Source organism: Lathamus discolor, chromosome W (genome assembly GCF_037157495.1).
Source record: "Lathamus discolor isolate bLatDis1 chromosome W, bLatDis1.hap1, whole genome shotgun sequence".
Taxonomy (NCBI): Eukaryota; Metazoa; Chordata; class Aves; order Psittaciformes; family Psittacidae; genus Lathamus; species Lathamus discolor.
Window position 1 is genome coordinate 33,965,928 of NC_088908.1, and position 288,358 is coordinate 34,254,285.

The window sequence follows — 288,358 nt, forward strand, 5'->3', positions numbered from 1 at the left end:
TTTAGATTGGATATAAGGAGTAAGTTTTTTACTGTAAGGGTGGTGAGGCACTGGAATGGGTTGGCCAAGGAAGTTGTGAATGCTTCATCCCTGGCGGTGTTAAAGGTGGGGTTGTACAGAGCCTTGGGTGGCATGGTTTAGTGCGAGGTGTCCCTGCCCATGGCAGGGGGGTTACAACTTGATGATCTTAAGGTCCTTTCCAAAACGTAACTATTCTATGATTCTGTGTACCCAAGAGTCCGGTCACTGAGGAACACCAGATCAACCAAGAAGTAGATAATGCTGCTAAGATTGAATTGGCTTCTATGGACTTAGATTGGTAACATAAGGGTGAATTATTTTTGGCCTGGTGGGCCCATGACACTTCAGGCCATCAGAGCAGAGATGCAACATGGGCTCGTGATCAAGGGGTGGACTTAACAATGGACACTATTGCCCAGGTTATTCATTAGTGTGAAACATGTGCTGCAATTAAACAAGCCAAACGGTTAAAGCCTCTTTGGGGGACAATGGCTCAAGTACAAATATGGGGAGGCCTGGCAGATTGATTATATCACACTTCCACCGATCCCCCAAGGCAAGCGCCATGTGCTTACCATGGTGGAAGCAACCACCAAATGGCTAGAAACATACTTTGTGCCCTATGCCATTGTCTGGAACACTGTTCTGGGTCTTGATAAACAAGTATTGTGTCAACATGGCACCCCTGAGAGAATTGAATCAGGCTATGGGAGTCATGCTTTCTAAAACTCCAAATTGAGTCTTAGAGAGTTTCTCCAACCGACTTTTATGGTAACACTAGTGCTGAGTTAGCAGTTGGTATGTCCTTGCTTCTGGTCTGTTCCAGTCTTGCTTCACATTGGGTGCCACTCCGCTGTCTTGAAGGCTGACATCCTTAATCTTATTTACTGTCTCCGTAGTTGTTGTATATTCTTAAAGGCCTTTCAGGACATATTATAAAAAATAGCAAAATTAGTCTTTCAAAAAAGCACTCAAAAATTCCCCCATTCTCAACCATCATCTTTTCTCTACTAAGAACATATAAACCTCTCCATCGTACCATTTGACTTGCTTGTCTCAGATTCTACAGTATCAGAAGAAAGGTGCTGCTTAGCAGGCTTGAATGTAATATGCATACCACAGACGCTTTAGTCTATACTGTTGCACATTGTTCCTTAGTGGTTGTACACAGCTGGAAAAGAAAATGTAACTGTAGACTATCACATGCAAATAAGAAAACTGGTGATGACTACAATTCTCTGCATGTGTCATAAAGATCAGCAATACAGCTTGGGTAATCTCTATTTTTATCTCTAGAATAAAGCAGCAGAACTTTGTACTTGATCATGTTACATATTGCTGAGAGGTCCTGAAAAATTACTATGTCCAGAAGACCTCTACACATTCTATACAAGAATAGCATAGGTCAGAACTGTAAACAACAACTATCTTTCCAAAATGTTTCTTCATGTGGAGGTGGAATACCCTATAGAATCACAGAAAACATACACTAACCTGTATATTCCACTTCTATATCTGCCAAGGCCCATACAGTATTTTCATGTGTGACTTCTCCAATATCAAGCATCCCAACAGTGTCATATACATGCTTTGTCTTCCTGATTAGTTCTTCTGATCTTGTTCTAATTTGCTCTGATAACAGGTCCCATCTCAAAAGGTTTTGGCCTGATGCTTTGTATGAACAAAGCTTCCCAGGGAAGTGGTGGAATCACCATGCCTGGAAGTGTTCAAAAAAAGTGTAGATGAGGCCCTTAGTGACATGATTTAGTGGTGGACTTGGTATTCCTGGGGTAACAGTTGGACTTGATGATCTTGGTTGGTCTTTTGCAACCTAGTTGATTCTATGAAGAGGCCTTGAACTGACTAGCAATTTCTGTTCCTAATGTCATTTTCAACACAAGGAGTGGCCCAATGGACCTGAAAGAATAAAAATGACTTTTGCATAGAAAGATTCTAGTTAAAGAGGTAGTTTATAGTTTGCATTAACAAAAAAAAAAAAAAAGGCAGGCAACAGACCTTGAATAATTACAGAGTATTTTTATACACAAAACCAAAGTCCTTTTTAGAGCCATAGCTTGTCCATCAGGATCATACACAGCTGTTGCCCTTATCAATTAAGTATCATTTTAAACAAATCAGAGGTCAGTCTTCTGCCTTTCCTATCTAGGGTATGACCAAGTGCCATCTAATACATTTGCGTACAGCGATAAAACCTTTGGTATTGAGAAAAACAGACAGATTAAGCTACCATTCATTCTAAGAAAACCAAAACTACTGTTACTGAAATGCTAGAGAAAAATCGTAGAATCATTGAATGGTTTGGGTTGGAAGGGGGAAGATCATCTAGTTCCAATAACCCTGCCATGGGAAGGGATACCTTTCACTAGGCCAGGTTGCTCAAAGCCCTGTCCAACCTAGCCTTGAACACTGCCAGGGATGGAGCAGCCACAGATTCTCTGGGAAACCTGTGCCAGTGCTTCACCACCCTCACAGGGAAGAATTTTTTCCTAATATCTAATCTCAGTCTACCCTCTTTCAATTTAAAGCCATTCCTCCTTGTCCTGTCATTACATATCCTTGTAAAAAGTCCCTTTCCAGGTTTCTTGTAGGCCCCTTTAGGTACTGGAAGACTCTTAGAAGGTCTTCCCTGAGCCTTCTCTTCTCCAGGCTGAACAACCTCAACTCTCTCAGCCTGTCTCCATAGCAGAGGCGCTCCAGCCCTCTGATCATCTTCATGGACTCCTTCGGTCTCGCTCAAGCAGGTCCACATCCCTTTTGTGTTGGGGGCCACAGAAATGAATGCACTGCTCCAGGGGAGGTCCCACAAGAGCAGAGTAGAGGGGAAGACAGTATTTGCATTTTCTAAATAAGGAATATAACCCACATAGTGGTTTGAAGACCAAGAAATGCAAAGATGCTCGCACACACCCACCCACCCCTACCCCCCAAAACCAGTCATTTGGTCATGTTCATTATAACAAATAATCTTATATTTATGCAGGATGTCTGCCACATAATCAGCCATGGGAGGAAAACTTCTAGTTACTACTCACTCATTTGTAAATGTACTCCTTTCATTACTGTAGATTTTATATAGATGGTTTCACTCTATTGCCAGAAGAGGTACAAAAGTTGGCAAAAATGTTCGTCCTATTAATCCTTATTATATAAATCAACTATATTTCAGGTTTAGCTAGCAAAAAAATTTACATATGTAACTGATACTGGTTGCACTGTGCAACCAATGGATAAATTTTCATCTTTTTGACAATATTTTTTTAAAAATAGAAACATATTGGGATTGATTTTGCCAAGTTAAGAAGATCTTGGATTCAGAAATCACAGAATCACAGAACTGTTAGGGTTGGAAGGGACCTTTGGAGATCATCTAGTCCAACCTGCCTGACAAGGCAGGGCCACATAGAGCAGATTATACAGGAACACATCCAGATGGGTTTTGAATGTCTCCAGAGAGGGAGACTCCACAACCCCTCTGGGCAGCCTGTTCCAGTGCTCTGCCACCCTCAACGTAAAGAAGCTCTTTCTCATGTTGAGGTGAAACTTCTTGTGTTTTAGCTTATGGCCATTGCTCCTCATCCTGTCGCTGGGCACCACTGAAAAGAGTATGGCACCATCCTCTTGGCCCTCACCTTTGAGATATTTATATGCATTAATGAAATCCCTTCTTGGTCTTCTCTTCTCTAGATTAAATAGGCCCAGCTCCCGCAATTTCTCCTCATAAGAAGAAATTCCAGACCCCTAATCCTCTTTGTGGCCCTCCACTGGACTCTTCAGTAGCTTGTCTTTCTTGTACTGAGGAGCCCAAAACTACCCTCAGGTCCTTCTTAGCAGAAATGTTCTCTACTAGGTCGGCCCCCAGCCTTTACTGGTACTTCAGGTTCTTCTTCCCCTGGTGCAGTACCCTACACTTGCTCGTGTTGAACCTCATTAGATTTCTCTCTGCCCAATTCTCCAGCCTGTCCAGGTCCTGCTGAATGGCAGCACAGTCTTCAGGTGTGTCAGCCACTCCCCCCAGCTTCGTATCATTAGCAAACTTACTGAGGGTACACTCTAGCCCTTCATCCAGGTCATTGATAAACAAGTTGAATAAGACCAGACCCAGTATTGATCCCTGGGGAACACCACTGACTACAGGCCTCTAATTGGATTCTACTCCACTGATCACAACCCTCTGAGCTCTGCCATTCAGCCAGTTTTTGATCCACCTCACTGTCCATTCACCTAACCCACATTTCCTAAGCTTACCTACAAGGATGTTACGGGAGACAGTGTCAAAAGCCTTGCTGAAGTCAAGGTAGATAACATCCACTGCTCTCCCCTCATCAACCCATCCTGCCATGTCATCATAGAAAGCTATTAGATTGGTTAAGCATGATTTACCCTTGGTGAATCCATGCTGACTACTTCTGATGACCTTCTTCTCTTCCATATGCATGGTGATGACCTCCAGAATGACCTGTTCCATCACCTTTCCAGGGATGGAGGTGAGTATAACTGGCTGGTAGTTTCCTGGGTCCTCCTTCTTGCCCTTCTTGAAGATGGGAGTAACACTGTCCTTCCTCCAGTCATTGAGCATCTCACCTGTTCTCCATGATTTTTCAAAGATGATGAAGAGAGGCAGAGCAACAACATCTGCCAGCTCCCTCAGCACCCATGGGTGCATCCCATCAGGGCCCATGGATTTAAGGGTGTTAAGTCAGTCTAGCCTACCCCTAACCCAACCCTCTATGACCAGGGGGAAGTAAATTGTCCTTTCTCCAGTCTTCTCTTACCTCCAAGGCCTGGGGCTCCTGAGGGCCATCCTCAGCAGTAAAGACTGGGGCAACAAAGGCATTCAGTAACTCTGCCTTCTTTGTGTCTTCTGTTACCAGGACACCCATCTGATTTATCAGCAGCTCCACATTTTCCCTTATCTTCCTTTTGCCATTGATATACTTATAGAAGCCCTTCTTGTTGTCCTTGATGTCCTTTGCCAGGCTCAACTCCAAGTGGGCTTTGGACTTCCTTGCCTCATCCCTGCATGCCCTGACAATGTTCCTGTAGTCGTCCCACTCAGCCTGTCCCTTTTTCCATCCCATAAATTTCTTTCTTGCATTTGAGATTTACTAGGAGCTCCCTACTCATCCATGCAGGTCTCCTGCCCCCTTTGCATGATTTCTTCATCATTGGGGATACAATGGTCTTGAGCTTGGAGGAAGTGGTGATTAAATATTGACCAGCTCTCTTGGACTCCCTTCTTTTCTAGAGCCCTATCCCATGGGATTTCTCTAAGTAGGTTTTTGAAGAGGTCGAAGTTAGCACTCTGGAAGTTTAGGGTTCTAATCCTGCTTACTGTTTTGCTTCCCACACACAAGATCCTGAGTTCCACCATCTCATGATCACTACATCCAAGACTGCCCCCAACTTTTATGTTTTCAACTAGTCCCTCCTGGTTTTTTGGTACAACGTCCAACAACACACCTTTCCTTGTTGGCTCTTCCACTACTTGCATCAAAAAATTATCTTCAGTGAACTGCAGGAACTTCCTGGACTGTGCGTGCTGGGTCATGTTACCCTCTAACAAATATCTGTGTGGTTGAAGTCCCCCACAAGAATCAGGGCCTGTGACCGCAAGGCTATTTCCAGCTGCCCATAGAAGGCCTCATCAACTTCCTCCTCCTGATGAGGTGGACTATAGTAAAAACCTACAACAGTGTCCCCTATATTAATTCTCACCCCTAGACTCTCAACTCGTTCATCTGCTCATGGGTAGAGCTTGATACATTCAAATTGCTCTCTCACATAAAGAGCAACTCTACCACCTTGCCTCTCTGATCCGTCCTTTCTAAAAAGTACATAGCTGTCCATGGCAACATGCCAGTCATGTGATCTATCCCACCAAGTCCCAGTAACTGCAATCAGATCATGGCCCTGTGACTGCACATAGACTTACAGTTTTTCTTGTTCACTCCCCATGTTGTGTGCACTTGTATACAGGCACTTCAGAGAGGTAATTTTGCAACCAGGTTCCCTAGAAAGGGTGTAAGAGTCACCATTACCATAAACACCCTCGATGTGGTTAGCCCTTTGATCCTCATCTTGAGAAGCAGTCAAGGAATATCTGCCACTGCACTGCTTGGTATGACCTACTCCTCAGGAGGAACTAATGGCATAAGCATTGCTATGCTGGAGCACATCCCCCGAGTCCTTTAGATGAAAGACCTTCTCACCAAAGCAGTCAGCATGCTGCCAAAGATTCTCTTACCTTTTTTCACAGGTGGATCATAGAATTATAGAATGGTAAGGGTTGGAAATGACCTTAAGATCATCCAGTTCCAACCTCCCTGCCATGGGCAGGGACACCTCACACTAGACCATTTTGCCCAAGGCTCTGTCCAACCTGGCCTTGAACATTACCAGGGATGGAGCATTCATTGCTTCTTTGCACAATCTGTTCCAGTGCCTCACCACCCTTACAGTAAAGAACTTATTCCTTATATCCAAACTTCCTCTGTTTTAGTTTGAACCTGTTACCCCTTGTCCTGTCGCTACAGTTCCTAATGAAGAGTCCCTCTGCAGCATCCTTATAGGCCCCCTTCAGATACTAGAAGGCTGCTATGAGGTCTCCACGCAGCCTTCTCTTCTCCAGGCTGAACAGCCCCAACTTTCTCAGCCTGTCTTCATACAGGAGGTGTTCCAGCCCCCTGATCCTCCTCGTGGCCCTCCTCTGGACTTGTTCCAACAGTTCCATGTCCCTTTTATGTTGAGGACACCAGAATTGCACACAGAACTCCAAGGGAGGTCTCACAAGAGCAGAGTAGAGGGGCAGGATCACCTCCTTTGACCTGCTGGTCATGCTAATTTTGATGCAGCCCAGGATACAGTTGGTTTTCTGGGCTGCAAGTGCACACTGCCAGTTCATTTTAAGTTTCTCGTCGAACAACACCCCCATGTTCTTCTCCGCAGGGCTGCTCTGAATCTCTTCTCTTCCCAACCTGTAGCTGTGACTGGGATGGCCCTGACTCAGGTGTAGGACCTTGCACTTGGCATTGTTGAAATTCATGAGGTCGTCTTTGGCTCACCTCTCAAATGTATCGAGGTCCCTCTGGATGGCATCTCTTCCTCCAGCGTATCAACTGAACCACATAGTTTGATGTCATCAGCAAACTTGATGAGGGTGCACTCAATCCCACTGTCCATGTTGCTGACAAAGATGTTGAATAAGATCAGTCCCAACACTGACCCCTGAGGGACACCACTCGTTATCCATCTTCATTTGGACATTTTGCCTTTGACCACAACTCTTTGTGTGCAGCCATCCAGCCAGTTTTTTATCCACCAGGTGGTCCATCTGTCAAATCCATGTCTCTCCAGTTTAGAGAAAAGGATGTCCTGCAGGACAGTGTCAAATGCTTTGCACAAGTCCAGGTAGACGATGTCAACTGCTTTGCCCCTATCCATCAGTTCTGTAGCCCTATCATAGAAGGCCACCAAATTGGTCAGGCATGATTTACCCTTAGTGAAGCCCTGCTGGTTGTCACCAACCACCTCGTTTTTCATGTGCATTATCATTGTTTCCTGGAGAATCTGCTCCATGATCCTGGCAGGCACCAAGGTGAGACTGACTGATCTGTAGTTTCCCGGGTCATACATTTTCCCCTTCTTGAAAATAAGGGTTATATTTCCCTTTTTCCAGTCATCAGGAACTTCACCTGACTGCTGTGATTTTTCAGATATGATGGACAGTGGCTTAGCAACTTCATCTCCCAGCTCCTTCAGGACCCATGAATGGATTTCATCAGGTTCCATGGACTTGTGCACATTCAGGTTCCTAAGATGATCTTGAACCTGATCCTCTCCTACAGTGGGCCTAAGGTCTTCATTCTCACACTTCCTGCATCTGCCTTCCAAGACTTGAGCAGCATGGTCAGCGCACTTGCCAGTGAAGACTGAAGCAAAGAAGTCATTGAGAACTTTTGAGAGGGATCCCATCCCTCCTTAACAGTCTATAGTCATCAAAGCACAACCCATTGACATAAAAACCAAAACCTCAACGGCATGAGCCACGAAGCCAGACATTTATTTGCATTATGCATCTGCTTCTGGATGTCCCCATTTCAGTAACTCTTAGGATAGATGACAAGTTGACTTGGGCAGAGGCTTCAACCCTCCCACCCCAACAAACCAACACTCAACTTGGTTGTATGTAGCAGAATGATATAGACTGAAGCAGGATTAGTAGAAACCCAATGTCCTGGTTTTGGCTGGTATAGAGTTAATTTTCTTCCTAATAGCTGGTACAGTGCTGTGTTTTAGCTTTAGTCTGAGAATAATTCTGATAACACACCAATATTTTAGTTGTTGTACAGTAGCACTTACCCTGATCAAGGACTTTTCATTCTCTCATGAGGGATAGCCAAAGGGATATTCCACAGCATGTTATGCTCAGTATAGAAAATGGAGGGAGCTACTGGGAAGGGATCTATCGCTGCTCGGGGACTGGCTGAGCATCAGTCAGTGAATTGTGAGTAATTGCATTGTGTATCGCTTGTGTTTATTGTTTGGAGCTTTTTTTCCCCTTTCCCCTTTTGGTTTAATGTTATCTTCCCTTGTTATTTCCCTTGTCATTATTATTAGTAGTAGTATTTTATTGTACTTTAGTTATTAAACTGTTCTTATCTCAACACACGGATTTTAGATTCTTTTGGTTTGCTGAGGAATTTGCTGGATTGTCACATCCAGAAGGTAGTGGTCAATGGTTCAATGTCTGAATGGACACCACTGACAAGTGGCATCCCTCAGGGGTCCATACTGGGACCAGTACTGTTTAATATCTTCATCAGTGACATAGACAGTGGGATTGAGTGTGCTGTCAGCAAATATGCAGATGACACCAAGCTGAATGGTGCAGTTGACATGCCCAAGGGACATGAAGCTATCCAGAGGGACTTGGACAGGCTCAAGAGGTAGGCTTATGTGAACCTCATGAGGTTCAAAGGGGTCAAGTGAAGGGTTCTGCACCTGGGTCCAGGCAACCCCTGGTATCAATACAGGCTGGGAGATGAAGGGATGGAGAGTACCCCAGAGGGGAAGGACTTGGGGGTACTGCTGGATGAAAGATTGGATATGAGCCGGCAATGTGAACTTGTGGCCCAGAAGACTAACCATATCTTGGGCTGCATCCAAAGGAGTGTGGCCAGCAGGTCAAGGGAGGTCATTCTGCCCATCTACTCTGCTCTAGTGAGACCCCACCTGGAGTAATGCAGCCAGCTCAGGAGTCCTCAGTACAGGAAGATTATAGACCTGTTGCAGAGGGTCCAGAGAAGAGTCACAGAAATGATCAGAGGGATGGAGCACCTCTCCTATGAGGGAAGTCTGAGAGACTTATGATTGTTCAGCCTGGAGAAGAGAAGGGAGACCTTACTGTGGCCTTTCAGTTCTTAAAAGGGGCCTGTAAGAAAGATGGGGAGAGATGTTTAGCAGGGCCTGTTGCAATAGGATGAGGGGTGATGTTTTTAAACTAAAAGTGGGGAGGTTCAGGCTGGACATGAGGAAGAAATTTTTTACGAGAGTGGTAAATGTTTCTCAGAGAGGTGGTAGATGCAACACCCCTGGAGACATTCAAGGCTAGGCTGTATGTGGTTCTGGGCAACTTGATCTAGAGAAGATGTCTTTGATCATTGCAGAGGGGTTGGACTAGATGGCCTTTGAATGTCCCTTCCAACCCAAAGTATTCTATACTTCTAAGATTCTATAATTCTATGATCCCACAACAAGCTCTAATAGGAAAATCCAGTCATCCAGGAATCTTGGAAGTTATTAAGAACTTGCCAGAAGGCAAAGATTTCAAAATGTCACCAGAGGAGGAGGTAAAACATGCTGAGGAAGCCCCACTATAAAATAAATTACCAGAAAGTGAAAAGCAATGTGCCTTGTTTACTGATGGGTTCTGCTGTATTGTAGAAAAACATCGGTGATGGAAGGTGGCTGTGTGGAGTCACATACGACAAGTTGCAGAAAGTGCTGATGGATATGGTGAGTGGAGTCAGTTTGCCGAGGTGAAAGCCATCTACCTGCATTGGATATTGCTGAATGAGAAACACAGCCAGTACTTTATTTCCATACTGACTCACGGATGGTGGCAAATGCCCTGTAGGGGTGCTTGCAGCAATGGAAGCAGAGCAACTGGCAATGCAGAGGTAATCCCATCTGGGCTGCTGCACTGTAGCAGGATATCGCTGCCTGGGTGCAGAACATGGTGGTGAAGGCACACCATATAGATGCACATGTACTCGAGTGTTGGGCCACTGAGGAACACCAGAACAACCAACAGGTGGATCAAGCTGCTAAGACTGAAGTGGCTCAGATGGACTGAGACTGGCAACATAAGGGTGAATTGTTTTTGGTCCGGTCGGCCCATGACACCTCAGGCCATCAAGGAAGAGATGCAACATATAGATGGCCTCGTGATGGAGTCATTGATATAACCAGAGAAACTGTGGCTAAGTGTCCTGGGTTTACCAGGAGCTGTTTTGCTCCTTCTTAGTAACTGGTGCAAGCTCTGTGTTTTGATTTCCAGCCTGGGCAGAGAGCTGATAACACCGATTGTTTTTAATTGTTGTTAAGTAATGTTTATTCTGGCCAAGGACTTTGTGAGTCTCATGCTCTGCTGGGGACGAGGGGAGGCCGGGAGGAAGCAGAGACAGGACACCTGACCCAAACTAGCCAAAGAGGTATTCCATACCACAGCACGTCAAGCCCAGGGAGGTAACTGGGAGTTACCCAGAAGGGCACAATCTCTCTTCGGGGGGGTCAAACTCGTTTGGCAGTGGTATCGTATTCTCTTGTTATTTTCTCTTATCAATATTATCATTGGTGGTAGCAGTAGTGATTTGTGTTATACCTTAGTTACTGGGCTGTTCTTATCTCAACCCGTGGGAGTTACATTTTCTCGATTCTCCTCCCCATCCCTGCGGGATCGGGGAGGGTCGGGGGGGGGGGGGGGGTGAGTAGACGAGCTGTGTGGATTGGTTTAAACCACGACACTAAGGATATTCACAAATGTGAAACATGAGCTGCATCTAATCTCACACAGTAGTTAAAGCCTCTCTGGTATGGAGGACGAAGGCTGAAGTACAAATATAAGGAGGCCTGGTAAATTGACTGTATGAAACTCCCACAAAATTGCCTGTCTGCCTGCCCACCGTCCCTTCCTTCCTTCCTTCCTTCCTTCCTTCCTTCCTTCCATCCCTCCTTCCTTCCATCCAGAACTGCAAGTGATCCTGTTCCGGCTTGTGGATAATTGAAGGAGAAGAATTGCTGATAGTGCACCTGGGTCTTTAGTAAGCCAGGGAGTGTTTGGGTGCAAGGTTGGGCTGAGAAGCAGCCTGGGGACTGATTGTTTATAGAATGGAATTTATAGTGACTGAAAACAGTCACTGGGAATGATGTAATTGCTGTTTGGCTTCATGGATCAGACCTGTATCTGTATGCTATATATTACCATGCTTGAGTGAATAAAGTAGAACTAGTTGTGAAAGTAGTGTGTGTGTGTGTGTTTAGCCTCCTTCTTTACAGGCACTGCAAGTAGTGCTCTCTGTGTGTGGTAACTAAACTGCTCAACATTGCGGTGTCCATGCGATCCGACAGGGAATTTCTGGTACCAACATTCGCCTGTTAAAGGTCAGTAAAACCTGTTGAACGGGGAATTACGGGATTGTGTTAGAAAAATAGGGCAAGTAGAATCAGCTGAACAGAAATCATATTTGAAAGTTTTACAACAAATTTTAAAATCTTCTGGATATCGTTTGTCTGAGAAGCAGGTAATGAACCTTTTGTTATGAGTGAAAACAAATTGCAACTGGTTTCCAGGAACAGGGTCATTTCATAATCGGATATGGGAGAAAGTGGGAGAATATTTGCAGACTCAGAATCGCTTTGGTATGGAGGTTCCTGTTGATTTAATCGTGACATGGTGTTTTGTCTATTCTGTGTTATCTAATTTACAACCTGCTGATGATATAATTCAGAAACATGATAAAAAACTGATCAAAATACTGACAATTTGAAAGAGCAAGGACAGAACAAGGCAAATATCTTTTCTGAGAAGCCTGATGATCCTTTTGATCCTGGCTCCATAGATTCAGAAAAGAAGCAAAATTTTTACCCACCTTTGACACCATTAAAGGCATTCACATCGAACTTATCACACCTCCTTCAACTGATCTCAATAAAGAACCAATTGACTGGCCGTTAGCTAACCAGAAGGCTACTAAAGCATTTATACAAAAAATGCATGGGGAAAGTGATAGAGGATGGTGATTTTACTGGAGACATGGCTTTTGCTTCTCCTGTATGTTATAGAACAGATGGGCAGGGACAACAACAACCAGTACATGAAAATATTCTGTATGCAGTATTTAAGGAATTGAAAAACTCAGTGATGGAAAATGGAATTCAAAGTCTTTATACATTAGGTCTGCTAGAAATAAGGGCTAGCTTAGGATCTGTGGTACCATGGTATTGGAACACTTTAATGCGAATGATTTTGACACCTGCTCAGTGCTCAGTGTGAAGATTGGAATAGAATAACTTATTGTCTTTACAGGTATTAGATAATGTTCAAAGAGGAATACCAATAGATGCTGACATGTTAACAGGCTCTGGGCAATGGTTGCACCCTCATAATAAAATTAATTTAAACCCCTTGGTATTCCAGCAGGCCGCCCGTATGGCTGTACAAGCCTGGAGGTGAGTACCTTAATTAGGAAAGAAAATTACATCTTTTGCAACTGTTCGCCAAGGGTCCCAGGAACCCTATGTGTCTTTTATAGACTGATTAAACAATGCTATACAAAGGCAGATTGATAATCCTGAGGCTGCTCATGCACTTTTATTTAAGCTTGCATATGAAAATGCAAGTGGAGTTTGCAAAGCTGCTTTAGCCCCAGTCAGGGAAAAATTTGCAGACATTGATAAGTTTATTAAAACATGTCAGGATATCAGTATGGAGACTCATAAGGCTTCTGTATTGGCTGCTGCATTATCAAAATTTAATATGAGTCATCAAAAATGTTTTAACTGTGGACAGGAAGGACATATTAGTAAAATCATAGAATCATAGAATAGTTAGGGTTGGAAAGGACCATAAGATCATCAAGTTCCAACCCCCCTGCCATGGGAAGTGACATTTCACACTAAACCATGTTACCCAAGGCTCTGTCCAACCCAGCCTTGAACACCACTAGGGATGGAACATTCACAACTTCCTTGGGTAACCCATTCCAGTGCCTCACCACCCTAATGTGTCCCAAAAAGAAACAAAAACAGAAAGAAAAAACGCCATCTCAACTCTGTCCCAGATGCAAGAAAGGATATCACTGGAACAATCAATGTAAATCTAAATTTGATGAGGATGGAAATCCTTTGTCAGGAAACTCCAAGCCGGGCATGGCGAAACCCGGTGCTCCTCAAAACAACAGGGTTTTTGCAGCAAACGCTCCATCTCTGACCTTGCAGCTGCCACAACAGGCAGAGCCGGGTTGGATTTGGCAACAAGCACTGATATTGATTTTTATTGCTCCACTGTTAAAACTATAGCTACCACTGTTTGGGGACCTTTACCAAATGGATTTATGGGTCTTTTGTTAGGATGCTCAAGTACAACTCTCCAAGGAGTAAAAGTTCATCCAGGAGTAATAGATTTGGATTATACAGAAGAAATAAAAATTTTAGCATCTGCCTTAAACAGCAGCTGTAAAATTCCGAAAGGTCAAAAATTAGCACAACTTGTTTTGATTCCATACTGGGTGCCAAAAGTAGAAATTAACACAAGGAATACCTCTGGATTTGGAAGCTCTGGGAAAGCTGAAGTTTATTGGACCCAGGACATTACTCAGAAACAACCTTTATTGAATTTGCAAATAGAGAATAGAGTCATTAGTGGATTAATAGACACTGGGGCAGATGTTTTGATTATTTCACAGTCTCAGTGGCTGACTGACTGTCCCTTTGAAAAGGCTTTAGCAACAGTAGCTGGAATGGGAGGTATACAGTCTCCTTTTAAAAGTAGTCGTGTCCTCAAAGCTATTGCACTGGATGGTGCTGTAGTTGGTTTTCAACCATATATACTGCCAGTTTCTATGAATCTGTGGGAGTGAGATTTGCAAACACAATGGAATTTGTTACTTACCACAGATGGGGCAAATTTATCCTAACAGTCAATGAACTGAAGCCCCTACTCAAACTTTCATGGTTAACAGAAAAGACAGTTTGGGTTGATCAGTGGCCTTTAAAAGGAAAAATTGGAGCAAGCACATTTGTTGGTTGAAGAGCAACTGAAGGCAGGACATATTGTTCCATCTACTAGCCCCTGGAACACACCCATTTTTGTAATCCCAAAGAAATCAGGGAAATGGCGACTTTTGCAATTAATAATGTAATGCAACCCATGGGGGCTTTACAACCAGGTTTGCCTAATCCTACTATGATTCCAGCTGACTGGTTTCTTTGCATTATTGAAGGATTGTTTTTTTTTTTTACAGTTCCTTTGCATCCTGCAGATTGTGATCATTTTGCTTTTTCTGTGCCTTCAGTCAACTGTGCTGCTCTTATACAAAGATATCAATGGACTGTTTTGCCACAAGAAATGATAAACAGTCCAACAATCTGTCAGCTAGCAGTTTCCACAGCTATACCGCCAACTAGGAGCGCATTTCCTGAACTGATAATTTATCATTACATGGATGATATTTTGATCTGTGCAGAAATGGAACAATATTTAGAAACTACTGTTAATCATTTAACAGAAAATTTATGTTGTTTTGGACTACAAATTGCCCAGGAAAAAATACAAAGAATGCCACCCTGGAAATGTTTGAGGTGGGTGCTAACTGAAAGAACAGTAAAGCCTCAGAAGCTAAAATTGGCAAACAAAATCACAAATTTGAATGCTTTACAGAAGCTCTTAGGTTCTATTATTGGGTGCGTCCTATGTTGGGTATTACTAGTGCCGACTTTGAACCACTCTTTGATTTATTACAAGGGGACTCAGACTTGAATTCTCCTTGTCACCCTACTCCTTAAACTATTGATGCTTTGAATATAGTGACTCAAAAAACTGAGATGCTACAGGCAGATAGAGTGCATTTATACTTGCCAATTTCTCTGCTTGTTTTTAATATGCAACGAAGGCCATTAGGTGTTATATGTCAAATTAACTCTGTTTACTTCTTGGAATGTTTTTTTTACCACATACCCAAAGAAAGACTGTGACAGAACTGTTAGATATGATTGTTGACTTAAACACCAAAGGCCGTACGTGGGTTCAACATTTAATAGGCAACGACCCTGAAGAATTGTATTTACCATTATCTGCAATGGACTTTCAGTTCATTTTGCTCAGTCTGTTTCTTTCCAAATAGTGTTAACAGACTTTACAGGAAAATTCCTTCCTTCCTTCCTTTCTTCCTTCCTTCCTTCCCCTTCCTTCCTTCCTTCCTTCCCCTTCCTTCCTGCCTGCCTGCCTTCCTTCCTTCCTTCTCCTTCCTTCCTTCCTTCCCCTTCCTTCCTTCCTTCCCTCCCCTTCCTTCCGTCCGTCCGTCCGTCCATCATGGTTTAAGTCCAGTCCGTAACTCAGAACCACGTAGTCTCTCACTCACTCCCGCACCTTCATCATCCCCCCCCCCCCAGAGGTATGGGGAGGAGAATCGAAATAATGTAACTCCCATGGGTTGAGATAAGAACAGTCCAGTAACTAAGGTATAATACAAAACCACTACTGTTACCACCAATAATAATAATGATAAGGGAAATAACAAGGGAAGAAAATACAACTGCTCACCACCCGCCAACTGATACCCAGCCCAACCAGAGCAGAGATATAGCCCTTCCGGGTGACTGCCCCCAGTTTATATAGTGGGCATGGCGTGCTGTGGTATGGAATACTTCTTTGGCTAGTTTGTGTCAGGTGTCTTGTCTCTGCTTCCTCCTGGCTTCCCCTCCTCCCTGGCAGAGCATGACACTCAGAAAGTCTTTGGTGAGTGTAAACATTACTTAGCAACAGCTAAAATCATAGGTGTTATCAGTGTTCTTCCCAGGCTGAAAGTCAAATACTCAGCACTGCGACAGCTATTAAGAAGGAGAAAAATGACTGCTACTGCTGAACCCAGGACAGTTATCATAGAGGTGCTACCACTGTCACTGGTTGGCTTAGCCTTGGCAAACAGTGGGGCTGTCTTGGATATGGCTCGCATTGGTTCTATCAGATATAGGGGAAGCTTCTAGCAGCTTCTCAAAAAGCCACCCATGTAGCCCTCCTGCTGCCGAAACCTTGCCATGCAAACCCAATACATTCTCTCTTTTGGGACTTTATAATTCAGAGATTGTATATAACTTGCATCCTCCTAATATATAAAGAAGTGGATATAGTATATAATATATAAATATGCATATAATTACATATACATATATAGGCAGTTGTGATGGAGTCTTCATAAACATTGTGGTCCAGTCATCGCTTCCTTGAGAATCTTAAGTACAGCAAAGGTATCCTTATTCTCTTTACCTCACTTGGAGTACTGTGTGCAGTTCTGGGGTCCTCAACATGAAAAGGACATAGAAATGGTGTAACAAGTCCAGAGGAGGGCCACGAGGATGATCAGGGGACGGGAGCACCTCCCATATGAAGACAGGCTGAGAAAGTTGGGGTTGTTCAGCCTGGAGAAGAGAAGGCTGCGTGGAGACCTCATAGCAGCCTTCCAGTACCTGAAGGGGGCCTATAGGGATGCTGGGGAGGGACTCTTCATCAGGGACTGTAGTGACAGGACAAGGAGTAACGGGTTAAAACTTAAACAGGGGAAATTTATATTGGATATAAGGAAGAAATTCTTTACTGTTAGGGTGGTGAGGCACTGGAATCGGTTGCCCAAGAAAGTTGTGGATGCTCCATCCCTGGCGGTGTTCAAGGCCGGGTTGGACCGAGCCTTGGGTGGCATGGTTTAGTGGGAGATGTCCATGCCCATGGCAGGGGGGTTGGAACTAGCTAGATTTAGTACTCGCCAACAAGGAGGGTTTGGTCGAAGTGGTGATGGTCAATGGCAGCCTTGGCTGCAGTGACCATGAGATGGTGGAGTTTAGGATCCTGTGTGGGAGGAATAGAATACCTAGCAAAGCCACAGTTCTGGATTTCCAAAGGGCCAACTTTGGCCTCTTCAGTCAACTGCTAAGGGAAGTCTCATGGGAAAGTGTACTAGGCAGTAAAGGGGCTCAAGATAGTTGGTTAGCATTCAAGGACCGCTTCTTCCAAGCTCAGGATCGGAGCGTCCCAATGAGTAGGAAATCAAGTAAGGGATCTAGGAGACCGGCGTGGTTAAACAAGGAGCTGCTGGGCAAACTCAAGTGGAAAAGGAGAATCTATGGATTATGTAAGGAGGGGCTGGCCGCTTGGGAGGAATATAGGACAGTTGTTAGAGGATGTAGGGAAGCAATTAGGACAGCTAAGGCCTCCTTGGAACTCAATCTTGCTAGTCGGGTTAAAGACAATAGAAAGGGCTTCTTCAAATACATAGCAAATAAAACTAAAACAAGAGGCAATATAGGCCCACTGCTGAACGAAGTGGGTACCCTGGAGACAGAGGATATAAAGAAGGCAGAGGTGCTGAATGCCTTCTTTGCCTCTGTCTTTACTCCTGCAGACTCTCCCCGAGGGCCCCGGATTTCTATAGCCCCAGAAGGAGTCAGGACAAAGGAGGAGTTTGCTTTGGTAGATGAGGATTGGGTTAGGGATCAGCTATGCAATCTGGACATCTGTAAATCGATGGGTCTGGATGGAATGCACCCACGGGTGCTGAGGGAGCTGGCGGAGATCATTGCTAGGCCACTTTCCATCATCTTTGGTAAGTCATGGGAAACGGGCAAGGTGCCTGAAGATTGGCGGATGGCAAAGGTCACACCAATCTATAAGAAGGGCAAGAAGGAGGACCCGGGTAATTATAGACCGGTCAGCCTTACCTTCATCCCTGGAAAGGTGATGGAACAACTTATTCTTCACTCCATCACTAGGCATATCAAGGATGAGGGGGTCATTAAGAACAGCCAACATGGTTTTATGAGGGGGAAGTCATGTATGACCAACCTTATAGCCTTCTATGAGGAAGTGACTAGGTGGAGGGATGATGGTAGAGCGGTAGATGTAGTTTTTCTTGATTTCAGTAAGGCATTTGATACTGTCTCCCACAGCATCCTCATAGATAAGCTAAAGAAGTGTGGGCTTGACATCAAGTAGTGAGGTGGATCAAGAACTGGTTGAAAGGAAGAAGGCAGAGAGTTGTGGTCAATGGCGCAGAATCTAGCTGGAGATCTGTGACTAGTGGAGTTCCTCAGGGGTCGGTGCTGGGACCAGTGCTGTTTAATATTTTCATCAATGACCTGGATGAGGGAACTGAGTGCACCATCAGCAAGTTTGCTGATGACACAAAACTGGGAGGAGTGGCTGACACACCAGAAGGCTGTGCTGCCATTCAGCGAGACCTGGACAGGCTGGAGAGTTGGGCAGGGAGAAACTTGATGAAATTTAACAAGGGCAAGTGTAGAGTCTTGCATCTGGGGAAGAACAACCCCATGTACCAGTACAGGTTGGGGGTTGACCTGCTGGAAAGTAGTGAAGGGGAAAGGGACCTGGGGGTCCTGGTGGATAGGAGGATGACCATGAGCCAGCAATGTGCTCTTGCGGCCAAGAAGGCAAATGGCATCTTAGGGTGCATTAGAAAGGGAGTGGTTAGTAGGTCAAGAGAGGTTCTCCTCCCCCTCTACTCAGCCTTGGTGAGGCCGCATCTGGAATATTGCGTCCAGTTCTGGGCCCCTCTGTTCAAGAAGGACAGGGAATTGCTTGAAGGAGTCCAGCGCAGAGCCACAAAGATGATTAAGGGAGTGGAACATCTCCCTTATGAGGGGAGGCTGAGGGAGCTGGGTCTCTTTAGCTTGGAGAAGAGGAGACTGAGGGGTGACCTCATCAGTGTTTACAAATATGTAAAGGGTAGGTGTCAGGATGATGGAGCTAGGCTTTTTTCAGTGATATCCAGTGATAGGACAAGGGGCAATGGGTGTAAACTGGAGCATAGGAAGTTCCACGTTAACATCAGGAAGAACTTCTTTACTGTAAGAGTGACAGAGCACTGGAACAGGTTGCCCAGGGGGGTTGTGGAGTCTCCTACACTGAAGATGTTCAAGGCCCGCCTGGACAAGTTCCTGTGTGATGTACTGTAGGTTACCCTGCTCTTGTGGGGGGGTTGGACTAGATGATCTTTTGAGGTCCCTTCCAACCCTTGGGATTCTGTGATTCTGTGATCTTAAGGTCCTTACCAACCCTAACTATTCTATGATTCTATGATTCTACTTAAGTCACAGAAGAAGGGATACACTAATAAGAATTTTAAATATTTTCTTATGAGTACTTGTGCTATTTTTCCTCATTTCAGTTGTTCTATTTGCTATTTGAATTATAAAGGTCTATCTACACTGTGTTGAAATAATGCCCTATTCAATAACAGATGCTAGTCTTCAGTGATCGCATTGGTTTTGAATTTTTCTCCTAAACTTTAATGATTTAAAGTTGAAAGTGGAAGACAAATTCCTTAATTTGGAAAATACAAAAATAATTATGTTTAAAGCACTTGTGAAATTTATCATTGCCTAGTTTTTGGAAAGCACTCTGATCATTAACAACAAACTATGTTTTACTAATTCATTAATTAAACTGTTGCAGCAGGGAGGAATCAAGACATGACCATTGTGATCGATAAGCATGATTAGTTTATTGGGCTTCTACCTCCGGTCAATATAGCAAAAGTAATACATGAATATGCAAATACTAGGCGCTGGATTGGTTCTGGCACAAATAAGGCATTGTGTAAGCTCATTATTTTTACAGTTAAACTGTGTTTTTATATCCTCTATTTTATGTGCTTATCTTTTTTATTAGTTAGTGTCCTTGTCTGTAATTGGCCAGAACATGGCACTTCCCTCCAGATGTCCCTCAGTTCCTCATTATCTGGCGCCAGTAAGTCTGCACCATTCTCTAAACAGATGTTCTATTTCAGCTCGTTGATGGGAACGTGACCTTTCTCTGTTAGCCACGTCTCCACAATTCCCCCTTTTTCTTTATGAAGGAATAAGGACTGAGTCAGGAGTCGTAAACAAGCAGAACAACATTGCAAGGCACAACAAAGCAACAAGCCCCCTATAATTATGAGTTGTATGATGCAAAGCTTTGATTTCTTTGATAGCAGCTTGTAAAGCAAACGAATATGCAGCTCTATGAAGCGAACCTCGATTTTCAAGTAACTCGAGTAATTCAAAATCTGTACTTCTAAAATCAGATAAATATTTCTGAAGCGCTACAAGCGGGTCACTTCTGTGACAAAATCTATTCCGACAAGCTACACAGGCCTTTTGTTTTAGCCAACTCTGGCAAAGATACCTTATAGAGTGACAACCACCACAATAGAACTCTACTGTAGGGTCACACTGATGACAAAAACTACAGGGTTGTCGAAGCACTTTTTGTATCTCTAACTTCGGTTGTACCACTATATGTTTGTGGCCATGGACCAGATCTAGGAGGGCAATCGTGCTCAATGAAAGCTCTGTGTTGATCAAGGAGTTAAGTTCTTCTATTAGTGGCTGTAGCGCTTGGCGCAGGCGATGCTCCTCCCAGGCCTACGAGTCAGGGTTCATACACTAGCTCGGAGACGCCGTCACTGGAGCTTCTGCAGCAGCCAGTCTTAGCCACTTGGATGGTATCCACAAGGGTCCTGCGGGAGCAGAAACACAGGTGTAACCACGGCCCAGATATATTACTTCTGCCAGTCCCTGCCACAAACCTGTGTTAGGATCTCGATAATACGCCTTAAAAGAAGGCTTTATCTTTTGTGCTTCTGTTTGTACAAAGTGCTTAACAACCGCTGGAGTTTGTTCATCACCAAAGATACATAGATAATTTAACGTATACAATATTAAGGAAATCCGCTCTTGAACATCTATTATGTCTGAATGTTTCTTTTAATGGCCAAGCAGATGGCCACTTACTTAGAGAAACTATGGTAATATCGGCACCAGAGTCAAGTAATGCAGTCAAAGTTATGGAGTGATTTCCCCAAGTTAATATTGCTGTAATCTCTGGGCGGGTTGCCATTGATAGAGAAAATAGGGCGAGTCCTCTGGTAGATCCAAAACCACCGGTGCCACGAACGGTTTGATGTGCTCCTGATATTACTGCGAAATGAGCACAAGTTGTGCTATGCGTGTGCCTTTTGGTATATGCAGAGGAGGATAGTCAGTCTTTGCCATAATCTTAATTTCACCCATATAATCAGCATCAATGACACCTGGAACAATGAATAGTCCTTTTAAAGCGGATGATGATCTCCCCAGTAACAAGGCTCCTATAGGCTTATTATTTAAAGTCAAGGGACCATATATTCCAGTAGAGAGCAACGACACGGTCTTATCATATAAGGTAGTGTCTACTGTGGTTGCCAAGTCCATTCCAAGGCTGCCAGCGGTGGCTGGTTGCAAGGCAATGGAGTTTGACTTGCCACGTACACACGTTGAGGCGCGGGGGCTGTAGGACCCGTGCTTGGGATCATAGCATGATGGGTCTTGGCGCTCCGCTGCCTGTTTCCCGACTGGTTCTGTTTACGTCGACAGGTAGCAGCACAATGGTTATCCATTTGACAATTAGGGCACCAAACCGAGTGGTGGCAATCTTTTCTCATGTGCCCATTTTGACCACATCTAAAACATCGAGGACCCTTGACCATACCGGTGGCTTGCAGAGGTGCCAAGGCTGCTAATACTTGCGACTGACTTTTTTTCTTTTTTTTTTTTTAATTGCCTCTCCCACTGCTTTTACCACCTCAACCAATATTGCCTGATGCCCCATAGGTACCCATGTCATACATTCTAACATCTCTTCTACAGTGGCATTTGCAGGTAGCTGGACAAGTATCTGCCTTACAGCATCATTACAGTTCTGTATTGCACACTGACGCAGTAAAATACCATGCATGTATTCTGGAGTACCTGACTTCCTTATAGCATCAGCTACCCTATCCACAAAGGTACTGAAGGGCTCGTCCTTTTTCTGTGTCACTTTCATGTAGGCAGGAGCTGCACTAGTATCTTTAATCTGTGATAGAGCTCGTAAGGCTAGTCTCATAGATTCTTTTAACAATTCTGGACCTAGCTGGACTTGAGCCTCCTTAGTGGAGAACTGCCCAATTCCCATCAGGTGTTGTAATTGCACCCCAATCAGAGGATCTGCCTGGCCCCGTTGAACTGCAACTGCCTCTTGACAGGCTTCCTACCAATACATGTTCCATAGCAACAACTACGAAGGGGTGAGGATTAATTTCACAATACTTTTAATATCCTCGATTAACAGCAAATCTGTTCCCCAAATATATGACAGCATCTGTCTAGTGGGCTCAGACTGAATGCCTGTAGAAGAAACAGTTCGCCTTAACTGAGATAGCAATTTCCGATGTAATGGAGACATTTCAGCATTTACTGCCTGACCTTGAGGGTTAAACTGGTACTTAACAGGAAAGGTGAGAATCTTTTCCTGCAATGCCTGCGAACAATCAAAATCACTGTTTGGCAGAGCCTCTCTCTGAATAGATTTCCAATCTATCACCTGGATTCCCATTTGTCTACCTGTGTTCTGCAACTTTACCCTTTCCTTACAACGACCTTCTTGTGACTTTACCCTTTCCTTACAATGACCTTCTTGCTCCCCTTTTTTCTTTACATGATCTTTACGGTCTTTATCAGTTGAACAAGACGGCTGTGAAGCTAAAAATACTCCACTATTCTGATAGTGAGCAGCTTCCTCCTCCAGGGTCTCCTCCTCTGATGGAGTTAACCCCTCTTCCGAGGATTCTGCCGGGGGTGCGGATGGGTCTATCTTTATATCAAGGTTGACTGTAGATGTTACGGGTGGATCAGAAACGTAATCCTTGCCAACCTGATAGTGAGTCAGACCGGCTGGAGGAGCTGGAGAAGAAAGGGCTAAAAGTTTCTCCTGAGCTGCAGCCCCCACTTTCTGCTCAGCTGCATACTTATGTAAGCAATGAATAACTGTCCTCCAGTCTTTAGCATATTTTTTTGCTTGCTTGTTATCATCAGTCATCTTATTCCAAAGCTCGTCCCCAAACTTCCTCCATTCGGGTAGATGAAATACATCGTTAGGATCTCGGAAACAACTTACCTCTCTCGCGTATTCTAACAGAGCCTTTAATCCCTTAGTTAAGTCCAGTTCCTTACCCACTCCCCGCTTCTCTAAGAAGCACTTAAATAAATCATATGCTGCCTCTCTATCCATTACAATTCAACACATAAGGTGTTGGCACCAGTGCAGCTCACCAGGAGGCAGATGAAATATGGGCGGTGAGACAAGGAGAATCTTGCTCAGGCTCTCGGAACCGACGCTGCAGGCAGCAAAGCGTTCTTAGCCTTCCGAAGGCTGCTTTCTTCGGAGCTTTCCCAATCCCTGCTGTCGTCCCAGCCTTTAAAGGTACCTGGGTCCCTGTTCCAATCGGTCCCTGTTCCCCTCCTATTCCAGCTGTCTTGTTCGCTCAGTCAAGCAACAGAAAGAGGGTCCCTGTTCGGGCGCCAATTTTTTGCAGCAGGGAGGAATCAAGACATGACCATTGTGATCGATAAGCATGATTAGTTTATTGGGCTTCTACCTCCGGTCAATATAGCAAAAGTAATACATGAATATGCAAATACTAGGTGTTTGATTGGTTCTGGCATAAGTAAGGCATTGCGTAAGCTCATTATTTTTGCGGATAAACTGTGCTTTTATATCCTCTATTTTATGTGCTTATCTTGTTTATTAGTTAGTGTCCTTGTCTGTAACTGGCCAGAACATGGCGCTTCCCTCCAGATGTCCCTCAGTTCCTCATTATCTGGCGCCAGTAAGTCTGCACCATTCTCTAAACAGATGTTCTATTTCAGCTCGTTGATGGGAACGTGACCTTTCTCTGTTAGCCATGTCTCCACATTAAACATCAATAACCGGGAGAGAAATAAGTGTTTTAATTTTGAAATAACATGAAGGTGGGTTATTTTTAATAATACAAGGTGTTTTTTTCTTTTGAATACCCTCTCTAAGCAAAATAAAGTTTTATATAAGATCAGATTTGTCCATTTTCTTGGAGTTGGGTTGTATAATAACAGAGTAACTATAACACCAAAACCCCTTGATCAGACTTTCATCTACTCTGTCTCTTCATGAGGTGTTTAGAAAAACACCTTCTCTGATGGAGTTGTGCTGAATATATTTATACTCTAGTGTCATTACCAGGATTAGCATTTGCCAGTTCATAACTCCTCATAATAGGGCAAGTTAGCCCACATAACACAGAACCACAGGATAGTTGAGTTTGGAAGGGACCTCCAGAGGTCATCTGGTTCAACCCCCTGCAAAACCACCTAGACCTGTTTGCCCAGGACTATGTCTAGATGACTTTCTAATATCTCTGAAGGAGGAGGACTCCACAACCTCCCTGGGCAACTTATTCCAGTGCTCAGTCACCTTCACAGTGAAAAAGTGTTTCATGTGTTTCAGTTTGTACCTGTCATGGTACAACCCAGGACAGCATCCATTGCCTCTTGTCCTGTCACTGGGCACCGCTGAAAAGAGCCTGGCTCTGTCTTCTTTGCACCTTTCCATCAGATATTTGCACACATTGATGAGCTATCTCCCCCACTCCCCTGAGCCTTCTCTTCTTTAGGCTAAACAGTCCCAACTCTCTCAGCCTTTCCTCATAGGAGAGGTGCTCCAGTCCCAATACAAAACATAGCACTTCCCCTTGTTGAACTGCATTAAGTTCCTATCAGACCATTTCTTCAGCCTGTAGAGGTTATTTATAACCTAATCCTCTTGACCTTTGTTAGCCAAAATACCTGAGCAAATCAATCTGCATGCTTAAATTTCTTGTAGCACCCAGGAATGTGGCATGTACTTCAAAACAAAACAAAACAAAACAAAAGAGGTCAGGGAGGATAATTGCTTTGGTTTTTAAGGTAACACAGAGGAGGAAAATAGAAATAAGATGACAGAATTTAACAATAAGCTAACAAGTGGTAAACACTACAACCAAAATATAAAAAGCCATTTTGCTTATGTAGGTGCACACTTGTTTTTTCAACTCTAAGTGGTTTGTTCATTCTCATCCATGGCATCTACAGCATCCTAACCTGCCTTTGACCTTCACGGGCCTGTCTTTGACCTGAATGAGGCAACATCTGGCTGGCGACCAGTCACCAGCAGTATTCCTCAGAGCTCAATTCTAGAGCCAGTTATGTTCCATATATTTATCAATGATCTGGAGGCAGAAGTTGAATGCACCATTAGCAAGTTTGCTGATATTACAGCTAAGGCCTCCTTGGAACTCAATCTTGCTAGTCGGGTTAAAGACAATAGAAAGGGCTTCTTCAAATACATAGCAAATAAAACTAAAACAAGAGGCAATATAGGCCCACTGCTGAACGAAGTGGGTACCCTGGAGACAGAGGATATAAAGAAGGCAGAGGTGCTGAATGCCTTCTTTGCCTCTGTCTTTACTCCTGCAGACTCTCCCCGAGGGCCCCGGATTTCTATAGCCCCAGAAGGAGTCAGGACAAAGGAGGAGTTTGCTTTGGTAGATGAGGATTGGGTTAGGGATCAGCTATGCAAACTGGACATCTGTAAATCGATGGGTCCGGATGGAATGCACCCACGGGTGCTGAGGGAGCTGGCGGAGGTCATTGCTAGGCCACTTTCCATCATCTTTGGTAAGTCGTGGGAAATGGGCGAGGTGCCTGAGGATTGGCGGATGGCAAAGGTCACACCAATCTATAAGAAGGGCAAGAAGGAGGACCCGGGTAATTATAGACCGGTCAGCCTTACCTCCATCCCTGGAAAGATGATGGAACAACTTATTCTTCACTCCATCACTAGGCATATCAAGGATGAGGGGGTCATTAAGAACAGCCAACATGGTTTTATGAGGGGGAAGTCATGTATGACCAACCTTATAGCCTTCTATGAGGAAGTGACTAGGTGGAGGGATGATGGTAGAGCGGTAGATGTGGTTTTTCTTGATTTCAGTAAGGCATTTGATACTGTCTCCCACAGCATCCTCATAGATAAGCTAAGGAAGTGTGGGCTTGATGATCAAGTAGTGAGGTGGATCGAGAACTGGTTGAAAGGAAGAAGGCAGAGAGTTGTGGTCAATGGCGCAGAATCTAGCTGGAGGTCTGTGACTAGTGGAGTTCCTCAGGGGTCGGTGCTGGGACCGGTGCTGTTTAATATTTTCATCAATGACCTGGATGAGGGAACTGAGTGCACCCTCAGCAAGTTTGCTGATGACACAAAACTGGGAGGAGTGGCTGACACACCAGAGGACTGTGCTGCCATTCAGCGAGACCTGGACAGGCTGGAGAGTTGGGCGGGGAGAAACTTGATGAAATTTAACAAGGGCAAGTGTAGAGTCTTGCATCTGGGGAAGAACAACCCCATGTACCAGTACAGGTTGGGGGTTGACCTGCTGGAAAGTAGTGAAGGGGAAAGGGACCTGGGGGTCCTGGTGGATAGGAGGATGACCATGAGCCAGCAATGTGCTCTTGTGGCCAAGAAGGCAAATGGCATCTTAGGGTGCATTAGAAAGGGAGTGGTTAGTAGGTCAAGAGAGGTTCTCCTCCCCCTCTACTCAGCCTTGGTGAGGCCGCATCTGGAATATTGCGTCCAGTTCTGGGCCCCTCTATTCAAGAAGGACAGGGAATTGCTTGAAGGAGTCCAGCGCAGAGCCACAAAGATGATTAAGGGAGTGGAACATCTCCCTTATGAGGAGAGGCTGAGGGAGCTGGGTCTCTTTAGCTTGGAGAAGAGGAGACTGAGGGGTGACCTCATCAATGTTTACAAATATGTGAAGGGTAGGTGTCAGGATGATGGAGCTAGGCTTTTTTCAGTGATATCCAGTGATAGGACAAGGGGCAATGGGTGTAAACTGGAACATAGGAAGTTCCACGTTAACATCAGGAAGAACTTCTTTACTGTAAGAGTGACAGAGCACTGGAACAGGTTGCCCAGGGGGGTTGTGGAGTCTCCTACACTGGAGATATTCAAGGCCCGCCTGGACAAGTTCCTGTGTGATGTACTGTAGGTTACCCTGCTCTTGCAGGGGGGTTGGACTAGATGATCTTTTTAGGTCCCTTCCAACCCTTGGGATTCTGTGGATTCTGTGGACTCTCTCAAGGTACAAGACGCCTTGCAGAGTCTAGATAGATTGAAGAATTAGGCAATGATAAATGGGGCGAAATTTAACAAGACCAAATGCCAGATTATGCACACAGGATGGAGTAACACTGGGCGCAAGTATAAACTGGGAGAGGTGTGAATGGAGAGTAGCCTTGCTGAAAGCAATCTGGAGGTGCTGGTTGACAGTAGGCTCAATATGAGTCAGCAGTGTGCCCTTGAAAGGGCTAAGAGGGTAAAATGCATACTGGAGTGCATCAAACGCAGCATAAATCTAAATTGGAGAGACATCAATTTGATGGATGGACCACTTGGTGGATAAAGAACTGGATGGCTGGCCGCACACAGAGAGTTGCAGTCAATGGCTCAATGTGCACCTGGAGGCGGGTAGCAAGTGATGTTCTTCAGGGGTCAGTGCTGGGACCGATCCTGTTCAATATCTTTGTCAGCAACATGGACATTGGGATTGAGTGCACCCTCAGGAAGCTTGCTGATGACACTAAGTTATGTGGTTCGGCTGACACGCTGGAGGGAAGGGATGCCATCCAGAGGAACCTTGACATGCTTGTGAGGTGGGCCAATGCCAACCTCATGAAATTCAACCAAGCCAAGTGCAAGGTCCTACCCCTGGGTCGGAGCAATCCCAGGCACAGATACAGGTTGGGTGAAGAGATTTAGAGCAGCCCTGAGGAGAAGGACTTGGGGGTGTTGGTTGATAAGAAACTTAACATGAGACAGCAGTGTGCACTCGCACCCCAGAAAGCGAACTGTATCCTGGGCTGCATCAAATGAAGCGTGACCAGCAGGTCAAAGGACATGATCCTTCCCCTCTGCTCTTGTGAGACCTCACTTGGAGTACTGTGTTGTCCTGGGTTCAGCTATAGCATTCATTTTTCTCCTTCTTAGTATCTGGTGCAGTGCTGTGGTTTTGACTTGCAGCCTGGGAAAAACGCTGAAAACACCAATGTTTTTAGTTGTTGCTAAGTAACATTTACTCCAATCAAACACTTTCTTGGTCTCATGCTTTGCCAGGGAGGAGGTGAAGCCAGGAGGAAGCAGAGACAGGACACCTGACCCAAACTAGCCAAAGAGGTATTCCATACCACAGCACATCATGCCCAGTATAGAAACTGGGGGGAGTTACCCGGAAGGCTCAGATGGCTGCTCAGGTTGGGCTGGGTATCGGTCGGTAGGTGGTGAGCAATTATATTTTCTTCCCTTGTTATTCCCCTTATCATTATTATTATTGTTGGTAACAGCTGTAGGTTTGTATTGTACCTTAGTTACCAGACTTTTCTTATCTCAACCCATGGGTGTTGGGACTGTAGTGATAGGACAAGGAGTAACGAGTTAAAACTTAAACAGGGGAAATTTATATTGGATATAAGGAAGAAATTCTTTACTGTTAGGGTGGTGAGGCACTGGAATGGGTTGCCCAAGGAAGTTGTGGATGCTCCAGCCCTGGCAGTGTTCAAGGCCGGGTTGGACAGAGCCTTGGGGGGCATGGTTTAGTGTGAGGTGTCCCTGCCTATGGCAGGGGTGTTGGACCTAGATGATCTCAAGGTCCCTTCCAACCCTAACTATTCTATGATTCTATGATTCTATCTTAAGGTCCTTTCCAAACGTAACAATTCTTCTCCCCATCCCTCCAGGAGCTGCGGGTTGAGGGGAAGAAGGGGGGACTGAGTGAGCAGCTGCATGGTTCTGAGTTACCGGCTGTTCTTAAACCACGACGTGTATAGTTCTGGTGTCCTCAACGTAAAAAGACATGGAGCTGTGGGAGCAAGTCCAGAGGAGGGCCACGAGGATGATAAGGGGACAGGAGCACCTCCTATATGAAGACAGGCTGAGAAAATTGGGGGTGTTCAACCTGGAGAAGAGAAGGCTGCGTGGAGACCTCATAGCAGCCTTCCAGTATCTGAAGGGGGCCTACAAGGATGCTGGAGAGGGACTCTTCATTAGGAACTGTAGTGATAAGACAAGGGGCAAGAGGTTAAAACTAAAACAGGGGAAGTTTAGATTGGATATAAGGAATAAGTTCTTTACTGTGAGGGTGGAACAGGTTGCCCAAGGAAGTGGCAAATGCTCCATCCCTGTCGTCATTAAAGGCCAGTCTGGACAGAGCCTTGGGTGACATGGTCTAGGGTGGGGGGTCCCTGCCCATGGCAGGGAGGTGGAACTAGATGATCTTAAGGTCCTTTCCAACCCTAACTATTCTATGATTCTATGATTCTATGCCTGTTTTGCACATGGCTAATAGCTGAGTAACCTCTCTGTCCTTATCTCAATCCACAAGCCTTCTATTATATTTTCTCTCCCCTGTCCAGCTGACGAGGGGAGTGATAGAATGGTTTTGGTGGGAACCTGAAATCCAGCCAGAGTCAAGCCAACACAGGGACCTGTTTAAGGGGATCTGTTTAAGATGGGTTACATTGGTCCAGTGCATATGTTTCCATTACTTCCTTGATACAAGAATTTGCCGACATATGCATCAGCTGATCTGATTGTTACTTTTCTTCTTTTTTTTCTTTTTTTTTTTTTTAATTTGTTTGTTCTGGTAAGATTGTCACTTTTCAGCAGAAGCATGACCTGAACCACATTTCATGGTTTAACCCAAGCTGTCAACTACAGTACCACAAAGCAGCTTGCTTACTCCCCCCAATCCCCCAATGGGATGGAAAGGTGTCCTGGGTTCAGCAGTAGCAGTTATTTTTCTCCTTCCAAGTAGCTAGTGCAGTGCTGTGTTTTGATTTTTTGGCCTGGGAACAGTATTGATAAGGCTGATGTTTTCAGTTGCCGCTCAAATGTTTGGTCTGGCCAAGGACTCTCTGAGCCTCATGCTCTGCCAGGGAGGAGGGAAAGCTGGGAGGAAGCAGAGACAGGACACCTGACTTAAGTAGCCAAAGAGGTATTCCATACCACAGCACGTCATGCCCTGGATGTAATGGGGAGTTACCCGGAAGGGCTGGGGTCTGCAAGGTTGGACGAGGTATTGGTCGGTGCTTGGATGGCGGGAGGGGGGCGAGTTACTGGTCGGCTGGTGTTGAGGTGTTGTATTCTTTCCTCTCGTTATTTCCTTTATCATTATTATCAATGGTGGCAGCAGTAGTGATTTGTGTTATACCTTAGTTACTGAACTGTTCTTATCTCAACCCGTGGGAGTTGCATTCTTTTTGATTCTCCTCTCCGTCCCTCCGGGAGTAGAGGGAGGGAAAGAAGGGGGGGGGGAGGGGACAAACTGTGTGGATTGGTTTAAACCACAACAGTTCTTTTTGGCGCCCAACGTGGGGCATGAAGTGTTGAGATAACGACAGAGATGATCGGATTAATAGTTGTCACAATGCTGATTTATTGGCTCTCAAAGTTGTTCCTCTTGAACTCATAGTTTCAGAATGCTGTACATTACTTAGAGCTGGTATTTGCTGTGATAATGTTTATAAGATGGGGGGCTTGGGCTAAGGTTCTTGTTTCACTGTACTTTATGGCAAAGACTTGTAATACGGGTGGGCTCCGGCAGCAGGGAGAGATGGATGTGGCCGTGGACTTGTACCTGGACGTCCCGCTGCTCTTCACCGTCCTGGCCCTTGTCCTCGCCTCCGTCTTCATGAGGCTGCGGGGAGCCTAGGGGGAGCAGCCCTGGGATATGCCGGTGGCCGAAGCGGCCTGGGAGAGCAGCCCCGGGGACCAGGCAGCAGTGGGAGTGGGGCCGGAGGCCGGGAGGAAGGCGGCTGCTGAGCAGCGGGAGGAGGCGGCAGAGGAGCCGAGCCCCGCGGCCGAGCTCAGCCCCACGGCAGCCGAGAGTGTCCCCCGGAAGCCGCCCGCCGAGCCCCAGGAGGATGCAGGAGTCCACGCAGCATTTCCCAGCAAGGCAGAGGGGGAAGATCTGCACTCAGGAAAAGAGAAGCTGGTGGTGGGAGAGCCAACAAGCACATCAGCTACACCAGCCCCAGGGACAAGTACAGCAGCATCATTTGAGAGTTCTGAAGGTTTTGAATGGCCTTTGGGTACCCTTGGGACCTGCCTGCTGATTGTGATGGGGATCAGCATGTTGGCACACACAGAGAGTGTGTTCTACCCACCATCATTTTGTTTGATCTCAGAAGTTAATCAGAGTCAGGTTTGCTTCTTGTCTGGGGTTAGACGACAATATGGGAGGACCAAGAGATCTTCCCCAAGGCTGGACAGTCATGAGTGGAAGGGTGTGTGGGACAGTATGAGTGAGTATCTGGTCCACTGGGCCCCTCCAGTGCTTTGGAAGCGTCGGAGATGGAAGGCAGCTGTATGGAGTCCCCAGCAACCAGCTGCAGAAACTGATGAAGGGAACAGTGAATTATTTTGAGCCTGGTGGGCCCATGACACTTCAGGCCATCAGGGCAGAGATGCAACATAGAGATGGACTCATGATTGAGGGGTGGACTTAACAATGGACACTATTGCCCAGGTTATTCACGAGTGTGAACACTGTACACAGCCTCTCCTGCTCTGAGAGACTGTTACAAGAGATGGAGCCAGACATCATGGACCAGATGGACTCAGCAGCTTTACAGGGACTGGTCCATGCACTAAGAGTGCACTGAGATAAGAGTGATGGTATATTGAAAATGTGGGATCTGAGCATGACGTGAAAGGTACGGAATAAGGGGTGGATACTGTCCTGGGTTCAGCAGTAGCAGTTTTCTCCTTCTTAGTAGCTCCCCGCAGCCTCATGAAGACGGAGGCGAGGACAAGGGCCAGGATGGTGAAGAGCAGCTGGACGGCCAGGTACAAGTCCACGGCCACGTCCATCCTGCCCTGCTGCCAGAGCCCGCCCGTATTACAAGTCATTGCCATAAAATACAGTGAAACAAGCCCCACACTTGATAAACACTAACACAGCAAATACCAGCTCTAAGTAATGTACAGTATTCTAAAACCGTGAGATCAAGGGAAACAAATTTGAGGGCCAATAAATCAACATTGTGATGAGTGACTATTAATCTGGTCAGATCTGTCATTATCTCAACCCTTCGTGCCCCACGTTGGGCGCCAAAAAGAACTGTTGTGGTTTAAACCCTGCCACACAGCTCGTTCACTCACTCCCCCATACATGAGACACCTTCAAGCATGCATGTGACTATTTACAGACCTTCTTCTCAGCAAGCCTTGCATTTTCCCAGCCGCCACGTAGTCTGTTTTGTTCTTGTTAACATAAAACAGACTCCCTCTTGACCTTCGGAGTCTTGGCCCTAAACCAGACATGTTTTACCTACAATTCCCCTTTTTTCTGTTTGAGCAAACGAAACTGACTGTGTTAGGCACTCATCCGTCCTTTGTAGCATAGATTGAATACAGGAACAAAAACAGGGAAGACACAATAAAATCAATAAAAATACAACAACGATGATTAATCCAGATTTCAATAAGGATATCATCCATTCAGTAAGACCTAATGATCAAAGCCATCTTTCAAAACCCCAATCTTGTTCAACCCATAATTTATCTGTAAGCTGTCGTAGGGTATCTATTTGTGAGTAAATGGATTTTGAATGATCAGAAAAATTCATACAACACATTCCTTCAAATTCTGCACAGCCATGACCTTGGGCTGACCACATCCAAAACATCGAGGACCCTTGACCATACCGGTGGCTTGCAAAGGTGCCAAGGCTGCTAATACTTGCGAATGACTTTTTTGAATTGCCTCTCCCACTGCTTTTACTGCCTCAACCAAAATTGCCTGATGCCCCATAGGTACCTGTGCCATTCATTCTAACATCTCTTCTACAGTAGCATTTGCAGGTAACTGAACAAGTATCTGCCTTACAGCATCATTATAGTTCTGTATTGTACACTGACGCAGTAAAATACCATGCATGTATTCTGGAGTACCTGACTTCCTTATAGCATCAGCTACCCTATTCACAAAGGTACTGAAGGGCTCGTCCTTTTTCTGTATCACTTTCATGTAGGCAGGAGCTGCACTAGTATCTTTAATCTGTGATAGAGCTCGTAAGGCTAGTCTCATAGATTCTTTTAACAATTCTGGACCTAGCTGGACTTGAGCCTCCTTAGTGGAGAACTGCCCAATTCCCATCAGGTGTTGTAATTGCACCCCAATCAGGGGATCTCCCTGGCCTCGCTGAACTGCAACTGCCTCTTGACAGGCTTCCTGCCAATACATGTTCCATAACAACAACTGCAAAGGGGTGAGGACTAATTTCACAATACCTTTAATATCCTCAATTAACAGCAAATCTGTTCCCCAAATACATGACAACATTTGCCTAGTGGGTTCAGACTGAATGCCTGTAGAAGAAACAGTTTGCCTTAACTGAGATAGCAATTTCCAATTTAATGGAGACATTTCAGCATTTACTGCCTGACCTTGAGCGTTAATCTGATACTAACAGGAAAGGCGAGAATCTTTTCCTGCAACGCCTGCAAACAATCAAAATCATTGTTTGACAGAGCCTCTCTCTGAATAGATTTCCAATCTATCACCTGGATTTGCATTTGTCTCCCTGTGCTCTGCAACTTTACCTTTTTTTTTTTTTTTTTTTTTTTCAAGAAGTTGTTCACTCTGCTTTGCATGGCTACAAACAGCAGCCTGCTCGGCAGCAGCTACAGCTGCCTGCCTGCTTCAGCAGCAGCCATAAATACCTGTCAGCAACCACACTTTTGCATTAACCCTTTCTTGCCCGAAATGTTAAACCACTACCTGTTAAAAACTTTTACATGAACATGATAACAAAGAAAATACATAGAACATCATCTGCTCTCATCACACACACACACATACGTATGCATATGGGATTCCACAAGCACATTTCACACAACTACAATATTTGAAACACAAAATCCAGACAATCATTACTTGCACTATAAAGTCCCACGTACAGAACGTGGCATAAGGACTCTGTGAAGACTATCAGGAAACCAGCTCCAACAAGCATCATCGTAGTGTGAGGTGGCAGGCCCAGCCCTAGCGAGCGTCCCCGCAGAGGCTCCGCCTCCCTCACATCGCATGAGGTTTGGGCTTTTATACTGATCAAAATGCACACTCATTCTGACACAGGTGGCCAGCCTATGTCAGAAGAAGTGGCCAGCAATATCTATAAAGGTTTCCAAGCGTCAATAGAAACATAGATATATTTGCCAACTTCTAGTACATGAGTATCACAGAGAGACTGTATCAAATGAGTTGTATATGGGACCCCAAGTCCACGGTCCGCCACAGTCCGCCACAGTCCTCCCAATACCCCTGATAAGGGCATACAATATGGCTACGTGACTGGTGCCAAAGGCAGGGGTTTGGGTTTTTCAGTCACGGGCTGCTGTATGGGACACCTGGTTTGCTGGTGACAGGCGGGATACACCAGTCCCAGAGAAGAAAAAGGGTTTTGGGGCAGGAGTTAGCAGGGCTTATTGACAGGGCTTTAAACTAGTTATGAAGGGGGGAGGGGATTTAACAGGGCCTGTTGGGGACAAGCCCAAGAGGAACATGCTAGGGATTGAAGGATGGCGGGCTAAGGAGGACTATCAATCTCTTGTTTCACTTGTGGGAAAGGATAGCTTTTTAGACCCTGTCCCGCAGGGGAAAAAGGGTACTAGGACTGGCTCCCTGAAATGCCTGTACACCAATGCACGCAGCATGGGGAATAAACAGGAGGAGTTAGAAGTCTGTGTGCGGGCTAAAGGTTATGATCTAGTGGCGATTACAGAGACATGGTGGGACAGTTCACATGACTGGAATGTGGTCATGGATGGCTATGTCCTTTTTAGGAAAGATAGGTCAGCAAAGCGAGGTGGTGGAGTGGCTCTTTACGTGAGAGAGCAACTAGAATGTATTGAGTTCTGTCCGGGGTCGGATGAGGAGCAAGTGGAATGTCTGTGGGTACGAATCAAGGGGCTGACTGGCACGGGTGATACAGTTGTGGGGGTCTATTACAGACCTCCTGATCAGGACGTAGGAGTTGATGAGGCTTTCTACAGGCAACTGGAAGTAGCCTCGCGACTACATGCCTTAGTCGTCGTGGGGGACTTTAATTACCCCGATATTTGCTGGAAGACTCACACAGCCAGTCATTCACAGTCTAGGAGGTTCCTCGAGTGCATTGATGATAATTTCTTAATGCAAATGGTGGACGTACCAACTAGGGGAGCAGCGCTGCTAGATTTAGTACTCGCCAACAAGGAGGGTTTGGTCGAAGTGGTGACGGTCAATGGCAGCCTTGGCTGCAGTGACCATGAGATGGTGGAGTTTAGGATCCTGTGTGGGAGGAATAGAATACCTAGCAAAGCCACAGTTCTGGATTTCCGAAGGGCCAACTTTGGCCTCTTCAGTCAACTGCTAAGGGAAGTCTCATGGGAAAGTGTACTAGGCGGTAAAGGGGCTCAAGATAGTTGGTTAGCATTCAAGGACCGCTTCTTCCAAGCTCAGGATCGGAGCGTCCCAATGAGTAGGAAGTCAAGTAAGGGATCTAGGAGACCGGCGTGGTTAAACAAGGAGCTGCTGGGCAAACTCAAGTGGAAAAGGAGAATCTATGGATTATGGAAGGAGGGGCTGGCCGCTTGGGAGGAATATAGGACAGTTGTTAGAGGATGTAGGGAGGCAATTAGGACAGCTAAGGCCTCCTTGGAACTCAATCTTGCTAGTCGGGTTAAAGACAATAGAAAGGGCTTCTTCAAATACATAGCAAATAAAACTAACACAAGAGGCAATATAGGCCCACTGCTGAACGAAGTGGGTACCCTGGAGACAGAGGATATAAAGAAGGCAGAGGTGCTGAATGCCTTCTTTGCCTCTGTCTTTACTCCTGCAGACTCTCCCCGAGGGCCCCGGATTTCTATAGCCCCAGAAGGAGTCAGGACAAAGGAGGAGTTTGCTTTGGTAGATGAGGATTGGGTTAGGGATCAGCTATGCAATCTGGACATCTGTAAATCGATGGGTCTGGATGGAATGCACCCACGGGTGCTGAGGGAGCTGGCGGAGGTCATTGCTAGGCCACTTTCCATCATCTTTGGTAAGTCGTGGGAAACGGGCGAGGTGCCTGAGGATTGGCGGATGGCAAAGGTCACACCAATCTATAAGAAGGGCAAGAAGGAGGACCCGGGTAATTATAGACCGGTCAGCCTTACCTCCATCCCTGGAAAGGTGATGGAACAACTTATTCTTGACTCCATCACTAGGCATATCAAGGATGAGGGGGTCATTAAGAACAGCCAACATGGTTTTATGAGGGGGAAGTCATGTATGACCAACCTTATAGCCTTCTATGAGGAAGTGACTAGGTGGAGGGATGATGGTAGAGCGGTAGATGTAGTTTTTCTTGATTTCAGTAAGGCATTTGATACTGTCTCCCACAGCATCCTCATAGATAAGCTAAGTAAGTGTGGGCTTGACGATCAAGTAGTGAGGTGGATCGAGAACTGGTTGAAAGGAAGAAGGCAGAGAGTTGTGGTCAATGGCGCAGAATCTAGCTGGAGGTCTGTGACTAGTGGAGTTCCTCAGGGGTCGGTGCTGGGACCGGTGCTGTTTAATATTTTCATCAATGACCTGGATGAGGGAACTGAGTGCACCCTCAGCAAGTTTGCTGATGACACAAAACTGGGAGGAGTGGCTGACACACCAGAGGACTGTGCTGCCATTCAGCGAGACCTGGACAGGCTGGAGAGTTGGGCGGGGAGAAACTTGATGAAATTTAACAAGGGCAAGTGTAGAGTCTTGCATCTGGGGAAGAACAACCCCATGTACCAGTACAGGTTGGGGGTTGACCTGCTGGAAAGTAGTGAACGAGAAAGGGACCTGGGGGTCCTGGTGGATAGGAGGATGACCATGAGCCAGCAATGTGCTCTTGTGGCCAAGAAGGCAAATGGCATCTTAGGGTGCATTAGAAAGGGAGTGGTTAGTAGGTCAAGAGAGGTTCTCCTCCCCCTCTACTCAGCCTTGGTGAGGCCGCATCTGGAATATTGTGTCCAGTTCTGGGCCCCTCAATTCAAGAAGGACAGGGAATTGCTTGAAGGAGTCCAGCGCAGAGCCACAAAGATGATTAAGGGAGTGGAACATCTCCCTTATGAGGAGAGGCTGAGGGAGCTGGGTCTCTTTAGCTTGGAGAAGAGGAGACTGAGGGGTGACCTCATCAATGTTTACAAATATGTAAAGGGTAGGTCTCAGGATGATGGAGCTAGGCTTTTTTCAGTGATATCCAGTGATAGGACAAGGGGCAATGGGTCTAAACTGGAGCATAGGAAGTTCCACGTTAACATCAGGAAGAACTTCTTTACTGTAAGAGTGACAGAGCACTGGAACAGGTTGCCCAGGGGGGTTGTGGAGTCTCCTACACTGGAGATATTCAAGGCCCGCCTGGACAAGTTCCTGTGTGATGTACTGTAGGTTACCCTGCTCTTGCAGGGGGGTTGGACTAGATGATCTTTTTAGGTCCCTTCCAACCCTTGGGATTCTGTGATTCTGTGATTCTGTGATTCCCACCGCGGGTCTTGATCCAGCACATACATCACAGGGAAAGCACACAATACATCTGCATCCCCCACCCATCTCGCTTCTCCCTTTACAGCTGTCCATTTATCATGAGGATCTGGGGGATATAAATTAGGCTTCTTTTCCGGCTCCATGTCAAAAGGATCATCCAGGTCAGCATCAGAATTAACAGGCGTCAGAACTTCAGAAGCAGCAACAGCAGCCTGATGAGCACGCACAGGCTCTTTCTTGGGGTCAATAGGGTCCGGGTCAAAAAAACTGTCTTCATCTCTGTCCTCAGTCTTTGCAGACGCGGCGGCAACTGGCAGAGGCTCAGGGGTTGCCAGGGGTGGGGGGGACGGGAGACTGGGTTCCATGATCTCACTTTTTGACTTTGACATCTCTAAAATAGTTCTCCAAATGACCAACAAATGTTTCACAGTGTCACTGCCCTCCGTGGCTGCGTTCTTCGGAGCTTTCCTGATCCCTGCTGTCTTCCCAGCCTTTTGTTTTAACAGGGTATTATATATAGATTGCCAAGGCTTACCATATTTCTTTGCAACTTTATCATCATTAATCTTTCTATCCCACAAAATATCCCCAAATATTCACCATTCCGTTAAAGTATGTACAGAATGAGGATTAATAAAACAACCCAATGACTTAGCATAATTTAGTAAACTAAATAATTCCTTCTTATAATCTAAATCCGCCCCTTTAACTTTCTAAAAGTCTTCAAACAGTTTATATGCCGCTTGCCTTTCCATACCGTATCGTCAGCGCTTTTGCAGGGTTTTTCTCCCAGGAAATAGGGAAGACAGGGAGAGAAGGAAGGATGGAAGACAGAGAGGAAGGTAAGGAAATAAGGAAGACAGGGAGAGAAGGAAGTAAGACAGGGAGACAGGGAGAGAAGAAAGGAAGGAAGAGAGGGAGAGAAGGAAGGAAGGAAGGAGGACAGGGAGGGAAGGAAGTAAGACAGGGAGACAGGGAGAGAAGAAAGGAAGGAAGAGAGGGAGAGAAGGAAGGAAGGAAGGAGGACAGGGAGGGAAGGAAGGAAGACAGAGAGGGAAGGAAGGAAATAAGGAAGACAAGGAGAGAAGGAAGTAAGACAGGGAGACAGGGAAGGAAAGAAATAAGGAAGACAGGGAGACAAGGAAGGAAGACAGGGGGAGAAGGAAGGAAGACAGGGAGAGAAGGAAGGAAGGAAGACAGGGAGGGAAAGAAGGAAGGAAGACAGGGAGGGAAAGAAGGAAAGAAGACAGGGAAGGAAGTCAGGGAGAGAAGGAAGGAAGGAAGACAGGGAGGGAAGGAAGGAAAGAAGAAAGACAGGGAAAGAAGGAAGAAATAAGGAAGACAGGGGAGAAGGAAGGAAGACAGGGAGAGAAGGAATGAGGGAAGACAGGGAGAGAAGGAAAGAATACAGGGAGAGAAGGAATGAGGGAAGACAGGGAGAGAAGGAAGGAATACAGGAAGAGAAGGAAGGAAGACAGCGAGAGAAGGAAAGAAGACAGGGATGGAAGGAAGGAATTATGGAAGGAACAAAGGAAGACAAGGTGAGAAGGCAGGAAGACAGGGAGGGAAGGAAGGAAGGAAGCAAGAAAGGCAGGGAAAGAAGGAAGAAAGGAAGACGGGGAGAGACAGAAGGAAGGAAGACGGGGAGAAGGAAGGAAGGAAGACTGGGGGAGAAGTAAGGAAGGAAAACTGGGGGAGAAGGAAGGAAGGAAGATTGGGGGAGAAGGAAGAATGGAAGACCGGGAGGGTAAGAAGGAAGGAAAACAGAGAGGGAAGGAAGGAATGAAGGAAGACATGCCCAGAAGTAAGGAAGACAGGGAGGTAAAGAAGGAAATAAGGAAGACAGGGAGAGAAGGAAGGAGGGAAGATAGGGAGGGAAGGAAGGAATGAAGGAAGACAGGCACAGGAGTAAGGAAATAAGGAAGACAGGGAGAGAAGGAAGGAAGGAAGGAAGACAGGGAAGGAAGGAAGGAAGACAGGGAGAGAAGGAATGAAGGAAGGAAGACAGGGAGGGAAAGAAGGAATTAAAACAGAGAGGGAAGGAAGGAAAGAAGGAAGACAGGGAGACAAGGAAGGAGGGAAGACAGGGAGAGAAGGAAAGAAGACAGGGAGAGAAGGAAGAAAGACGGAGAGAAGGAAGGTCGGAAGACAGGGAGGGAAGGAAGGAAATAAGGAAGACAGGGAGGGAAGTATGGAAGTATGACAGGGAGAGAAGGAAGGATGGAAGACAGGGAGGGAAGGAAGGAAATAAGGAAGACAGGGAGAGAAGGGAGGAAGAAAAACAGGGAGAGAAGCAAAGAAGAAAGGGAGAGAAGGAAGGAAGAAAGACAGGGAGGGAAGGAAGGAAGGAAGACAGTCAGAGAAGTAAGGATTGAAGACCTGGAGGAAAAGAAAGAAGGAACACAGAAAGGGAAGGAAGCAAGGAAGAAAGACAGGCACAGAAGTTAGAAAATAAGGAAGACAGGGAGAGAAGGGAGAAGGAATATAGGGAAAGAAGGAAGGAAGGAGGACAGGGAGAGAAGGTAGGAGGGAAGAAAGACAGGGAGGGACGAAGGAAGGAAGGAAGACATGCAGGGAATGAAAACAGGGAGAGAAGGAAGGAAGGAAGGTAGACAGGGACAGAAGGAAGGAAGGAAGAAAGGGAGGGAGGGAAGGAAGGAAGACATGCAGGGAAGGAGTACAGGGAGAGAAGGAAGGAAGGAAGGTAGACAGGGAGAGAAGGAAGGAAGACAGGGAGGGAAGGAGAAACGGAAAACGAGAGAAATAAGGAAGACAGGGATGTAAGGAAGAAAATAAGGAAGACAGGGAGAGAAGAAAGGAGGTAAGACATGCAGGGAAGGAAGGAGGGAAGACCGGGAGAGAAGGAAGGACGTTAAGAACACAGGAAGGGAAGGAAGGAAGACAGGAAGGGAAGGAAGGAAGAAAGACAGGGATGTAAGGAAGGAAGGAAGACAGGGAGAGAGGGAAGGAGGTAAGACAGGGAGAGAAAGAAAGAAGACAGGGAGAGAAGGAAGGAAGACAGGGAGAGAAGGAAGGAAGACAGGGAAGGAAGGAAGTAATTAAGGAAGGAAGGAAGACAGGGAGAGAAGGAAGGAAGGAATACATGGAGAGAAGGAAGGAAGGAAGGAAGACAGGGAGGGAAGGAATGAAGACAGGGAGAGAAGGAAAGAAGACAGGGAGAGAAGGAAGGAAGAGGGGGATGGAAGGAAGACAGGGAAGGGGGGAGGAATTAAGGAAGGAAGGAAGGAAGACAGGGAGAGAAGGAAGGAAGGAGGACAGGGAGGGAAGGAAGGAAGACAGGGAGAGAAGGAATGAAGACAGGGAGAGAAGGAATGAAGACAGGGAGAGAAGGAAAGAAGACAGGGAGAGAAGGAAGGAAGAGGGGGATGGAAGGAAGACAGGGAAGGTGGGGAGGAATTAAGGAAGGAAGGAAGGAAGACAGGGAGAGAAAGAAGGAAGAAAGGGAGGGAAGGAAGGAAGACAGGCAGGGAAGGAAGGAAGGAAGACAGGAAGAGAAGGAAGGAAGATAGGGCGAGAAGTAAGGATGGAAGACAGGGAGGTAAGGAAAGATGGAAGACAGGGAGAGAAGGAATGAAGGAAAACATGGAGGAAAAGTAGGAAGCAACACAGAGAGGGAAGGAAGGAATGAAGGAAGACAGGCACATAAGTAAGGAAATAAGGAAGACAGGGAGAGAAGAAAGGAAGGAAGACAGGGAGAGAAGGAAGGAAGGAAGATAGGGAAAGAAGGAAGGAAGGAATAAAGGGAGAGAAGGAAGGAGGGGAGACAGGGAGGGAAGGAAAGAAGACAGGGAGAGAAGGAAGGAAGAAAGACAGGGAAGGAAGGAAGGAATTAAGGAAAAAAGGAAGGAAGACAGGGCAGGAAGGAAGGCAGGGAGGGAAGGAAGGAAGAAAGACAGGCAGGGAAGTAAGACAGGGAGAGAAGGAACAAAGGAATACAGGGAGAGAAGGAAGGAAGGAAGACAGGGAGGGAAAGAAGGAAGGAAAACAGAGAGGGAAGGAAGGAATGAAGGAAGACAGGCACAGAAGTAAGGAAATAAGGAAGACAGGGAGAGAAGGAAGGAAGGAAGGAAGACAGGGAAGGAATGAAGGAAGACAGGGAAGGAAGGAAGGAAGGAAGACAGGGAGAGAAGGAAGTATGGAAGACCGGGAGGGAAAGAAGGAAGGAACACAGAGAGGGAAGGAAGGAATGAAGGATGACAGGCACAGAAGTAAGGAAATAAGAAAGACAGGGAGAGAAGGAAGGAAGGAAGACAGGGAGAGAAGGAATGTAGGAAGACTGGGAGGGAAAGAAAGAATTAAAACAGAGAGGGAAGGAAGGAAAGAAGGAAGACAGGGAGAGAAGGAAGGAAGGAAAATAGGGAGAGGAGGAATGAGGAAAGACAGGGAGAGAAGGAAAGAAGACAATGAGATAAGGCAGGAAGACAGGCACAGAAGTAAGGAAATAAGGAAGACAGGGAGAGAAGGAAGGAAGGAAGACAGGGAGAGAAGGAAGTATGGAAGACCTGGAGGGAAAGAAGGAAGGAACACAGAGAGGGAAGGAAGGAATGAAGGATGACAGGCACAGAAGTAAGGAAATAAGAAAGACAGGGGAGAAGGAATGAAGGAAGACAGGGAGAGAAGGAATGTAGGAAGGAAGACAGGGAGGGAAAGAAGGAATTAAAACAGAGAGGGAAGGAAGGAAAGAAGGAAGACAGGGAGAGAAGGAAGGAAGAATGACTTGGAAGGAGGGAAGGAAGACAGGGAGAGAAGAAAGGATGGAAGACAGGGAGGGAAGGAAGGAAATAAGGAAGACAGGTAGACAAGGAAGGAGGGAAGACAGGGAGAGAAGGAAAGAAGACAGGGAGAGAAGGACAGAATACAGGGAAGGAAGGAAGGAAGTAACTAAGGAAGGCAGTAAGAAGGACAGGGAGAGAAGGAAGGAAGGAAGACAGGGAGGGAAGGAAATAAGGAAGACAAGGAGAGAAGGAAGGATGTAAGACCGGGAGGGAAGGAAGGACATAAGGAAGACAGGGAGAGAAGGAAGGAAGGAAAACATGGAGGGAGATAAGGAAGGAATGAAAACATGGAGGGAAAGATGGAAGGAACGCAGAGAGGGAAGTATGGAAATAATGAAGACAGGGAGAGAAATAAGGAAGGAAAATCGGGAGAGAAGGAAGGAAGGAAGACAGGGAGAGAAGGAAGGAAGACAGGGATGGAAGGAAGTAAGGAAGACAGGGAAGGAAGGAAGGAATTAAGGAAGGAAGGAAGGAAGGAAGACAGGGAGAGAAGGTAGGAAGACACGGAGTGAAGGAAGGAAAGAAGTAAGAGAGGCAGGGAAGAAAGGAAGGAGGACAGGGAGAGAAGGAAGGGTGGAAGACAGGGAGAGAAGGAATGATGGAAGGAAGACAGGGAGGGAAGGAAGGAAGGAAGGAAGACAGGGATGGAAAGAAGGAAGGAAGACTGGGAGGGAAAGAAGGAAGGAAGACAGAGAGGGAAGGAAGGAAAGGAGAAATACACGGAGAGAAGGAAGGAAATAAGTAAGACAGGTGAGAAGGAAGGAAGAAAGGGAGAGAAGGAAGTAAGACAGGGAGAGAAGGCATGAAGGAAGGACGACGGATGGAAAGAAGAAAGGAAGTCAGGGATGGAAAGAAGGAAGGAAGACAGGGAGGGAAAGAATTAAGGAAGACAGAGAGGGAAGGAAGGAAAGAAGAAATACAAGGAGAGAAGGAAGGAAATAAGGAAGACAGGTGAGAAGGAAGGAAGATAAGGAGAGAAGGAAGGAAGGAATATAGGGAGGGAAAGAAGGAAGGAAGACAGGGAAGGAAGACAGGGAGTGAAGGAAGGAAGAATGACTTGGAAGGAAGGAAGGAAGACAGGGAGAGAAGAAAGGATGGAAGACAGGGAGGGAAGGAAGAAGGGCAAAGAGGGAGAGAAGGAAGGAAGACAGGGAGAGAAGGAAGGAAGACAGGGATGGAAGGAAGGAAGGATGACAGGGAAGGAAGTAAGGAAGCATGGAAGGAAGGAAGGAAGTTAGAAAGAAAGGAAGGAAGGAAGAAAGGAAGACAGGCAGGGAAGGAAGGAAGGAAGACAGGGAGAGAAGGAAGGAAGACATTGAGAGAAGGAAGGATGTAAGACTGGGAGGGAAGGAAGGACATAAGGAAGACAGGGAGAGAAGGAAGGAAGGAAAACATGGAGGGAGAGAAGGATGGAAAGAAAACATGGAGGGTAAGACGGAAGGATGTGGTAGTTAGGGTTCGGCGGTCGGGAGATGTTGTGTTGTACAGAAAGATAAGAAGATAAGGCCCCTCTGCCTAGAGGCAATAACATTTGGTTTGTGATGTAAGTAGACGGAAGTGACATTGTAAACTTAGGGTATATAATGCTCTGTCACCTATCAATAAACGCCATTTGCCGTCCACCACATTGGTGTCTGTGAGCAGATGGACCGAGCGGCCTGGGGTTGGTCGCCGTGCCGTTCCTGAGATAGGTCGCTACGCCACCCAAAGGCAACAAGTGGTGCTGAAACCCGGGAAGCGGGGCTTCGGGAATCGCCTGGACGGGTGAAAGGCGGCCGGAGCGGCTGGACCAGCCCGGCGAGGAGAAGGGAGCTCCCAGGACCCGCAAGGAGGATGGAAGCCCTTGTGAAGGTTGCATTGTTATAAAAATTCGCCACAGGCATGAATTTGTCAGATTAATTTTATTTACAATTGATTAGTATTGAGAGGCAATAAGCAAGCAGCGCTGGGTGCGCCGGGGAGTCTCCGCTCCACCAACGACGCACGAATCTTCTCAAAAATTCTGTCCTTTTATATTCTTTTGTATCCGGTATACGTGTCCTTTCACATCCGGTATATATGTCCTTTTCATGATATGGTCTGAGTCTGCACCAGTCTGTTGCTAGGGGGTCTTGATCTGCCTCCTTGAAGATTGCTGAATCGAAGGTCTCGAGTCTTCCTGTTCTGTGACCTTTACACAGTAAGTGCTAAGCTTGCACAAGCCTTGCTTACGTTACTGGATATCTGCGATTAGCATAAGGCTTAGTTTCAGCATATCTATATGTCCTTGTTTGGACATAACGTGCTTGTGGTTACAATCTTGCGTAAGCATGTATTAGTTGGTTAGTTTAAAGTTTATCTCTGTTAATATAGTTTAATGCAAAAATTAATTCAATAGTTTTCTAAGTTACTGACACGAATCACACCCATATCCCTCACAATTCCCCCATTTGTCTTTTTGCGACTTATTGATTCGTGTTTTGTTTTCTAATTTGATAACTGCTTTTTGGGCTGCAGACAAAACTGGTATTGTCTTTAATTGTTTTTAATACCATTAAGGAATGAGTTTTCCTGTCATATGCAGTCTCTGGGTCTAATGGTACAGCTGTGAATTGCATATTTTTACAATTGTATTTATTAATTTGGTAAAGCATGGAATTATTCAGGGGATTACCAATAAGCCTCCAAATATTCCTAATATTACTATACCTATTTCTGTAATCCAATCTCCATTGAAAAATTGTCCCCAAGATCCTAATCCTCCAAAAGTGACTCCATTCCAGGTTTGCACTGGAACATGGGCTACCTTCTTCATTTCTCTTATTAGTTCGCTTATAGCTTTACCTTCATCTTCTATTTCTAAACAACAGTTACTAAGATTAAATTTTCCACAGACTCCTCCTTCTTGAGCTAATAGATAATCAAGAGCTAAACGATTTTGATATATAGCGGTCCTCATTTTAGTATTCTGTTTTGCAATTAATCCTAATGCGTCTCCTGTTTTGTTTACTACTATTTCTACTACAGCTTGTAATCTTATAATCCTATTCAACATATATATAGGAGTCCTGTATCCCCAGGACCCATCTTCGGCCCAAGTTGCTGGGTCATAATAAGAGATTATTCGTTCGGGTGGCCATTCATTATCTTTCCAGTTACCAATTTGTAGCTCTCTTTTATATCGCTTTTTTCTTAATTCATCAGTTTCTGTATATAACTGGACCCCTAAGCGTTCTCCTCGGCTTATAGGTAATAAAAAGAAACTAGGTCTGATCGTTCCTAATATACATGATCCTGTCCAATTTTGGGGTAAAAATGCAAAGGCTATTTTACCACAGATCCAATAGTGTCCATCTGGAGTGGGCCAACCATTTGGCATGTTAGTTCCATTAGTCCAGTTTTTGAATTGGTTATTTATTTCTATAGGATTTCCCCATCTTTCCCAGTCTTTCTTCGTTCTGTTCCATATATAACCTCCTTCACAAAGTAAATTCCCTACTGGTTTTCCACCATTTTCTAAAATTTGCCAGCAACTTTTTCCGATTATACTCGTTTGCAAGATCCATTGTTGTTTCCTTTTGTTCCTTTTTTGATTTTTCCAAATTGCAGGATCACTTATATTACTTTCCATTGCCTCCCAGGGCCATCTGTCTCCCTGGTTAGTTCCTCCACAAACATAGCAGTTAGTTACGTTTAGTGCTTTAGCTATATTTTCAGCAAGATTCACAAAAAGATTTTTAGTAACTGTGGGAATTTCATATTGGACTCCAGTTTCCATCTCATGATAAAATGAACTGAATAATAAGTGATGTTGTATTGACTCCTTAATACTTTCTTTGATTTCAATTTGAATTACAGCTCCTGGATCGGTGCCTGAAGCCCATATTTTAATTCCAAACTCTTTAACCTTTTCACTTTTCCATTTTCCAATATTTAAAGTTAAATTGAGTAGAGCACAATCATGTGGTCCACATTTCGGTTTTGCAGGAACATTTTTAATGGTAGCTTCTAATTTAGGACAGTGACTTTCATAACCCCAATTTGCTGTGGACCAACATACACAGTCCCATCCATATCCGCAGTAAGTACTACAAGATGGATTACCATTTCCATTTTGCATACAAATGTACTTTTCTAGTCCTCCATAATATCTTCTCCACCCCACGTCTCCACATCCCACATATCCAGGCCCTATATCTGTGGTTACTGAGGGGGAATCTATTGCTTCACAGACATCAAAAATTGCAGATACTGAGGAGTTAAGATTAGAGACTCTATTACTAGTACCAAGAGGTTTGGCTAAATTAGGTCTCCATTTTACAGCAGCCCCACCTGTCTTCAACTCCACCCAATATAGATAAGGGAGCTCCTTTGGTTCATAACACACAATTTGGCCAGTTTTCTCTTTACACAGCTCATATTTAGTTTGATTATATATACAACTACCTACTTTCGTTCCTTTGCATTCATAAACAGTGTGATATACCAATGTTTTTGAAGTTATCCTCCCTCTTCTAGTTGTGGTTATACATTCATTACAGTTGTTGTGAATATTTTCAAGAGCCGAGGCATTTTCCCGTATGGTTCCAATCAGAACCAACACCAAAAGAGGTCCGGTCAGGCTCATAATGCTCAGCGGTCACAGCCCCAGGGGTTGCAGCCCTTGGCAGACTTTTTTTCAGCTGCAGCACCGATTCCCTCTGGGCTTGCCCTCTCTGGTAACTTAAAGGTATATTCCCCATCAGCTATAGCAACAATAGTATTTGACCCACAATATTTGTTCCAGGGAGACGGTAATTTCACACCGAATGCAAAGGAACTTCTACTGATCTTTCGAATATTATTCATGGTTTTCCCTCAAATAATGATATATTTCAAACTGCTGTAACACTTGGCTCTTAAATAATTTTAACTATATCTGCATGTCTCTCTTCAAATTTGCAGGAGTCAATATGAATTCCCTCAGTTACTTGTTTAAGTCCTTTTGAGGGTCAGCTTGATGTCTCCGGGTTCAGTCACAGCTTTCCATTCTTTTACGGGTCCTTTTACTCGTGACGCGTGTGTCCACCCTTTTTCAGCGGTTCTTATCGCTGTTTCTGTAGTAAAAAGAACAAGAAATGGTCCTTCCCAACGAGGGGATAAACTCTCTTCTTTCCAGCTTTTTATTAACACCCTGTCCCCGGGTTGAATGTTATGTATGGAAAATTCCAAGGGGGTGCTTTGTGCTAGCATTCCCTTGGCCCTGAGTTCTTGTATGTTCTTATTCAGAGCAGTAATATAATGTTGGATACTAGCATCTTCTATCTTGGGGTGCCCTATAAGTAGTCCCTGGGTATAGGGCATCCCATATAACATCTCAAAAGGTGAAATCCCAGTAATCAAATTTGGCATGGTCCTAATATTTAACAGGGCCATAGGAAGACATTTGATCCATGACATCTTAGTTTCAATCATTAATTTTGATAGCTGATGTTTCAGAGTTTGATTCATCCTTTCTACTCTCCCAGAACTCTGGGGATGCCATGGGGTGTGATAATCCTGTTGGATTCCCAAAGCCGTTATAATACTTTTAAGAATTTTAGAAGTAAAATGTGATCCTTGATCCGAATCTATTACCTCGATCATACCATATCTTGGAATGATATTTTCGAGTAATTGTTTCGCTACTACTTGAGCCATAGCTCAAGTAGTATGGCTTCGACCCAATGTGTTAAGTGATCTATTATTACGTCCTGTTTTTGGTAACTCGGTAAAGTCGACCTGTATCCTTTCAAAGGGTCGATGGGCCAAAGGTCTTCCTTCCTTTGGAGCCTGTCTCATTTGGTTTTTATTAACTTTCTGACAAGTTAAGCAACCCTGAGTTTCTTGCTTAGCTATTTCAAAAATCCCCATACACCCGTAGAACTTTAAAAATTGATCAGTGAGTGCTCTCGTTCCCCAATGTGTCTGCTGATGTAGTCTGTGTAATATTCTTCTGGCATATCCCTTAGGTAACATCTCTCTCCCATCAGGTAATATCCATTTATTATTTTCTAATTTTGCTCCTAGTCTTTCATATTCTTTTATCTCACTTTGAGAATATGCCTTTGGTTCATTTATCTGTTTTTCCTCCTCCTTTACATTTTCAGTAGTCGTCAAAATCAATAGAGCTGCTCGTTTTGCTTCTTCATCCGCTAAATTATTCCCTCTGGTCCTGAATTGTAATCCCTTTTGATGCCCCCTAACGTGAGTTATAGCTATCGCTTCAGGTCCTCTTATAGCCTGTAATATTTGTTTTATTAATCCTTCATGTATTAACCCTTTTCCCTGAGTATTTATCAACCCTCTCTCTTCCCATATTTTTCCAAAGGTGTGTACTATTCCAAAAGCATACTTTGAGTCTGTAAATATGGTTCCCTTCTTATTTCGTAATCTTATTAATGCTCTTAACAAGGCATATAGTTCACATGCTTGTGCTGACCAACTTGCACTCAATGGACCGGACTCTATTATTTCCCACGTTTTTCCATCCACAATTGCATAGACCGATTTTCTTTTCCCATTGACCACCTGTGAGGATCCATCCACAAACAATTTTTCTCCTTCCTGTAATTCTTCCTCCTCTAGGTTGGGTCTGATTTTTGCTTGTAACTCGACCATATCTATACACTTATGATAGAGTACCAAAGCTTCTTCCCATTCCCCAAATAAGAATTGTGCAGGATTTTGAGCTGTTGTGGTTCTTAGTTCTAGTTCAGGGGAAGAAAGCAAAATAGCTTCATATTTCAGTAGTCTATTATCCGTTAACCACTTACCCGCTTTTTGTTGAAGGATTCCTCGGATGTCATGGGGGGTATAGACAATTAAGGATCCTCCAAAGGTCACTTTTCTAGCTTCTTCAACTAGTAAAGCTACTGCTGCTACTGCCTGTATGCAGGTAGGCCCGCTCCTGCTTACAGGGTCTAGCAATTTTGTAAAATATCCTACAGGCTTTTTGCTCCCTGCCCAATCCTGGGTTAGTACTCCATATGCAGCATGAGTACTTGTGATCACAAACAATTGAAATGGTTTATTTAATTCTGGGAGAGTTAACACAGGAGCTTTCATTAAAGTATCCTTTAAGTGTTGAAATTTTTCCTCATCTTGTGGGGACCATTTCACTACATCTAGTGTGAGTTTTTCATATAAGAATTTTACTTTCTCACTATATTCTTCTATTCATTGTCTGCAATAACCTAATAATCCTAACACTTGTCGAATTTCCCTTTTTGTTCTTGGAGCAGGCAGGGCTATAATTCCTGCTACCTGATCTGGGTCTAGCTTCTTTTTCCCTTTACTAATCCAGTGTCCTAAATACTTTACTTCAGGTTCTGTGAATTGCAACTTCGATTTTGAAACTTTTAATCCTTTTTCTCCTAGAAAATTCAATAGTCCTATTGTGTTTTCTCGGACCTCTTCCTCTAGTTTCCCAGCTATCAGTAAATCGTCTACATATTGTAAGAGTTTTACATTTCCCTCAGGTTTGAAGGACATTAATAAATTCTCTAGAGCTTGACCAAATAAATTTGGCGACTCAGTGAAGCCCTGAGGTAATACTGTCCATCTTAATTGTTGCTTTCTACCTGTTTCTGGGTCTTCCCACTCAAAGGCAAAAAAAATCTCTACTTTCTTCAGCTAAAGGGCAGGCCCAGAAAGCGTCTTTTAAATCGATTACACTATACCAAGTATGTTCTGGTGATACTTGATTTAATAAAGTATATGGGTTTGCTACTACAGGGAACCAGGTGACTGTTCTCTGATTTACTGCCCTTAAATCTTGAACTAACCTATAACTCCCATCTGGTTTTCTTACCGGGAGGATTGGAGTATTATGTGGTGACATACAAGGTTCTAAAGTCCCCTTTTGTATCAGGTTTTCAATTATTGGCTTCAAACCTTTTCTTCCTTCCAAGGAAATTGGGTATTGTCTGACCCTAATAGGTTCTCTTGGATTTGTTATCTTTACTTCTAATGGTTCAATATTTAATTTTCCTACTTCCCCTTTATTATGCCAGACTTTCAAATTTATGCGCTCCTCATCTTTTTCTGTTAATTGATATAAGTTTATCATTATTGCTCCCTCTTCCACCTCCAGATTTATTCCTAATTTTATGATTAAATCTCGGCCTAATAGGTTATATTCTGCTTCTTCTACTATCAGAAAATCACCTAAACAAATTTTCCTTTCAGATTCGATTTCTACATTCTTAATAATGGGCACCCTAAAAGGTTCTCCTTTTGCTCCCACTACTAGAGTGGATTATTTGCTTACTTGGCATCCCATAGGGACACACCGGACTGTAGATCTCTCGGCTCCGGTATCAACTAAAGACGTTATTTCTTCTCCCTGGGGACCTATCTTTAAATTTATCAAGGGCTTGGATGATGTTCTTGTCCCCAGAACGTATAGCCCCTGACACCCCTATTCTTCCTCTTTGAACATTTTCTCATCTCGCATCCGCTTCTTACAATTCTTCTTAAGATGTCCTTTCTTACCACAATAATAACATTCTGGGATTTCCCCAGAAACAGTCTTAATTTTTTCCCTTCATTCTGTCTGCTTTCTTTCTTGATACCCAAATCCTGAAGCCTTGGATACTGGTTTAGACTGTTCTCGTTTTTGAGTTTCTCGTATTGCTGCTACAAATATTTTTGCCTTCGCTTTCTGTTTTTCTTCATCCCTGCGTACATAAATTTTCTGAGCCTCCCTTAACAATTCCTGGAGCCCACGATCTTGCCAATCATCTAGTTTTTCTAACTTCCTCCTAATGTCTCCCCAAGATCGTGCCACAAATTGGGTTTTTAACAGGGCTTCCCCTACTGGGGAAGCTGGATCTACACCAGAATACATTTGTAATGTTTTTCTTAACCTTTCTAACCAGTCTGTAGGGGACTCACCTTTCTCCTGATGCCCACTAAAGGCTTTATTAATATTTTGTCCCCTCGGGACCACATCCTTAATTCCTTGTATAATCATTCCTCTTAAATCCATCATATTCTGTCCGTCATGGCCATTCTGATTATTCCAATTAGGATTTTGACTCGGCCACTTCTGTTCTCTGAGAGGACCTTGCTGATGTTGTCTCTCCCAATTTTGCATTCCAGCTTGTCTGATCATAGATCTCTCCTCTGCAGTAAATAGTATTCCCAGTATTGACTGCATTTCTTCCCAGGTATAAGTATTGGGACCTAGGAATGGGTCTAGTCGTTCAGAAACCCCTAAAGGGTCATCTAACAATCTGCCCATTTCCTTTTTAAAAGATCTTACATCATTCGTGTTTAAAGGCACCGCCACAAATCCAATTCCTCCTACTCTTCCTCCCATCGGAACCTCTCGGAGGGGTGCCAACATTACTGCTTCTTCTACTCTCTCTGATTTTTCATTTTTCTTTGTTCTTACTTTGCTCCTAGTATGAGCAGAAGGAGGGGAGGATGGGGGAGCCGACGGGACAGAGTCAGGAGAACTTGGAGGATTAATACTCCTTCGTTAACCTTCCGTGTTTTGTCCCTGATAAGGGGGTGGTAAGTTGTCTAACGGCTCCCAAGATGGTTTGTTTAGTTTGTCCTCTTTTACTTTTCTTTCTTTTAGGGGAAATAACGAGACCGTTACAGACGATCCCTTCCATAAGGCTGCATACTCACTCTCTTCCTGACTAAAAGGTTCTTTCCCATTTACATATAGATTTAAAGCCTGACATATCCAGTCATCAAAAGACCCGAATATTGGCTAATACAAATGGTTGGGTCGGATTTCCTCTTTTGTCCATACTTCCATGCAGTTGTGGATCACTTTTTCCTTACTTTTTCCTTCCTGGGACGGCCAAGAGCCCCAGTATTTAAGCATTAACCCCAAGGGACTATCTGGGGGCATATCTGGCAATTCGCTCCCTGTCTTATTCATGGGACCTCTCCGTGGGCCCCGTTCTGGGTAGAGTTACGACTCTTACTCTGACCCATTTCCCGCCGGGTGTATCTCCTTTCAATCAACCGCTACCACATCTTCACTATCGCTTCCCTCCTTCAACTGCTAAGTCCCTCGCGGGAGATTGGAAACGCGCTTAAAAGGAAAAGAGGAAGACAGGCAGAGAAGGAAGGAAGAATGACTTGGAAGGAGGGAAGGAAGACAGGGAGAGAAGAAAGGATGGAAGACAGGGAGGGAAGGAAGGAAATAAGGAAGACAGGTAGACAAGGAAGGAGGGAAGACAGAGAGAGAAGGAAAGAAGACAGGGAGAGAAGGAAGGAATACAGGGAAGGAAGGAAGGAATTAAGGAAGGCAGGAAGGAAGACAGGGAGAGAAAGAAGGAAGGAAGACAGGGAGGGAAGTAAGGAAATAAGGAAGACAGGGAGGGAAGTAAGGAAGGATGACAGGGACAGAAGGAAGGATGGAAGACACGGAGGGAAGGAAGGAAATAAGGAAGACAGAGAGAGAAGGGAGGAAGAAATAAAGGGATAGAAGGAAGGAAGACGGGGAGTGAAGGAAGGAAGAAAGACAGGGAGCGAAGGAAGTAAGGAAGACAGGCAAAGAAGTAAGGATTGAAGACCGGGAGGGAAAGAAGGAAGGAACACAGAGAGGGAAGGAAGGAATGAAGGAAGTCAGATACAGAAGTTAGGAAATAAGGAAGACAGGCAGAGAAGGAAGGAGGGAAGACAGGGAGAGAAGGAAAGAAGACAGAGAGAGAAGCAAGGAAGACAGGGAGAAAAGGAAAGAAGACAGGGATGGAAGGAAGGAAGACAGTCAGGGAAGGAAGCAAGGAAGACAGGGACAGAAGGAATTAAGGAATACAGGGATGTAAGGAAGGAAATAAGGAAGACAGGGAGAGAAGGATGGTGGTAAGACAGGGAGAGAAGAAAGAAGACAGGGAGAGAAGGAAGGAACATAGGGAGAGAAGGAAGGGAGGGAGGGAAGGAAGGAAGACAGGCAGGGAAGGAAGGAGGGAAGACAGGGAGGGAAGGAAGGACAGAAGAAAGACAGGGAGGGAGGGAAGGAAGGAAGGAAGAAAGGAAGGGAAGGAAGGAAGAAAGACAGGGAGGGAAGGAAGGACATAAGGAAGACAGGGAGAGAAGGAAGGAAGGAAAACATGGAGGGAGAGAAGGATGGAAAGAAAACATGGAGGGAAAGACGGAAGGATGTGGTAGTTAGGGTTCAGCGGTCAGAAGATGTCGCGTTGTACGGAAAGATAAGAAAATAAGGCCCCTCTGCCTAGAAGCAATAACATTTGGTTTGTGATGTAAGTAGACGGAAGTGACGTTGTAAACTTAGGGTATATAATGCTCTGTCACCTATCAATAAACGCCATTTGCCGTCCACCACATTGGTGTCTGTGAGCAGATGGACCGAGCGGCCTGGGGTTGGTCGCCGTGCCGTTCCTGAGATAGGTCGCTACGCCACCCAAAGGCAACAAGTGGTGCTGAAACCCGGGAAGGGGGGCTTCGGGAATCGCCTGGACGGGTGAAAGGCGGCCGGAGCGGCTGGACCAGCCCGGCGAGGAGAAGGGAGCTCCCAGGACCCGCAAGGAGGATGGAAGCCCTTGTGAAGGTTGCATTGTTATAAAAATTCGCCACAGGCATGAATTTGTCAGATTAATTTTATTTACAATTGATTAGTATTGAGAAGCAATAAGCAAGCAGCGCTGGGTGCGCCGGGGAGTCTCCGCTCCACCAACGACGCACGAATCTTCTCAAAAATTCTGTCCTTTTATATTCTTTTGTATCCGGTATAGGTGTCCTTTCACATCCGGTATATATGTCCTTTTCATGATATGGTCTGAGTCTGCACCAGTCTGTTGCTAGGGGGTCTTGATCTGCCTCCTTGAAGATTGCTGAATCGAAGGTCTCGAGTCTTCCTGTTCTGTGACCTTTACACAGTAAGTGCTAAGCTTGCACAAGCCTTGCTTACGTTACCGGATATCTGCGGTTAGCATAAGGCTTAGTTTCAGCATATCTATATGTCCTTGTTTGGACATAACGTGCTTGTGGTTACAATCTTGCGTAAGCATGTATTAGTTGGTTAGTTTAAAGTTTATCTCTGTTAATATAGTTTAATGCAAAAATTAATTCAATAGTTTTCTAAGTTACTGACACGAATCACACCCATATCCCTCACAGTATCACAGTCACATAGTCAGTGGGGTATTGATTGCAAACCTAAAGATTTTTCTCTCGCAGTTGCGAGGCTTTTGCAAACTGGGGTTATTGCCCAGCCGGTTGTTATAAATTAAGACCACAACGGATCATAATCCAATTAAAATTTTATTAATTATAGAAAGTAGAATATGAGCAAAGACAGCGCTGGAAGACAGGGGAGTCTGAGCTCCGCCAACTGCCGTACTGAGCAGTTCAAATAGCCCCCTTTTATACATCTTTACTTCCGTGTTCATGACGTAGTGGAGGTACTCTGCGCATGCTTCAGCTGTTGTTAGGGGGTCGTTTTCTGCCTCCTGATGGTCGTTGAGGCCGAAGTAAGAAGTCTTCCTCTTTTGTCCCATTGTTGACCCCTCTACTCCTATGTCCTTATATGGAGTTGTTCGTCTTATCTCTGCCAGTTCCTGGAACATCTTGCAGTTATCTTATGTTTGCATAAGCAGTCTCTGGTTTAGTTGGTGTAAGCGATTGTGGTTATCTTATCTTGTGTATGCTGTGTCTGGTGGCTGTTTGCCTAACCTTTACATTGGGCTTAACATAAATCTTAATAAACAATACCCTAGACTATAGTTTCTCACAATCCCCCCTTTTTCTTTTATCCTATTATTGTTTATTAGACGCTGCTTTCATTCTCGGTACTGCAAGCAAACCTTTTTCCACAATCCCAACATTTACCATAACACAAGGTAATACCTCACAATTACAATAGGCATAACTTTCACGTGGCATAACGCATTCACAATAATCTTCATTCTCATTAATAGATACACTCTTATATTTTGCCCCAGATCTCGTAGTTAAAATAAGCAGTTTAGCTATGTCAAACCGTTCTCTAATAAAGTGTAAAATATAGCGTTATATACAAGGCCCAAATATAAGTCCCAAAATTAACATAATAAACGGTCCTGCTAAAGCAGACAACAAAGTGGTTAGCCAAGGTGAAATATTAAACCAGTTTTCATACCATGACCTGCCCGCCTCACGATCTTTCTTACGTTGATTTAACCTTTTCCGGAGTTCTACATAAAGGTTGTACAGGGAATTCAGGTTGTCCCACCCCAGTGAAAGTGGTTATCACTTTGGATGTTTCCCAGGATACTAATTCCCACTTTAATGGTTCATGCGGGTTTCCATTTGCTTGGGTTATTATCAATAACAAAACTAACGGTATACCAGGAAAAAGGGTGTCTGTCAATTTTGCCAATTTAAGTATATTTTTACCAGTCCTGGGGAAGTTCGGCCATTGCTGTTTTTGCATCCCATTGTTCTGGTTCTTTTCTCCACAGTTTATTCCTCCTCTGCCTCGCCCGTCGACTCGGTTGCTTCAAGCCACGGGGTGTACCATCTTCTCGGCAGCAAGGGAATTCTTCAGGAGAACAGCTGTTTCGGGCTTTCTGCCTGTTTACATAGGCTTCCCACTTTGCAGCCTTAACTAATGGGGCAAAGCAAGATACAGTTAGTACTTCCCTTCTACACTTTATAATCAAAATTTCGGCTATAAAGGGGACTGGTTCATTGGAGTGGTAACAATAATATTGAGGGTTTATTCCTTTGGCAAAAATCTCCCACCACTCATGGGATTCCCAAATAATTTCTTGTTTTAGACTCTAATTGTTTTAATTTCCACTCAGTGAGAGTTCTTTGGATTTTCCAACACTGTGTGCAAACTCCTATTGGAGGGCATCCACATTCACAGTGTGTCCACCATTTATCCTGACATACCTTACACCTAAAACAAGCAAATGGATAACAATTGCAATTCAAATTATTACACCTAATTCGTATATCTAGAGTACATACATTATTTACATCAGCATATCTTCTATATTCACTATTGTGTGGTTGCATAAGTTTAGCAATTTCCTTCAACACACTTTGTACGCTTCCATATATAATAGAAAAGAGGAGAAATAATTATAGCAAATATAAACAGCAATACACACTTTATACCAAAAGATAACGCGGCAAAATAATTAAATAAAGTCTCTATCATTACGTTATCTTTTCAGGGCTATCTTGGTGTCCCCTGGAGTACTGATTACTTTCCAGTGGGGTCTCGTCACTGGGCCTTTAATGCGACTGGCTCCAATATTTTCTGGCCGTTAAACAAATAATGTTCCAAATATTTCACTTTTTCCTCCACAAATTGTAACTTTTCTTGTGATACCCGTAGGCCCTTTTGTGCAAGAAAGTTTAGAAATCGAATGCTTTCTTTTCTTACATCCTCCTTATTATTCCCTGCTATGAGCAGATCATCTACATACTGTAACAGCACGTTCCCCGTTTGTACCTGGTATTCTTTTAAGAGCTCTTCCAGGTATGTTTGTAGCCCATATCCCTGGGAATACCTGATCCAGTATATCTTCAATCTGACTTCTCCCTCGACATGATTAGTGATCAAAATTAAGCTTTTAACATCTCTATATACTGTTGGTCCTTTACTTTTAAAGTGATCTCGCCTCCTTTGAAAGTAATGGTTGCTCCCAAGTGTTCTAACAAATCTCTCCCCAAAAGAGCTTTTGCAGAGTTAGGCATATACAAAAACTTATGGATGCCCCATTGTTTTCCCAATTGATATTTTAGTAGTTTACAAAAATAAGCCTTTTCACCTTGGCCAGTCGCCCCTTTTATCATCATATAATCGTCCCCAAAGGCATTAAAGCTTTGTTTAAAACTGAATACGTTGCACCCCTATCAACTAAAAATTCCATTTCCCCTTTTTTGTCCCCTAGCTCCATTATAACCAGTGGATCTGCTAGGGAAGATTCCCCTGGTCCCCATCAGCCTAGTTCCAATTCAGTCACCCGAGCCACCCCATGGCACTCCCACCAGGGCAGTCTCACTCCCAGCGTCCAAACTCCTCATAGCACTCACACCGATCCGGTTCCACAGAAGAGGAGGTCACTCCCCCACTTCTGTCCGACATTCGTCCTCCACCAGTTTCAAAGCAACCAGCGCAGCCGTGGCTGTAGCACGACCCAGCTTTTTCTTTTCTACCTATTTCCAATTCCTATACACTCTCCATGCTTCCTCCTTCACTCCCATCCACATTTATTCATCAACCGTTCAATCCCGTCTGTCAACATGTCTGTCTGCCTGCCCCAGCACCCATCCCATGCTCAAACACAGGAACTGCGGGAGCTTCCCTCCTTTCCCCTTTGGTTTTCCCTTTTTTATTTATTTATTTATTATTTTTTTCACAGGTGCTCTCCCTGCTCTGCAGGGGTTACAGATGCCTGCCTCTGCAACAGCACTTCTGGTTTAACCCCTTCTTAACCCTGAATGTGAATGTGCTGCTTGTTGCCAGTGACAGCAATTTCCTCCTCCTTATCAATACCTGATAGGACAGAGGCAGAGGGTGCTCCTCTCGGAGGTACCTGTGATATATAATTTTCTTGATGACTGTCCCAATATCACAGGCTGAACAACATCTCTCCAGCTTAGCTTTCTGTTTTTCCCTGTCCTTTTCCAAAACCAAAATTAGGGATCTGTCAGAGTTATATTAATTTCACATTCTGTCTGCCACTCCAGGTGCTTTCTTAAAGTGAAACATATCTGCATACATTACTTCATTGCATTTTCTTGGCCACCTCAAAACCAACATAAATTGTAAAGAATGCATTAGAATTCAGAGTTCCATTTTTAGGCCATTTTTCCTGATTTTCCATAGTTTATAAAGGCCACCATTGGTTACAATATTTTACCAATGTTTTCTTGTTTACCGAGCCCCCAGAAGAACCTCCCAGTTCTTTCCAATGTGCCAAAATGTAACCCAATGGGCTTTTCTTCAGAATTCCCTTGTTTTGACCGGCTCCCATTTCAAACAATCTCTTACAAATCTCTATAGCTTCTCTTTCCCAGTGCTCTGCAAATGCACTTAAAATATGAAAGCACCTACACACAAGTTTTATGATATTCTCAGGGGATTCAGTAAGATAGTATCTCTGGGTTCTGCAGATCAACTCCCCTGTCATTAGAACATAGTTTCAGTTCCAGCAAAATTTACACTGCCCTAGTATCCACAACAGGTTCCACTGTTCAAAACTTATTATGCACTCATATGTCAGGTTACGAAGGTTTTCCTTTTTGCTTTGTAACCACATCTTCTCAAATTTTCTTTGATACCTTTTATAAACCCTTTCTCAGTTTTCCATTCTAACTTCCCGGAAGTCCGCCAGGATTTTGTGGCTTTTCTCCACAAAGTAATCTTTTATTTCTGGTCACCGATTAGATAATTATAATTTTCTACCTGGCAGTGTTTTGTAAGACACCCCGAGCAGTATCTGCCCCACCAGTGTCCTGAGTGGCAATATCCACGTGAAATGCCACCTGTCACATACAGTTACACTCCTACAAGGCACATACTCTCACAGGGCATATAGGAAATTCCCTTGCCCTTGTATTTCGTAAAGTTATCCACTGCGGGAGGGGTAGCCGGACCTTCCCCCGCTTTCTAAGCTGCTTGATGGTTATACACAGACAAGACACAGGACAGAAAAACATAAACGCTTCGTCCGTCTCCGGCCGCTCCCCTCGCGGAGACACGGAACCGCGGATTAGGACTCCACACTCGCTTCGTAGCTACGCTACGTCTCAGTCACACAGAAACACATGGGATCCCACACACTCACGCTATGGTTCCGCTTACCCTTCTCCTGCTTCCTACACGGTCATTAGCAGGTCCGCCCTGGCTCCCAAAACTTGGGATGCAGCGAAAACCCGGGCTCGCCCGATCCGCCTCCAGGATCGCTTGCGGCCGCGCTATCGGTCGACGAGCCCCCAGCTTGCAAGCCCTACCTGCCAAGGGGAACTCCGCTGTGCGCCAGACGTCTCTGCACGACTTACCAGCAGCCCCGGCCACGCGTACGCCCTACAGGCCCCCCAAAGTACCTAAATTCCAAGCATACCGCCTCTCCGCAGCAGGTCGCGGATGAGAAGCGGAGCTCCTCCAGGCAAGTGGCCTGGGGGGCTTAGGATATTCGCTCCTCACCCGATCCTGCAGCCGAACAGAGGCCTCCTGGCTGGCTCGCCAAATTGATACGCGGATTGACTCCACAACTCGTTAAAGTTGTAAAGTAGGTATGCTTTATTCAGCGCTGAGGTGCATGGGGATCGTTCCTCCAAAGTATGCACACCCAGGGTCGTTTTTCCTTTACATTTATTCCCTTACGCCTATACATATTTAGTATCTGTCCCCGCTTCGTATTATACCTTCTTTTTCTTTTGTTTAGTTTTTATCTCATTCAGCGGGTAAAGTCTAGCTCCCGGTCTTTTTAGCCACACTTCCGCATATTGACTCTCCTCAGGGTTAAGGGGTTTTTTATTATTAACCCAGAGGTTTAATTGCTGTCTTACCCAATCTTCTTCTGACCCATAGACTGGCCAAAAAACATTTTTAAAAATCTTCTTCCCTCCCCATATCTTAGTACAATATTCTATCTTTTTTTTTTTTTTTGCTTATCTTTCCCTAGGGTTCCAGGGAAATATCTCCAATTGTCTAAGATATATGCCAGAGGGGTATTCTTAGGTACAATGAGTACCCTTCCCATGGGAGTCGAAGGCTTGCTGCCCTTCGCCCCCATCTTCTGGAATATCTTCGAACACGCACTCACTCGCTCCCCCTTGTTCCTGGCCCAGTCCCTCGCGGGATATGGGAAATGCAGTACTTAAGGGTCCACACTCGCTTGGTTCAGTATATCGAACCTCTCATTCGTTATATTCCAGGAAACCCAATCCTGCCCGAACGGAAAAACCCGCGAACAACTCTGCCGTGAACAATTTCACTCTGCAGATCTGCCGTGAACAATTTCACTCTGCAGATCTGCTGTGAACAATTTCACTCTGCAGATCTGCCGTGAACAATCTCACTCTGCAGACCTCCGCCGTGAACTATTTCGCTCTGCGGAAAATTTCGCAATATACTTACACGTCCTGCGTCTTCGTCCGGACTCCCGTGCACAGAATTTTTATGGGATTTTACCGGTTCCTTCTTTGCTCATATTCTAGAATTCAGGTTCGTCGGTAAGGATGAGGTAAGCTGTTGGTCGCGGGGCTGCGAAATGTCACGGGGCGCCTCCCCGGAGGACCAAAGCCCACCGTTCCTTATCCGAGTCACGGCACCAGAAATTGTTATAAATTGAGACCACAACGGATCATAATCCAATTAAAATTTTATTAATTATAGCAAGTAGAATATGAGCAAAGACAGCGCTGGACGACAGGGGAGTCTGCGCTCCGCCAACTGCCGTACTGAGCAGTTCAAATAGCCCCCTTTTATACATCTTTACTTCCGTGTTCATGACGTAGTGGAGGTACTCTGCGCATGCTTCAGCTGTTGTTAGGGGGTCGTTTTCTGCCTCCTGATGGTCGTTGAGGCCGAAGTAAGAAGTCTTCCTCTTTTGTCCCATTGTTGACCCCTCTACTCCTATGTCCTTATATGGAGTTTTTCGTCTTATCTCTGCCAGTTCCTGGAACATCTTGCAGTTATCTTATGTTTGCATAAGCAGTCTCTGGTTTAGTTGGTGTAAGCGATTGTGATTATCTTATCTTGTGTATGCTGTGTCTGGTGGCTGTTTGCCTAACCTTTACATTGGGCTTAACATAAATCTTAATAAACAATACCCTAGACTATAGTTTCTCACATGGTGGATATTCTCCACCCCAAAGTGTGGGATAAATGCACTAAAGCTTTAGCCGAAGAAACGATGTCTTCGGGTTGTGGGAAAAATGTTATGTCATGGGGGAAAGTCGTACAGGCTCTGAAAAAGGCTATACAAGAGCAGGAGACCTGGAAGGCGGCAGAGAACTGTTTGTTGGCCACCTCGAAATTGGGAGTCGGGGCGGCCACGCAGACTTTGCACCCCCCAGACGGTGCTGATTGTATTGAGCCCAAATATCAGCAAGAGGGCGATCTGTCCCTTCGATCGGATCCCGATATGGGTCCGATACGCTAACGGAGGGACAGAAAGGAGATAAATCTTTTTGGGGCGGGCTGGCCGAGGAGGCCAGGAGCGCCGCGGAGAAAGCGGAGTCTGGGGCCGTCTGGGCTAGACCGCCGCCATATGCGCCCCAAGATGGTGCCGAGCAGAAAGGCGGAGGGGGGGGCGAAGATGCCCGTGGCGGGAATAATGAGGAAGCGCTACTATTACCATGCGCATGCAAATGAAAAGGGGAGGAGAATGGGAAGAAGAGAACTGGTGGGGGCATCCGGAAAAAGGAGAGTGTGAGTTAAGGGCAGAAAGCCAATTGGAGAGGCCACCTGAAGCAATGTCCCTGCAGAGCAAACACCCCGCCGAGTAGAGGGCGGGGCGAACCAAGGGGGAGGGAACGGCCCGCCAGCAAGGAAAGCAGGCGGGGCCGGAGCCCGACAAAAAAACCGGAAGTAAGCAGTCAGTCGAGCTCTGACTCTGAATCAGACACCAGCCGGGAGGAGTGGTTCACAACCGATTCAAGCTTAAAGGTGGAGGAAACGAAGATGGACAAAGGGGGGGAAATTCCCCTCACGGACTGGAGGAAAATAAAGATTGCTTGCGCCGACTGGACCCCATCAGCCAAATTAGCGTTCCCGGTTCGGGTGACAGACAGGGGACAGAGGGTCCACTCGCCAATAAACCCTAAGGATATACAAGCGATTGTTAAGGCAATCGCGGATAAAGGACTTAATTCTGCTATGGTCTCCTCCCTCATAGATGGTGTTTTGGGGGGAGATGATATGCGCCCGTTCTATATAAAACAAACTTGTCAAATGATTTTTGACAGGGCAGGGATGATTGTTTTTAAACAAGAATGGGAATATAATTGTATAGGGCAATTAGCTCAAGTAACCGGGGTGGAACATCCACTACATGGCTCTAGCTTGCAGCGATTAATGGGTACAGATCCAGCAATGATTACCCCTCAGGCGCAGGCCCTGGGCCTGCGGCCTTATGAAGTAATGACAACTACCCGTGCAGCCAGAGAAGCTATTCATGAAGCTTCTAGAGTCATCGTCAAGCCATTGCCATGGTCTACAATAAAACAAAATGAAAGTGAGAGTTTTGCACAATTTGTAGATCGCCTCCAGGCAGCGGTCGACTCTTCGTCCCTGCTGTGGAAGCAAAAGGCGCAGTCGTTGCAGAATGTTTACGTCAGCAATGTAATTTGACAACCAAAGAAATTTTACGATCATTGCCAGTGGGGTCAAGTATTGCGGATATGATTAAGCATGTCGCAAAAGAAGAGCAACTTGCCCCGATTCAGGTGGCTGTCAGCACTGCGATAGCTAACGTGACGATATGTTTTAAGTGTGGCCAGGTGGGCCACATTGCATCGAATTGTCCTCAGTCGGAAAAGTCACTAATAATGCCTCTCCCGCGTTGGAACCAACCCAGAAGACTGTGTTGGACCTGCGGGAAAAAAGGGCATTTTGCTAAGGAATGTAGATCTAAAATTCAGGGAAACGGGGGGGGGGGGGGGGGGGGAGAGGACACCTGGGCCGCACACAGTCCTCTCCCATTTGGGACATGAGGCGGCCCAATTATGCCAACCCCAGACAGGGCGAGGTACTCTCGAACCCACTACCCCCTCGAGAAGCGACCAGCTTTTTGGTCCAACCGACGATTCAGTCAAATCTGTCTCCATCTCAGGGTCAGCAAGGACCAACCCCTGGGGGTGGGACCCCAGGGTGGCCCTGGCCGTGAATTGTGATAACCCACCAGTGGTGTGGGGGATTTGTTCCCTCCATAATGACTTACATTGGACACCATTAGTGTCCCCTTTTTGATCGATACTGGAGCAGATGTTACTGTTATCCCTGAGACGAATTGGCCCCTGTGTTGGAAATTGAAAGATGCCCCTATGGTGGGTGGAGTGGGGGGATTATCTCGAGCTCGGAAGAGCGTCCAACTGATAGCAATTACTCTTCATACTGAAAAAGGACCGGAGAAAACAATTACCCTTTTTCCATATGTTATGTCAGGAGTCCCACCCCTGTTGGGGAGGGACGTTTTAGCCCTGTTAAAAGCTAAGGTGACAAATTTATAGTGAGGGCTACTGCTACACACCCGTTTCCACCAATTAAATTGTCATGGAAATCATCTGATCCAGTGTGGGTTGAGCTGTGGCCCCTATCTAAGCCTCGAATGGATGCTCTTCTTGAGCTAGTTGACCGTGAATTACAACAAGGTCATATAGAACCTTCCACCAGCCCATGGAACACTCCGGTTTTTGTTATACCCAAGAGAAATGGTAAAGGATTTTGACTTCTCCATGATTTGCGTGAAGTAAATAAGAGAATTGAGCCAATGGGTCCTGTTCAGACGTTGTTGCCTATGAATTCTATGATACCAGAAGGACAACCTTGTGCTGTCCTTGATACTAAGGATTGTTTTTTTTCGATACCTCTGCATGAGGAAGACAAGGATCGGTTTGCTTTTTCTGTTGTATTTCCAAACAGCCAGCGTCCTAATTTACGTTTTCAATGGAAAGTGTTGCCTCAAGGAATGATCAACTCGCCCACTATTTGCCAGATTACAGTGGATTGGGCGTTGACACCAGTTCGGCGTAGTGACCCGACCGCGACCATCATTCAATATATGGACGATATCCTGATTGCTGCACCATCAGGAAATCAGGTGGACCAGTTGGTATCAATGGTCTCAGAGACTTTGAAAACAAACGGGTTTGAAATTGCGAGTGCAAAAATTAAAAGAGGACCATGTGTGAGTTTTTTGGGAGTGGGGATTACAAGTTCTTACATAAACCCTCCCCTAGTAAAAATTCATCGGCATATCAAGACGCTCCATGATGTACAACAGTTAGTAGGGTCCTTGCAATGGCTCCGTAATATTGTTTTTGTCCCTCCTGAAACCATGGCCCCTTTGCATGATCTTCTAAAAGGGAAGAATCCATGGGAACCAAAAATGTTAACGCCGGAAGCAATGAACTCTCTTGATTTTATCGAGCAGCAGATATCGTCAAGTACGCTTGCTAGATGGAATCCGGACATACCACTTGATTTGCATGTACATTTTATGGAAGGAGGGGGAGTAGGAGCATTAGCCCAGGGTCCCCCTGAAAAGGCTTATCCAATACAATGGATAGTCCTGGGAAAACCATCTCATGCATTTTCTCCAGGAATTGAATGCCTTGGTAATTTAATCATGAAACGCAGGAAACTCGCCCTAAGATATTTGGGCATTGAACCTGCCAGGATATTTCTACCCTTCCGCAAACAGCTTCCAATGCAATCAGTGGCGATGTCAGAGTATTTGGCCATAGCCCTTTTCGGATTTGGTGGAGAAGTCCGGTATGCTACGAAGCCTCCCTGGACTCAAATGTTGGCACTTGTCGATATTGACCTCCCATGGAAGGTCATGGATCGACCTCAACAGGGACCAACAGTTTTTACAGATGCATCTTCGGTGACTTCAACCGCAGCGGCAGTATGGCAATCGGAAGGAGAATGGCACTGCATTAAAACAACTGACCATACGCTTTCAGTACAACAGCTGGAAGCGATGGCAGTGGTACTGGCGTGTGGACTGTTCCCAATGGAACATCTCTAACATAGTGACCGATTCGATGTTTGTGGCCAAGCTGTGTGTCAACATCTACAGTAGCTTTGATGCTAGAAGAAGCACTATTTTCCCGAAAGGGTACTATATCGGTCATTCATGTTAACAGTCATGATTCAATCAAAGGTTTCTTCCAAGTTGGCAATGACAAAGCAGATGCCGCCGCAAAAGGACTGTGGACGCTGAGAGATGCCCGTCAGCTACATGAGTCTCTTCACATTGGAGTCAAAGCGCTAGCAAAAAAATGTGGGATTTCGGTCACTGACGCGAAGCATGTAGTTGCCACGTGTCCCCACTGTCAGAAAACACCGTTGTGGTCCAGTGGAGTCAACCCCAGAGGTCTTAAGGCCTCTGAGGTGTGGCAGACGGATTTTACGCTTTGTCAGCTGTTGAAACCTCGAGTGTGGTTGGCGGTGACTGTAGATACATATAGTGGAGTGATTATGGCTACGTAACATCTCAGAATCGATTCTAAAGCGACTATTCAACATTGGCTGACAGCTATGGCGTGGCTCGGCATCCCTAATCAGATTAAAACAGATAACGGTCCGAATTTTGTTTCTAAATCAGTACAGGCATTTGCTTCTAAATGGAGTATTACTCTAATACATGGGATTCCGTATAATAGTACAGGGCAAGCCATAGTTGAACGAGCAAATCAAACCTTGAAATCTAAGTTAGAGGTGTTGGCAAAGGCAGAAGGTTTTGTCAACACCATTCCCTCGGGAGACCAAGCACGCTTGCTAGTGACTGCCCTGTTAGCATTAAATCAATTCCCCAGGGGAGATGAGGTAAATAGTCCCTCCCAAAAACATTGGGCCACTCGAGTACTAGATGAGGGCCCGTTAGTTATAATTAGAAATGAGTTGGGAGAATGGGAGCAAGGATGGAGGCTAGTCCTCACAGGGCGAGGGTATACTGCAGTTAAAAAGGATGGTAGAGTTAAGTGGTGTCCGCTTAAGTCCATTAAACCAGACCTTCAAAATAAAACTAACGAAAACTGTGAGTTTTTATCTGCAGGATCTCATCATTGGCCGCTCCCGTAACCCGTATTCTTCTTTGGCAAGAAAGAATGACAGCTCGACAGAATCCAGAGAAGGGCAATGTGCCAGGATACGGGATGATTTGGGGACTTCTTGGTTGAAACGACTTCAAGGTTCTGGACGGAAAATAAGTATGAACGAGGTTGCCTTGGGACAGGGAAGGAAGTTGCACCCTTTCTGGTGTATCCTGATTATTTTGTTTTTGGTGCCATCACGAACAGGGGGTGAAATAAGTCATCAGGCTCACCAGCCATTTAAATGGACATTATATCAAGGAGAGAGTGTTAAGGTTGTACAAATTATCATAACTCCAGGAGCTCCCAGTTTTACAGCTACTCTGTGCCAGCTAGCACCTATAGAGCCATGTTTAGACTTAATAGGCTACTATATGTGCCCTGCTTCCAACCCTGGAAAAGGGTATTGCAATCATCCAAATCACTATTATTGTGCTTATTGGGGTTGTGAAACAATTGCCTCCTCATGGTCTCCTTTGATGAAAGATAAGTTCTTAAAAACGAGTTGGGGACCTGATGGATGTAAGTTGCCTAAACATGATTCTCTTGGAGGCATCCTGAATAGTAATTGTCGGCATATAAGACTTGACATTTTGCAGCCTGAGGATCCAGGATGGTCAATAGGTAGAGTTTGGGGCCTTAGGTATTGGGAACCAGGATCAGATAGAGGTGGTTTATTTCTTAATAAAAAGGAAATGGTTCCAAATGATCTGTTACCAGTAGGCCCCAACCTAGTATTGACTGATGATTTAGTCGAAGAGATATCGGATGATGTAATAATATTTTCTGAAATGACTGATACTAAAAATATCCCTACCCCCACTCAAAACGAATATCTAGGGGGTAATTCCCTTTGGAAATTTATGCAAGCCAGTTACCTGGTATTGAATAGAACTAATCCAAATCTTACTGAACATTGCTGGTTGTGTTATAGAATAAGACCGCCTTTTTATGAGGCTGTAGGAGTCATTAAAAAACCTAGACTCTCAAATGCCACTAATCCAGCACAGTGTACATGGGGTTTAGAAAAACAAGGAATTACATTAACTCAAGTGACAGGAAGAGGTATGTGTGTAGGGAAAGTTCCTGAACACAAAAGACGTTTGTGTATCAATAAGGAAAACAGACCATTGCCATCTAAAAGACAAGCAAGATGGTTATTACCGGCTAGTGATACCAAGTGGGTTTGTTCCACCATAGGAGTTACACCTTGTTTGTCATTGAAACTTTTTAATGAATCTTCAGATTATTGTATACAAGTGGCAATAGTTCCTAGAATTTTCTATCATTCTGAAGAGTTTGTTTACCACTCACAGATTACTTCAGAACATTATTTATCCAAACGAGAACCTTTTACAGCACTAACAGTAGCTACACTAATAATCTTGGGAGGTGTGGGAGTAGGTACAGGAGTAACCTCGTTAGTGCAACAGAGTAAAGAATTTAAAGCACTAAGGACGGCTGTAGATGAGGATCTGGTAAGAATCGAGCAATCAATAACTGCTTTAGAAAAATCCGTCAGATCACTGTCTGAAGTAGTGCTGCAAAATCGGAGAGGATTAGATCTAATGTATTTACAGCAAGGAGGGGTGTGTGTAGCGCTTAGAGAGGAATGCTGCGTATATGCAGATCACACTGGAGTTGTCAGAGATACTATGACTAAACTTAGAGAAGGTCTAGAAAAAAGAAAAAGGGATGGAGAAGCACAACAAGGGTGGTATGAAACATGGTTTAATCATTCACCATGGTTGAACACCCTGATATTTACCCTGGTGGGGCCTATTGTAATGATCGTGATGGCACAGATTTTTGGACCCTGTGTCCTGAACAAGCTTATGTCGTTTGTCAAGAGCCGGCTAGAACGAGTCGACATTATGTTGTTAGAACACCGACAACTGCTTTAACAATGTTCTTATTTGAAGTCTTTTTTTGCCATCTTCAGTAATACCTCACTGATCCTAGTTACCCTCAGGGCACTTTTTGCTCTACGTGCCTTATGTTTTATATTTAAGTTTGTCTGTGATACATACTTCAAGATAAGTAGATAATGATATACCTCCTCTAGAACTTCTAGATTTTAGTTAATTTTATTGTCATTATGAGATTATGGTGCATGTTTTTATATTTTTATATTTTGGCTTATTTAGTTGAGCATAGGGAGGGGGGAAATGTGGTAGTTACGGTTCGGCGGTCGGAAGATGTCGCGTTGTACGGAAAGATAAGAAGATAAGGCCCCTCTCCCTAGAGGCAATAACATTTGGTTTGTGATGTAAGTAGACGGAAGTGACGTTGTAAACTTAGGGTATATAATGCTGTGTCACCTATCAATAAATGCCATTTGCCGTCCACCACATTGGTGTCTGTGAGCAGATGGACCGAGCGGCCTGGGGTTGGTCGCCGTGCCGTTCCTGAGATAGGTCACTACGCCACCCAAAGGCAACAGAAGGAACACAGAGAGGGAAGTATGGAAATAAGGAAGACAGGAAGAGAAGTAAGGAAATAAGGAAGAAAGGGAGAGAAGGAAAGAAGGAAGATAGGGAGAGAAGGAAGGAAGACAGGGAGAGAAGAAAGGAAGACAGGGATGGAAGGAAGTAAGGAAGACAGGGAAGGAAGGAAGGAATTAAGGAAGGAAGGAAGGAAGACAGGGAGAGAAGAAAGGAAGACATGGATGGAAGGAAGGAAAGAAGTAAGAGAGGCAGGGAAGAAAGGAAGGAGGACAGGGAGAGAAGGAAGGATGGAAGACAGGGAGAGAAGGAAGGAAGGAAGACAGGGAGGGAAGGAAGGAAAAAAGACAGGGAGGGAAGGAAGGAAATAAGGAAGCCCGGGGGGGGAAGGAAAGAAGGAAGGCAGGGAAAGAAGGAAGGAAGGAAGGAAGGAAGACAGGGAGAGAAGGAAGGAAGAAAAGAAGACAGGGAGAGAAGGAATGAAAGAAGAACGACAGGGAGAGAAGGAAGGAAGACAGGGAGAGAAGGAAGGAAGGAAGACAGGGCGAGAAAAAAGGAAGGAAGGAAGCCTGGGAGAGAAGCAAGGAAGGAAAACAGGGAGGGAAAGAAGGAAGGAAGACAGAGAGGGAAGGAAGGAAAGAAGGAAGACAGGGAGAGAAGTAAGGAAAGAAGGATGACAGAGAGAGTAGGAAGGAAAGAAGACAGGGAGAGAAGGAAGGAAGGAAGACAGGAAGGGAAGGAAGGAAGGAAGACAGAGAAGGAAGGAAGACAGAGAAGGAAGGAAGGAAGGAAGGAAGGAAGGAAGGAAGGAAGGAAGGAAGGAGAGAAGGAAGGAAGGAAGGAAGACATGGAGAGAAGGAAGGAATTGTGACAGTTCGGGAAGGTAGGAAAGAAGGAAGACAGGGTGGGAAGGAAGGAAAGAAGTGAGGGAGAGAAAAAAGGAAGGAAGACAGGCAGGGAAGGAAGGAAAGAAGGAAGACAGGAAAGCATGAAAGGAAGTCAGGAAGAGAAGGAAGGAAGGAAGACAGGGAGGGACAGAAGGAAGGAGGACATGGAAGGAAGAAAGAAAAGAAGGAACACAGTGAGAGAAAGAAGGAAATCACGGAGAGAAGGAAGGAAGGAAAACAGGGAGGGAGGGAAGGAAGACAGGGAGGGGAAGAAGAAAGGAAGAGAGGAAAGGAAGGAAGGAAGAAAGGAAGTGAATGAAGAAATGAAGACAGGGAGGGAGGGAAGGAAGACAGGGAGGGGAAGAAGAAAGGAAGACAGGGAAGGAAGGAAGACAGGGAGGGAAGGAAGGAAAGAAGGAAGGAAAACAGGTAGGAAAAGAAGGAAAAGAGGGAGACAAGGAAGGAAGACAGGGAGGGAGAGAGGGAGGGAAGGAAGGAAGGATGGAAGGAAGGAAGGAAGAAAGATGGAAAGGAAGGAAGGAAGGGAAAAAGGAAGACAGGGAGAAAAGGAAGGAAAGAATCCAGGGAGGGAAAGAACGAAGGAAGACAGGGAGGGAGGGAGGGAGAGAAGGAAGGAATTAATACAGGGAGAAAAGGAAGGAAGGAAGACAGGAAGGGAAAGAACGAAGGGAGACAGGGAAGGAGGGAGGGAGGGAGGCAGGGAGGGAAGGAAGAAAGGAAGGCAGGAAGGAAGGAAGAAAAGAAGGAAAGAATTAAGACAGGGATAGAAGGAAGGAAGGAAGACAGAGAGGGAGGGAAGGAAGGCAGGCAGGCAGTAAGGAAGGAAGGAAGGAGGTCAGGGAGAGAAGGAAGGAAGGAAGGAAGGAAGGAAGGAAGGAAGGAAGGAAGGAAGGAAGGAAGGAAGGAAGGAAAGAAGGAAGGAAGGAAGGAAGGAAGGAAGGAAGGAAGGAAGGAAGGAAGGAAGGAAGGAAGGAAGGAAGGAAGACAGGGAGGGAAAGAAAGAAGGGAGACAGGGAGGGAGACAGGGAGGGAGGGAGGATGGACGTTAGGAAGGAAGGAGGGAAGGAAGGATGGCAGGGAGTGATGGAATCTAGGAAGACAGGGAGAGAAGGAAGCAAGGAAGACAGGGAGGTAAGGAAGGAAAGAAGACAGAGAGAAGGAAGGAAGGAAGACAGGGAGAGAAGGAATGAAGGAAAACAGAGAAGGAAGGAAGGAGAGAAGGAATGAAGGAAGACAGAGAGGGAAGGAAGGAAGGAAGGAAGACTGGGAAGGAAGGAAGGAAGACAGGGAGAGAAGGAATGAAGGAAAACAGAGAAGGAAGGAAGGAGAGAAGGAATGAAGGAAGACAGAGAGGGAAGGAAGGAAGGAAGGAAGACTGGGAAGGAAGGAAGGAAGACTGGGAGGGAAGGAAGAAAGGAAGGCAGGGAGGGAAGGAATTAGAGAAGAGAGGGAGGGAGGGAGGGATGGAAGGAAGGAAAGAAGGAAGGAAGGAAGGAAGACAGGGAGAGAAGGAAGGAAGACAGGGAGAGAAGGAAGGAAATAAGGAAGACAGGGAGGGAAGGAACGGAGGAAGACAGGGAGAGAAGGAAGGAAGGAAGACAGGGAGTGAGGGAGGGGAGGAAGTCAGGGAGAGAAGGAAGGAATGAAGGCAGGGAGGGAAGGAAGGAAAGAAGTAAAACAGGGAGGGAATGAAGGAAGCAAGACAGGGAGAGAAGGAAGGAAGGAAGACAGGGAGGGAAGGAAGGAAAGAAGGAAGACAGTGAGAGAAGGAAGGAGGGAAGATAGGGAGGGAAGGAAGGAATACAGGGAAGGAAGGACGGAAGACAGGGAGGGAAAGAAGGAATGACGGAAGACAGTGAGAGAAGGAAGGAAGGAAGATAGGGAGTGAAGGAAGGAAAGAAGGAAGACAGGGAAGGAAGGAAGACTGGGAGAGAAGGAAGGAAGGAAGACGCACAGAGAAGGAAGGATGGAAGACAGGGACAGAAAGAAGGAAGGAAGACAGGGAAGGAAGGAAGGAAGGAAGGAAGGAAGGAAGACTGGGAGAGAAGGAAGGAAGGAAAACTGGGAGGGAAGGAAGGAAGGAATAAAGGGAGGGAAGGAAGGAAGGGAGTGAAGGAAGGAAGACGGGGAGGGAAGGAATGGAGGAAGACAGGGAGAGAAGGCAGGAAGACTCTGGAAAGGATGGTCATCGCTGTGAGCAGCGGCAAGAGGCCTTGAAAGAGGCCTTGTGTTGGAGCTCAGTTTTTTCCACTCCGACAGGGCCTCGTGATGGTCTGAGTTGAAAAACCCAAGTTCTATCTGGAAAGGCACCGTCAGCGTTTTTATTTCTATAATAGGTTTAGTTGTTGCTGATATGTAGCCTTGAGCACGCTTAGCAAGTGGAGGAGTTAGTCTTATTGTTAGGAAACAGGATGTGCAGCTGTAGAGCTAGGGTGTTTATGGAAGTTGTGGTTGGCAAGCAAGATATGCTGGGAAAACTATATGGTAAACGTTGAACTGTTAAATGCTGACCAGCAAAATCATTATCAGTAAACTGGTGATGAAAACCTTTGGATACTAACCAATGAAATTGCTGTAACTAAATGACATAATGCAAGCTTGAAGAATTCTAACAGTATATATAACCCGGTGTATATATATATAACCCAGTATATATAACTCCCAGGTCAACAGAAGAAAGGGAGAGAAGGAAGGAAGGAAGGAAGACAGGGAGAGAAGGAAGGAGGGAAGAAAGAGAGGGAAGGAAGAAAGGATGACAGGGAGAGAAGGAAGGAAGATAGGGAGAGAAGGAAGCAAGATAGGGAGAGAAGGAAGGAAGGAAGACAGGGAGAGAAGGAAGGAAGGAAGCAAGAGAGAGAGGGAAGGAAGGAAACAAGCAAAACAGGGAAGGAAGGAAGGAAGACAGGGAGAGAAGAAAGGAAGACAGGGAAGGAAGGAAGGAAGGAAGACAGGGAGAGAAGGAAGGAAGACAGGAAAGAAGGAAGACGGAGAGAAGGAAGGAAGACAGGGAGAGAAGGAAGGAAGAGAGGGAGGGAAGGAAGGACAGAAAACAGGAAGGGAAGGAAAGAGGGAAGGGAGGGAGGGAATGAAGGAAGGAAGACAGGGAGGGAAGGAAGACAGGGATAGAAGGAAGGAAGGAAGACAGGGTGTCCTGGGTTCAACAGTAGCAGTAATTTTTCTCCTTCTTGTGCAGTGCTATGTTTTCATTTTTTTGGCCTGGGAACAGTGCTGATAACGCCGATGTTTTTAGTTGCTGCTCAAATGTTTGGTTTGGCCAAGGACTTTCTGAGCCTCATGCTGTGCTAGGGAGGAGGGAAAGCTGGGAGGAAGCAGAGACAGGACACCTGACCCAAACTGACCAAAGAGGTATTCCATACCACAGCACGTCATGACCAGGATGTAATGGGGAGTGACACGGAAGGGCTGGGGGGGGACTGCAGGGTTGGACGAGGGATCGGTCGGTACTCGGCCGGTGGGGAGTTGGGCGAGTTAACTGTTGGCTGGTGCTGAGGTGTTGTATTCTCTTCCCTTGTTATTTCCTTTAGCATTATTATTATTGGTGGTCGCAGTAGTGATTTGTGTTATACCTTAGTTACTAAACTGCTCTTATCACAACCTGTGAGAGTTGCATTCTTTTCGATTCTCCTCTCCATCCCTCCAGGAGCAGGGGGAGGGCGAGAAGTTGGGGGAGTAAGTGAATGAGGTTTGTGGTTGGGTTTGAACGACGACACAGGAGGAGAAGGAAGGAAGGGAGAGAAGGAGGTAAGGAAGGAACAGATGGAGGGACGGAAGGAATAGATGGAGGGAAGGAAGTAAGACAGGGAGGGAAGGAAGGAGGGAAGGCAGGGAGGGAGAGAGGGATTGAGGGAGGAAGGGAAGGAAGGAATGAAGGAAAGAAGAATGACAGGGAGGGAAGGAAGGAAGGCAGGGAGAGAGGAAGGAAGAAAGGGAGGAAGGAAGGAAGGAAGAAAGGAAGGAAGGAAGGAAGGAAGACAGGGAGATGAGGAAGGAAGACAGGGAGAGAAGGAAGGAAGTATGACAGGGAGGGAAATAAGGAAGACAGGGAGGGAAGGAAGGAAGACAGGGAAGGAAGGAAAGAAGGAAGACAGGCAGGGAAGGAAGGATGTAAGACAGTTAGGGAAGGAAGGAAAGAAGGAAGACAGGGCGGGAAGGAAGGAATGAAGTGAGGGAGAGAAAAAAGGAAGGAAGACATGCAGTGAAGGAAGGAAAGAAGGAAGACAGGGAAGTAAGGAAGGAAGTCAGGGAGAGAAGGAAGGAAGGAAAACAGGAAGGGAGGGAAGGAAGACAGGGAGTGAATGAAGAAAGGAAGACAGGGAGGGAATGAAGAAAGGTGGGGAGAGAAGGAATGAAGTAAGACAGAGAAGGAAGGAAGGACGGACGTAAGGAAGGAAGAAGGGAAGGAAGGAAGAGAGGGAGAGAAAGAAGGAAGACAGGGAGAGAAGAAAGCAAGGAAGACAGGGAGAGAAGGAATGAAGGTAGACAGAGAAGGACAGAAGGAAGGAAGGAAGGGAGAGTAGGAAGGAAGGGAGACAGGGAGTGAAGGACGGAAGGAAGGACGGACGTTAGGAAGGAAGAAGGAAAGGAAGGAAGAGAGGGAGAGAAGGAAGGAAGAGAGGGAGAGAAGGAAGGAAGAGAAGGAGAGAAGAAAGGAAGGAAGGCAGGGAGAGAAGGAATGAAGGAAGACGGAAGGAAGAAAGGATGGAGAGTAGGAAGGAAGGAAGGAAGGAGAGAAGGAAGAAAGGAAGGAAGGAGAGAAGGAAAGAAGGATGGAAGGAAGGAAGGAAGGAAGGAAGACAGGGAGAAAAGGAAGGAAGACAGGGAGAGAAGGAAGGAAGCAAGACAGTTCAGGAAGGAAGGAAAGAAGGAAGACAGGGTGGGAAGGAAGGAATGAAGTGATGGAGAGAAAAAAGGAAGGAAGACAGGCAGGGAAGGAAGGAAAGAAGGAAGACAGGGAAGCATGGAAGGAAGACAGTTAGGAAAGGAACGAAGGATGACAGGGAGGGACAGAAGGAAGGAGGACAAGGAAGGAAGAAAAAAAAGAAGGAACACAGTGAGAGAAGGAAGTAAGTCACGGAGAGAAGGAAGGAAGGAAAACAGGGAGGGAGAGAAGGAAGACGGAGGGAAGGAAGGAAGGTTGGAAAGAAGGAAGGAAGGAAGACAGGGAGATGAGGAAGGAAGACAGGGAGAGAAGGAAGGAAGGAAGACAGGGAAGGAAGGAATGAAGACAGGGAGGGAAGGAAAGAAGGAAGAAAGGAAGGCAGAGAGAGAAGGAATTAGGTAAGACAGGGAGGGAAGGAAGGAAGGAAGGATAGAAGGAAGGAAGGAAGGAAGGGGATAAGGAAGGAAGACAGGGAGGGAAGTAAGGAAGACAGAGTAGGAAAGAAGGAAGGAAGATAGGTAGGGAAGGAAGAAAGGAAGGCAGGGAGGGAAGGAATTAGGGAAGCCAAGGAGGGAGGGATGGAGGGAGGGAGGGAGGGAGGGAAGGAAGGAAGGAGGGAAGGAAGGAAGGAAGGACGGAAGGAAAGAAGGAAGGAAGGAGGGAAGGAAGGAAGGAAGGACAGAAGGAAAGAAGGAAGGAAGGAGGGAAGGAAGGATGGAAGGATGGAAGGAAGGAAGGAAGGAAGGACAGAAGGAAAGAAGGAAGGAAGGAGGGAAGGAAGGATGGAAGGATGGAAGGAAGGAAGGAAGGAGGGAAGGAGGGAAGGAAGGAAGGAGGGAAGGAAGGAAGGAAGACAGGGAGGGAAGGAAGGAAGGAAGACAGGCAGGGAAGAAAAAAAGGAAGACAGGGAGGGAAGGAAGAAAGGAAGACAGGGATGGAAGGAATTAGGGAAGACAGGGAAGACAGGGAGGGAGGGAGGGATGGAGGGAAGGAAGGAAGTCAGGTAGGGAAGGAACGAAGGAAGTCAGGGAGCAAAGGAAGGAGGGAGCGAAGGAAGGTAGGAAGGAATCAAGGAAGGAAGGAAGGAGGGAATCAAGGAAGGAAGACGGGGAGAGAAGCAAGGAAGGAAGACAGAGAAGGAAGGAAGGATGTATGGAAGGAAGGAGGAAAGGAATGAAGACAGGGAGGGAAGGAAGGAAGAGAGGGAGAGAAGGTGTGGAGAAGTGGCTAACAGAGAAAGGTCATGTTCCCATCAACGAGCTGAAATAGAACATTTGTTTAGAGAATGGTGCAGACTTACTAGCACCAGATAATGAGGAACTGAAGGACACCGGCAAACAGCAACATGCTATGACCAATCACAGCCAAGGAAACTAAGCGATAAGTGCATGAGAAAGAGGATGGTGGGGGGCTGCACGGTGTAGCTGCAAAAGTGTAGAGCTTACGCAATGCCTTTTGTGCCAGAACCAATCAAGTGCCTAGTATTTGCATATTCACTGTTATATTAACCGAAGGCAGAAGCCCAATAAACGAATCGTGCTTATTGATCACAATGGTCGTGTTGATTCCTCCCTGCTGCAACAAATTGGTGCCCGAACTAGGGACCCTCTTGCTGTTGCTTGACTGAGCGAAGAAGACAGCTGGAATAGGAGGGGAGCGGACAGATTGGAACAGGAACCCAGGTACCTTTAAAGGCTGGGAAGACAGCAGGGATCGGGAAAGCACCGAAGAATGCAGCCTTTGGAAGGCGAAGAACGCTTCGCTGCTGGCAGCGTCGGTTCCGAAAGCCTGAGCAAGATTTTACTTGGCTCGCCGCCCGTATTTCGTCTGCCTCCTGGTGAGCTGCACTGGCGCCAACGTCTTATGAGTTGAGAAAAAGTTGAGTAATAACTGAGTAATAATGGATAGAGAGGCAGCATATGATTTATTTAAGTGCTTCTTAGAGAAGCAGCAAGTGAACTTCTTTACTGTAAGAGTGACAGAGCACTGGAACAGGCTGCCCAGGGGGGTTGTGGAGTCTCCTACACTGGAGATATTCAAGGCCCGCCTGGACAAGTTCCTGTGTGATGTACTGTAGGTTACCCTGCTCTTGCAGGGGGGTTGAACTAGATGATCTTTTTAGGTCCCTTCCAACCCTTGGGATTCTGTGATTCTGTGATTCTGTAATTGGACTTAACGAAGGGATTAAAGGCTCTGTTAGAATACACGAGAGAGTTAGGTTGTTTCCGAGATCCTAACGATGTATTTGATCCACCCGAATGGAGGAAGTTTGGGGATGAGCTTTGGAATAGAGTGATTGATGATAACAAGCAAGCGAAAAAAAAAAAAAGTGCTAAAGACTGGAGGACAGTTATTAATTGCCTACATAAGTATGCAGTACTTCAACTCTTCCGACATATCCTCTCTGCGAGAGGGATAGCGTATGATGAAGCTATGCTAAAAAGATTGTTGCTCTGGATTAAGGAGAAGGACTTAATCCAGGGGGTTGGAGAAGCCTTTGAGCTTGGGACTTGGGAAAAAATCGCTAAGGAAGAAGTCTCTGTTTTACGGATGTTTTCAGTCCTTAAGGTGAGGGGAGCAACCTTTAAAGAGACAGACTTAAATTTAATGTTGAAATGGTCGAAGACGCATTATCCAGAGACTGATGAGCCTACCGTATCTGAGGTCTCTTTGTGGAATGGTGCACGAGTTAAGTTGTGGGACGCAGCCACAAAAAGCAGTGACACTGTGAAATATTTGTTAGTCATTTGGAGAACTATTTAAGAGACGTTAAAGTCAAAAAGTGAGATCGTGGAACCCAGTGTCTCCCCCACCCCTGGCCACCCCTGAGCCTCTGCCAGTTGCTGCGTTGTCTGCAAAGACTGAGGACAGAGGTGAAGACAGTCTTTTTGACCCAGGCCCTATTGACCCCAAGAAGGAGCCTGTGCGTGCTCATCAGGCTGCTGTTGCTGCTCCTGAGGTTCTGACGCCTGTTAATTCTGATGCTGAGCTGGATGGGCCTTTTGACATGGAGCCGGAAAAGAAGCCTGATTTATATCCCCCAGATCCTCATGATAGATGGGCAGCTGCAAAGGGAGAAGCGAGATGGGTGGGGGATGCAGATATATTGTGTGCTTTCCCTGTGATGTATGTGCTGGATCAAGACCCGTGGTGGGAAGGTTTCTCGCATGCCCTTATCAGGGGTATCGGGCGGACTGTGGCGGACCGTGGACTTGGGGTCCCATATACAACTCATTTGATACAGTCTCTCTGTGATACTCATGTACTAGAAGTTGGCAAAAATGTCTATGATTCTATTGACACTTGGAAACCTTTATAGATATTGCTGGCCACTTCTTCTGACATAGGCTGGCCACCTGTGTCAGAATGAGTGTGCATTTTGGTCAGTATAAAAGCCCAAGCCTCATGCAATATGGGGGAGGCAGAGCCTCTGCGGGGATGCTCGCTAGGGCTGAGCCTGCCACCTCACACTGCGATGATGCTTGTTGGAGCTGGTTTCCTGATAGTCTTCACAGAGTCCTTGTGCCATGTTCTGTACGTGGGACTGTGTAGTGGGAGTAATGATTGTCTGAATTTTCTGTTTCAAATATTGTAATTGTGTGGAGTGTGCTTGTGGGATCCCATACGTATGCGTGTGTGATGAGGGCAGATGGTGTTCTATGTATTTTTTTTTGTTATTGTGTTCATGTAAAAGTTTTTAACAGGTAGTGGTTTAACATTTCGGGCAAGAAAGGGTTAATGCAAAAGTGTGGTTGCTGACAGGTATTTATGGTTGCTGCTGAAGCAGGCAGGCAGCTGTAGCTGCTGCCAAGCAGGCTGCTGTTTGTAGCTGTGCAAAGCAGAGTGAACAACTTTAGAAAAAAGGTAAAGTTGCAGAGCACAGGTAGACAAATGCGAATCCAGGTGATAGATTGGAAATCTATTCAGAGAGAGGCTCTGTCAAACAATGATTTTGATTGTTTGCAGGCCTTGCAGGAAAAGATTCTCGCCTTTCCTGTTAAGTACCAGATTAACGCTCAAGGTCAGGCAGTAAATGCTGAAATGTCTCCCTTAAATTGGAAACTGCTATCTCAGTTAAGGCAAACTGTTATTTCTACAGGCATTCAGTTTGAACCCACTAGGCAAATGTTGTCATATATTTGGGGAACAGATTTGCTGTTATATTAAAAGTATTGTGAAATTAGTCCTCACCCCTTCGCAGTTGTTGTTATGGAACATGTATTGGCAGAAAACCTGTCAAGAGGCGGTTGCAGTTTAGCCAGGCCAGGGAGATCCCCTGATTGGGGTGCAATTACAACACCTGATGGGAATTGGGCAGTTCTCCACTAAGGAGGCTCAAGTCCAGCTAGGTCCAGAATTGTTAAAAGAATCTATGAGACTAGCCTTGCGAGCTCTATCACAGATTAAAGATACTACTGCTGCTCCTGCCTACATGAAAGTGATACAGAAAAAGGACGAGCCCTTCAGTACCTTTGTGGATAGGGTAGCTGATGCTATAAGGAAGTCAGGTACTCCAGAATACATGCATGGTATTTTACTGTGTCAGTGTGCAATACAGAACTGTAATGATGCTGTAAGGCAGATACTTGTTCAGTTACCTGCAAATGCCACTGTAGAAGAGATGTTAGAACGAACGGCACGGGTACCTATGGGGCATCAGACAATGTTGATTGAGGTGGTAAAAGCAGTGGGAGAGGCAATTCAAAAAAGTCATTCGCAAGTATTAGCGGCCTTGGCACCTTTGCAAGCCACCGGTATGGTCAAGGGTCCTCGATGTTTTAGATGCGGTAAAAATAGGCACATGAGAAAAGATTGCCACCACTCGGTTTGGTGCCCTAATTGTCAAATGGATAACCATTGTGCTGCTACCTGTCAACACAAAGAGAACCGGTCGGGAAACAGGCAGCGGAGCGCCAAGACCCGTCGCGGGATGATCCCAAGCATGGGTACTACAGCCCCCGCACCTCAACGTGTGCACGCAGCAAATCAAACTCCATCGCCCTGCAACCAGCCACCACCGGCAGCCTTGGAATGGACTTGGCAACCGCAGCAGATACTACCTTATATGATAAGACCGTGTCATTGCTCTCTACCGGAATGTATGGTCCTCTGACTTTAAATAATAAGCCTATAGGAGCCATGTTACTGGGGAGATCATCATCTGCGTTGAAAGGACTATTCATTGTTCCAGGTGTCATCGATGCTGACTATATGGGTGAAATTAAGATTATGGCAAAGACTGACTATCCTCCTCTGCATATACCAAAAGGCACACGCATAGCACAACTTGTGCCCATTTCACAGTTAATATCAGGAGCACATCAAAACGTTCGTGGCACCGGTGGTTTTGGATCTACCGGAGGACTCGCCCTATTTTCTTTATCAATGGCAACCCGCCCAGAGATTACAGCAATATTAACTTGGGGAAATCACTCCATAACTCTGACTGCATTGCTTGACTCTGGTGCCAATATTACCATAGTTTCTCTGAGTAAGTGGCCATCTGCTTGGCCGTTAAAAGAAACATTCAGACATAATAGATGTTCAAGAGCGGATTTCCTTAACATTGTATACCTTAAATTATCTTTGAATCTTTGGTGATGAACAAACTCCAGCGGTTGTTAAGCACTTTGTACAAACAGAAGCGCAAAAGATAAAGCCTTCTTTTAAGGCGTACTATCGAGATCCTAATACAGGTTTGTGGCAGGGACAGGCAGAAGTAGTATATCTGGGCCGTGGTTACACCTGTGTTTCTGCTCCCACAGGACCCTTGTGGGTACCATCCAAGTGACTAAGACCGGCTGTTGCAGAAGCTCCAGTGACGGCGTCTCCGAGCTAGTGTATGGACCCTGACTCGCAGGCCCGGGAGGAGCGTTGCTTGCGCCGAGCGCTACAGCCACTAATAGAAGAACTTAACTCAATCAACACAGAGCTTTCGTTGAGCACGGTCGCCCTCCTAGATCCGATCCATGGCCACAGGCATATAGCGGTACAACTGAGATTGGTGATACAACAAGTGCTTCGATAACTCTGTAGTTTTTGTCATCAGTGTGACCCTACAGTAGAATTGTATTGTGGTGGTTGTCAGTCTATAAGATATCTTCACCAGAGTTGGCTGAAACAAAGACTTTTTGTATAGTCTATCAAAATAACTTTTATGTAACCCACTTATAGCACTTCGGAAATATTTAGCTGATTTTAGAAGTACAGATTTTGAATTACTCGAGTTATTTGAAAATCGAGGTTCGCTTCATAGAGCTGCATATACGTTTGCTTTACAAGCTGCTTCTCTGTTATAGGTCTCATAATTATAGGGGGTTTGTTGCTTTGTTGTGCTTTGCAATGTTGTTCTGCTTGTTTACAGTGACTCCTGACTCAGTCCTTATTCTTTCATAAAGAAAAAGGGGGAATTGTGGAGAAGTGGCTAACAGAGAAAGGTCACGTTCCCATCAACGAGCTGAAATAGAACATTTGTTTAGAGAATGGCGCAGACTTACTAGCACCAGATAATGAGGAACTGAGGGACATCTGGAGGGAAGCGCCATGCTCTGGCCAATTACAGACAAGGACACTAACTAATAAGCAAGATAAGCACATAAAAATAGAGAATATAAGAGTACACAGTTTAACTGTAAAAATAATGAGCTTACACAATGCCTTATTTGTGCCAGAACCAATCAAGTGCCTAGTATTTGCATATTCACTGTTATATTAACCGAAGGTAGAAGCCCAATAAACGAATCGCGCTTATTGATCACAATGGTCGTGTTGATTCCTCCCTGCTGCAACAGTTAGGTTTGATGGCTTTGTAACAGTAGCAATGGAAAATTAATGAGGTGCATGATACATAGAAAAAAAAGTAGAGTGCAGCTAGAGAACATACTGAGAATTCTCACACAAGATAAATTGTTATAGTTGACATAGTTTTAAGAAAAACAGTCTAGAAGAACAGGACACAGGGATAAGGAGTATCTGGGAATGGCAGGTGTCCAGGATGGGCTACAGTTAAACTAACTGATAAGTAGGAGGATAGGAGTCTCTGGTACTAATGAACCAATTAAACTGGTATGAGCATCTACTGCGCATGCTTCAAAGGCTGCCAGAACTGATGAAGATTGTTGGAAGAAGGAAATGACCCTCAGAGACCACCACCACAGTTCTGTACGCCTGTGGGGAACTTTCTGGAAAATTATGTAATCAATATGTAGCCTCATGAATATGTATGTATGCCCAGTGACTATAAAAGGATGGCTTGTGTGGCAACTGGGGAGACACATCTTAGGAGGAGCTATCCCCCGTGTCTCCCGGTGCCGCAATAAAGAATACCTGCTTGTCAGCTTGAAAATTTTGTTGGCGAGTTTGTTCCTGGAGTTTTCTCTGAATCAATTTGGCGACCACAAAGGGCCCCTCTCTGCTTGGCTGCAGGACAGGGCTCCCAAGGACCCTCGGGAATTTTTCCCGGAGGGACCCCTCGACTCATTCAGATCACTACGGGAGCAGACAAGGACCATCTTCATAAAAGGTATTCTTTTCTTTTATATAGTCTGTAAGGTGCAGGGGGCATCTCAGTTTTGTAAATTGGTTTGGTAAGCGTATGCAAGGTTTGGAAGCCTTCCATAAATCGAGATAGGAAATCTCGTAGGTAAAGGCGTACACCCAGCTGCTAGTGTCCATTTGGTATACACTCACAAGAAACAGGGGAGCATCTTGTGGTTTGGGTCCTACAAGATGCAGGGGGTGTCTTGTAGAAAAGGTTTTGGGTCCAGTGTGCTATCAACAGCCCATAAGGGATTTGATTCGTGAAGCTGTCCGCATGGATCCCTGAATAGGTTAGTCGAATCACCCTCTGATACAGTGGGCTGCCAGTATGGTTCCCACAGTGGGATGCAGACAGGTTGGTTGGACATAAGAGTCTCGTCCTTCTTGGGACACTGACAGGCTGGTCAAATATAAAGAGTTCAAGGAAACCCTCTATTAATGTTACAGTATGGTCTGAGCCATAGGGGTTAGGAAGTATTGCTTTTGATTCTACTGGTATTCATCTTATTTTGTGACTTGTTACAGTAAAGATTTTGGTCTTGTGATTTGGTATTGGTGACAGGATGTTATAACTGTGTTATTAGCTGTTGTTTGTTTGATTGAATTTTAGTCTCTGTCTCAAGTGTTGCAACTGTGTGGAGTGTGTCCGTGGGATCCCGTGTGTGTGTGTGTGAATATGAGATTGAAAATGGAAAATCAGCAGAGTGAAGAGATCTTGAAAAAGAGTCCTTTAGGGTGCATTTTGGCACACTGGAGGGTCTCCTGGGGGCTCGGTAAATAAGAAAACATTGGTAAAATATTGTAACCGATGGTGGCCTTTGTATATTTTGGAAGATCAGGAAAAATGGCCTAAAAATGGAACTCTGAACTATAATACATTGTTACAATTAATGTTGCTTTGAGGTGGCAAGGAAAATGGGATGAAGTAATGTATGCAGATATGTTTTTCACTTTAAGAAACCACGTGGAGTGATAGACTGAATGCAAAATTAATATAGCTCTGCCAGATCCCTTAATTTTGGCTTTGGAAAAGGACAGGGAAAAACTGAAAGTTAAGATGGAGAGATGTTGTTCAGCCTGTGATACTGGGGAAAGATGTTTAAAGTTAAAAAACAGTAATCAGGAAGATAGGAAGGAAAATTATGTATCACAGGTACCTCCGAGAGGAGCACCCTCTGCACCTGTCCTATCAGATATTGATAAGGAGGAAGAGATTGCTGTCACTGGCAAAAAGCAGCAGATTCCCATTCAGAGTTAAGAAAGGGTTAAACCAGAAGTGCTGTTGCAGAGGCAGGCATCTGTAACCCCTGCAGAGCAGGGTGAGCAACTGTGAGGAAAGAAAAAGGGAAAACCAAGGGGGAAAGGAGGGGAGCTCGAGCAGCTCCTGTGTTAGAGCATGGGAGGAGGGATGTCGGGCAGAGGTGGGGGATTGGGCGCTTCTGTGAAAGCAGATAGGTGTGCATGCTATGGGGAGTTTGGACGTTGGAAGTGAGACTGCCCGGGGGGGGGGGGGGGGGGGGGGCAGTGCCATGGGGTGGCTCCGGTGACTGAATTGGAACTAGACCGACAGGGACGTGGGGAATCTACCCTACCAGATCCACTGGTTAAATTAAAACTAGGGACTAGAGGAAATAAAGTGGAATTTTAGTGGATGCAGGAGTAACTTATTTGGTGTTAAATCAGAGAGAAAAGAGTTGGCTACAGATGTGGGAGCTACTGGCCACCAAGAAAAAGAGGGAAATAAAAAAAAAAGAAAGAAGAGAGGCATTCTTTCTGAAACCTTTAAAGTACAAATTGGGAAAAAAAATAGCAATGCATAAATTTTTATGCATGCCAAATTCTCTAAAATCTTTATTAGGGCGAGAAGCAACACTTAAAGAAGGCAAAATGGAATTTAGAGTTAAAAATAATCAATTAATTGCAGTTTTGAGTTTATCTTTAATTCAGCAGAAAAGCAAACAGGAGGACCTCCCTGAAATAGAAGAAAACCTTAATCAGGTATATCTGGGAGCATGGGCATCTGAAGTTCCAGGTAAGGCGAAAAATGCTTTGCCTCTTAAAGTGGAAATGAAAAAGGGGGGGGCTTGCTCAATTAGAATAAAACAATATCCCTTAAAATTAGAAGATCAAAGGGAATCAAAAATCATTGATAAATTTTAAAATATAGATTATTAATTGAATGTGAATTGGAATATAACACTCCTATCTGGACAGTAAAGAAATATGATGGGAAAAGTCGCAGACTGGTTCAAGATCTCAGGGCAATCAACAAAATTGCAGAGGATATTCATCCAGTAGTAGCTAATTCATATTACTTATTGACTAAATTGAATAATAATCAGAAATGGTTTGCCATCCTGGATTTAAAGGATGCTTCCTTTTGCTTACCATTGGCCAAAGAAAGCCAAAGTTATTTGCTTTTGAATGGGAAAATCCTGACACAGGAAGAGAAACTCAGTTAACTTGGACAGTATTACCTAAACGGTTTAAAAACAGTCCAGCAATTTTTGAAATCAGCTAGCATGGGAAATAGAAACATGGAAGCCACCTACTCAGATGGGGACTCTGTTACAATATGTGGATGACCTATTAATTGCTACAGAAACAAAGGAAGAATGTATCCAGTGGACGGTGGAATTATTAAATTTTCTGGGACTGAATGGTTATCGGTTATCCAAACAAAAGGCCCAACTAATCCAAACCTGAGTTTCCTACCTAGGATACGAAATAGCAGGAGGACAGACAGAACTTGGAGCTGCTAGAAAAGAAGCCATTTGTCAGACTCCATGACCGCTGACCATCAAGGAGCTCCGGACATTCCTGGGAATGACCAGATGGGTGCAGACTTTGGATCCATGATTATGGTGTTCTGGTAAGACCACTATATGAACTGTTGAAAGGAAACCCTCCCTCTTTAAAATGGACTGATACAGCAGAGGGGGCTTTTAAAAATTTAAAAACAGAGCTAATGAGAGCTGCAGCTCTGTGACTTCCGGATGTGACTAAATCCTTTAGGCTATATTCCTATGAAGAACAGAGAATAGCTTTGGGGGTCCTTGCTCAAAAACCAGGACCCTGCAGAAGGGCAGTGGTGTATTTTTCAAAACAGATGGATGAAGCGAGCAAAGGATGGCCCAGATGCCTAAGGGCTGTGGTGGCTGTTGTCATGAATATTGAAGATGCTCGCAAATTCACCTTGGGACAAAAGATTACTGTGCTAGTGTCCCATGTGGTATTAGCAGTCCTGGAACAGAAAGGAGCCCACTGATTATCTCCTTCACGTTTTTTAATATACCAGGCCACCCTTGTGGAATAGGATGATATAGAAATTGTGGTCACTAATGTTGTGAATCCAGCATCCTTTTTGAAGGAATAACTGACAGAACTACTAACACACAACTGCTTGGCCACCATAAAGACTGTGTATTCGAGCCAACCAGACTTGAAAGAAAAACCTCTGGAAGATGCTGATTCTTGGTTTACTGATGGCAGTAGCTTCATGAAAAATGGTGCACGAAAGGCAGGATATGCCATCACCACCACTTCACAGGTAATGGAAGGTAAACCTTAACCCTAGAACACCTCTGCCCAGAAGGCAGAAATAATACCATTAATGAGAGCCCTGGAATTGGCTAAAGATAAAAGGATAAATATTTGGACTGATTCTAAATACGCATTTGATGTGGTACATGCACATGGTGCTATCTGGAAAGAACAAGGACTTTTGAACACACAAGGGAAACAGATAAAACATGCTACAGAAATTCTACAATAACTGGAAGCTGTTCAGCTACCTGAAGAAGTAGCTATTATGTACTGTAGAGAGCATCAGCAAGGTGACTCTGATCAGGAAATTGGAAATAATTTGGCTGATTTTGAAGCCAAACGAGCAGCTGAACAATCTAAAATTTTGTCCTTAGCCACGGCTGCGGTGGTTGCTTTGAAATTGGTGGAGGAGGAACGTCGGGCAGAAGTGGGGGAGTGGGCTCCTCTTCTGTGGAACCAGATCGGTGTGAGTCCTATGAGGAGTTTGGACGCTGGAAGTGAGACTGCCCTGGTGGGGGGAGTACCATGGGGTGGCTCTGGTGACTGAGTTGGAACTAGACTGATGGGGACCAGGGGAATCTTCCTTAGCAGATCCACTGGTTATAAGGGAGCTAGGGGACAAAAGAAAAAAAAAGGAAGTGGAATTTTTGGTTGATATGGGTGCAATGTATTCAGTTTTAAACAAAGCTTTAATGCCTTTGGGGATGATTATATTATGGTAAAAGGGGCGACTGGCCAAGGTGAAAAGGCTTATTTTTGCAAACTATTAAAATATCAATTGGGAAAACAGTGGGGCATCCATAAGTTTTTGTATATGCCTAACTCCCCAAAAGCTCTTTTGGGGAGAGATTTGGTAGCTCCCAAGTGTTCTAACATTACTTTCAAAGGAGGCGAGATCACTTTAAAAGTAAACGACCAACAGTATATAGAGATGTTAAAGCTTAGTTTTGATCACTAATCATGTCGAGGGAGAAGTCAGATTGAAGTTATACTGGATCAGGTATTCACAGGGGTATGGGCTACAAACATACCTGGAAGGGCCAAAAATGCACCCTTCTATACAGATAAGCTCAAGGAGGGAAAACAGCCAGTCAGGATTAAACAATACCCGTGTAAAGGGAAGACAGGGAAGGAATTTTTCCAAATGACTGAAAATTTCCTACAGCTAGGACTGCTAAAAGAGTGCCAATCTGATTTTAACACCCCTATTTTACCTGTTCGTAAACCTGATGGGAGAAGCAGAGGTCTGGTTCTACTGATAAGCAACTATTGACAAGGAAAAGCCATCCCCTGAGTCTATTGATAAGCGGGAGAAGCAGATGGTTTATGGCTGGGATACCGACCAAACCCTAAGGCTACACGTGAAGATTAAAAGGTGAAAAGTTTAAGAAGAGGAAGACTCATTTACTTCATCTTGAAGACCCCTGCCCACAGGAGGAAGACTCATTTACTTCATCTTGAGACCCTTGCCCATGACCAGAGGGGGGCACTGCGTCCTAGCTGTAGGAAATTTTCAGTCATTTGGAAAAATTCCTTCCCTATCTTCCCTTTTCAAAGCAACCACCGCAGCCGTGGCTATAGCACGACCCAGCTTTTTCTTTTCTATCTGTTCCCGATTCCTGTACACTCTCCATGCTTCCTCCTTCACTCCCATCCTCATTTATTCAACAACCCCTCAGTGCCGTCTGTGAACATGTCTGTTCCCACTTGTTTGCCTGCCCTAGCACCCATCTCATGCTCAAACACAGGAACCGCGGGAACTCCCCTCCTTTCCCCCTCGGTTTTCCACCTTTTTTTCACAGGTGCTCACCCTGCTCTGCAGGGGTTACAGATGCCTGCCTCTGCAACAGCACTTCTGGTTTAACCCTTTCTTAACTCTGAATGTGAATCTGCTGCTTGTTGCCAGTGACAGCAATTCCCTCCTCCTTATCAATATCTGATAGGACAGAGGCAGAGGGTGCTCCTCTCAGAGGTACCTGTGATATATAATTTTCCTGATTGCTATCCCAATATCACAGGCTGAACAACATCTCTCCAGCTTAGCTTTCTCTTTTTCCCTGTCCTTTTCCAAAACCAAAATTAGGGATCTGGCAGAGCTATATTAATTTCACATTCAGCCTGTCACTCCGGGTGGTTTCTTAAAGTGAAAAACATATCTGCATGCATTACTTTATCCCATTTTCCTGGCCACCTCAAAAACAACATTAATTGTAAAAATGTATTATAATTCAGAGTTCTAGTTTTAGGCCATTTCTCCTGATCTTCCAAAGTATATAAAGGCCACCATTGGTTACAATATTTTATCAATGTTTTCTTGTTTACCGAGCCCCCAGAAGAACCTCCCAGTTCTTTCCAGTGTGCCAAAATGTAACCCAATGGGCTTTTATTCAGAATTCCCTTGTTTTGACCGGCTCCTATCTCAAACAATCTCTTACAAATCTCTATAGCTTCTCTTTCCCAGTGCTCTGCAAATGCACTTTAAAAAAAAATGAGAGCACCCACACACAAGTTTTATGATATTCTCAGGGGATTCAGTAAAATAATATTTCTGGGTTCTGCAGATCAATTCCCCTGTCGTTAGATCATCGTTTCCATTCCAGCAAAATTTACACTGCCCTAGTATCCATGGCAGGTTCCACTGTTCAAAAGTTATTATGCACTCATATGTGAGGTTACAAAGATTTTCCTAATATCCCCTGTGGATTGTCCCAAAAAGAGAGACACTAATTGTTGTATTCCCATTTGACTTTCTCCTTTGTAACCATATCTCCTTAAATTTTCTTTGATACCTTTTACAAACCCTTCCTCAGTTTTCCTTTCTAACTTCCCGGAAGTCCTCCGGGATTTTGTGGCTTTTCCCCACAAAGTAATATTTTTATTTGTGGTCCCAGAGAATAACCGACTGGGTAACTATAATTTCCCACTCTCCAGTGTTTTGTAAGACTCCCCGAGCAGTATCTGCCTCACCGGTACCCTGAGCGACTATAAAAGTGGGATCTACACCAAAAGCATTGCCACAATATGTGCCACCCGTCACATACAGTTACACTCCCACAAGGCACACAGCCACAATATCCACATGAAATGCCACCCGTCACACACAGTTACACTCCTACAAGGCACATAGGGAATTCCCTCGCCCTTGTATTTCGTAAAGCTATCCACTGTGGGAGGGGTAGCCAGACCTTCCCCCACTTTCTAAGCTGCTTAATGATTATACACAGACAAGACACAAGACAGAAAAACATAAACGGTTCATCCGTCTCCGGCCGCTCACCTCGCGGAGACACGGAACCACGGATTAGGACTCCACACTCGCTTTGTAGCTATACAACGTCTCAGTCACACAGAAACACAAACACACATGGGATCCCACACGCTCACACTATGGTTCCGCTTACCCTTCTCCTGCTTCTTACGGTAGCAGGTCTGTCCTGGTTCCCAGAATTTGAGATGCAGCGGAGACCTGGTGGGTTTGCCTACCCTTCACCTGCTTCCCTTAGCAGGTCCGTCCTGGCTCCCAAAACTTGGGATGCAGCGAAAACCCGGACTCGCCCGATCTGCCTTCAGGATCGCTCGATGAGTCCCCCTGCTTGCAAGCCCTACCTGCCAAGCGGAACTTCGTTGTGCGCCAGACGTCTCTGCGCGCCTTACCAGCAGCCAAGGGCCACGCGTACGCCTTACAGGCCCCCTAAAGTACCTCAGTTCCAAGCATACCGTTTCTCCACAGCCAGCACATGTTCTGGTCTGTCCCCGCAGTGAGCGGACGAGTAAGTGGAGCTCCTCCAGGCAAGCGGCCTGAGGCGCCTAGAATGTCTGGCCCTCAGCCGATCCTGCAGCCGAACAGAGGTCTCCTGCCTGGATCACCAAATTGATACGCGGATTGACTCCACAACTCGTTAAAGTTGTAAAGTAGGCATGCTTTTTATTCAGCGCTGAGGTGCATGGGGATAGTTCCTCCAAAGTATGCACACCCAGGGTCGTTTTTCCCTCTACATTTATTCTCTTAAGGTATGCATATGCATTAGATTACTCGATACGCCTATATGTATTTAGTATCTATCCCTGCTTCGTATTATAATGAGCTAGAATGTCCTTTGCGCCTGCGCAGTGACCCCTCTGGCCATGGGCAGGGGGCTCAAGATGAAGTAAATGAGTCTTCCTTCTGTGGGCAGGGGTCTTCAAGATGAAGTAAATGAGCCTTCCTCTTCTTAAACTTTTCACCTTTTAGTCTTCACGCCTGGCCTTAGGGTTTGGTCAGTGTCTCAACCATAAACCATCTGCTTCTCCCCCTTATCAGTAGAATCAGGTGTCTGCTTTTCCTTATCAATAGAACCAGGTGTCTGCTTTTCCTTATCAATAGAACCAGTAGTTAGTGCCTTTGTTCTGCTTAGTAGGCATGATAGTTATTTACAACAGACAATATTTTGTTTAAGCAAGCGAATTTCTCTAACCCCCTGGTACATTGGTCAACCCTCCGTATCATTAGAATTAGTTCTAAGAATTCATTATCATAAGTCTCATCCTTTTGGCGCTTGCTGGTCGTAGGCAGGGGTCTTCAAAATGAAGTAAGCAGTCTTCCTCACGATGTGCTTTTCACCTTTGGCACAGTTGGATGCCCCACTAATCACAAAACTAGCTGAAACCAGCCATATCTATATCTTTCTGATAGCTGACAAAGCTTTAGAACAGTGTGACCTTCGTACAAAATTTATTGCAAGCAACACAGGATGGGCAGACAAGGAGTATCCGAAGCCAGCCGATGCTCGGGAGGCACTGTCTCCAAACTGATAAATAGAAGGACGGAGAGAAATAATTCACTCGTGTTAGTAAGGTCACTAAATTCTGTTATCTCACCATAGACTTACAACACAAACATTGTTCTCTATTTTAGACATAAGTTAGACTAAAAGTATTTTAACCCTATGTTTTCCAAGCACTTCCTTTCCTTATATCAATTGTAATAGTGAAATTAAGATGCTATGAAATTAAGGCTCTGACTGCACCACCCAGTTCTTAGAAGGTAGACGCAGGGACTGTGAGAATGAAGACCTTGGGCCCACTGAAGGAGAGGATCTGGTTCGAGACCATCTTAAAAATCTGAACGCGCACAAGTCCATGGGACCTGATGGAATCCATCCGCGGGTCCTGAAGGAGCTGGCAAATGAAGTTGCTAAGCCACTGGCCATCGTATTTGAAAAATCATGGCAGTCAGGTGAAGTTCCCGACGACTGGAAAAAGGGAAATATAGCCCCCATTTTCAAGAAGGGGAAAATGGAAGACCCGGGGAATTACAGACCAGTCAGTCTCGCCTCTGTGCATGGTAAAATCTTGGAGCACATTCTCCTGGAAGGCATGCTAAGGCACATGAAAAACAACGAGGTGCTTGGTGACACCCAGCATGGCTTCAATAAGGGGAAATCCTGCCTGACCAATTTGGTGGCCTTCTATGATGGGGCTACAGAACTGATGGACAAGGCTAAAGCAGTTGATGTCATCGACCTGGACTTGTGCAAAGCGTTTGACACTGTCCCACACAACATCCTTCTCTCTAAATTGGAGAGATATCAATTTGATGGATGGACCACTTGGTGGATAAAGAACTGGCTGGATGGCCGCACACAAAGAGTTGTGGTCAATGGCTCGATGTCAGGCTGGAGACCGGTAACGAGTGGTGTCCCTCAGGGATCGGTGTTGGGACCGGTCTTGTTTAACATCTTCATCGCTGACATGAACAGTGGGATTGAGTGTGCCCTCAGCAAGTTTGCCGATGACACCAAGCTGTGTGGTCCGGTTGATATGCTGGAGGGAAGGGATGCCATCCAGAGGGACCTTGACACGCTTGTGGGGTGGGATGATGCCAACCTTATGAAGTTCAACCATGACAAGTGCAAGGTCCTACACCTGGGTCGGAGCAATCCCAGGCACAGCTACAGACTGGGCAAAGAAGAGATTCAGAGCGGCCCTGCAGAGAAGAACTTGGGGGTGCTGGTCGATGAGAAAATGAACATGAGCCAGCAGTGTGGGCTCGCAGCCCAGAAAGCCAACCGTATCATGGGCTGCATCAAAAGGAGCGTGACCAGCAGGTCGAAAGAGGTGATCCTGCCCCTCTACTCTGCTCTTGTGAGACCTCACCTGGAGTATTGTGTGCAGTTCTGGGGTCCTCAACATAAAAAGGACATGGAACTGCTGGAACAAGTCCAGAGGAGGGCCACGAGGATGACAGGTTATCAGTTCTTGAAAAGTAGACAGGTTAAAGTGTTTCCTTAAAGCAGAAGCATTCTGATGTGAAAGGAATGTGAAGCAGCTGCAGAAGTAAACTGCACAGTGTTAACAGTCAAGGAGTTTGCTGTGTCATTACCCATTATTTTTTCTTCTTTCTCTGCCACCCTGATGCTACTTGGGTGATGGCTGATAAAGCTTGTGGTTGCACTACCCCTCTGGCTTTTTCAGTTATCAGTTCAGTGCTGTGTTTTCAACCTTAGTCTGGTAACAGTGCTGATAACACAGGTTTTTAGTTCTTGCTAAGTAATGTTTACTCTGATCAAGGACTTTCTCAGTCTCATGCTCTAGCAGGGAGGAGGGTGTGAGTGACTGATCTGAAACCAGACTCCACTGTCCATTGTCTCAAAGATTGGTCTGAGAAGCTGAGATGGAAATCCACTTATCTTTTGTCTCAGAGATGGGTGGGGGGAGTTAAGACTCCAATATCCATTGCCTGGGAGAAGGGTGTGAGGAGCTGAACTGAGACTCCACCATCCATTCCCTGAGGGATGAGCGAGATAGAGCTAAGACTCTTCCATCCATTACCTTGAGGACTGGTGTGAGGTATTATCCCAAGAATTGCTGCAGACAAAAAGTAGTGTCTTAGCTGTGTCAAAGACCTGGCTGTCAAATAGCAGTGTATTTGCTGTGTCAAAGAGCTGGCTGCAAGACCAGGGAAACTGGTCCACCTGGAATGTGTAATACATGACATGAAAAGTAGAGGTACTCCCCCCAACTCTTTACAAAAGGTTTACCAAGAGACACATCACCAAGAGGCACATCGTCAGGGAGCCATTGCCATGAGGATGACTCCAGAAGGGAAGCTCCGTGAGGATACTCTCTGCCGATGACTACTAAGGACGCTGAGGGACACCCTCCACGAGACATTGCCATGAGGGCAACTCCACGAGACAGACTCCACGGGGTACCTTCAAGGGGACTCCAGAAGGATGCCTCCACAAGGACACCCACCTCTGACAGATTCCTGGGGGACACTGCTCTGATACTGGCTACAAACCCTGAAGGACTCCCACCACTACCAACAACGACAACGGATCCCCTGGATGGTGGTGACTATCTCACTCTCTCTCTGCACCCTGAATCCTTGCTTCATTTTCTGCCTTTTTTCCAATCTGTCTTATCACTATACCCTTTATTACAATAATTTCCCTTTTTTATAAAAACTGTATTTTGTAATTTGTAATAAACTAACTGTCCGATTACAGCACTTGACCTCGTTTGTGTCTTAATTTCACTCTTGGGATCACAAACTGAAGCAGGGTGCTGCACTGGGGTTTTCTCCAATCAGACCCTGACAGAGGGGAAGCCGGGAGGAATCAGAGACAGGACACCAGACTCAAACAAGCCAAAGGGGTATTCCATACCACATCATGCCCAGTATATAAACTGGTGGGAGTTACCCAGAAGGCCCAGATCGCTGCTCACGTCGGGCTGGGTATAGGTTGGCGGGTGGTGAGCAATTGTATTCTCTCCCCTTGTCATTTCCCTTATCATTATCATTATTATTATTATTAGTGGTGATAGTAGTAGCTTTCTATTGTACCTTAGTTACTGGACTGTTCTTATCTCAACCCGTGGGAGTTATATTCTGTCAATTCTCCTCCCCATCCCTCCAGAAGCTGGGGGAGGAAGAAGGGGGGGAGTGAGTGAGAAGCTGTGTGGTTCTGATACTGGCTGGGCTTAAACCACGACACTAATGTACAATCTACAATAACAGATTGATTTACAGAACAGAACTTCATAACTCACAAAGAATTATAAAGCAAGTATGTTTATTGCGGCGCCATGTGCGAGGGGGATCGCTCCACCTAACTTGCACACTGAGAGCTCAACAAGCTAGATATTTATTACACACAAAAATACATATTCATCAGATTTCACAAGTATAGGAGGAGATTATTACAATTAGTTCCAAGAATTCATTAATACCATTCCCCTCCCTTCTACGCCTGCGCACTGCCATCTGGTGGTCTCAGGCCGGGGTCTTCTGGATGAAGTAAGAGGTCTTCCTCGCTATGCACTTTTCACGCTTGGCACAGTTTCCCCAGCAGGCAACTGCAAGTCTTATAGAGACTAGTTGAAACAGGTTCTTGTCAGACATTCATCTTCTTGAGGGAAAAGGGTCCCTGATTTCAAACAATGTGTTTTGGTTACTTATTCTATTCTGAGTTATAGTTTAACCACAAGACTAGCAAGAACAAGAACATAGCTGTTCCCTATACTAAGACAATCAAGACATAGTTTCAAAAAACTCCTCTTTTCTTAGTCTGCTACTATTCCTCACATCAAACCCATCTGGGCTGCTGCACTGTGGCAAGATATCGCTCCCCAGGTGCAGAACCTGGTGGTGAAGGTATGCCATGTAGATGCATATGTAACCAAGAGTCGGGCCACTGAGGAACACCAGAAAAACAACAGGTGGATCAAGCTGCTAAGATTGAAGTGGCTCAGATGAACTTAGCTTGGCAACATAAGGGTGAATTATTTCTTGCCTGGTAGGCCCATGACACCTCAGGCCATCAAGGCAGAGCTGCAACATATAGATGGGCCCGTGACCAAGGGGTGGACTTAACAATGGACACTATTGCCCAGGTTATTCATGAGTGTGAAACATGTGCTGCAATTAAACAAGCCAAACAGTTAAAGCCTCTTTGGTATGGAGGACGAAGGCTGAAGTATAAATATGGGGAGGCCTGGCAGACTGATTCCGTCGCACTCCCACCAACACACCAAGGCAAGCGCCATGTGCTTACTATGGTGGAAGCAACCACCGGATGGCTGGAAACATAAGCTGTGCCTCACAGCACTGCCCGGAACTCTATCCTGGGCCTTGAGAAACAATTATAGTGGCAACACAACATCCCAGAGAGAATTGATTCAGACAATGGGACTCATTTCCAGAACAATCGTACAGACACTTGGGCCAAAAAGCATGGCATTGAGTGGGTATATCACACCCCCTACCATGCACCAGCGTCTGTGAAAATAGAACTGTACAATGGGCTGTTAAAAACTACACTGAGAGCAATGGCTGGTGGGACTTTCAAACATTGGGATACACATTTACCAAAAGCCACCTGGTTGGTCAACCTGAGGGGATCTGCCAACAGGGTTGGCCCAGCCCAATCAGAACTTTTACATACTGTAGAGGGGGATAAGGTTCCTGTGGTGCATGCAAAGAACCTCATGCATATGTATAACTTTAGAGAATAAATGTAGAGGGAAACGATGGTAAGGTGCGCATGCCTTTGGAGGAGCTATCCCCCATGTGCCTCAGCATACCTACTTTACAACTTTAATGAGTTGTATCAATTTGGTGAGCCAGCCAGGAGACCTCTGTTCAGCTGCAGGATTGGCTGAGGGGCGGACATACTAGGAGCCCCAGGCCGCTTGCCTGGAGGAGCTCTGCTTCTTGTCCGCTCACTGCGGGAACAGACAACAACCTGTGCCGGCTGTGGATAAAGGGTATGCTTGGAATTTAGGTTTGTAATTTAAGGGGCCTATAAGTTGTACGCTTGGCCTGGAGCTGCTGATGAGGCGTGCAGAGACGTCTGGCACACAGCGTAGTTCCCCTTGGCAGGTAGAGCTTGCAAGCAGGTTGGAGACTCGTCGACCGATAGAGCGGCTACTAGTGATCCTGAAGGTGGATCGGGTGAGTCCAGGTTTTCGATGCATCCCAGGTTTTGGGAGCCAGGATGGACCTGCTACTGACTGCGTTGGAAGCAGGAGAAAGGTAAGCAGAACCACCATGTGAGTGTGTCTGTGGGGTCCCATGTGCAAGTGTTTTGTGTGAATGAGACGTGGCATAGCTACGAAGCGAGTGTGGAGTCCTGATCCACGGTTCAGTGTTCTCCGTGAGGAGAGTGGCCGGAGACGGACGAAGTGTATTTGTTTTATCAAAGGAGCATAGCATCGGATGCCTTTGATGCAAGCCATGCTATCTTGACTGCTAAACAGACTCGAGGAATTCTTTGTTTTGTGTGCGGCTGCATTACCACAATCAGTCCTTGGCACAACTCCTGGATATTGTGGCAGTGCAAGATTTGTAAAAGTGAGACTGCCCTGGGGGGGGAGTGCCATGGAGTGGCTCCAGTGACTGAACTGGAACTAAACTGACAGGGACTAGAGGAATCTTCCCTAGCAGACCCGCTGGTTATAATGAAGATAGGGGAAACAGGAGAAGAAGTGGAATTTTTAGTTGATACAGGTGCGACATATTCAGTGTTGAATGAAGCCCTATTACCTGTAGGAGATGATTACATTATGGTAAAAAGGGCAACTGGCCAAAGTGAGAAAGCATACTTTTATAAACCATTAAAATATCAATTGAGAAAACAATGGAGCATTCGGAATATTTGTATATGCCTAACTCCCCAAAAGCTCTTTTGGGGAGAGATTTGTTAGAACACTTGGGAGCGACCATTACTTTCAAAGGAGGCGAGATCACTTTAAAAGTAAACGACCAACAGTATATAAAGATATTAAGCTTAGTTTTGGTTACTAACCACATCGAGGAAGAAGTCAGGGAAGATATACCAGATCAGGTATTCCCAGGGGTATGGGCTACAAACATACCTGGAAGGGCCAAAAATGCACCCCCAATACAGATTAAGCTCAAGGAGGGAAAACAGCCAGTCAGGATTAAACAATACCCCCTGAAGAAGGAAGATAGGGAAGGAATTTGCCCAATAATTGAAAATTTCCTACAATTAGGACTGTTAAAGGAGTGCCAGTCTGATTTTATCACCCCTATTTTACCTGTTCATAAACCTGACGGGTCATACCAAGTGGCACAGGACTTAAGAGCTGTTAACAAAGTAACTGAGGACCTTTACCCGGTGGTAGCAAATCCTTATTAACATGCTTGAAACTGGAGTTAACTTGGTTTACTATTTTAGATCTGAAAGATGTCTTCTTTTGCCTCCCTCTCCATGAAGCCAGCCAGAAAATCTTTGCATTTGAATGGGAAAGCCCTAAGAGTGGGCACAAAACCTAGCTCATGTGGACGGTGCTGCCTCAGGGATTTAAGAACAGTCCCACCCTGTTTGGAGAACAACTTTCAAAAAACTTAGAGTCCTGGGAAGCCCCACCAGAGGAAGGGAAGTTATTGCAATACGTAGATGACATCTTAATAGCCACCCAGACAGAAGAGGCCTGTGTGGCCTCGACGAGACCTCCAGTGGACAAAGGAGACCACACGGGCCTTCGACCAGCTGAAGAATGCTCTCATGTCAGCTCAGCTCTAGGACTTCCAAATGTGAGTAAACCATTCTTTCTATTCTCCCATGAGAAACAGGGGATTGCCTTGGGAATACTGGCACAGAACTTGGGTCCATACCAATGAGCAGTTGCTTACCTATTCAAGCAGTTAGATGCAGTGGCCAAAGAGTGGCCCGGATGCCTTAGAGCCATCGCAGCAGTCGTGCTGAATATCCAAGAAGCACGCAAATTTACCTTGGGCCAGAAAATGACAGTGCTAGTGTCTCATACAGTGTCTACAGTGCTAGAAGTGAAAGGCGGACACCAGCTTTCCCCTCAGAGGTTCCTGAAATATCAAGCCATCATGGTGGAACAAGATGATATAGATATAATGGTAACTAACATTATCAACCCAGCCTCTTTCCTCAATGAGAATAAAGGAGAACCTATACACCACGATTGCCTGGAAACCATTGAGGCCACATACTCCATTCCTTAGAAATAGCAAAAGGAAAGAATATAAACATCTATACAGACTCAAGATATGCATTTGGGGTTGTGCATGCACATGGAGACATTTGGAAAGAAAGAACTATTGAACTTGCAAGGGAAAAACATCAAACATGCACAAGAAATAGTGCAACTGTTGGAAGCGGTCCAACTGCCTGAGAAGGTAGCAATTATACACATCAAGGCACACCAGAAGGTGAGCTCAGAATTGGAGGAGGGAAATGAACTGGTGGATAGAGAGGCAAAAGAAATGGCAAAAAATGAGGTAATAGCTGAAGGGGCCTTAATTCTTGATGGGAAAATTTCCCTGGAAGGTAAGCCAAATTATAATAAAGAAGATCAGAAATTAATTATAGACCAAGATGGAACCTTCAATGAGGAAGGGTGGGCTAACATGGCACAAGGGAAAATAATTCTCCCCTCCTCTTTGTTATGGTCCCTAGTAAGGAGTGAACATCAAAAAAGGCACTGAGTGGTGGATGCCTTACACAAATATTTAATAAGCAAAATTATGGCTAGAAACTTGCATGCTACTATCCAGCAAGTAACTCAGCAATGCGATCTCTGCCTCCAAACGAATTCCAAAAAAACAACCCGAGGCCAAAGATAGGCCAAATTGGGAGGGGTAATGGGCCAGAACAACAGTGGCAGATTGACTTTACAAAATGTCCAAGAAAAGGGGGGGATAGATATTTGTTGGTATTAACGGATACCTTTTCAGGTTGACCAGAAGCCTTTCCAACTAGAACTGTAAAAGCTCAAGAAGAAACACAATCGATGCTAAGGACATATGCCTCGATACAGAACAAGGCATCTGTCATTTTGAAGTCCATCCAGACAATATTCAAAAAACTGTACTCGTATGTATTGGTCAGGGCTGTATTTGCTTCAGAACTGCTTGTGTTTCTGTGAAGATAGATGATAATGATGAAATTATAACTGTTGGAAATTATTCCAACCTTTGCATTTGTAACTTATCAAAATTATCAGGTATAACTTTACATACTTAGCACCAGTTGTATCCCATCAACTAATAGAATCCAATTATACAATATACCATGAATTGTCACCCACACCCATAGGAATGAATCTTACCCTAGTAAGACATTTAATAATACACCCTGATCTAATTAACATTCTAAAAGAAGTACAGGAAAATGAAAAAAAAAAAAACTTTAATTACCATTCATCACAATATGAAAGAAATAAATAGGGTCTTACAAAGAGTAAGACAAGATACAAGTCATCACTGGTGGGATGTACTTCTTGGGTGGTCACCCACTGCGACTGACGTTCTAAATACATTACTTCACGCTATCATTGTTCTTTTAATATTAGTTGGTATAAGTTTTATATTCTCTATTGCGCTATTCGTTTGGAATTGGAGAATGTTGCAACGAGTAGCAGCTCTAACTTCTTTGTCAAAGGCACATGATAAAACACTAAGAAATACCTTTCATAGGAGCTCGCTAAGAAAAGAATGTATGTATTAGTAAAAGAATTTACTAACTTTATAGAAAAGGGGGGACTGATGCAGAGGGTTAACCGATGTACAGGGAGCTTAGGGTTAAACCACTTGCTTAACAATGTTACTGCTCATTCATGCTTATCATACTCATCGTGTGTGCTAAAACAAGATATAAGGACATGGCTATTGTTAAGAGATAAGGACTGTAACTTGGTTCCTGTCCTTTGGACATCCAGACCGGACTCTGCGGTTTGGACAATGACCAAGCCTCCAGGGAGCATGCATAACGACTAGGGGTGAAAAGTTCAGGCTCAAGGAAGACTCGTTTACTTCATCTTGAGACCCTCGCCCATGACCACCAGGAGGCACAAAGGACCTTTTAGCTTATTATAATACAAAGCAAGGATAGGACATGAATATGTATAAGTGTGTTGTGCAACCTCATGCATATGTATAACTTTAGAGAATAAATGTAGAGGGGATGCTAAGATGCCTTTGCAGGAGCTATCCCCCATGCGCTTCAGCGCTGAATAAAGCATACCTACTTTACAACTTTAACGAGTTGTGGAGCCTATCCGTGTATCAGTATTGTCACAATTTTGGCAATATTCGGAACTGCCGCGGTTAGGGGTGCAGTATTGGCATTTAACTGCCAATAATTTACTGTAAAATGTCACTGTCTGGTTGGTTTATTTACTGGTCAGACTGGTGAATTATAAGGCGAGTCCTTTTAATGATGCCTCTCTCCCCCAGCTCTGTTACCACCTTGTCACCCCCTGTAAGTGCTGCTGCAGGCAACAGGTGTTGCCAATCATTGGCGACATCAGATGGAGGTAAGGGTATGGATGTTTCTAGCAGACTCAACCTCATTGTGCCTGATCCTTTTTCATGTCCTGGAAAACTCCACATAGTTCCACCTGGGAGCTTCCATGTTCATCCACACAATATGTCAAATCCTAGAAGGTTAACTGTGGCATATCACAACACGGACTCAAGTGACAAGCATGCCATGTTCAATCTCATTGGCCCTGTAAAAATCCCCAGGTAAATAGTCCAATCACAATACTGATCAGGTGTTGTTCACATGCCAGTTTCACTTTCTTGGTTCAGATCTTCTTATGACCCCCACATCCTCTTGCCTCCAACTGAGATCCTTTGTTACAACAACATCCTGGCTTATCCCCCCAAGGCTTGCTTGTTTCCCTTTCCTGTCTTTCAACATTCCAAATTATTACCCCAAGGCTTGTTCAGTATCATAGAATCATAGAATCATAGAATCATAGAATAGTTAGGGTTGGAAAGGACCTCAAGATCATCTAGTTCCAACTCCCCTGCCATAGGCTCCTGATATTAACTGTGAAATGGGCACAAGTTGTGCTATGCGTGTGCCTTTTGCTATATGCAGAGGAGGATAGTCAGTCTTTGCCATAATCTTAATTTCACCCATATAGTCAGCATCGATGACACCTGGAACAATGAATAGTCCTTTCAACGCAGATGATGATCTCCCCAGTAACAAGGCTCCTAAAGGCTTATTATTTAAAGTCAAAGGACCATATATTCCAGTAGAGAGTAACGACACGGTCTTATCCTATAAGGCAATGTCTACTGTGGTTGGCAAGTCCATTCCGAGTCTGCCGGTGGCGGCTGGCTGCAGGGCAATGGAGTTTGACTTGCTGCGTACACATGTTGAGGCGCGGGGGCTGTAGGACCCGTACTTGGGATCATCGCGCGACGGGTCTTGGCGCTCCGCTGCCTGTTTCCCGACTGGTTCTCTTTGTGTCGACAGGTAGCAGCACAATGGTTGTCCATTTGACAATTAGGGCACCAAACCGAGTGGTGGCAATCCTTTCTCATGTGCCCATTTTGACCACATCTAAAACATCGAGGACCCTTGACCATACTGGTGGCTTGCAAAGTTGCTAAGGCTGCTAATACTTGTGACTGACTTTTTTTTTTTTTCTTTTTTTTTTTTGTTTTTTTAATTGCCTCTCCCACTGCTTTTACTGCCTCAACCAACATTGCCTGATGCCCCATAGGTACCCATGTCATACATTCTAACATCTCTTCTACAGTGGCATTCGCAGGTAACTGGACAAGTATCTGCCTTACAGCATCATTACAGTTCTGTATTGCACACTGACGCAGTAAAATACCATGCATGTATTCTGGAGTACTTGACTTCCTTATAGCATCAGCTACCCTATCCACAAAGGTACTGAAGGGCTCATCCTTTTTCTGTGTCACTTTCATGTAGGCAGGAGCTGCACTAGTATCTTTAATCTGTGATAGAGCTCGTAAGGCTAGTCTCATAGATTCCTTTAACAATTCTAGACCTAACTGGACTTGAGCCTCCTTAGTGGAGAACTGTCCAGTTCCCATTAGGTGTTGTAATTGCACCCCAATCAGAGGATCTCCCTGGCCCCGTTGAACTGTAACCGCCTCTTGACAGGCTTTCTGCTAATACATGTTCCATAGCAACAACTACGAAGGGGGGAGGATTAATTTCACAATACTTTTAATATCCTCGATTAACAGCAAATCTGTTCCCCAAATATATGACATTTGCCTAGTGGGTTCAGACTGAATGCCTGTAGAACAAACAGTTTGCCTTAACTGAGATAACAATTTCCAATTTAATGGAGACATTTCAGCATTTACTGCCTGACCTTGAGGGTTGAACTGGTACTTAACAGGAAAGGCGAGAATCTTTTCCTGCAATGCCTGCGAACAATCAAAATCTTTGTTTGACAGAGCCTCTCTCTGAATAGATTTCCAATCTATCACCTGGATTCGCATTTGTCTACCTATGTTCTTCAACTTTACCCTTTCCTTACAATGACCTTCTTGCAATTTAACCCTTTCCTTACAGCGACCTTCTTGCTCCCCTTTTTTCTTTACATGATCTTTACGGTCTTTATCAGTCGAACAAGACAGCTGTGCAGCTAAAAATACTCCACTATTCTGATAGTGAGCAGCTTCCTCCTCCAGGGTCTCCTCCTCCGATGGAGTTAACCCCTCTTCCGAGGATTCTGCCGGGGGTGCGGATGGGTCTATCTTTATATCAAGGTTGACTGTCGATGTTACGGGCGGATCAGAAACATAATCCTTGCCAACCTGATAGTGAGTCAGACCGGCTGGAGGAGCTGGAGGAGAAACGGCTAAAAGTTCCTCCTGAGCTGCAGCCCCCACTTTCCGCTCAGCTGCATACTTATGTATGCAATTAATAACTGTCCTCCAGTCTTTAGCACATTTTTTTGCTTGCTTGTTATCATCAATCACTTTATTCCAAAGCTCATCCCCAAACTTCCTCCATTCGGGTAGATGAAATACATCGTGAGGATCTCAGAAACAACCTAACTCTCTCGCGTATTCTAACAGAGCCTTTAATCCCTTAGTTAAGTCCAGTTCCTTACCCACTCCCCGCTTCTATAAGAAGCATTTAAATAAATCATATGCTGCCTCTCTATTCATTACAATTCAACACATAAGGCATTGGCACCAGTGCAGCTCACCAGGAGGCAGATGAAAAATGGGTGGCGAGACAAGGAGAATCTTGCTCAGGCTCTCGGAACTGACGCTGCCGGCAGCAAAGCGTTCTTAGCCTTCCGAAGGCTGCTTTCTTCGGAGCTTTCCCAATCTCTGCTGTCGTCCCAGCCTTTAAAGGTACTTGGGTCCCTGTTCCAATCGGTCCCTGTTCCCCTCCTATTCCAGCTGTCTTCTTCGCTTAGTCAAGCAAAAGCAAGAGGGTCCCTGTTCGGGCACCAATTTGTTGCAGCAGGGAGGAATCATGACATGACCATTGTGATCCATAAGCGAGATTCGTTTATTGGGCTTCTACCTCCAGTTAATATAGCAACAATAATACATGAATATGCAAATACTAGGCACTTGATTGGCTCTGGCATAAGTAAGGCATTGCGTAAGCTCATTATTTTTGCGGTTAAACTGTGTACTTTTATATCCCCTATTTTTATGTGCTTATCTTGTTTATTAGTTAGTGTCCTTGTCTGTAATTGGTCAGAGCATGGCGCTTCCCTCCAGATGTCCCTCAGTTCCTCATTATCTGGTGCTAGTAAGTCTGCACCATTCTCTAAACAAATGTTCTATTTCAGCTCGTTGATGGGAACGTGACCTTTCTTTGTTAGCCATGTCTCCACACTGTTCTTCTATACTGTTTTTCTTAAAACTGTGTCAACTATAACAATTTATCTTGTACAAGAATGCTCAGTGTGTTCTCTAGCTGCATTCTATTTTTTTTCTATGTATCATGCACTTTAGTAATTTTCCATTGCTACTGTTACAAAGCCATCAAACGTAACATTACTCAAAACTGATTCTAAACGTTTATATATTCCATTTTGTGTCCCCCTTGTCTCACTACCTACCTATAGAATCCCTTTCTGTTATCCTTCGCATCCCTTGCCAAGTCTAATTCTAACTGGGCCTTATCTTTCCTAACCTGGTACCTAGCTTCCTGGACAACATCCCTGTATTCTTCCCAGGCCGCCTGTCCTTGCTTCCACCTTTTATAATTTTCTTTTTTCCCCTCTAAGTTTTCTCAGCATCTCCTTATCCAGCCATGGAGGTCTCCTGGCCCTCTTGCTGCACTTCCTTCTAGTTGGGATGCAACACTCCTGAGTTTGTAGCAGGTGATCCTTGAATATCAACCAACAGTCTTGGGCACCCCTGCCCTCCAGGGCTATATCCCATGGAACCTTACTAAGCAGGTTCCTGAAGAGTCCAAAGTCTGCTCTCTTGAAGTCCAGGGCAGTGAGCTTGCTGTATGCTCTTCTCACTGTCCTGAAGATCTTGAACTTGACGATCTCATGATCGCTACAACCACGTAGCTTGCCCAAGTATGGGCAAGACCTTAAGGTCCTTTCCAACTCTAATTATTCTATGATTCTATGATGATGTTGCACTCTGTGTATATTTCCACCACATGGGTTATGTACATGTGAATTCTTCTGGATCCATGGGTAAATTTTCAACATCCAACTTACTATAAATCATCTCTAGAATTGTTGATTCCCTTAGGGACTGGGGTCCTTTCTCTATCATGGTCCTCTTGGCTGAGTGACACATATCATCCTTGGAAGGAAACCTTTCTGTCACAGCTGCGAAGAGCGGCTTCCAGAGGCTGAGAACTCTTTTCTCTTTTGCGATTGCTGTGTCAGTTCCCCCTTCCCTAGCAAGTGTTCCCAGCTGCTTGGCTTCTCGACCTTCTAGTTCATGACTGTCAGCCCCACTGTTCCAGCATCGAAGCATACAGGTGATGAGTGCTCATTTTTAAGACGGCTGAAATCTTTTCGCATATTCCGCAGTTCAGTCAAGGATACAGGGATCAAGAAGTTACCTCTTCCTCTGATTCTTGTACTAATTCCTCTCTTTCAGATATCACTCCCTCTAGTTCATGCATTGGGTCTTCATCTTCCTTCACTACACAAGTTGCTTTTCTCACTTTTTGTTTGGTTTTCCTCTTGCTTGAAGGGCAACTGATAGTGACACAGATTAGTCCTTTGTTTCAGCTGCAGTGCCTGCAACTGGGGTTGGAGTGGCTGCAGTGTCTGTTGTTGGAGTTGGGGTAGCTGCTGTGCTTCTTGCTTGGGATGGAGCAGCCACACTGACTGTTGCTTTGCCATCAGATCCAGACATCTTTTTCCTGCTCCTTACAGATCAGGACTCTGTAGGTATAGGCCAAGCCCCAGTAAGTTGCCATGATTTGTCCCTCTCGTACTGCCAGGATGACAGCACACCTCGTTTAAGTGTTCTCCTAATTTTTCCAGATTTTGCACTTGTTCAGGAGTTAAGTTCCAAAGCACTGGAGGGCCCCACTGGCCTAGGTATTTGCCCATAGTATCACACACACCCTGCCACTCACAACTGTCCAGCCTTGAGTAAGATCTCTTGGTGGTATTCTCAGTTAGTTGTGGAACCTTGGAGAAGACCCGAGCCTGCTTAGCTTCCAAGATCAGATGAGATCAAGTGTTCTCAAGGTGGTATGGCCATGAGTGAAGCACATGCAGTATATGCAGCAACATGTAGATTCCCAGCAAAAGAAGCAGGCAGGTTTCAAAGGCATTTAAATTCTCTGTAAATAGCCTGGTGGGGGAGCAGAGGGTATGACTGGATGTCTTCTTCATAGGTTGATTCTCAGGGGGGCCAGAGGGGAGATGCATAATTGTAAAAAATTCCCATTACTTTGGGAATCATGTATGGAGGTGATGGCCACGCTGAGAAAGCATACTAGATCAGTTTCATGTCAATAACTCTATTGCATTAGAAGTCATTACCATAAAGTACAATGAAACGAGAACCTTAGCCCAGGATCCAAAGCCAATAAACACTAAAACAGCAAATACTGGTTGCAAGTAAGGTGTGACACAATGAAACTCTGAGACCAAGCGCAACAACTCCAAGAGCAAATAAATCAATGTGATAGGGAAGAGAATCAAAAGAATGTAAAACATGAAGACTGAGATAAGAACAGTTTAATAAAGTAAAATGTAGTGATAATAGAAAGAATATCAACAATAATAATGATAATAATAGGAAACATAAAAAGAAAAAAAAGAAAGTTCAGAAAATCTAAGTGATGCACAAAGCAATTTCTCACCACCCACTGACCAACACCCAGCCAAACCCAAGCAGCCATCTGGCCCTTCCAGGTGACTCCCCCCAGTTTATATACTGGGCATGAAGTGCTGTGGTATGTAATACCCTTTTGGCTACTTTGGGTCAGGTGTCCTGTCTCTGCTCCCTCCTGGCTTCTTGTGCCCCTCCTCACTGGCAGAGCATGAGACTGAAAAGTCCTTGATCAGTGTAAGCATTACTTAGCAACAACTAAAACATTGGTGTGTTATCAGCATTGTTCTCAGACTAAAACCCAAACACAGCACTGTACCAGCTACTAGGAAGAAAAATAATTGTTACAGCTGAAACCAGGACAGCTATACACAAAAAAAGATGGTGAAAACATTAAAAGGAAGAGTTAATTTATCTTGGGTATTGTGCTGGGTTTAGCTGGGTTCTTAGCTGCTGGCTTTGGTTAAATCAGGACAGTTATTCATAACTCATTGGAAGTGCATAAGCTGATGGCATTATGGAAAAAAAGTCATCTTAGGAGGATGTGGCAGATGTAAAAAAATGTATTACTTAGAACAGACAAAGCATTATACAAAAACTTGAAAAGCAAAACCTTTTAGCATCCAGTATTTATTCATTTAAAGTTCTGATTACAAAATATTAGCAAGAATTAATCATAAAACAAGTATTCTCTCTAACAAGGATGAGTCTGCTTGCTAAAGAAACTGAAAGAACATCTATCCTTAGCATTTTTAGTTTTTAACACCTGTTTGAGTCAATCTATATTCTAAATAGAAAAAAAAAATGCTTCTGGAACTAAGTAGAAACTAAGCAGACAGTCCTAGACAAAAAGTACGAGAGTGCATGGTTATGTAAGTACACATCACTGCCATTGCCAAAAGGCTTTGCTCAGACACATCTTCCCCTCCTGCTCTCATTTAAGTTTAATTCAGAGCTTAAAGGGGAAAACATGACTGCCTTTACAAGTGATACCACTTAACTTCATCAACATACTGGAGAGAACTATAAATTATTCATATACATGTCAATATATACAAAACTCATCCTCTCTGCTTGCTTAACAGATGCAATACATTGCAACAGAGACAATACATTGCAACAGAGACTAGGAAAAAATGTCACTTTCCAAACAGCTGGTGAATCAAGGAGCATAGTTTCCCAACAGCTTTTAATATGTTAGAAAATTATCAAAAATAGTACCCACAGTAGACATCTATAAAAAAAAGTTTCTGTGCATTCCAGTGATTACACAAGTATTAAGATGTCGGTGACTCCTAATTTTTTTAGGACAATGATGCTGCTTTACCACTCACTCAGTGCTGCATTAATTCTAAACCTCTTTATACCAGAGACTTTGAGCTGGTACTATTATTTAACTTTTAGCTGCCACATAAAAGAACAATATATATAAATAGTTATGTTAATACTAAGAGCTCTTTAAAAAACAAACAAAAAAAAAAACAACCAACCAACCAACCAAAAAACCCAAACTTCAATGAAAAACTTTCAAGCAGCATAACATGGAAAAAATACACAATGATTTGTCACAAGGAGAAAGTTGGAGAAGGAACAATTTTACAACACTGCTCTTATGATATGATGTGTTCCAAAACTTAAGTTTCCTCAACTAACCCTACTCAACACACTTTTTTTTTGTTTTCCAAGAAATCACAAGGAGACTAGCCAGTCCCTCCCAACCCACTACATCTGTTCATAAATTTTGAAGTGATACCTTCAACTGCCTTTTTTTTTTCTTTCTGCAAATATTTCTCCACCATAAATATCGGCAAGAATACATATCTCAGCTTTCTGAAATATTTATCATTTCATTCCCTAAACTGAAAATATTAGGCAAATAAAAGTACAATGCCACATCACAAGCAAGGCAGACTGCTGACCTCCACTTTCTGTTTTGCTCATAACATGCCTCTGGGCTGAGCCGGTGAAGCAGAACAAAAAAGGGCAGCGCAGAGGCGCCACAGCAGCTGTAAAGGAACAAACTGCTAAATCTATCCACAGCCATACAGCACGGTTACTTAGCACACCACACCTAACCTGCAATCACTGCCACCTGAAGGGCAAAGACCTCAAACATCTTCATCCCTCGGCCCTAAGGAGCAGTGAAGGTACCCACCAGCCCCATGCAGATAGCAGACCCGTTACTTATGGAGGGTGGGGGGGTGGGATGGCCTGTCTCACTCTCATTTCTCACTCAGCACCTTCTACCCTTTCCTGCAGTCGCCACCGCCACCACTTTTTGTTAAGAGAAAGGTTTGCCGCTCACCCTCCAAGTCCTGCTGGCTTGAGGTAGGGAAAGTGACAGTACTTCTCTCACACTAGAAAGCAAACAGGGCCAGAGAAAAGCTTCATCTTACTAAAGAAAGAGTCAGATAAAACCACCACCACCACTACCCTCGCCCAGTGGCAGAGAGGTAGAAAGAATGGAGTTCCCTACCTCATCAGGTTACAAAGGTGAAACACAACGCTAACGCTACAGCAACAACGAAACCAAAATGGCAGCTATCCCCTGACAAAAGGAGGATAGCAGCTGCAACACATTACGTCTCCGGGAACCAACTGTGGCTAGGCTTACAGCTATGCAAAAGACTACAACTCCCTGCAGGCTCCGCGCGGCCCGGCTAATGGAGATGGGAGGGAAGGTGAAGGGCGGAGCTGATAAATAGTGACACAAAGGACTTGCTTCACATAAGATAGTGGTGGTCGTGTAGTGTGCATCAAGTAGATATGTATTTGTTTTTCCTGTTCTCGCTACTATAGCCTTGTGGCTCTTGTTAAGGGTAGGGATTGTGGAGCTACAGTGAGGAGGGAGCTTTAGCTTGTTTGCTTCGGCGCCAGCTGGTCTCTGGCAAGGGCGCGCGGGTGCTCCTCAGATCCTTCTGCTCCTTCAAGTAGCAGCACCAGGAGGAGGCGGTTGCTGCTGGGGGGTGAGGTTGTTTGGCTCTTTCCTATTCGGCTATGTCAGACAATCAGAGTTGTTATTCCTCTAGCTCCGAAGAGGACCCCGAGACCGAGCTTGGACTGCCTGTTGAGCTCTGTGGGGTGCTTAGCAAGGTAAGCTGCCTGTCCTTCTCTCTGTGACTTGTACCTGGTGGTCTCTCGCTTCTCTTTTCCATATTACGTTCTCTTTCCCCTGCAGTTGGCTGGGGGGTTGTCAACCCCGTTTGCTTGTCTCCTTACCGCACTGCTTCGGGCGACCAGGCTCTGAGGGGCCTGGTGGGGATGTGAGAGACGCCGGCATGGCTGAGGCAGTCGTCCCCTGATGGCGAGGAATCTGCTCTGGCGTCTGGCGCGAACCGCCCGCACCCCCTCCCTTAGCCGGGGGGCACTAGCACGTTCTCGATGGGCAGGGGGCTCGCGTGTTTACTCCTACATTTGTGCAGCGCGACCCCGCCCACCCCTGAGAAGTGGTGTGAGGAAGTACTTTCTCGGGAAAGAAGAGCCGCGGGTGCGACTTCAGCCCTGGCTGAGGGAGGTGTTGGCGCCCGGCCTTGGGAGTCCCTGCCGCCCCCTCCGTACCGACCTCGCTGTTTTTCTGACATGAGCCTCTACAGAGCGAAGCCCGCGAGGGGGGGCCGGGTGTGAGTGGAGAGAGCGTCTACCCCTCTCAGGCTCCTGGCCGAAGCTGGTGGAGGGCCCGCGTGAGGGTTGGGCCCGCGGCATCCCGATTCCTTGTTTGGGAGCTCCTGAAGATAGACGCAGCCCGTGGTCATTTCACAGGAGCAGGCCCCAGCACAAGAGCGACATAACTTGTAGTCCAAGTATCAAAACGGGGCAATAAAATGCTCCTGCAGCAAGAGATATGGGAGGTGGGGAGGAGTGAGAGGAAGCTTATTTTTCCCCTTTTAAAAATACTTTTTTCTTCTTTTATTATTGAAAATGACTTGCAAGTATGTGTTGGATGGTAGTGGGAAACTTTAAGAGTGCTTCAAACTTGAATATTGAATTGTTAAGTTTGGAAGCAGATTTTTTTTATAGGAAGTGCTTTCAAAATAATGTCGAAATAACCTTAGAATTAAGCACTGTGTTGTGAATTTCTTTCCTTTCTTACACAATAAGGTCAGGCACAAGGCAGTGTAGAAGGCACAGGTCATGTAATACTGAGATCCATTAACAGCCCTGGATGCTGAGAAAACAGCTGTAATGGTGCTAGCACTCTGCATTTTGCGATGGTCTCTGCAAACTTTCCAGTCATGAAAATGTTGGGTTTTTTTTGTTTGTTTGTTTTTTTTTTTTTTTTTTTTTAATGAATCGATGACTTGTTCCTAGGAGATATCCCTTTCATTCCATGTGTGGCTATGGAGTGCCTAGAAAAATCTGAATAACAAAAAGATGATTGTATGTCTGCTGATTAGCAAGTATCATCTATAGAAAATATTAGATTGATAAAGAATTGATTGCTCTAGGCACTGTAGTAGTTACATACTGTACTGGTGGGATAATGGCATATTTTTATTTATATGAAGAGAGCTAGATACTTCAGTAAAATCATTTTTGTAGAAATTAACTTCTTATATCAAGTTAATTTCATGTTTTGCTTAAGCTTAGCTTTTGGTCTAACTCCAGATTTTAAATCAAATAAATAAACTCACCTTAGTGATTAATAATTCCCTATTTACACCACACACCCCTACCCCCATTTGTCATCAGTATGCTTATTACCTTTATTTTAAGTGGTCTTGGCAATGCAGTTGCAGTTAAGGTGTCTGTTATTTTATTGTTCATTTAAAACAACTGTTTTTTTTTTTGTACCTCCAGGAGTTCGTAAACTGACTTAAGAGCTCTGGACAGAAGAGGGATTAAAGTTCTGAGTTGGGAAGAACTTTCATAGGAGTTAGTGTGGGTGTTTGTGTATGGGTTTTTTTGGTGCTTAAAGCCTGAGAAACGTAAGCCAAACTATTTTTATTGTTGCTTTTCTATTAGCTGATCTTTGAATTTTTTATTTTACCTTTTTTACAGTGGACCAACTACATTCATGGGTGGCAGGATCGTTGGGTAGTTCTGAAAAGCAGCACACTTAGTTATTACAAGTCTGAAGATGAAACGGAGTATGGCTGCAGAGGCTCTATCTGTCTGAGCAAGGCTGTGATCACGGTAAAGAGCTATATCAGTGTTATCTTTGCATGTTTTGGAGTGTTACATATTTGTAGGCTAATGTCTGGTGAAAGCAAATATGGGTATGGCAAATTCTGTCAGGTTGCTTAATATTAAGTTAATGATCTTAGTGCAACACTGTGGAGCAGGGCAAGGAGTTAAGAAAAGCTGTTCTCATTTGAGACTGCAGTAAGCAGCTTTTCATGTCTGTTATCTTAGAGGTTTCTGTGGGTGGGGATATAGTTTGCTTTTGGAGGAGGCAGAGTTTTCCCAGGAAGGCAGCATTCATCACAGTCCTTAAACTTCCTGCTAGGAAGAGGGTAGTTATTTCTTTGTACCTTCTGTTACAAAAATTTCATCTTAGCCATGATCTGATTCAATTATTTTATTACAATTGATTAATACTGAGAGGCAATAAGCAAGCAGCGCTGGGTGCGCCGGGGAGTCTCCGCTCCACCAGAGACGCATACCGGGGTCTTTGGTGTCTAGTCTCTTATACTTCTTGGTCCGAGGTCTCAGCCAATCCCTTCTTCTGTAGCTGGATGCGTATGTGGCCCCTTTCCATTATTCTTTTCTTGTTGCTGGGGTCTTTCTCAGGTGAAGACATTGCTGAACTTCTTGGACATACATTAAGAGGGAGATGTCTTTCACATGCAATTAACCACCATCTTAGTCCCATAAATTCCATTCCTTATCTGGTTACTTATCCTGTAACAGGATGTATCTATCTCTTAGTTAAGTAACCCCCTTAAAGCATTCAAGCAGTTAATCAAAGCACTCTTTAAACAACAAAGAGGTTCCAAGCAGTTAAACAAAGCACCCTTAGAAAAACTAAGCGGTTGAGTAAGAGGGATTATTCCTTGGTTTCTTCTTCTCTTTCATCATTGTATTGACAGGAACATTTATCATAGTCATTCCTATACATCACACACGCAAGTTACAATGGTCACAAGGGGTTCCGATTCCACATAAAGTGCAATGGTGGCAAGAACTCCTAAGTTGCTGACATGAATCATTTCTGTATGCCTCACATAATGGATACCGGAGAAGCATCATTTGCTTTTTTCTCCTGGTGACTCAGTTTTCTGTCTTAATACCCACCAAGGTGACAACATGTATGCTTACATTTCCAGTATCTCCTGTCCTGGAGGCATTAAACCTGAGTTATGGATTTTAATAAAGTTTCCATGCCATTTCATGTCTTTGATGAAAGTTTAGCTGGTATTTCCAGTGCACATTTGTTATGTTTAAGTTTTGCTATTGCAAAGTATTTTTTTTTTCTCATTGTGAAGTTAGGAATAGCAGGTCAGAGGTGTGTTTGCATGTAGACCAATATAGCATGACTTCATATTACATATTAATTCCACATTGTTAAGAGGAAAATAACTGGATAAAATATTCATTAACAAATTGCATAGTATAAGACTATAGGATAGTTAATTGCCCACAGAAAATTACTAAATTTATTTTTATATGATCACTCCTTCATCTGAATGTCTCTACTGGCTGTGCATATTTACCAGGCTCATTCATGAGAACTGTGGGTTTCAAGTTTAAAAGTAACACATACAATATATGCTTGTTCTTTTGCTATGTGACTCCATTTTGCCCAAGAGTTCTGGCCATTTTCAACTTGTTTTCTAATCTTGTGTCTTTAGCAAACTTTGCGAACTCATACAGTTATATCCATATAGCAACACCTATGATTTGCGAAAGCCAATACATTTATGTGTTTATCACAATTCCCCCCTCTTTCTTTTTCTTTATTTATTTGGCTTGAGACATAATTTCCATTTCTGGCTTTTCTCATTTGTTAATTTTTTTTCAAAGATTAGTTTTGCCTCCTCAAAGGGATCATCACGAGACCGAATTTTTAACATTCTAATTTTTGATTCTGTTCCCTCAGGAGTAATTATTTCAAATCGTAATTGCTCTATGGTCTTGCGGACCATTCTACTCATCAGGGTAACGACACAAGGTACAACGAATAAAACAATTATTAACAAAGCAAAACCCAGCGGGATTCCTCTTAACCCTCCAAAGTTCCACCAGTTATCGTTCCACCATTTTTCCATATCCAAGTTAAACCCTTTCCAGGTTTTAACAGAACCATATACAACCTTTTTCATTTCAGCTTTTCCTTTGTCATCTATCTGTAAACAACAGTTGGATAGATTGAATTTCCCACACACACCCCCTTCCTGGGCTAAAAGGTAATCCAGGGCTAAGCGATTTTGATATACCGCTGTATGAATTTTGCTATTCTGTTTGGCTAATATGGTTAATGCATCACCAATTTTGTTAGTCACAATTTCCAGGACTGCTTGCAACTTAATTATGCGATTTAACATATATATAGGTGTCTGGTATCCCCAGGATCCATCCTCGGCCCAGGAGGCAGGATCGTAACATGCAATAATTCGCTCCAGGGGCCACTGATCATCTTTCAAGTTTCCAGTGTGTAGGTCCCTTTTTACCCGGGATATTTCAGATACATCAGAATAGACTGGCACCCCTAATCGTTCCCCCCTATGTATTGGTAATAAAAGGAAACTTGACCGGATGGTTCCCAAAACACATGTTCAGGTTCAATTCCTGGGTAATTCAGAGTATGCATATTTACCACAGATCCAATATAGTCCTTCTGGAGCTTCCCACTTATCCCCAGGATTCTTACTTAAAATCCAGTTTTTCCCTCCATCTGAGAAAATGAACATGGGCCGGCAGTGTGTGCTCGCAGCCCAGAAAGCCAACCGTATCCTGGGCTGCATCAAAAGGAGCGTGACCAGCAGGTCGAAGGAGGTGATCCTGCCCCTCTACTCTGCTCTTGTGAGACCTCACCTGGAGTATTGTGTGCAGTTCTGGGGTCCTCAACATAAAAAGGACATGGAACTGCTGGAACAAGTCCAGAGGCGGGCCACGAGGATGATCGGGGACTGGAGCACCTCCCGTATGAAGATAGGCTGAGGAAGTTGGGTCTGTTCAGCCTGGAGAAGAGAAGGCTGCGTGGAGACCTCATAGCAGCCTTCCAGTACCTGAAGGGGGCCTATAGGGATGCTGTGGGGCGGGTCCCTTCGTCAGGGACTGTAGTGACAGGACAAGGGGTAATGGGTTAAAACTTAAACAGGGGAAGTTTAGATTGGATATAAGGAGGAAGTTCTTTCCTGTTAGGGTGGTGAGGCACTGGAATCGGTTGCCCAGGGGGGTTGTGAGTGCTTCATCCCTGGCAGTGTTCAAGGCCAGGTTGGATGAAGCCTTGTGTGGGATGGTTTAGTGTGAGGTGTCCCTGGCTATGGCAGGGGGGTTGGAACGTGATGATCTTAAGGTCCTTTCCATCCCTAACTATTCTATGAATATATGAAGGATGGCCCCAAGTTGTCCATTTTCTTACTGTTTCATTCCAAATTCTACTGTTTTCACAAGTTAAATCCCCCACTGGCTTTTTCCTTTGTCTCCCAGGGGGCTTTTGCCAACAGTTTTGGCCAATGATACTTGTCTGTAGTGCCCATTGTTTCTCTCTCTGGACTTTGCTTGAGTTCCATATTTTGTCAGTAATATTAATTTCCTTCGACCTCCAAGGCCATTGTTCCCCTATATTGGTACCTCCTCAAGCATAACAATTACTTATATTGAGTACTTTTGCTATGTTTTCTGCCAAGTTCACAAACAAATTTCTGGCAATTGTGGGAATTCCATATTTGGCCCCAGTTTCCATTTCATGATAGAAAGAATGGAACAGTAGTTCCTCCTCTTTGTCTGAGTGTACAACTTCTTGCGTCTTAATATAGATTAGAGTTCCTGGGTCTGACCCAGTGCTGTCAATCTGCAGGCCGAAAGTGTGTTCGGCCATTTTCCAATCCTCATTCCAGGTTCTGGGTTTATTTATGATTAAGTTCAGTGGGTTACACTGGTTTCTCCTGCACTCGTTTGGGGCTGTCAGCCTCTCTAGCTTAACTACCCAATGTCCTTGCTCCTGTAGTCTCTGGGTATACTTTCTTGTGGTATAATCTGTAGACCATATAACACAGGTCCAAGAAGTACAATGATTCCTGTTCCTTGTACAATAAGAACTTGCCATTTTAGATTTGTATCTCCAAGAGGAGCACATATATTTTTAGTCACGGGAGTAGGTTCGCACCCATTCCATACTTCCACATCCCCTTGCCCACTTGCCACTGTCTATTGCTTCACAAGCGTCAAAGGTTATGCTTGCTGGGCTATTTATATTGGTAATTTCAGTTTACCCTACTACTATTCCACCTTTCCCCAGGGACCGCACTTCCAACCACCATTCCTTTACTTTCGCTTTAGGATCATAGCATATTATCTTGCCTTTAACATTACATCCAGCGTACTCTGTATTGTTATGGGTACACATCTCGAGTGGGGTTCCACTGCATCGATAATGGATGTGATAGATTAAAGTTTGCGTGGTCAAATGCCCGAATTGGTCTTTATACATTCTGTGCAATCGGAGGAGGCTCGTACTCATGATGGGGAAAAGAGCCATAAGATGATCAGAGGTCCAGTATGACATATACCTACACTCCTCCGGCCTGTGGGGTTGCTGCCCACAGCCAAGGTATGTTTATGCTTCTCGGTGGCAGGCATAGAGGCCAACCTGGGCTTGTCCTCGGCCATCTTATTTTCTTCTATTCAATTTTCATGCAGACTTTATTCGCAGACCCTTATAGTGGATTCCCACTTATCTTCAGTTACCTCTCACTCCGATGGTGCCAGTAACTCCCAGCCACAGAGTAGAGTAAGAGCATCAGCGTCCCGTATTGGCTGTCTATATTCAATCCAGGGTGAATTTTTACGACACGACATACAATGCAGGTGTCTATTATGGGAGCTGCAATATCACTGCTGTTTACAAGTCTTACACTGACAGAACACCCAACTAGTGTGTCATGTATTGGGGTGTCTTAGACATGAGATATATATATATATATACCTTGGTGAAGGCTCTCGTTCCTCTATTACAGGATCACAAACCAGAGCCAGTTCCCCATGTCTATCTGAATAATATAATCCAGATCCCCCAAAGTGGGGAGTATTACTTCCCCAGGAAGAGAACCAGAGTTTACTCAAAGTATCCCACAAGGGAATTTGAAACCAGTCATATAAGCTCACCCTTAACCTTTTGTCTCCCTGTATTTGTGAGTTATTACCTATATATTACTACACAGTCCTCTTCCTGAGAGTCAGTTTGGTGTCACGTAGCGTAGATATTACAGTCCACTCCATAGGTTCTTCCACAGGTCCTTTAATCCTGCTGGCATGGGTCCATCCTCTTTCTCTGGTCTGGACCGCAGCTTCCATTGTCAGCAATACCTGAAAGGGACCTTCCTATTGTGGAGTTCAAGATTGCTCTCTCCAGGTCTTAATCAATACCCACTCCCTGGGATTAATGTTATGAATTTTAAAGTCTAAAGGCATCGTCTGGGGAATCTATCATTTTGATCTTAAATGTTCCATAGTCTGAACTATTGTGGTGATATATCTTCTGATACTTGCCTCTCCTCCTTCTTAAGTAGTGGTCTCCTTTTGGGTTGTCATAAAAGGTAATCCAAACATCATTTCATAAGGAGATATCCCTAAATCCGATCTGGGTTGTGTTCGAACTTGTAACAATGCTAAAGGCAAGCACATTACCCAGGACATTTGGGTCTCAATCATTTGTTTAGTTAATATTTGTTTCAAGGTTTGATTAATTTTTTCCACTCCTCCTGAGCTTTGAGGATGACATGGGGTGTGCAATTCCCGTTTTATCCCCAAGGCTTGGGTTATTTGTACAATTTTTGATGTAAAATGTGTTCCCGTATCTGAGTCAATTCTGCTAATCATCCCATATCGAGGGATAATTAGTTCCAGAAGAGTTTTTGATACTGTATTTGCTGTAGCCCTGACAGCTGGAACTGCTTCCACCCAATGAGTTAAGTGATCTACTATTACTAATAGGGACTTCCACCTCTGCACAGGAGGGAGTTCAGTGAAATCTATTTGGATGGTTTGAAAGGGCTGCATCACTAATTCACGTCCCCCGGAGGTAGTTTTTCTTATAACCTTTTTATTCACTCTTTGGCAAGTCATGCATTTATCAGTTGTTTCGCTAACCCAAAAATTCCAGTACATCCATACTCCCTTAAAAAGTGGTTGCACAGGGTCTGTGTGCCCCAGTGAGTCTTTTGGTGTATGTTTTCTAATATCTGTCTGGTCAGTGGTTTATTAAGAAGTTGCCTCCCATCAGGGAGTTTCCATTTCCCATGTCGATCTTTTTTCCTCGTATTTTACTCAACTCTCTCTCTCTCTTCCAACTCACTGAATTTTGGAATCTTCAATTCCTCTTCCTCAGGTAACAGAACCAATGTGACTCTCTCAATTCTTTTTTCAGCTGCATCTCTAGCTTCTTGGTCTGCTAGATTATTTCCCCTTATTTCAGGTGTCATTCCTCTCTGATGTCCCCTAACATGCACTACAGCTATTTCTTCAGGTAATTTTAATGCTTCCAAGACTTCCAGGATAAGCCCTCCATGAATCACCCCCTTCCTTTTTGAACTTAAAAGTCCCCATTCTTCCCAAATTTTCCCAAAAGTGTGCACTACACCAAATGCATATTTTGAGTTATTATAAATAGTTCCCTTCCTATGTGCTAGGTATTCTGAGGCTTTTTTTAGAGCATATAGCTCACATGTTTGAGCAGACCAATTTGAGGGTAGTTTCCCTTTTTCAATGGCTTGCATCTTTTCTCATTAAGTAGCGCATACCCTGACATCCTTTTTCTCTGTAGACATCTAGAAGATCCATCCACATATATTCTTTCACCTTCCGGGAGGGCCTGTTCCATTAAATACTCCTGAATCTTGGTCTGGTATTGTATAACTTCTAAACAGTTGTGGGTTAAACCTTCTTTTTGCTCCCCATATAAGAAATGAGCAGGGTTTAGGCTTTTGTCCACCATTAATGTTAAATCATCGTTATTAATTAATATCACTTCATACAAATAAAAGGGTTTGTCCAGTGAGGGATCAGCAAGCCCTCAGTCCTGTCTGTCATCATCTGTTCCCACTTGTCCGCCTGCCCCAGCACTCATCCCACACTCAAACACAGGAGCTGCGCAATCTCCCCTCCTTTCCCCCTTGGTTCCCCCCCCCTTTTTTCTCACAGTTGCTCACCCTGCTCTGCAGGGGCTACAGATGACTGCCTCTGCAACAGCACTTCTGGTTTAACCCTTTCTTAACTCTGAATGTGGATCTGCTGCTTGTTGCCAGTGACAGCAATCTCTTCCTCCTTATCAATATCAGATAGGATAGAGGCAGAGTGTGCTCCTCTCGGAGGTACCTGTGATACATAATTTTCCAACCTATCTTCCTGATTACTCTGGGTTTCGGGTTTTTTTGTTTGTTTGGTTTTTTGGTTTAGTTTTTTTTTTGTTCTTTTATAACTTTAAACATCTTTCCCCAGTATCACAGGCTAAACATCTCTCCAGCTTAGCTTTCTGTTTTTCCCTGTCCTTTTCCAAAGTCAAAATTAAGGGATCTGGCTGAGCTGTATTTATTTCGTATTCCGTCTGTCACACCAGGTGGCTTCTTAAAGTGAAAAACATATCTGCATACATCACTTCATCCCATTTTCCTTGTCGCTTTAAGAACAACATCAATTGTAGCAATGTGTTATAGTTCAAAAGTTCCGTTGAAGGGCCACTTTTACCCATCTTCCAATTTATATAAAGGCCACCATCGATTACAATATTTGATCAGGATTTTCTTATTCACTCTTCCTCCTGGTGGCACCCCTATATCATTCCAGTGAGCTAAAATGCAACCTAACAGGCTCTTTCTGAGAATTCCCCCACTCTGTTGTCCTTCCAGACATAAAAAAGTTGATTTTTAGATAAGAGGGCTTCTTTGCAATGGATTAAACCAAGCTAACTTTAAAGTTTGCATAGCATGTTAGCAAGCTGATATTAATTTCTGCTTAGTGTGCTTCTGCTTTCATGGGTGCATTGGGCTTCTAATGCAGCCAAGGTTTGAAAAACCTTAGGTAATTTTTTTTTTTAATGAGAAAAAGCAATATTCATTGCATTTTGAAAAGCAAATATCCTAATATAAGATCTGAAGTAAAAAAACTTGGGTAGCAGCAAAAGATGTAAAAACACTTAACAGGCTTTCATATTTTTAAGCCTATTTTCTTGATAAGATTTTTCTGTACATGTAAATGACATTATGAGAGAGTTTTTTAATCTAGTAATAAACAAATTTTAGAATGATTAGATATCCCATGTTTTGTGACCTAAAAGGATCAATCACCATTTTGGTTGACATGAAGTGGTCTCGCTTATTTGTTTGCAATAATGCTTTCATGGAATCAACTAGGTTGGAAAAGAACTCCAAGATCATAAAGTCCAACCTTTACCCCAGGACTGTCAAGTCCACCACTAAACCATGTCACCAAATGCCTCATCTACACAGTCTTTAAGTGCTTTCAGGGATGGTGATTCCACCACTGCCTTGGGCATCCTGTTTCAATGCCTGATTACCATTTCAGTGAGGAAATCTTTCCTAATATCCAGTCTAAACCTACCCGGCACAGCTTCAGGCCATTACTCCATATCCTGTTACTCTACCTGGGAAAAGACATCAGCCACTTCCTTGCTTCATCCTCCTTTCAGGTAGTTGTAGTGATATGCGGATAGACTCCACAACTCGTTAAAGTTGTAAAGTAGGTATGCTTTATTCAGCACTGAGGCACATGGGGAATAGCTCCTCCAAAGGCATAGAATCATAGAATAGTTAGGGTTGGAAAGGACCTCAAGATCATCTAGTTCCAACCCCCCTGCCATAGCCAGGGACACCTCACACTAAACCATCCCACACAAGGCTTCATCCAACCTGGCCTTGAACACTGCCAGGGATGGAGCACTCACAGCGCCCCTGGGCAACCGATTCTAGTGCCTCACCACCCTAACAGGAAAGAATTTCCTCCTTATATCCAATCTAAACTTCCCCTGTTTAAGTTTTAACCCGTTACCCCTTGTCCTGTCACCACAGTCCCTGACGAAGAGATCCTCCCCAGCATCCCTATAGGCCCCCTTCAGGTACTGGAAGGCTGCTATGAGGTCTCCGCACAGCCTTCTCTTCTCCAGGCTGAACAGCCCCAACTTCCTCAACCTATCTTCATATGGGAGGTGCTCCAGTCCCCTGATCATCCTCATGGCCCTCCTCTGGATACCATACCTTCCAGTTGGTGACCGTCAGCCCAGTTGTCCCAGCATTGTAGCATGCAGCTGATGTGCTCCTCTGGAAGATGACTGAAATATTTTTGTATATTCTGCAGCTCAGTTGAGGTCAGGATAACTTAATCATAAGTTACCTCTTCTTCCTGCGATTCCTGTACTAATTCCTCTCGTTCAGATGTCACTGAGTCTTTGTCTTCCTTTTACTGCATGAGTTGCCCTTCATTGCTGTCATGGGCTCAGCTGTAAGAGTTATTTTTCTCCTTTTTAGTAGCTGGTGCAGTGCTGTGTTTTCGACTTTAGTCTGAGAATTTCAGCCCAGGGTTATCAAGTTCCACAATCCCATCACCCTATGCCTGTAAAACAGTTTTTAAAATGCCATCTCTAAGGATGTGTTTTACAGCAGGAGTAACAAATTGCAGTATTTTCACCTCAAAACCACTCCGTGCTTAACTTTTTTATTTGGTTTTGTGTGTGTGGTTTTGATTTTTTTTTTGTTGGTTTTTTTTCCTCACTAAACTGCAGATAAGTATCCTGTTTTTGAAACTTAATTTTGTTGTCTGAATGCTACCTCTGTATAAAAATTAATGCAAAATACCAGGGTATAAATGGACTAATATTTGAGTTGAGACTAACGGTTTTCAGAGAGGACCATTATCAAAACACAGCACTTAAAATTTAAAGGCATTTACTGCTTATTGTAAGGATTGTGAAAAGATGAAAATTCCCAATTATGTAAAATATTTATATAACCAATTGTCCTGGTTTTGGCTGGGATAGAGTTAATTTTCTTCATAACAGCTGGTGCAGTGCTGTGTTTTGGCTTTTGTCTGAGAGCACCGATGATAAAACACCGATGTTTTAGTTGTTGCTAAATAGTGCTTACCCTGATCAATGACTTTTCAGTCTCATCCTCTGCAGTGAGGAGAGGCACGGGAAGTAGGGAGGAGGGAGCAGACACAGGGCACCTGACCCCTACTCCACTGCAGTCTTCCCACAGGCTCACAGCCTGCCTCAGGCATTCACCTTCTCTGGTGTGGTGTCCTCTATGGGCCTCAGGTGGGTATCTGATCCACTGTGGACCTCCGTGGGATGCAGGGGGACAGCCTGCCTCACTATGGTCTTCACCATGAATTGCAGGGGAATCTCTGCTCTGGTGCCTGAAGCACCTTCTTTCCCTCCTTCACTGACTTTGTTGTCTGAAGAGTTTTTCTCTTACATATTCTCACTCCTCTCTGGCTGCTGCTGTTCTTGCATAATAGCTTTTCCCTCTTAAATATGTTATCACAGAGGTGCTACCACTTTCACCAATTTGCTCAGCCTTGGCCAGCAGTGGGTCTGTCTTGGAGCTGTCTGGCATTGATTCTGTCAGACATGGGGGAAGCTTCTAGCAGCTTCCCACAGAAGCTACCCCTGTAGCTTGCCTGCTGCCAAAGCCTTCCCATGCAAACTCAATACAAGTTCTATTAGAGGAAATAAAACAGGTAGTACATAATATTTACTTTCATTGTAAAATGACTCTTTTATGAATATAGTTCTCTTATGAGGTCTTATGGCTGTGATAATTCAGCCCACAGAAAAGTAAATCAGGTGTTCTAGTAGGATGAATGTGAAAATTAGCATTAGAAGTTTCATGGAATATGGCTGAAATATGACTGGAACTTAAAAACTCAAGAATATAGTGAAATATCAAGAATTATTCAGCAGCTGAACAGGTTTGCACATTTAGCTGTGGGCAAAGTCAATGTGCAGCCATACTAAATTTTTCTTACTCTTTTGTTAAAAGAATGACTTTTTGCCATAACAGAAAAACCTTAATGAAAACTGGTATATCAAAGCTTTAGGGATACATAGAATCATAGAATAGTTAGTGTTGGAAAGAACCTTAAGGTCATCTACTTCCAACCCCCCTGCCATGGGCAGGGACACCTCACACTAAACCATGTCATCCAAGGCTCTGTCCAACCTGGCGTTGAACACTGCCGGGGATTGAGCATTCACAACATTCTTGGGCAACCCATTCCAGTGCCTCACCACCCTTATAGTAAAGAATTTCTTCCTTCTATCCAATCTAAACTTCCCCTGTTTAAGTTTTAACCCATTACCCCTTGTCCTGTCACTGCAGTCCTTAATGAATAGTCCCTCCCTAGCATCCTTATATAGTCCCCCTTCAGATACTAGAAGGCTGCTATGAGGTCTCCACACAGTTTTGTACTGCTTAATTGGGCAAGGATGTTTGTATTCACTCAGTCTGTATATGTTATTATAGTGTATAACAATGGTGTACTGTAAGCTGCAGTTATCCTTATAGCAGTATATAGTATTGTTTTGTTAATAACCGTGAACCAGTGGAAATCAACATTGATAGCAATAACCTAGATTTCTCTTTCCTGCTTTGAAATTTTATTTTTAAAAATGTATATATTGCTAGCTGTGTCCACTATTTGTTTTGCTAAAGGAAATGTCATACTTTAGAATTATGAAAGCTTGGTCAGTGCTTGTGTGGAACTTTTTTGTGACAATTTTGTTTCATAAGAATGTGCTAAACAGTCATTTCTGTTTCAGAAGACTGGTACTTTTCATTATAGAATACTTAGGGTTGGAAAAGACCTTAAGATCATCTACTTCCAGCCCCCCTGCCATGGGCAGGGACACCTCACGCTAGACCATGTCACCCAAGGCTCTGTCCAACCTGGCCTTGAACACTGCCAGGGATGGAGCATTCACAACTTCCCTGGGCAACTCATTCCAGTGCCTCACCACCCTCACAGTAAAGAACTTCCTCCTTATATCCAATCTAAACTTCAACTGTTTAAGTTTTAACCCATTACCCCTTGTTCCTATCACTACAGTCCCTAATGAATAGTCTGCCCCCAGCATCCCTATAGTCCCCCTTTAGATATTGGAAGGCTGCTATGAAGTCTCCACGCAGCCTTCTCTTCTCCAGGCTGAACAGCTCCTACTTCCTCAGCCCATCTTCATACGGGAGGTGCTCCAGTCCCCTGATCACCCTCGTGGCCCTCCTCTGGACTTATTCAAATAGTTCCATGTCCTTTTTATGTTGAGGACACCAGACCTGTACACAGTATTCCAAGTGAGGTCTCATGAGACCAGAGTAGAGGGGCAGGATCACCTCCTTTGACCTGCCTGTCATGCTCCTTTTGATGCAGCCCAGGATACAGTTGGCTTTCTGAGCTGCGAGCACACACTGCTGGCTCATGTTAACTTTCTCATCAACCTACACCCCCAAGTCCTTTTCTGCAGGTCTGCTCTGAATCTCTTCTCTGCCCAACCTGTAGCTCTGCCCAACATGGCTTGATTGAACTTCATGATGTTGTAATTGGCCCACTTCACAAGCATGTCAAGGTCCCTCTGGATGGCATTCCTTCCCTCCAGTGTAGAAATTGTATGTTCATTTTTTGACAGCTACATTAATTGGAGTTTAGAATCTGGGAAGAATTCAAGGCTGTATCAATCAGGTTTTCTAGTTATAGTATTTTAGAGTGTAAGATGTTATTGATCATGTTTATAATTTTAGGTTTTTTTACCCTCTCTTCATTCACAGCCCCATGACTTTGACGAATGCAGATTTGATATTAGTGTAAATGATAGTATTTGGTATCTCCGAGCTCAAGACCCAGACCACAGACAGCAGTGGGTCTATGCAATAGAACAACACAAGGTATGTGTGTTTTGGTGTTTTGGTTTGGTTTGGTTTTTTTTCCTGATTTCCTCTCTCACTCCCTCATTAGATCTGGTGGTGCTTGTAGAGTGTTGTAAGCTTCACTATTGTCCTGGGTTTACCAGTAGCTGTTTTGCTCCTTCTTAGTAACTGGTGCAAGCTCTGTGTTTTGACTTCCAGCCTGGGCAGACAGCTGATAACACCGATTGTTTTTAATTGTTGCTAAGTAATGTTTATTCTGGCCAAGGACTTTGTGAGTCTCATGCTCTGCTGGGGATGAGGGGAGGCCGGGAGGAAGCAGAGACAGGACACCTGACCCAAAGTAGCCAAAGAGGTATTCCATACCACAGCACGTTATGCCCAGGGAGGTAACTGGGAGTTACCCGGAAGGGTACAGTCTCTCTTCGGGGGGGTCGAACTCATTCGGCGGTGGTATTGTATTCTCTTGTTATTTTCTCCTATCAATATTATCATTGGTGGTAGCAGTAGTGATTTGTGTTATACCTTAGTTACTGGGCTGTTCTTATCTCAACCCCTGGGAGTTACATTCTCTTGATTCTCCTCCCCATCCCAGCTTTTGTGGTTGGGTTTAAACCACCACAGTTCTTTTTTGGTGCCCAACCTGGGGCACAAAGGGTTGAGATAACGACAATGCCCCAGGGAGATTTAATGATCCCTTTGATCAGAACTGAACTGTTGCTGTGATAAGGATTAGCCTGGGGGCTGTGGAAGTAAGTGCACCATGCTCAGGGTAGTCCAGGCCGGCATGCTCAGCCATGGGGCTGCCCGAAGGGTTTGCGAACAAGGTTTTCAAAAAAGGAACTGTTGTGGTTTGAACCCAACCACAAAAGCTCGTTCACTCACACCCCCACACCCCCCCGACCCTCCCTGTTCCCAGAGGAGCACTTGAACACTGCCAGGGATGGAGCACTCACAACCACCCTGGGCAACCGATTCCAGTGCCTCACCACCCTAACAGGAAAGAATTTCCTCCTTATATCCAATCTAGACTTCCCCTCTTTGAGTTTAAACCCATTACCCCTTGTTCCTATCACTACAGTCCCTAATGAATAGTCCGCCCCCAGCATCCCTATAGTCCCCCTTTAGATATTGGAAGGCTGCTATGAGGTCTCCATGCAGCCTTCTCTTCTCCAGGCTGAACAGCCCCAACTTCCTCAACCTATCTTCATACGGAGGTGCTCCAGTCCCCTGATCATCCTCGTGGCCCTCCTCTGGACTTGTTCCAGCAGTTCCATGTCCTTTTTATGTTGAGGACACCAGAACTGCACACAATACTCCAGGGGAGGTCTCACAAGAGCAGAGTAGAGGGGCAGGATCACCTCTTTCGACCTGCTGGTCACACTCCTTTTGATGCAGCCCAGGATACGGTTGGCTTTCTGGGCTGCGAGCGCACACTGCTGGCCCATGTTCATTTTCTCATCGACCAGTACCCCCAAGTCCTTCTCCTCAGGGCAGATCATCTCTCAATTGTTTGAAATCCTGGGACAGTTTTTCCACAGGTGAAATCATGGAAGGGGTGAGATTGTTTTCGAACTCTCGGAGCTGATGAGTCACTTCATCAACTGTTGGTGGTGCTATGTCATGCCAGGTCATTAATGCCAGTGGGTGGGCATATGATGATGGTGCACTCAGTGTAAGTTTCCACCACATGGGTCTTGAACATTTGACTTCATCTGCATCTACGAATGCATTGATGGCATCCAGCCTACGATAGGTCCTCTCCAGAATGGCTGATTCCCTGAGGGACTTGATCTTTTCTCTACTGTGGTCCAGTTGGTTGAACATCTCATGACATCATCCTTGTATGGAAACCTTTCTTTCACAGCTCCCAATAGGCGCCTCCAAAGGCTGAGGGACCATTTCTCCTTTGCAATCGCTTTGTCAATTCCTCCTTCCCTAGCAAGTGATACCAGCTGCTTGGCTTCCCTACCTTCTAGTTTCTGACCTTTGTTCCATTGTCCCAGAATCAGAGAAACCAGGTGATGATATTCTCCTCTGGAAGATAGGTAAAATCTTTTTGCATATTTCATAGCTTGGTCAAGGTCCGACTTCAACAACTCACTTCTTCTTCTTCCTCTTCCTATGATTCACGTAATAATAACTCTTGTTGTCTCCTGTAGTAAGTACGTTGGTTCTTCATCTTTCTTCACTGTACGCATTGCACTTTGTACCTCTTGTTTGCTTTTCCCCTTGGTTACAGGGGCAACCGATACTGGCATGAATTGGTCCTTTGGTTTAGCTGCAGTGTCTATCACTATGGTTGGAGTTGTTGCAGTACAGAGTCATAGAATAAGAATAGTTAGGGTTGGAAAGGATCTTAAGATCATCTAGTTCCAACCCCCCTGCCATGGGCAGGGACACCTCACATTAAACCATGTCACCAAAGGCTTTGTCCAACCTGCCGTTGAACACTGCCAGGGATGGAGCATTCATAACTTCTTAGGGCAACCCATTCCAGTGCCTCACCATCCTTCCAATCTAAACTTCCCCTCTTTGAGTTTTAACCCATTACCCCTTGTTCCTATCACTACAGTCCCTAATGAATAGTCCGCCCCCAGCATCCCTATAGTCCCCCTTTAGATATTGGAAGGCTGCTATGAGGTCTCCATGCAGCCTTCTCTTTTACAGGTTGAACAGCCCCAACTTTCTCAGCCTATCTTCACATGGGAGGTGCTCCAGCCCCCTGATCATCCTCCTGGCCCTCCTCTGGACTTGATCCAACAGTTCCATGTCCTTTTTATGTTGAGGACACCAGACCTGTACACAGTACTCCAAGTGAGGTCTCGATGAGAAAATGAACATGAGCTGGCAGTGTGCACTCACAGCCCAGAAAGCCAACCGTATCCTGGGCTGCATCAAAAGGAGCATGACCAGCAGGTCAAAAGACGTGATCCTGCCCCTCTACTCTGCTCTTGTGAGACCTCACCTCACCATTCTGTGATGCCTTTTTGTTGTGGTTTAAACAAAAGTAATCCATAAATCACACAGTCACTCTCTCACTCCCCCCCTTCTTGCCCTTGCCCTACGCCCAGAGAGACAGAGAGGAGAATCGAAAAGAATGTAAATCCCATGGGTTGAGATAAGAACAGTTTAGTAACCAAGGTATAACACAAATCACTACTGCTACCACCAATATAATAATAATGATAAAGGAAATAACAAGAGGGAAGAATACAACACCTCAACACCAGCCGACCAATAACTCTCCCCACTCCCCCCAGCTGAGCACCGACCGATACCTAGTCCAGCCATGCAGTCCCCAGCCCTTCCTGGTAACTCTCCGTTACATCCTGGGCATGACATGCTGTGGTATGGAATACCTCTTTGGCTAGCTTGAGTTCAGGTGTCCTGTCTCTGCTTCCTCCCAGCTTTCCCTCCTCCCTGGCAGAGCATAAGGCTCAGAAAGTCCTTGGCCAGACCAAACATTTGAGCAGCAACTGAAAACATCAGCCTTATCAACACTGTTCCCAAGCCAAAAAATCATAACACAGCACTGCACTAGCTTCTAAGAAGGAGAAAAATAACTGCTACTGCTGAATCCAGGACACTATTATATTGTAGAATTTTAGAATCGTAGAATCATAGAATCGTTAGGGTTGGGAAGGACCTCAAGATCATCTAGTTCCAACCCCCCTGCCATGGGCAGGGACACCTCACACTAAACCATCCCACACAAGGCTTCATCCAACCTGGCCTTGAACACTGCCAGAGAAGAAGCACTCACAACCTCCCTGGGCAACCCATTCCAGTGCCTCACCACCCTAACAGGAAAGAATTTCCTCCTTATATCCAATCTAAACTTCCCCTGTTTAAGTTTTAACCCGTTACCCCTTGTCCTGTCACTACAGTCCCTGACGAAGAGACCCTCCCCAGCATCCCTATAGGCCCCCTTCGGATACTGGAAGGCTGCTATTAGGTCCCCACGCAGCCTTCTCTTCTCCAGGCTGAACAGCCCAAACTTCCTCAGCCCGTCTTTGTACGGGAGGTGCTCCAGTCCCCTGATCATCCTCGTGGCCCTCCTCTGGACTTGTTCCAGCAGTTCCATGTCCTTTTTATGTTGAGGACCCCAGAACTGCACACAATACTCCAGGTGAGGTCTCACAAGAGCAGAGTAGAGGGGCAGGATCATCTCTTTCGACCTGCTGGTCACGCTCCTTTTGATGCAGCCCAGGATACGGTTGGCTTTCTGGGCTGCGAGCACACACTGCTGGCTCATGTTCATTTTCTCATCGACCAGCACCCCCAAGTCCTTCTATGCAGAGCTGCTCTGAATCTCTTCTTTGCCCAATCTGTAGCTTTGCCTGGGATTGCTCTGACCCAGGTGTAGGACCTTGCACTTGTCGTGGTTGAACTTCATAATGTTGGCATCAGCCCACCTTACAAGCCTGTCAAGGTCCCTCTGGATGGCATCCCTTCCCTCCAGCATATCAACCGGACCACACAGCTTGGTGTCATCGGCAAACTTGCTGAGGGCACACTCAATCCCACTGTCCATGTCAGCGACGAAGATGTTGAACAAGATCAGTCCCAACACAGATCCCTGAGGGACACCACTCATTACCGGTCTCCAGCCAGACATCGAGCCATTGACCACAACTCTTTGTGTGTGGCCATCCAGCCAGTTCTTTATCCACCGAGTGGTCCATCCATCAAATTGTTACCTCTCAAACTCAGAGAGAAGGATGTCGTGTGGGACAGTGTCAAATGCTTTGCACAAGTCCAGGTCGATGACATCAACTGCTTTAGCCTTGTCCATCAATTCTGTAGCCCCATCATAGAAGGCCACCAAATTGGTCAGGCAGGATTTCCCCTTATTGAAGCCATGCTGGGTGTCACCAAGCACCTCATTGTTTTTCATGTGCCTTGGCATGTTGTCCAGGAGAATGTGCTCCAAGATTTTACCAGGCACAGAGGTGAGACTGACTGGTCTGTAATTCCCCGGGTCTTCCATTTTCCCCTTCTTGAAAATGGGGGTTATATTTCCCTTTTTCCAGTCGTCGGGAACTTCACCTGACTTCCATGATTTTTCACATATGTTGGCCAAAATCATATCATATGCATATCATACCCCTGTAGACATGCACACATCTCTAATTCCTCTTTTTTATACCATGTACTATGGGCATTTGTATAGAGACTTCTTAGCCCAGCTCTATGTGAATCCAGCTTATTGGCTGAAATGGCTGAAATGTCTCTATATCTCTCCAAGCATTTATCATAGGTGCTGGCTGGGACAAGGGAGGCACAAAATCACAAAATGGAATATATAAACCTTTAGAATTAGTTTTAAGCAATGTTAAATTTGATGGCTTTGTAATAGTAGCAATGGAAAATTACTGAGGTGCATGATACATAGGGAAAACAATAGAGTGCAGCTAGAGAACATACTGAGAGTTCTTGTACAAGACAAATCGTTATAGTTGACATAGTTTTAAGAAAAACAGTCTAGAAGAACAGGACACAGGGATAAGGAGTATCTGGGAACGGCAGGTGTCCAGGATGGGCTACAGTTAAACCAACTGGTTTGTAGGAGGACAGGAGGATTATTATGTCTCTGGTGCTAACCAACCAGTTTAGCTGGTATGAGCATCTATTCTGCATGCTTCAATGGCTGCCAGAAGTGATGAAGATTCTTGGAAGAAGTAAACGACCCTCAGAGACCACCACCACAATTTTTTATGCTTGCGGGGAACTTTCTGGAAAATTATGTAATCCCCATGTAGCCTCATGAATATGTATGTATGCCCAGTGGCTATATAAGAATGGCTTGTGTAGCAACAGGGGAGACACGCGTTAAGAGGAGCTATCCCCCGTGTTTCCCGGTGCTGCAATAAAGAATATTTTCTTGTCAGCTTGAAAACTTTGTTGGCAAGTTTGCTCCTGGAGTTTTCTCTGAATCATGGGAAGTGACTGGGTTTGTTGGTATGGAATCAGCATTGTGATGACTGTTATTCCGAAACAGTGAATGCTCATCACAAATACACTCTGGTCAGATCTGTCATTATCTGAACCCGTCAGGCTTCACATTCGGCACCACAAAGAACTGTTGTGGTTTAAGCCCAGCTGGTAACTCAGAACCACACAGCTGCTCGCTCACCCCCCCCCCTTCTTCCTCTCCCTGCTCCTGGAGGGATGGGGAGGAGAATCAAAAGAATGTAACTCCCAGAGGTTGAGATAAAAACAGTCCAGTAACTAAAGTATAATATAAAACCACTACTGCTACCATGAATAATAATTATGATAAAGGAAATAACAAGGGGAGAGCATGCAATTGCTTACCACCTGCCAACCAATACCTGGCCTGGCCCAAGCAGGGATCTGAGCCCGTGTGCTGTGGTATGGAATACCTCTTTGGCTTCTTTGGGTTAGGTGTCTTGTCTGCTTCCTCCTGGCTTCCCCTTTTCCCTGGCAGTTCTTGTTCTGTCTCTTCCTCCTGTTCTTGTGCTGGCCCTGTGTAGGAATCGCCGGGAGACGAGCTCATCAGATGATGATCAACAAGTCTCGTTTATTGCTAAGCAGATGGATACTTATAAACATGCAAGCAAGGTATATAGTTTGGTTACAGAGAGATCATTGGCTTACAGCTTTTACATGTTACAAGATCATTGGTTTGTAGCTTCTACATTTTTGCAGCTACACCGTGCACCCCCCCACCATCCTCCTTCTCATGCACTTATCACTTAGTGGCCTTGGCTGTGATTGGTCATAGTATGTTGCTGTTTGCCGGTGTCCTTCATTTCCTCATTATCTGGTGTGAGAGGTTTGCACCATGTTCTACACAGATGTCTTGTTTCAGCTCGTTGATGGGAACGTGACCTTTTGACCTTTTTCGACAAGCCAATCCTCCACAGCCCTGCTTTGTCTTCCTTCAGTAAACTAGCTGACATTCCTGTCCATTTCTTCTTGCGTGTAGGGTTGACTCTTACTGGTACAGGTTGGTTCTTTGGTTTAGCCCCACTGCTTGTTGCTGGAGTTGGAGTAGCTGCAGTGGCTGTTGTTTTGCCATCAGATGTCGAGACCTTCTTTTCCTTTTGAGGGTAGTGAATATGTTGAGCAGGGCTCTGTAAGCATGGGTGAGGCCCCAGCATTTTGAAGTGATTTGTTCCTCTCTGGTATTGTCAGGATGACAGCATACCTTTTCTAAATATTTCACGATTTTTCTCTCAATTTTCCACTTGTTCAGTGGTGAAGTTCCAAAGTACTGGAGGGGCTCACTGGCCTAGATACTTGCCTGTACTATCCCACACACCCTGCCACTCATAACTATCCCTCCTTAGGGAAGATCTCTTGTTGTTATTTTAAATAGTTGCTTAACTTTAAACAAGACCTGAACGATATTCAACAAAATGATGGTTCCTAGCAATAGGGCTATGGTGGATCACAGGGATATTAAAATTTTCAAAATTTTCAAATGCTATTATAAACAGCCTGAAGAAGATATGGGAGGAAGCTGTGGGAGGCTCCACCATAGGTTGGCCCTCCAAGGAGAAAATGCAAAAGGTATAATTATTAATAGTTCACATTACGTGCCTCTCAAAGGAAGGCAGTGCTGAGTATACATGCCAGTTCCACAATCAGTGACCCTGTGATATCATAAGCCAGTGTTACAAAGTACAAGAGAGTGATAATCTAACCCTAGGCCCCATGGATGATAAACATCACCTCAGAGCACACATGCTGCAAGTAAGGTGTGACATAATATAACCTTGAGAAAAAGCACAACTCTGAAAGCAAGTAAGTCAAGATTGTAACTAGTGGCTATGAAACCAATACATCGAATGCTTATAACAGTTGTTTTGACATGCCCTTGTCACATATGCTGTCGTGGTTTAAGCCCAGCTGGTAACTCAGAACCATGCAGTTGCTTGCTCACTCCCTCCCTTCTTCCCCCCCCCCCCCCCCCGGAGGGATGGGGAGGAAAATCGAAAGAATGTAAATCCCACGGGCTGAGATAAGAACAGCACAATAGCTAAGGTATAATACAAACCTACTACTGCTATCACCAATAATAATGATAAGGGAAACAACAAGGGGAGAAAATATAAAACTAAAAAGGGGAAAATGAAAACAGCAATAAACACAAGTGATGCCCCATGCAATTGCTCACCTCCCACCGACCGATACCCAGCCCGACCTGAGCAGCAATCTGGGCCTTCTGAGTAACACCCCCCAGTTTACATACTGGGTATGATGTGCTGTGGGATGGAATACCCCTTTAGCTAGTTTGGGTCAGGTGTCCTGTCTCTGCTTCCTTCCGGCTTCCTGTGCTCCTCCTCCCTGGCAGAGCATGAGACACTGAAAAGTCCTTGATCAGGGTGTCGTGGTTTAAACCCAGCCGCGCACCTTGTTCTCTCACTCCCACCCCTTCTTTCCCTCACTCTACTCCCGGAGGGACGGAGAGGAGAATCGAAAAGAATGCAACTCCCACTGGTTGAGATAATAACAGTTTAGTAACTAAGGTATAACACAAATCACTACTGCTACCACCAATATTAATAATAATAACAATAAAGGAAATAACAAGAGGAAAGAATGCACCTCAACACCAGCTGACCGATAACTTGCCCCACTCCCCCCAGCCGAGCACCGATTGATGCCTTCTCCAATCCTGCAGTGCCCTAGCCCTTCTGGGTAACTCCCCGTTACATCCTGGGCATAACGTGCTGTGGTATGGAATACCTCTTTGGCTAGCTTGGGTCAGGTGTCCTGACTCTGCTTCCTTCCAGCTTTCCCTCCTCCCTGGCAGAGCATGAGGCTCAGAAAGTCCTTGGGCAGACTAAAACATTCGTGTTATCAGCTCTGTTCCCAGGTCAAAAGTCAAAACACAGTGCTGCACCAGCAACTAAGAAGGAGAAAAATGACTGTTACAGCTGAACCCAGGGCACAGAGTCAGTGCTACTGTGCTACAACTGAACCATCCGTGTGTTATCAGCATTATTCTCAGACCAAAGCCAAAACACAGCACTGTGCCAGCTGCTAGGAAGAACATTAACTCTGTCCCAGTAGAAACCAGGGGAGACACACATAGTTCTGTTTTGCAAAGCAACTATTATTCTGTGGCATCATTTTCTGCTTTTTTTTTGTTGATCTGGATGTCTCTCACTTCAGTCTTGCTAGAGTTACTTGTCTGTGATGTCATAATGGATGGTTTCATAGAGGTGTTAGAGGGGCTATTAGTGTTATCTTGATAGTCTGGTGGTATGCTTTATCTTTTAGGGTGGTGAATGTCCTTGCAGTGAGCTGGGGTGCTTTAGTCATGCTTGCTTAACTGTTACTGTACAGTATGCAATGTAAACTATATATTCTTAGAAAGTTGATTTCATACTATAAAGACTAATTCGTACAATAGTTAGGGAATGTGATTTTCTAGTACCATCTTATGTTCTCTTTCAGGGTTTTTCTTCTCCTTTGCCATGCATGGGCTATTTTATTTTAATCTTTGAGGAAAAACTTTTCTTACAGTTCCTCAGTATCCTCATTTCACTTGTTAAGCATAATATTCTTAGATCTTTTTCATGCTATTTTAATCAAGAGATTTTTTTTCCAATTTTTTTCAATATTTAATTAGTTACTATTATTGTCTTCTTCCTCTTGGTTTCAGTATTTCACCTTGTTTTATTCATAGTAACTTTACAGAAGCTACATCAACATCTTGAATTTACAGACACAGTCTGAGTTGTTAAGCCCCTGCTGCTTCCTGACAAACAAATTAAGGGCTAGTTTTAGAGATGATGTTAAACTTGCTTTCATGATTTCTTTTATTAAGAAATTCAGAACTCTAGTTTTGTGTGTGGTTTGGTTTTTAGAATGGATCTGGCAATGAATCAGAGTCAAGTTTACGACGCCATGGCTCCATGGTGTCTCTTGTTTCTGGAGCAAGTGGATACTCTGCAACGTCCACCTCTTCATTCAAGGTTAGTGACTAACATTTTCTTAGTATTGGTGTGTAAATAACACACACAAGTGGAAAGTAAATAAGCTATGTGAAGACTTATTCACACAATTGTAGGAAAAAAACACCCACCATATGTTTGGTTTATTATAAGTGTTAGTAATTAGCATGTGATGATGAACAGATCGTACAGGAAGCTTTTTCATGCCTCTGTGCAGTTGTCCATGTTAAACTATGGTGTCATTTTCAAGTGCAAGAAAATCAAACCTGTAGGAGGATATATTAACTTTTCCTAGCATACTTTTGAGACTATCAGGGCTTCTAAATGAAAGGAAATGCTGATTCTGTGACTTTATTGATTGACAAATGATGTCTTTCCTTGTTTCATGTGTATGAATATTTAACATTTGAATTTGGGTGGGCTGTACTTTTAGAAGAGCAGAAGAAGAGCAGCACAAGAAAGGGGGGAGTAAAGATTAGAACAAAGATCTTAAAATAGAACTGACTTTTCAGGCAAATACGCGTAAACCTGGTAGCATGCAAGATCATGTTTTTAATAAGCTTATATTGAATGTTCTAAATTAGCAGATGCAGTCAAGAGGAAAAATTGAGATCAGTGGTCAGTGGTTAAAATGAGTAAGAAACACTTATACAATTTCATATTTTCTGTCATTAACAGTATTTTATATCTGTTGATATGTGAAATGTCCTTAGTGTACTTGAAGTTTTTCTTCATAACTGCAGAATTTTATTTTATTTTTTGCATTGAATTACTGCTGAGTATGTAGAAGCATTTGAGCCTTTTTTCTCTTGCATTTTCAGAAGGGCCATAGCTTACGTGAGAAGCTTGCAGAAATGGAAACCTTTAGGGACATCTTGTGTAGACAAGTTGATACTTTACAGAAATACTTTGATACCTGTGCAGATGCAGTTTCCAAAGATGAACTCCAGAGGGATAAAGGTAAAACTGTAATTAAAAACTCTTATCTCTATAGAATTTAACTTTTACACAATTGTAGGCTTAAATTATAAGTTTAAACTAACAGTAGTGTGTGTGGCTTTAAACTAACATAGTAAAATATAGCAAACTGTTCTAAGTTGCTAACACCTAGAGAGAAAGGAATGTTCAGCTGATGGGGGAAGGAACATCACGGGACTTATAACAACTAAGGAGACAGCAAATAAGACCAAGGATGCTAGCCTTCAAGGTAACAGAGACTGGAGGAGAACAAAAACAAGGACATACCAATTGCTAACTCAGCACTAGGACCTTGTGAGTGTGCACAAGCACTGAGGTCATTCAGTAAACACAGTGAGGAAGACTACTGGTGACCACCAGGGACCCTCACTCAGCAAGAAAACGCATGTGTAATTAAAATGCAAATATTCTGCTGGCAAGTACTGGGTGCGCTCACCTTTGTGAAACGATTCACGTGTGTGCCCAGCGCTGCAATAAAGAATGCTGCTTTCTAAAACTTCACATTGAGTCTTAGAGAGTTTCTCCGACTGACTTTTGTGGTAACACAATAGTTACTATAGCATTTGATACCATATAAATAAAATATATATCTTAAATATACTCTGTAGTAATGGGATTAATCATAGATATTTCTGCATCAACAGTGTTAACTATTTTCACGTCAGAAGTTGGATTCCCATAAAAATCTGCTTAACTTAAATATAAACCTGTAGCTGTCAACTGTATAAAAGTAATATTGTTTTAAGCATTTGATGTTATAGAACAATAATTGTTTACCCCATAAAATGAATTCAAGTTAGTTTAACGGTGTATCTCTTACCTTTATTTAGAAAAACAATAGGATATTAGTTTTGATAGGAAAAATATGTTATTTAAAAAAGGCAAAGGTTCTGCCATAATGAATGCTCCTGAGATGTATTGGCTGCAGCTAGAGTACTGAATATGCATGTAATGTCCTAGTAGACTCAGGTATGGATGTCTACATATCTCTGAATTGTTCTTCTCAGAGCACAGCTTGTTGTATTCAGGCACTCTCTTGAGGTATTTATATTCATCCTCGCATTTGTTCTGGCAGCCTGAAACTTTTGATAGTGAGAAAACAGTAGATAAGTACTATTCCACTTTCAAAACTTTCTAGTGTAAACCAGTAGATAATTGCTCAGTTGTGGCTCCCTGCTTATCCGGTTTTAACACCAAAATAATGTTCTTCTTACGATCAAGTGCTAAATTTTGATACTGAGCAAATGTTAATCTCCTGATGGTTTCTGACAGTAATGTCGATAGTGGTTTCAGGTTAAAAAAAAAGGGTTGTGGTGGTGGTGTCATGACTTGTTATATGAAGATGATTTTCATAGAATAGTTAGGGTTGGAAAGGATCTTAAGATCATCTAGTTCCAACCCCCCTGCCATGGGCAGGGACACCTCACCCTAGACCATGCTCTTAATTCTTTCTTGCACAGTAAAGAATTGGGAAAGCTTTCTCACTTCCATAACGCACTCTCTTTCATATTTAGTGGTAGAAGATGATGAAGATGATTTCCCTACAATGCAATCCGATGTGGACTTTTTACATAATAGTAATAGCAGTAAGGAAAAATGTAAGTATGTCACCTTTTTCACTGAAAATTCATATGAATCTTATGATAAGCTTGATACAAGATGGGTATTTATGCTCTTTTCTAAGCAGAAAATGACAAGAATAGTTATTTGAATGTATGTGACAGGAAGTTCTTATTTGTGTTAAGATAATCATGAAAAGCAGCTAAGGAATGATAATCTGAGTTATTCTTAATTCAGACATATTAATGAAAGCCTCTCAAACTGTAATTTCCTGTTCTGTGTCCAAAGCTATTTCCACTACAAAATTCTGTTGAAACGGCTGCATCATTTGGATATTGGGAACTGAGATTCATAACAAGCAATTGTAGTTTTTCTTGCAAGTGTTATCTGCTTTAGCAGCATGGCAGAGCACAATGCTTTTTCAGTTAGGTGTGCCCTATTATGTTTTCTTTAAATTCTATGGCTATGTAATAGTTAAGTCAACATTGTATGACTCATCATAATTTTAGTTCTTTTTTTAACTATTTTCCAATGTTATGATGAACAGAATTCTGATTTTTATTCTTATCTTAAATGGTATGGTTATAGTCATTGTACTCACTGCATCCATGCAATAAATGTGAAGGACTCGCACAAGTCTTGCTGTTTTAGAAATCTGATACTTCTGGCCTGTATACGCATTTAAAAGTCTCTTTGCATTCTTCTTATACTTTTTCTTGCTTCCCAACTGAAATAATTTCAGTATTTACATTCTCTAGTTGTTGATAATTCATTATTTGTTAGACTTTGGTTTACAAAATTTTGAAGCCAAACAGTTTCAAATCTGATGGAATATCCAAAAGAAGTACTGTTCAAAATATTTTTTTTTCAAGAACCTGGAAAATATATTGGCACAATAATCCTTTTCTGTCTTCTGTTTCCTTTTTAACTGCCTCTAGTTCCCTGTGTGTTGCATGTTTCCTTGTTGTATTTAAATGCTCTTTTTAGATTATTGCTAGAACTGTTATGATGTAAGGAAATGGAAGGAGTTATTGAATGATTCATGTTTGGGTTTAGTGTTTCCACATGTGATACCCAAAGGAATTAATGGCATAGACTTTAAAGGAGAAGCTATAACTTTCAAGGCAACTACTGCTGGAATCCTTGCTACACTCTCTCATTGTGTTGAACTCATGGTAAAACGTGAAGAAAGCTGGCAAAAAAGACTAGATAAGGTAAGATAACTTTCCTTCTGTTGAAAAAATTGTTTCTTTAGCTTGAAATGGAAATTTCAAATTAGCTGGTTTTAACTTTTTATTCCAGTGTTTATTAATTGTAGGTGCTTTCATTATTTATTACTCCGATTAAAATGTTAAAACCTCATCCTGGCTGTTGGTGATACAGTAACATTATTTATCGTATTCTTTTTTTCCCAGCCCTTGTTCGTATAGTATTCCTATATTTTTTTTTATATCTATAAAGAACCCAATAGTATTCTACAGTAATAAGTTTATTGCTTGCCTTCCTCTAAAAGTCCTAATTATCCATGCTTGCAAAATGTTTGTTGAATGTTGAAATGTTTTAATTGTGATAAGAGATGGTGACAGTACTGAGGACAACAACCAGTTCTAACTTTAAAAGTCTACGATACAATTATTTCACTCACCTTTAGGATATTGAAGAGATTCCTTTAAGTCATGTTTTATACCAATTGGTTACTTTTTTAGGGGTGTGTGTGGTATATCTGTTATTCTTATAGCAGTGATAGTTCATGGTAAGCCTATTCAACCACTATAGCAACTCAAAAGCAGCAGTGTCTTCTCTCTTCAGATGAGATGTGCTAGAAGAATGGATAGGGTAGGGTGTACTTCAGGCTTTGACTTCTAGAATCCTGCCATCACTGGCTGGTGTCCTTTACAGTCCTTTAGCCACTGTTGCCTCATTTTTAATTTAGCATGTTTCCATATGGTTCATATTACACTTCAAGTCTTACTCCATATGTGTTAGTGGTACACAATTCAAAGAATGAAGTAACTCAGACAAAATACATCCACATTTAAATCCTTGCCCGTCTCCTAGCTCTTATTTGTCTGTATGTCAAAGGCCTGATTCTATCTAATTGTATTGTGACTTCTGTCGACACAATTTATTATTGCTTCATCTAGGTACTTGGAGGAATTATATAGCAGACCTGAGACTTGAAACTTGTTCATGAGATCACAGGGTAATTCAGGTTGGAAGAGACCTCAAGAGGTCTCTAGTCCAACCTCCTGCTTAAAGGAAGTACAGTTTGAGATCAGACTGAATTGCTCAGGGCTTTATCAAGTCTTATTTCAAGTCTCCAAAGCTGGAGACTGCACAGCCTTTCTGGGCAGCCTGTTCTGCTCAACTGTTGTTATAGTGAAAAAGTTTTTCATTATATTCAGTTTGAGTAGCTTTTATTCTAGTATCTGCCTATTGTTTTTCATCTTCCTAGTAGAGACTGCTGTGAAGAGCCTGGCTCAGTTTCTTGATGACCTCCTTGGAGGTATTGGAAGGCTACTGTTAAGTCCCCAAAAAAAGCCTTCTCTTCTTCAGGCTGAGTAAACACAGTTCACTCTTGCTGAGCAGACTTTGCTTAGAACATGGATTAAGTGAATTTCTTCTTGTCAGTACATTAGTATACACTATTACAGAATAATATGTTAATATAGAATTTGAATTAGTTTAGTTGTCATGTTTTTCTCCTTCTGTAGACTAACTTTAAAGCACTTGTTTTTTGCTGCAAGCTATTAACAAATTCAAACCTAAATTTCACTTTGAGTCTCATGTGACTGATATCTCATACAGCAACATACCACCTCATACAGCATGAGTAAATACATTTTAAAGGGGGTCACAAGCTTATTTGGACTTGGTTTCCCAGAAATTAAAATAGCATCATCTTCTAAACACTTGGAGATTTTAAGTTTCTCTGCTTTGTTAGACCTGCAACTTTGTCACACTTGTTAGTGAAATTTTCTGGGGTTTACAGCATACTCATGGTGAAGTACTGTCATTCTAATATAAAATAACCTTTTTATTTGGATTCCTCTAATTGCTGTCCTTTTAGAATAGGAGATTTTAATTAGAATCATAGAATCATAGAATAGTTAGGGTTGGAAAGGACCTCCAGATCATCTAGTTCCAACCCCCCTGCCATAGGCAGGGACACCTCACACTAAACCATCCCACCCAAGGCTTCATCCAACCTGGCCTTGAACACTGCCAGGGATGGAGCACTCACAACCCCCCTGGGCAACCGATTCCAGTGTCTCACCACCCTAACAGGAAAGAACTTCCTCCTTATATCCAATCTAAACTTCCCCTGTTTAAGTTTTAACCCGAACTAAATAATATAGAATTGTGGTGGGTTAGCCTTAGCTAACAGCCAAATGCCCACCCAGCTGCTTACTTACCACCCCATCCAGCAGGACTGGGGGGGTGGGGGGAATAGGATGAGAAAGACAGGGAAATTGCTTACCACTTCTTGTCATGGCAGAACTTGGGCAAAATCAATTTGTTGCTTATTAAAATTGGTACAGTTAGTGGGAAACAGAAAGACAAACACTAAAGCAGCTTGCTTTCCCCATTTTTTTCCCCAGTCTCAACTTCACATTTTCACTACAGGCCCCTCTACCCCCAGCTTGCTAGCTCCAAGCAGTGCAGAGTGGGAGAGGTGGGGAATGGGGGATTCGAGATCAGTCCAAAACACTTAGTCTCTGCCATTCCTTCCTCCTTACACTTTTCCCCTGCTCCAGTGCAGGTCCTTTCCAGGGCTGTAGTCCTCCGGGGAAAAATCTGCTCCAGTGGGGGTCCTCCCTGGAACATGGTTCCTTCAGAAAATGTCCCCCTGCTCTAGCGTGGGGTCCTCCATGGGCTACAGTGTGGATATTTTATCTGCTCTGAAATAACTCCTCCTCCTCAACAGAGTACTGTTGTAATCCAGCTTGCTCTCCTTCCCTCTCCAGCTTCCTCACTCCACTAGCTTCAGAACCAAGTTTTACTTGACAGCAAAACACAAATGTGATTAGCGAGAGTCCTGCTACTTCACAAAACTATACAACCTCCATCTTGTAGAGGGACAGTTTAACCTAAAGATGCGATGAGATTTATGTCTGCTGAACTTGAAGCAAATATACTTCAAAATTATAGCTGTCCTCCAATATTTCTAATATTAAAAAGCTCAAGTTTCATTAGAACTGGTTGAATCTGGAGCTGACTACAATTTGAGTACGTCATGGAGTGAGTATCTTTCTCTAGAAACCCTGTTTTTTAAATACATGAAAGGTTTTTAAGTTACATTCTGAAGGTTGGAAACTTTATTTTTAAACTTTTGAAAACAAGAAATCATTATTAAAACATCTTTTAATTTTGAAGATGACTGCTAAAATAGTGCACTTAATGATTATAATTTTAGAATTCTATATTTAGTTTTGTCTGTTGCCAAAAGATTCAGATGGCCAGAATAAAATTAATACAAAAGCATGTAATGTTATTTAAAGCTAAATGTAGTTGCAGCTTTGCTTTTGAACTTTTCTTCTTAGCTGTTAAGATCTTGAGCTTGACTTTTTATTTTTCCAGTGCAGTATATTTTTCAGTATAAGCCTCTTCAATGTATTCTTAAAATAGACTTTTTAAAAGAAAATGGATAAACAGGGAAAGGATTTAATCTTTAGTATTTGGTTCATTTTTTTTATTTTCAACATAATCCTTATGATGATGCTTTTCTTGTTGTCTTGACTGCAGCAACATTTTTCTGTTCTTGTTTCCTTTTGTCTTAATAATTGGTATTAATGTGCAAAATTATTTTCTGAATGTTAAATTTTACTTTAAGATTAACATGTTTGGGTAGTTTATTTTGTTCACCTTTCACAATTGTAACTTAAATGTCTCATTAAATTTTACGGTTTTAATACACCAGTAATTTTTCTGCTGTGCAATCAATTTCCCAATTTCTGCCTTACTTAATGTTGTTGCCATCCTTGGTTCAGCAGTAGCAGTCATTTTTCTCCTTCTTAGTATCTGGTGCAGTGCTGTGGTTTTGACTTTCAGCCTGGGAACAGTGCTGATAACACCGATGATTTTAGTTGTGGCTAAGAAATGTTTACTCTGACCAAGGACTTTCTGAGTTTTATGCTCTGCCAGGGAGGAGGGGAAGCCGGGAGGAAGCAGAGACAGGACAACTGACACAAACTAGCCAAAGAGGTATTCCATACCACAGCATGTCATGCCCAGTATATAAACTGGGGGCAGTTACCCGGAAGGGCTAGATCACTGCTTGGGTTGGGCTGGGTATCGGTTGGCAGGTGGTTAGCAATTGTATTCTCTTCCCTTGTTATTTCCCTTATCTTTATTATTACTGGTGGTAGCAATAGTGGTTTGTGTTATACCTTAGTTATTGGACTGTTCTTATCTCAACCCATGGGAGTTACATTCTTTCAGTTCTCCTCCCCATCCCTCCGGGAGTGGGGGAAGAAGGGGGGGAGTGTGCGGCTGAGTGGTTCTGGGTTGCCGGCTGGGTTTAAACCACGACAGTCACCAAGAGAAGCTTACAGATATAGAGAATTGTCTCTTGACACATACGAATTATCACTAATTTGCAGATTGAAGTACAGAAAGTGTGGGGATCAGGGGGCTGTTGTTTTAGAGGCTTTTTTGGTTTTCATTCCAAGTGTTCTGGTAGAACTTCTATGCTCTCTCTCAATGACTTACACTCAAGTCATGCTTTATGCATCTTAAGGACTCTCCAGTTACTTTCAAAATAGGTAAACTTGCAAAATTTCACAAAACAGTTATTACCTATTGTCAACTGTGTGTGGTAGTTCCAAGAAGGGAAAAACCTACATTCACATATAAAGGTAATACTGTCTTCATCTAAGTGCTGCTCTTCTCATAAGAATTTTCCTGTGGAAAACTTACTAATTTATTTTGCATCAAAGCTTTTGCTTTATTTTTCAAATTTTTCTTTAGGAACAGGAAAGAATGTGTTCCAATGTGAACATTACCACCAAATTCTCATTTGATAAACTCAGCATTTAAGTGTTGATAAAGGTTTTCCACTGAATCATTAAAGTTCAAATTGGGTTGCTGAATAATTATACTCTTATCTGCAAGAAGTAGTGTGTGGTGTCTGATGTACTAGAGATAAATTCTGCAAGAATTTCAGAAATATTAATAGCTTTTTCTCTGGGAATATCTGTCAGTATATAGAATTTGCAGAGGAAATACTAGGTTTAATCTGATTCCAGTATTACTACTTCTTTATTCAAAATATACAATAATATAGATAACATTAGTGTCTGTAGTACACTCACACACCTATTATGGGAGAACGATAATTTGTTAGTCTCTGCATGGAGTTCACAAAATGATTTGCATGGATCCTATGCCACTTAATTATAGATAAAAGCTTCTTACATGCTGTGATTCACTAGTATCTCACCCCATTCAACATGTTAGCTTTCTACCAGTCTTACTTTTCACCCTTTGTTATCACTGCCGAAGCATCTATGTTAAGAAGTTTATATAAACTGACAGATACCAAGTCTGATCCTCAACAAACCATGCTTAATCTAGATACCGAATTTTGCTTGCTGATCTAGTATCTTCCACATGACTTAAAGAAGGTATTCTCAAGGTAGCTAGCTCCCCAAGCTTTGTATTATATATACATGTATATGGGCATATATAATGCATACATTCAAATAAAAAAATTGGCAGCTTTTCAATTGTTACTTGGGGAAAAAAACCTGACAAAACTATACTGGTCATTCCATTTATTTGCATGATGACTATTATTGGCCAATTCATTCTTGCTGTATCAAATGATCATTTAATTTTACAGGAGATAGAGAGAAGGAGAAGAATTGAAGAATCATACAAAAATGCTGTGACGGAACTGAAGAAAAAGTCCCACTTTGGAGGGCCAGACTATGAGGTACAAAATTTGCTTTTCAAGTTTTAAAAAATACTAAGGCCTTTGAATATTAGTTTGTTTCTTAAAGTAGCAGGACACTGATACATCCCAAGCATACCAGTCAGATGGCAGCACCTAGAATGAATGCTTGGAGCAATGCAGAGCTACTCCAGCTGCTTCAGCCAATGAGTCGGCTTTATTTGGAGCTCGGCTCAGCTGCTCTACACAAATGCATGTAGTATGGGGAATAAACAAGAAGAATTGGAGATGTGTACATGACTACAGGGATATGACATTGTTGGAATCCAAGAAACATGGTTGGATAGCTCCTACGACTAGAATGTTGGAATGGAAGGTTATAGGCTCTTTAGGAAAGACAGGCGAGGCAGACGGGGAGGGGGTGTAGCTATTTATGTCAATGATAGGCTGGAGAGTACAGAAATCTGCCTGGGAATGGGTGATGAGCCAACAGAGAGCTTGCAGGTCAGGATTAAAGGGAGAATAGTGACAAGGGTCCTTGCTGTGGAGGTCTGCTACAGGCCATGTCGTAGTTTAAGCCCAGATGGTAACTCAGAACCACTCAGCTGCTCTCTCACTCCCCCTCCTACTTCCCTCCCCCAACTCCTGGAGGGATGGGGAGGAAAATGGAACAGTCCAGTAACTAAGGTATAATACAAAACCACTACTGCTACCACCAATAATAATAATGATAAAGGAAATAACAAGGGGAGAGAATTTAAAACTAAAAGAGTAAGAGGAAAACAGTAAACACAAGTGATGCCCAATACAGTTGCTTACCACCCACCGACCGATACCCAGACTGACCCAAGCAGCAATCTGAGCCTTCCGGGTAACACCCCCCAGTTTATATACTGGGCATGGCATGCTGTGGGATGGAATACCCCTTTGGCTACTTTGGCTCAGTTGTCCTGTCTCTGCTTCCTCCTGGCTTCCCATGCCTCTCCTCACTGGCAGAGCACGAGACTGAAAAAGTCCTTGATTGGGGTAAACAATTTTTAGGAACGACTAAAACACTGGTGTGTTATCAGCACTGTTCTCGGTCTAAAGTCAAAAACGTGGCACTGCACCAGCTACTAGGAAGGAGAAAAATAACTGTTAAACCCGAACTCAGGACAAGCCACCAGATCAGGAGCACTGCATATATAAACTCCTTTATAGGCAGATAGGAGCAACCTCACACTCGCAAGCCCTTGTCCTCATGGAGGACTTGAACCACACTGATATTTGTTGGAGAAATGGTATGGCCCAGCACAAGCAGTTCAGGAGGTACCTCGCTTGTGTGGATGACAGCTTCCTCATACAAGTGGTAGAAGAGCTGAGAAGTGGTGCCATTCTTGACCTTGTGCTCACCAGCAGGGAGGGGCTGGTTGGGAATGTGATCATAGAATCATAGAATAGTTAGGGTTGGAAAGGACCTTAAGATCATCATGTTCCAACCCCCCTGCCATGGGCAGGGACAACTCCCACTAAATCATGTCACCCAAGGCTCTGTCCAACCTGGCGTTGAACACTGCCAGGGATGGAGCATTCACAGCTTCCCTGGGAAACCCATTCCAGTGCATCACCACCCTAACAGTAAAGAATTACTTCCTTATATGCAATCTAAACTCCCCCTGCTTAAGTTTTAACCCATTACCCCTTGTTCCTATCACTACAGTCCCTAAAGAAGAGTCCCTCCCCAGCATCCCTATAGCCCCCTGGAATGCTGCTATGAGGTCTCCAGGCAGCCTTCTCTTCTCCAGGCTGAACAGCCCCAACTTTCTCAGCCTATCTATCTTCATATGGGAAGTGCTCCCATCCCCTGATCATCCTCGTGGCCCTCCTCTGGACTTGTTCCAACAGTTCCATGTCCTTTTTATGTTGAGGACACCAAAACTGTCCACGGTACTCCAAGTGAGGTCTCATGAGAGTAGAGTAGAGGGGCAGGATCACCTCCTTCGACCTGCTAGTGATGCTCCAAGGCTGCAGCGATCATGAGATGGTGGAGTTTGAGATTCTCAGGACAGTGAGAAGGGCACACAGCAAGCTCACTGCCCTGGCCTTCAAGAGAGCAGACTTTGGCCTGTTCGGGAACCTGCTCAGTAAGGTCCCATGTTATAAAGCCCTGGAGGGCAGGGAGCCCAAAAAAGGTGGCTGATATTCAAGGATCACCTGTTCCAAGCTCAGGACCGATGTGTCCTGACTAGAAGGAAATGGGGCAAGAAAGCCAGGAGGCCTCCATGGATGGACAAGGAACTGCTGAGCAAACTCAGAGGGTGAAAAAAGAAGCTTATACATAGGGGAAGGAAGAACAGGCAGCCTGGGAGGAATACAGGGGTGTTGTTTGGGAAGCTAGGGATCAGGTCAGGAAAGCTAAGGCCCAGTTAGAATTGAGTCTGGCCAGTGATAGAATCATAGAATCATTGAATAGTTCAGGCTGGAAAAGGCATTAAGATCATCTAGTTCCAACCCCCCCTGCCATGGTCAGGAACACGCCACACTAAACCATGTCGCCCAAGGATCTGTCCAACCCAGCCTTGAAAACTGCCAGGGATGCAGCATTCACAACTTCCTTGTGCAACCTATTCCAGTGCCTCAACCACCCTCACAATAAAGAACTTCTTCATTATATCTAACCTAGACTTCCCCTGTTCAAGTTTGAAGGCATTACCCCTTGTCCTACCACTATGGTCCCTGAAGAAGGCAGGGTGAGAAAGCTGGGGCTGTTCAGCCTTGGAGAAGAGAAGGCTGCGTGGAAACCTCATAGCACCCTTCCAGTATCTGAAGGGGCGTACAAGGATGCTGGGGAGGAACTCTGCATCAGGGACTGTAGTGACAGGACAAGGGGGAATGGGTTTAAACTTAATAAGGGGAGATTCAGATTAGATATAAGGAAAAAGTTCTTTACTGTGAGCTTGTTGAGGCACTTGCACAGCTGTGGATGCCTCATGTGGTATGAGGCACTGGAATGGGTTGCCCAAGGAAGTTGTGAATGCTCCACCCCTGGTGGTGTCCAAGGCCAGGTTGGACAGCACCTTGGGTGACATGGTTTAGTGTGAGGTGTCCCTGCCCATGGCAGGGGGGTTGGAACTGGATGATCTTAAAGTCCTTTCCAACCCTAACATTTCTATGATTCTCTGATTGATTGGACAGGGTGTGTTTGTGGGTAAATCAGTTTCTGTGCAACGTTCATGCTGCTTTTTATACCTTGAAAACTGAAACTGCATGAAGAATCAGAATCCTTACTTTTTTTGAGAATAGAAGTTTGTCTTCACCTCAGGTTACCTTATTCTGCTTTGGTCTAAAATATTTTGCTTACAGATGTTTCTGCTGAATTTTTATTATTATTTTAGTATTTTTAAAGAAAAGATAGAAAGTTGAACTTTTTCTACCTGGTTATGAAATCAGCTGCTTCTCCCAGATATCCTTGTTGTAAAGTAGGTTTTTGAAATTTGCTAGACCAGTTTGGTTTACAATAAAGCAATAAGCCTAGTTTTCTTTAATTGCCGTTTTACTTAGTGGACACAAGTTTTTAATAGTTGACTCAAGTCTACATGCTGTTTGTTGTTAAACAGTTCTTTCCAAGAAGTTTTGTCTTGAAAGGAAGACTTGGACGACTCAATATGAGTTAACAGCAAGCTTCGTTTATTGGGCTTCTACCTTCGGTTAATATAACAGTGAATATGCAAATACTAGGCACTTGATTGGTTCTGGCACAAATAAGGCATTGTGTAAGCTCTATATTTTTGCAGCTACATCGTGCACCCCCCCACCATCCTCCTTCTCATGCACTTATCGCTTAGTGTCCTTGGCTGTGATTGGTCATAGTATGCTGCTGTTTGCCGGTGTCCTTCAGTTCCTCATTATCTGGTGTGAGAAGTCTGCACCATGTTCTACACAGATGTCTTGTTTCAGCTCGTTGATGGGAATGTGACCTTTTGACCTTTTTCGACAAGCCAATCCTCCACAATTCCCCCTTTTTCTTTATAAAGGAATAAGGGCTGAGTCAGGAGTCATTGTAAACAAGCAGAACAACATTGCAAAGCATAACAAAGTAACAAACCCCCTATAATTATGAGAATCTATAACGGCGAAGCAGCTTGTAAAGCAAACGTATATGCAGCTCTATGAAGTGAACATCGATTTTCAAATAACTCGAGTAATTCAAAATCTGTACTTCTAAAATCAGCTAAATATTTCTGAAGCGCTATAAGCGGGTTACATAAAAGATAATTTGACAGACTATACAAAAAGTCTTTGTTTCAGCTAACTCTGGCGAAGATGCCTTATAGACTGACAACCACCACAATATAATTCTACTGTAGGGTCACACTGATGACAAAAACTACAGAGTTATCGAAGCACTTGTTGTATCACCAATCTCAGTTGTACCACTATATGCCTGTGGCCATGGACCGGATCTAGGAGGGCGACCGTGCTCAACGAAAGCTCTGTGTTGATTAAGGATTTAAGTTCTTCTATTAGTGGCTGTAGCGCTCGGCGCAAGCAACGCTCCTCCCGGGCCTGCGAGTCAGGGTCCATACACTAGCTCGGGGACGCCGTCACTGGAGCTTCTGCAACAGCCGGTCTTAGTCACTTGGATGGTATCCACAAGGGTCCTGCGGGAGCAGAAACACAGGCGTAACCACGGCCCAGATATATTACTTCTGCCAGTCCCTGCCACAAATCTGTATTAGGATCTCGATAGTACGCCTTAAAAGAAGGCTTTATCTTCTGTGCTTGTGTTTGTACAAAGTGCTTAATAACCGCTGGAGTTTGTTCATCACCAAAGATGCATAAATAATTTAACGTAATTTCACCCATATAATCAGCATTGATGACACCTGGAACAATGAATAGGCCTTTCAACGCAGATGATGATCTCCCCAGTAGCAAGGCTAGTCTCATACATTCTTTTAACAATTCTGGTCCTAGCTGGACTTGAGCCTCCTTAGTGGAGAACTGTCCAGTTCCCATCAGGTGTTGTAATTGCACCCCAATCAGGGGGTCTCCCTGGCCTCGCTGAACTGCAACCACCTCTTGACAGGTTTTCTGCCAATACACGTTCCATAACAACAACTGCGAAGGGGTGAGGATTAATTTCACAATACTTTTAATATAACAGCAAATCTGTTCCCCAAATATATGACAACATCTGCCTAGTGGGTTCAAACTGAATGCCTGTAGAAATAACAGTTTGCCTTAACTGAGATAGCAATTTCAATTTAAGGGATACATTTCAGCATTTACTGCCTGACCTTGAGCGTTAATCTGGTACTTAACAGGAAAGGTGAGAATCTTTTCCTGCAAGGCCTGCAAACAATCAAAATCATTGTTTGACAGAGCCTCTCTCTGAATAGATTTCCAATCTATCACCTGGATTCGCATTTGTCTACCTGTGCTCTGCAACTTTACCTTTTTTTCTTCTCTCCCCCCCCCCCTCTTTTTTTTTTTTTTTTTCTTTTCCAAAAGTTGTTCACTCTGCTTTGTACGGCTACAAACAGCAGCCTGCTCGGCAGCAGCTACAGCTGCCTGCCTCCTTCAGCAGCAGCCATAAATACCTGTCAGCAACCACACATTTGCATTAACCCTTTCTTGCCTGAAATGTTAAACCACTACCTGTTAAAAACTTTTACATGAACACAATAACAAAAAAAATACATAGAACACCATCTGCTCTCATCACACACACACACATACGTATGCATATGGGATCCCACAAGCACATTTCACACAACTACAATATTTGAAACACAAAATCCAGACAATCATTACTCGCACTACACAGTCCCACGTACAGAACGTGGCATAAGGACTCTGTGAAGACTATCAGGAAACCAGCTCCAACAAGCATCATCGCAGTGTGAGGTGGCAGGCTCAGCCCTAGCGAGCATCCCCGCAGAGGCTCTGCCTCCCTCACATCGCATGAGGCTTGGGCTTTTATACTGACCAAAATGCACACTCATTCTGACACAGGTGGCCAGCCTATGTCAGAAGAAGTGGCCAGCAATATCTATAAAGGTTTCCAAGCATCAATAGAATCGTAGACATATTTGCTAACTTCTAGTACATGAGTATCACAGACAGACTGTATCAAATGAGTTGTATATGGGACCCCAAGTCCACGGTCCGCCACAGTCCTCCCGATACCCCTGATAAGGGCATACGAAAGACCTTCCCAACGTGGGCCTTGATCCAGCACATATATCACAGGGAAAGCACACAATACATCTGCATCCCCCACCCATCTCGCTTCTCCCTTTACAGCTGTCCATTTATCATGAGGATCTGGGGGATATAAATTAGGCTTCTTTTCCGGCTCCATGTCAAAAGGATCATCCAGGTCAGCATCAGAATTAACAGGCGTCAGAACTTCAGGAGCAGCAACAGCAGCCTGATGAGCACGCACAGGCTCTTTCTTGGGGTCAATAGGGTCTGGGTCAAAAAGACTGTCTTCATCTCTGTCCTCAGTCTTTGCAGACGCGGCGGCAACTGGCAGAGGCTCAGGGGTGGCCAGAGGTGGGGGGAAGTAATGTGGGGGGCTACTTCTGTCATCACGCGGGTCCCCCTCGCATTCTGTCGTCCGTTTCCCTGTAGTCTTCGGCAAGCGGCAGGGCAGTGCGCAGCAGATTGGCATTGAGGACACCAGACTGCTACGGCGGGGCAGTTTCGCCGGAGGTGGCCCTGCTGGCCGCATCGGAAACAGCGGACTCTCAGTTTTTTGCTGGTACTGGTTGGCTGGGCGAGCGGAGAGGAGCGAGGGCTGCGAACACTTGGTTTCGGGATGTTTCTGCTTGTGCTTTTGATCCCTCTCCTAATTCTTTGATGGTATTCACTAACATAGCCTGATTACCGGTAGGGACTTGCATGGCACATTCTAATAACTCCTCAACACTCCAGTTCCCTGGCAGTGTCACTATAAGATTTCGAACAACGCTGTTTCCGTTTTGCAAGACACACTGCTTTAAGGTAGCTCCCTGCATATATTCCAGCACCCCAGCTGATTTTATGGCTGCGGCTACTCTGTCTACAAAGGAACCTAGTGACTCATCCCAGCCCTGCCTCAGGGACATATAGGAGGGCAATCCACCAGGGGCCTTAATTCGATCTATGGCGTGCCGGGCCGTGGCCATTGTCTCCCTGATTTTATCAGGCCCTAAGAGGGCCTGCGCCTCTGTACGTAGAAAAGGACCCAACCCCATCAGCTCGGGGATAGTCAGCCCGTATAAAGGATTCCCGGGGTGGTGTTGTTCGGCCACTGATTCTTGGCAAAATGCTTGCCAGTATGCGTTAAATAACAACTGCTGATGTGGGGTTAATATGAGGCGGGTGAGACTCTTGACATCATTGGGAGTAACAGCCCCCCCCCCCCCCCCCCCCCCAGATATAATCCAACATTTGTTTAGCAGGCTCCCCCTGAATACCACATTCGCTCACTGTCGCTCGCAGCTGCGACAGCAATTTCCAATCTAACGGTGTGATACTAGCTGTAAGACCACCCTGAGGCCCCTGCTGACAGGTCACCGGGAATGCCTGTAACATATCAGCGGCAGCCTCGAGATCCCCCTCCTGGGCAGCCTGTGCGGCTATCTTTTTCCATATACGTTCACGATCAATACCCATGCCCTTGTTGCCAATTTGCAGGTTTCCCTCCTCCACCAGCTTACTCACGTCCCCAGATTCTGCGTCCCCGGGGGGCAGCTTTTCAGCCGGACCCGGGGAAGCAAGGACCGAGGAGGAGGGAGAGCCGGTGGGTGGTTTCTCACCCGGTCCCGGGGAAGTAAGGACCAAGGAGGAGGGAGAGCCGGTGGGTGGTATATAAACCGTATTGGTGAGGGGCGGCAAGGGCCACGGGTCTCCCGCCCCCCCCACCCCCGAGGTGTTAGAGGAGACCGCGCCGAGCCGCTCAGTGACGGCTTTCGCCGCCTTCTGCTCGGCACGGTGCTGATCTAACGCGTTAGCAACTACCCGCCAGGTTTTTCCCAAATGCTTTGCCGTTTTAGCACCGTCAAGGGTGGCTGCCCACAGCTTATCTCCTAGTTTCTGCAACTCGTCACGATCAAAGATCGTATTCGGGTCGAGGAAACAACCTTTCGCTACTCCATAAGCTATCACTCCTGCTAATTCCTTCTTTAACTCCTTCTCCTTAATACCACGCTTTTCTAAAAAGCAATTTAATAAATTCAGGGCAGCGTGTCTCTCCATACCCCCTTTTAAGGTACTCGCGCTTTGTTGCCCTACGAGGCTTCGGCTGCTCCTCCTCCTTGGTGCAACGCTGCCGATGCAGCCACTGCAAGTCCGGCGGCGCCCAGATCCCATCTATATGGTCGTCCTTTCGCACGATGCGCCGCTTTGACCCTCCGGGGCAAGATTGGAGCCAAGTGCCACTTTTCACGGCCGTGGTGTCGGTACCCTCCGCTCCGTGTTCGAATCACGTCGGGGTCACCATTTGTCATGAAAGGAAGACTTGGACCACTCAATATGAGTTAACAGCAAGCTTCGTTTATTAGGCTTCTACCTTCGGTTAATATAACAGTGAATATGCAAATACTAGGCACTTGATTGGTTCTGGCACAAATAAGGCATTGTGTAAGCTCTATATTTTTGCAGCTACACCGTGCACCCCCCCACCATCCTCCTTCTCATGCACTTATCACTTAGTGTCCTTGGCTGTGATTGGTCATAGTATGTTGCTGTTTGCCGGTGTCCTTCAGTTCCTCATTATCTGGTGTGAGAAATCTGCACCATGTTCTACACAGATGTCTTGTTTCAGCTCGTTGATGGGAATGTGACCTTTTGACCTTTTTCGACAAGCCAATCCTCCACAAAGTTTCAATAGTGATCCCCAGGATTTTGTCTTGTGCTGTTGTGCTTTTAGCACACATCTGGACAGTGGGACTGAGTGCGCCCTCAGCAAGTTTGCCAATGACACTAAGCTGTGTGGTTCGGTTGATATGCTGGAGGGAAGGGATGCCATCCAGAGGGACCTTGACACACTTGTGAGGTGGGCAGATACCAACCTCATGAAGTTAAACCAAGCCAAGCACAAGGTCCTGCACCTGGGCTGGGGCAATCCCAGGCACAGCTATAGCTTGGGTGGAGAAGACATTCAGAGCAGCCCTGCAGAGAAGGACTTGGTGGTGTTAGTCAATGAGAAACTGAACATGAGCCAGCAGTGTGCACTCGTGGCCCTGAAAGCCAACCATATCCTGGGCTGCATCAAAACGAGCGTGACTAGCAGGTCAAAGGAGGTAATCCTGCCCGTCTGCTCTTGTGAAACCTCACTTGGTGTATTGTGTACAGTTCTGGTGTCCTGTCGCGGTTTAAACCTATCCACACAGCTCTTCCACTCACACACCCCCCCCCCCCCCCGACTGTCCCTGCTCCCGGAGGGATGGGGAGGAGAATCGAGAAAATAGAACAGCAGTAACTAAGGTATAACACAAAATCACTACTGCTACCACCAATGATAATATTGATAAGAGAAAATAAACAAGAGAATACGATACCACCGCCGAACGAGTTTCGACCCCCCCCTGAAGAGAGAGAGTGTCCTTCCGGGTAACTCCCAGTTTACCTCCCTGGGCATGGACGTGCTGTGGTATGGAATACCTCTTTGGCTAGTTTGGGTCAGGTGTCCTATTTCTCCTTCCTCCCAGCCTCTCCTCATCCCCAGCAGAGCATGAGACTCACAAAGTCCTTGGCCAGAATAAACATTACTTAACAGCAATTAGAAAACAATCATTGTTATCAGCTGCCTGCCCAGGCTGGAAGTCAAAACCACAGAGTTTTGCTCCAGCTACTAAGAAGGAGCAAAACGGCTCCTGGTAAACCCAGGACAGTATCCACCCCTTAATCCATACCATTCACATCATGCTCAGATCCCACATTTTCAATATACCCATCTCTCTTACATATATATATATATATATGTATATATATCCACACACATACACACAGACAAAGAAAATCACTTCTTAGTGCATGTAACCAATCCCTATAATGCTGTGGAGTCTATTCGGTCCATGATGTCAGGTTCTATCCCTTGTGACAGTCTTTCAGGACAGGAAAGGCTGTGTGCAGTGTTGGATTGTTGCCTGCTGATGCTGATTATTACTTCACTGCAGAGCCTTGTCTGTTTCTATCAGAATTCATTCTCTGTTGGTATGACGGTTGGAGGGAAGTCAGGGCCAGTCGCTGGTGACCCTGAAAACATCTAGTTGATGGGCTATAAAAGTATTACACAGCAGGCAACAGAATACAATAAGTTCATTGATGTTTTCCCCTAAAATCAAATCCCCTTGAGGTATACATCGGACTTCCCCATCTTCCCGCATTACCCACCAAGTATATCTGGGTCCCTGAGCAAAATCAATCCCACCGAGTGGGTTTGCCTTTACCTGAAGCAGGAATAACCCAGACTGTCTTCCCCAGCAAATTCTTCATGTGCACCACAGGAACTTTGTCCCCCTCTACAATATGTAAAAGTTCTGACTGGGCTGGGCCAGCTCTGTTGGCCGATATTCTAGTGTTAACCAACCAAGTGCCCTTTGCTAAGTGTGTATCCCAATGCTTGAAAGTTCCCCCACCCATTTGCCTCTCCAGTGTGGTTTTTAACATCCCATTATACCATTTGATTTTCCCAGAGGCTGGTGCATTGGGATGGGATGTGATATACCCACTCAATGCCATGCTCTTTTGGCCCAAGTGTCTATAAGGTTATTCCGGAAATGAGTCCCATTGTCTGACTCAATTCTCTCTGGGGTTCCGCGTTGCCACAAGATTTATTTCTCAAGGCCCAGGATAGTGTTCCAGGCAGTGGTGTGGGGCACGGCGTATGTTTCAAGCGATCCGGTTGTTTGCTTCCACCATAGTAAGCCCCATGGCGGCTTGCCTTGGCGGGTTGGTGGGAGTGTGATATAGTCAATCTGCCAGGCCTCCCCATATTTGTGCTTCAGCCATTGTCCTCCATACCAAAGAGGCTTTAACCGTTTGGCTTGTTTAATTGCAGTACATGTTTCACACTCATGAATAACCTGGGCAATAGTGTCCATTGTTAAGTCCACCCCTCGGTCACGGGCCCATCTATATGTTGCATCTCTGCCCTGATGGCCTGAAGTGTCATGGGCCCACCTGGCCAAAAGTAATTCACCTTTATGTTGCCAATCTAAGTCCATCTGAGCCACTTCAATCTTAGCAGCTTTATCCACTTGTTGGTTGTTCTGGTGTTCCTCAGTGGCCCAACTCTTGGGTACATGTGCATCTACATGGCGTACCTTCACCAGCAGGTTCTGCACCCGGGCAGCGATATCTTGCCACAGTGCAGCAGCCGAGATGGGTTTACCTCTGCGTTGCCAGTTGCTGCAACCACCCCCACAGGGCATTTGCCACCATCCATGAGTCAGCGTAGAGATAAAGTACTGGCCACTTTTCTCGTTCAGCAATGTCCAGGGCCAGCTGGATGGCTTTCACCTGGGTAAACTGACTCGATTCACCCTCTCCTTCAGCAGTTTCTGCAACTTGTCGCTGAGGACTCCATACGGCTGCCTTCCATCTCCGATGCTTTCCCACAATATGGCAGGACCCATCAGTAAACAAGGCATACTGTTTCTCACTTTCTGACAGTTTGTTATATGGTGGAGCCTCTTCACCACGCATCACCTCCTCCTCTGGTGACATTCTGAAATCTTTGCCCTCTGGCCAGTCCATGATGACTTCTACAATGCCTGGACAACTGGGATTTCCTATTCGAGCTCATTGTGTAATTAGTGCAGCCCATTCACTCCACGTATCATCAGTTGCATGATGTGTAGAGGAGACCCTGCCTTTGAACATCCAGCCCAGTACAGGCAACCGGGGTGCCAGGAGCAGCTGTGCTTCAGTGCCAATCACTTCTAAAGCAGCTCGAATCACTTCATAGGCTGCCAGTATCTCTTTCTCAGTTGGGGTATAGCTGGCCTCAGATCCATTGTACCCCCGACTGCAAAAGCCGAGGTGTCGACCTGGAGTCTCCCCTGGAGCTTTCTGCCAGAGGCTCCAGGTAGGACCATTTTCCCCAGGTGCGGTGTACAGTACATTTTTAACATCTGGCCCCGTCCAGACTGGTCCAAGGGCTACTGCATGAACTATCTCGCGTTTAATTTGCTCAAAGGCTTGTTGTTGCTCAGGACCCCATTTAAAATCATTCTTCTTCCGGGTCACATGATAGAGAGGGCTTACAATCGAACTGTAATTTGGGATGTGCATTCTCCAGAACCCCACAGCACCCAAGAAAGCTTGTGTTTCTTTCTTATTAGTTGGTGGAGACATTGCTGTTATCTTGTTGATCACATCTGTGGGGATCTGTCTACATCCGTCTTGCCACTTTATTCCCAAAAATTGAATCTCTTGTGCAGGTCCCTTGACCTTACTCCGTTTTATGGCAAAAACCGGCTTTCAGCAGGATTTGGATTATTTTCCTCCCTTTCTCAAAGACTTCTTCCGCTGTATCGCCCCACACGATAATGTCATCAATGTATTGCAGGTGTTCTGGAGCTTGGCCCTGTTCCAGTGCAGTCTGGATCAATCCGTGGCAAATGGTAGGGCTGTTTTTCCACCCCTGGGGCAGTCAGTTCCAAGTGACCTGGACACCCCTCCAAGTAAAAGCAGACTGTGGCCTGCACTCTGCTGCCAAAGGAATTGAGAAAAATGCATTGGCAATATCAATTGTGGCATACCACTCAGCTGCCTTTGACTCTTAATTCATACTGAAGTTTTAGCATGTCCGGTACGGCAGCACTCAATGGCGGTGTGACTTCATTCAGGCCACAATAGTGTACTGTTAGTCTGCACTCCCTGTTAGACTTTCGCACTGGCCATATGGGGCTATTAAAGGCTGAGCGGGTCCTGCTGATCACTCCCTGACTCTCCAGTCTACGAATCAGCTGATGGATAGGAATCAGGGAGTCTCGGTTGGTGCGATATTGCCACCGGTGCGCTGTTGTGGTCACGATTGGCACTTGTTCTTCGACTTTCAGCAACCCCACAACAGAAGGATCCTCTGAGAGACAAGGCAAGGTGGACAGCTGCTCAATTTCCTCAGTCTCCAAAGCAGCAATACCAAAAGCCCATCGGTACCCTTTTGGGTCTTTGAGGTACCCTCTCCTGAGTTAGTCTATGCCGAGGATGCATGGAGCCTCTGGACCAGTCACAATGGGGTGTTTTTGCCATTTCCTCCCAGTTAGGCTGATTTCAGCCTCCAGTACAGTCAACTCTTGGGATCCTCCTGTCACTCCAGAAATATAGATGGGTTCCACCCCTTGACAGCTTGATGGCATCAGGGTACACTGTGCACCAGTATCTACTAAAGCCTTATACTTCTGTGGGACTGATGTGCCAGGCCATTTGACCCACACAGTCCAGTAAATCCAATTATCCCCTACCTCCACCTGGCTGGAGGCAGGGCCCCTCTAATAGTTATCACAACTTTGAACACTTAAGTCATATTGAAAGGGATTATTCTTCGTTATCACAGAAGCTGGAGTAAAGTCAGCTCTTCCATTCCATCTGGGGGCCTGCTCACCAGAGACTGAAGCCACAGCTCTCATGGGATGATGAGTCTTGGGCCTTGCTCCCCTCTTCAATTCTCCCACCCGTTCCTCCATAGCTGAAGTAGGTTTTCCATCCCACTTCCTCATGTCTTCTCCATGATCCCGCAGTTAAAACCATAGGGTGGCCTGTGGCGTATACCTCCTGTATCTTCTCTCTCGAAGAATAGGACGCCTTTTGTTAATAGCTGAGATGTGTGTTGGTATACGTGAGGAGCTGGATAAATCAGATAGATCGTCCCTCAATTGTTGAGATCCTGGGACAGTTTTTCCACAGCTGAGATGATGGAAGGGGTGAGGTTGTCTTCGAACTCTCGGAGTTTATGAATCATTTCATCCACTGTTAGTGGTACTATATCATTCCAGGTTGCTGTTGCCAAACTTAAACAGGGGAAGTTTAGATTGGATATAAGGAGGAAATTCTTTCCTGTTAGGGTGGTGAGGCACTGGAATCAGTTGCCCAGGGGGGTTGTGAGTGCTCTATCCCTGGCAGTGTTCAAGGCCAGGTTGGATGAAGCCTTGGGATGGTTTAGTGTGAGGTGTCCCTGCCTGTGGCAGGGGGGTTGGAACTAGATGATCTTGAGGTCCTTTCCAACCCTAACTATTCTATGATTCTATATGATGACGGTGCATTCCGTGTTAGTTTTCGCCACATGGGTTGTGTACATTTGACTTCATCTGGGTCTATGGGTACATCCCCATTATTTGGCTTGATGTGATAGATCATCTCTACGATGGCTGATTCTCTCAGAGACTGAATGCCTTTGTCTAAAGTAGTCCACTTGGCCGAACGACTCATAACATCATCCTTGTATGGAAACCTTTCTTTCACAGCTGCCAAGAGCCGCCTCCAAAGACTGAGGGACTTTTTCTCTCTTGCAAATGCTTTGTGAATTCCCCCTTCTCTAGCAAGTGATCCCAGCTGCTTGGCTTCACTACCTTCTAGTTTGTGACCATCGGCCCCATTGTCCCAGCATCGGAGCAACCAGGTGATGATGTGCTCCCCTGGTTGACGGGTAAAATCTTTTCGCGTATTCCGTAGCTCAGTTGAGGTCCGAGGTCGAGAAGTCATCTCTTCTTCTTCTTCGTCATGTGATGATGACTCCTCCTCAGATACTGGACTAGGTGGTGAATACATTGTTTCTTCATCTTGATTCACCCTTCTTGCCTCCTTTTTGCTTTTTCTCTTGCGTACAGGGGCAACCGATATTGGTACAAATTGGTCCTCTGGTTTAGCTGCAGTGATTATCACTGTGGTTTGAGTACCAATTGTACTTGTCGCTGGGGGTGGTGTAGCTGCTGTGCTTTGAGCTGGAGTAGCTGCGCTGACCTTTGCTTTGCCCTCAGATGCAGGGGCATTTTTTTCCTTTTGAAGGTGCTGGATAGTGTTGAACAAGGCCCTGTAAGAATAGGCCAAGCCCCAGCACATTGCCATGATTTGTCCGTCTCTGGTATGGCCAGACTGACCACACACCTCATTTAAGTTTTTTACTAATTCTTCTGGATTTTGCACTTGTTCGGTGGTGAAATTCCAAAGTACTGGAGGAGCCCACTGACCTAGATACTTACCCATACTATCCCACACACCCTGCCACTCATGGCTGTCCAGCCTCGGGGAAAATCTCTTGGTCCTCCTATATCGTCGTTTAACCCCAGACAAGACCCAGACCTGACTCTGCTTAACTCTTGAAATCAGACGAAATGGTTGTGGGCAAAACACACTCTGTATGTGTGCCCACATGGTAATCACAATCAGCAAACAGGTCTCAACAATATTAAAAGGCTATTCAAGAATTTCAAAACTCTCAAATGATGCTGTAAATGGTCTGAGAGGGGGGCTAGGAGGGTAAAAGAATGTCTCCTTCACAGGTTGACCACCCGAGAAGGAAAAAAAAGATGTGAAATTGCTAAGCACCTTTATTATATACCTCCCAAAGTATAAAGGTGGTGACCACACTGGGAACATAAGACCGATCAGTTTCATGATCAATGATTCTATTGTATTACAAGTCATTATAATAAAGTACAATGAGACAAAAACCTTAGCCCAAGCCCCACACTTCAAAAACACCAACACAGCAAATACCGGCTGTATGTAATGTACAGAGTTCTGAACCTGTGAGATCAAGATGAACAGCTTTGAGAGCCAGTAAATCAGCATTGTGACGAGTGACTATTAATCCAGTCAGATTTGTTATCTCAACCCTTCATGCCCCCTGTTTGGCGCCAGAAAGAATTGTCGTGGTTTAAATCGATCCACACAGCCCATCCACTCACACCCCCCCCGACCCTCCCCACTCCCGGAGGGATGGAGAGGAGAATCAAGAGAATGTAACTCCCACGGGCTGAGATAAGAACAGGCCAGTAACTAAGGTATAACACAAATCACTACTGCTACCACCAATGATAATATTGATAAGAGAAAATAACAAGAGAATACGATACCACCGCCGAATGAGTTCGACCCCCCCCTGAAGAGAGAGTGTGCCCTTCCGGGTAACTCCCAGTTACCTCCCTGGGCATGACGTGCTGTGGTATGGAATACCTCTTTGGCTAGTTTGAGTCAGGTGTCCTATTTCTCCTTCCTCCCGGCCTCCCCTCATCCCCAGCAGAGCATGAGACTCACAAAGTCCTTGGCCAGAATAAACATTACTTAACAGCAATTAGAAACAATCAGTGTTATCGGCTGTCTGCCCAGGCTGGAAGTCAAAACACAGAGCTTGCACCAGTTACTAAGAAGGAGCAAAACAGCTCCTGGTAAACCCAGGACATGTCCTCAACACAAAAAGGATATGGAGCTGTTTGAATAAGTCTAAAGGAGGGCCACGAGGATGATAAGGGGGCCGGAGAACCTCCTGTATGAGGACGTGCTGAGAAAGTTGGGGCTGTTCAGCTTGGAAAAGAGAAGACTGCGTGGAGACCTCATCACAGACTTCTAGTATCTGAAGGGGGCTTATAGGGATGCTGGGGAGGGACTCTTCATCAGTGACTGTAGTGATAGGACAACGGGTAATGGGTTAAAACTTAAATAGGAGAAGTTCAGGTTATATATAAGGAAGCAGTTCTTTACTCTGAGGGTGGTGAGGCACTGGAATGGGTTGTCCAAGGAAGTTGTGAATGCTCCATCCCTGGCGGTGTTCAGGGCCGGGTTGGACAGAGACTTCGGTGCGATGGTTTAGTGTGAGGTGTCCCTGCCCATGGCAGGGGGGTTGGAACTAGATGATCTTAAGGTCCTTTCCAACCCTAACTCTTCTATGATTCTATCTAAAATGTACCTTAAAGCCCTGGAGTACTTGGAAGGCATGTAACTACACAATTGTGTTAATATGTTTACTTCACTGACATTTTTAAGAGAAGATATATTTTAATTAAAACCTAAATCTGGTTTCAAAGCATACTGACACTGTTGCTCAGTCTTCAGTTTCCTGGTTTTTTATTTGCTTTGAAGAACTATGCCTAAATTGTAATTAAAGTAAATAACTTCCTTCAACAAGTAGGGTTTTCAGATGAATTGTAAGCATATTGTTGAAAATAATTGAGGTCTTTGGAAGAAATTTCCTTCTGCCTGTTTTATTCATGATGTGTAAATATATGTTTTTAATATTAAGCTTAAGTGTGGCATTCGTGTATCCAAAATTTTGAAGTAGTTTTGCTTCTTATGTTCTAGGAGGGTCCTAATAGTCTGATTAATGAAGAAGAATTCTTTGATGCTGTTGAAGCTGCTCTCGATAGACAGGATCAAATGGAAGAACAGGTATTGATACTTGAGAAATGTGTTAATGATGAGCACTTCATGGAAAACTTCTGTGACTTACTCAGTCCTGGGGTGCATCTTTTGAAACTAGATATTTTATACTAAAACAAGTGGAATTCTCTAATATTTATACAGTTAAATATCATTGTGAAAATGACTTCACAACTTGCATAGAAAAGGATATTGTAAGTGTTAAGCTAATTGAACGTCTCTGGTTTCTAATTCCTAAATAAGTGTATTAGTACAGTTTAAAACTTATCATTATATGTAATTCATGCCCTGTGCAAATAAGAATATCAAATACTGCAGCTATTTTTTTAAACCTAGTTGTTGCTCTGAAATTTGTTTTGACTGTACCAGTATGTGAAATAGGAAAGACATAGTTCTGTTGGTGTTTGTTTTTATTAAAAAATTGTGTAGGCTCTGGCTATGTCTCTAACTCATTTCTTGAATATAATTCAGTGACAAGGATCAAAAAGGGATAAAATGTGTGTGATGAAATGTACAGAATATGAGAAAATATAAGTAGTGTATAAAATGAGAGGGAATACAAAGTAGTGCCTTCTATGTCTTAAAAGGTTTTAGGCTTATGAATATAGTGAATACAGTGACTTGATTAAGAATTATAAGACATATAAGTGTCTTATATAAGACTTATAAGTGTCTTATATGAGACATATAAGTGTCTTATGTTCATATAAGTGGACGTATAGCACCCAACAGAGTTTATCTGTGTTGGGGTCTCTTAGTGGAAAGTAAAAGTTTTGAGCGACTGTTGTACTACTACGTGGATGCAACATCCTTAATATTGCCAATCTATTTTGCTTAACCTGGAAATATACCTTGAAGTATAGACAAATGGGTAATTCAGTCTCCAGGCCCATTCACTTCCTGAGAACTCCAGCAGGATGACAACTTCATGTCTGTCATGGACAGCATTAGTTGTTGTAGCCATTATATAGATTGAAGATGCCTCACTTGGTTTCATAGTCCACCCAGTAGCAGCTGACTAACAATAATTAAACCTATTTTATTGCAGTCCCAAAGTGAAAAGGTCAGATTATACTGGCCAGCATCCTTACCTTCTGGAGATGCATATTCTGCTGCGGGGGCTCATCGATTTGTCCAAAAGGTAAGATATTTCTCATTATCTGCTCTGAATACTAGGCTGTATTCTATTTCTACATAATATTTTATATGGATAGGTAAGATTGTTTTTTTTTTAATTAATTTCTTTATGTGTTTCTAGTATAACTGTCAGTGGTTTACTTATTTTCAATTGAAGTAGCTGGAATGGACTCTTTTCTGTCTTGGCTAAAAAAAAATACTGATTTCAGTATCTATTTAGAATATGCTACACTTGTATCAAGCTAGTCAGTTAAGGAATATATTAAAGGAGGAAAAAAACCCTAACAAACTGAATTTGCTAACCTCAGTGTTTTTAAGATACTGTCATGGATTAAACCCAGCCAGTAACCAAGTACTATGCAACCACTTGCTCACACCCCCCTTATCCCCCTCCTGGATGGGATGGGGAGGAGAATCGAAAGAAGGTAAAACCCACAGGTTGAGATAAGAACAGTTTAATAACTAAAATAAAGTACAATATAATAATAATGATAAGGGAAATAACAAGGAGAGAGATGTAAAACTGAAAGAGGAAAGGAAAAAAACCACAATAAACCCAAGTGATGCCCAATACAATTGCTCACCACCTGCCATCCAGTACCCAGCCCAACCCAGCAGCAATTGGTCCCTTCTGGGTAACTCCCCCCATTTTCTATACTGGGCATGACATGCTGTGGTACGGAATACCCCTTTGGTTAGTTTGGATCAGGTGTCCTGTCTCTGCTTCCTCCCAGCTTCCCGTGCCTCTCCTCCCTGGCAGAGCATGAGAGACTGAAAAGTCATTGATCAGGGTAAGCACTACTAAGCAACAGCTAAAACATCGGTGTGTTGTCAGCATTATTTTCAGACTAAGCCAAAACACAGCACTGCACCAGCTACTAGGAAGAAAATTTACTCTATCCCAGCCAAAACCAGGACAGACACCCTCACCCAAATTCATTTAATTGATTAAAAAACAAAACAAACAAAAACAGTTAAGGATCAGTTGACTTTGTTTAGTTTTTTTAGTGAAAACACTCTATGCTCTTCTTAGGGCTACACTGGACACATTGCATAATAGGTGCATGAAATCAGCATTCACTGCTGTGCTTGCTGCTTATGTTGCTTTTGTTTTCCTTCATTATCTCGTACTTGCAAGTTGGTACTGAATGTTCTGTTGTGCCTTTGTTTTGATTACTTGGTTTTTTCTTTGTCTGTCTCTGGTAGCCCTATAGTCGCTCTTCCTCCATGTCTTCCATTAATCTAGTCAGTGCCTCGGATGTTCACAGATTCAGCACCCAGGTACTGTATTACTGTGTAGAGTGGGGGTTGCATATCTTTGCTGTGTTTCATCCTCTTCTCTAGAACCTGGATTTTTTGTTTCATTACTGCTAGCATTAAACTAGTATGTTAAAACAAAAAATAAGTTATCTATTCCTATACTAAGTAGTTTTCTTTGAGCATTTCTGTTTGATTCAATTACTTTTTTTCTTCCTGGTCTGAAGTGTATTGCCCAAAGGGTACATTGTACAAGCAAAATTACTTAAATTAATTAAAAGTAAATAACATCGTTCAATTCTATATCATATCAGAAAAATTTCATTAAGTATTCTTTAATTTTGCTTTATACTTGTACTACTTCCTAAGTTATGTTTTATAGGTTATGTTCCTTCATATAGGAAGTTATAAAACATAACTTCCTAGTTATGTTTTATAAGCCTAGTGTGTATAGAAAATACTTTTGTAAGTTGTGCAAAAAGCACTTATAGGTTCAGGCTATTAATCTTGTGATTGTACACCTCAGACTAATCTGTATGTTGGTCAATTGGCTAACATTTGCTTGTAGTGCTTTTCCTTTTTAAAAAAGGTATTTCTAGTAATTCAGGAAAATTGTGTCAATTGCATGGACTTATTTTCTGTGATGAGTTCTAGTAGTTGCTGACCTTTTAGGTTGAAAAGCTATTAAATTGTTTCCATCACTTGTAACCTTTACACAACAATGGATACTTTATATTTTTGTCTCTTTTTTTTTTTTTTGTGGGGGAGTGGGATTTGGAAATTGGGGGGACAGACAGAAAAGAAACAGAATAGAATAAAACTGTAGATTTAAAATAAAAATCCATTTCCTGTCCCACCACCTATTTTTATGCATGCTATTTGGAAAAAAAAAAAAGGTGTTCACATAGCTTGATAAAAATGTATCAAATATTTGGCCTTTAAGAAAAACACGCAACTGTCTAGCTAAGTAAGTTTTAAATGAGCATTTTATAGTAGTGGAGCCTCTGCATCATTGTAATTTTTTGGAATGTAAGCACTTCTGTTCATTTTTTCTAATAGGCAACTGTGCAAAGATGCTAATGAAACAGAATAGGCATGCTTTGCTTATGCCCATTTCCTTCACTGCTGTTTCAATATGACTTTTGATATGCATTCACTTTTTTAGAGCTTGTCTGTCCCCCTTCTTTGTTCAGCTTTTTAAATGCCCTTCAGTGAATATTGGCTTTCAAGTTTTCCAATACATTGTAATTCTATTTGGAGATATCTGAAGTAATTTCCTATATACTGAAATAAAACTGTCTTAGGTTGAAATAGTGAGTTTTGACAGTTTAGAGGTGCAAAGGAAGGATAGGCAAGTACCCATAAAGAATGAAGTTGGAAGTTGAGTCTAGATTTTGGCTTTTGCTTCCAAAGGCCAGAAGTATCTGTTTGTTCTTGATCTGTGTTGAAGTTCAGCTCCTGCACAGGATTTGAATTATTGACTTGTGGCTTCCAATACTGTACCAGTCCCCTGTCCAAGAAGATGGAAGGAATTATTTAAAAATGTATATTTTTTTCCTTTAAAGGTGGAAGAGATGGTACAAAACCATATGACATACTCCTTGCAAGATGTAGGAGGAGATGCAAATTGGCAGGTAGTGGTAGAAGAAGGAGAAATGAAGGTAAACATTTGGGGTTTTCCTTAATTGATAAGAGATGATATGCTGTAAAGACAGATATTTGTATTCTCTTTGAATACTGTCACACAGCAAGTTATGCTGTTAAAATGTCTCTCTGAGAATAGAGGACTAGAGTCCACAAGAGCTGCAGCTTCTAATATATTTTTTTCATGCAAAATCTCATGCAAATCTTGCAATAGCTTTGTCTATTCAGATTCCTTTCTCATTTTCTCCTACTTAAAACTTGGTATCAAAATGGTGTGTAAATTCAATGTATGAAAATGTTATATGGCAGTAAGTTATTGTTGGCTATTCCACTGTGCTTGTATGCATTCTCGTGCATAGTGATAAATAAGGTAGCTTAATTTTTTGAGTAGAGACTCATAATACTGGTATTTTAATGTGAAGTGCCATGCAAGAACATCTGCATTCGTAGTTACCAGAGAACGCTGACATGACAAATTATTAATGTGTTAGTATTCTAGGTAAGTTTTTATGAAAGCTGAAGAAACTTTAAACAGTTAAAACACGCATCAGTAAAGAGGATCAGTACTAGTGCCTCCAGGAAAAAGCGGCGAGTCATAGTAGTAGGTGACTCTACTTTCAAGGTCACAGTTTCGAGAGAGGTGTGTTGCCTACCAGGGGCTCAGATCAAGAATGTTGCTGAGAGGCTGCCTGGTCTAGTAAGTCCCGCTGACTATTAACCACTTTTTGTGGGTGCTTAGTGATAAATACAGCAGTAGCCTGGAGAACATCAAGAAAGACTACAGAGCCCTGGGAGAGGTGGTTAGGGGCTCTGGAGATCAGATGATAGTTTTTTCAATACTCCAGGTCAGAGGGGAGGATATTGAAAAGACCAGGAGGATTTGGCAGGTTAATAAATGGTTAGAACGGTGGTGCCATGGTCAGGGGTTTGGTTATTTAGAACATGGGACTCAATTTGGGAGGCCAGGTCTACTGGAGGCTGGTGAGCTGTTCTGACAAAGAAGGGGAAGAGCTGCTTTGGTAGGAGACTTGCCAGGCTGGTCAAGGCAGCTTTAAACTAGATGTAAGGATATAAGGAGGAAGTTCTTTACTGTAAGGGTGGTGAGGCACTGGAATGGGTTGCCCAAGGAAGTTGTGAATGCTCCATCCCTGTCAGTGTTCAAGGCCAGGTTGGACAGAGCCTTGGTTTAGTGTGAGGTGTCCCTGCCCATGGCAGGGAGGCTGGAACTAGATGATCTTAAGGTCCTTTCCAACCCTAACTATTCTATGATTCTATATGTTGGGGGAAGGGGGCATTAATCCATCCCAAGAATCCCAGTCAGTTGCCAGTACCTGTAATAAATGCTTGGAGCAATTCAGAGATATTTCAGCTGCTCCAGCCAATGAGGCTTCATTTGGAGCTCAGCTCAGATGCCTCTATAAAAATGCCCATAGTGTGGAGAATAAACAAGAGGAATTAGAGATGTGTGCATGGCTATGGGGATATGACATCACAGCCATCACAGAAACATGGTGGGATGACTCCTATGACTAGTGTTTTATGTCAGTGATAGGCTGGAGAGTACGGAACTCTATCTGGGGACAGCGGATCAGTTAAGAGAGAGTATGTGGGTCACGGTCAAAGTGATAACAGCTACGGGGGACATAAATGTGGGGACATGTTACAGACAACCTGATCAAGAAGATTCTGTGGATGAAGAGCTCTATAGACAGAAAGGAACAGCCTCATGCTCTCAGGCCCTTGTCCTCATGGGGGACTTCAATGACCTTGATATATGTTGGAAGGATGGTATGGCCCAGCCTAACCATCCCAGAAGGTTCCTCAATTCTGTGGAAGACAACTTCCTCTTTCAAGTAACAGAGGAGCTGACAAGGAGAGGTGCCATGCTTGACCTCGTGCTCACCAACAGGGAGGGGCTGGTTGGGAATGTGGTGCTCCAAGGCAACCTTGGCTGTAGCGATCATGAGTATCCTGGGCTGCATCAAAAGGAGCGTGACCAGCAGGTTCGAAGAAGGGAATCCTGCCCCTCTACTCTGCTCTCATGAGACCTCACTTGGAGTACCGTGCACAGTTCTGGTGTCCTCAACATAAAAAGGACATGGAGCTGTTGGAGCGAGTCCAGAGGAGGCCACAAGTGTGATAAGGGGCCTGAAGCACCTCCTATGTGAAGGCAGGCTGAGAAAGCTGGTGCTGTTCAGCCTGGAGAAGAGAAGGCTGCATGGACACCTCATAGCAGCCTTCCAGTATCTGAATGGGGCCTACAAGGATGCTAGGGAGGGACTCTTCATTAGGGACTGTAGGAATAGGACAAGGGGTGGTAGGTTCAAGCTTAAACAGGGGAAGTTTAGTTTAGATATAAGGAAGAAGTTCTTTACTGTGAGGGTGGTGAGGCACTGGAATAGGTTGCCCAAGGAAGTTGTGAATGCTCCATCCCTGGCGGTGTTCAAGGCCAAGTTGGATGGAGTCTTGGGTGAAATCGTTTAGTGTGAGGTGTCCCTCACCATGGCAGTGGGGTTGATCTTAAACTTCTTTCCAACCCTGTTCTATGATTCTATGATTCTATTCTAACTGTTTTGTCAGGTATTGTTCTGCATTTCTTTCTTTGTATTTGGCCATAGGTGTACCGAAGAGAGGTGGAAGAACATGGAATAGTTTTAGATCCTTTGAAAGCAACACATGCTGTTAAAGGGGTAACAGGGCATGAAGTTTGCCACTATTTCTGGAATGTTGATGTTCGTAACGACTGGGAAAGTAAGGAATCTGTTCTTAAGCTTTTATTTTTATCAGCAGGCATATTGTTTATAACAGTGACCTGATGTCTGTGCTTGTTTACTGATGGATTTCCCCCCCTCTTTTAGCAACAATTGAAAATTTCCATGTTGTGGAAAATTTAGCTGATGATGCAATCATCATTTACCAGATGCATAAGGTAATAACACTTCTCCTGTATACACACCTTAGTTAGACAGCCTGGGTCATATGCATTCTAATCTATTCTGAAATACTTTAACATCTTAACAAGTTAAAATACTTTTCAAAACAGCAGTTCAGAACAGGTTCTCTGTTAAACTGCAACTTTTTCAATTTTTAAAACTTGGCTTGATAGCATAATTGGATGTGTATGTGTCTGATAGGGCTTGTAATAACAAATGAGCTATTTTTTTTCATCTATCACTGCCAGCAAGCAAGGGTCATCTAAAGCAAACTAAAGCAATAAATTGACACTGACTACAAGGACAAAACCAATACCACTGTGTTTTGTTACAGTAATGCAGGCTATTGTTGAGCACGATTAGTTGACATATGCATTTGCATTATAATGTGGTATAATTGCTGGTACAACATTTGTTCTTTAAACTTCATTATGGTTTTTCACCCCAACCAGTTCTGATGTAGCTTTACTAAAATATTCCTATCAACCCAATAACTGTAACCTAACAGGTTAAAAAAAACCCTGGGAATGGAGTGAACAAATTCACCCTTAATCTTGCATGATTCCAAGTGTTAGTATACTCAAATACTCAAATGTTAAAACAAATATTTTGGGTTTCTTATGATTTTCCTAATGATGTAGTTAACTTAAAGCTGCCTTAACAGAAGATTCCAATTTTTAAATAAGGCATTTGTATGAACTGTATAGTGTTGTGGTAAAAGTTAGACTTTTTCCCCTATTGAGTGTCAGGAAAATGGCTTCTGTGTAGTTTTGCTTTATTTTATCAGACACTTTGCTTCTGAAACTTTCTCTTAAATAATACCAGTTTACCATATCTGTTTCACTAAACTAGAAGTTTCTTGAAATAATATTTGTTATAAATATGTCTTTCTTTCTTTTTCTGTCTCTCTCCATATTTATGGAGACATAAATAAGTGTAGATGCATCTATTTATACTTAACCAGTAGTTCAGTTTGTAACTTACAAGTACTAACTGAAATATAAACCTGAGGTTGAGAGAACAGGAGGGGAAATGCCTCTTCCTGGGTGTCTACTAAAAAAGTAGCAGCTTGGCTCCCTGCCTTTCAAAGGTCTTAAAATTTTGCTTTATTTTTTTTTTTAATTAAGCATAGACATATAACCTGATAAACATCTGTACAACACCTATGTTCTGTTTTAATTTTGGAAATTGCATGAAATTGCTAACTCAAAGAAACTTCTTTACTTAAATGACATGACTGACCTGTTTTGCCTTGTTTGTTTGTTTCCTTTATCTAAGGACAGTAAGTACTTAATTTGCAAAACTGGAAAAGCTTATATTCAGGTATTTCTCTGCAGAGGGTGTGGCCAGCTACTCAAAGGGATGTGCTGTATTTGTCTGCCATCAGAAGGATACCAGCATTCAATGAAAATGATCCTGAAACGTGGATTGTGTGCAATTTCTCTGTGGAACATGACAGTGCTCCTGTAAGTGTTATTTTCATTCTGTCAAGTTCTGCTTTTAAGATACCAATTTTCTATTATGTGGTGATGGTCTATCAGTACTGGGGGGGGGAGGGGGGGGGGAAGTATGCAAAAATACAGTTTGTTTAAACCAGGTAATACAGTGACCTGATGAAGCCATTTTGAGCCAAAAGCTTTCTTACCTTATCTCAGCAGCTGGCAGATTGAAGGTGTTGCAGAAAAATAGAAGCAAAATTTATGGAGATATGAAAAATAATTAAAGAATTGAGGCTACTTGGTATGGAATCAAATCAATAAGTCTTCAGTACTGTCAGATAGGTGTCCTCAACATAAGAGGGACATGGAGCTGCTGGAGCAAGTCCAGAGGAGGGCCACGAGGATGATCAGGGGACTGGAGCACCTCCCGTATGAAGACAGGCTGAGAAAGTTGGGGCTGTTCAGCCTGGAAAAGAGAAGGCTGTGTGGAGACCTCATAGCAGCCTTCCAGTATCTGAAGGGGGCCTATAGGATTGGTGGGGAGGGTCTCTTTGTTAGGGACTGTAGTGACAGGACAAGGGGTAACGGGTTAAAACTTAAACGGGGGAAGTTTAGATTGGATATAAGGAGGAAATTCTTTCCTCTTAGGGTGGTGAAACACTGGAATCGGTTGCCCAGGGAGGTTGTGAGTGCTCCATCCCTGGCAGTGTTCAAGGCCAGGTTGGATGAAGCCTTGTGTGGGATGGTTTAGTGTGTGGTGTCCCTGCCCATGGCAGGGGGGTTGGAACTAGATGATCTTGAGGTCCTTTCCAACCCTAACTATTCTATGATTCTATGATGACTGTAGTGACAGGACAAGGGGTAACGGGTTAAAACTTAAACAGGGGAAGTTTAGGTTGGATATAAGGAAGAAATTCTTTCCTGTTAGGGTGGTGAGGCACTGCAATAGGTTGCCCAGGGAAGTTGTGAATGCTCCATCCCTGGCGGTGTTCAAGGCCAGGTTAGATGGAGTCTTGGGTGGCATGGTCTAATGTGAGGTGTCCCTGCCCATGGCAGGGGGTTTGGAACTAGATGATCTTAAGGTCCTTTCCAGCCCTAACCATTCTATGATTATATGATTTTATAGAGGAATAGGCTTGTATAATTATAGGTATGGAATCTGTTAAAATTTCAGCTTACACAGTTCTGCCTTGTTTCTGTCATAGTAGCAATGATTGTTTTTTCTTTGGAGTGTTTCTGTGCTGATTGATATGCCATTGCTTGCTTACAAGGAAAAACTTACCAACTGATATTTGTAAATGCTAATGCCTTATTCTTTTGATTTTTCCTTACTTGTCACAATATTTGAAATAATTCACTGTATTTAGCAAGCAGAAACCTGAGATTCGGGAAGTTCAGTAAGCCTTTCCCTATTCACCATGTGCCCTTCATTTCATTCGCATTCATATTACATCCATGTAATGCTGGAAAGCAAGATCTGCGAAACACAACTTTTGGAGTATCTTAGACTTTGTGCTAAATTAAAATGTTAGTAGTCAACTATATTGAAATAAACTGAGTTTGAAGTTTACAAATGTTTCCTTTTTTTTTTTTTTTTGGCAGCTGAACAGTCGCTGTGTCCGTGCCAAAATAAATATTGCTATGATTTGTCAGACCTTAGTAAGCCCACCAGAGGGGAAAAAGGAAATAAGCAGGGACAATATCCTATGCAAGATTACATATGTAGCTAATGGTAAGTCTAAAATTTTCAGTATGACATTCATTATATATGCTAATTCTGAGGAGTTGAATACTGGCAAAAAATACAAATACTACTATATGATGTTAAACTGTGGGGTAAGCTGCTTTGTTTCCTGTTTAGATGTTTACCAATTATTTAAAAAAAAATTTTTCATTGACAGATTCTGAACTGTGATTATATGGGAAGTGGCAGGTTTTCAGCAAAGTACTTGGCCTCTGAATTTAAGTATGCTTTAGAATCAGTTAAAATTTTGTTTGAAGTGCTTTAGAAATAATTTGTAACAAAGACATTGCTATGTAGCAATTCCACAGGCAAATGAAGCAGTTATTGAAAAGTTAAGACTGACTTCTATTTTCTTTGAAATAAGAAATAACTTGAGTCTCTTTTTCCATTGTTTTGTGGAATTATTTGAAAAGTATCATCTTTCTTTTGGTCATTCCCCAAACACAATGCATCATGTTTAATGTTACCTAAATAGTGACATCATAAAACTGGACTGAATTCGAATATGAGTGTAAAGCCCTGAAAGGAAGAGGGGCCCAGGAAAGCTGCTTAATATTCAAGGATCTTCTCCTCCAAGCTCAGGAGAGATGCATCCTGACAAGAAAGAAGTCAGGCAAGAATGCATTGTTCAACGTGGATGAAGAAGGAGCTCCTGGACAAACTCCAGCACAAAAAGGAAACCTACAGAGGGCAGAAACAATGACAGGTAGCCTGGGAAGAATACAGAGAAACTATCTGAACAGCCAGGTATCAGGTTAGGAAAGCTAAAGCCCTGAAAGAAATAAGTATGGCCAGGGAAGTTAAGGGCAACAAGAAAAGCTTCTATAGATCCTTTGCGGATAATTGCAAGTAAAAGAGGAGCTGACAAGGAGAGGTGCCATGCTTGACCTCTTGCTCACCAACAGGGAGGGGCTGGTTGGGAATGTGGTGCTCCAAGGCAACCTTGGCTGTAGCAATCATGAGATGGTCGAGTTTGAGATCCTTAGGACAGTGAGAAGGGCACGCGGCAAGCTCACTGCCCTCGTCTTCAAGAGAGCAGACTTTGGCCTCTTCAGGAACCTGCTCATTAAGGTTCCATGGGATAAAGCTCTAGAAGGCTGAGGGGCCCAGGGCTGTTGGTTGATATTCAAGGATCACCTGTTCTAAGATCAGGAGTGTAGTGTCCAAGCTAGAAGGAAGTGTGGCAGGAGGGCCAGGAGACCTCCATGGCTGAATAAGGAGTTGCTGAGGAAACTAAGAGGGGAAAAAAGAAAATTATAAAAGGTGGAAGCGAAGACAGGCAGCCTGGGAAGAATACAGGGACATTGACCAGGAAGCTAGGGACCAGGTCAGGAAAGTTAAGGCCCAGTTAGGATTAAATCTGGCAAGGGATGTGAAAGATAACAGGAAGGGCTTCTATAGGTATGCACCCTGGATTTGGAGACGGCTGTGTTTCTTAATGACTTCTTTGCCTCAGTCTTCACTGGCAAATGCTCTGGCCACACCACCCAAAACATGGAAAGCAAATGCAGGGACTGAGAGAACGAAGACTTTAGGCCACTGTAGGAGAGGATCTGGTTCGAGACCATCTTAACAAACTGAATGTGCACAAGTCCATGGGACCTGATGAAATCCATCCGTGGGTCCTGAAGGAATGGGCGAAAGAAGTTGCTAAGCCGCTGTCCATCATATTTGAAAAATCATGGCAGTCAGGTGAAGTTCCCAATGACTGAAAAAAGGGAAATATAACCCCCATTTTCAAGAACGGGAAAATGGAAGACCCAGGGAACTAGAGACCAGTCATTCTCACCTCTCCCAGAGGTGAGACTCTTCGCAAAATCTTGGAAGAGATTTTCCTGGAAGGCATGCTAAGGCACATGAAAAACAATGAGATGATTGGTGACAGCCAGCATGGCTTCACTAAGGGGAAATCCTGCCTGACCAATTTGGTGGCCTTCTATGATGGAGTTACAGAACTGAAACAAGGGGGACAGAAAATCACAAAATGGAATATGTAAACCTTTAGAATTAGTTTTAAGTAATGTTAAGTGTGATGGCTTTGTAACAGTAGCAATGGAAAATTACTAAAGTGCATGATACATAGAAAAAAAAATAGAGTGCAGCTAGAGAACACCCTGAGCATTCTTGTACAAGATAAATTGTTATAGTTGACAGAGTTTTAAGAAAAACAGGCTAGAAGAACAGGACACAGGGATAAGGAGTATCTGGGAATGGCAGGTGTCCAGGATGGGCTACAGTTAAACTAACTGATAAGTAGGAGGATAGGAGGATTATGTCTCCGGTGCTAACGAACCAATTAAACTGGTATGAGCATCTACTGCGCGTGCTCCAAAAGCTGCCAGAAGTGATGAAGATTGTTGGAAGAAGTAAATGACCCTCAGAGACCACCACCACAATTCTGTACGCATGCGGGGAACTTTCTGGAGAATGACGTAATGTATGTATGCCCAGGGACTATATAAGGACAGCTTGTGGAGCAACAGGGAGACACATGTTAGGAGGAGCTATCCCCCGTGTCTCCCGGCGCCGCAATAAAGAATACCTGCTTGTCAGCTTGAAAACTTTGTTGGCAAGTTTGTTCCTGGGGTTTTCTCTGAATCAATCTGGCGACCCAGGTGGGACCCTCTCTGCTCAGCTGCAGGACCCGCTGAGGACAGGGCTCCCTAGGGCCCTCGGGAATTTTTCCCGGAGGGACCCCTTGACTCATTCGGATCACTGCAGGAGCAGACAAGGACCATCTTCATAAAAGGTATTCTTTTCTTTTCTATGGTCTGTAAGGCGCAGGGGGCATCTTGCATAAAGACTGCATTGGTAATTGGGTTGGTTTGGTAAGTGTACGCAAGGTTTGGAAGCCTTCCGTAAATCGAGATAGGAAATCTTGTAGGTAAAGGCGTATACCCGGCTGCTAGCGTCCATTTGGTATACACCCACAAGAAGCAGGGGGCATCTTGTGGTTTGGGTCCTACAAGACGCAAGGGGGTGTCTTGTGGAAATGGTTTTGGATCTGGTTGGTATTTGATTTATTTTGTGGCTTGTTACATTAAGGATTTTGGTCGTGTGATTTGGTATTGGTGACAGGATGCTATAACTGTGTTATTAACTGTTGTCTGATAGAATTTTAGTCTCTGTCTCAAGTGTTGTAACTGTGTGGAGTGTGTCTGTGGGATCCCATGTGTATGTGTGAATGTGATATTGATAATGGAAGATCAGCAGAGTGAAGAAATCTTGAAAAAGAGTCTTTTAAGGGTGCATTTTGGCACACTGGAAGTAACTTGGAGAGTCTCCTGGGGGCTCGGTAAATAAGAAAACATTGGTAAAATATTGTAACCGATGGTGGCCTTTGTATATTTTGGAAGATCAGGAAAAATGGCCTAAAAATGGAACTCTGAACTATAATACATTGTTACAATTAATGTTGTTTTGAGGTGGCAAGGAAAATGGGATGAAGTAATGTATGCAGATATGTTTTTCACTTTAAGAAACCACGTGGAGTGAGAGACTGAATGCAGAATTAATATAGCTCTGCCAGATCCCTTAATTTTCGCTTTGGAAAAGGACAGGGAAAAACTGAAAGTTAAGATGGAGAGGTGCTGTTCAGCCTGTGATATTGGGGAAAGATGTTTAAAGTTAAAAAACAGTAATCAGGAAGATAGGTTAGAAAATTATGTGTCACAGGTACCTCTGAGAGGAGCACCCTCTGCACCTGTCCTATCTGATATTGATAAGGAGGAAGAGATTGCTGTCACTGGCAAAAAGCGGCAGATTCCCATTCAGAGTTAAGAAAGGGTTAAACCAGAAGTGCTGTTGCAGAGGCAGGCATCTGCAGCCCCTGCAGAGCAGGGTGAGCAACTGTGAGATAAAAAAAAAAGGGAAAACCAAGGGGGAAAGGAGGGGAGCTCGAGCAGCTCCTGTGTTTGAGCCTGGGAGGAGGAATGTTGGGCAGAGGTGGGGGAGTGGGCTCTTCTTCTGTGGAAGCGGATCGGTGTGCGTGCTATGGGGAGTTTGGACGTTGGAAGTGAGACTGCCCTGGGGGGAGGGGCAGTGTCATGGGGTGGCTCCGGTGACTGAATTGCAACTAGGCTGACGGGGACCTGGGGAATCTACCCTACCAGATCCACTGGTTAAATTAAAACTAGGGACTAGAGGAAATAAAGTGGAATTTTAGTGATTACAGGAGCAAGTTATTTGGTATTAAATCAGAGAGAAAAGAATTCGTTACAGATGTGGGAGCTACTGGCCACCAAGAAGAAAAAAAAAGAAGAGAGGCATTCTTTCTGAAACCTTTAAAATACAAATTGGGAAAACAAATAGGAATGCATAAATTTTTATGCATGCCAAATTCTCTAAAATGTTTATTAGGGCAAGAAGCAACATTTAAAGAAGGCAAAATGGAATTTAGATTTAAAAATAATCAATTAATTGCAGTTTTGAGTTTATCTGTAATTCAGCAGAAAAGCAAACAGGAGGACCTCCCTGAAATAGAAGAAAACCTCAATCAGGTATATCTAGGAGTATGGGCATCTGAAGTTCCAGGTAAGGCGAAAAATGCTTTGCCTCTAAAAGTGTAAATAAAAAAGGGGGGGGGGGCTTGCTCAACTAGAATAAAACAATATCCCTTAAAATTAGAAGATCAAAGGGAATCAATAATCACTGATAAATTTTAAAATATAGATTATTAATTGAATGTGAATTGGAATATAACACTCCTATCTGGACAGTAAAGGAATATGATGGGAAAAGTTGCAGATTGGTTCAAGATCTCAGGGCAATCAACAAAACAGCAGAGGATATTCGTCCAGTAGTAGCTAATTTGTAGGACTTATTGACTAAATAGAAGAATAATCAAAAATGGTTTGCCGTCCTGGATTTAAAGGATGCTTTCTTTTGCTTACCATTGGCCAAAGAAAGCCAAAGTTATTTGCTTTTGAATGGGAAAATCCTGACATAGGAAGGGAAACTCAATTAACTTGGACAGTATTACCTAAAGAGTTTAAAACAGTCCAGCAATTTTTGGAAATCGGCTAGCATGAGAACTAGAATCATGGAAGCCACCTACTCCGATGGGACTCTGTTACAATATGTGGATGACCTATTAATTGCTACAGAAACAAAGGCAGAATGTATCCAGTGGACAGAATCCCAAGGGTTGGAAGGGACCTCAAAAGATCATCTGGTCCAACCCCCCCGCAAGAGCAGGGTAACCTACAGTACATCACACAGGAACTTGTCCAGGCGGGCCTTGAATATCTCCAGTGTAGGAGACTCCACAACCCCCCTGGGCAACCTGTTCCAGTGCTCTGTCACTCTTACAGTAAAGAAGTTCTTCCTGATGTTAACGTGGAACTTCCTATGCTCCAGTTTACACCCATTGCCCCTTGTCCTATCACTGGATATCACTGAAAAAAGCCTAGCTCCATCATCCTGACACCTACCCTTTACATATTTGTAAACATTGATGAGGTCACCCCTCAGTCTCCTCTTCTCCAAGCTAAAGAGACCCAGCTCCCTCAGCCTCTCCTCATAAGGGAGATGTTCCACTCCCTTAATCATCTTTGTGGCTCTGCGCTGGACTCCTTCAAGCAATTCCCTGTCCTTCTTGAATTGAGGGGCCCAGAACTGGACGCAATATTCCAGATGCGGCCTCACCAAGGCTGAGTAGAGGGGGAGGAGAACCTCTCTTGACCTACTAACCACTCCCTTTCTAATGCACCCTAAGATGCCATTTGCCTTCTTGGCCACAAGAGCACATTGCTGGCTCATGGTCATCCTCCTATCCACCAGGACCCCCAGGTCCCTTTCCCGTTCACTACTTTCCAGCAGGTCAACCCCCAACCTGTACTGGTACATGGGGTTGTTCTTCCCCAGATGCAAGACTCTACACTTGCCCTTGTTAAATTTCATCAAGTTTCTCCCCGCCCAACTCTCCAGCCTGTCCAGGTCTCGCTGAATGGCAGCACAGTCCTCTGGTGTGTCAGCCACTCCTCCCAGTTTTGTGTCATCAGCAAACTTGCTGAGGGTGCACTCAGTTCCCTCATCCAGGTCATTGATGAAAATATTAAACAGCACCGGTCCCAGCACCGACCCCTGAGGAACTCCACTAGTCACAGACCTCCAGCTAGATTCTGCGCCATTGACCACAACTCTCTGCCTTCTTCCTTTCAACCAGTTCTCGATCCACCTCACTACTTGATCGTCAAGCCCACACTTCCTTAGCTTATCTATGAGGATGCTGTGGGAGACAGTATCAAATGCCTTACTGAAATCAAGAAAAACTACATCTACCGCTCTACCATCATCCCTCCACCTAGTCACTTCCTCATAGAAGGCTATAAGGTTGGTCATACATGACTTCCCCCTCATAAAACCATGTTGGCTGTTCTTAATGACCCCCTCATCCTTGATATGCCTAGTGATGGAGTCAAGAATAAGTTGTTCCATCACCTTTCCAGGGATGGAGGTAAGGCTGACCGGTCTATAATTACCCGGGTCCTCCTTCTTGCCCTTCTTATAGATTGGTGTGACCTTTGCCATCCGCCAATCCTCAGGCACCTCGCCCGTTTCCCACGACTTTCCAAAGATGATGGAAAGTGGCCTAGCAATGACCTCCGCCAGCTCCCTCAGCACCCGTGGGTGCATTCCATCCGGACCCATCGATTTACAGATGTCCAGATTGCATAGCTGATCCCTAACCCAATCCTCATCTACCAAAGCAAACTCCTCCTTTGTCCTGACTCCTTCTGGGGCTATAGAAATCCGGGGCCCTCGGGGAGATTCTGCAGGAGTAAAGACAGAGGCAAAGAAGGCATTCAGCACCTCTGCCTTCTTTATATCCTCTGTCTCCAGGGTACCCACTTCGTTCAGCAGTGGGCCTATATTGCCTCTTGTGTTAGTTTTATTTGCTATGTATTTGAAGAAGCCCTTTCTATTGTCTTTAACCCGACTAGCAAGATTGAGTTCCAAGGAGGCCTTAGCTGTCCTAATTGCCTCCCTACATCCTCTAACAACTGTCCTATATTCCTCCCAAGCGGCCAGCCCCTCCTTCCATAATCCATAGATTCTCCTTTTCCACTTGAGTTTGCCCAGCAGCTCCTTGTTTAACCACGCCGGTCTCCTAGATCCCTTACTTGACTTCCTACTTATTGGGACGCTCCGATCCTGAGCTTGGAAGAAGCGGTCCTTGAATGCTAACCAACTATCTTGAGCCCCTTTACCGCCTAGTACACTTTCCCATGAGACTTCCCTTAGCAGTTGACTGAAGAGGCCAAAGTTGGCCCTTCGGAAATCCAGAACTGTGGCTTTGCTAGGTATTCTATTCCTCCCACACAGGATCCTAAACTCCACCATCTCATGGTCACTGCAGCCAAGGCTGCCATTGACCGTCACCACTTCGACCAAACCCTCCTTGTTGGCGAGTACTAAATCTAGCAGCGCTGCTCCCCTAGTTGGTACGTCCACCATTTGCATTAAGAAATTATCATCAATGCACTCGAGGAACCTCCTAGACTGTGAATGACTGGCTGTGTGAGTCTTCCAGCAAATATCGGGGTAATTAAAGTCCCCCACGACGACTAAGGCATGTAGTCGCAAGGCTACTTCCAGTTGCCTGTAGAAAGCCTCATCAACTCCTTCGTCCTGATCAGGAGGTCTGTAATAGACCCCCACAACTGTATCACCCGTGCCAGTCAGCCCCTTGATTCGTACCCACAGACATTCCACTTGCTCCTCATCCGACCCCGGACAGAACTCAATACATTCTAGTTGCTCTCTCACGTAAAGAGCCACTCCACCACCTCGCTTCGCTGACCTATCTTTCCTAAAAAGGACATAGCCATCCATGACCACATTCCAGTCATGTGAACTGTCCCACCATGTCTCTGTAATCGCCACTAGATCATAACCTTTAGCCCGCACACAGACTTCTAACTCCTCCTGTTTATTCCCCATGCTGCGTGCATTGGTGTACAGGCATTTCAGGGAGCCAGTCCTAGTACCCTTTTTCCCCTGCGGGACAGGGTCTAAAAAGCTATCCTTTCCCACAAGTGAAACAAGAGATTGATAGTCCTCCTTAGCCCGCCATCCTTCAATCCCTAGCATGTTCCTCTTGGGCTCGTCCCCAACAGGCCCAGTTAAATCCCCTCCCCCCTTCATAACTAGTTTAAAGCCCTGTCAATAAGCCCTGCTAACTCCTGCCCCAAAACCCTTTTTCTTCTCTGGGACTGGTGTATCCCGCCTGTCACCAGCAAACCAGGTGTCCCATACAGCAGCCCGTGACTGAAAAACCCAAACCCCTGCCTTTGGCACCAGTCACGTAGCCATACATTAACCTGCAGAGTCTTCTTATATATCCCTTCACCCTCGCTTGCAACAGGTACGGAGGCAAACACCACTTGCGCTCCAGACCCTTTAACCAGCCGTCCCAGGGCCCTGTAGTCTGTCTTCATCGCCCTTACGTTCCTCGTAATAATTTCGTCACTGCCAACCTGAAAAACCAGCAGTGGGTAGTAGTCAGACGGCTGCACCAGTTCAGAGAGCTTCTTTTTAACATCTCTAATCCGAGCCCCAGGCAGGCAGCAGACCTCCCTGTGGGGTGGATCCGGTCGACAAATGGGCCCTTCTGTTCCCCTCAGAAGGGAGTCACCCACCACAATTACTCTTCTTTTCTTCTTGGTTGGGGAAGTTCTGAGGTATGTGGGTGAGTGACTAGCCCTGGGTGACTCACTAGATAGATTTGCCTCACCATCTCCATTCACCTGGCCCTGAATTTCCAAGACCTCGTACCTGTTATTCAAGGGCAACTGGGAGGGAGGAAGGGATTGTGAGGGTTTTCGCTTACCTCTCCGAGGAGGAACCTCCCTCCATCCATCCTTGTCCATTAAGCTCTCTCCTTCTGTCTGATGGTAGGAGGGAAGGGGATCCATATCTTGTTGAACCACTTCCCTCTGCCCTTGCCTTAGGGTGTGGTTCCACCAATCTATTTCACTTTCACACTCTCTAATGGCTCTCAACCTTTCTACCTCCTCCCTCAGTTCAGCCACCTGCCTGAGCAGGTCATTTATTTGCTCACAGCGAACACAAGCAGTGTCACTGGCTCCCTCCAATACAAGTGCCAGGCTCAGGCATTCGCTGCAGCCAGAGACCTGCACAGCTGCATGTCTGCAGGAAGGCTCAGTCTGGATACCCACATTAGTACTCACTACAGCTTTCGATCGTGTTGTAACCATGATCTATCTGGTCAATCAATCCGTCTACGTCCCTCAGCACTCCTTCCCCCTCCTGTACTCCAGGCGAGTCCTCTCGATGAGGCGGATGGAACGCTTCCCTGCCCGCTCCCCTGCCCGCTCGCCTGCCCGCGCGAACTGCCGCGCAAACTGCCTCGACCCTCTGCCTCGACGCTCTCTGTTTGCCGGCTCTGTTCGCCGCGCTCCTGGTCGCCGCGCTCCCTGGGAAGGTTTTTTAGCCACTCCCAGCTGGTGCCACTCCTCCTGGCTCCGCCCCCTGTGAGTCAGCCCCTCGCGGGAGCTGAGCTTCCGAGTCCTGGGCAAGTCCTGTTGTGGACTTGAGGCTCCCTCCTCAGTGGCTCTTGTCGCTCTGAGGTGAGGCTCCTGGACGCTGATCTCTCCCCTCTCCGCTCCGGTGTTGCAGGCGTCCTCTCTCAAGCTACTCACCTCAGCAACTCAGGTTGGACAGTGGAATTATTAAATTTTCTGGGACTGAATGGTTATTGGGTATCCAAATGAAAGGTCCAACTAATCCAAACCTGAGTTTCCTACCTAGGATATGAAATAGCAGGAGGACAGACAGAACTTGGAGCTGCTAGAAAAGAAGCCATTTGTCAGACTCCATGAACGTTGACCGCCAAGGAGCTCCGGGCATTCCTGGGAATGACCAGATGTGTGCAGACTTTGGATCCATGATTATGGTGTTCTGGTAAGACCACTATATGAACTGTTGAAAGGAAACCCTCCCTCTTTAAAACGGACTGATACAGCAGAGGGGCTTTTAAAAATTTAAAAACAGAGCTAATGAGAGCTGCAGCTCTGTGACTTCCGGATGTGACTAAATCCTTTAGGCTATATTCCCATGAAGAACAGAGAATAGCTTTGGGGGTCCTTGCTCAGAAACTAGGACCATACAGAAAGGCAGTGGCATATTTTTCAAAAAGCTGGCTGAAGCGAGCAAAGGATGGCCTGGATGCCTAAGGGCTGTGGCGGCGGTTGTCATGAATATTGAAGATGCTCGCAAATTCACCTTGGGACAGAAGATTACTGTGCTAGTGTCCCATGTGGTATCAGCAGTCCTGGAACAGAAAGGAGCCCACTGGTTATCTCCTTCACGGTTTTTAAAATACCAGGCCACCCTTGTGGAACGGGATGATATAGAAATTGTGGTCACTAATGTTGTGAATCCAGCATCCTTTTTGCAGGAACAACTGACAGAACTACTAACACACAACTGCTTGGCCACCATAGAGACTGTGTATTAGAGCCGACCAGACTTGAAAGAAAAATCTCTGGAAGGCGCTGATTCTTGGTTTACTGAGGTAGTAGCTTCATGAACGAAAGCAGGTGAATGAAAGGCAGGATATGCCGTTACCACCACTTCACAGGTAATAGAAGCTAAACCTTTACCCTCAAACACCTCTGCCCAGAAGGCAGAAATAATAACATTAACAAGATCCCTGGAATTGGCTGAAGATAAAAGGTCTAAATACACATTTGATGTGGTCCATGCACATGGTGCTATCTGGAAAGAGCAAGGACTTTTGAACACGCAAGGGAAACAGATAAAACATGCTACAGAAATTCTACAATTACTAGAAGCTGTTCAGCTACCTGACGTAGTAGCTATTATGTACTGTAAAGGACATCAAGGTGACTGTGATCAGGAAATTGGAAATAATTTGGCCGATTTTGAAGCCAAACGAGCAGCTGAACAATCTAAAATCATGTCCTTAATCCCTGATGGCAAACTAACAATTGAGAAATCTAAACCTAGGTATTCAAAAGAGGATAGAAAATTGATTCAAGATCTAAAAGGACAGGAAAATAAAGAAGGTGGGGTTCAGATACCTGATGGGAGAATTGTAACCCCCTATAACCAACTCTGGAAGTTAGTTCAGGAGGAACATAATAAAACTCATTGTGATAGTAACTCTTTGTATAAATACTTAAACAAATTGTAGGAAGAAATCTATATACTATAGTTCAATTAGTGACAAAACAATGTCAGCTATGTCTTAAGAATAATCCTAAAACTGAAAATAGAAATGAAATTGGGACAATTGTGAGAGGAAGTTATCTGGGACAGCAGTGGCAAACAGATTTTTCTGAATTATCAAGAAAAGGAGGTTATCGATATTTGTTGGTGTTAAAGGATACTTTTTCAGGCTGGCCAGAAGCATTCCCTTGTAGGATAAATAATGCAAGGCAAGTGATTAAAATATTATTTAACAAGATCATACCTCATTTTGGAGTACCAGAGGCAATTTCTTCAGACCGAGGTTAACACTTTAGTGCAAAATTGTCACAAGAAATTAGGAAAAAATTTGAAATTGATTGTCAACTACGTGTTCCATACAGGCCTCAGGCCAGTGGGCAAGTAGAAAAGATGAACCATCTGATTAAACAGATTAGTAAAATATGTCAGGAAACAAATTTATATTGGTACCAAGCCTTACCACTGGCTCTATTAAGAATTCGAACTAAACCTTGGTCAAAAGAAGAGGTTAGCCCATTTGAGATTTTGTATGGAAGACCATATCAGTCCCAGTTTAAAGGAGAAAGTCTTCAGGAAGTGGGGGAAGGCTATCTCCGACAGTTTCTGATCCATCTGGGAAAACAGTTGGAGGAGATAAATAAGAGAACAGTAGGGACAAGAGCAAGAGGTCTGGATTATCCGATTCACCCTTTCAGATCTGGAGACTGGGTTTATGTTAAGAATTTTTATGGAGATCCTCTACAGGAGAAGTGGAGCGGACCGTACCAGAGATTACTGGCCACCTTTACAGCAGTGAAGATAAAGGAACAACCTGCTTGGATACATTACTCAAGAATAAAGAAAGCACCAGAGCCAGAGAAGACATGGCAGGTCAAACCTTCAGGACCCTTGCGTATGAAATCTCATAATTTGGACTCTCATGATAACTGGAGCACAAGCTTGGGACCAGAACTTATACCTGAAATTAGTGCAGAATGTCACTAAGGTTTTCAATCGTAGTGACTGTTGGGTGTGTGCACAGTTGCCTAAATCAGGAGAAAGCCTGGATCTCCCATTAATTGGAGTTCCAATTCCTAACACTGTCTCATGGACAAATTTGTGGGTGAACACTAGCAATCTGTATTGGAAGGAAAGGTTAAAATTTGGAATAGTTAATCTTAATGCAGGTAATAAATATTACACCTGTGCACAAAGATGTATTACACTGGGAACCAGGGTAGGAGATCATGCTTGTTTATATGCCACAGATGTAGGTCACCATTCAAATTGCAATCACACTATTAACATAGATGGTATCGTAGTTCAGTGGTGGCCCATTCCTAAAGGGAAAGGATGGTATTGGTTATGTGGAGAAAATGCTTATAAGACTCTAGCCCCCAACTAGAAGGGGGCATGCACCTTAGGTGCTGTAATACCCAATTTTGCTAAACAGATTAAGCAAGGGTTTAACCCTATTACTGAACAGCACACTGCATTTCATAGTTTTGTAAGAGGGCTAATTCCATCTTTGGGAATAAGTAAATTATAATTTATAAATATCTCAGGAACCATAGAGGAAATGGAAAATAAAAACATTGATATAATCCAGGCAGAACGAGAGATAACAAGCCTATCTAAGGTGGTATTACAAAACCGAATGGCACTAGACATGTTATTGGCATCACAAGGAGGGGTTTGTTCCATAATCAGTGAAAGCTGTTGCTCCTATATAGACCAAAGTGGCAGAATTGAAACAGATCTGGAGGAAATTTGGAAACAAACTAAGATATTTCATGAAATGGCCATGGATGACATCTCCTGGGGTTTTGAAAAAAAAAAATATGGAAAAGGTTAACTTCATGGTTACCTGATCTCTCCTGGTTGAGGCAACTGGTTGCAGGTATATTGGTGTTAATTATTTTAATATTGATTACTTGTGGTATGATACAATGTTCTCTCTGGTGTTGTAAATGCTATGATAAATTATGAAGACTGGAAAAGGAGTGAAATTAAGCGCCAAGTAGAAACGGGAAATTATTTCAAAAGACTTTTGATGGTAATGGTAATATATAAAATGTTGCAAAAGAATTTGCAAAAGGACAGAAAAAGGGGGGATTTGAAACAAGGGGGACAGAAAATCACAAAATGGAATATGTAAACCTTTAGAATCAGTTTTAAGTAATGTTAAGTTTGATGGCTTTGTAACAGTAGCAATGGAAAATTACTAAAGTGCATGATACATAGAAAAAAAAATAGAGTGCAGCTAGAGAACACCCTGAGCATTCTTGTACAAGATAAATTGTTATAGTTGACAGAGTTTTAAGAAAAACAGGCTAGAAGAACAGGACACAGGGATAAGGAGTATCTGGGAATGGCAGGTGTCCAGGATGGGCTACAGTTAAACTAACTGATAAGTAGGAGGATAGGAGGATTATTATGTCTCTGGTGCTAACGAACCAATTAAACTGGTATGAGCATCTACTGCGCGTGCTCCAAAGGCTGCCAGAAGTGATGAAGATTGTTGGAAGAAGTAAATGACCCTCAGAGACCACCACCACAATTCTGTACGCATGCGGGGAACTTTCTGGAGAATGACGTAATGTATGTATGCCCAGGGACTATATAAGGACAGCTTGTGGAGCAACAGAGAGACACACGTTAGGAGGAGCTATCCCCCGTGTCTCCCGGCGCCGCAATAAAGAATACCTGCTTGTCAGCTTGAAAACTTTGTTGGCAAGTTTGTTCCTGGAGTTTTCTCCGAATCAGAACTGACAGACAGGGGTAGAGCAGTTGACGTCTTCTACCTGGACTTCTGAAAAGTGTTTGACATTGTCCCACATCTTCCTTGTCTCTGAATTGGAGAGACATCAATTTGATAGATGGACCACTCTGTGGACAAAGAACTGTTTGGATGGCTGCACGCAAAGAGTTGTGGTCAATGGCTCACTGTCCAGCTGGAGACCAGTAACAAGTGGTGTCCCTCAGGGATCTGTGTTGGGACCGGTCTTGTTCAACATCTTTGTCGGTGACATGGACAGTGGGATTGAATGCATCCTCAGCAAGTTTGCTGACGACACTAAGTTACATGGTTTGGTTGACACGCTGGAGGGAAGGAATGCCATCCAGAGGGACCTTGACACGCTTGTGAGGTGGGCCAGTGCCAACCTCATGAAGTTCAACCAAGCCAAGTGCAAGGTCCTACACCTGGGTCGGAGCAATCCCAGGCACAGCTACAGGTTGGGCAGAGAAGAGATTCAGAGCGGCCCTGCAGAGAAGGACTTGGGGGTGCTGGTCGATGAGAAAATGAACATGAGCCAGCAGTGTGCGCTCGCATCCCAGAAAGCCAACCGTATCCTGGGCTGCATCAAAAGGAGTGTGACCAGCAGGTCGAAGGAGGTGATCCTGCCCCTCTACGCTGCTCTCATGAGACCTCACTTGGAGTACCGTGCACAGTTCTGGTGTCCTCAACATAAAAAGAACATGGAGCTGTTGGAGCAGGTCTAGAGGAGGGCCACGAGGGCGATAAGGGGCCTGAAGCACCTCCTGTGTGAAGACCGGCTGAGAAAGTTGGTGCTGTTCAGCCTGGAGAAGAGAAGGCTGTGTGGAGACCTCATAGCAGCCTTCCAGTATCTGAATGGGGCCTACAAGGATGCTGGGGAGGGCCTCTTCATTAGGGACTGTAGGAATAGGACAAGGGGTGGTAGGTTCAAGCTTAAACAGTTGAAGTTTAGTTTAGATATAAGGAAGAAGTTCTTTACTGTGAGGGTGGTGAGGCACTGGAATAGGTTGCCCAAGGAAGTTGTGAATGCTCCATCCCTGGCGGTGTTCAAGGCCGAGTTGGATGGAGTCCTTGGGTGAAATGGTTTAGTGTGAGGTGTCCCTTGACACAGCAGGGGGGTTGGAACTAGATGATCTTAGGGTCCTTTCCAACCCTAACTGTTCTATGATTCTATTAAAGGAAGACAAGGGAAAATGTGGGAACTCTCTGGAAGGAAACTGGAGAACTGGTCACCTGGACATGGAGAAAGCCAAGGTACTCAATGGGTTTTTTGCTTCGGTCTTCAGCAGCAAGAGCTCCAGCCACTTTGTCCAAGTCGAAGAAGGCAAAGTCAGGGATTGGGAGGATGAAGAACTGCCTGTTGTAGGAGAACATAAATTTTGAGATCATCTTAGGAACCTGAACGTGCACAAATCCATGGGACCTGATGAGATGCATCTACGGGTCTTGAGGTAACTGGTGGATATTGTTGCTAAGCTATTATCTATCATATTTGAGAAGTTGTTTCAGTCAGGTGAAGTTCCTGCTGACTGGAAAAGGGAAATATAACCCCCATTTTTTAAAATAGAAAAAGGAAAATGCAGGGAGCTACAGGCCAGGCAGTTTCACCTCAGTGCCCTGGCAAGATCTTGGAGCAGATCCTCCTGGAAACTATGCTAAAGCACATGGAAAATAAGCAGGTGATGGGTGACAGCCATCATGGCTTCACTAAGGGCAAATCCTGTCTGACAAATTTGGTGGCCTTCTATGATGGGACTATGGAGTTGGTGGATAATGGAAGAGGGACTGACATCTACCTGGACTTGTGCAAGGCATTTGACAGTGTCCAGCACAACATCCTTTTCTCTAAACTGGAGAGAAATGGGTTTGATGGACAGACCACTCGATGGATAAGGAATTGGCTGGATGATCACACACAAAGACTTGTGGTCAACAGCTCGATGTCCAAGTGGAGATCAGTGACAACTGGTGTTCCTCCGGGGTCAGTATTGAGACTGGTGCCGTTCAACAGATCAGCAACATGGACTTGAATGCACCCTCAGCAGGTTTGCTGATGACACCAGGCTGTGTGGTGATGTCGACATTCTGGAGGGAAGGGATGGGATCCAGATGGACCTTGACAGGCTTGAGAGGTGGGCCAGTGCAAACCTCATAAAGTTCAACAAGGCCAAGTGCAAGGTCCTGCACCTGGGTCAAGGCAATCCCAAGCACAGCTACAGGCTGGTCAGAGACTGGATTGATAGCAGTCCTGTAGAGAAAGGCTTGGGGGTGTTGGTTGACGACAAGCTCACCATGAGTCTGTAGTGTGCGCTCGCAGCCCAGAAAGCCAGCCATATGCTAGGCTGTATCAGAAGGATGGTGATACTCCCCCTCTACTCAGCTGTTATGAGACCCCCCTCCAGAGTACTGCATTCAGCTCTGGGGCCCCCAACATAAGAAGGAGGCTCCCAGCATAAGGCCTGTTAGAGCAAGTCCAGAGGAGGGACATGAAGATGATCAGGGTGCTGGAGCCCCTCTCCTATGAAGAAAGGCTGGGAGAGTTGGACTTGTTCAGCCTGGAGGAAAGAATTCTTCAGGGAGACCTTAGAGCAGCTTTCCAATACCTAAAAGAGGGGCCTACAGGAATGTTGGAGAAGGACTTTTTACAAGGGCATGTAGTGACAGGACAAGGGGCAATGGCTTTAAACTGAAAGAGGGTAGATTTAGATTAGATGTTAGGAAGAAATTCTTTACTGTGAGAGAGGTGAGGTGCTGGCACAGGTTGCCCAGAGGTGTGGCTGCCCCATCCCTGGAAGTGTTCAAGACCAGGTTGGATGGGTCTTGGAGCAACCTGGTCTAGTGGAAGGTGTCCCTGCCTGTGGCAGGGGGGTTGGAACTAGGTGATCCTTAAGATCACTTCCAACCCAAACCATTATATGGTTCTATTAAGAGGTGAAAGTGCTGCAATGAATGATGTAAGGACATAAATTCTGATAATTATCCTTTCCTGTTACTTGAGAATAAGTTGCAGGAATACAGCATTATATTTTATTTTCTAGTTTTTAGCAGATTTGTTGTATTTCAATGTCTGGCTTCCTGTCTACTTCTAGTGAACCCAGGAGGATGGGCACCAGCATCGGTGTTACGGACAGTGGCAAAACGAGAATATCCAAAGTTCTTAAAGCGTTTTACATCATATGTGCATGAGAAAACGGCAGGAAAGCCTATTTTATTCTAGTATTAGCAGGTATACTTTTTTTTAATTTTTCATTCACTGTAAATATTTAAGGCCAATCAGAACTATGCGATCTAAAACTGTCTTATGCTTGGCTTGAATTCAGTGCTTAGTTTTAATCTGTATATGCAGTTTACTCTTTAAAACATTCATGTCGTCATGCTTTAACCTGAGCCAGCAACTAAGTACCATGCAGCCATTCGCTCACTCCCTCTTCTCCCTGCTGGGTGGAATGGGGAGGAGAATTGGAAAAAGATAAAACCCATGAGGTAAGATAAGAAGAGTTTAAAGATTGAAATAAAAATAAATATAATAATATTAATAATAATAGAAATAACAACAATAAAAATTATAATAGTAGGGAACAACAAAAAAAGGAGAAATAAAAATTCAGAAAGCACAAGTGACACTGTCCTGGGTTCAGCAGTAGCAGTCATTTTTCTCCTTCTTAGTAGCTGGTGCAGTGCTGTGTTTTTGACTTTCAGCCTGGGAATAACACTGATAACAATGATGTTTTTAGTTGTTGCTAAGTAATGTTTACTCTGACCAAGGACTTTGTCCTGGGTTCAGCAGTAGTAGTCATTTTTCTCCTTCTTAGTAGCTGGTGCAGTGCTGTGTTTTGACTTTTGGCCTGAGAACAGAGTTGATAACACAAATGTTTGGTCTGACCAGGGACTTTTTGAGCCTCATGCTCTGCCAGGGAGGAGGGGAGGCCGGGAGGAAGCAGAGACAGGACACCTGACCCAAACTAGCCAAAGAGGTATTCCATACCACAGCACGTCATGCCCAGGATGTAACGGAGAGTTACCTAGAAGGGCTAGTTCACTGCAGGGTTGGACGAGGTATCAGTCGGTGCTTGGTTGGGTGGGGTGGGGCGAGTTATCGGTTGGCTGGTGGTGAGGTGTTGTATTCTCTTCCCTTGTTATTTCCCTTATCATTGTTATTATTGGTGGTAGCAGTAGTGATTTGTGTTATACCTTAGTTACTAAACTGTTCTTATCTCAACCCATGGGAGTTGCATTCTTTTCAATTCTCCTCCCCATCCGTCCAGGAGTAGAGGGAGGGAAAAAAGGGGGGGAGTGAGTGAACAAGCTGTGTGACTTTGTTTAAACCATGACAGACTTTCTGCGTCTCATGCTCTGCCAGGGAGGAGGGGAAGCTGGGAGGAAGCAGAGACAGGACACCTGACCCAAGCTAGCCAAAGGGGTATTCCATACCACAGCACATCATGCCCAGTATATAAACTGGGGGCAGTTACCCAGAAGGGCTAGATCACTGCTTGGGTCGGGCTGTGTATCGGTTGGCGGTGGTAAGCGTTTGTATTCTCTTCATTTGTTATTTTCCTTTTCATTATTATTATTGTTGGTAGCAGTAGTAGTTTTGTGTTATACCTTATTTAGTGGACTGTTCTTATCTCAACGCATGGGAGTTACATTCTTTTCATTCTCCTCCCCATCCCTCCTGGAGTAGGGGGAGGAAGGGCGTGAGTGAGCGAGCGGCTGCGTGGGTCTGGGTTATCAGCTGAGCACACACTACAGCAGACACACAGTACAATTGCTCACCACCTGCTGACTGATGCCCAGCCTGTCCCCAAGCATCAGTCAGTGCCTCCCGGCCAATTCACAGAATCACAGAATCCCAAGGGTTGGAAGGGACCTCAAAAGATCATCTAGTCCAACCCCCCCACAAGAGCAGGGTAACCTACAGTACATCACACAGGAACTTGTCCAGGCGGGCCTTGAATATCTCCAGTGTAGGAGACTCCACAACCCCCCTGGGCAACCTGTTCCAGTGCTCTGTCACTCTTACAGTAAAGAAGTTCTTCCTGATGTTAACGTGGAACTTCTTATGCTCCAGTTTACACCCATTGCCCCTTGTCCTATCACTGGATATCACTGAAAAAAGCCTAGCTCCATCATCCTGACACCTACCCTTTACATATTTGTAAACATTGATGAGGTCACCTCTCAGTCTCCTCTTCTCCAAGCTAAAGAGACCCAGCTCCCTCAGCCTCTCCTCATAAGGGAGATGTTCCACTCCCCTAATCATCTTTGTGGCTCTGCGCTGGACTCCTTCAAGCAATTCCCTGTCCTTCTTGAACAGAGGGGCCCAGAACTGGACGCAAAATTCCAGATGCGGCCTCACCAAGGCTGAGTAGAGGGGGAGGAGAACCTCTCTTGACCTACTAACCACTCCCTTTCTAATGCACCCCAAGATGCCATTTGCCTTCTTGGCCGCAAGAGCACATTGCTGGCTCATGGTCATCCTCCTATCCACCAGGACCCCCAGGTCCCTTTCCTCTTCGCTACTTTCCAGCAGGTCAACCCCCAACCTGTACTGGTACATGGAGTTGTTCTTCCCCAGATGCAAGACTCTACACTTGCCCTTGTTAAATTTCATCAAGTTTCTCCCTGCCCAACTCTCCAGCCTGTCCAGGTTTCACTGAATTGCAGCACAGCCTTCTGGTGTGTCAGCCACTCCTCCCAGTTTTGTGTCATCAGCAAACTTGCTGATGGTGCACTCAGTTCCCTCATCCAGGTCATTGATGAAAATATTAAACAGCACCGGTCCCAGCACCGACCCCTGAGGAACTCCACTAGTCACAGACCTCCAGCTAGATTCTGCGCCATTGACCACAACTCTCTGCCTTCTTCCTTTCAAACAGTTCTCGATCCACCTCACTACTTGATCATCAAGCCCACACTTCCTTTGCTTATCTATGAGGATGCTGTGGGAGACAGTATCAAATGCCTTACTGAAATCAAGAAAAACTACATCTACCGCTCTACCATCATCCCTCCACCTAGTCACTTCCTCATAGAAGGCTATAAGGTTGGTCATACATGACTTCCCCCTCATAAAACCATGTTGGCTGTTCTTAATGACCCCCTCATCCTTGATATGCCTAGTGATGGAGTCAAGAATAAGTTGTTCCATCACCTTTCCAGGGATGGAGGTAAGGCTGACCGGTCTATAATTACCCGGGTCCTCCTTCTTGCCCTTCTTATAGATTGGTGTGACCTTTGCCATCCGCCAATCCTCAGGCAGCTCTCCCGTTTCCCACGACTTACCAAAGATGATGGAGAGTGGCCTAGCAATGACCTCCGCCAGCTCCCTCAGCACCCGTGGGTGCATTCCATCCAGACCCATCGATTTACAGATGTCCAGATTGCATAGCTGATCCCTAACCCAATCCTCATCTACCAAAGCAAACTCCTCCTTTGTCCTGACTCCTTCTGGGGCTATAGAAATCCGGGGCCCTCGGGGAGATTCTGCAGGAGTAAAGACAGAGGCAAAGAAGGCATTCAGCACCTCTGCCTTCTTTATATCCTCTGTCTCCAGGGTACCCACTTCGTTCAGCAGTGGGCCTATATTGCCTCTTGTGTTAGTTTTATTTGCTATGTATTTGAAGAAGCCCTTTCTATTGTCTTTAACCCGACTAGCAAGATTGAGTTCCAAGGAGGCCTTAGCTGTCCTAATTGCCTCCCTACATCCTCTAACAACTGTCCTATATTCCTCCCAAGCGGCCAGCCCCTCCTTACATAATCCATAGATTCTCCTTTTCCACTTGAGTTTGCCCAGCAGCTCCTTGTTTAACCACGCCGGTCTCCTAGATCCCTTACTTGATTTCCTACTCATTGGGACGCTCCGATCCTGAGCTTGGAAGAAGCGGTCCTTGAATGCTAACCAACTATCTTGAGCCCCTTTACCGCCTAGTACACTTTCCCATGAGACTTCCCTTAGCAGTTGACTGAAGAGGCCAAAGTTGGCCCTTTGGAAATCCAGAACTGTGGCTTTGCTAGGTATTCTATTCCTCCCACACAGGATCCTAAACTCCACCATCTCATGGTCACTGCAGCCAAGGCTGCCACTGACCGTCACCACTTCAACCAAACCCTCCTTTTTGGCAAGTACTAAATCTATCAGCGCTGCTCTCCTAGTTGGTACATCCACCATTTGCATTAAGAAATTATCATCAATGCACTCGAGGAACCTCCTAGACTGTGAATGACTGGCTGTGTGAGTCTTCCAGCAAATATCGGGGTAGTTAAAGTCCCCCACGACGACTAAGGCATGTAGTCGCGAGGCTACTTCCAGTTGCCTGTAGAAAGCCTCATCAACTCCTTCGTCCTGATCAGGAGGTCTGTAATAGACCCCCACAACTGTATCACCCGTGCCAGTCTGCCCCTTAATTCGTACCCACAGACATTCCACTTGCTCCTCATCCGACCCCGGACAGAACTCAATACATTCTAGTTGCTCTCTCACGTAAAGAGCAACTCCACCACCTCGCTTCGCTGACCTATCTTTCCTAAAAAGGACATAGCCATCCATGACCACATTCCAGTCATGTGAACTGTCCCACCATGTCTCTGTAATTGCCACTAGATCATAACCTTTAGCCTGCACACAGACTTCTAACTCCTCTTGTTTATTCCCCATGCTGCGTGCATTGGTGTACAGGCATTTCAGGGAGCCAGTCCTAGTACCCTTTTTCCCCTGCGGGACAGGGTCTAAAAAGCTATCCTTTCCCACAAGTGAAACAAGAGATTGATAGTCCTCCTTAGCCCGCCATCCTTCAATCCCTAGCATGTTCCTCTTGGGCTTGTCCCCAACAGGCCCAGTTAAATCCCCTCCCCCCTTCATAACTAGTTTAAAGCCCTGTCAATAAGCCCTGCTAACTCCTGCCCCAAAACCCTTTTTCTTCTCTGGGACTGGTGTATCCCGCCTGTCACCAGCAAACCAGGTGTCCCATACAGCAGCCCGTGACTGAAAAACCCAAACCCCTGCCTTTGGCACCAGTCACGTAGCCATACATTAACCTGCAGAGTCTTCTTATATATCCCTTCACCCTCGCTTGCAACAGGTATGGAGGCAAACACCACTTGCGCTCCAGACCCTTTAACCAGCCGTCCCAGGGCCCTGTAGTCTGTCTTCATCGCCCTTACGTTCCTCGTAATAATTTCGTCACTGCCAACCTGAAAAACCAGCAGTGGGTAGTAGTCAGACGGCTGCACCAGTTCAGAGAGCTTCTTTTTAACATCTCTAATCTGAGCCCCAGGCAGGCAGCAGACCTCCCTGTGGGGTGGATCCGGTCGACAAATGGGCCCTTCTGTTCCCCTCAGAAGGGAGTCACCCACCACAATTACTCTTCTTTTCTTCTTGGTTGGGGAAGTTCTGAGGCATGTGGGTGAGTGACTAGCCCTGGGTGACTCACTAGATAGATTTGCCTCACCATCTCCATTCACCTGGCCCTGAATTTCCAAGACCTCGTACCTGTTATTCAAGGGCAATTGGGAGGGAGGAAGGGATTGTGAGGCTTTTCGCTTACCTCTCCGAGGAGGAACCTCCCTCCATCCATCCTTGTCCATTAAGCTCTCTCCTTCTGTCTGATGGTAGGAGGGAAGGGGATCCATATCTTGTTGAACCACTTCCCTCTGCCCTTGCCTTAGGGTGTGGTTCCACCAATCTATTTCACTTTCACACTCTCTAATGGCTCTCAACTTTTCTACCTCCTCCCTCAGTTCAGCCACCTGCCTGAGCAGGTCATTTATTTGCTCACAGCGAACACAAGCAGTATCACTGGCTCCCTCCAATACAAGTGCCAGGCTCAGGCATTCGCTGCAGCCAGAGACCTGCACAGCTGCATGTCTGCAGGAAGGCTCAGTCTGGATACCCACATTAGTACTCACTGTAGCTTTCGATCGTGTTGTAACCATGATCTATCTGGTCAATCAATCCGTCTACATCTCTCAGCACTCCTTCCCCCTCCTGTACTCCAGGCGAGTCCTCTCGATGAGGCGGTTGGAACGCTTCCCTGCCCGCTCACCTGCCCGCTCGCCTGCCCGCGCGAACTGCCACGCAAACTGCCTCGACCCTCTGCCTCGACGCTCTCTGTTTGCCGGCAAACTGCCTCGACCCTCTGCCTCGACGCTCTCTGTTTGCCGCGCAAACTGCCTCGACCCTCTGCCTCGACGCTCTCTGTTTGCCGGCAAACTGCCTCGACCCTCTGCCTCGACGCTCTCTGCCGCGCAAACTGCCTCGACCCTCTGCCTCGACGCTCTCTGTTTGCCGGCAAACTGCCTCGACCCTCTGCCTCGACGCTCTCTGTTTGCCGGCAAACTGCCTCGACCCTCTGCCTCGACGCTCTGTGTTTGCCGTCTCTGGTCGCCGCGCTCCCTGGGAAGGTTTTTTAGCCACTCCCAGCTGGTGCCACTCCTCCTGGCTCCGCCCCCTGTGAGTCAGCCCCTCGCGGGAGCTGAGCTTCCAAGTCCTGGGCAAGTCCTGTTGAGGACTTGAGGCTCCCTCCTCAGTGGCTCTTGTCGCTCTGAGTTGAGGCTCCTGGACGCTGATCTCTCCCCTCTCCGCTCCGGTGTTGCAGGCGTCCTCTCTCAAGCTACTCACCTCAGCAACTGATCGAGAGTGGCCGTTGATGGCCGGTTTGAATCTGACACCGAGCCTCCTGGCTCCGCCCCCTGTGAGTCAGCCCCTCTCGGGAGCTGAGCTTCCGAGTCCTGGGCAAGTCCTGTTGAGGACTTGAGGCTCCCTCCTCAGTGGCTCTTGTCGCTCTGAGTTGAGGCTCCTGGACGCTGATCTCTCCCCTCTCCGCTCCGGTGTTGCAGGCGTCCTCTCTCAAGCTACTCACCTCAGCAACCCCCAGTTTATATACTGAGCATGATGTTCTATGGTATGGAATATCCCTTTGGCTAGTTCAGGTCAGCTGTCCTGTCTGTGCTCCCTCCCAGCTTCTTGTGCACCTGGTCACTGTCAGGGATTGTTACCTGGTTCTGATTCCATCACCGCTGCACTCATCCAGTTTCATCAAAGTTCATTCTTCATTAATGTGATGATCTAAAGAGAGTTGGGTTCAGGCCCCCAAGTCTAGAGCAGTGGACATGGATGCCACAAGATGCCCAGTGTGGAAATGGGCATGTAGCTGCCATAAAAGTGTTCTATAGACGTCAATAGCATACAATTTAATTTACTGGCTATTCTCACCCAAAATCATATCCCATTGAGGAACACGCCATACTTCCCCATCCTCTTGCATTACCCACCAAGGGCACCCAGGTCCTTGAGCAAAAGCAGTCCCACAACTGAGTTTACCTTTCCCTGAGGCAGGAATAACCCAGACTGTTTTCCCCAGCAGATTCTTTATGTGCACTACAGCAACTTTATCCCCTTCTACAGGATGAGTGTTTTCATTGGGCCAGGACGGAACAATTAAAAGATCATCTAGTGTTGACTAACCACATTGCTTATGCTAAATGTGTATCCCAATGTTTGAAAGTCCCACTACCCATTGCTCTCAGTGTAGTTTTTAACAGCAAATTGTACCATTCGATTTTCCCAGAGACTATTGCATGACAGGACATTTGATACACAACAACTCAATGCCATGCTCTTTGGCCCAAACGTCTATGAGGTTATTCTGGAAATGTGTCCCATTCTTTGACTCACTTCTCTCTGGGGTGCCGTGTTGCCACAAGGTTTGTTTCTCAAGGCCCAGGATAGTGTTCCAGGCAGTGGCATGGGGCATAGCATATTTTTCCAGCCATCTGGTGGTTGCTTCCACCATGGTAAGCACATGGCACTTGCCTTGGCGGGTCGGTGGGAGTGTGATGTAGTCAATCTGCCAGGCCTCCCCATATTTGTACTTCAGCCATTGTCCTCCATACCAGAGAGGCTTTAACTTCTTGGCTTGCTTAATTGAAGCACGTTTCACATTCGTGAATAACCTGGGCAATAGTGTCCATTGTTAAATCCACCCCTCAGTCATGAGCCCATCTATATGTTGCATCTCTGCCTTGGTGCCTTGAGGTGTCATGGGCCCACCGGATCAAAAATAATTCACCCTTATGTTGCCAACCTAAGTCCATCTGAGCCACATCAATCTTAGCAGCTTTATCCACTTGTTGGTTGTTCTGGTGTTCCTCAGTGGCCCAACTCTTGGGTACATGAGCATCTACATGGGGTGCCTTCACCACCGTGTTCTGCACCCAGCAGCGATATCCTGCCACAGTGCAGCAGCCCAGATGGGCTTACCTCTGCACTGCCAGTTGCTCTGCTTCCATTGCTGCAACCACCCTCACAGGGCATTTGCCACCATCCATGAGTCAGTATTGAGACTTTTCTCATTCAGCAATGTCCAAGGCCAGCTGGATGGCTTTCACCTGTGCAAACTGAGTCAATTCGCCCTCTCCTTCAGCAGTTTCCGCAACTTGTCACATGGGACTCCATACAGCTGCCTTCCATCTCTAATGCTTTCCCACAATATGGCAGGATCCATCAGTAAACAAGGCATATTGCTTCTCACTTTCTGGTCGTTTATTATACATTGGGGCCTCTTCTGCATGCATCACCTCCTCCTCTGGTGACATTCCGAAATCCTTGTCTTCTGACCATTCCATGGTGAATTACAAGATTCCTGGCCAAGTGGGATTTCCTCTTCGAGCTTGTTGTATGATCAGTGAGACCCACTTACTCCATGTAGCATCAGCTACATGATGTTTAGAGATCTCTTTGAACATCCAGCCCAGCATAGGCAACCGGGGTGCCAGGAGGAGCTGTGCTTCAGTGCCAGTCACTTCTGAAGCAGCTCGAACCCCTTCATAGGCTGCCAGTATCTCTTTTTCAGTGGGAGTGTAGCTGGCCTCGGATCCTCTGTATCCCTGACTCCAAAAGCCGAGGGGTCAACCTTGAGTCTCCCCTGGAGCTCCCTGCCAGAGGGAGCTCCAGGCTCCAGGTAGGACCACTCTCCTCGGCTGTCGTGTAGAGCACATTTTTCACATCTGGCCTGGTCCGGACTGGTCCAAGGGCTACTGCATGAACTATCTCTCATTTAATTTGCTCAAAGGCTTGTTGTTTCTCAGGGCCCCATTTAAAATCATTCGTCTTCCGGGTCACATGGTAGAGAGGCCTTACAATCAAACTGTGATTTGGTATGTGCATTCTCCAGGACTCCACAACACCCAAGAAAGCTCGTGTTTCTTTCTTAATAGTTGGTGAAGACATTGCTTTTATCTTTTTGATCACATCTGTGGGGATCTGGTGATGTCCGTCTTCCCATTTTATTCCCAAAACTTGAATCTCCTGTGCAGGTCCCTTGACCTTACTCTGTTTTATGGCAAAACTGGCCTTCAGACAGATTTGGATTATTTTCCTCCCTTTCTCTTAAACTTCTGCTGTATCGCCCCACATGATGATGTCATCAATGTATTGCAGGTGTCAGAATACCAGGTTGGGAGGGACCTCAAAGATCATCTGGTCCAACCTTTCTAGGCAAAGCATGACCTAGATTAGTTGACCCAGCACTCTTTCCAGACATGTCTTAAAAGCATCCCATGTTGGGGAGTCTACCCCTTTCCTGGGGAGATTATTCCAATGGCTGATTGTTCTCATTGTGAAAAATTTTCCTCTTGTGTCTAGTTGGAATCTCCCCAGGAGGAACTTGTGCCCATTACTCTCATCTTTTTCATGTGACTCCTTGTAAATAGGGAATCTCCATCTTCTTTGTAGCCACCCTTTAAATACTGGAACATGGTGATAAGGTCTCCCCTGACTCTTCTTTTCTCTAGGCTGAACAAACCCCGTTCTCTCAGCCTTTCCTCATGTGGCAGGCTCCCTGGTCCTTTGTTATTGTGCCCCTTCTCTGGACCTCTCCAGCCTGTCCACATCCTTTTTTATATAGCAGGGACCAAAAGTGAACACGGTATTCCAGTTGTGGCCTGACAAGCACTAAGCAGAGAGAGATAATGACATCTTTATCTCTGCTGGTGATGCCCTTCTTGATGTAACCCAGAATCCTGTTGGCTTTCTTTGCCGCAGCAGCACACTCTTCACCCCTATTGAGCTTGTTGTCCATCAGGACCTCAGGTCTCTTTCCACAGAGCTTCTTCCCAGCCAGGTAGATCCCAGCCTGTGCTATACTCTTGGATTGTGTTTACTCAGGTGCAAGACCTTACACTTGTCCTTATTGAACTTCACAAGGTTCTTGTTAGCCCACTCTTACTATCCAAGTCTTCCTGCAGGTTGGCTCTCCCATTCAATGTGTCCACTTCCCCCCTCAGTTTGGTATCATTGGCAAACTTCATCAAGGGACGTTTGATCCCATCATCCAGATCACTTATGAAGACATCGAGCAGTGTTGGGCCCAATACCGATTCCTGGTGCACCCTGCTAGTGACAGGTCTCCAGATGGAAAAGGACCTATTTACCACCATGCTCTGAGTGCGGCCTGTCAGCCAGTTCCCAACCCACTGCACAGACCAATTGTCAAGACCATAACACATCAGTTTCTCTAGGAGGAATGTGTGGGAAACTGTATCGAAAGCCTTGGAGAAATCCAGATAGATGATGTCCACTGCTTGCCCCGCATCAAATGAGCAGGTTTCTTTGTCGTAGGAGATCAGGTTTATCAAGCACAATTTGCCCCTGGTAAATCCATGCTGGCTTTTCTCAAGCATATTAGTAAGGTTCCATGGGATATAGCCCTGCAGGGCAGGGGGGCCCAAGACTCTTGGTTGATATTCAAGGATCACCTGCTACAAGCTCAGGAGTGCTGCATCCCAACTAGAAGGAAGTGCAGCAGGAGGGCCAGGAGACCTCCTTGGATGGATAAGGAGCTGCTGAGGAAAATTCAAAGGAAAAAAGAGGCTTATAAAAAATAGAAGCAAGGAGAGGCCACCTGGGTAGAGTACAGGGATGTTGTCTGGGAAGCTAAGGACCAGGTTAGGAAGGCTAAGGCCCAGTTAGAATTAAACTTTGCCAGGGATGTTAAGGATAACAGGAAGGGATTCTACAGGTACGTAGCAAACAAAAAACAGACTAGGGACAACATAGGCCCCCTGAGGAAGCTTTCGGGAGAACTGGCTACACAGGATTTGGAGAAGGCTGAGGTTCTGAATGACTTCTTTGCCTTGGTCTTCACTGGCAAAGGCTCTGACTGCACCACCCAGGTCTTAGAAGGTAGACACAGGGACTGTGAGAATGAAGACCTTGGGCCCACTGTAGGAGAGGATCTGGTTCAAGACCATGTTAAAAATCTGGATGTGCACATGTCCCTGGGACCTGATGAAATCCATCCTAAAGGAGCTGGCAAATGAAGTTGCTAAGCCACTGGCCATCATATTTGAAAAATCATGGCAGTCAGGTGAAGTTCCCGACGACTGGAAAAAGGGAAATATAACCCCCATTTTCAAGAAGGGGAAAATGGAAGACCCGGGGAATTACAGACCAGTCAGTCTCACCTCTGTGCATGGTAATATCTTGGAGTACATTCCCCTGGACAGCATGCCAAGGCACATGAAAAACAACGAGGTGCTTGGTCACAGCCAACATGGCTTCAATAAGGGGAAATCCTGCCTGACCAATTTGGTGGCCTTCTATGATGGGGCTATAGAACTGATGGACAAGGGTAAAGCAGTTGATGTCATCTACCTGGACATATGCAAAGCGTTCAACACTGTCCCACACAACATCCTTCTCTCTAAATTGGAGAGATGGACCACTCGGTAGATAAAGAACTGGCTGGATGGCCGCACACAAAGAGTTGTGATCAGTGGCTCAGTGTCTGGCTGGAGACCGATAATGAGTGGTGTCCCTCAGGGATCGGTGTTGGGACCTGTCTTGTTTAACATCTTCATCGCTGACATGGACAGTGGGATTGAGTGTGCCCTCAACAAGTTTGCCGATGACACCAAGCTGTGTGGTCCGGTTGATATGCTGGAGGGAAGGGATGCCATCCAGAGGGACCTTGACACGCTTGTGAGGTGGGCTGATGCCAACCTTATGAAGTTCAACCACGACAAGTGCAAGGTTCTACACCTGGGTCGGAGCAATCCCAGGCACGGCTACAGACTGGGCAAAGAAGAGATTCAGAGCGGCCCTGCAGAGAAGGACTTGGGGGTGCTGGTCGATGAGAAAATGAACATGAGCCGGCAGTGTGCGCTCGCAGCCCAGAAAGCCAACCGTATCCTGGGCTGCATCAAAAGGAGTGTGACCAGCCGGTCGAAGGAGGTGATCCTGCCCCTCTACTCTGTTCTTGTGAGACCTCACCTGGAGTATTGTGTGCAGTTCTGGTGTCCTCAACATAAAAAGGACATGGAACTGCTGGAACAAGTCCAGAGGAGGGCCACGAGGATGATCAGGGGACTGGAGCACCTCCCGTATGAAGATAGGTTGAGGAAGTTGGGACTGTTCAGCCTGGAGAAGAGAAGGCTGCATGGAGACCTCATATCAGCCTTCCAGTACCTGAAGGGGGCCTATAGGGATGCTGGGGAGGGACTCTTCATCAGGGACTGTAGTGACAGGACAAGGGGTAACGGGTTCAAACTTAAACAGGGGAAGTTTAGATTGGATATAAGGAGGAAATTCTTTCCTGTTAGGGTGGTGAGACACTGGAATCGGTTGCCCAGGGAGGTTGTGAGTGCTCCATCCCTGGCAGTGTTCAAGGCCAGGTTGGATATAGCCTTGTGTGGGATGGTTTAGTGGGAGGTGTCCCTGCCTATGGTAGGTGGGTTGGAACTAGATGATCTTGAGGTCCTTTCCAACCCTAACTATTCTACGGTTCTATGATTCTATATGCTTGATTTGACTTGTGATAGCCCCCAGGAGCATTCTCTCCATAGTCTTCCCAGGGACTGATGTAAGACTGATGGGCCTATAATTTTGTGGATTCTCCTTTGAGCTGTTCTTGTATATGGGGGTGACATTAGCCTTCTTCCAGTCTTCTGGGACGTCCTCCAGTCTCCATGATTTCTCAAAGATTATGGAGAGCAGCCTCACAATGATGTCATCCAGCTTTCTTAACACCCTTCAGTGGATATTATCAGGGCCCATTGATTTGTAGGGTCGAGCTCCTGTAATAGTCACATACCAACTCTTCCTTTACTGACAGTGGACCTGTGTCTGCATCAACCTGAATTTTGTATCCCAAGTCCTGGGGCCCAACATTCCTAGTAAAGACAGAGGTGAAGAGAGTGTTGAAAACCTCTCCCTCTTCAGTGTTGTTGGTAACTAATTCCCCTCTCTTACTTAACATCAGGCCAGTATTTTCCTTTTGTTTCTGTTTACTCTTAATGCACCTGAAGAACCCTTGTAGTTCTTGACATCTCTGGCCAGTTTCAGTTCATGCTGGGCTTTTCTTTTCTAACTGCATCTCTGCACACCCTGACAATGCCCTTACAGTTCTCAACAGTTATTTGTCCGCTTTCCCATGTCTGATATGCTTCTCTTGGTTTTGAGCAGACTCAGAAGCTCACAGTTAAGCCAACGGGGTCTCTTGCTCTGCCTACTTCCCTTACTTTTAAAGGGGATTAACTGCTTTTGTGCTTCCAGGAGAGTGTTCTTGAAAAACTCCCAGCACTCATTAGCTTCTTTGTCCTCCCACTAGCTTCCCACAGAATCCCTCCCAGCTGAGCTCTGAGCAAGCTGGTTTGCTCTTCTGATATCTAAACCCTTTGTCTTAGTACTAACTTTCAGCACGATCAGCAGGATCCCAAACTCCACAATATTATGATCACTGCAGCCAAGGCTGTCAACTGAGATATTACAAAACAGGTTTTCTGGGTTTGTGAGTAGCAAGTCCAGCAGTGCCTCTTTCCTGGTTAGCACATCTAACATTTTGTCCCGGGTTCAGCAGTAGCAGTTATTTTTCTCCTTCTTAGTAGCTGGTGCAGTGCTGTGTTTTTGATTTTTGGCCTGGGAACAGTGCTGATAACGCTGATGTTTTTAGTTGCTGCTCAAATGTTTGGTCTGACCAAGGACTTTCTGAGCCTCATGCTCTGCCAGGGAGGAGGGAAAGCCGGAGGAAGCGGAGACAGGACACCTGATCCAAACTGACCAAAGAGGTATTCCATACCACAGCACATCATGCCCAGGATGTAATGGAGAGTTACCAGGAAGGGCTAGGGACTGCAGTGTTGGACGAGGTATTGGTCAGTGCTCGGCTGGGGGGAGTGGGGCGAGTTAGTGGTCAGCTGGTGTTGAGGTGTTGTATACTTTCCCCTTGTTATTTCCTGTATCATTATTATTATTGGTGGTAGCAGTAGTGATTTGTGTTATGCCTTAGTTACTGAACTGTTCTTATCTCAACCCCTGGGAGTTGCATTCTTTTCTATTCTCCTCTCCGTCCCTCCAGGAGTAGGGTGAGGGCAAGAAGGGGGGGGAGTGAGTGAACGAGCTTTGTGGTTGGGTTTAAACCACGACACATTTGTATGAGGAAGCAGTCCTCCACTCATTCCAGGAACTTGATGGATGACATATGGGCTGCTGTGTTGTTCTTCCAACAAATGTCTGGGTAGTTGAAGTCACCCATAAAAACTAGGTTCTGCTGAGCTGAGGCTTCCTTAAGTGACCTAAATATTGCTTCGTTGGCCTTCTCGTCTTGGTTTGGAGGTCAATAGCAGATGCCTATTGTAAGATCCTCCTTGGAGATGACCCCTCTGATCTTGACCCAGAGGCATTCAGTAGGGCTTCTACAATTGCCATAGTTGACTTCTGTACATTCAAGGTTCTCCTTAACATAGAGCATGACTCCTCCTCCCTTTCTTCCCTGCCTGTCTTTATGAAACAGCCATCCATCATGATCCTTCAGTCATGTGAGTTATCCCACCTTGATGTTCTCAAAGGTCTTTTCCAACCTGGTTGATTCTATGATTGTATGATTCTTTGTTTCAGTTATTCCTATGATATCATAGCTTTCTGACTGGGCGCTGAGCTCCAGATCCTCCTGTTTATTTCCCAGGCTTTGTGTATTAATATACATACACTTGAGGTGATTTGCCTTCTGGCTCTCATCTTAGGAGGCAGTTAAGGAGCATTTATCTGGCTTCGCCCTTTCTTCTAATGGTAAAATAGAGGAAAAAATAACTTGGGCACCAATATTTTTCACATGCACCTCCAGGGCTTTATAGTATTCCTTGATTTTGCTCAGGTTCCAGCATGTGATGTCATTTGTGCCCACATGAAAGTGTAGCAGCAGATAGTAGTCTGTGTTCTTGACAAGTTGTGGCACCCTCTTTGCAACATCTCAGACCATAACTCCTGGGAGGCAGCATACCTCTCGTGACTCCCTGTCAGGCCAACAGATGGGTGCCTCAGTGCCCCTTAGCAGTGAGTCACCCACTGCAAGCACTTGTTTCTTTTTGCAGTATGTACTGTGTACTGCTCGGGGAGTTTCTCCCTGCAGACTTTGCTTGTGGGTGTCTACAGATGTTACAGTTTCATATCTATTTTTGGTTGTAATACTGGAGGGTGTGGACTGAAACAGAGTCCTGCTTTTGTGGGTCACCAGGGTTCAAGGTGCCACATTCTTAGTGGTGTTTGCTACAGGAGCGTGGATGTGAAACCATCTATCTCCATCTCATCTGCTCTAATACTGCACAGCCTTGCAACTCGGCCACCTAATGCAACAGGTCCTCAACCTGTGCACAACTTGTACAGGTACTTGCCTTGTCTCCAGGAGAAGGGTCCATACACTTGTTGCAACTTACTACCAATTTGGTGGCCTTCTATGATGGGGCTACAGAATTGATGGATAAGGGTAAAGCAGTTGACGTCATCTACCTGGACTTGTGCAAAGTGTTTGACACTGTCCCACGCGACATCCTTCTCTCTAAGTTGGAGAGATATCAATTTGATGGATGGACCACTCGGTGGATAAAGAACTGGCTGGATGGCCGCACACAAAGAGTTGTGGTCAATGGCTCGATGTCTGGCTGGAGACCGGTAATGAGTGGTGTCCCTCAGAGATCGGTGTTGGGACTGGTCTTGTTTAACATCTTCATCGCTGACATGGACAGTGGGATTGAGTGCGCCCTCAGCAAGTTTGCCGATGACACCAAGCTGTGTGGTCTGGTTGATATGCTGGAGGGAAGGGATGCCATCCAGAGGGACCTTGACACGCTTGTGAGGTGGGCTGATGGCAACCTTATGAAGTTCAACCACGACAAGTGCAAGGTCCTACCCCTGGGTCGGAGCAATCCCAGGCACGGCTACAGACTGGGCAAAGAAGAGATTCAGAGCGGCCCTGCAGAGAAGGACTTGGGGGTGCTGGTCGATGAGAAAATGAACATGAGCCGGCAGTGTGTGCTCGCATCCCAGAAAGCCAACCGTATCCTGGGCTGCATCAAAAGGAGTGTGACCAGCAGGTCAAAGGAGGTGATCCTGCCCCTCTACTCTGCTCTTGTGAGACCTCACCTGGAGTGTTGTGTGCAGTTCTGGTGTCCTCAACATAAGAAGGACATGGAACTGCTGGAACAAGTCCAGAGGAGGGCCACGAGGATGATCAGGGGACTGGAGCACCTCCTGTATGAAGACAGGCTGAGGAAGTTGGGGCTGTTCAGCCTGGAGAAGAGAAGGCTGCGTGGGGACCTCATAGCAGCCTTCCAGTACCTGAAGGGGGCCTATAGGGATGCTGGGGAGGGACTCTTCGTCAGGGACTGTAGTGACAGGACAAGGGGTAACGGGTTAAAACTTAAACAGGGGAAGTTTAAATTGGATATAAGGAGGAAATTCTTTCCTGTTAGGGTGGTGAGACACTGGAATCGGTTGCCCAGTGTGGTTGTGAGTGCTCCATCCCTGGCGGTGTTCAAGGCCAGGTTGTGACAGAGACCAGCTCATTAGGACGCCTGAAGGAACAGACGGACTACAGCTCTGGTGGCATGTAGCGAAGTTTATTACACAAGTTTCTCAATTTATAATCAAGCTAGATCCTGGTTACCTATGGCAAGATCCTGTTCTTAACATTGATTACATCTCTTTGGCTACTTTACAGCTACGTGTGACAATTATTACCTGATCTTGTATTATGTTCTTAATTATGTTAATTATTTTGTCCTCTTGTCTTGCCAGATGCATTGAACCATTCGTTCTTACTTTGTTGCTATGTTCTGTTTGTTTTCACTCCAAGGGAGGTTCAGGAATAGGTCGAAACGTTCCCTTTCAGGAGCGTATTCGCCTTCATCTCACTAACCCTTTCAGGCCAGCTCGACTCCCTTCAAGGTTGGATGAAGCCTTGTGTGGGATGGTTTAGTGTGAGGTGTCCCTGCCCATGGCAGGGGGGTTGGAACTAGATGATCTTGAGGTCCTTTCCAACCCTAACTATTCTATGATTCTATGATTCTACCTGTACAGAAGTCTCCTTCCTTACCAGTTCTGTCTGGGTGGAAGTGTCAGACATCCCAGGGACTTTCTCTGTAGAAACATAGGATTTAACTCAGGGCGAGTGCTCACCATCCTGACAGAGATCTAGAGCACTTTTCTGGGGTCTACAAGCAGGGTGCATGGCCCTCCCTGCACACGCTCCTGGGCAAACTCCCATGCAAACTGATTTGTCATGCCCTCCCTGGCTGATGCACCACACCCTGTTTGCCAGTCATGGTCAGTCATGCTCCCCAGGGACATTTCAGTCTCCCTAGCTGCCCCTAGCAATGCCCAAGCTGTGCTAGACTTCCTAGCAAGAGCTTGTCTTTCCCTGGCTCCAGGAACCCTCATGTCAACCCCAATCTAGTGCTCAGCTGCAGAGATTACCGTTGCTGCCACTGTGTGTCTTGCCAACTGAGGTGTTCTGGAGCTTGCCCCTATTCCAGTGCAGTCTGGATCAGTCCATGGCAGATGGTAGGGCTGTGTTTCCACCCCTGGGTCAGTCAGTACCAAGTGTACTGGATGCCCCTCCAAGTGAAAGCGAACTGTGGCCTGCGCTCTGCTGCCAAAGGGATTGAGCAAAATACATTGGCAGTATCAGTTGTGGCATCCCACTTGGCTGCCTTTTACTCCAGTTCATATTGAAGTTCTAACATGTCTGGTAAGGCAGCACTCAGTGGCAGTGTGACTTCACACTGCAGGTTGGGGGTTGACCTGCTGGAAAGTAGCGAAGGGGAAAGGGACCTGGGGGTCCTGGTGGATAGGAGGATGACCATGAGCCAGCAATGTGCTCTTGTGGCCAAGAAGGCAAATGGCATCTTAGGGTGCATTAGAAAGGGAGTGGTTAGTAGGTCAAGAGAGGTTCTCCTCCCCCTCTACTCAGCCTTGGTGAAGCCGCATCTGGAATATTGTGTCCAGTTCTGGGCCCCTCTGTTCAAGAAGGACAGGGAATTGCTTGAAGGAGTCCAGCGCAGAGCCACAAAGATGATTAAGGGAGTGGAACATCTCCCTTATGAGGAGAGGCTGAGGGAGCTGGGTCTCTTTAGCTTGGAGAAGAGGAGACTGAGGGGTGACCTCATCAATGTTTACAAATATGTGAAGGGTAGGTGTCAGGATGATGGAGCTAGGCTTTTTTCAGTGATATCCAGTGATAGGACAAGGGGCAATGGGTGTAAACTGGAGCATAGGAAGTTCCACGTTAACATCAGGAAGAACTTCTTTACTGTAAGAGTGACAGAGCACTGGAACAGGTTGCCCAGGGGGGTTGTGGAGTCTCCTACACTGGAGATATTCAAGGCCCGCCTGGACAAGTTCCTGTGTGATGTACTGTAGGTTACCCTGCTCTTGCAGGGGGGTTGGACTAGATGATCTTTTGAGGTCCCTTCCAACCCTTGGGATTCTGTGATTCTGTGATTCATTCAGGTCACAATAGTCTATTTTTAGTCTTCCAGCACAGCTGTTGGGATCCCCCTGTCACTCCAGAAATATAAATGGGTTCTGCCCCTTGATAGCTTGATGCCATTAGGGTACACTGTGCACTGGTGTCTACTAGAGCCTCATACTCTTGTGGGTGTGATGAGCCAGGCCATCTGATCCACACAGTCCAGTAAACCTGGTTGACCCTGTCCTCCACCTGGCTGGAGGCAGGGTCCTTCCAATACTGGTCATAGTATTCTTCACTTAATTCTTGTAAAAGGGGATTAGAATTCTTGTCCATAGGGTTTGGAGTAAAATCAGCTCTTCCACTCTGCCTGGGAAAATGCCTGTCAGAGATTGGAGCAGCAACTTTCCTTGAAGGATCCCTATTTATGGTTGTTTTTCCTTGCAATTCATGTACCCATACCTTGAACATTGAGGTAAGTTTTCCATTCCACTTCCTCATGTCTTCTCCATGGTCCTGCAGGCAAAACCACAGGGTATCCCTGGTATGTACCTTCTATATCTTCCCTCTTGAGTAGAAGGACACTTACTTTTAATAACTGAGAAATGGGTCCATACAAGTGGGAAGCAGGACTTCTCCTCCTTGAACTGCTGGAACTCCCCAGTAAAATTTTCCACAGCTGAAATGATGGAGGGGGAGAGATTGTCTTGATGTGGAGGAGAATCAGAAGTATGTAAAACCTGCGGGTTGAGATAAGAACAGTTTAATAACTAAAATAAAATATAATAATAGACATAATAACTACAAAATAATCATGATAAGAATAATAGAGAACAACAAAAAAAAAGGAGAAATAAAAATTCAGAAAACACAAGTGATGCAGAATACAATTGCTCACCACCTGTCAACTGATAGCAGTGATCTGGGCCTTCTGGGTAACTCCCCCCAGTTGATATACTAGGCATGACATGCTGTGGTATGGAATACCCTTTTGGCTAGTTTGGGTCAGGTGTTCTGTCTTTGCTCCCTCCCAGCTTCTTGTGCCCCTCGTCATTGGCCGAGCATAAGAGACTAATAAGTCCTTTACTTATGGTAAGCACTACTTAGCAACTGCTAAAACGTCAGTGTGCTATCAATCAGCATTATTCTCACATTAAATCCAAAACACAGCACTCTTACCAGCTACTAGGAAGAAAATTAACTCTATCCCAGCTGAAACCAGGACACATGTAATTTGTTTATTAGTAGCATGAAAAATAAGTGCTGAACAAGTTGTCAAGCATTAGTTTTTGTAGACTTTTACTGGTTTGTTTTGCAAGGTTTTGCATGCATGCTTAATTTATGTAGAAGTATAAAAAGATGAAGTATTTTTTTCTCAGCTATTATAGGCATTTTATGCTTTTTCTGAAAAGAAAGTATACTGAAATTTCTCTGGAGACTCATGAGATACTGATATCTTAAATTCTACTTATAATTGCATATCTGATTGATAGACTATTATGAAGGTCAAAGTATTCTTTTATATTGACACAATAGTTTAAATACAGGATTTTTATTAATGGAACTTTTCTGACAAACCAGTGTCAAGTATTAGAGTATTTAAAAGACTGAGACTTAATATTTTAGTCTTTCTGATGAGCTTAAGAAAAGGGATTTACAGATTCTGAATTTAATGGATATATATATTAATAGTATAGTTTATTGAGCTAATATAAAATTATTCTAATGTTTAAATGATGATGTGACATTATAAAATAATTTCTCAATCAATTTTGGAGATGTCTGAATCTGTCAGATGTAAGCCTTTTTGCTAAGTAAGGCTTTGCTTAAATGTTGTTAGTATAGACTTGCCATGTACTTCATTATGTATAACTGTAGTGTCAAACCACTTAATTCCAGCTACAAGGTAGCATTTGGTAGCTTGATTATGAGAGCATGATCTGAAAATGAGTTTTTATAACTTTTCTATGCATGGACATAGGCTACCTCTGTTTTTAGGTTCTATTTATTATGTCCAAAAGTCTTAATAATTTGATCTTTCTGTAACAGTTAGCATTTTTAATTCTGTATTGTTAGAGAACTAGTGTAGGTGAACCATTTAAAACATGGCTGTCATGAGCCAACAGTAAAGATGTGTTAATAGCAGTGCTGATGCTATTTAAGGGTTTAACAAGTTCTTGTTTTCCTATTAGTGTTCAAAGTTTTCAGTACTGTATTTTGTCTTTCCTTACCTGCAGTGATCAGAACAAGACTGAGTGAGCATTCCATGTTGAAATGACCATGAATAGAGCACTCCATGCTGGAATGAAGGATCTACAGTCTTTATGGCTGATGTTCTAGGCTTTGTATACTGAAGTAGTTTCAAAACCACGAGGCTGAATATTTAACACCAGCTCTCTCCTGAATTTTCTTGCAAAATCAGTGTGTAATTATAAATAGATGTATTGATAACATGTACATGGCTATTTTATTTGCTTGCTATAGAAGAGGAAGAATGTGTACAACTTTGAATCACCAACGTTGGTTACTGCTTTAATTTTAAACAACTTGCACAAAAGACAAATGCACATATAGCATACTGTATGTGCTTCATATGCAGAAAAATCTGTGTGGGATTCTGGTGGGGAGGGAGTTTAGTAAAGCCTAGGTGACTTACTAGGCTGCATCAAGAGTGACCAGCAGGTCAAAGGAGGTGTTCCTGCCCCTCTACTCTGCTCTCATGAGACCTCACTTGGAGTATTGTGTACAGTTCTGGTGTCTTCAACATAAGAAGGATATGGAGCTGTTGGAGCAAGTCCAGAGGAGGGCCATGAGGATGATCAGGGGACTGGAGCACCTCCCGTATGAAGACAGGCTGAGGAAGTTGGGGCTGTTCAGCCTGGAAAAGAGAAGGCTGCGTGGAGACCTCATAGCAGCCTTCCAGTATCTGAAGGGGGCCTATAGGGATGCTGGGGAGGGTCTCTTCATCAGGGACTGTAGTGACAGGACAAGGGGTAACGGGTTAAAACTTAAACAGGGGAAGTTCAGCTTAGATAGAAGGAAGAAGTTCTTTCCTGTTAGGGTGGTGAGGCACTGGAATGGGTTGACAAGGAAATGGTGAATGCTCCATCCCTGGCGGTGTTCAAGGCCAGGTTGGACAGAGCCTTGGTTGACATGGTTTAGTGTGAGGTGTCCCTGCCCATGGCAGGGGGGTTGGAACTAGATGATCTTAAGGTCCTTTCCAACCCTAACCATTCTATGATTCTGTTTCTATTGGCAGGTTTTGTTTTGCTTTGTATAATCATAGTTCATTTCTGCTTGTTTCTATAATGAATCATATTGTTACATAAAATGTCAGTTAATATCTAAGGGCTGTCAATATTGTTATGACTTTGCCTTTTCTATTGTCTTCCTCTTATGAAGATCTTTGGCTCTGAAGGAGTAATAATGTGAAAAGTTTGGGGTTTTTTTCCAGATATCTTTATATTTATATTGTATTTTTTAGTTATGTAATATGTGGTACAGAATTTTTGTTATTAAATATGATCCAGAAATTTCTAGGAAGATTCTGTATGAGAGGGCAGGAGTGCCTGAAAGCTCTAAGTCTGTTATATATATACCAGTATATATACAGTATGCCATCTCTTCATGGTATATGTGGGCTGCTTTCCTGCATGACATCTGGGGCTTTCCCAAAGCTGTGAGAAGGTACACTATGATATATATTGAAGTAATTTGGACTACATAGGACAACATTCCCAGCCCTGCATGAGTACATTGTTTTTAGATCCTGCATGTGTTTTCCTCACCTTAATAAAGCCATGCTATGAATTTTGTGTAGAAAATGAGTTGCACTGATACTTGCCTCTTGATCAAAAGACCATCAGAGTAACAATGATGGTCTTATCGGAGAGCTCCCTCTAGTTGCTGTGAGAATTTAAATGTCAGATATTTGCCTGCCTTTGATTCTGGAGATGCTCATTAAGAGTGGATTCTGGCAGACTGGTACTGACTTTGAGGTCTTGTATACATGTCCTATAGTTGGAAAATTCAGAGACTGATGGGTGTTTCACTGACCTATATATCTCAATAAAAAAGTTTCCAATTATTTCTTTTTTCTGAAAGGAAACTGAAAGTCTTATTTGATATAGTATGGTAGGTACCTGAAAATAGATAAAAGATAGTAACTTAATGAAGATTTGGTGAATGTGATCTGCACAGTGTTGAAACATGCACGCTGATGCCATGCTCCATAACTCTTTTTGTTTGCATTTTTTCTAATGGTGTGCATGGAATATGCCTTATTAAAGAGTTATTCTATTAATTTGAATATGTAGAAAAGTGCCTATGTGTTAGTGCTAGTAAGCAAATAAGATGAAAATTTGTACATTTACTATATCACTAGTTTAACTCCTTATTTACCAGTTCTTGTAATTGTTGAACACAGACAAGTAACTGTTTTATTAATTTAATTGAATGGCTTTATTTTACAAAGGTATAGAAAGTTTACAAAGCAGTATATAAATCTTTTATCATTAGTTGCATATGCACTAAATGTGATGTACTTCTGCAATTTATTCTGTAAATAAAATTAAACTGCAGATACTATTTGTAAAGAATATTTTACATTTAAATAAAGGCACTGGTACTTCACTACAGCTAGCCCTGCCCAATCAGAGTTGTAAGAGGCTTCTTAAAGAATACAGAAGGAGTTGCAAGATTGAAAAATAGGTATAAATTGACCTCTTTAAAAATAAATGTAATAAGGCAGCTCTCTATCAGCCTCTTAGATTGTCCACGTGCAAGTAGCCTTTAGGCCTTTTCTTCCAAAAATGATCTTCCTTTTATAGTTTTATAAAATTTCCCGTCTCTTGAGCCCACCTGTCTTTTAAGTCACTGCCACATATCTATGCACTCTGAGTTCTCTTCTTCCTATTAATGGATCTGTAATATTTTTACAGCTGTGGTCTTTGCAGAAGCAGCCTGTGACTCTAGAATGGCTGTTTTGATAACCAATTTGAAGGGCTGAGAACATAGCTATCATCTTCTCCATGAGATATTGTTCTCTAAATATCTGAGTCTGGAGAATTTGCATGTTACTGAACTAGATCTGAAGGAAATTACTTGGTAGGACTTGTATTGGGAATGAGGATGGCAGATAGTCATTGTTAACCTCTCAACCTGAACATCTTATTTTGACATATTTATCAGTGAAAAATGTGAGGCACTTCGGAAAAAAATCCCCACCACAAAACCTTTTACTTAATTGGGCTGAGCTAGCTCTGGCTTACCTGAAATTGTGCAGAATCTCTTTAAACTAATCAGACTGTACACCTGTATTTTTGTGAAGTTGTACAGATAACGCTGTATTTGAATTGCCACTATTCATATACAGATTCAAAACATGAATACCTTGAGTGTATAGCATAACCGTTTCTTCTTTAATAGCTTTAATTTTTTTTTATTTTTTTTTTTTTTTATGGCACAATGTCCAACTGGAGATGGGTAATGAGTGGTGTCCCTCAGGGGTCAACATCTTTGTCAGTGACATGGACAGTGGGATTGATGCACCCTCAGCAAGTTTGCTGATGACACCAGGCTCTGTGGTTCGATTGACACGCTGGAGGGAAGGGATGCCATCCAGAGGGAACTTGACATACTTGTGAGGTGGGCCAATGCCAATCTCATGAAGTTCAACCAAGCCAAGTGCAAGGTCCTACACCTGTGTCGGAGCAATCCCAGGCACAGCTACAGATTGGGCAGAGAAGAGAATCAAAGCAGCCCTGCAGAGAAGTACTTGGGGGTGTTGGTCAACGAGAAACTAAATATGAGACAGCTTCAGTGTGCGCTTGCAGCCCAGAAAGTCAACTATATCCTGGGCTGCATCAAAACAAGCGTGACCAGCAGGTCAGAGGATCCTGCCTCTACTCTGCTCTTGTGAGACCTCACTTGGACTACTGTGTACAGTTCTGGTGTCCTCAACATAAAAAGGACATGGAGCTGTTGGAACAAGTCCAGAGGAGGGCCACAAGGATGATCAGGGGAGCATCTTCTGTATGAAGACAGGCTGAGAAAGTTGGGGCTGTTCAGCCTGGAGAAGAAAAGGCTGTGTGGAGACCTCATAACAGCCTTCCAAGTATCTGAAGGGGGCCTACAAGGATGCTGGGGAGGGACTCTTCATCAGGGACTGTAGCAATAGGACAAGGGATAATGGTTTCAAACTAAAACAGCGGAAGTTCAGGTTAGATAGAAGGAAGAAGTTCTTTACTGTGAGGGTGGCGAGGCACTGGAACAGGTTGACCAAGGAAGTGATAAATGCTCCATCCCTGTCAGTGTTCAAGGCCTTGGATGACATGGTTTAGTGTAAGGTGTCCCTGCCCATGGTAGGCAGGATGGAACTAGATGTTCTTGAGGTCCTTTCCAGCCCTAACCATTTTATGATTCTATGATTCTGTGATTTATGATCCTAATTATAAGTATTTTTAAATTAGAAGTTGGCTTTTATGTGTTACAACCACAAATTTTAAACCAGTATATAAAACTGAAAAGTATTAAAAATAATGAAGAAAAATCATGTTTTGTGGTTATTTTAAACTTTCTGTGCTTTATTTAAATTTATTGATAACATTTTAACTTTAAAACAACTTTTAGATTGTGTATGAAATTATATACAATAACGTATGAAAAACATTTAACAGGAAAGCAGGTTGTATTACTGAAGTTATAGAGCAGAAAACCTGAATGCCACATTAGTTTATATGTGGGAATCGACGGGAGACGAGCACATCAGATGATGATCAACAAGTTTCGTTTATTGGGCTTCTACCTTCGGTTAATATAACAGTGAATATGCAAATACTAGGCACTTGATTGGTTCTGGCACAAATAAGGCATTGTGTAAGCTCTATATTTTTGCAGCTACACCGTGCACCCCCCCACCATCCTCCTTCTCATGCACTTATCGCTTAGTGTCCTTGGCTGTGATTGGTCATAGTATGTTGCTGTTTGCCGGTGTCCTTCATTTCCTCATTATCTGGTGTGAGAGGTTTGCACCATGTTCTACACAGATGTCTTGATTCAGCTCGTTGATGGGAACGTGACCTTTTGACCTTTTTCGACAAGCCAATCCTCCACAATTCCCCCTTTTTCTTTATAAAGGAATAAGGGCTGAGTCAGGAGTCGTTGTAAACAAGCAGAACAACATTGCAAAGCATAACAAAGTAACAAACCCCCTATAATTATGAGACCTATAACGGCGAAGCAGCTTGTAAAGCAAACGCATATGCAGCTCTATGAAGTGAACCTCGATTTTCAAATAACTCGAGTAATTCAAAATCTGTACTTCTAAAATCAGCTAAATATTTCTGAAGTGCTATAAGCGGGTTACATAAAAGATAATTTGACAGACTATACAAAAAGTCTTTGTTTCAGCTAACTCTGGCGAAGATGCCTTATAGACTGACAACCACCACAATATAATTCTACTGTAGGGTCACACTGATGACAAAAACTACAGAGTTATCGAAGCACTTGTTGTATCACCAATCTCAGTTGTACCACTATATGCCTGTGGCCATGGACCGGATCTAGGAGGGCGACCGTGCTCAACGAAAGCTCTGTGTTGATTAAGGAGTTAAGTTCTTCTATTAGTGGCTGTAGCGCTCGACGCAAGCGACGCTCCTCCCGGGCCTGCGACTCAGGGTCCATACACTAGCTCGGGGACGCCGTCACTGGAGCTTCTGCAACAGCCGGTCTTAGTCACTTGGATGGTATCCACAAGGGTCCTGCGGGAGCAGAAACACAGGCGTAACCACGGCCCAGATATATTACTTCTGCCGGTCCCTGCCACAAATCTGTATTAGGATCTCGATAGTAGGCCTTAAAAGAAGGCTTTATCTTCTGTGCTTGTGTTTGTACAAAGTGCTTAATAACCGCTGGAGTTTGTTCATCACCAAAGATGCATAAATAATTTAACGTAATTTCACCCATATAATCAGCATCGATGACACCTGGAACAATGAATAGTCCTTTCAACGCAGATGATGATCTCCCCAGTAGCAAGGCTAGTCTCATAGATTTTTTTAACAATTCTGGTCCTAGCTGGACTTGAGCCTCCTTAGTGAAGAACTGTCCAGTTCCCATCAGGTGTTGTAATTGCACCCCAATCAGGGGATCTCCCTGGCCTCGCTGAACTGCAACTGCCTCTTGACAGGTTTTCTGCTAATACACGTTCCATAACAACAACTGTGAAGGGGTGAGGATTAATTTCAGAATACTTTTAATATAACAGCAAATCTGTTCCCCAAATATATGACAACATCTGCCTAGTGGGTTCAAACTGAATGCCTGTAGAAATAACAGTTTGCCTTAACCGAGATAGCAATTTCAATTTAAGGGAGACATTTCAGCATTTACTGCCTGACCTTGAGCGTTAATCTGGTACTTAACAGGAAAGGTGAGAATCTTTTCCTGCAAGGCCTGCAAACAATCAAAATCATTGTTTGACAGAGCCTCTCTCTGAATAGATTTCCAATCTATCACCTGGATTCGCATTTGTCTACCTGTGCTCTGCAACTTTACCTTCTTTTCTTCTCTCCCCCCCTCTTTTTTTTTTCTTTTCCAAAAGTTGTTCACTCTGCTTTGCACGGCTACAAACAGCAGCCTGCTCGGCAGCAGCTACAGCTGCCTGCCTGCTTCAGCAGCAACCATAAATACCTGTCAGCAGCCACACTTTTGCATTAACCCTTTCTTGCCTGAAATGTTAAACCACTACCTGTTAAAAACTTTTACATGAACACGATAACAAAAAAAAAATACATAGAACACCATCTGCTCTCATCACACACACACACACACATACGTATGCATATGGGATCCCACAAGCACATTTCACACAACTACAATATTTGAAACACAAAATCCAGACAATCATTACTCCCACTACACAGTCCCACGTACAGAACATGGCACAAGGACTCTGTGAAGACTATCTGGAAACCAGCTCCAACAAGTATCATCGCAGTGTGAGGTGGCAGGCTCAGCCCTAGGGAGCGTCCCCGCAGAGGATGTGCCTCCCTCACATCCCATGAGGCTTGGGCTTTTATACTGATCAAAATGCACACTCATTCTGACACAGGTGGCCAGTCTATGTCAGAAGAAGTGGCCAGCAATATCTATAAAGGTTTCCAAGCATCAATAGAATCATAGACATATTTGCTAACTTCTAGTACATGAGTATCACAGACAGACTGTATCAAATGAGTTGTATATGGGGCCCCAAGTCCACAGTCCGTCACAGTCCGCCACAGTCCTCCCAATACCCCTGATAAGGGCATATGAGAGACCTTCCCACCGTGGGCCTTGATCCAGCACATACATCACAGGGAAAGCACACAATACATCTTTACCACCTAGTACACTTTCCCATGAGACTTCCCTTAGCAGTTGACTGAAGAGGCCAAAGTTGGCCCTTCGGAAATCCAGAACTGTGGCTTTGCTAGGTATTCTATTCCTCCCACACAGGATCCTAAACTCCACCATCTCATGGTCACTGCAGCCAAGGCTGCCACTGACCGTCACTACTTCGACCAAACCCTCCTTGTTGGCGAGTACTAAATCTAGCAGCGCTGCTCTCCTAGTTGGTACGTCCACCATTTGCATTAAGAAATTATCTTCAATGCACTCGAGGAACCTCCTAGACTATGAATGACTGGCTGTGTGAGTCTTCCAGCAAATATCGGGGTAGTTAAAGTCCCCCACGACGACTAAGGCATGTAGTCGTGAGGCTACTTCCAGTTGCCTGTAGAAAGCCTCATCAACTCCTTCGTCCTGATAAGGAGGTCTGTAATAGACCCTCACAACTGTATCACCCGTGCCAGTCAGCCCCTTGATTCGTACCCACAGACATTCCACTTGCTCCTCATCCGACCCCGGACAGAACTCAATACATTCTAGTTGCTCTCTCACGTAAAGAGCAACTCCACCACCTCGCTTTGCCGACCTATCTTTCCTAAAAAGGACATAGCCATCCATGACCACATTCCAGTCATGTGAACTGTCCCACCATGTCTCTGTAATTGCCACTAGATCATAACCTTTAGCCCGCACACAGACTTCTAACTCCTCCTGTTTATTCCCCATGCTGCGTGCATTGGTGTACAGGCATTTCAGGGAGCCAGTCCTAGTACCCTTTTTCCCCTGCGGGACAGGGTCTAAAAAGCTATCCTTTCCCACAAGTGAAACAAGAGATTGATAATCCTCCTTAGCCCGCCATCCTTCAATCCCTAGCATGTTCCTCTTGGGCTTGTCCCCAACAGGCCCAGTTAAATCCCCTCCCCCCTTCATAACTAGTTTAAAGCCCTGTCAATAAGCCCTGCTAACTCCTGCCCCAAAACCCTTTTTCTTCTCTGGGACTGGTGTATCCCGCCTGTCACCAGCAAACCAGGTGTCCCATACAGCAGCCCGTGACTGAAAAACCCAAACCCCTGCCTTTGGCACCAGTCACGTAGCCATACATTAACCTGCAGAGTCTTCTTATATATCCCTTCACCCTCGCTTGCAACAGGTACGGAGGCAAACACCACTTGCGCTCCAGACCCTTTAACCAGCCGTCCCAGGGCCCTGTAGTCTGTCTTCATCGCCCTTACGTTCCTCGTAATAATTTCGTCACTGCCAACCTGAAAAACCAGCAGTGGGTAGTAGTCAGACGGCTGCACCAGTTCAGAGAGCTTCTTTTTAACATCTCTAATCTGAGCCCCAGGCAGGCAGCAGACCTCCCTGTGGGGTGGATCCGGTCGACAAATGGGCCCTTCTGTTCCCCTCAGAAGGGAGTCACCCACCACAATTACTCTTCTTTTCTTCTTGGTTGGGGAAGTTCTGAGGCATGTGGGTGAGTGACTAGCCCTGGGTGACTCACTAGATAGATTTGCCTCACCATCTCCATTCACCTGGCCCTGAATTTCCAAGACCTCGTACCTGTTATTCAAGGGCAATTGGGAGGGAGGAAGGGATTGTGAGGGTTTTCGCTTACCTCTCTGAGGAGGAACCTCACTCCATCCATCCTTGTCCATTAAGCTCTCTCCTTCTGTCTGATGGTAGGAGGGAAGGGGATCCATATCTTGTTGAACCACTTCCCTCTGCCCTTGCCTTAGGGTGTGGTTCCACCAATCTATTTCACTTTCACACTCTCTAATGGCTCTCAACCTTTCTACCTCCTCCCTCAGTTCAGCCACCTGCCTGAGCAGGTCATTTATTTGCTCACAGCGAACACAAGCAGTATCACTGGCTCCCTCCAATACAAGTGCCAGGCTCAGGCATTCGCTGCAGCCAGAGACCTGCACAGCTGCATGTCTGCAGGAAGGCTCAGTCTGGATACCCACATTAGTACTCACTACAGCTTTCGATCGTGTTGTAACCATGATCTATCTGGTCAATCAATCCGTCTACGTCCCTCAGCACTCCTTCCCCCTCCTGTACTCCAGGCGAGTCCTCTCGATGAGGCGGTTGGAACGCTTCCCTGCCCGCTCGCCTGCCCGCGCGAACTGCCGCGCAAACTGCCTCGACCCTCTGCCTCGACGCTCTCTGTTTGCCGGCTCTGTTCGCCGCGCTCCTGGTCGCCGCGCTCTCTGGGAAGGTTTTTTAGCCACTCCCAGCTGCTGCCACTCCTCCTGGCTCCGCCCCCTGTGAGTCAGCCCCTCTCGGGAGCTGAGCTTCCAAGTCCTGGGCAAGTCCTGTTGAGGACTTGAGGCTCCCTCCTCAGTGGCTCTTGTCGCTCTGAGTTGAGGCTCCTGGACGCTGATCTCTCCCCTCTCCGCTCCGGTGTTGCAGGCGTCCTCTCTCAAGCTACTCACCTCAGCAACTGATCGAGAGTGGCCGTTGATGGCCGGTTTGAATCTGACACCGAGCCTCCTGGCTCCGCCCCCTGTGAGTCAGCCCCTCGCGGGAGCTGAGCTTCCGAGTCCTGGGCAAGTCCTGTTGAGGACTTGAGGCTCCCTCCTCAGTGGCTCTTGTCGCTCTGAGTTGAGGCTCCTGGACGCTGATCTCTCCCCTCTCCGCTCTGGTGTTGCAGGCGTCCTCTCTCAAGCTACTCACCTCAGCAACTCCACTTAGCCCGCCAAATGACCAACAAATGTTTCACAGTGTCACTGCCTTCCGTGGCTGCGTTCTTCGGAGCTTTCCCGATCCCTGCTGTCTTCCCAGCCTTTTGTTTTAACAGGGTATTATATATAGCTTGCCAAATCTTATCTCCAAATTTTCGCCATTCTGCTAATTCATGGACAGTGAGAGGGTTAACAAAACATCCCTTAGTTTGTCCATAAGCTAACGGTCCCTGCAGCTCTTTCTGCAAATCGATCCCTTTAACCTGCCGTTTTTGTAAAAAGGCAGTAAATAAATCATACGCCGCTTGCCTTTCCATACCTTTAGCGCGCTTGTTGCAGCCCCTTCAAGGTCTCGGCGTCGCGTATCTGCCGGGCTCGTCTATACGGTCACCCAGGGTCCAGCGTTTAAAATCTTGGCGCTTTGACCGTCCTGTGGCTGCGATCAGGACCTGAGCACAGCTTACATCGTCCCACCGTGGCGTTCGAGGGATCACGTCGGGGTCACCATTTGTGGGAATCGATGGGAGACGAGCACATCAGATGATGATCAACAAGTCTCGTTTATTGGGCTTCTACCTTCGGTTAATATAACAGTGAATATGCAAATACTAGGCACTTGATTGGTTCTGGCACAAATAAGGCATTGTGTAAGCTCTATATTTTTGCAGCTACACCGTGCACCCCCCCACCATCCTCCTTTTCATGCACTTATCGCTTAGTGTCCTTGGCTGTGATTGGTCATAGTATGTTGCTGTTTGCCGGTGTCCTTCATTTCCTCATTATCTGGTGTGAGAGGTTTGCACCATGTTCTACACAGATGTCTTGTTTCAGCTCGTTGATGGGAACGTGACCTTTTGACCTTTTTCGACAAGCCAATCCTCCACATTTATATATTCCACAATTGTATTTATTTCCATGGGAAGAACTGAGATCCAGGACTAAGGAGTACCAGAGGATAAAATTATTTGTTCTAAAATATGAAGAATTTCTAAGAACTGAGATGATTTTCTGTAGATCAAGCGTTCTTAGTAGCAGGAATAGCTGGTGCCTAATGGATGAGTAACAATCCTACCTTTATTTGTTATGCAGGGATTTCTGCTTTTTATGCGTGTTGGGGTTTAAGCCAAGCCGGTAACTCAGAACCATGCAGCCGCTTGCTCACTCCACCCCCCCCCTTCATTCTCCCCCTGCTCCCAGAGGGATGGGGAGGAGAATCAAAAGAATGTAACTCCCATGGGTTGAAATAACAACAGTCCAGTAATTAAGGTATAACACAAACCTACTACTGCTACCAAAAATAATAATAATGATAAGCGGAATACCAAGGGAATAGAATACAACCGCTCACCATCCGCCGACCGATACCCAGACCAACCTGAGCATCAATCTGGGCCTTCCAGGTAACTCCCCCCAGTTTATATACTGGGCATGACGTGCTGTGGTATTGAATAACCCTTTGGCTAGTTTGTCTCAGCTGTCCTATCTGCTTCCTTCCGGCTTCCTCTCCTCCCTGGCAAAGTATGAGACTCAGAAAGTCCTTGGTTGGAGTAAACATTACTTAGCAACAACTAAAACCATTGGTGTTGTCAGCATCTACCTCTGCATTGCCAGAAGCTCTGCTTCCATTTCTGCAACCACCCCCACCGGGCATTTGCCACCAGTCAGTATAGAGATGAAGTTCTGGCCACTTTTCTCATTCATTATTGTCCAAGGCCAGCTGGATGGCTTTCATCCTCTCCTTCAGCAGTTTCTGCAACTTGTCACATGGGACTCCATACAGCTGCCTTCCATCTCCAATGCTTTCCCACAATACGGCAGGACCCATCAGTAAACAAGGCATATTGCTTTTCACTTTCTGACAGTTCATTATATGGTGGGGCCTCTTCAGCATGCATCACCTCCTCCTCTGGTGACATTCCGAAATCCTTGCCCTCTGGCCAGTACACGATGACTTATATAAGTCCAGGACAAACAGGATTTTCTATTCGAGCTTGTGTAGTAAGTGCAGCCCACTTACTCCATGTGGCATCGGTTGCATGATGTGTAGAGGAGACCTGGCCTTTGAACATCCAGCCCAGCACGGGCAACCGGGATGCCAGGAAGAGCTGTGCTTCAGTGCCAATCACTTCTGAAGCATCTCCAACCCCTTCTTTGGCTGCCAGTATGTCTTTTTCAGTGTTATTATAGCTGGCCTGGGATCCTCTGTATCCCCAACTCCAAAAGCTGATGGGTCAACCTTGAGTCTCCCCTGGAGCTCCCTTCCAGAGGCTCCAGGCAGGGCCATTCTCCCTGGCTGCAGTGTAGAGCGCATTTTTCACTTCTGGCCCTGTCCAGACTGGTCCAAGGGCTACTGCATGAACTATCTCTCATTTAATTTGTTCAAAGATTGAGATCGTCTCTCAATTGTTTGAACTCCTGTGACAGCTTTTCCACAGCTCACCAGTCTTGTTTAGACTTTCGCATTGGCTACATGGGGCTATTAAAGGGTGATCGGGTCCTCCTGATCACTCCTTGTCTCTCCAGTCTGCGCACCAGCTCACGGATGGGAATCAGGGAGTCTCGGTTGGTGTGATATTGACGCCGTTGCACTGTTGTGGTCACGACTAGCACTTGTTTTTCTTCAACCTTCAGCAACCCCACAACAGAAGGATCCTTTGAGAGACCAGGCAAGGTGGACAGATTCATTTCCTCTGTCTCCAAGGCAGCTATACCAAAAGACCATTGGTACCCTTTTGGGTCTTTGAAGTACCGTCTCCTGAGATAGTCTATGCCAAAGATGCGTGATGCATCTGGACTAGTCACAATAGGGTGCTTTTGCCACTCCTTCCCAGTCAGGCTGATTTCAGCCTCCAGTACAGTCAGCTCTTGGAATCCTCCTGTTACTCCAGAAATATAAATGGGTTCTATCCCTTGACAGCTTGATGGCATCTGAATACACTGTTCACTGGTATCCACTAGAGCCTTATACTTCTGTAGGACTGATGTGCCAGGCCATCTGATCCACGCAGTCCAGTAAACCCACTTGTCCCTCTCCTCCACCTGGCTGGAGGCAAAGCCCCTCTAATAGTGATCATAAGGTTGTTCAGTCATGTCATGTAGAAAAGATTAGTCTTCCTTATGACAGGAGCTGGAGTAAAATCAGCTCTCCCACTCCATCTGGGAAACTGCTCACCAGAGACTGGAGCAATCAATTTCATGGGAGGATTGTTCTTGACTGTTGTTCTCCTACCCACTTTCTCATGTCTTCTCTGTGATCCCACATGTGAAATCATAGGGTGATCCAAGTCATGTACCTTCTATATCCTCTCTCTTGGGCATTAGGGCTCCTTCTAGGTGAGACATCAGTTGATACACATGGGGAGCTGGAGAGATTGGATAAGTCATCTCTCAATTGTTCGAACTCCTTGGACAATTTTTCCACAAGTGAAATGATGGAAGGGGTGAGATTGTCTTCGAAGTAAGGTATGACATGTTGAAATTCTGAGATCAAGCGCAACAATTCTGAGGGCCAGTAAATCAGCATTGTAACGAGTGACTATTAGACTGAAACAATGAATCCTTATCACGAATATAATTAGACATGCTCTGGTCAGATCTGTCGTTATCTCAAACCTTCGAGTCCCACATTGGGCACCACAAAGAACTGTCCTGGTTTAAGCCCAGCCGGTAAACTCAACCACACAGGTGCTTCCTCACTCCACCCCTTCTTCCTCCCCCTGCTCCCAGAGGGATTGGGAGGAGAATCAAAAGAAAGTAACTCACACAGGTTGAGATAAGAACAGTCCAGTAACTAAGGTATAATATAAAACCACTACTGCTACCACCAATAATAATGATAAGGGAAATAACAAGGAGAGAGAATACAATGGCTCAGCACTTGCTGACCAATACCCAGCCTGACCCAAGTAGTGATCTAGCCCTTCCAGGTAACTCCCCCCAGTTTATATACTGGACATGACATGCTGTGGTATGGAATACCCCTTTGGTTAGTTTGGGTTAGGTGTCCTGCCTCTGCTTCCTCCTGACTTCCCCTCCTCCCTTGCAGAGCATGAGACTGAGAAAGTCCTTGATTGGAGTAAACTTTACTTAGCAACAATTAAAAAATTGGTGTGTTATCAGTGTTGATAGACTAAAGCTGAAAACACAACGCTGCAACAGCTACTAAGGAGAAAAACGACTGCTATAGCTGAATGCAGGACATCATGTAATCTAAAAGTATATTAACAGTAGTAATACTGATAATAGATATAATTTTTCATCATTGTAAATGCACCACTGAGAAAACTCCTCCCTCCACTGGAGAAGAATGGCATATAATAAAATTATTGCATCATGTCCAGTATTGGAATTGACATGATGGGGAATATAAGACATATATTATATGGCACTCCAGGGCAGCCTTGGATGCAGCGATCACGAGATGGTAGAATTCGAGTTCCTAAGGACAGAGAGAAGAGCATGCAGCAAGCTCACTGCCCTGGACTTCAAAAGAGCAGACTTTGGCCTCTTCAGGAGCCTGCTTAGTAAGGTTCCATGGGATATAGCCCTGGAGGGCAGGGGGGGCCAAGACTGTTGGTTGATATTCAAGGATCACCTCCTACAAGCTCAGGAGTGCTGCATCCCAACTAGAAGGAAGTGCGGCAGGAGCACCAGGAGACCTCCTTGGATGGATAAGGAGCTGCTGAGGAAAATTCAAATGAAAAAAGAGGCTTATAAAAAGTGGAAGCAAGGACAGGCGGCCTGGGTAGTGTACAGGGATGTTGTCCGGGAAGCTAGGGACCAGGTTAGGAAGGCTAAGGCCCAGTTAGAATTAAACTTTGCTAGGGATGTGAAAGATAACAGGAAGGGATTCTACAGGTACATCGCGAATAAAAGACAGACTAGGGACAACATAGGTCCCTCCGGAAGCTATCAGGAGAACTGGCTACCCTGGATTTGGAGAAGGCTGAGGTTCTGAATGACATCTTTGCTCTGGCAAATGCTCTGATTACACTACCCAAGTATTGGAGTGCAGACGCAGGGACTGTGAGAATGAAGACCTTAGGCGCACTGTAGGAGAGGATCTGATTTGAGACCATCTTAAGAACCTGAACTTGCACAAGTCCGTGTGACCTGATGAAATCCATCTGTGGGTCCTGAAGGAGCTGGTGAATGAACTTGCTAATCCACAGTCCATCATATTTGGAAAATCATGGCAGTCAGATGAAGTTCCAGATGACTGGACAAAGTCCTCATTTTCAAGAAGGGGAAAATGGATGACCTAGGGAACTACAGACCAGTCAGTCTCATCTCTGTGTCTGGAAAAATCTTGGAGCAGATTTTCCTGGAAGGCATGCTAAGGCACATGAAAAACAATGAGGTGTTTGGTGACAGCCAGCATGGCTTCACTAAGGGGAAATCCTGCCTGACCAATTTGGTGGTCTTCTATGATGGGGCTACAGAACTGACGGACAGGGGTAGAGCAGTTGACGTCTTCTACCTGGACTTGAGCAAAGCGTTCGACACTGTCCCACATGACATCCTTATCTCTAAATTGGAGAGAAATTAATTTGATAGATGGACCACTCTGTGGGCAAAGAACTGGCTGGCTGGCTGCATGCAAAGAGTTGTGGTCAATGGCTTAATGTCCAGCTGGAGACCGGTAATGAGTGGTGTCCCTCAGGGATCGGTGTTGGGACCGGTCTTGTTCAACACCTTTGTTGGTGACAGGGACAGTGGAATTGAGTGCACCCTCAGCAAGAAACTCCCCGTTACATCCTGGGCATGACGGGCTGTGGTATGGAATACCTCTTTGGCTAGCTTAGGTCAGGTGTCCCGTCTCTGCTTCCTCCCAGCTTCCCCTCCTCCCTGCAGAGCATGAGGCTCAGAAAGTCCTTGGCCAGACCAAACATTTGAGCAGCAACTAAAAACATCAGCGTTATCAGCACCGTTCCCAGGCCAACAAAATCAAAACACAGCACTGCACTAGCTACTAAGAAGGAGAAAAATGACTGCTACTGCTGAACCCAGGACACCTTATCATTATTATAATTCATGGTAGCAGTAGTGGTTTTGAATTCTGTATTAGTTACTCTCAGAGAGTGGAGATTAACAGCAGAAAATTGTGTCTTGAGTAAAGTCACACCACCATTGAGAGCTGCCATATCAGACATGCTAGAACTTCAATACGAACTGGAGTAAAAGGCAGCCAAGTGGGATGCCACAACTTATACTGCTAATGCAGTTTTCTCAATTCCTTTGGCAGAGGAGTACAGGCCATAGTTCAGTTTTATCATAGAATCATAGAATAGTTAGGGTTGGAAAGGACCTCATGATTATCTAGTTCCAACCCCCCTGCCATGGGCAGGGACACCTCACACTAAACCATCCCACACAAGTCTTTATCCAACATGGCCTTGAACACCGCCAGGGATGGAGCACTCACAACCTCCCTGGGCAACCGATTCCAGTGTCTCACCACCCTAACAGGAAAGAATTTCCTCCTTATATCCAATCTGAACTTCCCCTGTTTAAGTTTTAACCCGTTACCCCTTGTCCTGTCACTACTTGGAGGAGCGTCCAGCACACTTGGAGGTGTGCTGCCTACCAGGGGCACGGATCAGGGATGTTACAGAGAGGCTACCTGCTCTGGTAAGTTCCACGGACTATTACCCGCTCCTGGTGATCCATGTGGGTGCTAGGGATATAGAAAGTAGTAGACTGGGGACCATAAAGAAGGACTACAGAGCCCTGGGAGAGGTGGTTAGGGGCTCCGGTGCTCAGATAGTCTTTTCGTCAATTCTCCAGGACACAGGGGAGGATCAAGAAAAAGGTAGGAGGATTGGCCAGGTCAATAGATGGTTAAAAGGGTGGTGTCATAGTCAGGGGTTTGGGTGTCTTGAACATAAGACTGAAGTTAGTAGGCCAGGTCTACTGGGGGCTGGTGGAGCTGCTCTGGTAAAGAAGGGGAAGAACAGTTTTGGTAGGAGGCTTGCCAGACTGGTCAAGGAGGCTTTAAACTAGATGTGTTGGGGGAGGGGGGCATCACTCCATCCCAACACACCTAGTCAGTTGCCAACACCTATAATAAATACTCGGAACAATGTAGATATATTCCAGCTGCTCCAGCCAACGAGCCGGCTTCAATTGGAGCTCATCTCAGATGCCTCTATACAAACGCCCGTAGCATGGGGAACAAACAAGAGGAATTAGAGATGTGTGCACATCTACGGGGGTATGATATAATAGGCATCACAGAAACATGGTGGGATGGCTCCTATGACTGGAGTGTTGGAATGGAAGGTTACAGGCTCTTTAGAAAGGACAGGCCTGGCAGGCGGGGAGGGGGAGTTGCCATTTATGTTAGGGATAGGCTGGAGAGTATGGAACTCTGTCTGGGGGCAGGTGAGCAGTCAACAGAGAGTTTGTGGGTCAGGGTTAAAGGGAAAACAGCCATGGGAGACATTACAGTGGGAATCCGTTACAGGCCACCTGATCAAGTAGAACCTGTGGATGAAGCACTCTACAGACAGATAGGAAAAGCCTCAAGCTCACAGGCCCTTGTTCTCATGGGGGATTTCAACCACCTTGACATCTGTTGGAACGATGGCACTGCATGGCACAAGCAATCCAGGAGGTTCCTCGATAGTGTGGAAGACAACTTCCTTCTGCAAGTAATAGAGGAGCCGACAAGGAGAGGTGCCATGCTTGACCTTGTGCTCACCAACAGGAAAGGGCTTGTTGAGAATGTGGTACTACAGGGAAGCCTTGGATAAAGCGATCATGAAATGGTCGAATTTGAGATCCCCAGGAGAGTGAGAAGAGCGTGTAGCAAGCTCACTGCCCTGGACTTCAAAAGAGCAGACTTTGGCCTCTTCAGGAGCCTGCTTAGTAAGGTTCCATGGGATATAGCCCTGGAGGGCAGGGAGGCTCAAGACTGTTGGTTGATATTCAAGGATCACCTGCTGCAAGCTCAGGAGTGCTGCATCCCAACTAGAAGGAAGTGCGGCAGAAGGGCCAGGAGACCTCCTTGGATGGATAAGGAGCTGCTGAGGAAAATTCAAAGGAAAAAAGAGGCTTATATAACATGGAAGCAAGGACAGGTGGCCTGGGTAGAGTACAGGCATGTTGTCCGGGAAGCTAGGGACCAGGTTAGGAAGGCTAAGGCCCAGTTAGAATTAAACATAGCCAGGGAAGTTAAGGATAATAGGAAGGGATTCTACAGGTACGTAGCAAACAAAAAACAGACTAGGGACAAAATAGGCCCCCTGAGGAAGGTTTCGGGAGAACTGGCTACACAGGATTTGGAGAAGGCTGAGGTTCTGAATCACTTCTTCGCCTCGGTCTTCACTGCTAAAGGCTCTGACTGCACCACCCAGTTCTTAGAAAGTAGATGCAGGGGCTGTGAGAATGAAGACCTTGGGCCCACTGTAGGAGAGGATCTGGTTCGTGACCATCTTCAAAATCTGAACGCACACAAATCCGTGGGACCTGATGGAATCTATCCGCGGGTCCTGAAGGATCTGGCAAATGAAGTTGCTAAGCCACTGGCCATCGTATTTGAAAAATCATGGCAGTCAGGTGAAGTTCCCGACGACTGGAAAAAGGGAAATATAACCCCCATTTTCAAGAAGGGGAAAATGGAAGACCCGGGGAATTACAGACCAGTCAGTCTCACCTCTGTGCCTGGTAAAATCTTGGAGCACATTCTCCTGGACAACATGCTAAGGCACATGAAGAACAACAAGGTGCTTGCTGACAGCCAGCATGGCTTCACTAAGGGGAAATCCTGCCTGACCAATTTGGTGGCCTTCTATGATGGGGCTACAGAATTGATGGATAAGGGTAAAGCAGTTGACGTCATCTACCTGGACTTGTGCAAAGCGTTGGACACTGTTCCACACGACATCCTTCTCTCTAAATTGAAGAGATATCAATTTGATGGATGGACCACTCGGTGGATAAAGAACTGGCTGGACGGCCGCACACAAAGAGTTGTGGTCAATGGCTCGATGTCAGGCTGGAGACCGGTAACGAGTGGTGTCCCTCAGGGATCGGTGTTGGGACCGGTCTTGTTTAACATCTTCGTCACTGACATGGACAGTGGGATTGAGTGCACCCTCAGCAAGTTTGCCGATGACACCAAGCTGTGTGGTCCGGTTGATATGCTGGAGGGAAGGGATGCCATCCAGAGGGACCTTGACACGCTTGTGAGGTGGGCTGATGCCAACCTTATGAAGTTCAACCACGACAAGTGCAGGGTCCTACACCTGGGTCGGAGCAATCCCAGGCACGGCTACAGACTGGGCAAAGAAGAGATTCAGATCGGCCCTGAAGAGGAGGACTTGGGGGTGCTGGTCGATGAGAAAATGAACATGAGCCGGCAGTGTGCGCTCGCAGCCCAGAAAGCCAACCGTATCCTGGGCTGCATCAAAAGGAGTGTGACCAGCAGGTTGAAGGAGGTGATCCTGCCCCTCTACTCTGCTCTTGTGAGACCTCCCCTGGAATATTGTGTGCAGTTCTGGTGTCCTCAACATAAAAGGGACATGGAACTGCTGGAACAAGTCCAGAGGAGGGCCACGAGGATGATCAGGGGACTGGAGCACCTCCCGTATGAAGACAGGCTGAGGAAGTTGGGGCTGTTCAGCCTGGAGAAGAGAAGGCTGTGTGGAGACCTCATAGCAGCCTTCCAGTACCTGAAGGGGGCCTATAGGGATGCTGGGGAGGGACTCTTCGTCAGGGACTGTAGTGACAGGACAAGGGGTCGTGGGTTAAAACTTAAACAGGGGAAGTTTAGATTGGATATAAGGAGGAAATTCTTTCCTGTTAGGGTGGTGAGGCACTGGAATGGGTTGCCCAGGGAGGTTGTGAATGCTCCATCCCTGGCAGTGTTCAAGGCCAGGTTGGATGAAGCCTTGTGTTGGATGGTTTAGTGAGAGGTGTCCCTGTCCATGGCAGGGGGGTTGGAACTAGATGATCTTGAGGTCCTTCCCAACCCTAACTATTCTATGATTCTATGATTCTATGACTCAGGGGTGGAAACACAGCCCTACCATCTGCCATGGACAGATCCAGACTGCACTGGAACAGGGGCAAGCTCCAGAACACCAGCAATACAGTGATGATGTCATTCTGTGCGGCAATACAGCGGAAGATGTTTTTGACAAAGGGAGAAAAATAATCTAAATTCCTCTGATGGTGGGTTTTGCCATAAAACAGAGTAAGGTCATGTGGCCTGCACAGGAGATTCAAGTTTTGGGAATAAAATGGCAAGATGGATGTAGACAGATCCCCGCAGATGTAATCAAGAAGATAACAGCAATGTCTCCACCAACTAATAAGAAAGAAACACGAGCTTTCTTAGGTGTTGTGGGGTTCTGGAGAATGCACATCCCAAATTACGGTCTGATTGTAAGCCTTCTCTATCACATGACTCAGAAGAGGAATGATTTCAAATGGGGCCCTGAGCAACAACAAGCCTTTGAACTAATTAAATGAGATTTAGTTCTTGCAGTAGCCCTTGGACCAGTCCAGACTGGGCCAGATGTGAAAAATGTGCTCTACAGTGCTGCCAGGGAGAATGGCCCTGCCTGGAGCCTCTGGCAGAAAGCTCCAGGGGAGACTCAAGGTAGACCCCTCAGCTTTTGTAGTTGGGGATACAGAATATCCGAATCCAGCTATAATCGCACTGAAGAAGACGTACTGGAAGCCTATGAAGGGGTTTGAGCTGCTTCTGAAGTGATTGGCACTGAAGCACAGTAAAGCGTAGTTCTATATAATCTCCCCTTGTTATTTCCCTTATCATTATTATTATTTGTGGTAGCAGTAGTAGTTTTGTATTATACCTTAGTTACTTGACTGTTGTCACAATCTGTGGGATTTACATTCTTTCAGTTCTGCTCCCAATCACTTCAGGAGCGGGGAGAGGAAGAAGGGCGGGGGGGGAGTGAGAGAGCAGCTGCGTGGTTCTCAGTTACCGGCCGGGCTTAAACTACAATAGTTCTTTGTGGCACCCAATGTGGGGCACGGAAGTTTGAGATAATGACAGATCTGACCGGAGTCTGTCTAATTGTTTTTGTAATGAGAAGTGATTGTTTTGGATTAATGGTCACTCATCACAATGTTGATTTATTTGCTCTGAGTTGTTGCGCTTGGTCTCAGAGTTTCAGCATGTCGTACCTTACTTGTAGCCAGTATTTGCTGTTTTAGTGTTTAGCAGCTGGGGGGTTTGGTCTAAGGTTATGTTTTGTTGTACTTCATGGTAATGACTTGTAATACAATAGAATCATTGATCATGAAACTGGTCTGGCTTGCGTTCTCAGAGTGGCCATCACCTCTATACTTTGGGAGGCATATAATGTAGTTTTTTAGCATTTACACACCTATTTTTTTTTATCCTCAGAGGGTCAACCAATGAAGGAGACATTCCCTTACAACCCCCGCTCCTCCATCAGTCTATTTACAGCATCATTTGAGAATTCTGAAGGTTTTGGATATCCTTTGAATACCCTTAAAAACTGCCTGCTGCTTTTGCTGGGAATCAGCACGTTGCCACACATACAGCATGTGTTTTACCCACAGCCATCCCACCCTGAGAACACCCTATTTCGTCTGATCTCAAAAGTTCATCAGGGTAGGGCTCATGTCTTCTCTAGGGTTAGATGACACTATAGGAGGACCACCAAGAGATTTTCCCCAAGGCTGGACAGTCATGAGTGGCAGGGTGTGTGGGATAGTATGGGCAAGTATCTAGTCCATTGGCCCCTCTAGTGCTTTGGAATTTTACCCCCAAACAAGTGAGAAACCCAGAAAAACTAGTCACTTAAACGAGGTGTGCTGTTGTACTGGCAATACCACAGAGGGACAAATCATGGCAACATGCTGGGTCATGGCCTATGCCTACAGAGCATCTCTGGAAAAGCATATCTCTGGATCTGATAGCAAAGCAAGACACCACAGTGAGACAAGGAAACACAAAATGAAATTTAAACCTTTGTAAGTATGTAAATTCAGTTCTAAGTAGTGTTAAGTGTGAGGGCTTTGTAACAATAGCAATGGAAAATAACTGAGGTAATTATTTCACAAAAACTAGTTAGAATTCATCCAAAGAACATGAGAATCCTTGTATAAGATAAATCAGAGCAGTCAGCGTATTTTTAGGTCCTCATGACCTTAGTACAAAAATAATTGTAAGAAAAACAGGACAGAAAAACAGGATGTGTAGATAAAGAGTATCTGAAACTAGCAGATGTCCAGGATGTGCTGCAGCTAAGCTAACTGATTAGAAGGATGGATGTCCGGCTGGAGACCGGTAACGAGTGGTGTCCCTCAAGGATCGGTGTTGGGACCAGTCTTGTTTAACATCTTTGTCGCTGACATGGACAGTGGGATTGAGTGCGCCCTCAGCAAGTTTGCCGACAACACCAAGCTGTGTGGTCCGGTTGATATGCTGGAGGGAAGGGATGCCATCCAGAGGGACCTTGACACACTTGTGAGGTGGGCTGATGCCAACCTTATGAAGTTTAACCACGACAAGTGCAAGGTCCTACACCTGGGTCGGAGCAATCCCAGGCACAGCTACAGACTGGGCAAAGAAGAGATTCAGAGCGGCCCTGCAGAGAAGGACTTGGGGGTGCTGGTCGATGAGAAAATGAACATGAGCCGGCAGTGTGCGCTCGCAGCCCAGAAAGCCAACCGTATCCTGGGCTGCATCAAAAGGAGCGTGACCAGCAGGTCAAAAGAGGTGATCCTGCCCCTCTACTCTGCTCTTGTGAGACCTCACCTGTGTGCAGTTCTGGTGTGCTCAACATAAAAAGGACATGGAACTGCTGGAACAAGTCCAGAGGAGGGCCACGAGGATGATCAGGGGACTGGAGCACCTCCCGTATGAAGACAGGCTGAGGAAGTTGGGGCTGTTCAGCCTGGAGGAGAGAAGGCTGCATGGAGACCTCATAGCAGCCTTCCAGTACCTGAAGGGGGCCTATAGGGATGCTGGGGATGGACTCTTCATCAGGGACTGTAGTGACAGGACAAGGGGTAGTGGGTTAAAACTTAAACGGGGGAAGTTTAAATTGGATATAAGGAAGAAATTCTTTCCTGTTAGGGTGGTGAGACACTGGAATCAGTTGCCCAGGGAGGTTGTGAGTGCTCCATCCCTGGCAGTGTTCAAGGCCAGGTTGGATGAAGCCTTGTGTTGGATGGTTTAGTGTGAGATATCCCTGCCCATGACAGGGGGGTTGGAACTAGATGATCTTGAGGTCCTTTCCAACCCTAGCTATTCTATGATTCTATGATTCTATGATTATGTCCTCAGTGTTACCAAACCAATTAAGCTGGTGTAAGCATGTATCTACTTCACATGCTTCAAAGATTGCCAGAAAGTGATGAATATTGTTGGAAGAAGTGATCGACTCCCAAAGACCACTACCACATTGCTTTGCGCATGTGGAAATATGCACGGAATTATGTAAAGTGGTTCTCGTATGGTTAATTAATATGTATGATGTTTAATAAATATAGAATCATAGAATAGTTAGGGTTGGAAAGGACCTTAAGATCATAGAATCATAGAATCATAGAATAGTTAGGGTTGGAAAGGACCTTAAGATCATCTCGTTCCAACCCCCCTGCCATGGGCAGGGACACCTCACACTAAACCATGTCACCCAAGGCTCTGTCCAACCTGGCCTTGAACACTGCCAGGGATGGAACATTCACAAGTTCCCTGGGCAACCCATTCCAGTGCCTCATCACCCTCAGCAGTAAAGAACTTTCTCCTTATATCCAATTTAAACTTCCCCTGTTTAAGTTTTAACCTGCTACCCCTTGTTAAGCGGTATGTATGATAAGCAACATAATATGTATGTTAAGCAATAATATAACCACAATCTGTTTGAGGTTCGGCTGAGACATGCTAGGAGGAGCTATCCCCTGTGTCTCCCAGCGCTGCAATAAAGAATACCTGCTTGTCAACTTAAACTTTGTTGGCAAGTTCTCAGTGAGTTTTACGAATCAGCAGCCACTCCAACCCCAGCGACAGACACTGCAGCCACTCCAACCACAGTGATAGACACTGCAGTCAAACCAAAGGACATTCTCTTTTCCCTTTAAGTGGAGCACAAAGCTCTGTTTTTACAAAGAATGTTCAGTTTACAGGGCTTGAAGTAGAAATGATGCTTGCAGCACCTCATGAAACAACCCCAACCCAATCGGTAGTTCATAACTGATAACAAGGATAATCCAGATGACAGAGAAAACATACAAAGACATCTCTAAACAAAGAGCATCCATCCTGCTTCTCTGGAGGATGAAGGGGAAGTGATAACAAGGAATATCAGGCCCCAACCCTTGGATGATTGCCCTGAAGAAAATGGGAGTAATTAGGTAAAAAGTAATTTTGGCAGCGGGAAGCAGGAACACTGACTTACCACCCACTGACTCAAAAGAAGAGAAAGACTGAGCATGGTGCCTGATTAGCATCAGAGGCAGAGGGACATTTAACCAATAAGGGGTGGAATAGAATCATAGAATCATAGAATAGTTAGGGTTGGAAAGGACCTCAAGAACATCTAGTTCCAACCCCCCTGCCATGGGCAGGGACACCCCAAACTAAACCATGTCACCCAAGGCTCTGTCCAACCTTGCCTTGAACACTGCCAGGGATGGAGCATTCACAGCTTCCTTGGGCAACCGATTCCAGTGCCTCACAACCCTCACAGTAAAGAACTTCCTCCTTACATCTAATCTAAACTTCCCCTGTTTTAGTTTGAACCCACCACCCCTTGTCCTATTGCTACAGTTCCTAATGAAGAGTCCCTCCCCAGCATCTTTGTAAGCCCCCTTCAGACACTGGAAGGCTGAGATGAGGTCTCCACGCAGCCTTCTCTTTTCCAGGCTGAACAGCCCCAACTTTCTCAGCCTGTCTTCATACGGGAGGTGCTCCAGCCCCCTGATTATCTTTTTCAAGGTTTTTCAATATACCATCACTTTTTCTCTTGTATGTATATGTACACGCAAAGAGAGAGATATAACTCCTTAGTCCATGGACCATCACTATAAAGTTTGCTGAATTCATTCAGTCCATGATGTCAGGCTCCATCTCTTGTAACAGTGTCCTGGGTTCAGCAGTAGCAGTCATTTTTTCTCCTTCTTCGTAGCTGGTGCAGTGCTGTGTTTTTGACTTTCGGCCCGGGAACAGTGCTGATAGCACCGATGGTTTTAGTTACTGCTCAAATGTTTAGACTGACCAAGGACTTTGTGAGCCTCATGCTCTGCCAGGGAGGAGGGGAAGCCGGGAGGAAGCAGAGACAGGACACCTGACCCAAACTGACCAAAGAAGTATTCCATACCACAGCACGTTATGCCCAGGATGTAACTGAGAGTTACCCGGAAGGGCTAGTTCACTGCGGGGTTGGACGAGGTATCGGTTGGTGCTCGGTCGGGCGGGGTGGGGGTGAGTTATCTGTTGGTGGGTGGTGAGGTGTTGTTTTCCCTTATTTCTTTTATCATTATTATTATTGGTGGTAGCAGTAGTGATCTGTGTTATACCTTAGTTATTAAACTGTTCTTATCTCAACCCATGGGAGTTGCATTCTTTTCGATTCTCTTCTCTGTCCCTCTGGGAGTAGGGGGAGGGAAAAAAAAGGGGGGAGGAGTGAGAGACCGACTGCGTGATTTATGGCTGACTGGGTTTAAACCATGACAAACAGCCTTTCAGGACAGGAGAAACAGCGTGTAGTGTTGGATTGTTGCCTGCTGACGACAGTGCCAAAATTGTCTGGTCACTGCTGAGATCCTCTGGTTTCATGAAAGTTCATTCTTTGTTGGGGTGATGATGGGAGGGAAGTCAGGGTCAGTCACTGGTGACCTGAAAAAAGTTCTGCTGCTGCTGCTGGCTTTTCCCATGACTTTGTTCTCTGCTGATGATCATGACAGCACATGATGCCCTGTGGGTTACAGGATAGAAATAGTTAATGAAATGTATCCAGGCGTTATCACCCTTGTCCGGCTTAAGCCTTGCGAATGGTAAAGAAAATACCAGGTGCTGTTGCCCTGGTTGGGCTTAAGCCTTGGGAATGGTAAAGATAACACCAGGTGTTAATGCCCTGCTTGGGCCTAAGCCTTGGGAACTGTAAAGAGAACAATTAAGGGTAAAGATCGGTTAGCAAAAGAAAGCATGAGGTTTGCAAGATAAAGCAGGATATGCATCTCAAAGACAGATCAGTGTGAATATTTGTAACCCTTAGTAGTTTTGCTAAATCAGGATGATAAGGGAGTAAAAGAGTGGAAAGTTACTGCCTAGCACTTAGTAGACTATAAAAGGGATGCCAGACGCGAAATAAAGGTCTTCAGATTTCACCAGAACTGGAGTCCATCTTTGATACGCCACACTGCCCAGTGCAGCTGTGATTTCAGCAATATGGCCTCAATACTGGTGACCCCTGCCTGTTCAAGGACAGTAACATTTGACACATAGTCCAATGGACGTTTAGAATTGTACGGAGGCAGTGCTGATGGAAGTGTTCAAGGAGTCGCAGGTGATGGCGGTAGATAACCCATGATTCAGACCCGTGTAAAAGAGTAGACAGTACAATGGCTCTATAGACACTATTCTTTGTACTTTTCTTCAGGTGTTTATTGCACCAGACTCTTTTATGGAGTTTTCCGAAGGCTCCATATGCCTTTGCTATTCTGTTGTCTATCTCTTTGTCGATCGTGGCATCCGAGGAAATAATGCTTCCCAGATAGCTGAACTGCTGAACTGACATAAACTCTGACTCGCCAATGGTAATGTGGGGATGATGGTAATCTTCTTGTAGTGCAGGTTGGTAGAGAACTACTGTTTTCTTCAAGCTGACTTCCAGCCCAAAAAGCTCAGCTGCCTTTGCAAAGCAAGATGTTAAGCGCTGCAGAGCTGCTTCTGTGTAGGCAAAAAGGATGGCATCGTCAGCAAAAAGCAGTTCACAGACAAGGTGATTTAGGGTCTTAGTATGGGCCTTCAGTCGCCTTAGATTGAATAGGCTCCCATCATTACGATATTGAATATAAATGCTGTTTTGTTCGTCGAGGTCTACCATAGCCCTTTGGAGCATCATGCTGAAGAAGATTGTGAATAAAGATGGTGTGAGAACGCAACCTTGTTTCACACCATTGGTTATTGGGAAGGGCTCAGAGAGTGCATTGCCATATCTGACTTGGGAGCGCTGATCCTCATGTAACAGATTAATAATTTTGAGGAACTTGGGGGGACAACCACCGCTCAAAAGAACTTCAGGAGAAGAATCTATAAGATGGTCTTCAAGCCTAGCTTGAAGGTTAGCCTGAAAGCTGTCCCTCACTGCAGCGATTTGACGATTATTAACTTTGAACTTCCTCCTTGGAATGCTGCCCCTCTTAGGTTTGAGCTTAAAGTGGAGGTTAAGTTTGCAATGCATAACACGGTGATCTGTTTGACATTTTGCACTAGGCATCACTCGGGTGTGACAGATATCACAAACATTTCTCTGGTGCACTAAGGCATAATCATTAAGGTGTCAATGTTCAGATTGAGGACGCATCCAGGTTGTCTTCAGGCTGTCTATCTGCTGGAAAATAGTATTGGTGATGGTAAGCTGCTGCTTTGCACAAAACTCTAGCAAGAGGCGTCCATTATCATTGCAGCTACCAACACCGTACTTGCCTAGTACTCCTTTCCAGGCTTCAAAGATCTTACCTACTTGGGCATTGAAGACACCAAGGATTATGATCTTATCATATATAGGAACCTTTTGAGTGAGGGGATGCAGGTCGGTGTAGAATTTGTCTTTTTCTGCAGGGTCAGGTTGCAGAGTTCACAAAATCATAGAATCATAGAATAGTTAGGGTTGAAAAGAAGGAACTTAAGATAACCTAGTTCCAACCCCACTGCCATGGGCAGGGACACCCCATATTATCCATGCCACCCAAGGCTTTGTCCAACGTAGCCTTGAACACTGCCAGAGATGGAGCACTCACAACTTCCCTGAGGCAACCCATTCCAATGCATCACCACCCTTACAGTAAAGAATTTCTTCCTTATATCCAATCTAAACTTCCCCCGCTTAAGTTTTAACCTGTCACCCATTGTCCTATCACTACAGTCCCTAATGAACAGCCCATCCCCAGCATCCCTATAGGCCCCCTTCAGATACTGGAAGGCTGCTATGAGGTTTCCATGCGGCCTTCTCTTAACCAGGATGAACAGCCCCAACTTTCTCAGCCTATCTTCATACGGGAGGTACTCCAGTCCCCTGATCATCCTTGTGGTGCTCCTCTGGACTTGTTCCAAGAGTTCCATGTCCTTTTTATGTTGAGCAAACCAGAAATGCACACAACACTCCAAGTGAGGTCTCAGGAGAGTAGAGTAGAGGGGCAGCATCACCTCCTTCGACCTGCTGGTCAAGCTCTTTTTGATGCAGCCCAGGATACGGTTGGCTTTCTGGGCTGCGAGCGCACACTGCCGGCCCATGTTCATTTTCTCATCGACCAGCACCCCCAAGTCCTTCTCTGCAGGGACGCTCTGAATCTCTTCTTTGCCCAGACTGAAGTTGTGCCTGGGATTGCTCTGACCCAGGCGTAGAACCTTGCACTTGTCATGGTTAAACTTTATAAGGTTGGTATCAGCCCACCTAACAAGCGTGTCAAGGTCGCTCTGGATGGCATCACTTCCCTCCAGCATATCAACCGGACCACACAGCTTGGTGTTGTCGGCAAACTTGCTGAGGGCGCACTCAATCCCACTGTCCATGTCAGCGATGAAGATGTTAAACAAGATCGGTCCCAACACCGATCCCTGAGGGACACCACTCGTTACTGGTCTCCAGCCTGACATCGAGCCATTGACCACAACTCTTTGCGTGCGGCCATCCAGCCAGTTCTTTATCCACCGAGTGGTCCATCCATCAAATTGATATCTCTTCAATTTAGAGACAAGGATGTTGCATGGGACAGTGTCCAGCGCTTTGCACAAGTCCAGGTAGATGACGTCAACTGCTTTACCCTTATCCATCAATTCTGTAGCCCCATCATAGAAGGCCACCAAATTGGTCAGGCAGGATTTCCCCTCAGTGAAGCCATGCTGGCTGTCACCAAGCACCTCGTTGTTTTTCATGTGCTTTAGCATGCCTTCCAGGAGAATGTGCTCCAAGATTTTGCCAGGCACAGAGATGAGACTGACTGGTCTGTAATTCCCCGGGTCTTCCATTTTCCCCTTCTTGAAAATGGGGGTTATATTTCCCTTTTTCCAGTCGTCGGGAACTTCACCTGACTGCCATGATTTTTCAAATACGATGGCCAGTGGCTTAGCAACTTCATTTGCCAGATCCTTTAGGACCCACGGATAGATTTCATCAGGCCCCAGGGACTTGGGCACGTTCAGATTTTGAAGATGGTCACGAACCAGATCCTCTCCTACAGTGGGCCCAAGGTCTTCATTCTCACAGCCCCTGCATCTACTTTCTAAGAACTGGGTGGTGCAGTCAGAGCCTTTAGCAGTGAAGACCGAGGCGAAGAAGTGATTCAGAACCTCAGCCTTCTCCAAATCCTGTGTAGCCAGTTCTCCCGAAACCTTCCTCAGGGGGCCTATGTTGTCCCTAGTCTGTTTTTTTGTTTGCTACGTACCTGTAGAATCCCTTCCTGTTATCCTTAACATCCCTGGCTAAGTTTAATCCTAACTGGGCCTTAGCCTTCCTAACCTGGTCCCTAGCTTCCCGGACAACATGCCTGTACTCTACCCAGGCCTCCTGCTCTTGCTTCCATTTTTTATATGCCTCTTTTTTCCTTTGAATTTTCCTCAGCAGCTCCTTATTCATCCAAGGAGGTCTCCTGCTGCACTTCCTTCTAGTTGAGATGCAGCACTCCTGAACTTGTAGCAGGTGATCCTTATATATCAACCAAGAGTCTTGGGCGCCCCTGCCCTGCAGAGCTATATCCCATGGAACCTTACTAAGCAGGCTCCTGAAGAGGCCAAAGTCTGCTCTTTTGAAGTCCAGGGCAGTGAGCTTGCTACACGCTCTTCTCACTCTCCTGGGGATCTCAAATTCTACCATCTCGTGATCGCTGTATCCAAGGCTGCCCTGGAGCACTACATTCTCAACGAGCCCTTCCCTGTTGGTGAGCACAAGGTCAAGCATGGCACCTCTCCTTGTCGGCTCCTCTATTACTTGCAGAAGGAAGTTGTCTTCCACACAATCGAGGAACCTCCTGGATTGCTTGTGCCGTGCAGTGCCATCGTTCCAACAGATGTCAGGGTGGTTGAAGTCCCCCATGAGAACAAGGGCCTGCGAGCGTGAGGCTTTTCCTATGTCTGTAGAGTGCTTCATCCACAGATTCCTCTTGATCAGGCGGTCTGTAACAGATCCGCACAGTAATGTCTCCCATGGCTGTTTTCCCTTTAACCCTGACCCACAAACTCTCTGTTGACTGCTCACCTGTCCCCAGACAGAGTTCCATACTCTCCAGCCTATCCCTAACATAAATGGCAACTCCCCCTCCCCGCCTGCTGGGCCTGTCTTTTCTAAAGAGCCTGTAACCTTCCATTCCAGCACTCCAGTCATAGGAGCCATCCCACCATGTTTGTGTGATGCCTATTATATCATATCCCCATAGACATGCACACATCTCTAATTCCTCTTGTTTGTTCCCCATGCTACGGGCGTTTGTATAGAGGCATCTGAGCCGAGCTCCAAATGAAGCCGGCTCGTTGGCTGGAGCAGCTGGAATATCTCTATATTGCTCCGAGCATTTATTATAGCTACTGGCAACTGACTGGGTGTGTTGGGATGGAGTGATGCCCCCCTCCCCCAACACATCTAGTTTAAAGCCTCCTTGACCAGTCTGGCAAGCCTCCTCCCAAAACCGCTCTTCCCCTTCCTTGTCGGACCAGCTCCACCAGCCCCCAGTAGACCTGGCCTACTAACTTGGGTCCCGTGTTCAAGACACCCAAACCCCTGAGTATGGCACCACCCTTCTAACCATTTATTAACCTGGCCAATCCTCCTACCTTTTTCTTGGTCCTCCCCTGTATCCTGGAGAATTGACAGAAAGACAATCTGAGCTCCATGAAGCTTTTCAGGAAGTAGATCCTAAAAAAAAAATCCGTAAGTAGCTAATCAGGCCTTCCTTAGAGTTTTTCAAATAAAAAAGTAGAGTTAATTCCTAGCACTGAATTCAATTTGTTCTGACTCTGTATTAACTGCATCATGTCAGACTAACAGTTCAGAACTGTATCAAAACATAACAGAATTTTAGTGTCAGAAAGCCCTTGCAAACAGAACTGTATGCTTCACTAGCTTACGTTTACACTATAATGCAAAATACTTTTTAGGAGCAATTAAGCAAGGCTTAAGTAAAGGCTAACACGATGGTGGAACTTATTAGAGCAGGCAGCCTCTCTGTAACATCCCTGATCCATGCCCCGGTAGGCAGCACACCTCCCTCGAGATGGGGTCAGGCCAACAGACGAGTGCTTCTGTCCCTTTCAAAGTAGAGTCCCCTATTACTATGACCCGCCGCTTTTTCTTGGTAGCGCCAGTAGAGATATTTACCTGTGTATCATCCGGCTGTTTGTGTTGCAAGTGCTTTTCTTCGTTATCCTCCTGCAGGACAGCAAAGCGGTTCTGTGTGGGGACAACAGATTTAGGAGAAAGCCCCTTGCTTTTAATTGTCCTTTTCCTCCTTCTTTTGTTATTTTTCATTGTCACTAATTTCCAGCTTCCCGGGATAACGGCCTCCTTCTTTCCTTCATGAGCTGGAGGGGAAACTTGAGGCCCCTGCACTGTTTGGGGCTGGAGCAAGCATCCCTGCTTCCTCTCAGCTACCCCGACATCTTGCAGCCTGTTAATAGCATTCCGCAGGTCAGCCACCTGCTGCAGGAGGACCTGCACCAGGGAGTACCAAGTGCAGCCCTGCCCATTATGCACCTTTCCCTCAGCTGACCAGTGCAGACACTCCCTATACTCCAAGCTCTGCACTGCAGCTTCCCCTGTAATCTGCTCTGTCTGGGTGCCTATGCTAACCACCGCTGGGGCAGCCAGAGCAGAGCTCCAAGACCAGGCCCTGGTCATACAATGGGTGCTCACCATCGGGCTCGCCTGCCTGTGCGAACTGCCACACAAACTGCCTCTGCAAACTGCCACTGCAAACCCACTCTGTTTGACTGCTCTATTCGCCACACTCCTGGTCGCTCGCGCTCCCTGGGGCAGGTTTTTAACCTGTCCAGGACTTGAGGCTCCCTCGGTGGCTCTTGCCGCTCTGAGTTGAGGCTCCTGGACGCTGAGCTTCCCCCCGCTCTGGTGTTGAAGGCGTCCTGTCTCAATCTACTCACCTCAGCAATTGACCCATATATGCTGAGTTGGAGCATATATGCTGAAAAGAACAACATGTTGCTCATTGTGTTGTGGAAGGTGTAAGGAGATAATGCGATCGGAAGGACCTATCGGCAAATTTTCAAGGTTAGAAACGATGGAGTTTTTTGTCGTGAAAGGAAGACTTGGACGACTCAGTATGAGTTACCAGCAAGCTTCGTTTATTGGGCTTCTACCTTCGGTTAATATAACAGTAAATATGCAAATACTAGGCACTTGATTGGTTCTGGCACAAATAAGGCATTGTGTAAGCTCTATATTTTTGCAGCTACACCGTGCACCCCCCCCACCATCCTCCTTCTCATGCACTTATCGCTTAGTGTCCTTGGCTGTGATTGGTCATAGTATGTTGCTGTTTGCCGGTGTCCTTCATTTCCTCATTATCTGGCGTGAGAGGTTTGCACCATGTTCTACACAGATGTCTTGATTCAGCTCGTTGATGAGAACGTGACCTTTTGACCTTTTTCGACAAGCCAATCCTCCACAATTCCCCCTTTTTCTTTATAAAGGGATAAGGACTGAGTCAGGAGTCGTTGTAAACAAGCAGAACAACATTGCAAAGCATAACAAAGTAACAAACCCCTATAATTATGAGACCTATAACGGCGAAGCAGCTTGTAAAGCAAACGTATATGCAGCTCTATGAAGTGAACCTCAATTTTCAAATAACTCGAGTAATTCAAAATCTGTACTTCTAAAATCAGCTAAATATTTCTGAAGTGCTATAAGCGGGTTACATAAAAGATAATTTGACAGACTATACAAAAAGTCTTTGTTTCAGCTAACTCTGGCGAAGATGCCTTATAGACTGACAACCACCACAATACAATTCTACTGTAGGGTCACACTGATGACAAAAACTACAGAGTTATCGAAGCACTTGTTGTATCACCAATCTCAGTTGTACCACTATATGCCTGTGGCCATGGACCGGATCTAGGAGGGCGACCGTGCTCAACGAAAGCTCTGTGTTGATTAAGGAGTTAAGTTCTTCTATTAGTGGCTGTAGCGCTCGGCGCAAGCAACGCTCCTCCCAGGTCTGTGAGTCAGGGTCCATACACTAGCTCGGGGACGCCGTCACTGGAGCTTCTGCAACAGCTGGTCTTAGTCACTTGGATGGTACCCACAAGGGTCCTGCAGGAGCAGAAACACAGGCGTAACCACGGCCCAGATATATTACTCCTGCCGGTCCCTGCCACAAATCTGTATTAGGATCTCGATAGTAGGCCTTAAAAGAAGGCTTTATCTTCTGTGCTTGTGTTTGTACAAAGTGCTTAATAACCGCTGGAGTTTGTTCATCACCAAAGATGCATAAATAATTTAACGTAATTTCACCCATATAATCAGCATCGATGACACCTGGAACAATGAATAGTCCTTTCAACGCAGATGATGATCTCCCCAGTAGCAAGGCTAGTCTCATAGATTTTTTTAACAATTCTGGACCTAGCTGGACTTGAGCCTCCTTAGTGGAGAACTGTCCAGTTCCCATCAGGTGTTGTAATTGCACCCCAATCAGGGGATCTCCCTGGCCTTGCTGAACTGCAACTGCCTCTTGACAGGTTTTCTGCCAATACATGTTCCATAACAACAACTGCAAAGGGGTGAGGATTAATTTCAGAATACTTTTAATATAACAGCAAATCTGTTCCCCAAATATATGACAACATCTGCCTAGTGGGTTCAAAATGAATGCCTGTAGAAATAACAGTTTGCCTTAACTGAGACAGCAATTTCAATTTAAGGGAGACATTTCAGCATTTACTGCCTGACCTTGAGCGTTAATCTGGTACTTAACAGGAAAGGTGAGAATCTTTTCCTGCAAACAATCAAAATCATTGTTTGACAGAGCCTCTCTCTGAATAGATTTCCAATCTATCACCTGGATTCGCATTTGTCTACCTGTGCTCTGCAACTTTACCTTCCTTTCTTCTCTCCGCCCCCCCCCCCCCCCTTTTTTTTTTTTTCCCAGAAGTTTTTCACTCTGCTTTGCACGGCTACAAACAGCAGCCTGCTCGGCAGCAGCTACAGCTGCCTGCCTGCTTCAGCAGCAGCCATAAATACCTGTCAGCAGCCACACTTTTGCATTAACCCTTTCTTGCCTGAAATGTTAAACCACTACCTGTTAAAAACTTTTACATGAACACGATAACAAAAAAAAATACATAGAACACCATCTGCTCTCATCACACACACACACACACATACGTATGCATATGGGATCCCACAAGCACATTTCACACAACTACAGTGTTTGAAACACAAAATCCAGACAATCATTACTCGCACTACACAGTCCCACGTACAGAACGTGGCATAAGGACTCTGTGAAGACTATCAGGAAACCAGCTCCAACAAGCATCATCGCAGTGTGAGGTGGCAGGCTCAGCCCTAGCGGGCGTCCCCGCAGAGGCTCTGCCTCCCTCACATCGCATGAGGCTTGGGCTTTTATACTGATCAAAATGCACACTCATTCTGACACAGGTGGCCAGTCTATGTCAGAAGAAGTGGCCAGCAATATCTATAAAGGTTTCCAAGCATCAATAGAATCATAGACATATTTGCTAACTTCTAGTACATGAGTATCACAGACAGATTGTATCAAATGAGTTGTATATGGGACCCCAAGTCCACGGTCTGCCACAGTCCGCCACAGTCCTCCCAATACCCCTGATAAGGGCATACGAGAGACCTTCCCACCACGGGTCTTGATCCAGCACATACATCACAGGGAAAGCACACAATACATCTGCATCCCACACCCATCTCGCTTCTCCCTTTACAGCTGTCCATTTATCATCAGGATCTGGGGGATATAAATTAGGCTTCTTTTCCGGCTCCATGTCAAAAGGATCATCCAGGTCAGCATCAGAATTAACAGGCGTCAGAACTTCAGGAGCAGCAACAGCAGCCTGATGAGCACACACAGGCTCTTTCTTGGGGTCAATAGGGTCTGGGTCAAAAAGACTGTCTTCATCTCTGTCCTCAGTCTTTGCAGACGCGGCGGCACCTAGCAGAGGCTCAGGGGTGGCCAGGGGTGGGGGGAAGCAATGTGGGGGGCTACTTGTGTCATCACGCGGGTCCCCCTCGCGTTCTGTCCTTCGTTTCCCTGTAGTCTTCGGCAAGCGGCAGGGCAGTGCGCAGCAGATTGGCATTGAGGACACCAGACTACTCCGGCGGGGCAGTTTCGCTGGAGGTGGCCCTGCTGGCCGCATCGGAAACAGCGGACTCTCAGAGCTTTTTGCTGGTACTGGTTGGCTGGGCAAGTGGAGACAAGCGAGGGCTGCGAACACTTGGTTTTGGGATGTTTCTGCTTGTGCTTTCAAGCCCTCTCCTAATTCTTTGATGGCATTCACTAACATAGCCTGATTACCGGTAGGGACTTGCGCGGCACATTCTAATAACTCCTCAACACTCCAATTCCCTGGCAGTGTCACTATAAGATTTCGAACAACGCTGTTTCCGACTTGCAAGACACACTGCTTTAAGGTAGCTCCCTGCATATATTCCAGCACCCCAGCTGATTTTATGGCTGCGGCTACTCTGTCTACAAAGGAACCTAGTGACTCGTCCCGGCCCTGCCTCAGGGACATATAGGAGGGCAATCCACCAGGGGCCTTAATTCGATCTATGGTGCGCCGGGCCATGGCCATTGTCTCCCTGATTTTATCAGGCCCTAAGAGGGCCTGCGCCTCTGTACGTAGAAAAGGACCCAACCCCATCAGCTCGGGGATAGTCAGCCCGTATAAAGGATTCCCGGGGTGGCGTTGTTCGGCCACTGATTCTTAGCAAAATGCTTGCCAATATGCGTTAAATAACAACTGCTGATGTGGGGTTAATATGAGGCGAGTGAGACTCTTGACATCATTGGGGAGTAACAGCCCCCCCCCAGATATAATCCAACATTTGTTCAGCGGGCTCCCCCTGAATACCACATTCGCTCACTGTCGCTCACAGCTGCAACAGCAATTTCCCATCTAACGGTGTGATACTAGCTGTAAGGCCACCCTGAGGCCCCTGCTGATAGGTCACCGGGAATGCCTGTAGCATATCAGCGGCAGCCTCAAGATCCCCCTCCTGGGCAGCCTGTGCGGCTACCTTTTTCCATATACGTTCACGATCAATACCCATGCCCTTGTTGCCAATTTGCAGGTTTCCCTCCTCCACCAGCTTACTCACGTCCCCAGATTCTGCGTCCCCGGGGGGCGGCTTTTCAGCCGGACCCAGGGAAGCAAGGACCGAGGAGGAGGGAGAGCCGGTGGGCTCAGCAATATCTATAAAGGTTTCCAAGCATCAATAGAATCATAGACATATTTGCCAACTTCTAGTACATGAGTATCACAGACAGATTGTATCAAATGAGTTGTATATGGGACCCCAAGTCCACGGTCTGCCACAGTCCGCCTGATACCCCTGATAAGGGCATACGAGAGACCTTCCCACCACGGGTCTTGATCCAGCACATACATCACAGGGAAAGCACACAATACATCTGCATCCCCCACCCATCTCGCTTCTCCCTTTACAGCTGCCCATTTATCATGAGGATCTGGGGGATATAAATCAGGCTTCTTTTCCGGCTCCATGTCAAAAGGCCCATCCAGGTCAGCATCAGAATTAACAGGCGTCAGAACCTCAGAGCAGCAACAGCAGCCTGATGAGCACGCACAGGCTCCTTCTTGGGGTCAATAGGGCCCGGGTCAAAAAGACTGTCTTCATCTCTGTCCTCAGTCTTTGCAGCTGCGGTGGCAACTGGCAGAAGCTCAGGGGTGGCCAGGGGTGGGGGGACACTGGGTTCCACGATCTCACTTTTTGACTTTAACGTCTCTAAAATAGATCTCCAAATGACTAACAAATGTTTCACAGCGTCACTGCTTTTTGTGGCTGCGTCCCACAACTTAACTCGTGCACCATTCCACAAAGAGACCTCAGATACAATAGACTCATCAGTCTCTGGATAATGCGTCTTCGACCATTTCAACATTAAATTTACGTCTGTCTCTTTAAAGGTTGCTCCCTTCACCTTAAGGACTGAAAACATCCATAAAACAGAGACTTCTTCCTTAGCGAATTTTTCCCAAGTCCCAAGCTCAAAGGCTTCTCGAAACCCCTGGATTAAGTCCTTCTCCTTAATCCAGAGCAACAATCTTTTTAGCATAGCTTCATCATACGCTGTCCCTCTCACAGAGAGGATATGTCGGAAGAGTTGAAGTACTGCATACTTATGTAGGCAATTAATAACTGTCCTCCAGTCTTTAGCACTTTTTTTTTTTTTTCGCTTGCTTGTTATCATCAATCTCTCTGTTCCAAAGCACATCCCCAAACTTACTCCATTCGGGTGGATCAAATACATCGTTAGGATCTCGGAAACAACCTAATTCTCTCGCATATTCTAACAGAGCCTTTAATCCCTTCGTTAAGTCCAATTCCTTATCCACTTGCCGCTTCTCTAAGAAGCACTTAAATAAATCATATGCTGCCTCTCTATCCATTATTACTCAATTATTACTCATTTTTTTCTCAACTCATAAGACGTTGGCGCCTGTGCAGCTCACCAGGAGGCAGACGAAATGCGGGCGACGAGCCAAGTAAAATCTTGCTCAGGCTCTCGGAACCGACGCTGCCAGCAGCGAAGTGTTCTTTGCCTTCTGAAGGCTGCATTCTTCGGAGCTTTCCCGATCCCTGCTGTCTTCCCAGCCTTTAAAGGTACCTGGGTTCTTGTTCCAATCGGTCCACTCCCCTCCTATTCCAGCTGTCTTCTTCGCTCAGACAAGCAACAGCAAGAGGGTCCCTAGTTCGGGCGCCAATTTGTTGCAGCAGGGAGGAATCAACACGACCATTGTGATCAATAAGCACGATTCGTTTATTGGGCTTCTGCCTTCGGTTAATATAACAGTGAATATGCAAATACTAGGCACTTGATTGGTTCTGGCACAAATAAGGCATTGCGTAAGCTCATTATTTTTACAGTTAAATTGTGTACTCTTATATTCTCTATTTTTATGTGCTTATCTTGTTTATTAGTTAGTGTCCTTGTCTGTAATTGGCCAGAGCATGGCGCTTCCCTCCAGATGTCCCTCAGTTCCTCATTATCTGGTGCTAGTAAGTCTGTACCATTCTCTAAACAAATATTCTATTTCAGCTCGTTGATGGGAACGTGACCTTTCTCTGTTAGCCACTTCTCCACAAATAACAAGAGGAAAGAATACAACACCTCAACACCAGCCGACCAATAAGTCGCCCCACTCCCCCCAGCTGAGCACCGACCAATACCTCATCCAACCCTGCAGTCCACCCACCCTTCCAGGTCACTCTCTGTTACATCCTGGGCATGACGCACTGTGGTATGGAATACCTCTTTGGCTAGCTTGGGTCAGGTGTCCTGTCTCTGCTTCCTCCCAGCCTCCCCTCCTCCCTGGCAGAGCATGAGGCTCAGAAAGTCCTTGGCCAGACCAAACATTTGAGCAGCAACTAAAAACATCAGCATTATCAGCACTGTTCCCAGGCCAAAAATCAAAAACACAGCGTTGCACCAGCCACTAAGAAGGAGAAAAATAACTGCTACTGCTGAACCCAGGACAGTATCCACCCCTTATTCCATACCATTCACGTCACGCTCAGATCCCACATCTTCAATATACCATCACTCTTATCTCAGTGCACTCTTATCTTAGTGCATGGACCACTCCCTATAAAGCTGCTGAGTCCGTTCGGTCCATGATGTCTGGCTCCATCTCTTGTAACAGTCTCTCAGTGCAGGAGAGGCTGTGTGTGGTGTTCACACTCGTGAATAACTTGGGCAATAGTGTCCATTGCTAAGTCCACCCCTCGATCATGAGTCCATCTCTATGTTGCATATTTGCCCTGATGGCCTGAAGTGCCATGGGACCACCAGGCTCAAAATAATTCACTGTTCCCTTCAGCAGTTTCTGCAGCTTGTTGCTGGGGACTCCATAGAGCTGCCTTCCATCTCCGACACTTCCAAAGCACTGGAGGGGCCCAGTGGACTAGATACTCGCTCATACTGTCCCACACACCCTGCCACTCATGACTGTCCAGCCTTGGGGAAGATCGCCTGCTCCTCCCATATCATCGTCTAACCCCAGACAAGATGCAAACCCGACTCTGCTTAAGTTTTTGAGATCAGACAAAATGATTGTGGGTAGAACACAGTCTGTGTGTGTGCCAACATGCTGATCCCCATCACAATCAGCAGACAGGTCCCAAGGGTGCCCAAAGGCCATTCAAACCCTTCATAACTGTCAAATGATGCTGCTGTACTTGTCCCTGGGGCTGGTGTAGCTGCTGTGCTTGCCGGCTCTCCCACCACCAGCTTCTCTTTTCCTGAGTGCAGATCTTCCTTCTCTGCCTTGCTGGGAAATGCTGCGTGGACTCCTGCATCCTCCTGGGGCTCGGCAGGCGGCTTCCGGTGGATGCTCTCGGTCGCCGCTGGGCTGGGCTTGGCCGCTGGACTCGGCTTCTCCGCTGGGCTCGCCTGCTCCTCCGCCTCCTCTCGCTGCTCAGCAGCTGCCTTCCTCCCGGCCTCCTGCCCCACTCCCGCCGCCGCCTGGTCCCCGGGGCCGCTCTCCCGGGCCGCTTCGGCCGCCGCCGGCTCCCGGGGCCGCTCCCCCTGGGCCCCCCGCAGCCTCACAATGACAGAGGCGAGGACAAGGGCCAGGGCGGTGAAGAGCAGCGGGACGGCCAGGTACAAGTCCGCGGCCACATCCATCCCGCGCTGCTGCCGGAGCCGGCCCGTATTACAAGTCATTGCCATAAAGTACAGTGAAACAAGAACCTTAGCCCAAGCCCCACACTTGATAAACACTGTCACAGCAAATGCCAGCTCTAAGTAATGTACTACATTCTGAAACTGTGAGATCAAGAGAAACAACTTTGAGAGTCAATAAATCAGCATTGTGACGACTATTAATCCAATCATCTCTGTCCTTATCTCAACCCTTCGTGCCCCACTTTGAGTGCCAAAAAGAACTGTTGTGGTTTAAACCCAGCCACAAAGATCGTCCACTCACTCCCCTCCTTCTTGCCCTCCCCCTGCTCCTGGAGGGACAGAGAGGAGAATCGAAAATAATGTAACTCCCATGGGTTGAGATAAGAACAGTTTAGTCACTAAGGTATAACACAAATCACTACTGCTACCACCAATGATAATAATGATAAAGGAAATAACAAGAGGAAAGAATACAACACCTCAACACCAGCTGACCGATAACTCACCTCACTCCCCCCAGCCGAGCACTGACCAATACCTCATGAAACCCTGCAGTCCACCCGCCCTTCCGGGTCACTCTCCGTTACATCCTGGGCATGATGCGCTGTAGTATGGAATACCTCTTTGGCTAGCTTGGGTCAGGTGTCCTGTCTCTGCTTCCTCCCAGCCTCCCCTCCTCCCTGGCAGAGCATGAGGCTCAGAAAGTCCTTGGCCAGACCAAACATTTGAGCAGCAACTAAAAACATCAGAATTATCAGCCTTGTTCCCAGGCCCAAAATCAAAAACACAGCGTTGTACCAGCCACTAAGAAGGAGAAAAATAACTGCTACTGCTGAACCCAGGACACAGTAATAAAGAGGCTCAGAGACACAAACCTTCATAGAGATTCTGAAAATATGACCAATACTTCTTTTCGTTTAGCTTTGCTCACAGTTTGTGTTACTACACTGGGAATCGATTCCATTTACTGTACTACGTGTTATCAAAGAGGATGCTTGTCTCAGTCTGGCAACTTTTATGTAGGAAAACATCCTGCTACAACTACTTTAACATTTTGCTTATGTGGAGTTGGGAGACAGTAAAGTTGTATGTATTTTTCAAAAGTGCATAAAAAGCCCCTTCCCTTTCAGAGCTTATTGTTTTCTTGCACATGGTCAAAATTGCTGCTTCTTTTGGGTAGTCTCATAAGCCAGTTCAGTTTTTTGCAAAAAGATAACTAACAGAAATCCCCCACCAAACCCCAACAACAACACAGTAAGGGTAGCTCCACCCAATTTCAGAGGAAACAGGCCATAATGAACAGAAATATGGCAAACTGAATCATCCAAAGCTAACTAAGGCTACTTAATCAGACAATTTAGTTTTATAAACCCATGCTGACTGGGCCTGATCACCTGGTTGTCCTGTACATGACACATGACAGCATTGAAGGTGATCTGTTCCATAACATTCCTTGATGCAAAGGTCAGAATGGCAGGCCTGTAGTTCCCTCAGTCTTCCTTATGGCCCTTCTTGTAGATGGGCATCACATTTGCTAACCTCCAGTCAACTGGGACCTCCACAGTCAGCCAGGGCTGCTGCTAACTGATGGAAAGAGGCTTGGTGAGCACTTCTGCCAACTCCCTCAGTACTTTTGGGTGAAACCCATCTGGCCCCATATACCTGTGTGTGTCTAAGTGGTGTAGCAGATTGCTGACCATTTCCACTTGGATTATGGGAGCTTCATCCTGCTCCCCATCTCTGTCTTCCAGTTCAGGGGGCTGGGTACCCTGAGAATTGGTCTTACTATTAAATACTGAGGCAAAGGCAGCATTATGTACCTTAGCCTTTTCCTCATCCTTTGTCATTGTGTTTCCCCCCGCATCCAATAAGGGATGGACATTCTCTTTTGCCCTCCTTTTGTTGCGAATGTATTTATAGAAACATTTTTTATTGTCTTTTAGGGCAGTAGCCAGATTAAGTTCTAGTTTGGCTTTGGCCCTTCTAACTTCCTTCCTGCATAACATCACAACATCATTGTAGTCATCCTTAGTTGCCTGTCTCTTCTTCCAAAGGTCATAAACTTCTTTTTTATTTTTTTGTGCCCCGAGTTCTAGCCAAAGCTCTCTGTTCAACCAGGCCGGTCTTCTGCCCTACCGTCTTGCCTTTCAGCACATGGAGGTGGCCTGCTACTACTCCTTTAAGATTTCCTTCTTGGAGAATGTCCAGGCCTTCCTGGACTCCTTTGCTCTTCAGGACTGCCTCCCAAAGGACTCTGTCAACCAGGCCCCTAAACAGGCCAAAGTCTGCTCTCCAGAAGTGCAATGCAACAGTTCTGCTAACCACCCTCCTAACTTCTCAGAGAAATAAAAACTGTTATTTCATGAGCACTGTGCCCAACATGGTCTCCAACCACCACATCACCCACAAGTCCTTCTCTGTTTGCAAACATGTCCAGCAGGTGCCTTCCCTAGTTGGCTCACTCACCAACTGTGTCAGGAAGTTATTATCCACACACTCCAGAACCTTCCTAGACTGTTTCCTCTCCACTGTATTAATTTCCAGTAGACATTTGGTAAGCTCAAGTCCCCCATGAGAACAAGGACTAGCAATCATGGGACTTCTCCCAGTTGCTTATAGAATCTTTTATCTGCGTCTTCATCCTGGTTGGGTGGTCTATAACAGACTCCCACCATGATATCTGTCTTGTTGGCCTTCCCTCTGATTCTTACCCACAATCTTTCATCACAATCATCAAGCTCTAGACAATCGAAACACCTCCTATCATATAGAGCTACCCCACTGCCTCTCCTTCCTTGCCTAACCCTTCTGAGGAGTGTTTAGCCATCCATTGCAGCATCCCAGTTGTGTGAGTCATTCCACCATGTTTCCATGATTCTAATTATATCATAGTTTTCCATCTGTGTAATGTCTTCCAACTCCTCCTGTTTGTTGCCCATGCTGCTTACATTGGTGTAGATGCACTTCACTGGGCTATTGATCCTGCCATATTTTGGGGGGGAGAAGCCCTAATTCCTATGTGACTGTTCTCAGGTGCTTCCATCATTTTTAGTGCATTGACAACCCTTGTGTCTTAGCTACCACTTGGATTTCCATCCCTTACATCCACTGAGATGGCACTGTGTGTATTAGTACATGGTCATTTCAGATTTGCTCCAGCGTACTCAGCACATCATGGAGCAGACTGAAGGACCTTGCTAGAAAACCTCCCTCAGTCATTGGTGTAGCACCCCCAGGCTTATCTAGTGAGCCTGTTTTTATCCCTTTCCCCCTTAAAATCTAGTTTAAAGCTCTTTCAATGAGCCCTGCTAACTCCTGCGCAAAGATCCCTTTCCCCCTTTGAGACAGGTGTACCCCATCTATCACCAGCAGGCATGTCATGTGGACTGACCTGTGATCAAAAACCCAAAAATTATACTGGTGATATCAGTCATAGAGCCAGGCATTGATCAGCTGGCTCTTCCTGTTTATCCCCCATCATTCCCTGCAACTGGAAAGGTAGAGGAGAGAGGAGAACACTACTTGTGTTCCTGATCCCTCAACCAGCCCTCCCAAGGTCCTGAAGTCTCTCTTGATTGCCCTTGGACTTCTTATTGCAACTTCATTGCTGCCTACAGGAAAAAGCAATAACAGATAATAATCCAAGAGCTGTTCCAGGGTAGGAAGTTTTCTTGTAAAAGCTTTAACTGAAGGAAAAAGGGATCCAGGAAGGCTGGACACTATTCAAGAAGAAAATTCTCAAGGTGCAGGAGCAGGCAGTCCCCATGTGCCAAAAATCAAACTTTTGGAGAAGAGAACAGCCTGGTTGAACAGAGAGATAGTGCTAGAACTCCGGAATAAAAAAAAGAGAATTTGTCACCTGTGGAAGAAGGGACAGTTACCCCATGAAAAGTATAAGGATGTTGTTATGTAGAAAGTCAGAAAGGCAAAGGAAAGCAATGACTCAGTTAGAAATGAATCTGGCAAGGGATGTGAAAGATAACAAGAAGGGCTTCTATAGGTATGTCACAAACAGAAGACAGACTAGGGATAATGTGGGCCCTCGCCAGAAGCTATTGAGAGAACTAGCTACCCTGGATTTGGAGAAGGCTGAGGTTCTCAATTACTTCTTTGCATCGGTCTTCACGGGCAAGTGCTGTGACCAAGCTGCCCAAGTCTTGAAAGGCATGAATGAAGACCTTAGGCCCACTGTAGGAGAGGATCAGGTTTGAGATTATTTTGAGAACCTGAATGGAAACAAGTCCATGGGACCTGATGAAATCCATCCATGGGTCCTGAAGGAGCTGACGAATGAAGTTGCTAAGCTACTGTCCATCATATTTGAAAAATCATGGCAGTAAGGTGAAGATCCCGATGACTGGAAAAAGGGAAATATAAACCCCATTTTCAAGAAGGGGAAAATGGATGATCCAGGGAACTAGAGACCAGTCAGTCTCACCTCTGTGCCTGGAAAAATCTTGGAGCAGATTCTCCTGGAAAGCATGCTAAGGCACATAGAAAAGAACAAGGTGGTTGGTGACAGCCAGCATGGATTCACTAAGGGGAAATCCTGTCTGACCAATTTATTGGCCTTCTATGATGAGGATACGGAACTGATGGACAGGGGCGGAGCTGCTGAGGTTATCTACCTGGACATGTGGAAAGTGTTTGACATTGTCCCGCATAATGTCCTTGTCTCTAAACTGGGGAAAAATCAATTTGATGGATAGACCACTTGGTGGATAAAGAATTGCCTGGATGACTGCGAACAAAGAGTTGTGGTCAATGGCTCAATGTCCAGTTGGAAGCAGGTAACGAGTGGCGTCCCTCACGGGTCAGTGTTGGTACTGATCCTGTTCAATATCTTTGTCAGCAACATGGACAGTGGGATTGAGTACGCCCTCAGGAAGTTTGCCAACACCACCAAGCTGTATGGTTCGGTTGATACTCTGGAAGGAAGGAATGCCATCCAGAGGGACCTTAACACGCTTGTGAGGTGGGCTGATGCCAACCTCATGAAGTTCAACCAAGCCAAGTGCAAGGTCCTACACCTGGGCCGGGGCAATCTCAGGCACAGCTACAGGTTGGGCAGAGAAGAGATTCAGAGCAGCCCTGTGGAGAAGGACTTGGGGGTGTTGGTTGATGAGAAAATGAACATGAGCTGGCAGTGTGCGCTCGCAACCCAGAAAGCCAACCATATCCTGGACTGCATCAAAAGGAGCGTGACCATCAGGTTAAAGGAGGTGATCCTGCCCCTCTACTCTGCTCTCATGAGACCTCGCTTGGAGTATTGTGTGCAGTTCTGATGTCCTCAACATAAGAAGGATATTGAGCTGTTGGAACAAGTCCAGAGGAGGCCATGAGGATCAGGGAGCTGGAGCACCTCCCATATAAAGACAGGATGAGAAAGTTGAATTTGTTCAGCCTGGAGAAGAAAAGGCTGTGTGGAGATCTCATAGTAGCCTTCCAGTATCTGAAGGGAGACTACAAGGATGCTGGAAAGGGTCTCCATCAGGCACTGTAGTGATAGGACAAAAGGTAATGAGTTCAAACTTAATCACGGGAAGTTCAGGTTAGATCTAAAGAGGAAGTTCTTTACTGTGAGGGTGGTGAGGTACTGGAAAAGTTTGCCCACAGAACTGATAAATGTTCCATCCCTGTTCTGTGGTTTAAACCCTGTCGGCAAGTCAGCCATGCAGTCCAGTCCCCCCACTTTCTCCCCCTTGCTCTCGGAGGGATGGGGAGGAGAATCGAAAGAATGTAACTCCCACGGGTTGAGATAAGAACAGGCCAGTAACTAAGGTATAACACAAACCACTACTGCTACCACCAATAATAATAATGATAAGGGAAATAACAAGGGAAGAGAATACAACACCTCACCACTCACTGACCGATAATACCCAGCCTGACCCAGCCGTGATCTAGCCCTTCTGGGTAACTCTCAGTTTACATCCTGGGCATGACGTGCTGTGGTATGAAATACCTCTTTGGCTAGTTTGGGTCAGGTGTCCTGTCTCTGCTTCCTCCCGGCTTCCCGTCCTCCCTGGCAGAGCATGAGACTCACAAAGTCCTTGGTCAGACTAAACATCTGAGCAGTAACTAAAACCATCAGTGTTATCAGCGCTGTTCCCAGGCCGAAAGTCAGAAAACACAGCACTGCACCAGCTACTAAGAAGGAGAAAAATGAGTGCTACTGCTGAACCCAGGATACCCTGGCAGTGTTCGAGGCCAGGTTGGACAGAGCCTTGGGCAACATGGTCTAGTGTGATGCATCCCTGCTCATGGCAAGGAGGTTGGAACTAGATGATCTTAAGGTCCATTCCAATCCTAACTATTCTATTATTCTATGATTTTATAAAGGCACACATGGAACTAAATCTGGCCACTGACATAAAAGAGAATTAAAAGTACTTTTACATATATGTTAGGAATAAAAGAGGGCCAAGGAGAACCTCCATCCTGTACTGCATAGCAGGGGAAACCCAGTGGCTGAGGATGAGGAAAAGATTTAAGTACTTAGTGCTGCCTTTTCCTCAGTCTTTAACAGTGAAACCAGCCATTGTCAGGGTACTTAGTTCCCTGAGCTGAATGACAGAGGTGGGGAGATGATTGAAATCCCCATAAACCAGGAAGAAATGGTTAGTAACCTCCTTCCCCACTTAGACATAAACAAGTTGTTGTGATTTAAGCCCAGCCGGTAACTCAGAACCACGCAGCCGCTCATTCACTCACCCCCATTCTTCCTCCACACACACACCCCCCCCCGGATGGATGGGGAGGAGAATCAAAAGAATGCAAATCCCACGGGTTGAGATAAGAAGAGTCCAGTAACTAAGGTATAACAAAACTGCTACTGCTACCTCCAATAATAATAATGATAAGGGAAATCACAAGGGGATAGAATATAAAACTGAAAGAGGAAAAGGAAAAGAAATAATAAACACAAGTGATGCCCAATACAATTGCTCACCACCCACTGACAGATACTCAGCCTGACACGAGCAGCAATCTGGGCCTTCCGGGTAACCCCCCCCAGTTTCTATGCTGGACATGACGTGCTGTGGGATGGAACACCCCTGTGGCTAGTTTGGATCAGGTGTCCTGTCTCTGCTTCCTTCTGGCTTCCTATGCCCCTCCTCCCTGGCAGAGCATGAGACTGAAAAGTCCTTGATTGGAGTAAACATTACTTTAGCAACAACTAAAAGCATTGGTGTGTTATCAGTGTTGTTCTCAGGCTGAAGTCGAAAACACAGTGCTGCACCAACTATTAAGAAGAAGAAAAATTACTGCTACTGCTGAACCCAGGACAGAATGGGACACCTACAAATTTACTCTCTTAAAGTTCTGCTTTCATGAATACCATTATAGCATGTCTCTTTCATGGACACCCCCTTGTCATGGGGAAAGAGCTTGCATGCCCTTGTGAGGTTAGGAGCTATGCTGGTGGTGGCATATGCCTCTGGTAGGGTCTCCCATGCCAGACAGGTCTCAACTGAAGGGTCAGACAAAGTCTGTCCATGGGCAGGATGGGCTCACTACCCTTCAGGCAACCATCCTAGGAGAAGGACAACTCTAACTTCAAACCCGGGCAGATGGAGCTCACTTAGCTCTGTAAGGCCATCCATCTAAGAGAAGGATACTCTAATCAAACCTATGACCTGAAGACTTTGCTGTCACCATCCAATCTCGCTAGGCCCTGGCAGATAAACTTCAGGTGTAAAGGGTGGGGCCAGTTCCATGCATGCTGTGCCTCACCTAAAAAATCCACTGCACAGGCCTGAAGGGTTTACCCACACTTGCAAAGCCCTGTAGCGATAGGCGAGGGATGAAACGGCAGGTGATAAAATGCACTGGAAGTCACAGACCCAACCCTGCATGCAGGCAGTTCAAGACATTGGTCGCTCCATAACACCGTTGTCTCCTTTGAGAACTCATGCAGAATTAGTCTTGAGGAGAAAAGTCAACGTAGAAAGAATCACACCCCACCCAAGGAGATCTTTCACTGTGTTTTTTGCAATCAGATTTGCCTATCCCACATTGGCCTTTTTAGTCATCCGCATGCTTGTAGTAAACGTGGGTAAAGCCCTTCCCAAATCTTTGTTCGTGAAGTCAAGCCATGATAGCATGTAATGATCCACAATGCTTCTTTGTACCTGTTTTGTCTGGGATAGAGCTAATTTTCTCCCTAGTAGCTGGTGCAGTGCTGTGTTTTGGCTTTAGTCTGAGAATAATGTTGATGTTTAAGTAGTGGTTACTAAGTCCTGATCAAGGACTTTTCAGTCTGTCATGCTCTGCCAGTGAGGAGGGGCACAAGAAGCTGGGAGGGAGCAGAGACAGGACACCTGAGCCAAACTGGCCAAAGGGGTATTCCATGCCACTGCACGTCATGCCCAGTATAGAAACCATGTAATGGAAACTAATGATAATTATACCTTTTGCCTTTTCTCTTTGGAGTGCCAACTTATGGAGTATGCTGTTGTCCTGGCAATTCCAGAGAGGCACAAATCACTGCAACGTGCTTGGGCCTGGCCTATGCCTACAGAGCCCTGCTTAACACTGTTCAGTACCCTCAAGGGGAAAAGAAGGTCTCTGGATCTGATGGCAAAGCTACAGACGCCATAGATACTCCAACCACAGAAACAGGCGCTGCGGCCACTCCAACCCTGACAACAGACATTGCAGTCATTCCAACCTTGGTAGGAAGCACTCCTGCTGAACCAAAGAACCGATCCATGCCTCTATCAGTTGCCCTCATACAGAAGAACAAGTGGATACGAAGGTCAGCTCGTTTAGTGAAACAGGATGAAGCAGGACCATCACAAGAACAGGAGGAAGAGGCAAAACCTTGATCTCTGTCCCTGAGTGAGCTGTGGGACATATGAGATTTCAGCCACTGTCCAGGTGAGCACATTATCCCCTGGCTGCTCTGATGCTGGGATAATGGAGCTTATAGCCTCGACTTAGAGGGTAGGGAAGCCAAAAAGCTGGGATCACTTTTTAGGGAAGCAGGCATTGACAAGGCAATTGGAAAAGGGAGACAAGTCCTCAGCCTCCGAAGGTGACTCCTATCAGCTATGAGGGAATGATAGCCCTTCAAGGAAGATGTTGTATGAAACCAAGGGAAGTGGATGGCAATGGAGAGATTTATACAGCACCTGAGGGAATTAGCTGCACTAGAGATGCTTTAGTTTGACCCAAACAATGCACAGTTGCCCACAGATCCATAAAGAGTCCCATGCACACAAGTCATGACAGAAATTGGTACAAAGTGATTCAGAGAAAACTCCAGGAACAAACTTGCCAACAAAGTTTTCAAGCTGACAAGCAGGTATTCTTTATTGTGGTGCTGGGAGACAAGGGGGATAGCTCCTCCTAATGTGTGTCTCCCCAATTGCCACACAAGCCATCCTTATATAGTCCCTGGGCATACATGCATTACGTCATTTTCCAGAAAGTTCCCTGCATGCATACAGAATTGTGGTGGTGGTCTCTGAGGGTCGTTTACTTCTTCCAACAATCTTCATCACTTCTGGCAGCCTTTGGAGCACGCACAGTAGATGCTCATACCAGTTTAATTGGTTCGTTAGCACCAGAGACATAATAATCCTCCTATCCTCCTACTTACCAGTTAGTTTAACTGTAGACCATCCTGGACACCTGCCATTCCCAGATACTCCTTATCCCTGTGTCCTGTTCTTCTAGACTGTTTTTCTTAAAACTCTGTCAACTATAACGATTTATCTTGTACAAGAATTCTCAGTATGTTCTCTAGCTGCACTCTATTTCTTTCTATGTATCATGCACCTCAGTAATTTTCCATTGCTACTGTTACAAAGCCATCAAACTTAACATTACTTAAAACTGACTCTAAAGGTTTATATATTCCATTTTGCAATTTTGTGCCCCCCTTGTCTCAAAGTGCACAATTGTCATATGCCAACTCATTGGCAATAATGAACTGGTGAGATGTAGAGGCACCAACGGTGAATGAACTAGCCTGCCAAATCTGGCAATATGAAGAAAATCTTCCCTCCTATGGACTTAGGTCTCACCTCTGGAAAAACTGTCTGAACTATGTGAAAAATAGTCCCAGCAATTCAATGAGGATAGATCCTACTCCCCAACTATACAGACCATCATCTCAGATATTAACAGTAGGCATCCTACTGCTCAAGAGGGAGGATATAGAAGGTACACTCCATGGGGTACCCTGTGGTTTTACCTGTGAGACCATGGAGAGGACATGATGAAATGGGATAGAAAACCTACCTTAATTCTGGAGAAACAGGTACATGAATTGCAAGGAGAAACAACCACAAATGGGGGTTCTTCCAGACAGAGTGGGAGGGCTGACCTTACACTTGATCCTATAGTAATGAGTTCTAATCTGATTTTACAAGAATTAAGTGCAGCAAACTATGACTGGGAATAGAGGGGCCCTGCCTCCAGCCAAGTGGAGGAGAAGGACAAGCAGGTTTACCAGACTGTGTGGATCAGAGGGCCTGGCACATCAGTCCCACAGGAATATAAGGCTCTAGTAGATACCGGTGCACAGTGTAGCCTGATGCCATCAAACTGTCAAGGGGTGGAACCCATTTGTATTTCTGGAGTGACAGGAGGATCCCAAGAGCTGACTGTACTGGAGGCTGAAATCAGCTGGCCTGGGAAGGTGTGGCAAAAGCATCCCATTGTGACTGGTCCAGAGGCTCCATGCATCCTTGGCATAGACTACCTCAGGAGAGAGTACATCAAAGACCCAAAAGGGTACCGAAGGGCTTTTGGTATAGCTGCCTTGGAGAGGGAGGAAATGAAGCAGCTGTCCACCTTGCCTGGTCTCTCAGAGGGTCCTTCTCTTGTAGGGATGCTGAAAGTTGAAGAACAACAGGTGATCTGAGTGAAGTCATGCCATCACTGAGTGCTGACATACCAGACATGCTAGAGCTTCAATATGAACTGGCAGCCAAGTGGGATGCCATAACTGGTACTGACAATGCATTTTTCTCAGTCCCTTTGGCAGCAGAGTCCAAGCCACAGTTCGCTTTTACTTGGAGGGACATACGGTACACTTGGAATCGACTACCCCAGGGGTGGAAACACAGCCCTACCATCTGCCATGGACTGATCCAGAGTGCACGGGAACAGGGGAAAACTCCAGAACACCTGCAATACATTGATGACATCATTGTTTGGGGTGATACAGCAGAAGTATTTGACAATGGGAAGAAAATAACCCAAATCCTTCTGAAATAATTTTTAGAATCACAGAATAGTTAGGTTTGGAAAGGACCTTAAGATCATCATGTTCCAACCCCCCTGCCATGGGCAGGGAAACCTCACACTAAACCATGCCACCCAAGTCTTCATCCAACCTGGCCTTGAACACTGCCAGGGATGGAGCATTCACAACCTCCCTGGGCAACCCATTCCAGTGCCTCACCACCCTTACAGTAAAGAACTTCTTCCTTATATCCAATCTAAACTTCCCCTGTTTAACCTGTTACACCTTGTCCTATCACTACAGTCCCTAAGGAAGAGTCCCTCCCCAGCATCCTTATAGGCCCCACTTCAGATACTGGAAGGCTGCTATGAGGTCTCCACGCAGCCTTCTCTTCTCCAAGCTGAACAGCCCCAACTTTCTCAGCCTGTCTTCATACAGGAGGTGCTCCAGTCCCCTGGTCATCCTCGTGGCCCTCCTCTGGACTTGTTCCAACAGTTCCATGTTCTTTTTATGTTGAGGACACCAGACCTGTACACAATACTCCAAGTGAGGTCTCACGAGAGCAGAGTAGAGGGGCAGGATCACCTCCTTCGACCTGCTAGTCACACTCCTTTTGATGCAGCCCATGATATGTTTGGCTTTCTGTGCTGCAAGCGCACACTGCCAGCTCATGTTCATTTTCTCATTGACCAACACCCCCAATTCCTTCTCTGCAGGGCTCTGAATCTCTTCTCTGCCCAACCTGCAGCTGTGCCTGGGATTGCTCCGACCCAGGTGTAGGACATTGCAGTTGGCATGGTTAAACTTCATAAGGTTGGCATCAGCAGACCTCACAAGCATGTCAAGGTCCCTCTGGATGGCATTCATGGCTGATGCTGCATGGAGTAAGTGTGTCACAGTGATCACACAAGGATTTCAAACAGGAAATCCCAGTCATTCAGGAATCTTGGAAGTGATCATGGACTGGCCAGAAGGCAAAAATTTTGGAATGTCACCAGAGAAGGAGGTGACACATGCCTCATTTACAAATGGGTCTTGCAGCACTGTAGGAAAGCATCAGAGATGGAAGGTGGCTGTATGGGGTCCCCTACTACAAGTTACTAAAACTGCTGAAGGAGAGGGTGAATCGAGGCAGTTTGCCGAGGTGAAAGCCATCCAGCTGGCCCTGGACATTGCTAAATGAGAAAAATGGCCAGTACTTTATCTCTGTAATGACTCATGGATGGTGGCAAATGCCCTGTGGGGGTAGTTGCAGCAATGGAAGTGGAGCAACTGGCAATGCAGATGTAAACCCATATGGGCTGCTGCAGTGTGGCAAGTTATCGCTGCCCAGGTGCAGAACCAGGAGGTGAAGGTATGCCACGTAAATGCTCATGTACCCAAGAGTCGGGCCACATCAGAGAGGTACATCAGAACAGCCAACAGGTGGATCAAGCTGCTAGATTGAAGGGGCTCAGGTGGATTTAAAATGGTCACATAAGGGTGAATTATTTTTAGGCTGGTGGGCCCATGACACCTCAGGCCATCAGGGCAGAGATGCAACATATAGATGGTCTCGTGATCGAGGGCTGGACTTAACAATGGACACTGTTGCCCAGGTGTTATGGTTTAAATCGATCCACACAGCTCATCCACTCACTCCCCTCCTTCTTGCCCTCCCCCTGCTCCTGGAGGGATGGAGAGGAGAATTGAAAGAATGTAACTCCCACGGGTTGAGATAAGAACAGGCCAGTAACTAAGGTATAACACAAACCACTACTGCTACCACCAATAATAATAATGGTAAAGGAAATAACAAGGGAAGAGAATACAACACCTCAACACCAGCCAACCAATAACTCGCCACACTCACCCCAGCCAAGCACCGACCGATACGTCGTCCAACCCTGCAGTGAACCAGCCCTTCCGGGTAACTCCCAGTTACATCCTGGGCATGACGTGCTGTGGTATGGAATACCTCTTTGGCTAGTTTAGGTCAGGTGTCCTGTCTCTGCTTTCTCCCGGCCTCCCCTCCTCCCTGGCAGAGCATGAGGCTCAGAAAGTCCTTGGCCAGACCAAACATTTGAGCAGCAACTAAAAACATCGGTGTTATCAGCTCTCTTCCCAGGCCAAAAAATGAAAACATAGCATTGCACTAGCTACTAAGAAGGAGAAAAATAACTACTACTGCTGAACCCAGGACACCAGGTTATTCACAAATGTGAAACGTGCTGCAATTAAGCAAGCCAAGTGGTTCAAGCCTCTTCGGTATTGAGGATGATGGCTGAAGTACAAATATGGGGAGGCCTGGCGGATTGACTGTATCACTCTCCCACTGACTCGCTAAGGCAATTGCAATGTGGATGTCTGAGCCCCATGCCACTGAACAGAACACTGTCCTGGGCCTTGAAAAGGAAGTGTTATGACAACATGGAACTCCAGAAATAATTGAATCAGACAATGGGAGTCAATTCTGGAATAACGTCATAGAGACTTGGGTCAAAGAGCATGGCATTGAGTTGTGTATCACATGTCCTGTCATGCACCAGTCTCTGGGAAAATTGAACTGTACAATGGGCTGCTAAAAACTACACTGAGAGCAAGGGGTGGTGGGACTTTCATTCATTGGGATACACATTTACCAAAAGCCACATGGCTGGTCAACACTAGGGGATCTTCCAACCTGGCTGTTGTGGCCCAATGAAAACTTTTACATACTATAGATGAGGATAAAGTTCATGTAGTGTATGTAAAGAATCTGCTGGGGAAAGCAGTCTGGGTTATTCCTGCCTCAGGCAAAGGCAAACCAGCTGGTGCAATTGCTGTCCCTCAAGGGCCTGGGTGCACTTCGTGGGTAATTGTCCTGGATTCAGCAGTAGCAGTCATTTTTTCTCCTTCTTAGTAGCTGGTGCAGTGTTGATAACACCAATGGTTTTAGTTACTGCTCAAATGTTTAGTCTGACCAAACATTTTCTGAGTCTCATGCTCTGCCACGGAGGAGGGGAAGCCAGAAGGAAGCAGAGACAGGACATCTGACCCAAACTAGCCAAAGAGGTATTCCATACCACAGCACGTCATGCCCAGGATGTAAACTGAGAGTTACCCAGAAGGGCTAGATCATGGTTGGGTCAGGCTGGGTATCATCGGTCAGCAGGTGGTGAGCGGTTGTATTCTCTTCCCTTGTTATTTCCCTTATCATTATTATTATTGGTGGTAGCAGTAGTGGTTTGTGTTATACCTTAGTTACTGGCCTGCTCTTATCTCAACCCATGGGAGTTACATTCTTTCGATTCTCCTCCCCATCCCTCCAGGAGCGGGGGAGGAAAGGGGGGGCAGTGAGAGAGGACTGCGTGACTGATTTATGACTGAGCTTAATCCTCGACAGTAATCATAGAATCATAGAATAGATAGGGTTGGAAGGGACCTTAAATCATCTAGTTTCAACCCCTTTGCCATGGGCAGGGACACCTTGCACTAAACCATGTCACCCAAGGCTCTGTCCAACCTGTCCTTGAACACCACCAGGGATGGAGCTTTCAGTAATGTGGGAAGCTTGTTAAATACCTAAAAGAGATTTGATTTTGGTTGAAAACAGACAATGAATTAAACTTCGTGATGCCATATAATTTGGAATATGGTCGCTTCCATGGTGGCTATATACCTAGCACTATGCTGGATGCCTCATGGCGCCTGTCCTCAGTCCTCTTGATTTGAGGTTCTGAACCTGACTCCCTTTTGATCAGCACATTAATGAAGAATGAATTTTGATAAAACTGGACAAGTACAGCAGTGATTGAATCAGAACTGGCTTCTGCATGTAACAATCCAACACCACACACCATCCATCTTTCCAGACCTGGGAAACTATTATGACAAATGGAGCCCCAAGTCATGGATGAATGAACACGAAAACTTTTGTAGGGATGGTCCATAGGCTAAGGGAATGATATCTCTGTGTGTGTATATATATATATATATATATAAAATGAATATATCAAAAGACAGGAAAGGTGATGGTGGAAAATGTGGGACCTGGCATGACATGGGGGGGAAGGGGTTGTGAGTGAGTGGTAATTAGTTGCTGGCTGGGTTTAAACCATGATACCTTATCTCGACCCATGACCTTTTCATTATATTTTCCTCCCCTGTCCAGCTGAGGAGGGAGGGGATGATAGTGAGACAAGGGGGGGCACAAAATTGCAAAATGGAATATATAAACCTTTAGAATCAGTTTTAAGTAATGTTAAGTTTGATGGCTTTGTAACAGTAGCAATGGAAAATTACTGAGGTGCATGATACATAGAAAAAGAGTGCAGCTAGAGAACATACTGAGAATTCTTGTACAAGATAAATCGTTATAGTTGACATAGGTTTGTAAGCCTTCCGTAAATCGAGATGGGAAATCTCGTAGGTAAAGGCATATACCCGGCTGCTAGTGTCCATTTGGTATACACCCACAAGAAGCAGGGGGCTTCTTGTGGTTTGGGTCCTGCCAAGACGCAGTGGGTGTCTTGCAGAAAAGGTTTTGGATCTTACTGGTATACACCCACAAGAAGCAGGGGGCATCTTGGGGTTTGGGTCCTACAAGATGCAGGGGGTGTCCTGTGGAAATGGTTTTGGATCTTGTTGGTATTTGATTTATTTTGTGGCTTGTTACATTAAGGATTTTGGTCTTGTTATTTTGGTATCAGTGACAGACTGTTATAACTAAGCAGGGGGCATCTTGTGGTTTGGGTCATACAAGATGCAGGGGGTGTCTTGTGGAAATGGCTTTGGGTCCAGTGTGCTATCAACAGCCCATGAGGGATTTGATTCATGATGCTGTCAGCGTGGGTCCCTGAATAGGTTAGTCGAATCACCCTCCGATACAGTGGGCTGTCCACTACAGTTCCCACAGTGGGACGCAGACAGGCTGGTCGGACATAAGGGTCTCATCCTTCTTGGGACACTGACAGGCTGGTCAAATATAAAGGGTTCAAGGAAACCCCCCTATTAATGTTACAATATGGTCTGAGCCATAGGGGTTAGGAAGTATTGCTTTTGATTCTACTGTTATTCATCATATTTTGTGACTTGTTACAGTAAAGATTTTGGTCTTGTGATTTGGTATTGGTGACAGGATGTTATAACTGTGTTATTAGCTGTTGCTTGTTTGACTGAATTTTAGTCTCTGTCTCAAGTGTTGCAACCATGTGGAGTGTGTCTGTGGGATCCCGTGTGTGTGTGTGTGAATGTGAGATTGATAACGGAAAATCAGCAGAGTGAAGAGATCTTGAAAAAGAGTCTTTTAGGGTGCATTTTGGCACACTGGAAAGAACTTGGAGGGTCTCCTGGAGGCTCGGTAAATAAGAAAACATTGGTAAAATATTGTAACCAATGGTGGCCTTTGTATATTTTGGAAAATCAGGAAAATGGCCAAAAAATGGAACTCTGAACTATAATGCATTGTTACAATTAATGTTGATTTGAGGTGGCAAGGAAAATGGGATGAAGTAATGTATGCAGATATGTTTTTCACTTAAAGAAACTACGTGGAGTGACAGACTGAATGCAAAATTAATATAGCTCTGCCAGATCTCTTAATTTTCTCTTTGGAAAAGGACAGGAAAAAAATGGAAGTTAAGATGGAGAGATGCTGTTCAGACTGTGATATTGGGGAAAGATGTTTAAAGTTAAAAAACAGTAATCAGGAAGATAGGTTAGAAAATTATGTATCACAGGTACCTCCGAGAGGAGCACCCTCTGCATCTGTCCTATCAGATACTGATAAGGAGGAGGAGATTGCTGTCACTGGCAAAAAGCGGCAGATTCACATTCAGAGTTAAGAAAGGGTTAAACCAGAAGTGCTGTTGCAGAGGCAGGCATCTGTAACCCTTGCAGAGCAGGGTAAGCTACTGTGAGGAAAAAAAAAATAAAATTACTGAGGTGCATGATACATAGAAAAAAATAGAGTGCAGCTAGAGAACATACTGAGAATTCTTGTACAAGATAAATCGTTATAGTTGACATAGTTTTAAGAAAAACAGTCTAGAAGAACAGGACACAGGGATAAGGAGTATCTGGGAATGGCCGGTGTCCAGGATGGTCTACAGTTAAACTAACTGGTAAGTAGGAGGATAGGAGGATTATTATGTCTCTGGTGCTAACGAACCAATTAAACTGGTATGAGCATCTACTGTGCGTGCTCCAAAGGCTGCCAGAAGTGATGAAGATTGTTGGAAGAAGTAAACGACCCTCAGAGACCACCACCACAATTCTGTATGCATGCGGGGAACTTTCTGGAAAATGACGTAATGTATGTATGCCCAGGGACTATATAAGGATGGCTTGTGTAGCAATAGGGGAGACACACATTAGGAGGAGCTATCCCCCGTGTCTCCCGGCGCCACAATAAAGAATACCTGCTTGTCAGCTTGAAAACTTTGTTGGCAAGTTTGTTCCTGGAGTTTTCTCCCAATCAATTGAGCAGCTTTGGTGGGCACCTGGGGCCCAGACAAGGTCAACTGACCACAGTACTATTCTTTTGTTCCAAAATAAAGGCACAAAAGAAAAGCAATGTTTTTTTGTGGGGTGGGAGGGAAAAGAGGCCAGTTACTGTTTCATCATCTCTTTAGATTTCCTATTGTGGTGGTTATGGATTTGTTATGGATCCTGCCCCCCCATGAAGCAAAATGATTATCAACTTTTCCAGTCTTCTTTTTGTGTTAATCAACTAAAGGCAGGTGCAATGCTGAGATATTCAAGCCCTTTTTCCTGTTGGCAGAAACCAATTGATCAGGGTTCTGAGGGTAGTTCAGAGTAGTAAATTTTGAATATTAAAATTTTTCTGAGATATATGATTCAATACACCTTTCTGAATATGTGTAATATTCTCACATTCAGCATTTACTATCAGTTTGGTTTGTCTTGATTTAACCCCAGCTGTCAACTAAATACCATTCAGCCTCTTGCTCACTCCTCCCATCCCCTTGGGTGAGATGTGGAGGAGAATCACAAGGTAAAACCCATGGGTTGAGATAAGAACAGTTTAATAGTGTAATAATTGATGTGAAATATTATAATAATAGAAAATAATAACAACAGTAATAGTCAATAAAACAAAAGAGAAAAGGAGAAAGAAAATTCAGGAAACACAATTGACACAAAATACAATTGCTTACCATGTGCTGCCTTATGCTCAGATGGTGCCTGAGCAGGGATCAGCCCCTTCCAGCTATGGAATAACACTTTCCTAGTTCAGGTTAGCTGTCCTAGCTCTGCTCCCTCCCAGCTTCTTGTGTCCCTCCTCACTGGAGTATGAGAGACTCAAAAGTCCTTGATTTAGAGTGAGCACTACTTAACAACAACCAAAACCAAATGTCCAACTGGAGACCAATAATGAGTGGTGTGCCTCAGGAGTCAGTGTTGGGACCCATCTTGTTCAATATCTTTGTCAGTGACATGGACAGTGGGATTGAGTGATCCCCCAGCAACTTTGCTGATGATGCTGATTTATATTCCTCTGTAGGGAAGGAATGCCATCCAGAGGGACCTTGACATGCTTGTGAGGTGCACAGATGCCAACCTCATGAAGTTCAACCAAGCCAAGTGCAATGTCCTACACCTGGGTCAGGACAATCTCAGGTACAGCTACAGGTTGGGCAGAGAATACATCTTCAGCCTCACTACTGCTTGGACCTGGGGACACAGAGCAGCAGCAGCCTCACCTCTCTTTCCTCTAACGCATTTCAGGCTGAATGTTGACAGCATTTATAATTTTCTAAAGGTTGCAGAGGACAGACTTGTTTCCCATTAACTCCTATAGCTTGTTTTTTAAGTCAGCAAACTGCTTACACCTTCACCCCTCATTGCCTCCTGAGTTGGGCAATCCCAGGCACAGCTACAGGTTGGGCAGAGAAGAGATTCAGAGCAGCCCTGCGGAGAAGGACTTGGGGGTGTAGGTTGATGAGAAAGTTAACATGAGCCAGCAGTGTGTGCTCACAGCCCAGAAAGCCAACTGTATCCTGGGCCGCATCAAGAGGACAGTGACCAGCAGGTCAAAGGAGGTGATCCTGCCCCTCTGCTCTCATGAGACCTCTCATGAGACCTCACTTGGAGTATTGTGTACAGGTCTGGTGTCCTCAAACTAAAAAGGACATAGAGCTGTTGGAGCAAGTCCAGAGGAGGCCATGAGGATGATAAAGGGACTGGAGCACCTCCTCTATGAAGACAGGCTGAAAAAGTTGGGGCTGTTCAGCCTGGAGAAGACAAGGCTGTGTGGAGACCTCATAGCAGCCTTCCAGTATCTGAAGGGGGCCTACAAGGATGCTGGGGACTCTTCCTTAGGGACTGTGGTGATAGGACAAGGGGTAATGGGTTCAAACTTAAACAGGGGAAGTTTATATTAGATATAAGAAAGAAGTTCTTTACTGTGAAGGTGGTGAGGCCCTGGAATGGGTTGCTCAGGGAAGTTGTGAATGCTCCATCCCTGGCAGTGTTCAAGGCCAGGTTGGACAGAGCCTTGGGTGACATGGTTTAGTGTGAGGTGTCCCTGCCCATGGCAGGGGGGGTTGGAACTAGGTGATCTTAAGGTCCCTTCCAACCCTAACTTTTCTATGATTCCATGAAAACATCAGTGTGTTATTAACATTATTCTCACGCTAAAGCTAAGCCACAGCACTGTACCAGCTACTAGGAAGAAAATTAACTCAGTCCCAGATAAAAACAGGGCACAGCTTAATCTTTCATGAATAAAATTAGAGTGAGGAAAATTTGATTATATTTTTTATTCCCTCCCATAGTTAAGAAATTAGTTCTGTCTTTTTGCTGTAAAGTAAAAGTCAAATATCTTTGTTTCTGTTCTTGTTCATAGCAATTTACTTTATTGCATAACAAATAATTCAGAGTATAAGTACAAATATTCCTTGTGTGCATTTATTTAAAAAAGAACACCTTGAATAATAACTATGAAGAAAAGAATACATTCAGAACTTAGTGATATTTAATGATTTGATAAATTGCAAGTAGTACATTGCTACATTCCCCTGGAATGAATCAGAGCAGCCTAGTTTATCTTACCAGTAGCTATGAATAACAAGGTCATTCATGTCCTTGGAATTAACCAAATACACAAAACCTAAATTTACTGCGGCAGTCTTTTTCCAAGACATATACCCTGGGGAGAGCCCAAGCTGCCTAGTGCACGGAATTCACGGAAGGTGCAACTCCTGGACCCAGACATGTTAGTATATTATCCCTCTTCTTGAAACATCTCTTATGAAAGGTAATTAATACCTCCAGTGCTTGAAAACCACCATTAAGCAATAGCATAACAGTTGTGCATTGTAGTTAACAAACCCTTACAAGCAATTTTGTTGCAGTTTCAGATTATTTGCTAACTGTGATGTATTTCGTGTACTGCAGGCTTATTAACTTGATCAGGAATTTCATTCTGGATGCAGGGATTTCAGGGGGAGAGTTTTTTGTCAGTGTGGGTTTTTTTCTTTTATTGTCAAAGAGTGCCATTTATCCTCCTACCATTTTGAAACTGATAATTAATAGTTCACTGTCACTTGGGAGATTCATGTTTATCTATGCTTTGTAGACATTGCAGAGTAATTATCAAGAAATATGTAATAGTTTCAGGTAAAATTATAGTCTTATATTTCTCACACATTTTATCATATTATTTGTCTTTAAATTAGCCAGATTTGAAAATTTTGAATTGTTGGGGTTTCAACATGTGAAAGTCAAGCAAATTTCTGTGAAAATCATAATATTCGTGCTTTCCTTCTGTAGAACTTACTTTAAGGAAGGGAGAAAGGAATACTCCTTTATATTTCCTTCCCTCTTTTATGTCGATATTGATCTTTTTTTCTGTTGTACTTCTTCCTATCCCCATGCCCTATTCCTTTTCCCAAGTCTTCCTTCCTCTTTTCCTCATTGGGATTATGGTATCACTGTCTTGCATTTTTATTGTTTCTCCCCATCTGTAGTTACCTTAATGACTTGGACCGCATAGCAGATTTGGCCTATCTGCCAACTCGGCGAGATGTGCTTAGAGTTCAAGTCCCAACAACAGGGATCATTGAATATCCATTTGACTTACAAAGTGTCATTTTCAGGTAGAAAAAAAAAATTAATACCAATTTGCCTTGTTTCTTTTGTTTCTTTTTACATTAGTAATACCATGTATAGGATATTGGTTAAAGGTGCAAATTATTCAATGTTTTTAAAATTTTAGCTTATTAATTTTATTTTCATGGTTTTGTCCATATATGATTAGCAGCTGTTAAAAATATCAAGAAAATGAGAGACAAAGAGGCTTGTCTTTTTCTGAAGGTAGTTATTATTGATGGAAAACTGGAAGTCATTTTTCCATAAAATGAGTGTATCATTTTTATTATGAATTGTGAAATGTAAAGATACCACTTCTATACTTGATTTTTAATTTAATACCTCTCCTACAAATAATTTTCCCCACAGCTCATTTTCAGTGTAAATAATATTGCTTAAAGAATAACTGTGTAGTTGCCATTTCAAGCTAGACACCTGAGTGTCTAGTTACATTGAGACCCATAATAAATTGGGAGTATGCTCTGCCATCAAATTTCAGGTTTTATTTTGACTGTTAACATCTTTAGTAAATGCAGTTTGTATTCTATTTATACTCTTAAAATTAGGCAGCCTTGACAAGTTTGGAATTTTGACTGGTAGATTCTTGGGAGAAAGGCAGGCCACCAATTTCATTCTGTGGACGTGTTTCTGCTGAATATACAGGGCATACATTCTGGAATTGCGGCTCAGAATCCTGAGAGTTATGAATATCAGAAATTTGAGTGCTTTGAGACCCATAATACATCAAATTCAGAAAGTACATCAGACCAAAAAGCAAATATGATAACCTGTTTACTTACAATGTATTCTATTAGTCTTCAGTACAAATGGTAAAATTTTTAAGAAAAACAAACCAAATTGTGTTTTCAACTAAATTCCTGAATTCAGTGTTCCATATGTTATTGTATGTTTTTCTGTTAAGGTATTTGTGGGGTTGACGTTATCATTGTTAATTTTGCAGAATGGTGGATGTAGGAGGCCAAAGATCAGAAAGAAGAAAATGGATACATTGCTTTGAAAATGTCACATCTATCATGTACCTAGTGGCTCTTAGTGAATATGATCAAGTGCTTGTGGAGTCAGACAATGAGGTAAGCAAGCACCACCATAAATCACCACTTTTTAAGAAAAAGTAAATTCACTAAAATTAATTTAAAATTTTATATATTTTTTAAAATTCTATCAAAGCACAAGTTAGTAGAGAGCTTCAGTACAAATGAGTGTGTTTTTACATAATTGTTTGGGCATTAAATTTGTTGGATCAGTAAAGTATAATGATGGATTGAATACTTCATGCTAAACAGCAAAATTCAAAGTTGTTAGTTCTTTTAAGATATTTTCAAAGCAGACTGGCTTGTCCAGTACTGGCTGTTTTCCAAAAGTCTACCAGCAGTAGTATGCAACTACATGTAATGAAATGAGAAGTTCTACAGGGATTAAGAGTCTAATCCTAATATAATATCTCCTATATGGAGTGTCAGTAGAATCTATCTATTTTGTGTTAAAAGTGGAATAGTTGGCTGTAGAGAAATGTTCTTATTGTAGTTATTTGCATAGTTAGTGTTTTGTAGCAAAGCCATAAATAATAGACAGTGTGAATTAAAACAAAATTCATAGGTTCTTTGCTAGAACATATCACAAAGTAGTAAACTTAATTCCATTGACTTAAAGTATAGGATTTATACTGGCTTATATTTTGTACTTTTATTGCTATTTCAAAGAATAACAGAAGTAGGAAACTTGTGGGTGGTGATGTATAAACTAAGCAGGCAAAATGCAGTAGTACCCAGTGTTTTGTATACAGCTTTACAAAGTAGGGGGGAATTTAATATTTGGACTTTTTTTCTTTCGTGAAGACTATTCCCATTAGTCATCAAATTTACATGAGTTACCAGCACGATTCTATGCAGGTTTTGAACATTCATTTACAAAAGTTAGATGAAAAAAGAAAATAATTTTAATGTTCTTCATGACTGCGTATATATGTTGATTTCATTGTTTAAGAGAAGGGATGACAAAGCGAAGTAAAACAGATGTTCCTGGGCAGTCATGATTATATTCTCAACATTCTTCAGTATTAATTTTTTTAAGAAAGACTGGGAGCTATGAAAGCTTTTAAATTTAAACTTTTCCCATAAAAGAAAGAAATCTAATTGCATTATTTATATCATCAGCCATCTCCTTAAATGTACAGCTGTTACAAAGAAGACATTTTCAGTTGCTTATGTAGTGAATAGATCTTGTAATTTATTTTTGTATTCTGTTTATTTTTGTATTCTTTTAAATTGGCAGGTATCAGAATGTTTTTATTTTGTTTTGTAAGACATATATCTTTGATGTTGTGGTCCTAACAGTAATGGAGTCTGAAAACAAATTATAAAATAAAGCTTTATTGAAGAAGTAAGAAAGATGAGCAACAATTCCCCCATGTAGCAACTCACCCAATTACCAAGAGTGAACACAGGATCATAAGTGATGCCATGGGTCTGGTGGACTGCCAGGGACATCTGGTGTCTCAGTCATCTGGCAGAATCAGCCAATCATGCAAATTCCTCTACCTGGACTTGTGCAAAGCGTTTGACACTGTCCCACACGACATCCTTCTCTCTAAATTGCAGAGATATCAATTTGATGGATGGACCACTCGGTGGATAAAGAGCTGGCTGGACAGCCGCACACAAATAGTTGTGGTCAGTGGCTCGATATCTGGCTGGAGACCGGTAATGAGTGGTGCCCCTCAGGGATCGGTGTTGGGACCGGTCTTGTTTAACATCTTCGTCGCTGACATGGACAGTGGGATTGAGTGCGCCCTCAGCAAGTTTGCCGATGACACCAAGCTGTGTGGTCCGGTTGATATGCTGGAGGGAAGGGATGCCATCCAGAGGGACCTTGACACGCTTGTGAGGTGGGCTGATGCCAACCTTATGAAGTTCAACCATGACAAGTGCAAGGACCTACACCTGGGTCGGAGCAATCCCAGGCACAGCTACAGACTGGGCAAAGAAGAGATTCAGAGCAGCCCTGCAGAGAAGGACTTGGGGGTGCTGGTCGATGAGAAAATGAACATGAGCTGTCAGCGTGCACTCGCAGCCCAGAAAGCCAACCATATCCTGGGCTGCATCAAAAGGAGCGTGACCAACAGGTCGAAGGAGGTGATCGTGCCCCTCTACTCTGCTCTTGTGAGACCTCACCTGGAGTATTGTGTGCAGTTCTGGTGTGCTCAACATAAAAAGGACATGGAACTGCTGGAACAAGTCCAGAGGAGGGCCACGAGGATGATCAGGGGACTGGAGCACCTCCCGTATGAAGGCAGGCTGAGGAAGTTGGGGCTGTTCAGCCTGGAGAAGAGAAGGCTGCGTGGGGACATAATAGCAGCCTTCCAGTACCTGAAGGGGGCCTATAGGGATGCTGGGGAGGGACTCTTCGTCAGGGACTGTAGTGACAGGACAAGGGGTAACGGGTTAAAACTTAAACAGGGGAAGTTTAAATTGGATATAAGGAAGAAATTCTTTCCCGTTAGGGTGGTGAGACACTGGAATCGGTTGCCCAGGGAGGTTGTGAGTGCTCCATCCCATGCGGTGTTCAAGGCCAGGTTGGATGAAGCCTTGTGTGGGATGGTTTAGTGTGAGGTGTCCCTGTCCATGGCAGGGGGGTTGGAACTAGATGATCTTGAGGTCCTTTCCAACCCTAACTATTCTATGATTCTATGATTCTATAATGTGGAGAAGAGTTGAATCAATGTAGGTGAGGGAGCAGGGTGTTGGCAGTATGTCTAAGCTGCCAATATTGGTCAAGTGGCAGGGTATCAGGAAGCAGGGTGTAGCTTCCACCTCTTGATTATCTCAAATGATCACTTGACATGGAGTTATAAATTAGGGTGTTATTTTGGTGGGTTGTTAGTTATATAATAAGCTAGGTGAGGTTGGTGTTACAACACCTGCAGGGTATAAGTTACATAGTCAGAGGTCAAAAGCTGGTGCATCATGAGATGGGTACCCTAGAATCACCTCTATCAAGTATCAGTTGCGTAGACATCTGGGAAGTGATTACTATGGCATCTTCCCAAGTGCTATGAGAGGCTGCAAAAGAAATTACAACTGGCATCTGCTATATTGACCTTGTATAATACTGACCTGGTCACCCAGGACATGGAGAAGGCTGAGATACTAAATTTATTTTTTTTGCCTCGGTCTTCAGCGGCAAGAGCTCCAGCCACACCGCCCAAGTTGCAGAAGGCTGAGGCAGGGACTGGGAGAATGAAGAATCACCTGGTGTAGGAAAAGATAAGGTTTGATACCATCTAAGGAACCTGAAGGTACACAAGTCCATGGGACCTGATGAGATGCATTCACAGGTCCGGAGGGAACTGGCAGATGTAGTTGCCAAGCCATTATCCATGTTTTGAGAAGTTACGGCAGTCCGGTGAAGTTCCCACTGACTGGAAAAGGGGAAATATAACCCCCATTATTAAAAAAGGAAGACCTGGGGAACTACAAGCTGGTTTATCACGTGAAGCAGGCAAGATTTTTTCGACCCCTTTGTTTGATCTATCTATCAGCATCCCACAAAATCCAAGACCCTTTTGCCTGACCAGTCTGTCAGTGTCCGGTTATAGGAACCCTTTACTGAACAGTCCTGCTGGACTGGGGGGCAATTCAAATGACTTCAGGGAAATGTGCCAACAGCATAAGGGGGACCCCTCAGTGGGTCTGCCCACTTTATTCAAATATGTTGCCCACTGCCAGTGGTGACTGCTAGCACCCATGAAGGACTAACACTAACATTTTATGGAATAACACTCTATTAATATAAAATTGTGACAAATTAAGGCTTGTGGATTGCCAGTGATAAGGACTGTCTGCAAAAGCAAGCTTCAAGTGATACACAACCAGACTATAATCAATAATAACAGCTAGTGTTAGTTATTTAGCACACATAAGATAAAGTTCTTACCCAATCGGTATCCCTGTGGGGGAGAAGGAAGGTTCAGCTCGTCGACTGATCCCAGAATTTGTGATGGAGTCTTCCCTATATCCTCCCCTCTCTCATTCACTCTTATACTTTTCTTTACTCTCAGGTGGAGCTTGAGTGACTCCAGTCATACATTCTTTTATTATTGATTGGTGTAAAATTTTCTCACTTCTCATTTAAAGATATATGCAGATAAAAAATATAAAGTGCATACTCAGTGAGGGGTGGTCGTACCTTGGAGGTGGGCAACTTTGGGATGGAGGTGTGTGTTAGTATTATAATGAGATTATAATGAGCAAGGTTCACCTAAGGAAAATGATTTCACCACAGTTGCTGGCTCAACAATGGACATCTCTTATATTTTCATTTGACAGCTGCTGTGCAGCTTATCAGCTGCATGGTACCATAAAGTTCCCAGTTTGTTGTTTTAGTGTTTATTGGCTTTGGGACCTGGCTAAGGTTCTCATTTTGTTGTACTTTATGGTAATGACTTGTAATACAATAGAATCATTGATCATAAAACTGGTCTGGCATGTGTTCTCAGCATGGGCATCACCTCTATGCTTTGGGAGGCATGTAATGGAAAATGTTAAAAAATATGCATCTTTTTTCCCCCCTTGAGGACCAATCTAGTGTAATGGTTCAGCCTGTAACTCAGAACCACGCAGCCTCTCACTCACTCCCCCACTCTGCTTCCTCACAGCTTCCCATGCTCCTCCTCACTGGCAGAGTATGAGACTGCAAAGTCCTTGGTCAGAGTAAGCATTACTTAGCAACAACTAAAAACATCAGTGTGTTATAAGTGCTGTTCTCACACTGAAGTTGAAAACACAGCACTACACCAGCTACTAGAAAGAAGAAAAATAACTGCTACAACTGAACCAGTAAAATATCCACCCCTTATTCCATACGTCATGTTCAGATCCCACATTTTTCAATATACCATCGCTTTTTCTCTCGTATATATATATACACACAAAGAGAGAGATACCATTCCTTAGTCCATGGGCCATCACTATAAAGTTTGCTGAATTCATTCAGTCCATGATGTCAGATGCCATCTCTTGCAACAGTCATTCAGGGCAGGAGAGACAGAGTGTAGTGTTGGATTGTTGCCTGTAGATGACAGTGCCAAAATCTTCTGGTCACTGCTGAGACTGTTTGATTTCATGAAAGTTCATTCTTTGTTGGGGTGATGATGTGAGGGAACTCAGGGTCAATCGCTGGTGACCTGAAGTCAGTTCTGCTGCTGCTGCTGGCTTTTCCCATGACTTTGTTCTCCGCTGATGGTCATGGACAGTGGCTTAGCAACTTCATTCGCCAGCTCCTTCAGGACCCGTGAATGGATTTCATCAGGTCCCATGGACTTGTATATGTTCAGGTTTTTAAGATGGTCATGAACCAGATCCTCTACTACAGTGGGCCTAGGGTCATCATTCCCACAGTCCCTGCGTCTGCCCTCCAATACCTGGGTCGTGTGGTCAGGGCCTTTGCCAGTGAAGACTGAGGCAAAGAAGTCATTCAGAACCTCAGCCTTCTCCAAATCCAGGGTAGCCAGTTCTCCTGACAGCTTCCGGAGGGGGCCTACATTTTCCTAGTCTGTCTTTTATTTGCACTGTAACTATAGAATCTCTTCCTGTTATCTTTCACATCCCTAGCAAAGTTTAATTCTGACTGGGCCTTAGCTTTTCTAACCTGGTCCTTAGTTTCCCGGACGACATCCTTGTATTCCTACCAGGCCGCCTGTCCTTGCTTCCACCTTTTATAAGCCTCTTTTTTCCTTTGAAGTTTCCTCAGCAGCTCATTATCCATCCAAGGAGGTCTCCTGGCCCTCCTGCTGCACTTCCTTCTAGTTGGGATGCAACACTCCTGAGCTTGTAGCAGGTGATCCTTGAATATCAACTAACAGTCTTGGGCCACCCTGCCCTCCAGGGCTATATCCCATGGAACCTTACTAAGCAGGTTCCTGAAGAGGCCAAAGTCTGCTCTTTTGAAGTCCAGGGCAGTGAGCTTGCTGCATGCTCTTCTCACTGTCCCGAGGATCTTGAATTTGACCATCTCATGATCGCTGCAACCAAGGCTGCCCTGGAGCATCACATTTCCAACCAGCCCTTCCCTGGTGGTGAGCACAAGGTCAAGCATGGCACCTCTCCTTGTTGGCTCCTCTATTACTTGCAGAAGGAAGTTGTCTTCCACACAATCAAGGAACCTCCTGGATTGCTTGTGCCGGGCCCTACCGTTACTCCAAGAGATATCAGGGTGGTTGAAGTCCCCCATGAGAACAAGGGCCTGCGAGCATGAGGCTGTTCCTATCTGTCTGTAGAGTGCTTCATCGGCAGGTTCCTCTTGATTAGGCAGTCTGTAACAGATCCCCACAGTAATGCCTCCCATCGCTGTTCTCCCTTTAACCCTGACCCACAAACTCTCTGTAAACTGCTCACCTGCCCCCAGACAGAGTTCCATACTCTCCAGCCTATCCCTAACATAAATGGCATCTCCCCTTCCCTGCCTGCCGAGCCTGTCTCTTCTAAAGAGCCTGTAACCTTCCATTCCAGCACTCCAGTCATAGAAGCCATCCCACCATGTTTCTGTGATGCCTATTATATCATATCCCCGTAGACGTGCACACACCTCTAATTCCTCTTGTTTGTTCCCCATGCTACGGGCGTTTGTATAGAGGCATCTGAGCAGAGCTCCAAGTGAAGCTAGCTCATTGGCTAGAGCGGCTGGAATATCTCTACATTGCTCCTAGCATTTATTATAGCTACTGGCAACTGACTGGGTGTGTTGGGATGGAGTGATGCCCCCCTCCCCCAACACATCTAGTTTAAAGCCTCCTTGACCAGTCTGGCAAGCCTCCTCCCAAAACCGCTCTTCCCCTTCCTTGTCGGACCAGCTCCACCAGCCCCCAGTAGACCTGGCCTACTAACTTGGGTCCCGTGTTCAAGACACCCAAACCCCTGAGTATGGCACCACCCTTCTAACCATTTATTAACCTGGCCAATCCTCCCAGCTTTTTTAGGGTCCTCCCCTGTATCCTGGAGAATTGATGAAAAGACAATCTGAGCTCCAGAGCCCCAGGCTACTGCTATCTATATCACTAGCACCCACATGGATCGCTAGAAGCAGGTAATATTTCGTGGGACTTACTTTAGCAGGCAGCCTCTCTGCAACATCCCTGATCCGTGCCCCTGGTAGGCAACACACCTCCCTTGAGACTGGGTCAAGCCGACAGATGAGTCCTTCTGTCCCTTTCAAAGTACAGTCCCCTACTACTACAACCCGCCTCTTTTTCCTGGCAGCACGAGTAGATATCTTCTTTAGCAGTGCACCAGCCTTTTTTTTCTGGTGCGAGTGTGTTTCTTCATCAGCCCTCTGAAGGACAGCAAAGCAGTTCTGGGTGGGGACAACAGATTTAGGAGGAAGCCCCATGCCTTTAAATATCCTCTTCCTCCTTTTTCTGTTGGTTTGTTTGGTTTTTTTTTTTTTGTTACTGTTTCCCTCCTTCCTGGGTTATCGGCCTCCTTCTTTCCTCCATGAGCTACAATGGATGCTTGAGGTCCCTGCACAGTTTGGGCCTGGAGCAAGTATTCCTGATTCCTCTCAGCTTCCCTGACATCTTTCAGCTTATTAATAGCCTCCCGCATGTCAGCCACCTGCTGCAGGAGGACCTGCACCAGGGAGCACTGGGTGCAGCCCTGCCCATTATGCACCCTCCCCTCACAAGACCAGTGCAGGCACTCTCTATGCTCCGAGCTCTGCACTGCAGCCTCCCCTCTCATCTGCTCTGTCTGGGTGCCTATGCTGGCCACCACCTGGGCAGCCAGAGCAGAATTCCCAGACCGGGCCCTGGTCATACAATGGGTGCTCACCATCCCGCTCACATGACTGCACAAAATGCTTCGACCCGTCCTGTTTGCCCAACCTGTTCCCCGCGCTCCTGGTCCCTCACACTCCCTGGGGCAGGTTTTTAACCAGTCAGGGCTGCCACCGGCTCCTCCTGGCTCCACCCCCTGTGAGTCAGCTGCTTGTGTCAGCTGAGCTGCGGGCTCCTGGGAAAGTCCTGTCCAGGACTTGAGGCTCCCTCGGTGGCTCTTGCCGCTCTGAGTTGAGGCTCCTGGACGCTGAGCTTCCCCCCGCTCCGGTGTTGAAGGCGTCCTCTCTCAAGCTACTCACCTCAGCAATTGACCCATATATGCTGAGTTGGAGCATATATGCTGAAAAGAACAACATGTTGCTCATTGTGTTGTGGAAGGTGTAAGGAGATAATGCGATCGGAAGGACCTATCGGCAAATTTTCAAGGTTAGAAACGATGGAGTTTTTTGTCGTGAAAGGAAGACTTGGACGACTCAATATGAGTTACCAGCAAGCTTCGTTTATTGGGCTTCTACCTTCGGTTAATATAACAGTGAATATGCAAATACTAGGCACTTGATTGGTTCTGGCACAAATAAGGCATTGTGTAAGCTCTATATTTTTGCAGCTACACCGTGCACCCCCCCACCATCCTCCTTCTCATGCACTTATCGCTTAGTGTCCTTGGCTGTGGTTGGTCATAGTATGTTGCTGTTTGCCGGTGTCCTTCATTTCCTCATTATCTGGCGTGAGAGGTTTGCACCATGTTCTACACAGATGTCTTGTTTCAGCTCGTTGATGGGAACATGACCTTTTGACCTTTTTCGACAAACGAATCCTCCACAGTTTTTAATCATGAAGCCAACTCCAGAAAAATTACTTTCAGTTTTGGATTTGCCTGACCAGGAGAGTGTATAGCCGACACCATGTTCTTTAAGGCTACCTTCCTCATGAAGGCGAACTTCACTGAGAGCAGCAATGTCGATGTTGAGTCGTCACAGTTTGTGGGCAATTAGCACAGAACGGCACTCAGGATGCTCACTGTCCACTGTATCAAGCATGGTTCTGATGTTCCAACATGCGAGTGTCAACCTGGACACACCTTTGGAAGCAAGTGTATGCATTTGTCTCTTTGTCTTTGATCAAACGCAACAGCAGATGCCCGTTGGCCGCAACTAGCCAACCAGGTGGAGGGGGAGATGAGCTTTGGTTAGACCACCTTTTCTAGGCCTCTCTCCATATGGAGCAAGCAGTGCTCTCCTTGAAAAAAAGGCTGCTTGGTCATTCAGGATGTTGCCGAATAAGACTGCCATCTCCTGGGTCAACCTCGAGCGACCAATGTCCTGAACCTCCTGCATGCAGGGTTGGGTCTGCAGCTTCCAGTGCACCTTATCACCTGCCGTTTCGTCCCTCGCCTGTCACTACAGGGCTTTGCAAGTGTGAGCGAACCCTTTGGGCCTGCGCAGTGGATTTTTTAGGTGAGGCACAGCGTACGCGTAACTGGCCCCACTCTTTACACCTGAGGTTTATCTGCCAGTGGTGAGAGCTTTTTAACAAACAATGGGCATGTGAGCGATCCAGGACTTGCCATTGGTTAGAGTTTGTAGTAAGGATTAACGGCCTAGTTCACAGATTACTTCAGAGCAAAGTTGTGGCCACGTATGCGGAAGTTCTGCAGGAGGGAAACAACTCCCGGATGCTGAAGAAGGAACCAATCAGCTGTCTTTGCATCATGTGTAGAAACCAATCATTGTCAACCTTAAGCACGTGACCAAGCTTGGAAGCTATAAAAGGCAGCGCTCTGAACTGAATAAACGTCAGTTTCTGATTACATTAATCAGCGTGCTGTCCGTTGATCTTCCGCATGCCAGGGCCTAGCGAGCTTGGACGGTGACAGCAAAGTCCTCAGGTCCTAGGTTTGGTATCCTTCTCTTAGATGGATGGCCTTACAACGCTAGACAAGCTCCATCTGCCTGGGTTTGAAGTTAGAGTTGTCCTTCTCCTAGGATGGTTGCCCGAAGGGTAGTGAGCCCATCCTGCCCATGGACAGACTTTGTCTGACCCTTCAGTTGAGACCTGTCTGGCATGGGAGACCCTACCGGAGTCATATGCCACCACCAGCATAGCTCTCAACCTCACAGGGGCACGCAAGCTCTTTCCGCACGATGAGGGGGTGTTCGTGAAAGAGATGACAGCACATATCTCCTTTTCAAAGCCCAGACTGTTGGAGATGGGCATCTAGCTGATGGACTATAGAAGTGTTATATAGCCGGCACCAGCATCTAGTGGAGTTCATTGGCTGGTTTTCCGCAAAATTAAATCCCCTTGAGGTACACACCAGACTTCCCCATCTTCCCGCATTACCCACCAAGTATATCCAGGTCCCTGAGCAAAAGCAATCCCATGATTGTGCTTGTCTTTGACTGAAGCAGGAATAACTCAGGCTGTCTTCCCCAGCAAATTCTTTATGTGCGCCACAGGAACTTTATCCCCTTCTACAGTATGTAAAAGTTCTGGCTGGGCTGGGCCAGCCCTGTTGGCAGATCCTTTGGTGTTGACCAACCAGGTGGCTTTTGCTAAATGTGTATCCCATTGTTTCAAAGTCCAACCACCCGTTGCTCTCAGTGGAGTTTTTAACAGCCCATTGTACCGTTCGATTTTCCCAGAGGCTGGTGCATGGTAGGGGATGTGATATACCCACTCGATGCCGTGCTCTTTGGCCCGAGTGTCTGAGTCCCATTGTCTGACTCAATTCTTTCTGGGGTGCCGTATTGTCATAAGACTTCCTTTTCAAAGCCCAGGATAGTGTTCTGGGCAGGGGCGTAGGGCACAGCGTATGTTTCCAGCCATCCGGTGTCTGCTTCCACCATGGATAGCACATGGCGCTTGCCTTGGCGGGTTGGTGGGAGTATGATGTAGTCAATCTGCCAGGCCTCCCCATATTTGTACTTCAGCCATTGTCCTCCATACCAGAGAGGCTTCTTGGCTTGCTTAATTGAAGCACGTTTCACATTTGTGAATAACCTGGGCAATAGTGTCCATTGTTAAGTCCACTCCCCTCAGTCACGAACCCATCTGTATGTTGTATATCTGCCTTGATGGTTTAAGGTGTCCGGGCTAAAAACAATTCACCAATCTAAATCCATCTGAGCCACCTCAATCTTACCAGCATGATCCCCTGTTGGTTGTTCTGATGTTCCTCAGTGGCCCGACTCTTGGGTACATGAGCATATACGTGGTGTACCGTCATCATCAGGTTCTGCACAAGCACAGAGATATCTTGCCACAATGCAGCAGCCCAGATGGGTTTACCTCTGCATTGCCAGTTGCTCTGCTTACACTGCTGCAACCACTCCAACAGGGCATTTGCTACTATCCATGAGTCAGTAGAGAGATAAAGTACTGGCCACTTTTCTCGTTCAGCAATGTCCAAGGCCAGCTGGATGGCTTTCACCTCAGCAAACTGACTTGATTCACCCTCTCCTTCAGCAGTTTTAGTAACTTGTAGTAGGGGACTCCATACGGCTGCCTTCCATCGCCGACGCTTTCCCACAATACGGCAGGACCCATCAGTAAACAAGGCATATTGCTTTTCACTTTCTGACAGTTCATTATGTGGTGGGGCCTCTTCAGCATGCATCACCTCCTCCTCTGGTGACATTCCAAAATCTTTGCCCTCTGGCCAGTCCATGATGACTGGAATTCCTGGAAGACTGGGTTTTTCTATTTGAGCTCCTTGCATAATTAGTGAGGCCCACTTACTCCATGTAGATTCGGTTGCATGATGCGTAGAGGGGAACCTGCCTTTGAATACCCAGCCAGCACGAGCAACAATGGTGCCAGGAGGAGATGTGCTTCATTGCCAAGTACTTCCACAGAAGTTGGAAGGCCTTCAAAGGCTGCCAGTATCTCCTTTTCAGTGGGAGTATAGCCTGCCTCAGATCCTCTGTATCCTCAACTCCAAAGCTGAGGGGTCGACCCAAAGTCTCCCCTGGAGCTTTCTGACAGAGGCTCCAAGTAGAACCATTCTCCCCTGCTGCAGGGTAGTGCCCATTTTTCACTTCTTGCCCGGTTTGGACTGGCCCAAGGGCTACAGCATGAACTCTCTCTCATTTAATTTGTTCAAAGGCTTGTTGTTGCTCACGGCCCTATTTGAAATCATTCTTCTTCCGGGTCATGCGATAGAGAGGGCTTACAATCAGACTGTAATTTGGGATGTGCCTTCTCCAGAACCCTACAACACCTAAGAAAGCTTGTGCTTCCTTCTTATTAGTTGGTGGAGACATTGCTGTTATCTTGTTGATCACATCTTCGGGGATCTGGCAATGTCCATCTTGCCATTTCATTCCCAAAAATTGAATCTCCTGTGCAGGTCCCTTGACCTTACTCCATTTTATGGCAAAACCGGCTTTCAGCAGGATTTGGTTTATTTTCTTCCCTTCCTCAAATACTTCCTCTGCTGTATCGCCCCACACGATAATGTCATCAATGTATTGACAGTATTCTGGAGCTTGCCCCTGTTTCAGTACAGCTTGGATCAGTCCATGGCACATGGTAGGGCTATGCTTCCACCCCTGGGTCAGTCGGTTCCAATTATACTGGACTTCCCTCCAAGTAAAAGCAAACTGTGGTCTGCACTCTGCTGCCAAAGGAATTGAAAAAAATGCATTGGCAATATCAATTGTGGCATCCCACTTGTCTGCCTTGGACTCCAGTACATACTGAAGTTCTAGCATGTCCGGTACGGCAGCACTCAATGGTGGTGTGACTTCATTCAGGCCACGATAGTCTACTGTTAGTCTCCGCTCCCTGTTAGACTTTCGCACTGGCCATATGGGGCTATTAAAGGGTGAGCGGGTCCTGCTGATCACTCCTTGGCTCTCCAGTCTACGCATCAGCTCATGGAAGGGAATCAGGGAGTCTCCGTTGGTGTGATATTGCCACAGGTGACTGTTGTGGTCACGACTGGTACTAGTTGTTCTTCGACCTTCAGCAGCCCTACGAAAGGACCCTCTGAGAGACCAGGCAAGGTGGACAGCTGCTTCATTTCCTCCCTCTCCAAGGCAGCTATGCCAAAAGCCCTTCGGTACCCTTTTGGGTCTTTGATGTACCCTCTCCTGAGGTAGTCTATGCCAAGGATGCATGGAGCCTCTGGACCAGTCGTTACACATGCTCCCTGGAGGCTTGGTCATTGTCCAAGCTGCAGAGCCAATTTCATCCAGCCTGGGCGTCCAAAGGACGGGAACCAAGTCACGGTCCCTACCTCTTAACAATAGCCATGTCCTTACATCTTGTTCTAGCATACGCGGCAAGTACGATGAGCATGAACAAGCAGTAACATTGTCAGGCAAGTGGCTTAACCCTAGCCTCCCTGTACATTGGTTAAGCCTTTGCATCAGTCCCCCCTTCTCTATAAAGTTAGTAAATTCTTTTACTAATACATAGGTTTTTCTTTTACCAAGCTCTTATGAAAGGTATCTTTTAGCGCTTTATCATGTGTCTTTGACAAAGAAGTTACAATTGTCACTCGTCGCAACATTTTCCAGTTTCAAACAAATAACATAATAGAGAGTATGAAGCTTATACCAATGTCGTGGTTTAAACCGATCCACACAGCTCGTCCAGTCACACCCCCCCCTCTTTTTTTCTCCCTCTTTCTTTCCTTCCCCCCCCCCCCCCCCCACTTCCGGAGGGATGGGGAGGAGAACTGAGAGAATGCAACTCCCACAGGTTGAGATAAGAACAGCCCAGTAACTAAGGTATAACAACACAAAACCACTACTGCTACCACCAGTGATAATAACGATAAGAGAAAATAACAAGAGAAGAGAATACGATACCACCGCCGAACGAGTTCGACCCCCCCGAAGAGAGCCTGTGCCCTTCCGGGTAACTCCCAGTTACCTCCCTGGGCATGACATACTGTGGTATGGAATACCTCTTTGGCTACCTTGGGTCAGGTGCTTCCTTCTGGCCTCCCCTCGTCCCTGGCAGAGCATGAGACTCACAAAGTTCTTAGCCAGAATAAACATTACTTAGCAACAATTAAAAACAATTGGTGTTATCAGCTCTCTTCCCAGGCTGGAAGTCAAAACACAGTGCTGCACCAGCTACTAAGAAGGAGAAAAATGGCTACTGGTGAACCCAGGACAACCAATTAATATTAGAGGAACAATGATAGGGTGAAGTGACGTATTTAGAATACCAGTCGCAGTGGATGACCACCCAAAAAAGTACCAGTGATGACTTGTATCTTGTCTTACTCTTTGTAAGACCCTACTTATTTTTTCTGTATTGTGATGAGTAGTAATTAAAGTTTTCTTTTTATTTTCCTGTACTTCTTTTAGAATGTCAATTAGATAAGGGTGTTTTATCAACTGTTTTACCAGGGTGAGATCCATTTCAGTGGGTGTGGGTGACAAAGTCATACCTGATCATCATTACCATCTATCTTCAGAGAAAGACAAGTAGTTCCGAAACAAACACAGTCCTGGCCAATATATATGAGTACAGTTTTTTGAACATTGTCTGGATGGACTTTAAAATGACAGATGCCTTGTTCTGTATTGAGGCATATGTCTTTAGCATCGACTGTGTTTCTTCTTGAGCTTTTACAGTTCTAGTTGGAAAAGCTTCTGGCCAATCTGAAAAGGTATCCGTACATACCAACAAATATCTATACCCCCCTTTTCTTGGCAGTTCCGTGGAGTCAATTTGTCATTGTTGTCCTGGCCCGTTACCCCTCCCAATTTGGCCTATCTTTGGCCTAGGGTTTTTTTTGGAATTCGTTTGGAGGTAGAGATTGCATTATTGAGTTATTTGTTGGATAGTAGTATACAGGTTTCTAGCTATAATTTTGTTTATTAAATGTTTATGCAAGGCATCCACCCCCCCAGTGGTTTTTTTTTTTTTTTGATGTTCAATCCTTACTAGGGACCATAACAAAGAGGAGGGGATAATTATTTTTCCCTGTGTTGTGCTAGCCCACCCTTCTTCGTTGAATGTTCCGCCTTGGTCTGTGATTAATTTCTGATCTTATTATAATTTGGTTTACCTTTCAGGGAAATTTTCCTGTCAGGAATTAGGGGCCCTTCGGTTGTTATCTCACCTTTTGTCGTTTCTCTTGCCTCTCTGTCCGTCAGCTCATTTCCCTCCTCCAATTCTGAGCCCACCTTCTGGTGTGCTTTGATGTGCATAATTGCCACCTTCTCAGGCAGTTGGACCACTTCCAACAATTGCGTTATTTCTTGTGCATGTTTGATGTTTTTCCCTTGTGAGTTCAATAGTCCTCTTTCTTCCCAAATGGCTCTATGTGCATGCACAACCCCAAATGCATATTTTAGTCTGTATAGACGTTTATATTCTTTCCTTTTGCTATTTCTAAGGCTCTAGTCAGAGCAATCAGTTCCGCTTTTTGTGCAGAGGTGTTTATTGGCAAAGGTCCAGATTCTATTACCTCTCTGCAGGTGGTAACTGCATAACCAGCATGTCATTTTCCACTGATGACATAGCTGCTCCCATCAGTAAACCAGGTTTCTGCATCGTCCAAAGGGGTATCCTTCAGGTCTGGACGGCTGGAGTATGTGGCCTCAATGGTTTCTAGCCAATCGTGGTGTACTGGTTCTCCTTCGTTTCCACTGAGGAAAGAAGCTGGGTTGACAATGTTAGTTATCACTATCTCTACATCATCTTGTTCCACCATGATGGCTTGATATTTCAGGAACCTCTGAGGGGAAAGCCAGTGTCCGCCTTTCACTTCCAGCACTGCAGACACTGTATGGGGCACTAGTACTGTTGTTTTCTGGCCCAAGGTAAATTTGCGTGCTTCTTGGATATTCAGCACGACTGCTGCAACGGCTCTAAAGCATCCGGGCCCCCCTTTGTCCGCCGCGTCTAACTGCTTGGACAGATAAGCAACTGCCCGTTGGTATGGACCCAAGTTCTGTGTCAGTATCCCCAGGGCAATCCCCTGTTTCTCATGGGAGAATAGAAAGAATGGTTTACTCAGTCTGGAAGTCCTAGAGCTGGAGCTGACATGAGAGCATTCTTCAGCTGGTGGAAGGCTTGAGTAGCTTCTTTTGTCCACTGAAGATTCTTGCTGTTTTTTACGATTAGTGCATATAGAGGCTTAACAATTAGTCCATAATTGTAGATCCACAATCTATACTATCCATAATTCTTTCACCATCTGGGGTTTTGGAGTTTGACATACTGCCTCTTTCAGGTCTTGTTCCAGTGTTCGCTGTCCAGCACTAATCTCATATTCCAGGTAAATTATTTTTGCTTTATTATCTGGGCTTTTGTCTTGGATACCCTATATCCCTGGAGTCCCAGAAAATTTAAGAGGCTTATCGTCCAGGCAACGCAGGTCTCTTCTGTCTGGGTAGCTATTAGGATGTCATCTACATACTGCAATAACTTCCCTTCTTCCAGCGGGGCTTCTCAGGACTCTAAGTCATTTGAAAGTTGTTCTCCAAACAGGGTGGGACTGTTCTTAAATCCCGGAGGCAGCACTGTTTACGTGAGCTGGGTTTTGCGCCCACTCTTAGGGCTTTCCCATTCAAATGTAAAGATTTTCTGGCTGGCTTCGTGGAGAGGGAGGCAAAAGAAGGTATCTTTCAGATCTAAAACAGTAAACTAAGTTAACTCTGGTGTCAAGCAGGTTAATAGGGTATATGGATTTGCTATCACAGGGTAAAGATCCTCAGTTATTTTGTTAACAGCTTGTAAGTCCTGTACCACTGGGTATGGCCCGTCAGGTTTACGAACAGGTAAAATAGGGGTGTTAAAATCAGACTGGCACTCCTTTAACAGTCCTAATTGTAGGAAATTTTCAATTATTGGGCAAATTCCTTTCCTATCTTCCTTCTTCAGGGGGTACTGTTTAATCCTGACTGGCTGTTTTCCCTCCTTGAGCTTAATCTGTATCGGGGGTGCATTTTTGGCCCTTCCAGGTATGTTTGTAGCCCATACCCCTGGGAATACCTGATCCAGTATATCTTCCTTGACTTCTTCCTCGACGTGGTTAGTAACCAAAACTAAGCTTAATATCTTTATATACTGTTGGTCGTTTACTTTTAATGTGATCTCGCCTCTTTTGAAAATAATAGTCGCTCCTAAAAAATCTCTTCCCAAAAGAGCTTTTGGGGAGTTAGGCATTGTCCTGGGTTGAGCAGCAGCAGTCATTTTTCTCCTTCTTAGGAGCTAGTACAGTGCTGTGTTTTGATGGAGCTAGGCTTTTTTCAGTGATATCCAGTGATAGGACAAGGGGCAATGGGTGTAAACTGGAGCATAGGAAGTTCCACGTTAACATCAGGAAGAACTTCTTTACTGTAAGAGTGATAGAGCACTGGAACAGGTTGCCCAGGGGGGTTGTGGAGTCTCCTACACTGGAGATATTCAAGGCCCGCCTGGACAAGTTCCTGTGTGATATACTGTAGGTTACCCTGCTCTTGTGGGGGGGTTGGACTAGATGATCTTTTGAGGTCCCTTCCAACCCTTGGGATTCTTTGATTCTTTGATTCTTTGACTTCCAGCCTGGGCAGAGAGCTGATAACACCGATTGTTTTTAATTGTTGCTAAGTAATGTTTATTCTGGCCAAGGACTCTGTGAGTCTCATGCTCTGCCGGGGACAAAGGAGGCCGGAAGGAAGCAGAGACAGGACACCTGACCCAAACTAGCCAAAGAGGTATTCCATACCACAGCACGTCATGCCCAGAGAGGTAACTGGGAGTTACCCGGAAGGGCAGG

At 45.1% G+C, this 288,358-nt stretch overlaps 1 protein-coding gene and 1 long non-coding RNA gene across 16 annotated transcripts; one reads left to right on the plus strand and one right to left on the minus strand.

The window, feature by feature from the left end:
* Nucleotides 1-54,154: 54,154 nt before the first annotated feature.
* Nucleotides 54,155-60,960, minus strand: LOC136004355 (uncharacterized). Of its 2 annotated transcripts, none has more exons than XR_010608402.1 (2): nt 60,651-60,960; nt 54,155-56,156 (listed from the first exon to the last, which is right to left on the minus strand). It is a non-coding gene; the product is annotated as an uncharacterized LOC136004355 (long non-coding RNA). The 2 variants fall into 2 exon arrangements; XR_010608403.1 differs by lacking the exon at nt 60,651-60,960 and adding an exon at nt 59,373-59,555.
* A 47,479-nt stretch (nt 60,961-108,439) lies between these two features.
* On the plus strand, nt 108,440-229,946 carry LOC136004218 (ceramide transfer protein-like). 14 transcript variants are annotated; one of them, XR_010608293.1, is made up of 19 exons: nt 109,027-109,339; nt 110,720-110,854; nt 123,658-123,774; nt 133,602-133,709; nt 134,510-134,648; nt 136,181-136,264; nt 137,283-137,440; nt 143,071-143,163; nt 160,396-160,482; nt 161,522-161,614; nt 162,817-162,891; nt 164,433-164,528; nt 167,130-167,262; nt 167,370-167,440; nt 168,782-168,910; nt 170,486-170,615; nt 180,402-180,554; nt 185,782-185,856; nt 187,692-187,710. XR_010608293.1 is itself a non-coding variant. In XM_065660518.1 (18 exons), exons 1-17 carry the CDS (start codon nt 108,719-108,721, stop codon nt 187,817-187,819), a joined length of 1,872 nt encoding a protein of 623 aa, XP_065516590.1. In that variant the 5' UTR covers nt 108,440-108,718; the 3' UTR covers nt 187,820-187,828; nt 208,580-212,892. The 14 variants fall into 14 exon arrangements, 6 of the variants coding, with proteins under 6 accessions (XP_065516590.1, XP_065516591.1, XP_065516587.1 ...); XM_065660518.1 differs by lacking the exons at nt 109,027-109,339; nt 180,402-180,554; nt 185,782-185,856 and adding exons at nt 108,440-108,814; nt 208,580-212,892 and having other exon boundaries at nt 187,692-187,828; XR_010608294.1 differs by lacking the exon at nt 185,782-185,856 and having other exon boundaries at nt 187,692-187,775.
* The last annotated feature ends 58,412 nt before the right edge of the window (nt 229,947-288,358 follow it).

Excerpts from the sequence above, each read along its gene's own strand:
- LOC136004218 (XM_065660515.1), top strand. The coding sequence starts at position 109,103 with ATGGGCAGGGGGCTCGCGTGTTTACTCCTACATTTGTGCAGCGCGACC. Across the intron at positions 110,855-123,657 it reads TGAGCAAGGCTGTGATCACG|CCCCATGACTTTGACGAATG; the intron begins GTAAAGAGCTAT and ends CTTCATTCACAG. Across the intron at positions 162,892-164,432 it reads TTCACAGATTCAGCACCCAG|GTGGAAGAGATGGTACAAAA; the intron begins GTACTGTATTAC and ends TTTCCTTTAAAG.